This window comes from Pezoporus wallicus, unplaced genomic scaffold (assembly GCF_028554395.1).
Source record: "Pezoporus wallicus isolate ANWC-B61680 ecotype Strahan unplaced genomic scaffold, APGP_CSIRO_Pwel_v1 contig_7866, whole genome shotgun sequence".
NCBI lineage: Eukaryota > Metazoa > Chordata > Aves > Psittaciformes > Psittacidae > Pezoporus > Pezoporus wallicus.
In genome coordinates, this window is record NW_026636013.1 from 1,773,743 (window position 1) to 2,062,100 (window position 288,358).

General features: G+C 39.6%; 4 protein-coding genes across 19 annotated transcripts; 1 reads left to right on the forward strand and 3 right to left on the reverse strand.

Annotated features, from left to right (window-relative positions):
• Positions 1-68,012: 68,012 nt before the first annotated feature.
• Positions 68,013-70,686, forward strand: FZD8 (frizzled class receptor 8). Its single transcript, XM_057398867.1, has one exon. It carries the CDS (start codon positions 68,045-68,047, stop codon positions 70,052-70,054), a length of 2,010 nt encoding a protein of 669 aa, XP_057254850.1. The 5' UTR covers positions 68,013-68,044; the 3' UTR covers positions 70,055-70,686.
• Positions 70,687-87,144: 16,458 nt separating this feature from the next.
• GJD4 (gap junction protein delta 4) lies at positions 87,145-91,536 on the reverse strand. The gene is made up of 2 exons (XM_057398860.1): positions 91,473-91,536; positions 87,145-88,331 (listed from the first exon to the last, which is right to left on the reverse strand). The coding sequence occupies exons 1-2, from the start codon at positions 91,534-91,536 to the stop codon at positions 87,145-87,147; spliced, it is 1,251 nt and encodes a 416-aa protein (XP_057254843.1).
• A 13,536-nt stretch (positions 91,537-105,072) lies between these two features.
• On the reverse strand, positions 105,073-227,022 carry CCNY (cyclin Y). Of its 4 annotated transcripts, none has more exons than XM_057398868.1 (10): positions 226,558-227,022; positions 153,870-153,944; positions 148,053-148,087; positions 137,263-137,363; positions 133,746-133,781; positions 129,964-130,021; positions 129,744-129,863; positions 118,031-118,197; positions 113,371-113,533; positions 105,073-107,627 (listed from the first exon to the last, which is right to left on the reverse strand). In XM_057398868.1, exons 1-10 carry the CDS (start codon positions 226,709-226,711, stop codon positions 107,511-107,513), a joined length of 1,026 nt encoding a protein of 341 aa, XP_057254851.1. In that variant the 5' UTR covers positions 226,712-227,022; the 3' UTR covers positions 105,073-107,510. The 4 variants fall into 4 exon arrangements, with proteins under 4 accessions (XP_057254851.1, XP_057254852.1, XP_057254855.1 ...); XM_057398869.1 differs by lacking the exon at positions 226,558-227,022 and adding an exon at positions 148,858-148,918 and having other exon boundaries at positions 153,870-153,937; XM_057398872.1 differs by lacking the exon at positions 148,053-148,087 and having other exon boundaries at positions 226,558-226,604.
• A 25,312-nt stretch (positions 227,023-252,334) lies between these two features.
• CREM (cAMP responsive element modulator) lies at positions 252,335-284,572 on the reverse strand. 13 transcript variants are annotated; one of them, XM_057398878.1, is made up of 8 exons: positions 284,289-284,572; positions 283,515-283,638; positions 274,838-274,984; positions 270,961-271,052; positions 270,682-270,824; positions 265,124-265,312; positions 256,507-256,663; positions 252,335-252,494 (listed from the first exon to the last, which is right to left on the reverse strand). In XM_057398878.1, the coding sequence occupies exons 1-8, from the start codon at positions 284,327-284,329 to the stop codon at positions 252,491-252,493; spliced, it is 897 nt and encodes a 298-aa protein (XP_057254861.1). In that variant the 5' UTR covers positions 284,330-284,572; the 3' UTR covers positions 252,335-252,490. The 13 variants fall into 13 exon arrangements, with proteins under 13 accessions (XP_057254861.1, XP_057254857.1, XP_057254863.1 ...); XM_057398874.1 differs by lacking the exon at positions 252,335-252,494 and adding an exon at positions 253,764-254,483 and having other exon boundaries at positions 284,289-284,508; XM_057398873.1 differs by lacking the exon at positions 252,335-252,494 and adding an exon at positions 254,263-254,885 and having other exon boundaries at positions 284,289-284,485.
• Positions 284,573-288,358: the final 3,786 nt, after the last annotated feature.

A 288,358-nucleotide genomic window follows, 5' to 3' on the forward strand; every position in this document is an offset into this window, starting at 1 on the left:
GAGCTCTCAGGGAAAGGATTTCTCTAACTCCTCCCCAGTACCAAATAAAGAGAACACAAGCCTTTTATTTTGACTCTCAGTATTAACTAACAGCAGAGACAATAAAAATATCATCTCCTTTACGTGACGATTTACATACATTCATCTTCCTCTTTTTTTTTTTTTACTTTCTTCTGAGTCTCCACTTGATTTCCCCTGGTTATTATTCACCTACATAAAGGCGTTACCTCTTATGGTATGAAGTGGTTTTACATGGAATCTTTGTAATGCAGCAACTCATAACCATAACCTAAGCTAAAATGTGTTACTTAAATTGCTGTGGTTTCAAAATTTACAAAATGGTATTTCCTAGAGCAATCTAACTTCTCCTTTTACTACAACAACAAAGTAAACCCATTAGGAAGACTACAAGTTTGAGCAATTAATTACACACTTAATAATATTTTACAGTTTTCTGAAGACTTTAAAGTTCTTTCCAAACATTATGATTCAGATCCTGCCACCATTCCTCACACAGACTAGGGAAATAAATGGAACTACTCCCAAAGTAAATTATATTTAGGTTCTGGGAAAATTCGGATTCTGATTCAGTATTTTTTCACTAACAATTCAGTGAAACAATTTTGACTGTATGCATTTTGCAGAACAGGAAAAAGAAAAACAGACATTAAGCAAAATGGTATAAAGACAAGGTTTCTTTCTTTAACTCTACATATCTCACAGAGGTGAAGAGTTCCAAAGGCACAAAAGGTGGTCAGCCACATAACTGTTATTGAAAGCCTCAGAGTTGCATCCTACCTCACATTTTATTTCTGTAAATACTCCCCTTGTTTTTTTTTACTGCACATAAGAACATAAAGGATGAATAACTAACTATTGCTTAGATTTTCATGTTTATTACATGAACTAATACCACAAGAAGATATAGAAAAGAGTATGAACATAATATCCAAAAAAGCTTAAGCATTTTGAGTGTAGCACTGACATAACAAAGACTTCAGCAGCTACTCAAATCACACAGATTGCAAAGGCAATTTTCTTGTCAAATAAAACAATTAAAATTTGGGTTCAAAGTTTAAAAAAAAAAAGGAAAATACTGGTTCTGATATCCCTGAGTTTGAGTTTTTAAAAAAAATCAAACAAATATTAGTGATTTAAAGATATTGATTCATAGAGTATTAGCTATTTACTCAATGTTTAATAAAGTCAGGTAAAAATCAGAAAGCTCAGTATGTGTTTCTGAATTCTGCATAGAAATCGTCAGTTTGGTTGTTGGAACCACGTCAAATCAAATTTTCACTGGGTTTAAAACAACCTGCATATATTCATGGTTTCCACAGACTAGTCAGGAGCTTGAAATATTGGTCTTGACTATCCAGTCAAGACCAATTGTATCCACAGAAAAGTAATTCTCAGAGGAAATTATTTGTCACGCTACTTCCAATCTGAAGATCTAAACACAGTCTTTCCTCTAGCCTTTGGCACAACCCATAATAATTGGACCATAGGAGAGAGCAACAAAAAAGTGGATCCACAAGATGCATGCCAAACATCACTACCGGCTCAATCATTTCCTTTCTCACCTTTCCCCGCCCCCCAGCCATCAGGAATAATCAGTAGCTGAAGTATTAAATAACATGTCATACTCATTCACTGATGGAGGAGCAAGACAGAATGACATTTTCTGCTGATCATTTATAGCTATCGGTTGTTATAGGGTATTAACTTGCAATACACAGCCCTGTTTGAATTTCAGATGAGCAGATGGCCAGACGGATTAGCTTGTAAAATTAATATTCCAACCCATACGCAGCAGGACTTTGTATGGGTACTGACTGCTTCAAAATCTATGAAGACATTTTAGCGGATTTTATATTTCAGGCCTTGCTTATTATATTCTCTACAAATGCTGAATCCTGCAACAGCAAAAAGTAATTCTGGAATAGTTCAGAATTTGGATGCCACGGCTTCATTGACTATTTCTTTCATAGTGCCAGGAGCACTAATTTCCACTGCACACCTGGTGAAAAAAACAAAATTCATTCTTCTAGCTTACATGTAAATATCTGCATATTCATATTGTACAATGAGGAGTCCAGTGCATGGGAGCTAGGGGTATTAGATGCCTACTTTTGGCAACAGGCTTTAGCAACGCCAGTAAACTTCTCAGTGCTTTTCAGAATGATTCATGGACTCTCCTGTTTAGCCCCCTAACAATTGTGTGTGTACACATACCTGGCAGATGTCATCGGAGGTTCCCGAACTAACTAGAACACTAACACAGACATGCTGAAACAGGAAGGAGCAAACTCACTTGCTAGCATTCATAGTGAGAGAGGCTGCAATTTTCAAGCAGCCTTGGAGAAGGTGTCAAGCTCCAGAAATTAAAAACTGCAAATATGTCATCTCAACTGGACTTTTCTGTAAAGCTTTCCTCAATTGCAGTCAGTCTGACTTGGCCTCTGACCCGTTGCAGACTAACATAATGCAAGTCTTGAGGGAAACTGATGTATTTTAGAGGCACCAGCTTGATTACTATTGATTATCTACTTGCCTCAACGGTAATTTCCCTTTGACGGTAACAATTCTGCCTGGCTGCTCCTTCTGGGACTTGGGTTTTCTGCTCTTTTTCTTTCTTTATTTTTTTTCCAGCTGGTTCCAAGAAATATATTTTGATTTTGGACAGAGCAAGAGAGGTAATAGAAGGGAAGGACTCAGCTCTAATCACAGCAGGAACTTATTAAAGAAATCCCTTATTGCACCAGGGTAACCGAGAAGGTAACTCTACTTTTGAAAATAACTGTCCTATGAGTAAGTTTTCCTTTTCCTCTTTGATGGGGGGTGAAAAAATCATTTAAAATAAATAATATATGAGGTATTAGAATACTCCCATATAGTTATAATCTCTCTAGGTAATGTGAGAGCTGAAAGGATTCCTACAGTTAAATTACTGTGTGGTGGAAAACTAAGTTTAGAGCTGACTCTCAAATATGATGACCCAGTTGAGTGGTTCAGTAACAGTGATGTTGGGCCTACAAGTGGCAGATGAGGCTTTTTTTTTATTTGTTTGACAGTAAATATCTGGCCTGTTGCTTAGCAGCCATACACAGAAACAAAGGCATTTCCAGACAAAATAAACTACATTACAGCAGGTAAATCTTTCACAGCAATTACCAAATGGAAATGAGAACTGATCATTGAAAAACAACCCAACACCTTTGTTTCCTGCAGATGTTTTAAGCACACAAATGGCAATTTGGGATTTCTTGACAGCAGTGTGAGAAGACTTCATACATTAGAAAAGAATGAGTACACTGATTTTGAAAAATTATATTCTGAAAGTCCTAGAAGTGGAGACCAAAGTTTTCAAACTTCTGTCAGCTGTTAAATCCATATTTAAGACTAGATTTGCTCTTGGAGACAATGAGCATTTACAACCACTGCCGAATTTCAGGGAATTTTCACGTGCCCTAGGAGCATTGCACTCATCTGGAACTGAAATGCAGGTAACTGAGAGCCAAAGACTGAAAGCCTTTTGCAGATGCTTTAATAATTTGATATTAATTCTGGCAAGCCTTATTTCTACCTTTGCTGTCACAAATGCATCCCCACACCCCAAGTTCTCCAGTCAAAACTCCTGCGTGACACTAACCACTGCATGCTTCATTTCCATGCAAAAGTCTGCAGCTTTTGCAGGACTCACCTCCTCTACCGAAAAAAGGAAATGCCAAAGCTACTCTTGCATATCGCAGCTGTACAGCTTTAAGGCAGGTATTTCACTGAGAAAGCAGCACTTAGCCTCACTGAGCAAACAGAAAGGGCCAAATTCTGCTCTCAGTTACCCTGGGGCATTCCACCACAAGAAGGAATCCGCATGTGAATAACCTAGAGAAGAAATGTGTTTCCAGACACTTGAGCTTAAAGACCAAAAAAAAACTGCTGTTGTGAATTCTGTCATCTTATATTTTCATTGACGGGTTTTGGGGGGTGGGTTGTGGTGTGGAATGGATTTTTTTTACCCTCAGAGTTGATGCATAGGGCATTGTCATTATGTTGCTGTCTCACCTTTCAGTGATAGACAGACTTCCTGCTGGAGAGACATTATTATTTAACCGGATCCACTCATCCTGCCACTGATTTGTTTTACTTTTGTTCCTGGCAAAGAACAGCAGCTCTAGGTACTGTTTCTTTTCTCATTTGGCTAAGTCCTTCAGAATACTTTAGTAAATTAACCCCATGTAGTTCACTTAGTAAACACAGGATCTCCTGAAAGGATTTATAAAACTAAATTACTCAGAATTTCCAGACAATCTTTGTTTTTCTTTTGTTTGTCTGAAACAAGCTTAAGAAAAGACTCAGGAAGCAAACGTGAATGTTTAATTCCCCATCAAATAAGAGCTGTAAGCACAGCACAAGAGAATCAAATCAAAAAGGAGGGGGTTTAATAAAAGATACAGATGAAAACATGCTAACTGATTTTGAAGTAGAAGTTATTATCCATGTATCTGCAATAGTCTGGTTTAAATTACATAAGTCTTTTCTAGCTAGTGCTATACTTTAGCAATTATGATCCCTCTGGAAATCCACATCTTCAATTTGACCACAATCAAATTCTCATTCATCAAATTTAAGCTGAATGTACATATATTTCTGTGTATATATATACAGGATACATCCTGTGCTGTACACCACTGCTTAAAGAGAATTAATAGACTTCCTAAAAATATTATCAAGTAAAATTTTGTCATCTCAATCACATCAGGCCAGACAATTATAAGAATCCCTTACAGTCATTTACAAATCTATTAAGAAAACATATTAAATATAGCTGTGTTCAACGCAGTATCCTCCCTCCCACACTGAGGGAGTTTAGAAACTTTATCAGACAATAAAAAAGGTTTAAAACATTAGGTTGCAAATAGCATTCATAAAGCCTACCTTGAGGATTCAATTCCCAACTCATGTAGTGGACAACAAAAAAATTCCAGTTCACCCAAACAGGCCCTGGTCTGAACTGTAAAGTAACTACTCAACACTAATTTCACACATATTTTCTTCTGTCTAATTACAATTAGGAACATAGCTTGCTCAGTGATACCTGCATCCTAAATGAAAGATTTCTGTTACTACAGAGAGCCAAAAGGATCGCAGAGATATGAAGGAATCACAGTACAATGAAACGACAGTGCGATACAACTGGCTCTGCAGGATGCCAGCCCATTCAACACCTCAAGCTCCCACCAGCATGGTATATGACAATACCACAGCAGTACCATGGTGGTTCCCTGGCAAAATTGTGTACACTCTGGCTGGACTGCAATTCCTTTATAGTTATTGATATATTTTCATTTGCAAGCAAGTTAACATGGCTGAGCCTTGGGAATGCTAATCAAAAACACATCCACACAGCCATTTTGAAAGGACTTGGATTTAATTCCTCAATTAACAGATGAATCAGTTATTCTGTCAGGGAGAAGAAATAATTTGTTCTCAAGTAATTAACAGCAAGTAAACATACAAACTAACTTGTGAATAAGCCACAGATTAAAGCATGTTTGTAAAAGAAGTATTTGTATAATTCAGGTAATAGTTGAAAAAATCAGGACATACTGGAAGACAGGAGGTGAACACAGTAAAGTGCAAGATAACCTGAATGTGATAGCTCTGAATCCTTTGCACTGACTGTATTCAGGCTAGGGAGCTGGAGACGCAACAATTGGATTTTTGCAAGGGAAATGTGGAAATCCACAAAATGAACTGAACTGGAATTATCTGCAGGGAAAATGTATGAAGGTCTGAGAGAAACATACACATCACTTTCTTTTGGTCTCCCCACTCCCCAGATTCTCAAAGAATCACCAAGACAACAGGACACCTTCCAAAGTCTTCATTAAGGCATTAAAAAAAAAAGGGGGATTGTGCCCTAACCCAGAGCATTGCAGCAAGTAACTGTTAGATACAAGGGCACAAGGGAGGAATCCACTCCTGGCAGGCTCAAGGATGTGAAAAACCGAGATGCCTCTCATTGTTAGACATGAGGCAGGAATATTGTTGGGCATCCTTAAAAATCCTCCTTAGGATTTAAACACATAAAGGGGACATGGGAGGATCACAAATGTATGTTTAACCTACCTGCAGTCTGAAAATATACAAAGCAGCTTTAACAAACCTAGTACGAGTACCAAGAACAGTCTGGCTCCAGAGCCCAGAACTCAGCAGGCTAACCTGGGTGATGAGAACATTAAACTGCACAAAGCTCTAAAATGGATTAACCCTTGCATAGAAATTAGGTCAATTAAAACCAGTTTAGATACATCAACACTCTCCTACAGTCCATCTAACGTGAAGAAGACCCTGAAAGTTTCACCCAGCAGAGACGGAGCTAAGCATTCTGTCCAGAATAGTTACAATATGGAGAGGTTTCCCAAGCAGAGTTAATATGTTTATGTCAAAGCAGTGATAGTCAAAGCAGAGTAGAGGGGGAGGATCACCTCCTTCAACCTGCTGGTCACGCTCCTTTTGATGCAGCCCAGGATATGGTTGGTTTTCTGGGCTGCGAGCGCACACTGCCAGCTCATGTTCATATTCTCATCAACCAACGCCCCCAAGTCCTTCTCCGCAGGGCTGCTCTGAATCTCTTCTCTGCCCAACCTGTAGCTGTACCTGGGATTGCTCCGACCCAAGTGTAGGACCTTGCACTTGGTATGGTTAAACTTCATGAGGCTGGCATCAGCCCACCTTACAAGAGTGTCAAGGTCCCTCTGGATGGCATTCCTTCCCTCCAGCGTATCAACCGAACCACACAGCTTGGTGTCATCAGCAAACTTGCTGAGGGCGCACTCAATCCCACTGTCCATGTCAGTGACAAAGACACTGAACAAGATCGGTCCCAACACTGATCCCTGAGGAACACCACTCGTTACTGGTCTCCAGCCAGACATTGAGCCATTGACCACAACTCTTTGTGTGCGGCCATCCAGCCAGTTCTTTATCCACCGAGTGGTCCATCCATCAAATTGATGTCTCTCCAATTTAGAGACAAGGATGTCATGCGGGACAGTGTCAAACGTGTTGCACAAGTCCAGGTAGATGACATCAACTGCTCTACCCTGTCCCTTATAGCCCCATCATAGAAGGCCACCAAATTGGTCAGGCAGGATTTCCCCTTAGTGAAGCCATGCTGGCTGTCACCAAGCACCTTGTTGATTTTCATGTGCCTTAGCATGCCTTCCAGAAGAATCTGCTCCAAGATTTTGCCAGGCACAGAGGTGAGACTGACTGGTCTGTAATTCCCCGGGTCATCCATTTTACCCTTCTTGAAAATGGGGGTTATATTTCCCTTTTTCCAGTCATCAGGAACTTCACCTGACTGCCACGATTTTTCAAATATGATGGCCAGTGGCTTAGCAACTTCATTTGCCAGCTCCTTCAGGACCCGCGGATGGATCTCATCAGGTCCCATGGACTTGTGCGCATTCAGGTTCTTAAGATGGTCTTGAACCAGATCCTCTCCTACAGTAGGCCTAGGGTCTTCATTCTCACAGTCCCTGTGTCTGCCTTCCAAGACTTGGGTGGTGTGGTCAGAGCCTTTGCCAGTGAAGACTGAGGCAAAGAAGTCATTAAGAACCTCAGCCTTCTCCAAATCCAGGGTAGTCAGTTCTCCTCATAGCTTCTGGAGGGGGACTATGTTGTCCCTAGTCTGTCTTTTATTTGTTACGTACCTATAGAATCCCTTCCTGTAATCCTTAGCATCCTTAGCCAAGTTTTATTCTAACTGGGCCTTAGCTTTCCTAACCTGGTCTCTAGCTTCCCAAACAACAACCCTGTATTCTTCCCAGGCCGCCTGTCCTTACTTCCACCTTTTATAAGCCTCATTTTTCCTTTGAATGTTCCTCAGCAACTCCTTAGGAGCTGCTCAGCAGCACCTCAGCTCCTCAGCAGCACCTCCAAGGAGGTCTCCTGGCCCTCCTGCTGCACTTCCTTCTAGCTGGGATGCAACACTCCTGAGCTTGTAGCAGGTGATCTTTGAATATCAACCAACAGCTTGGGACCCTCTGCCCTCTAGGGCTATATCCCATGGAACCTTACTAAGCAGGTTCCTGAAGAGGCCAAAGTCTGCTCTCTTGAAGTCCAGGGCAGTGAGCTTGCTGCACGCTCTTCTTACTGTCCTGAGGATCTCACATTCAACCATCTCATGATCACTGCAACAAAGGCTGCCCTGGGGCATCACATTTCCAACGCACCCTTCCCTGTTGGTGAGCATGAGGTCAAGCATGGCACCTCTCCTCGTCGGCTCCTCTATTACTTGAAGGAAGTTGTCTTCCACACAATCAAGGAACCTCCTGGATTGCTTATGCCAGGCCGTATTGTCCCTCCAACAGATATCAGGGTGGTTGAAGTCCCCCATAAGAGTAAGGGCGTGTGAGCGTGAGGCTGTTCCTATCTGTCTGTACAGTGCTTCATCCAGAGAGTCCTCTTGATCAGGCGGTCTGTAACAGTTCCCCACAATAATGTCCCCCATAGTTGTTTTCCTTTTAACCCTGACCCACAAACTCTCTGTTGACTGCTCACCTGTCCCCAGACAGAGTTCCATACTCTCCAGCCTATCCCTAACATAAAGGGCAACTCCCCCTCCCCGCCTGCTGGGCCTGTCTTTTCTAAAGAGCCTGTAACCTTCCATTCCAACACTCCAGTCATAGGAGCCATCCCACCATGTTTCTGCAATGCCTATTATGTCATACCCCCGTAGACGTGCACACACCTCTAATTCCTCTTGTTTGCTCCCCATGCTTCGGGCGTTTGTACAGAGGCATCTGAGCGGAGCTCCAACTGAAGCCAGCTCATTGGCTGGAGCGGCTGGAATATCTCTGCATTGCTCCAAGCATTTATTATAGGTGCTGGCAACTGACTGGGAGTGTTGGGATGGAATGATGCCCCCTCCCCCAACACATTTAGTTTAAAGCATCCTTGACCAGTCTGTCAAGCCTCCTACCAAAACTGCTCTTCCCCTTCTTTATCAGACCAGCTCCACCAGCCACCACTAGACCTGGCCTACAAACTTGGGTCCTGTGTTCAAGATACCCAAACCCCTGACTATGACACCACCCTTTTAACCAGTTATTAACCTGGCCAATCCTCCTAGCTTTTTTAGGGTCCTCTCCTGTATCCTGGAGAACTGACAAAAAGACTATCTGAGCTGCAGTGCCCCTAACCATCTCTCCCAGGGCTCTGTAGTCTTTATGTTCTCTGGGCTGCTGCTAGCTATAACCCTAGCACCCACATGGATCACTAGAAGTGGGTCTTACTAGAGCAGGCAGCCTCTCTGCAACATCCCTGATCATGCCCCTGGTAGGCAACACACCTCCCCTGAGAATGGGTCAGACCAACAGATGAGTGCTTCTGTCCCTTTCAGTGTAGAGTCCCCTACTACTACGACACGCCACTTTTTCCTGGCAGCACCAGTAGAGATCTTCTTTACCAGTGCACAGCCGGCTGTTTTTGGTGTGAGCGTGTTTCCTCATCAGCCCCCTGCAGGACAGCAAAGTGGTTCTGGGTGGGGACAACAGATCTAGGAGGAAGCCCCTTGCTTTCAATTGCCCTCTTCCTCCTTTTTTTTTTTTGTTGGTTCGGGGTTTTGGGGGCGTTGTTTTGGTTTGGTTTGGTTTTTTGTTACTATTTCCCAGCTTCCCAGGTTAACGGCGTCCTTCTTTCCTCTGTGAGCTACAGGGGACGTTTGAGGCCCCTGCACAGTTTGGGCCAGGAGCAAGCATTCCTGCTTCCTCTCAGCTTCCCTGACATCCTGCAGCCTATTGACAGCATCCCGCAGCTCAGCCCCTGCTGCAGGAGGACCTCCACCAGGGAGCACCGAGTGCAGCCCTGCCCATTGTGCACCATTCCCTCACCAGACCAGTGCAGGCACTCTCTGCACTCCGAGCTCTGCGCTGCAGCCTCCCCTCTCGTCGGCTCTGTCTGGTGCCGACGCTGCCACCGCCGGGGCGGCCAGAGCAGAGCTCCCGGACCGGGCCCCGGTCATAGGACGAGCGCTCACCACCCCGCTCACCCCGCCCTCGCGATGCCCACCCCGCCCTCGCGACGCCCACCTGGCTCCTGACCGCCCGCGCTCCCTGTTGCGGGCCTTTACCCACTCATGGCTGGTGCCGCCGCTCCTGGCTCCGCCCCGTGTGAGTCAGCTGCTCGCTCTCGTCAGCTGAGCTGCCGGCTCCCGGGCAGGTCCTGTCGAGGACTTGAGGCTCCCTGGGTGTCTCTCGCCGCTCTGAGTTGAGGCTCCCGGACGCTGAGCTTCCGCCCGGTCAGGTGTTGAAGGCGTCCTCTCTCGAGCTGCTCACCTCAGCAGTTGATGTGAGTAGCTTGGACATATTGTCCAAGACCTCCCATAATCTGTTCAGAAAGCTCCTTCCCCTTCCATACCACTGCAAATATTTCTTCCAGTTCAGCTGAGCTTCTTTGCAGTGACCAGTCCAGAGCTGAGCATCAGCACTTTGGCAAGCCCGGGATGTGGCAAATCGGAGCCAACAATGCGTTGTACTAAAACCAGTGTGAACTCCCAGCCAAAACTGGTGTGTGGATAAAACTGTGTTTAGGAACCCGCCCAGCAGCGGGTACTCCTTCAACCTCACTACTAAATGCCGTGCGTATCCGCACAAATTCCAGTAGTGCAACTTAACACCAGTAACTCGCTCTCTGCACATGAGAGTAAATCCGTACAGCTGGTTGGGATTTTTTCTTATAAATACTCTGCCTCAGTGTATTTAAAGCTGTGAATACTTGAAGTTAATAGCTTTTGACTTCAATCCATAGGCAGTACAGGATCAATTTCCTAATTACATATATAAAAATCTGTTTCCCCTCACCCGAAGAAAAAAGGTAATAATGAGCTAAGTACAGCCATAATAACACATAGACATTTATTTATAATGAAGTCAGGACACCAGAACAAGTGAGGTTTGCAGCAGAATTTTTTGTTAAGTATAAACTCCAGTTCCCTTCACTTTCAGTCTTCCTGCTGCAGTTAACAATTATTCCACTTAAAGCCAAAGCTGCTCTGAGGGAGAACACGAGCTGGAACTGCCAGAACAGAGGCTTAGAGATCCAGTTAATGATTTAGTAGAAGCAACCCATTAGGATATACTAGTTCACATTTCTCCTTTTCCCCACAGAAATGTCTTCTTCATGAAGGAATTTCTTTGGGAGGTCACTGCTACAGAAGACAGTGGACAGCACTATCTGCAAGCAAATGCCTATTCCAGGCTCCACGAATTAATATGGATAACTTGCACGACTACTTTAAATGAATGGCAGTAACATTTTTTAAGATATTAAATCCTCTATACAGAGCTCTTCTGCCACGTTGCAGTGGTTTATCTGATTTGAAAATAACCTAATTCTTGCCTTTGTGCAGACCTAGTGAGATCCATATAAAACATGCAAATGAAACTGAAAACGTATAATTGCTCTTCACAGTCTAAATTTTAAGTTTAGAAAGACCTAGATTGAGAGTGAGTGAAGTATATCCAAAACTTATTGTCGAATGTTCGGCTGCTGAAAAGAGCCCATTCTTTTCTTTTTATTAAAGAATGTTTATTCGCATGCATTATTATTGTCAATTGAATACAAAGTCTATATGTAGACTTTACAGCTACACTGCAGGTAAATAGTATCATTACTTCTATTTCTCCTGAAGAGAGTCATCCAAATCAAACAATACTTCTGTAGAGCATAATCAAATATGATATACTCGTCAACTACGATATACTCATCAACTATGATATATAACTGGAAATTTCTAACTTAAGACTGTAAAAATATGCTTAAACAAAATAAAAGTGGTACCAATGAAAATCAGCTAAGGGGAAAAAAATAATTCTATGCTTTGACTCATCTCCTTAGCCAAGCAAGGCAAGGTGCTTATTAAAGTAAGTTTTAGTGATCAACTCTTCAGATTAAAAACACACATTTCTGTTAAATTTAAATGCTCTTATGTTCTTCTATATAATTTTTTTGCTATGTACAGAAGAAAAAATTGAGGGAGTTTTATTTCACTGAGATCCAAATTCATCTCACTAACTGCAGGAATTTCTCCAGGGTGCCTAATTAGGAGCCCCATCAACAAAGGTTGCCTATATAAGTCAATGCTGAGAGACAGCTTTAAAGGATAATTCAGTGTTGCCACTCTAAAATTGCCTCTTCTCATGGGCTATAGAACAGGGCTCCTAATCTCAGCTGGGTATTACAATTAGTTGAAATTAATTCTGGCCCCAGTTGCTAGGGTCCTTTCAGTAAAAGAGTTTTCCTTTTTTCTCTTCACTCTCAAAAAACGTTTCTACTCACAAACCTGAGAAACACATAGGACAGATGATGCTGTCTTTCACTTGGCCCTGCAGGCTTCTGGTAACCTATGAAAAATACCATTCTCACTGGTGCAGTGGCTTTGTAGAGTCATAATCATTGCCACTGCCTTAGACTGTGCTCAGTGTTCCTGGTAGACACTTACACTTAGCTAGTTTGAACTTGAAATTCATTCCATTTTTAAATCACTGCAATCTGCAACCCCCAGGAAGGATCTTCAACAGTCTAAATTAGAATAAAATGAACAATGATGTGGCTCCTCACTGCAAACCTGCAGTGGTTTTGAGCACAGATGGAAAAAGTAAACCAGCCCAGAATAACTCTGCATCCACGACCCAGGAATCAGTCCCCCTTGGAGTCCTGAGGATATCCAGTGCACCCAGGTCTCACAAATGTACACTGCTCTGTAAGTAACCTGCTGTGAATTTGACACAGGGAGAATGAAACAGGATGTTTATTATCAGATCCATGTATTTGTAATAACTACCTCTCAGGATACACTTCACCAGAGACAAGGGACACAGTATTCTTTCAATAAACCAGGTAAAAAAAAATCCAGGCTAGTGACGTACCAACAAAGCAAGGGTTATTCTAAATGAGACTATTCAGCTGCGTAGGGGTAGGGGAGAGGCAAAGCTATATTTCTTCATGCTTCTTTCCTTGAGAGACTCTTTTTTTTTCCCAAAATAGAAAGATGCCTTGCTAAGGAAAAAACAAGGATTTCATATTCTTTCATACTGATCTATATGATATATAAAAAACTAAAAGGGAAGAATCAAGAAGGTGGTTTAGCTTAGTTTTACAGTCAAAATTCATGTATGTGTACTCTGGAAAGGCTGCAGTGACTGAAAAATTTATGAAATTGAGATGTGAGAAAAAAGAAGCAGAAAACCCTACAGAAATAGAGGTTGTGTTGTCTAGTGTCTTTCAGCCAAGATTTTCAAGAATGACTAATGGTTTTGCCTTGTAGGGATTCATTTCCAGAAAGTGCCGAGTATCTTTCCTCTGAAAATCAAGCCTCTTAAAAATGTATATAGCTGGGGGGGGGGGAAGAGGCATGGAAAACTTTCTTTAAATTTAGAATATTTTTTTAAACACCCACTTAACTACAATGCCCAAAAATACACTTGGAAAAAATAATGTCATTGTTAAGGGATTGGATTATCTGCTATATAGTTGCAGTATTGCAATATACACCCCTGAGATATTCAAGCAGCTCATGAGGAAAACTAGGGATGATAATGTATTATCTGAGACATGTAGAATTTAAAAATAGGCAGAAATAATGCCTCCAGTAATTTTTTCTTTGCTATACCAAGACCAATACTTTTAAAGTGTTTGGTACATTTACTAGTCATTGAATTTACCACATTAGTGATTACCCATAATATAAACTATTTCAGAAGAGGTTTTTTGCAGAAGTTAGTGTTTTGGTATTTTTTTTCCAAATACAGACACTCTCCTGCAGTTATAGGTACACACTTTGAAATAACAACATAAAGCCTGTGGAAACATCTGATTTGCATTTAAGAGTTCTTGTAACCATCAGGCCAAATGGAACTACAAGGATGACTTCAGTGAAGCATGTGCTTGGCTGTTTTTATAGGATCAGGACCTTACCCATGTTGTATGAACTTCATTTATATTCAAACATTCAGGTATTATAGAATCATAGAATGCTTTGGGTTGGAAGGAACCATAAAGATCACCTAGTTCCAAACCCCTTGCCATGGGCAGGGACACCTTCCACTAGATCAGATATCCTAATATCTGAACATTTACTACAATCCACTTGAAAAAACACCATATCACAGAGAGCTATGCTACAGGATACCATTACTTAGTTTCCAAGTTCACAGGAATTTACAAATTCACAGCAAATTACAAAACACAAACAGCTGCATGCAAGATTAAATCCCTTCCTCCAGCAGTTTTACCAAAGTTTTGTGTGATATATGTTCATTACACAAAGCTAAGTGTGCACCAATCAAACTGCTATGAATGCCCCCAAACTGGTTATCTCTTTAGAAGATAAAGTGTGCTGTTTATATAACTTATTAAAAATTGCACCCTTGCATTCCTTTTTCAGATAAAAAGTGTGAGGGCACTGCTTTATCACTTTAACTATGTGTTTCTTTGAACATATTTGTGCTTTAAAGTAAACACCAATGCTAGGTTTTTTACGACTACTGAAATCAAAACACATCGTTCCAAACTAATCTGTACAATGGCTGGGAAAAGCCTTTGATTCAGTACCGTAATTATAAACAGGCACTTAAGTCAGACATACTAAAAGAGCATCAGTCATTTAAAATCAAATTAACAGTTTGATTAATCAAACACCAGACTGTCAAGTCAGATAACATACCTGATGACTTTGTTCAGTTACCAAAGAGGGTTTCCACTTTAAGCACCACAGATTTCATCAGCAAAACAAAATTTATTCAAGTAGAAAATTTTGGTTTCCTCTAAATGTGCTCTACAGTATTACTAGGAAAATTCCCACAGCAAGCCGAATTCTGCTTCACTTTCATGTGGTCACACGGCAGGAATTGAGAGACTTTGCAGATATATTTTCTGCCTCTTCGAGGGCCACTTTTCAGGCAGAAAAGTGCAATGGGATTCAGGAGGATGTACATTAATAGAATCAGGTCATGCTTGTGAGGTATACCAAAGTGGTAGGAAAATAGTTTATTGCCTTATTTCTGAATGTTGGTGATTATTTACAATCACATTGTAAATGTAAGGCCAGGATATCACACATGAAAAATTGCATGCATTTTCAAACCCTTCATTAGAGTATTTTTCTGTTCCTAATATATGATGTGGAGTCTGAAGACCAGTCTTCTCTATGAAAATTTAGAACAACCCTTTGCATTAGAGACAATATAATTGCTGCCATGACTTTAAAAACACAAAATAGGAAAGGTCATGTTATGTCACTACTCCCCCAGAATAATGAAATGCACAGACTGGAATATATCATGCTAGAGCAGCCACACACCAGTGGAAGCATTACAGAAAACACCAGCCCTGTGTCACAAAGCAGGGTATTCCTCTGTGCTACTGGGATCAACCAAAATCAAGAAAGTGTAATGGAAGAACAGTCTTCTGAAGTGAAGCAACTCGTCATTGATGCACTGCAAGAAAAACACATTGCAGCAAGTCTGGCAGGTTTCTCCAGATGTGCTGTACTTGATTTGTGAAGAAAAATTATGCTAGTCAATACACAAACAAGGCATACACTTCAGTTAACCAGAAAGGTCTCAAAAAGAGAGAGCCGTTTTTCTTTGGCAATACTCAAATGCTCCTGATGTTGGATGGAGGCAATCAGGCAAAGATTCTGCATGATCCAGAATCAAAATTTTCAATCCCTTGGCCTTCCCAAATAGCCTGAAAACATCTAGAGAGTTTCTGACTGTACTAGTTCTTCCACTATTATTAGACACTGAAAGATTGCACCTATGACAACCACTCTGAGTTGTGAGGCAGCATCAAGAAGCAGATGTGTGCTTCTGGGGATAGGCCCGTTTTCAAAGAATGATTGTAAATGCATGTACTTCAGTGTCTGATCTGGAGCCCATTTCCAGCATGGCAAGGAAGGATAAAATGGAAGTATGCCAAGTATATCAACATAAAACCTCTAAATTCATAGCAGACAATTAAACAGGAATAGGGACCAATTTCAGATGAAACAGTAGCAAAAGAAAAACTCACAGAAACAAAACACACCACCTCATACACCAAAGATATTACTGTCATGATTCAGTAATCAGCCTGCATAATATCTATGGATGTGTAACCAAAGAAAAATCAAAAATGCCTCTTGTAAATGGCGTTTTGAAAAACTGATAAATTCTTGGCTTCATTCCACCACTGTTTTTGATACTTGTTCATTTATGATTATGATTCAAACTTTAAATGCCTTCATGCTTTCAGCCTAAAATACGTATTCTTTGCTAGCTGCATGCTAAATGACAGTTCTTTCAAGGAACTTTCTGCCTATGGGACCATTTGGGTGGCTGAAGAGTCTAATTCAACATCATGCATTTTAATGTTCAATGCTGCCCATTGATATGCTGTGACCATTGAATATGAGAGACCTGAAGATGTGCAGGAAGTAACTGGCCAGTGGGACATTCTCCCCATCCCACCCCCCCCACCCCCCCACCCCCCCACCCATTACAAGACAAACTCCTAAAACTGTATAAAAAGAAAGCCAAGAAAAAAATCTTAGCACACCGCTTAAATGTGTTAAGAGTGAAATAAAGATCATGGGTTATAGGAAAGTGAAAGGCTTATGGTAAAAGCATTTCTCTTGCTTACATTGGCACAAAGACAAAAGGTTTCACAGAAAATGTATATGTTTTTTGCCAATTCATGACATTATTTCTGCTAAAAGAAATTTCCAGCACAGGTCAAAATCTAGTGATATATTAACCACAGTGTCTTCTGAGGTTTGGAGTAAGTATGCCCTGAGAATTATGGGCTTATCTAATCCCTGAAGTTTCCTTTCTTCCCCTTCCCTCCAGTTTTGATCTCTTCCTCCACAGCCTCTTCACAATTTACTACTGCTCATACAGTTGTTCTCACTGTTTTTAAAATATCATGTGTAAACCCACCAAAGCCTTTTTTTTCTTCTTTTAACTGCAGATATATCCGTCCTCTGGCTGTTTCAGATATCATATCTCAGGAAGAGAAGTGGTGTTGCAATAGCAAGATTTAAATCCTGTATCTGGTGGGCCGAGTTCTTTTTTCATATTCACAGGCATTTCTTCAGGATTGGATGAACTAGAACCTCCATCCCCCAACCCCACTGCAAAGATATGCCAATATCTATTCTTTACACTGTATACAAATATTCAGCTATGTACTTGCACAACCGTATAGGCAATATTTTTTTTTTTATTAAAACACGTTACACCTGGAATTGATACAGTTTGCATCTGGTGTTCCTTCATGTGAAGAAGTGACTTCTTTTTAAAGCAAATGCTTGATCTTCAGGCTACATGGATCATCAGATAATGATGACTAATGATGGCTATGTATTGTTTCCCCTTTAACCCTCATTGATATTAGTGGAGGCCCACTTTTCAAAATGAGGCACCTAATAGAAGGCAACAACATGTTCATTTCATGTAGGAAATACCTACTATACTGATCTAAGAACATTTGAGATCAAACAAAATTTGATCAGGTACTTTTTTTTTCCTGGAAAAAGAAGTTTTAACAAAGCCCAAAGATTTTATTGATTTTGATGAAATCTTAAGAGGTGGTAGTTTCTAATGAAGAATTTTTGGCGTATTTTTTTAATTTGCATTTAATTTCTACTTTATCTCTTCATTTATTTTATGACTTTGTCCTAAAATACTGACATCTAGATTGCTTCAATACTAACAAAGCAAACTCACTTAAGTATCAGGTTATAACGATTCGATGTTTTAAAATGAAATTTCTCAGAATTCCTATCCCAGGAAAAACACCAGCTTTTGCTACAAGTTAGAACAAAAAGAGGACGCTTCAATACACTTTATCCTGAACAATGGAAAAATGTCAGTTTCAATCAGCAATACAATACCTAAATTGGGAATCTAATTTTAATGGCCATATATGAAAATGGAAATGCTTAAAATTGATGCAAACTTCATTTTCAGAAATACTCAGAAACACAAAATAATGATCTATGCTCAGGACCGAATTTTTGAACACTTGCATTCCTTATGTTTATTCTCTCTTTTTACTAAAAAGAAAGAAACACAAAAAAATACCTTTCCCAAAAGTATAGTCCCAGCTACAGCCAGTGAGGAATCATTCTCTTCCACAACCTAATTGACATTTGGCTCTGTCACTGACACTCCATCAGTACTGGCACTTAAATAGGGAATCTCTGTATAAAGGCAAAACAGGGATGAACTAATCCCTTTAAACCTTAGCATCTTGACCACATGAAGATTCAGAACAATGTATTTTATCATCTCTGTTTCAGAATACCTCCCTGTCAAACACAGTATCCTGAAAAAACACACAAAGACTGCATTGGAAAGTCACATCTGTTCATAAACTGAAAAATGTTATACCATAACAGAATCCCTACATAGGAAGCTATGCTGAAATAACTGCAATAAAATAGCTTATTTTCCTATATGTTAGTCAGTCAATTTAAGCAAATTCCATAGAGAAAGTTCTTTTTAACTGGTGTTCAGCCAAATCATTACCACACTAACACCTACATGGCCCCTAATAATCTGGCAGTACCTGTCAGTTTTGGGCCTCATAATTTTGCCAAAGTTCTGATAAAAAGCAGAAAAGATAAATATTTATCACATTTCACAACTTTTCTAAATCATACTAGCTTAAGTACAAGCATCTGAAATGAACAACAGAAAGGAGAAGTTCAGACGATTGAGTAAATTCATGTCTGTAATTAGCTGTAGGCAATGATTACTCTTAAAGTCTGTTGAAAATCCAGATAAAACTAATTCAGACTAGTGCAATCTCTTGCTGTCAAGCATCTGATCAATAATACAGGTTTTAAAAATGTAAGAAAAACAGCTAACTTCTCCAGAAGGCCACCTCAGCTGAAATCTACACTAAAACTTCATTTGCTTTACTCTGGCATATATAACAAATATATGTCATCTGGCACACTAACGTATATATTCCCCACTATTCGCAAGAATTGTAGGAGTCTGGAACGTTTCCTTCATAAATCTTAGGGGTGTAATAAAGAGAAGCCTTTCACAGTGTGTCACTGTGATTCTAATTCCATTAACAACCTCATTTCAACAGAAACTGTGGCCCTCTAGATATGTGCTCCCGAGTGCAGGATTTTCTTTTCCCCTTTGCATTCATTTTAAATACAGGCTCGTACAACTACACAGAATAATAGCACTCAAAGGAAAAACAGAAGAAGGAAAAAAACAAACTCTTATAGAAGGAGTTGTAATCAGCAAAATTCCAGAAAAAGGGGAGAAATGGGATTATTTTAATAGCTTTTTCATATTGGAAGTTGCTATATCTTTAGAACAAACATTCATGGAAATTAAATCAGGACTTTCTCATACTTCCTGCTTCCTTTGCAATATTCGCTTCTCTTTTTTGTCTCCATACTGCAGAACAGATTTAGCTCCCTGTCCACTGACCACCTTTAGATCAGCATATCCAAAGGGCATTTGAAGGACAACTGCACCTAATTTGGTCAGCCAAGCAATACCAAACTGCATGGGATAAGAAGCTCTTCTCACAGAAAATAAACTGTACCATATTATCCTTTATATTTTTTATTTCAGCTAATATTTACCAGGCACTAATCAAAGGACAGCTTGGACATCTGCATGAGGAGTTACACTGTTGTAACATTGTTTTAAATAACTGAAGGGTCAATACCCATAAAGGTACATGATAACAGTGAAAAGTTCCCTTATTTGACTTCAGCTGCCCCACATATCTTGCTTCTATCCAAACACTATCCAGTCTGGAAACAACTTTGTTGCTGGCTCAACAAGTACACTGGTTTTCCACTTTTTTCCAGTTTTTTCCACTTTTTGCTTACTGCTGTGAGAATAGCCATAGTTAAAGTAGCACTTGACCATGCTTCCTTGAAATAAAATCTGAATTCACTTGCCCCCTTCGAGGGCTGTTTTCCCTAACTGAGGGCCTGAGGAAGGCAACTTGACAGACAGTGTAAAAGTAAGGCCTCTTTTGTATACTCACCATAAGATAATAAGCCAGGGCCAAGCCTACTTTTCCTGACAGCAGAGATTCAGGAAAGAGGGTGTACTATTTAAATGAATGATTTATTTATTAAATTGTTAGCAAAACTCTAACTTACACTTTTACAGCCTTACATAAACAGCAGGCTTATGTAAGGCTGTAAAAAGAAGGTGCATCTCAAGCACCTTCTTGAGTGTGCAACACACTCAAGAAGTGTGCATCTCAAGCAGGTGCATCTCAAGCAGACTGCATAACCTCTCAGAAAACCTGGCTCCTACCACCTCAGCTTAAAATATTGGTCATGTGTGCAATGCAGAAACATCTAAAGACCCTAGATAAACATGGGAATCCTCGTATTATTGGTTGCTTCAACCATAAATGCTAGGGGATAATGCTACATTGCTACAAAGAATGTACTACTTAAAAACAAAACAAAACGGACAAGGAGAATGAGAAAATATGTTTATTGTCGCATTATTTCTGTAAAACCAAGGCACACACATATCAGGCTATGCTGGAAGGGTGTAGAGGGTTAACACCCATCAGGGTATGTCATGTTGCTAAATCACAAAGTAATGATTTTTTTGTTACTCCAAATTGTTTTAGAATATGTGGACACATATAATTTACTTCTTCTGAGTAGGACTGTATATCCAGTGGATTTTCATATTTTTGGACAGCACAAAATTCCTTGACATGACTCCAAACCTGAATAAGAGTGTTTTAAAATTAACACCAGTCACAGTTTCATTCATCCTCAGTAATGGTCCAGCCCTGGAAGGGGCTGGAGAACAAAACCACACATGATCACATGTATTCTTACATAAGGGTGGCCATGCTGGGTCAGACCAAAGGTCTATCTGGTTGGATATCCTGGCTCTGACAGTGGCCAGTGGCAGATGCCTAAGGAAAAGTACCAGAGCAAGGCAAGCACCCAGTGATCCTTCCCCTAGTTATACTTCCAACATCCTGTGGTTTTAGGGCTTCCTGAGCCACAGGTTCTGACAGCAGTTTTATATGCTGAATTACAGGATTAAAATCCCCAGCCTTTTACTTTGAGTAACAACAGCAGACAGAAATGTTTTGCCATTAATTAATTCATGTGATAAGCAAGATCTGTTTTTTTAGCCTCAACACAAGTTAAGTGCTCCTGCTACAAAATTACATTTGTTTAGGCACATTTCCATGTCACACATCTAGGCACGAATTCCATCCATCTTCTCATTTCATTTGCTGTTTGAAGCTGCAAAGAACCCACAGTTTGTCCGTAACGGATGCCAAAAGCCTAGCAACTTACTACACACTGCTCACAGTGTGGGTTCAGATACATTATCAGCATAAAAAGAAAAAGGCAAATTAGGCCACAGTAGGAGAACACATTTTTAATATTATAGTCTGCAGCTTGCATCTCTAATTTAATGCTGCTGTTTCCCAAAGTTATGCTGCATCATCCTAGGTTGATGAATTGAAGAGGTGACAGTAAGGTACATTTTTACAAGCAACTGGGCAATACAGATAGTCAGTGTACGTGATGAATTCCAGAGAGACCTTCAAGGCCAAAGTGAATGAGATATTTTCAAAGAATTCGTTAGGCATTCATATTGATAGAAATTAGGTATGAATATGTTCAGTGTATCAAACTCAGGAAAAAGGGAGATTTTAGTGCATTCTTCCAAAAGAACAGAAAGGAAAAACAAACAGCACCTGTAAGCAAAAGACATATGCCCTCTTTAAGCTGTAAATGCTCAGTCCTGTTGGTTAAATACACACACTACACATAAACTTCACATAAATAATTATCTCAGAAAATTGTTGCTTACCAGGAGGATAATCTGTGCTATTACGGCTTCTCTCTGGAGCCATGCTATCTGTAAAAGATAACAGAGTTATCTTTCACATCAAACCTACTGTTTACTCCCGCTACAGCAGAAATCTTGAAAATAGGTATCGAAGAATAGCAAAGAAATACAGTCAGCAAGGAAAAATAAGTTTTGTAACTTGTAGTTTCATGATGCATCTTCCCTAGATTCTGGCCATCTAGGGCAACTATGTTTTCCTTAATTTATACTTTCTTTTGTGGAAAATCTCCTGACTAAGGATTAGATAGCTGATATCAAAGGATACCTCAGTTATGTTATTTTTATGAAGCTATAGATTCTTGACTTTACAAAGAAAAAAAACATATGGCTCATATATGAAAAGTTTCAACCTGGTCAGATGGAAGCAGAAAGGCAAAAAAGAACAGCGCCTGTTGACTCTAGGCTAAATAGAAGTCTTTAATATTAGACAGGTTACATTTCAACAGTTCCAGTACCCTGAGATTTGACAATACTGTTCAGAGGAGATGGGCTTATCAGAGTTTACCCAGTAAACTTACTGCCAAAGGATGATGAGTTCCTGCCTTGAATGTTTAATTTGCTAATATTCAGAGGATGTACACACATGCACCACAAAACCATTCATCAATGAACACCATGTCTGCTCTGGCTGCTAGCTACCAAGTGGCAGGCACTGTAGAAAATGATTCAGATTTGTAATTAATCTCATGATTATTCAGCCAGCATTTCATTTAAGATGCCTATAGCAGGTCATTTTACACTGTCCAAAATAAGCAGTCTGCTACCATTAGATATTTCCCATATGCAAACTAAACAATTCACAGTACAGGAGGATTTCAAAAGCACTACATAATAGTCAATTTTCATGTCAGCAAATTGTTATCAAGAAATGGCAAAAAAATAGCTGCTCTTCATGATGGGTATTCAACATGTTTGGGCCTCTTCTGCATTTCTTGGAATGCTCTGGGGAATGAATGGCTTGAGACCTTTTGGTCTCTATTATAATCCAAAGTATTGTGTTACTTGAGCAAACAAATTAAACAAAGCAATTAACTGGGAGGAAGGTGTCTGTGATTCTTGGTATCCTGAAGTGGAATTAAGTTAGCACTGGCACTCATGTATTGAACTTATTATTACTGCTAGATGTTTATTCAGCAACACTGCCGGGCCTCAGAGCCTTTAAATTTTAAATTAAAGGCCTCAGAGCCTTTAACTTTACATGGCCAGTTTTTAAATAAACAATAGTGCATATGTCTGTAATACTTGAGGTATGTATGGTTTGCTGGGCTGAATCATCAGGCAAGATTTTAATTGCCGTTTTTATCATGATTTTTTTCAGGAAAACATATAAGAAGAAAGGAAATGTTTAAAGATATTAGGCCTATTTGTCTCTCTCAGGACGAAATCAGGATCAATTCTTGGAAATACTAGATGTGTGAAAAAAAACTATATCTGGTTGTTTCAGGCCTAAAGTAATCTATGAAGAGAGCTTCCTAAGAAGTGTATTTTAGAGATATCAGCCTGAAATACTGCAAAGTTGGTGAGCTCTGACAGAGGAAATAGTGGAACACTGAACTGGCAGGGTACAGCAAACACTGCCAGACAAAAAGTTCTTTTAATTAATATATAAAAGTCTCCACAGACTCCAGTCTGAAACAGACTTTTTTCCCCCATTTCAGCAGTCTAACAAATCGAGGAAACAGGCAAGAGTACACTTGACTCATAAGAATATAAAGCAAGTTCAGACTGAAAGTCTACCTCATACCAGAAGGTGGACAGCACAGGATGCTAAAGACTATAGAAACAAACCAAGAATTTCTCCTATGGCACCCTTCCAGTTCTGGCAACTTGCAGTTTAGGGATAGCCTGACCCAAAACCTATATCCACACACTCCTTCATGTTTAGCAGTTCATCATAAACTTTTATTAAATTATTTATAAATATGCTGATTATTTCAGGTTGTACTCTGGACTCAATGGGAGAACATACTGACAACCGCTTTATGAAAACCCATAATTTTTCCTACCCCCTGATTTTAATCTTCAAATAGTTATTATTTCTTGGAGCAATCCCAGGCGCAGCTACAGGTTGGGCAGAGAAGAGATTCACAGCAGCCCTGCAGAGAAGGACTTGGGGGTGCTAGTCGATGAGAAAATGAAGATGAGCTGGCTTCAGTGTGCGCTCGCAGCCCAGAAGGCCAACCGTATCCTGGGCTGCATCAAAAGGAGCGTGACCAGCAGGTCGAAGGAGGAGATCCTGCCCCTCTACTCTGCTCTCGTGAGATCTCACCTGGAGTATTGTGTGCAGTTCTGGTGTCCTCAACATAAAAAGGACATGGAACTGTTGGAACAAGTCCAGAGAAGGGCCACGAGGATGATCAGGGGACTGGAGCACCTCCCGTATGAAGACAGGCTGAGAAAGTTGGGGCTGTTCAGCCTGGAGAAGAGAAGGCTGCGTGGAGACCTCATAGCGGCCTTTCAGTATCTGAAGGGGGCCTATAGGGATGCTGGGGAGGGACTCTTCATTAGGGACTGTAGTGACAGGACATGGGGTAACGGGTTAAAACTTAAACAGGGGAAGTTTAGATTGGATATAAGGAGGAAATTCTTTCCTGTTCGGGTGGTGAGGCACTGGAATAGGTTGCCCAGGGAGGTTGTGAATGTTCCATCCCTGGCAGTGTTCAAGGTTGGACAAAGCCTTGGGTGAGATGGTTTAGTGTGAGGTGTCCCTGTCCATGGCAGGGGGGGTTGGAACTTGATGATCTTAAGGTCCTTTCCAACCCTAACTATTCTGTGATTCTATTACTCTATAAGAAGGCAACACATTTTAACATTAGTCATTCCTTTAATAATGAGGTTGATTAGGACATAAATTCCACACTATAGCTAATAATTTAACAATCTGAGTTCTAGAACTTCTGCAATGGCACTGTGAACCTTGAGACACAATTCATCCCATCCTGCTGATCTGTCATTTGCACTTCTGAGTAGTATCTTGTTGCTGTATTTCTGACCAAGCTGGTTTTAGGAAAAAGTCTTTTGAAAATTTTTTCTTTATAGGTGGTACACTTACACTCTGAGCCTCTCATGTAGGGGTTTCAATCATTTTATCCCGTCAACTGCTCTTTTACATTTCTTTTCAAGAAGCTTTCTCATTTCTATGTGTTTTCCCTTTCTGAAATTAAATGTTACTGTAGTGTGGCTTTTATTCCTTCCATGGGACGCAAACTTTGAATTTGTCCTGATCTCTGCTGACAGGTAGTAACATCTTGAGCTACACTGTGTGCCGTGTTGAGGATTTATTCAGACATCACTTCTTTTTTTTAATTTATTTTTGACTTATCATTAATAGAGAAAAACTTTCTAAAAAATACCAAAAGCCAGTACTTCTTGGTGGCAAAATAGCAAGCCTGAACTGCTTCTGATGCATTACAGAAATTCCTATGCCACTGAGTCAGCCTCTGTGAGTACAAGATTGTCACAAACCATGAATCATAGGTTGCTGATGAATAAAGTTCATAAACTTTGGGGAACCATGGGGAAATATTTTTTTATCTAGAAAAACCAATAATTGTTTAAACTACTCCCTTTCGCTTGTAATCATGATTTTGCTGCATAATACTAAAATTTCCTCAATTTGACAATCAAAATAAGCTCTGGCAAAATGGTTCTCATTTGCAGCAGTAATTATGGAATCCAGAGTCTTAATTATGGAAATTTGTAAGCATAACACAACCAGTAAACCTTGTATAAATAGATACAACCTTAGCCACATCCATAAAACAACAGTTAGCATTACAGTGTTTCCTAAACGTGAGTAGAGCAAAGGCTGATACTGGTTTAGCATCAGACTCGAAGCCCTACATGCATGAAAACAAGCATGATGTAATCTGCATCATAACGACAACTGCTGCAAATTGATTTTGAGACATTCTGGAAAGAGTAATTTTAAAAATCAAAGACAACTTAATTTTCAGAGGTGTGTCGTGTTTAAATCTAATTAAACATCAGATCTTAGCCTGTTTGGAAGAGACCTGCACCTGTGCGTCTAAAGCCACAAAATAAACAAACAACTACAGTGGCCCATGTGTTATTTAGTTCGTATTAAAACCCCCACCTTAGAAATGTAAACAACATGCAGGATTGAACTAAAAACACTGACTGAATGTTTCTGCCAAAGTGACTAACAGTAAAAATGACCAGGATTAATGTTTGAAGGCTAGATTTTCAGGAAAACTCAGCATTCAACATTTAGACACCTAACTCACAGACTTTCAAAAGAACTTTGTCCTCACTTTGGCACTGAAATGTATTAATTAGATTTCCAAGGACTCAGTCTTACAAGGCATCAGGCATTCTGGCTCTGCAGCAGTGAAGCATTTCAGCACACGTTTAATTTAAGCATGTAAATAGTCCCACTGAAGTCATGGGACTATATGCACACTTAAAAGCCCTCACGTAATCTATCATGCTGTTGGCTCAGAGGCAGAGTTTTCAGCACCTCACAGGAGTAACCCCAAAAGTAGTAATGAGACCTGAGCATGTTTGAAAATCTATCATAGGTACGGAGGTTTGATTAGATTAAGGAAAGTTTGTTTCCCATTTGTCTTAGCGTTTGCCAGTAGTTGGGTCCTTGCTCACTTGCTTCGAGGAGGAGGAAGAAAAGTATATAAAGTCCTGTTTTATTGAATAAAAAATACCATAGGTGAACATAATTATTTTGAAACCTAAGTCTGCCCTTCCATCAAGTACTGTACATCTAAGCTCTGCAAACATCTCCAAGTTCCCTGTTGCCATCTCTGCTTCTCTTTATTCATTTCTTTCTGTTCACAGATGTCCCTCATCCACAAATACCTGCAAATCAGCTGAAATGACAAGCATTCTTTGAAATTTCTTATCCCATTGGTTTTAGTTTGCGTTCAGCTTTTCCACAGTCTTGAACACTGATTTCTTACTGTTTCTACCATCGCTACATAAATGTAGAGGTGACTGTTCTTTCTGTTTATCTTGAGTGAAAAGTGATTATCACTGGTTAAGAGCAGCTGGGCAGATGCCACCTTTAATAAACACAAACTAAAATGCTGCACAGAAATTGCCCTAAGGGTTGTCATAGCTTCAGCGTGAACTATCAGTCATAATTGGATCTCTGATCACTCTACAGATTAGAGATGGCAGCCATTACTGCCAACATGAGTTGTCCACTCCAATAGTACATGATCATACTTCTTCCCTCAAGTCTCTATGGCCACAGTAATTCTGTACAGTGGGACTACTCCTGCATTACTCAACCATATCCATGAGACCTGTGAGCCATACCATCTGGCTTTACAGCTTACATTAGTAGCACTATAATAAACAGCATTTGCAACTGCTTCTGTGGGACATTTGCTTTTGTTTCTGTGAAGCCCAACAGCCTCCCAGCTGCAGCTCCTCTCTAATGTACAGTGAGCACTGGTCAGGGATGCCAGGATAATGTCAGCTCCAGCATTACATCTGATGGCATCTTTCTGCTACCACGTGCAAAACTTCACATAGCCTTTTATCCCTAGCCTGCGCTTTTACAAACATACATACACAGCTGTTAAAATTGCCAGCATTCTCCACCAAAAGGATGTTAACTCCTATGAATTTATCACTTTTACAGAAAGCTTTTTGGATAAAAGGGAATTAAAACTGTTCTGCAAAATGATGCACATTCCTATTATATGCAATAAACATCACACTGAAAGGGGAAAAAGAATTAAACAGAAAAGAGCATTCCATGCAGCCAGCAGCTGTCAAGCATCAAAGATTTCATTTGAACGTTATGTCAAAAATCATGATGCTTTAAGGCTCGTCAAAGCATGAGTACATCTCCAGGGCAGATGTCTTGACTCTTGAGGCTGTTGAATGGCTGGATTATAGAAAACTTACTAAAAAAAAAAAAAAAAGGAAAAAAAGAAAACGAAACAAAACCCTACCTATCCATCTAAATGTTTTAAGAAAGAAAAAGCATCCACACAAACACAACAATAACAGTTACTCTTACTTTTGGCTATCTATCTTTCTAATTTGTCATCTGCACCTATTGTATCCGGTACCCATTTTCTCAGATGCTAAGGCCCTTTTGAAGTATCTTGGTATACTTTCTTGGTTCCGATTCCACTTGCTACCCAACTCTAAACAGTTATTACTGCTTTTTAGTGACATTTTTCCTCATTTGTCTCTGTGTAGGTCATATAGATTTTTATATATGTTAAAATACACATTGATAGACTATGCAAGAATATACCATGCTGAAGATAAAAAGTTCATATGGATAACAAATAAAAAAAATTGTGTTAATTGTGTTTAATTTCATTTTGGTCTAAGCTAACATGCTACCGAGCATACTGCTTCACAGAACCTTCTATATACCTGTGCTCTAAAACTAAATAATGGAAAAAATAATGCTCTCCAGAACCCACTGAGAGTCAAATAGGTGAACTCTTCAAATCCAGTGGCTTTAACTTGGCCTCAGCACCACTTAAAACAGGTAAAAAAAAACAGTAGCTGAAGTATTAAAGGTATAAAAGATGTATAAATTCCATAAAGATGTATAAAACCAGATCATATTGGATTTACGGAGCAAATTATGTCTAAACATCTTATTAATTTCAAGGTTCTAGGGGAAATAGCCATTGACACAAACTATTCTAGCAATAGTTCTCAGAAAGCCTTTAACAATTTTTCACTTGATGGATTAATGCATGCAATATTAAATATAAGCTGCCCTAAGGAAAATTTGAGACTAGATAAGGAACATTATAAGACTAAGTAATTGGTTTATAGACAGAAAACAGAAGATCAGAATTTAAAGTATCCATTCACCATAGTATAGCAAGAATGTTTTGCATGGGATTTGTATCAGATAGCTGTTCTTAATATTTTGATTAACAATTTACAGAAAAAAAGTGGAATATTAGATCCATCTATTGCCATCAGCGACAGAGGTGAGGAACTGGTTGAAATGAGAAGAAATATTTACATTTTGATTAAAATATAAGCTCAAGGTGATATCGGAATTTTAAGTTCCACTTGTAGAATGATGCACCCAGAAATGGTAATTCCTTAATTAAGTACAGGTCAAATAACAGGAAAACGGTGTAGCGGAGAATGTGATCTAATTAGGTATGGTCACAGTTTTTATATTCACTCTCTAACACAAAGCAGAAATGTATATGTATTTTGATTTTCTCATAAAGGTTCTTTTGTAAAAGAGAAATCCTCATGGAAATCCACAGGAGTTTCCCTACTACTTTCAGTGTGTCAGGGTTTCACCAGAGGTGTCTACAATGTCACATGAGTAAGTGGTGAGGTTAAATACGACAGGAAAGCTTTTCCACATAAGAGAAACCTGGAACAAGTGCAGATGGGGTGAGTGATTTTACCCTGATGAATTTACTTGACTAAGTTAAGAACTTACTCTCTCTAAATTAACCACAGCCAGACGCGTCAGATGCAAATGGGCCTGTCTGAAATGACTTAACAAATGGTTCCTGTGAATATACATTACACTCCAGGAAAGTTCACTTTTTCTAACATGTTTCTGGCTCGCGCTTTTAGTCATATGGGTCAGAGTTAGGTAGTCCTGCAAGGAGCGGGGAGCTGGACTCAATGATCCTTATGAGTCCCTTCGAACTTGAGATTATGATTCTATGACTCCTTTTGTCTACAGAAATAAATGGCTATCACCTTCTGGATTCTTTCCAGAAGGTTAATAGATAATTTAGATGAGTCTCTCAGGTTTTGTAATACTTTCTCCTCGAGCCTCAAAGATAAAAATACACAGAAGATCATTAATTTATGACTAAGTTTTTAAATCGCACTGGAACTGCTACTGAAAGCCATACCCCTATTTACTGGGGAGGTCATGAGCTTGGAGAGGGAGGGTTATCTTTGAAGAGTATCACCTTGAGGTATATCCTCACAGACAAAAAGTGGTTTTCATACAAAAAGACAACAGATTTCCTTGGAAGATATAGTTCACTGCTACCCTAACTACAATGTGCCAGAGGTAGCATAGGAACTGCAGTCCCCAGATGACTATGACTCATTCTTCATGCCATGTTAGAGCATGATTAGGTTTTCAGCTTGCATATTCTGTCAGATTCAGGTATGGAATCAAAAGAAATTACTGCCTCAACTTCACCTACAGCAGGAACAGAGCTTTCATGAGGTCACTCAGCTACCACAACTCATTATCCAGCACATTTATGTGTAAAACTGCAGTCAACTTCAGGGCACTGCCTTTGTCTTTTGCTTCTTTACTCTCCTGAATCAACTCCTTCGGTTTCCTCTTGCCTGCCTGTGTCTTAGGTTCTTTCCTCTGTTCTTTACCTGCAAGACCTTTCTTTCACATATACCTTCATTTTCCTTATGCATACTCACCTGCCCCATTTGAGATACCACATACTAACCAGAAGTTTAACTAGATCTGAAAAATTACGGAATTTTGGAAACCACACTACAATGAAATTGAAAGCAGGACAGAAATCACTGTTTCAATGATATTTAAACTACACAGTATTTTTCCCCCCCTTAAAATTTATAAAGAGAACTGTAGAAAATAAAAAAAAGAAAATCATGCAAAAAAAAAAAAAAAGGAATAGTAAGGATAAGATAGCATTGTGAACAGAGGAATACTGGATTTCCTGGAAGAAGTGGCAAAATTAGGTGTTAGTGGTGTATGTAAGCACAAAGTGGGTAACATGAGTGGTGTTCAGTATGTTTGAGGAGTGTCCATCAAGTCAGTATCCACAAAAGCCATTTCACCTTTCTAGGACTCACTGAGAATTTTGGATTAGTCATATATTTCCTGTGCAATACTGGCTATGAACTTCTCTGGTGTTCTTTCATTCTTCACCACTAGGTCTAACTGAGATGTGCACCCTGCTTCGAGCAGTGGTTTAGACTAGATGAATGCCAAAGCTCCCTTCTAACCCGAATTATTCTATGACTCTATAATGCTTGTAAGACTCACAGTTTCACAAATAGATCTGTTTGGGAAGTTTATCTTACCTCACCAGAAATTAAAAGCTCCTTGGACCCATTCTGTATAGGGCTATTATAATGCACTGCTCCACTGAAGCCAATGTTCTCAATAAAGGACAATGGCCATCATACATACATTGCCCCAGAAGGTACAACCAGGCCCATAAGAAAGCTAAGCACGGCTGTGGAGTCCAAGCCAGGATGAAACTTCCAACCTAAAGGCTCTGCCTCAAGGACAGAAGTTTTTGAAAACACTGTTTCTCAGTAAATACCAGATAATCCCTTATGTGATACTGCATTAATCTGGTTTGATGCAAAAAGACCTCAACTAATCAATTCCAGATCACCTATTCTTCTCACAGAAAAATGGTTATGAATAGTTTCTGTTATCTGAAAATAGCCAATGATCATTACTAAAGATTAATCATAATTAAACTCTGCACATGTGTAATTTTTCTGCTCTTTTTTCCTTTTAATATTAGACAACTCATGTAAAATGCATTAATGCTGGCAACAAATTAATTTTTGGAAGACAGAATAAAAATTAACAAAAAACATTAAAAATATTTTAAATAATATATACTTTTTTTTTTTAATGCTAATCCCATTATGTAACAGCTCTTACAATGTGTTCCTAGAATCATCTGGGTTAGGAAAAATTTCAGTCAGTAGGATTTCAAAGGCTATCTAAATCCAAGCCTCCTGCAGCATAATTTCGCTAATCCTACCCCACTCCTGACAGATAAGCATCTTGTTGAGTCTTGCATATTCCAGTGATACTGGTTACAAAAGAGCCCTTGGCAGCCTTTGCTATTGCATAATTGCTCATAAGAGGGCTGAGTTGACTTTGTAGAGTTTGAAACTTGGCAAATATCTCATCCTCTTTTTTAAGGAGTCACAAAAATAAAATTCAAATTTGGGATCCATTTTTTCTTATAACTGAAACTGATTCTTATCAGCCATGAAAAAGGCTGCCTTATTCTGGTACTTAATATTTTGAACACATGGAAGATTTTTTCATGTGAAATCACTGTGTTCTTCCACTACACTTTTATTTCTGAAAGCAAGACATTCCTTGCTTTTTCCTGCTCCAGTCCTCCCTTCATAGATTATCCATACAAAAAGCAGATTCAGTGGTTGAACCCTCAACCTGACAATGGATTCAAAATTAGAAGGGATGAATTTGTCTATTCATATGTCTTACCACCAAAGTGCAAAGCTTTCTGATTATTCTTAAAATAAGTTCTTTCTCCCTCCTACTGAAGTTTAAGGCTATTCATTATTGTTTTCTTATTAAGCAGTAGAAATAATTGATTACAGGAATCCACAGATTCAAAGATGCTCACAGATACAATCAGGTCTATTTCATTACTGTGGTGGGTTGACCCTGGATGAATGCCAGGTGCCCACCAAAGCTGCTCTATCATTCTCCTCCTCAGCTGGACAGGGGAGAGAAAATAGAACGAAAAGCTCACGGGTTAAGACGACAAGGAGAGATCACTCACCAACTACCATCCAGGGCAAACCAGACTGGACTTAGAAGAACTCTTGCTGGGCTCAACTGCACTCCCAAATTGTCCACTTCCTCCTCCCCCAGTGGTGCAGGGGTACAGAGAATCACAGAATGGTTTGGGTTGGAGGGGTCCTCTGGAGATCACCTAGTCCAAGCCCCCGCCAAGACAGGGCCACCCAGAGCAGGTTACACAGGAACATGTCCAGGTGGGTTTTGAACGTCTCCAGAGAGGGAGACTCCACAAGGCCCCTGGGCAGCCTGTTCCAGTGCCTTGCCACCCTCAGAGTAAAGAAGTTCTTCCTCATATTGTGGTGGAACCTCTTGTGTTCAGTTTATGGCCATTGCTCCTTGTCTTGTCACTGGGCACCACTGAAAAGAGTCTGGCACCATCCTCCTGGCATCCTCCTTTGAGATATTAATATGCATTATTGAGATTCTCTCTCAGTCTTCGCTTCTCTAGACTAAACAGGCCCAGCTCCTGCAATGTCTCTTCATGAGAGAGATGCTCCAGGCTAGAAAGGGACAGTGCTATCCACAGCAACTTTCATATTACGTGTACTCATTCAGATTAAACAACAGGGTACAACTGATGAGCGATTTGAATTAACAACACTCTCAGGGGGCAGAAGAGAAGAGCTAATGCCCCCTAGAACCTGCCTTCCTACTATGAAATATATTCCAGTTTTACCCATAGTTTTAATAACAGTTTTTTATTTGACTGCAGGAAAACATTTGATTTGTATTTAAAGAGTTTAAACTCCAGTGCTCATAGAAACTAGTTTTACCCCTCTGTAATATTAAAAATACCCAACAAAAGCTCAGATGCTATTTGTAATCTGTAGACTGTGAGTGAATAAATGTTTCGAAGTGGTGTTGGTAAACTTCAGTGAGCATCATTAGGAAGGACCAGTGGGTAAAGATCCAAACAAAAAAAGGCTGTTGCTCTGAGACAACTTTTTTTGCTGCCTTTGAATTACTCACAAACATTTAGGAAGTTAATTTTCGCCTGACAAGGCTGAATGTCTCTCTGCTGCTCATCTACTTAATGCACAGTGATGCTGTTGTTCTAATAGAGCAAAACCTGTATAATAAGATGTCCATATCAGTGTTGATTGTACATGAGGGAAACTGAAGCAGAACTAAAAACAAAATGTTGGAACATTTCTCGAGGAGTCGACAAAGTATCAAATTCCACAGAGGTACTGGGATCAGCATGCTTTTGAAAAATGTGTTCTTTAAAAAACTTCTTGGTCCTTGACTCAGTAACAAAATTAAAAGGCGGGAGATAAGCAGTACCTGAAACCTTACCAGGATAACCCAGTTCTCTGTTCCATTTTCAGTCATCACAACCAGCTCCTAAGTCCTAGTACAAAACTAAGTTTCACCCTGCTTCTTCACAGATGTCAAATATATATTCATGCTCTCAATGAAATCAATAAAGCTTTTATATTCATGGCAAGAAACAGAACTCTGCCCTACATCACCATACTTTAACATGCCTATCTATAAATAAGCATCCAGTAAGCTAAAGAATTCAATTAAGTTTTCATTTCTCTCAGTCAACTGCAGATCACAGAGGAAGCTCCAATGACAGCAAAGACAGATGATGAAAACCTGATCAATTGCTATCACTTCAATTTAGATAAAAAGTCACTCACTTTTCAGCTCTGCTTGGTGCCCAGAAGAGATTAGATAAAACTAAATCAAGAGGAAAAACAATCTAAACAACAGCCAAAGAAAATCTTTTCCAGCTCTTTTCCAGTGTCCTCACTTAATCCTACCATGTAAAGTCAGGCTACCAGCAATGACTAAAAGCAAATTCCAGAAGGCTTCTGAAAGTTATCAGTACTACTGAGCCTGCAAAGAAAACCAGCATGAAAAGTTAAACTACCTGTTCGCTAAAGCTGTTCCCCTCTATATGGGATTTGGACTGAATGATAGAACTTTGCAGAATATGATTGGAGTAAACACTACAAATTCTTGTGTCTGCATTATCCACTATTGTGTATGACCATGCTGTGTGTGACTCCGAGAAGTTCTGGTGTTACCCAATTGTTGTGAAGTCAGTGCAGAAGTTTGCTAAGATCTGTCTATCACACCCTGATTTATTTCAGTTTGTGAAATGCAGATCAAGCACTGAGATGCAGGATCAGCTACTGATACTTTAATTTGTATTGGATAACAGTTTTGCAAGTGGTTTCATGAAGCAAAATACAAAGGACATGAATTCAGCTCACTGTTACAAATAGAATGCAAGAATTAGAGGAAGAGCACATCTATTTCACCACCACAGTGCTGTCATCACATATAGGAGTCTCTAAAACAACTGTGCTTTATTTAAATGCTGAGGAATTACACTCAATTCATCCTACCAGATTCTGTGTGCAGCCGCAGTTCAAATATGAATAGCATATCTCAGCAGGCAGAATTAGCACCAAAGGAAACATTTTAATGGGAACAATATTAATCCTAGATTTTATCTTTCTCCTGTCAACATTTGTCCTAGCACAAGTCACACAGTCACTTAACCTATTGTCTCGTGATGCCAAGCCCTGTAGCTGCAACACACATCAAGGCCATCTATCATGCCATTTGGCCCCCCTTTGGAACCAAGCACACTGCCGACATATGACCATGCATCCCACGGTGAGGCCCTCAGAGAAATATATATATCTCATCACATGACTGAATAGTTCCCTCTTACACAGCTGGGCTTACCAACCCCATGTGAAGAGTTACTGTACATCACACACACTAACACAGCTGCACAAAGGACTGCAGCAAGGGGCTGCAGGCACTCAGGACAGGTTACACATTGGCACCCAGGACATTCAAGGGGCCCTTGGAGAGCAAAGGATGTGCAGAGTGGATCACAGACTGTGTCAACCAGTCTGCCAGGCTGTACCAGGACTTCTACTGCCACCTCCTCATGATATGAACAATCCTTTGGCTTAAATTCTCTTTTCTAGCTGGCAACAATCAGCCTAGTACAAGATAAACAGAATTTTGCAGTAACCAAAAATTACCAAAATTTTTAAAGTACTATATAATACCTTTCTTCTTTGAAAAGTCTTGTATGGTATGACTCAGCCAAATTACCTCATGTTGCCCCACGTTGGCTCAAAGGTAGGGGTACTGATGAACTACGAGGCAGAAAAATTTGAATGCTTTTCTGCCTCTGCTGCTAAAATAAGACTCATTTTCCTCCAAGCCTTCTATTATTTAACTCATGCAGTGTCGCCATCTTGGTCGCCTAGTTTTTTTGAAAGTAGCTATAGAGTGTCAGAGATCAACAAGCACGTTGCCAGAGAGAGACACCACAGAAGTGCAAGTACCAGCTGTGTACTTGCATATTTAAAGAGAATTAAAATGGAAGAGAAAAATTACACTAGACCCAACAAGCAAAACATTTTTTGCCTAAAAATCCAGCAGGTAAAAGATGCAAAGTTGGATGACAGAAGCCTTCACATCTCATGGAAGACACACACCTTCCAAACAATTCAGAGGGCCTAAAGCTGACCTGAATATTAAGGCAGCCCATTCAGAATCTCTCTTCCCTACTTTGCACTGTCTGAGCCCATGTTCATTTGTCTCTTCAGTTCCATATAAACTGCTAATTAATATTAACATTGTTAACAAGCTTTCTCCTTTTTGGATAATAAATTACAAATCTTAGCTCAGGACTGAGAAACTGCATGAACAAAAAAAAATAAAAGGCTTGATTGCACAGAATCCAGGGCTTACATCCCTCTCCACACCATCATTTATACACAGACGCTTTCTTGTTATGATAATCACTGGACATTAGGTGGTCACACAAGCAAACAGTAGAAGAAGCCCGGGATATCCCTGGGAAGACTGTACAGATGCACAAAAAGTGCTTTTAGTAGAGAATATCTTTATACTTCACCTAGTTTCACTTAACGAACATCTCAACACTTCCAAAGCTGTATATCACTTGACATGATTCACAGAAGTCAGCTGGCTGACATGCACTGCACTAATGTAAAGGGATTGAAGTCAATGAGCTACAAGTATGGACAAGCCTTAATTTCACAATTGTACAGACACTTGCAAAAGCATTGTCTGGCTGTGGGGCTTTTGTTGTTGTTGTTGTGTTTCATATTCCCGTACACATTATTAGTCAGTTACAGCAAGAACATCTAACTTGTACAATGAGTAGCATATCTCCAATAAGGCAGGAAAAAGGGTTGTGAAGGCCCAGTGGTTAAAATCTCACTGAAGCACTTCATTCCAGAAAACATCACTTTAGGAAACGGCTGCCTTTTCTCCCTTCCCCTCCGCCCTACCCCCTTCCCCCCCCCTCCAAAAAAAAAAAAACAAATCCCTATTAAGCAACATTCCTTACTAAAAAATGCAGTTTTAGACATTCACCCCAAAAATTGCTGCCATTACGTTCTGAGATTTGCTTTAATTTTTCTACTGTTATTATTATTCTAACATGAATTCATAAAAGCACTGCACAGTGCCATGGCTACTAGAGAAAAGTGAGGAAATAATTAAAAAGAAATCAAAACACACATCAATATAAACACTAATTTGGAAATGAAATTACAAATTGTTATTTTGGAAAAGTATAGTAACCCTACCCTCAAAGGCAAAGAGACACCCATCAACTATATTCTCATTGTTTCCATTACAGATGAAGACTGGGGAATTATTAGTGCAACAAGAAGTAGAAGATCCAGTACTTCCCACAAACAAAATTTTACCCAAACCTGCACCTGCAGCATCCCATCTTCAAACTACATTTTCTCACTTTCCTCTCCCCTCCTCTCCACAGATACATGTGAGAGATGAAACCTATCTGCAGACTTCACCATAATCAGCAACTTCCTTATTTATGAAGGCCCAGAAGCTAATGTAAGCTTATTGCTGAGATGACGGGAAATACAGGAGGGGAAAGAAGGGGAGGTGACGAAAAGGAATGAAACAAAACACCCGAAGTAGAAAGCTCAGTTTTAGCTTTCTAGATCTTCCAGAAATTGTGGGCTGGGGCTGACTAAGCCCTGTCTAAACTAAGGCTGCTCAGAGGATACATAGTAGCAGGCCTGTGAAACTTTACCTTTTTAACAGCAGTGATGCAAGGGGCACACACATCACAGTATGTATTTGCAGTACGAGGAACATCTAATACATAAAACCAATTTCTCTGGGTTGTGTGATTATATGTGGAATTCTGGGATTTATTCAGCTTTGCTATAAATTTACTGCTGTTACTTTTCGGGGACATTTCTTTTCCTAGATGCCCAGAGTCAGCGTTTGATTGATTAGTGTGGTTTTTCTAGTTTACCCACTAAGTTGGTTTGAGCAATTCATTTGTTAATATAGTGAAACACATATTCAAAATTACAAATTGTTTAACAAGTTTTGACAAACAAGTCCCTTGGTGGTCTTGAAGATTCTCAGAAGCAGATGGATGAGGTACAATTTTATAGATTCTCTTTCCTGTTTGTGTAAAGCTGCTAAGGTCTGCAGTAGGCTTTAGTGCAAACAAGGGGCATTGTCAGACAATAAAGAGACAATTGCCTGTGTTAGCACAACAATTAATTTATTTGCACAGAACCACTCAGTCTATTTGTTACCAGAAATGTGCTAATTATTCCTGCTAATTACATGCAAAACCTTCATTATCACCTATATGAGGAAGAGGACCCCTCAGGTTTCAGTGACAAATTAATTACTGTGTTTTCCTTCTGAATGTACTTCTAGACAGTCCCTGTTACCTCAAAAATAAATTGGCTGGCAGGAAGCTCGTCTCTCAGAGACATTCTGCAAACTAAAAGCAAACATACAGATATCATATCAAGTTGTTATTGCTATTTTTTTAGGCAGGTATACCCTGAAGCTCTTAGAACTACTATATTAATTTACAAGCTCTTAATCCTAATAAAATACACCGTGCACTGTTAAATTCCACTATGTAACTGTTTTCAGAGTCCTTTACACATCTATAAAACAACCGAAAAGGCAGCAGGCACTAGGTTTTAAAAATACAGCAAGTAAGATCAATGGTAAACTACACAGTCAGTACAACTGAGATACCATTTCAGTAACGAAATATAATTTTAAATTCCTAATAACTGAAGTGAAAAGGACAGCAAAGTGGCTGAATTACCCAGTCTTTCATTATCACCATTCTAACTCAACACACAGGATGCCTGGCACCAAGACCTTGCAATGCATGTCAGGGGGAAAGGAAGTTTCATGCAGAAGGGTGAGGAAGAGGAGGCACACGGGATCAAAGTCTTGATTTGGAAGGTAGGAAACATGGTGAGTGAAGGAGTTACAGCACAGTGACTATGGGAAAGGGATGAGTGGAGAGGCTGCACTGAATTCAGTGCAGATAACTGACTATTTCAAAGAAAAAAATCAATCTCTTAAATTTTGCTTAGAACCTGTTTGGTAAGTTTCAGCCACTCCTGTATGATACCTTGCCAAGAGCCTGCCTCTGCTTCCATTAAAAGGTTCTTTGGAATACAGTGCCCATTGTCCATCCTCCTCAGAGATCCTCAAGGCTTCTTCAATTTCTGTGTTTGGCATGGCAGAACATCAGTATCTTAACAATTCAGAGTATCATCAGCATCCATTAATGGGCACATGATCATTGGCGTACGGTTCCAGAGCGTGGATTTCAACCACAACTTTAGCAGCATCAACAACACTACCTTGTACAAAGCAACAGCTAACCCTGTTGTCCCAAAAGTGCAATCATTACTAGGTGGCTGGATACAAATTGTGCTTTCTTGGCATGGTATAGAGTAGCTCAGACAGAGCTACTGAAAAGCTGGAAATACAGTTTCATAGTGAATCAGATGATGATTTGCACCCACACAAAGTTGTATTTCAACAGCCACTCCACCTGATGAAGATAAAAGCAGGAATGGAGGAGTGGATTCAGGATCTGGATGTCTGCAAGACACAGCCCCACCTCTCCAGACCATCAGCACCAAAAGGCAATGCCCAGGAGCACTGAATCTAGCCCTAAACACAAGTTTGTCCATGACCTGTGCCTTTCCTTCACTTTAATCTGGATATTACTTGCCGTACAGCCCTCTCTACTACATAAAATGTAAGATACTTATCTTCATCTTTACTTGTATCTGTAGCCCATTCCTCAGAAAAGGGTATCTATTTTGAGTATCAAAAGACTGACTTAAGCCCTTAATTCACTCTCACGGTACCTCCCATGCCTACATGTTTCTGGTTTTAAGTGTGTTGGTGTTTTCTACGATGTTCTCCCTCAAAGGCAACTCCCATAAATAACTATATGGCAACTTCATTATTATTCAAGTCTACCTTCATTCTCATTCAAGTCTACCTTCATTCTCTCAGTTGAGGCCTTCATAAACTTCAGTAACAATAATGTTAATGGTATGCTCAGCTTCCATTCTGTACTACTGAATACAGAGTTTCACTGCAGTTTCCATTTGTGTATCTTGGTTTGTCACTTGGTCAGAGGGCAAGATATTCAAAGCAAGAACTATCTCTTTGGTGTATTCTTGTAGTAGTTAGCATGTCTTAAACACAGCTTGGCTATAATTAATAATAATAGAAGTAATCATAGTAGTAAGAGGAGGATGATGAAGCACAGTACAAGTTTAACAAACCAGTATGACAGGGAAGAATAAAATATTTGTAGGCCAATACCACTTTCACCATTATTACAATGAAAATTTTTAAAGGTTACTGGCAGACCAGCAGAGAAGACATGCCAGCTGGCAGGTAACCACAACTGCATGCACTTATAATTGTTTTTTTTAATTTTAGTCTATAATCCTGAGGTTCTGGCACATATGTATCATCTACATTTGTGTCCTCTAACTCAATATCCACCCTCATTCAAAATAAATCAAAATTAAAATAGTGGATGAAAAGGAGGAGTACTGTACCACACCTGAGTGCAGTAGAGTGTTTTTTTAAAGTCAGAGCCGTTCATATAAAAGTAAGAATGTGCTGTGGTTTATTTCCCAAAAATCGTAACCCATAAAATTATGCCTAATGCTCAGACCCCTCCATCAGCATAACTTTGTTGATAGGATATTAGTCCATTCCATGAGGATAATAAAACTTTTTACAGATGAAAATTTCTCACCTCCAAATCCTAGCTTATTACAAAGTCTTCTGTTCCAAAGCACAGGAAGGTTTCCTTGGCATAAGCAAAAAAAACCACCCCTGAAATTTAGAACATACTTTTTAACCAGTGTATCACCCTTTACAACTGAAAACCCAAAAAGATGATAGAAAAATTATCGTTGCTGCTAGACTGCTAACAAGTGGCCTCCAACCTACTGTACCCAAAAGCAGTTCAGATCCAGAAAGCATAAAATTAACCTAAAATAAATTCATTGAAAATTGATCTCAACAAGCAGGAGTTTAGCAGCAGAATGCAAAAGCAGGGCATAACTTACTTACTTGAAGACAGAAAGAGCTTTTTCCATGTATTATATCCATGTTGCTCACCAGATTCTTTTAATCCCTTAATCAACTACAAGAACAGCAACATTTGACTTACTTTGAGAGGCAGCTGGCAACTGGGAGGCCATGTGGAAATGAGAATAGGAGGGCAATTTGTGGTGAAAGTGATGGAGGAGCTGCACGGCATCAAAAATTATCAAGAACCGGAAGGGGAAGATGGAAAAGCAGGTGATTTCAGCCTGGTTTTGCTATGACACAGAGGAGGAACAAGACATTGCTTGAATTGACAGTGAAATATTTGAGAAAAATATGAGTTTGCCTAGAAGGCAAACCCTTTCATCGTGGGCCTTAATATCTTCTAATTTGCCTAGACTGAATTTTGAGGACATATTTCTGGCCTGGGCTATACCACAAAATATGAGTAGGATTAAGAGCATTCAAAGTAGTTGACAAGACACTGAAGCAAGAGGGTGTTCCCACAGAGACTAGAAAGTTGGGGTCAGTTGGATTAGCTAACACACAGACTGCATCTTGTGTTCCAGTGGCTTCATCACTTCACTTAGACCTATCAGCATATAAAAATAGCAATAAAAAAAATAAATAAACTCTTTGTCATAGCTGGAGATGGCAACCATGTGACAAAGAATGACTCAGGAATATTTCTGGCTTCTTCACTGTGTATGAGGTTTTTAGAGTTTACTTCCTCTCTTATTCCTTCCCATCTAATATTATGATAAAATTTTCAGTAGTCAAAATTGTTACAATTATAATAGTTTAGTAGGAAGGGCAATGTTTTCAAATGTAGAAGCCTAGAGACTTCTACATCTATAGCTACTAAGGATATGGATCCACTCTTCCTCCCAATACCAATGCTAGTCTGTTAAATTCTCCAAGAGAAGGAGTAAATACTGAAGTTGGAAACAATGGATCAAAGTCTGAATTATAGTACTACTAACATTTATTTTATGAACATCCAAGTGCACTAAAATATAAAGTAATTTTAAACTCCTTTACATTCGGGAGAGAGGGGGAAGCAGTTGCTGGATATGGGATTTTTTTTAGACCTACATTTTCCTTCAGGTTTTCACATGCTCCTGGATAAACATTTCCTGGCTCAATATTGTGTTTGCTCACACCACAGTTCTTCCACAGAGGCATTTACTTCCTGCTGCAAGAAAGGTGTAGGGAGGCAGTGTGCATTGGAGCACCATTTATCCTTTTCAGACAAGGTTTGATTTAGAAAAGAACCAGCCACAACTGGCTGGGTACCAAGAGCCGAATAAATGATTTTACTGTTTGATTATCCGCATCATTTAAATCCAGTGTAAGTGGCAATTGGCTTGCTTCCTGTCATACTGGCACCTGGGTTGCACAACAAGTTTGTCTTGCACAGAAACGTTAGGTTTCTGGAGTTGAGAGACTTCTGGAACTGTCAGCTTTCAATTATTTTGTCTTGGACTGAGCACCTGAACTCCTCCCTATTCTCTGGCACAGCAGCTAAAATGGAGCCATCCTGCTGGAGCCGGTAGAGCCAGCAGCTTCCCTAGGGACCCCCACACCCTTCCCCTCACATTAATAAGTGGCTAACTAACAGAGTAAATAGAAATAAATTAGCAATTAACTTATCCTGGAAGATGTCAAGGAAGAAGAGAATCCCAAAGAGGAATTTAAATAAGGAAAAAAGTCTGAGCTTTACAATTCAGCAGAAGAGCGAGCACTTGCATAAGATACTGCATATAAGAAAATAACAAAGTGGTTTTAAACAAAATAGAAAGGAAATCTCCAAGGCTTACATGACTAATGGAACTGAGAGGAGGGATGAAAAATGTTAGTACTATCTCTGGTTCAGGAAGTCCCAAAACCATGATTTAGTAGAAGGTAGGAGAGTACACCAAGAAAGGATCATTGCATGCTTGACATTTTCTTATACGCTCCCCCAGGCTGCTGTCAGAAACAGGATACCCGGCTAGACAGATGTTTAGTCTGATCCTGTATGACTGTTCTTACTTTGTGATACGAAGACATAAATGTGGATAGGAAGAAAGTTATGTGCAACTCCAAGATTACATAAAACTTGAAGTTGATGCAGGCAGAGATGCTGACAGTGAGGGGATTCAAACTGAGAGGTGTCAGCTCTGGGCAAATTCTGATCACTATGGACCTCACCCCTGGAAGGAGTTCATACTGTCCAAAATCCTTCTTATATATTTCAGGACTTGTCTTCAGGGCACGGGGCACCTATGTAGTCAAACTGCTTCCCCTACTCTCCTCTGGTCCTTCAGTTAAACATTTCATTCTTTAAAAAAATGTTAAATATTTCTTTCCTCTGCCTGTGAAGTAATATCTGTCACTATGCTATTGTCAATGTGGACATTTTCCACACTGCATCCTCTAGGTCTTTGCAAGAAAACAAACACCACCAGTTTTTCTCATATGCAAGTCAAAACATGTTCACTAAGTACAGTGTCCATTATCAGTCCCACGGGCGGATGGGAGCAAAAGCAGAAATGCAGAGATAGTTTGCAACACAATAACAATGTCACAATGTCAATCATGATTTCTAAGTAAGTTGTACATAGATGTCCCAAATCATCACAGTTCAAACATACGAAAAAAGGGTCAGGAAGGGTTTTATTTCCTACTTTAGTGCAGACTACTGCAAATGAGAAGCAACAATCACAAGAAATATTCTTTGAGCACAGCCACGAGAAAGACTACCTTTTATTGCTCTTAGCCATTTTAATTCATGCTCTTGTGACAGTCAGGCAGGCTTGCTAAAGAAACTGTATATAGAAAATGTTATAAAACAGTTGCAGCAAGTAGCCTATAGATCAGTTTATTTGCTGTGACAAATTACACAGGGCGTGCCGTACACCAATACTCCATATTCTCTTCTGGGTCACTGAATTGATTCTGGTTCAGATTCCAGACAAACCATTTCATATGCAAAGCCATTAAAGGACTAGAACTATTTTCTTTTCCTAGCTCAGACTAACCTCTACTCTAGGAGGTAGGGTAGTCTGCAAGGCAATATGCAGCAAGAACACAAGCCCACTCAGGCATTTCTTGCAAGACTCTAGCCACTGTAATGCTGTATAAAAGGGAGCTGCACCACCTTTTTCCCAGCGGTAGCAGCTGCCACTGCATTTTATGAGGAGATGAAGATGTCCACAGATACCGTGTACTCTGGGAACATTTACCAGATCAGCTCTCCCAGGTAATTCTGAACCCAGAACATCTGCTTCCTGGATCCCAGCCAAGCTTAAGGAGCAGGGGAATGAGAGCTGCGGAACAGGGCTGTTGTGCGCCATGGAATGGTAATACTGTTTGCAGAGCTTAGGTGTTTCCAGGGCTAGACTGCAGTTAAGGAGGCACTCTTACAGTCACAATTTTGGATGTAAATTGTTTTCTCGACCAAATCTATTCCTCTCAGCAGTACATATTTATTCCTCAGCTGATTGATTGAGAAAATTTCTTACTGCTGTGTGCACCACAGCCTGATCCCTAAGGTGAGTCTTCAGGATAGAAATGCTGTATAAATAACACATTAAGTAGTTATAATGGAATGATTTTCACTATGGAGGTATTCACCTCATCTCATTTCAGACATCTTTTAAAAAACAGGTTTTTTCTTAATTAACTATCCAGGACCTCTTTCATAATGGGAGGGTGATCTGTTGACAGTAACAGCTTAAGCAGCAACTTCGATAACATCAGACCTGCCACTTAAAGAATAAAAATACTCTTGAACAAAGTTTAAAACAGATGAGACAATTGGCCAGAGTGCAATACTTCCTTACTTCCTCTCTGTTCTGACAACCAGTGAAGCACAGACAACTAGTTTAAATTAGAGAACAATGTCCACGTGTTTATGTTATGATAGTCAATGTCATCTTGTACCAGAAGAAACAGGACTCGTGCAGATGGATTTATTTAAAGTTAATGCACTTTAAAATACATTGATATTACATTTTTAGTTATCAGCTATAAATTTTTTCAGCTCTTGGATTCTTGCAGAGTTGAGACGTTTGCAACAGGCCAGGTACACCAGATAAGACTCACGTTATACCATGAGAAAGGAAAAGAGAATTTCTCATAACATCAGCATTTGTTTAACCTACCTTGCCCTACACTGTCCATCAGAGTAATGCTAATTCTTATTGATAAGTAAAAATATATGTGTATCTATGTAAACAGAAAAGAAGAGGTAGATGTTTTGATAATTTAAAAGAGGATTAAAGACCTTTAATTAATCTTTACATATCGTAAGGAATGCATATAATTTCGATCGTAACACCTATTCGAGTCATACCATTGTGCTCTTATGGAAGACCAGAATTCATCTGCTACCTCTCCAACTAATATTTCAGTAACTTTAGAATTATTTAAGACCCCTTCCAGATCAATAATCCCCCACAGCTGAACTGGTTTCAACAGGAACAACTTTACTGGGGGCAGGGGAAGGTAATTTCTCTTATACCTATAATACTTATCAGAGATACTGAGCAGCAACATTTTTGATGCTGTCTGATACCAGATGAGAAATCGTTTTCTAATTAAATGGAAAAGTAGCATATGTATGAGGTAAGAGCCAATTTCTGAGTGCAGAACTACTACCATTTTCTCTTTTCGTCGGGTCAGTCTACCCTGCTTCCTCAAAAGAAGACACAGTAAAGCAAAATGTGACCTTGGAAAGATTTGCTATGTATGGCATACAAAAACTTATTCCCAAGACTCCACAGCCCTGAAGTGTTTCAAAAACAGGCAGAGAAGAATGAAAAAGCAGACGGGTGACAACGATGGCGTCAGCAAAATAAATAACTTATGCTTCACTCAAGTATTTTGTATTCAATGCACAAGTTACAACTCATAAATTTCATTAATTCTACCTAATTTATACCAGAATCCATTGCCTCTTTGTATTTCAAGGGAAGAGAAATACACGAGATATTGTGGACAAAACTGATATTTCTTGTGGGAATAAAATCCAAACAGAAAGAGAGAGAGAGACTTAGGCTTAATCTTCCTTATTATTTGATAAGAAGCATTTTAGCATTTTCTGAGTAAAGGTACAAGTAATTTATGGTTCTGATCACTCCAGTATGCTATTCCATACCTAAGAGTAGAAAATGTTTCAAATATTTAACAAATCAGGGCTAATTATACAGAATAATTGAATCCTTAATATAAAGCCTGAGAGACTTTATTCTTCTAATGCTACATGCTGCTGATGTGAATACCATGAGAAAAGATAAAGCTCCAGACCTGTTAATACAAAGAAGACCGTAAAAAATTACTTTCAGTTTTGAGAAAAACACTAGGCTCTGGATATAAGTTAATTATTAAAGTTCAATTCCCTTTTTTTTTTCCCCAGAAAAAGTTATTTTAATTACTGCTTTTTTATGCCAAACGTCTGCTTTACTTAAGAGAAGAAATTACTTTCTATTTGAAGCAAAGCCTACTAGAAATAAGAGTTACTCAAGGGCAGTATTTTATTGATAAAGCCTTTTTCTTTATAATCATCCTACGTCATAACATTTCACAGAATTCATGAGGTTTATATTTTCTCAACGGCAGAAACAACGGGAAGTTCTGATCTGGAGCTAACAATCAAACCAAAGCACTGTCTAGTGTTGGAGTAATTTTTGCTTTTTAAACCCTAGATATAGTAAGAGACAGGGCTTCATAAAAGCAGAGAAGGTTAAGTGTTACCGTAAGAGCTACTACCATTTTTTTAACAGTTATGAGTATTTGCATACATTTACATGCGCTGAAAGCACAGCCATTCAGAACAAACAAGGTTCATTATGAAGACAAACATGTAGAGTATGACTCAGTGACAATCCACACAATGGCTGATTTAAACTTTTTCGGTCTCCTCCATTCAACTGACCATTTCCTGAGGAGGAGGAACAGCTAAGGATGCCTTACATCCCTTTAGCCACTTCTTATTTTTGATAAACCCTGGGGCTGCTTCTGTTACGGTGAGTGAATACCCTAAGCAGTTTGTTCAGTCTGTTGAAACCTCCAATATGGTCTCTGACTTCTAACAGGCAACCTTAACTGAATCTCTCTCAAGTAGTGGAACAGGTAGGAAAACTGGTTTAGCAGAAAGACATACACAGTTCCCTTAACCAGTTCAACTTTAAGCCATGTCTGCATGCATTCCTACTGCCTGTGACAATAGTAACACTTCCTTTCAGCCTAATAGGTCCTGAGCCCCATCCTTTGTCTGCTGATTAACTGCTCTATTCATTGACCAGACCACTAATTGCATGCTCCTTATAGTTACCCTACATTACTGTAAGAATTAATGAGACACAATTACAGCTCCCAGAAATCTCAGGCCTAGCCAACTGCAAAGCACTCCAACTGAATAAGAACTCCCCAAGAATAAAGGGAAAAATTCAGCCCATTGTTCACAGGAAGCAGAATGTTTTTTGTTTAAAAATTGTATTTATTTGAAGCTGTTTCATAATTAGGCCCTGGAGAGGGAAAAAAAAAAAAAAAAAAAGGAAAGGAAAGGAAGGAAAAAAAGGAGAGAATAGAGAAAGAACTTGGGAACCAGCATTCACTGAGAAATCACAGTGGATGCAAAGAAACACACAGTTCAGATATAAGAGGAAAAAACATAAGAGATGGAGTGCATGAAAAATTAGTGTTGTGAATACTACAAACATCTAGAATCAATCAGCTGTTTAAACAGAGCATGTCCCGCTCTATGGGAATTGCCCCTAATGCAATCTTCTATTTGACTAATATAGCTTCAGTCCTGGCCAGTTTAAAATAAGCATATGGTATGCTTCTGCACTCATGTCTCTACTATGAGACGGAGGAAGAGGATTTTAATTTCCCACTCCTGGAATTTAGTATGCATTAGAAGTCAGTGTCATTAGCCATGAAAGTCAAAAGGAAGGAGAGAAAATGAGTTTTTTGAAAATCAGCCATATTGAAAACTGCACTCACGTTTAATCTGTGTAATCAACAGCCACAGCTATTCAAAGTCTTAGTGACTACAATCACTACCTATTAGCCTGTAAGTAGTTCAAAAGCTATTATTCTCACTTGAACAATTTTCCAATACACAAGAGACAACATTAAGTTAATGAAGTTAATATGCAAAGTCAATATTCTTTGTTATGAAGTCATCTTCTTCCATTGGTTCATCTTCAATCTATTTTCACCACATAAATTTGATTTGAATTACTTATATAGTTTGGTACTTAAAATAGATCTTGAAATGCAGCACCGTATAGTAACCATTTTCCAGGGTACAATTTATAGCAGCCACTGAGACCTCAAACTAAGGATGTCACAGACTGGCACTGCTACACTCCAGAATCAACATCTTTGGACAGAAACAACATTTTTTTGTACAACGCTACAGGGATTCTCAATAATTGCACCTAACTGCGATAATAGTTTAAATTCATGGATGTTCTTCTGATACTACTGCTCACTGATATCACAGCAGAACACTTTCCTGCATGAAGCAGACAGTTACCATCATGTGGTGCTGAATCTCAAGCAGGAAACAAGGCACGAATATGGATCAGAGACCTTTGTGTTCAGTGTATAATAAGACCAATATCCCTGTCATAGAACAGCAATCATTAACTCAGGGATCTTTTGTTAACTGGCCCTTGTGGCTGGACTGGTAACAGCAGGGATTGAATTTGCAATCCTCAAGACTAGATTCGTCTGTCAGGGAGACTGCAAACCTACAAATTCATCCATTTCCAGAGTCACATCACCTAGCTTGTTCAAGCTATTCCTGTTTCAAGGACCAAAATAGAACAAGTCCAAATTCCTGCAAACTATGATGTGAAATTATTTCTGCTAGAGCAAATAATGTATTTTGGTACCTGCTCCAGCCTTCATTTGAACAAATACAATATGCCTATGCTTGAGGTTAGTTGTAATTTCTGGTTAGGGTCTTCTCTCTGCATAAGAGAAAAGGGAGTCCTTCCTGCAGACAAACACTAAGAATCCACTCCTTAGGTCATCAATTCCAACTAAGGTAGAACATTAGAGGCACACAGGAACTGCATCTCAAGAAACACAGGAAGGTTTCAAGTCACAACATGAGTTCACTCACAACATTTCTACTGTTCTGTTCTACTACAAATTTCTTTGTGGTGCTGCATGTAGGGCAGCAAAGGACAATCCCGATCCAACAAGTGCTTCCACATGCCTATATTTTCTGGGAATGATTCACTTGAGGAAGCTTCCACTTTTGTAATTCTCGTCCTTTAGTTTGTGTGTTGCACATCACAAGGTTCACTGCGAGGGAGTTTCCTTTCTTCCTTTCCATTGTTCTGTCTGCATCCAGACTCTTTTCTTCATGCAAGTAGTTAACTTAAACAATGGTTATGTCTATACTGTCTCCTAAGCGTGGTCCCAAACCTACCCTCAAGACTAGAACCACCAACAGGACAGGTACTAAACATGAAAATGCATGCCTCACCAGGCGTTATTCATGCAACTTGCAGAGGTAAGATAACTCAGGAGACAGAAGATGAACAGGAGACAGAGATCACATACTATTCTTAGGAGTTGCTCTAGAGGTCATTCTTCAGAGGTACCTAAGCATAGACTATGATACAGTGTGCAGTGCTAAACTCGCATATGAGTCCCTATAGGATGAGGCCTACAGCTGATTTACACTAGAAAGGTTAATACAAAAATTATACTAGCAAGATTCCTCTTCCCAAGCAATTTACACCTATCTCTCAGAGAAGTAAAATGTACAGGTAAAAAAAACTTCTTACACAGCTGCTGCACTAGGTTTTTTTTTCTGGCATAACTATGTCAGCAAAAAGTTCGTATCCCTTCCTGACAGGCCTCCTTGATAACACTTTCAAGTGCAAACCAGGTGTCAGTATTCCAGTTAAGACAAGAAAGGAGTTCTGCACTAGTCATGAGCTGCGTATGTAGCCTTTCATGGCCTGGAATAAGCCCCTGCTTCCAAGGAGGTCAAATCCCATGGTCATGTTTTCTACCACCATAATCTCTCACGAGCACTGGTTAATACAGCACTAATATGGTATTGTATTAACACATATAGAGTCAATGAAAATATCATATCAGTCAACAAACCATTTATATTCCGTATCCTATCTGAAAACATTTATTTGTACTACATGAAAGCCACAAAAAATTCAGTGCATGTGAGGCAGCAACACTTCTATGTAAAAATATGCTGTGATCTTTAGATTAGACTAAAAATAATTTTAAGTCTATTAATGTCTGGACATTTCAGTTGGCTGCATTTGTCATTCAGATTTAGACAATTCTAGGAAGAGATTCTACCCAATGAGCTCCCCAGTGTATTTGATCATGAAACAAGATGGCCAAGTACAACCATCTTTCATTTTAATCAGCATCATTAGGTAGAAAGTTAAGAATACTCATTTGAGACAGCTTTTAAATAAAAAGTTCATAATTAAATACATAGACCTACCCTATGGCATTAGGCAACAACCCCTCAGCTGAAAAGATTAGAAGAAGCCATGCTGCCACGGGCAGAGCTGCAGAGTGCCCCTCAAGAATCACCAACACTGTACCTGCTCCTAACCTAGTTTACCATATTCTCATCATCTCCAGTTCAGTTGCTCTCTGTCCCTGTGTGATTTATTTATGGAATATGTTTAGGCCTTGCACTGATGTGGCAATTGATAAGGCCCTTTGAAAGCACCCCTCACTGAGGAGGAGTGCAAGTGAGGCCATGGTCCACCTGGGGTGTTCCTCAGTACAAGTGATGATGCCCTGTGATATAAATCAGCATGAATAGAACAAAGTGTTTCTAACTACTTACACATGCAACACTCACGGCTGTCAATTAGCCAAGCAGCATGAGTCTCTGAGCTACAAGAAACAATCAATCACATTAATTTCTTTAATTAATTAATTAATGCTCCTTTATTGAATATGCAGAAAGAAAATAAGTTTCACAAGCAAAAAAAAAAGCAGTCGGTGGTATCAAAAGCATTTAAATCACTACTGCAAATTGTACTGTACTCCTAAACCTTTTTTTTAATTTTTTTTTTTTTAGCTTTTTTTTATAGTCTGCTAATATTACTCATAGCCAGAAGTGTGGTGAAACCAGGATTGTCTGAAAACTGTTCACATACCACCAGCTGAGAAAAACACTGGTATTAGTCTAGAAACTAATTTATTCTCAAAAATCAGCTTTATTCTTTGCAAACAACACTGAAGGGAAACAATACTGCAATGAGGCAACAGCAGCACAGAGCACATGCCCACTTTCATTCTCACCTTATTCACTGCCCTTCCAACACTCTTTCTTCTGTTCATTTAGCTTCATCCAAAAATCCTATCACCCTGGATACCAGTCCTCAACAGGGTGATTTCCTCTTTCCTGTGTGGTTGGTGACCTGTGTGCCCTCAGCATCCTGTGCTCTTAGGCTTTCTCTGTCAAAGTCCATAAGGTACAGAGATAAGACAACACTCATTCCACAGACTGGCTGGGATCCACTGCCTGCATCCTCCTTCCCCTCCTGTAACTTTACTCACATTTTAAAAAGTGAGTGTGGTACAATACCAGCTGCGTTGAAAGAATCAGGACCCCCACACCTCTACTAGTTCACCCTTTCCCTGCTCCTCCTAGGCCTAGAAGTTTTCTCTTTCCCTCACTATCCCTCCTTCAGCAGCTGCTGACACTTGCCTAGCTCATCATTTGGGCAGCATCAGAAGCCAACATCTGTAGGTTATCTGCTTTCTTCCAGTCACTTAATCTATCAGGACACAGGGCAAGGGATCCCACTGTGCTCCTGAGGAAAACTTGGTTCATGATGAGATGGAAAAAAATGCACAATGATTGAAAAATGGTTGATTTTTCAGAGCATTCTTTAACACTAGAGTGCTTGCTTATGTCTGCTTTCATTCCTTTCCACTTCTGCCACACATTAAGGAAAATTGTATTGTAGAAGTTAAAAGCCTGTCAAGGTTAGAAAGCATTCTGCTTTCACTGTGCACTTCAGATACAATAACCTGTGTAGTGAACTAAGGAATGGAGAAGTCAGATCATACACAGCTAGAGGAAAGACTGATTTATGCCCTGATTTACTATTACTAGTTTCATAAGAGCAACCAGCAGAGTCATTTCAGTGACAATAGCACTAGACTGCCATAGGTTTTACATTATTTAACTGCTGCAGCACATATCCCCAGTCCTATCCTCTTCGTCAGAGTAGAATTTGGCTAATAAGCAACTTGCATATTGGGCATACATTGGTCAAAAAACAGATTGAGTGGGCAAAATAGTCAAATCTCTGACAATTTTGAGCCTTAATGATTCCTTTTATAACATCATTACAAGGTAGCTAGCTCTATTAATACCAAAGGTCTTATGTTTCATACATGGCAATGTGAGAGGGAAGCTGGTCACTTGAAATTAAGTGTGCTAGTGCCTTTATTAGGTACTCAAAGTGTAGAGGGGAAAAGAGCTGAAAAGGAATGGACAGTCCAAAGAAATACAGGATAAGACTAGGAAAAAACATATCCCAAAACAGAAGCATACTTAAGGAACCAAATTGCCAATTAACAGTAAATAGCCAATGAGGAACGTGTATGGAAGAATGTAGGGCTGTATGCAGAATTAAGGGGCAATACCGCAACAAAGCTTTATTAATGGAGAATTCCAAGGTATTTAGGCTCCTAAATCCAACCTAGGAACTTAAACTCCCACTCAGTTCTACAGGAAATTAGGCACCTCCATATGTCAGTGGATTCAAGCTCAAGAACCATTACCGTAATGCATCAGTATACATGCCTCTGGTGCCTTAGGCACTCTTAGGCAACCATAAAATATTTCCAAGAAACCCCTGATGCACCAGTGACTAAGAACAAACCTCCCACTCTACCATTAATACACTGAATGTTCTACACATAGGACCACTTAATGAGACTCAGTAAAAGCATGAGAAGAGCAGTTGCAGAAATGCAGACTATGAGGAAGTGAAGTTACGCACACTTGCTTATCCTGAACCTACCTAGAGGTTCAGAAATTTCATCTGTAAAGCTACCAGCCTTTCTTCACACACAATTATCATGTACTATTTGTAATACCATAGAATCTACAAGCTCATACTATTCCGTAACACAACCTACAGCTCATGGACCAGTCCTACATAGACCCAAAGGAAAAAAACAGTATGCGTACACATCTGATGAAAGTCGTACCATCCACATATTAGCCACAATTTTTTTAAAATGTATTGGCTCAGAGTAAATCTAATTACTACCATCTATTGTAGAATTATCATAAACACATTCTTCATATTACAGTAGAAAGGAGAAATACACATTGAACCACAGTGAGGAATACAGTATTACATATACATTACATATACATTACATATAAGCAGGAGAAACCCCTTCCTTGTATGCAGTATTAAATATAGCTAGCTAGATTAAAATGCATTCCATGTAACTGACTTACAAAAACTGAAGAAATGGGAACCACTCCAGCAGTTATAATCTTAGAGAGCTTTCTGTTACAAACATGAGAATACGTTTTGTAAATCATTTATAACACCTTCCACTCAGAACCCCTGTGTAGATACTTCACTGTTACCACACATAAAAATTAAAATAACTTATGAGAAAGCAACAAAGGAAATTTATCAGGCAATCTGATACTAATATCTTCATAGGGTAAACTATAGTTTAATGGAGATATTCTCAGCAATACATGTGTTATATTTTTTTCCTTCATATTTGGATTCTATTTCATTTACATCATGACATACATTGCAAGTCTAAGAACTGCATCGTTTGTACATGACCTCTACTCTCTTTCAGACCCCCTCAGTTACACAGTTGTCCAGGTTAAAGAAAAATCAAGTGGTTTGTCTGAAACAAACCACATATATTGTGTTCGTTAGCTGAAGTCATAATAAAAATCAAAATATCAAAACCAATCCAAAAACCAGTGCTTGCTTTACTTTACCTTTTTTTCAGAATAAACTCGCATAATTAAGCTTTCCACTTTTCCAAGTAGCTGACTATGTATTCCTGCACAGCAGGAGGTTTTCTCCACAACCATATTGACTTGGACAATAAACAAAGCAGAAATCCCTGACTGGAATTTACAGCTAAATTTAACCATGCATATTGTTAGTAAAATTTGCATATCTGTCTTTCAACATTAAGAAAAAAATAAAAGTTGAAATCCAATGAATTTGGGCACTGCAGTGCTTTGCAAGAAAAAAAAAAAAAGATTTAATTTGTAATTTCCATATTTATTGAGGCTGCATGTCAAAGGAAATCTGTGTAAAAAAATCCTGGCGCTGCCTTGATGAGATCTGAAAGATGACAGCATACTAATAGTAAAGGAGCTTCTCTTAACAAAGATGGCTTAAACAGTACCCGTAAAATTCTGATGAAGGGCCATTGGATTCTAGAAAACATTTCCAGGTTCTCTTACCTCTCTGTCCTTCAACCACAAAATACATAGAAGCAATTGACATGTTTTGAAGATACATCACCCAGCTTTTCCCGTCTGTGTCGACTTTCTCCATAAAACATCAACAGATCAGTCAGCACTGGCTTCTTACAACTGAAGATGGCAGAAACTTCCACTGATACCTTTTCATTGATTTTTTTGTCACACCACTGCATCACCACTAACACTCCAAAGCCATGAGTCATCAGTAGCAAATATTCACCTTCTGTTTTCTGACTTTTATGTCTCTTTTCACAGCATCCTGGACACCTGGATGTCTTAGAAATTTCATTTAAAGGAATTAGGGTTTTCCATAACTTTAAAATTAAGTTACTTCACCTGGGTCTGCCTACCCCCAAAAACGAGGTATTTGGATGCAATTGTGCCAGCACAAAATGTTTTAGATCAACACAAATATTTCCATAATGAAGATAGAACATCAAATTACTTTGATGTACTTTTCCAGTATAAAAGTTGGAGGTATTCCAATGTATTCCAGGGATTATACTGTTGGTTTGATGGGCTGGGGTTTTGGGTTGGGTTTTTTGTTGTTTTTGGTTTTTTTTTCTTTCATTATTATTATTGTTTTTTTCGGTTTTTTTTTCAACTGAAGTAGTGAATTTTCATCAGTAAAGCTCTCATTAAATTATGAGCATGCTCACAATACCACAGTGTGTACTTTATGGCTTTCCATACTTGCACTTGCTCTGGGTAGGATTTCAAGGGTGCCTATAACCTATCCTTAGGTTTTTAGAGCTTGGCTAGTACTCAGCTGGAGGATGGAGAAGAAATAAATTGGCAAAGTGAGGAACTTAGTTATCACTTTAAGACATCAACAACAGTTGACTGTGTAGATAAGTGGCCCAGTCTTTCTTTTCTTAGGTTTCAGATGAAACAAACACAATCATTAACACTGAAACAAGATTTCTAACACCCCAGTGAGATGCACAGATTAGCTCACACCTCTCAGAGTATTTCTAGCATACCTTGTGGACTTGGACAGGAGATCTCTGAATCATGCTCCTGATTTTTTCCTGCAAATATAACCACAAGTTGTTTCTTTTCTAATAAATGAGCCATGCTGGGAGAGAAGTGCACTGCAACCACCAACCCTAGAATTCAGGCTATGGCTATGAACAGCAGCTTTCTATCATCACAAGGTCTAACTGAGGTTGGTGAGACTCTGTAACATAGTATGTGGCTCCCTAGAGAGTACCTCCTTGTGAGATACAGGCATTGAATGGTTACATTAGATTTCTTGCACAATGTTGCATTCAGCATTGGAGGAGTAATTTTATTCTGCAAGAGTACAATAAAAACTAAGTAAATAACCTCAGTGATACAGAGCATTTACCTGGAAGTCACCAATCAACCATCTGCATTCTGGTCCAATCATAACAAACCAAAAGACTAGAAGAAAATATGACTTCCAGTGAGGTAACCACAAGATGCTGAGAGCTCACCAGGATGCGTTCATGACATTGAAGTCAATGGGTGTCAAGGCCCACAGTTCTCCAAATACAAATTGCTGAGTAGGAAACCAAGCCAGTAGTTAAACTTTTCAGAATCAAACACTGAAATTAATGAGTTAAAGATTAATTCACTCACAGGCTGTGTGTACATGGTCACCTCATGGGGCCATCACCAGGAAGACAAGAGATCTTCTTACAACTGACTCTACTAGAGGCTAATTAACAGATATGCTGACTGTAAATAAAAGCAGGAGGTGGTAAACAGAAATGAATAGGAAGTTTGATGGGGCTCCCAACTGATGCTGTGTGTCAATAAACATCAGCTGAAACTTGGATTTTATACTCTCTTAAGGAAATCATTATTATCATACTATTCTGTAACACAACCTAAACTCACCTCCATGTATCATACCAGGGAAGATCTTTTTGACCAACTCTACATTTTTTAATTACAAAACCAAGCATTTTGAAGTTATTTTGTTTTACATATTGAATGAAGCAGCTTATTTTAAAGGTCAAATTATGATATTCAGATTTACTATCCATAAAACAACTATTTCTTATGTCCTAATCTAAATTAGTGACCCTTGTAAAAATACTGTTTCAAAAACACCAGTGAGACAGCACAAACAGCTATATAAAACAGAGAAGAGACTAATACATACAACGAAAATTAGGCTTTTCAAGCACATGCACACTTTTTCAGTTTACCGTCATAATTTCCTAAACCTGTAGAAGACACTTAACTCTCTGGCTTTTGGCATGAGATTTATTGTACGTATTTTTCCATAGCATTTTCCTTCAGTTACTCTATCACAGGTTTTCTGTCAATAAAGGGATACCTGTAAGATAAACTATTTTGATAGTACTGAACATTGAAAAGATGGTGATACTCATCCATTCACTGCCCCACACTCCCAGCAGTTAACTCCGAATGCAAGTTGGGTTTTGTTTATTGCTTCCTCATCCTCTCTCCCATTTAAAGACCTGATTTGACAAAACTTTTCTCAAGCAAGCAGGCACTTTAAAGTAACCAGGATCACTGACATAAGGATAGACTATTTTGCATGAAAGATTTTACAGATGTAATCTTCTCTTTTCCTTGAAGTTTAAGTAGTTACTACCTACTACTTACAGAGAAAAAAATTTATAGTCTCAGTCCAGTTACTTGTGAACACATATTTATTTCACACCCAATTACTTCTCACAATTCTTCCAGTTTCTGGAGTGGGCAGATTTGGAAACTCAACTTGCTTCTCACTTCCTCTGAAAAGAGAATTAAGATTCTGATTAAGACATACTGATGATGTGAGAGAGGTTGTACTACTCTTGCTATTCTTGATACACTTTAGAGACACAATTACAATCTCACTTCACAAAATTTCTAAGTTCTTTTTAAAAGAATTTACATCATTTTACTGCATCTTTAGGAAAACACAGACGACATAATTTTTTTTGCTACTTTTTCCAACTCATGAATTCTATCTAATGTACTAAAATTTCTTCCTTCTATAAGGATTACTTGAGGTTAAGCTAACTGACTGTGTACCATTATACTTCAAAAAGTATTTGTATTCCACACATACACAGCTGGAAAGTGGTACCATAGGAGCTCACTCCTACACTTTCCTTTCTTTCTCCTCTTTCCCGACACAATTTTGGTACTAGAATGATGAATCTCTTTCTCAACAATACTCAAACTATTTCTTCCTTTCAAACATTGTCTGGCTATTATCTTTTCTTGCAAATATTTATTTTAAAGAATTCTAAAATAATAACAGGGAAGAGGGGAATTACTGTTCATCAATGTACTATAATCCTATTCTGCTGACAGAAATGTGAAGTAAAAATGTATACCCTGTCAGGAAAAGAAATAAAAGAGACCCCATCTATTTTGGTCAATATAACTACCATGCAGACTTAAGTACACAGGACTATAACTAGATATATCTATTCTGAGGTAATCAGAACACTTCTGAAGATTTTATTTAAAATATAGAAAAAAATTAGCTGCTGCCTTAAAAACTAAGCACATGATCATTTACGGATTTAATCATTAATGCCTGTGAAGGCTAAAAAAGCATGGTATTGCTTAGCAGTCATGAAGCAATATTAAACTGCCATGAAAACAAAGTTAAAAATGTCTGGAAAGGTATTTCTGTAGAAGTGCTAAGATGCAAACAAGTAATAAAGAATAACAGTCAACTTTTGCTTAAGAAACACCACATGCTGCCAGTTGCTGATAGAATCTGGCTACAAGCTGCATTCTAACACTGAACTAATGACAGAACATAACACATACTAAAACTAATGTAGGTCATATTAACCATTTTCCTCCCTGAATTTCACTGTTCTCTTTGTTTTCTCTTCTTGTCTTAATACAAAGCCCAGTGAACACTGCAGGAGTCCTACACTAATGCTCTACCCTCATACTTTGGAAGAACACCCAAAAAGGCTCACAGTTACAGTTAAGACATATTTGTAGCAAACTCTTACTGCTATAGGAAGAAATTAAAGAGAAATGGAAGCTGCAAAAGACAAAAAAAAAACCAACCAAACAAAACAGCCCAACAAACCAACACAAAACAAACAAAACCCAAACAACAACAAAAAAACCCACAACAACAAAACCTAACAAAAAAAAATCAACAGAAAGCCGGAGACTCCAAAGTCACAACTTATTCAGCTGCAATTCTCTATGCCCATGCTTGTATCTTTTATGAATGGCTTACACTTTTCTTGGAGGAAGGAATTTCATTTATCAGAAATTAATTGCTGAATTCCAGATTGCCAAAGCCCATACCTACTCATCTATCAGTGTACTTCTCCTTACCCAAGGATGGCTATGCCAGGTCAGATCAAAGGTCTGCTTAGCTCAGTATGCCGTTTCCAAGAGCAGCCACAAGTCAGAATCAAAAGAAGAGAGCATGAGCAAAGAAATCAAATGCAGCATTTTCCCAGAATAACTTCCCAGCTTCCCATTATATTCAACTCAGGAATTCCTCAGACTGATGTGATTTATCTGTTTAGACTGCCCAATGGGTCTTCCCTTTCAAGCACTTAGCCCATTACCCCTTAAACTCATGTAACCTGTTTGCATCCACAACATCCCCAAAAGCAAGTCTACTTTGGAAAAAGAACTGTATCGCAGCAATGCTATGTTTTGTGCATATTCAGTGTTCAGTGGATAGAGCTACTAACATTTGCTTATTAAAACCCAGCCAAAATAAAAAAAAGTAAGATTGATGCACCCCTGGAAAGAAACTTTGATTTTGCACATATCCCACCAAGTTGCATCCAGTGGGAACTAGCATTCTGAGAACAGTAAAATGCTGCAAAAGCAAGAATTATAACAAGGTTGAATATAGCTGGAAAAGCAGGCAGATGTCATGAGTGAAAAAACAGATACCCTAACAAAAGCAGCAAGAAACCTCTGTGAGCCTCCCTCAGTCCAAAAACTGAATTTTGATCCAAGAAGGTTAAATATAGGGCCGCTTGAAAATTTTCCACTGCATCTATTTTCGATGGGAAATGAGGCTTTCAGCTAAACACTTTTTGGTTGGATTTTTTTATTTCTTGGCATGCCTAAGTATGTGCTTCTGCAAATATACTTTCCTTACCAAAAAGCCAAACTTACAAACCAAATATTTTGATTGAAAACAAAAAAATGTTATTAAGAAATGCCAGTGTAGCATCTCACTAAATCTGTGGCTTACCTGCTTTATGTGGCAGATCTCCTCTATCAACTAGACTTACCATTTAAGTGACAACTCCAATAACAGATAACTTTGAGGTATTCCCTACTTCCAGCACTCCCTTCAAAGAGGAAAGATCATGGCACAGTGTCAAAGGTGGCAGGCAGCTTCAGCCTTGCAGAATAGGACCAGCAGGCATCCAAGTTATAATGTCAGAGGAATACTACAGTAACACTTTTCAAAACAGTAAGTTTCAGTTTTCAGACAAAGCCATCCAGTCTCTGGAATTCTGTTAAAGCATGTAGCTTTTCCTGGAAATCTAAGACAAAAATGAAAAAAGTTTAGTATTTTTTATCAAAAAATTCATGCAGGAAATGTCATGGGTCAAGCAAGGTCTTATTTGTTAACCTGCAGATTTAAACCTAGCACCTAGATCCATCCAAACATGCATAAAAAACTTTAAACAGCAGTAAAACATTTTAAGTTTTCCATAGCAGTCCTGTTAGGAGGACTGTTCAAAAGCCAAGGAGCTAAAACAAATACAAAACAAGGACTTGTTAAATGGGATAACTTAACGTATGAGCCCTAAGTTACAAAAGACCAACCAGCCTAACATACAAAAGCAAAGGATGAAGATAAGATTAGACCCATAGAATGGTTTGGGTTGGAAGAGACTTTAAAGATCACCTAGTTCTAATCCCCTTGCCATGGCCAGGGACACCTTCCACTAGACCAGATTGCCCAAAGACCCATCCAACCTAGCCCTGAATACTTCCAGGGATGGGGCAGCCACAGCTTCTCTGGATTCAAACAATGTCTACACTTATTAGGTGAGAAATATGTAATATAAAAAAAAAAAAAAAATTGTATAGAAAAATCAGCAAAGTGACAAGAAAATGTGACATTCTTTTTATTATTCCATTTCAGGACTCTCTAATTCAGTGAATTAATCAGAAGCAACAAATTTCATAAGGCTAATGCAATAAAAACTGACAGTAACAGCTATCCCATTTTGGCTGTTATCACCAGTCTTCTTAGAACCTCACAATCCACAGGAAGAACTGAAAGCCTCTCATCCAGAAACAGCCCTGAACAGATCAAGACAGAGAAGCAACCAACTAATACTACCAGGGACTATAGTTAGAATGTTAGAACTAAATTTCTAATATCCATCTCTTCCCTTGTGGCTATTTCCTGACAATAGGTTGCCCCCCACACACACCCCAAAGGCAAAATAAATTTATGAATAAAAGAAATAGAAGACAAGAAATTAATTGAGAGTCCATCTTTTGTAACACTATTGTAAGACCACAAAAGACAACTACAAAAAATCTCATACCGGTGGGATACTATTTTCTTTCCCCCCACCACATATGCACAGGACTATTACTGCATCATTAGCACCAACTAAGAACCAAGAAAATTCAAAGGAACTGGCAAAGGAATATCCTTATTAAAAACTCAGTGGGTAAAATGAAAGAAAGACATTTTGCTGCGAGTGAAATTCCTCTCAACACTTTGCTTTTCAATCACGCCATTCTTTTACTAAAACAAAACCAGAGAATGGTTTTTAAGAGTGAGTTTTTGTGGAGACCAGGCACCTGAGCGTTCCCTGTAAGCAGTCCCAAGGACTGCCTAATGCTGATTCACTGCACAGAGTTAACATCTTCCACTGTCTAATGTTATAAAGTAAAAAGTGCTAACACGACTTGTCATTCTTGAGGCCAATTTACTCATCAAAATTAGCACAAGCCCAAGCCTGCTGTCCTTATTCATATTTGGAATCATCAGCCACTTACGTGTTGTCCCAGCAAAATTAGCACAGTGAAGGATTAGTCAGGATCTCACCCTAGAGATAAAAAATATATTTAGAGTAAGTGAAATACAAAGAATAAATATTCAAAATGAGTGATGAAAGATATGTTTGTTATTTCCATTTTAATTCCAGGGCAATGAGTAATTTCAGTAAGAATTTCTGAGTGTGATTCTTATCATTTAGCATTTTTAAAATTACTACTGTGCATCCTCCATCCAAAGTTGGAAACTGTGAAACTTTAAAAAATGCCCACTTCAAACATGTATGCAAAACATTATTCCCTAAATTATATTGTTCAAGGATTTAATGACACACGCTCCTCTTCAAATCAGTTACACAATGTTGCTCTTTCTCATACCTGGGTTTTATCCTTATCCATGCCTTTCAACACAAAGTGTCATTTTTTCTTCAGTTCACTTCTTACTCATAAGTGCATCACCTCATTAATTTCTCAGTTAATTTACAGCGTGTGAGAGGGCATACACACAAGTTAATGTCTGCATATACTTTACAGCAAAGTTAGTAAGTCAAAGGGGAAAAGATCTACACTGCCTAATCTTGTCTCTGCATCAACTCAGATAGCCCAGACAAGCCTACTGTGGATGGGGCATCCACAGCCTTTCATATCTGCTTCTTTCATGTCCACTTCCTGTATCAGCTAGTAGAGAGCTATGCACAGGCTGGGCTAGATCTCTTGCCAGGAGTAATGATGGTGCACATGCCATTTGAGAATATAGGACTATTGCAGGCATTTTGATGAAGCACGGACAGAGAATCACAAATATGAGTGCAGAAGTCACTGGTGTGCTGGAAGCCCGGACAAGCTTTGACTTCTAGGACAGAGTACTGCACCAAACCTCGCCTTGTCAGCCTGGATCCACATAAACTTCCAGAAATTCGAAAGTGCATTTACATACTAATGTTCTAGCAGTTGTCAGAACATAAATTAATGGTTACCTGGGCAATCAGAGGAAGACAACACAACTCACTACCTCCAAACATACTTAACACGGTTAGCAACTGCTGATAGTTGCATTATTCTCCAAATACCAAGACAATGAATCAACAGACATCAATGAATCAATGAATCAACAGACAGTTTAACCCAGGACCCATCTTCATGCTTTATCATGTGTGAAACATCACACCATGAGATATTACAATCTGTAGCACAGGTAGATTATTAATAAATCTTGATAAATAATGGGAAGGGGAAATATTAAGGAAGATGAATAACATTGCCCTCAAGAATACTTATTTTGTTTCATAATCCTTACAATACATATCCACTTGAATTCCTTCTCCCTGCACTGCTTCACTAATGAAAAATGAAGCAATATACAATACACTGAGTGAGCCAATACATTGCAGGCCCATCATCAACTGCATAGTATGGAAGAATATAGGTAAGCCCTTTGCAACACAATGATCCTATGTTGCCCTCATGTTAAACTGCTGTTCTCACTGACTTGTTAATGATCATTCTGCTGCTTGAGCTGCTTCTCTAGCAAAGCCTACACATCCAAAGCAGGCCCAGGAAGAAGTCTCATCTTGGTCTGCTCTTACATTCAGCAGAAAATGTCCCAGTCACACTCAGGGCCACAACCTGCAGCTTCACTGTTTGGGCAATCCTCAGAACATAACACTGATAAATCATATTCTTGTTGCCCTTTATGGTACACCGAGAGCAAAGTAGTCTTTCAGCAGTTACTCCTTCTTCTCTGCCACTTGCTCATTGCATTCCAGAGGTAACTACTGCAGCAGACTGTATTCAGCCTGTTTCTTTTTGCCTAAAGGCTCTCTCACATCTCACGGACCAACAGTATCACAGTAGTGTACCCATCCACAATCAGAGCTGACATCCCTGAAAAGATGTAAGCAGAATGTTGTTCTTGTCTACAAGAAGATCTTACGAATCACAACAAAATATAGACTGCCTCAGAAGATGTGTCACTGCCTTTTTTTGTGTGTGTGTGAAAGGAAAAACCTCTATCAAAACATAAGAAATATATGCACACTGTACTCTCCCATGCTTACGTCTCTGCAGGTTCACAGTGCTGGATTTCTACTCACAGTTTCTGTTTTGCAGACTTGCAGAAGTATAAATCAACATGTTCATTCCCATACTTGGGGTGCCCATCATGTTGCTCAGTTCTGGACTATATGAGGCATGCAAGAAAAAAAAGGATAGATTGGAAAAAAGAATTTCTCTTACTTTTAATTGGTATTTTTTTGGTAAAAGTTGAAAATTGCAAGATGCCACAACTCCACCTTTCATTACTAACTTGCCTGTAAAAATACTCTTTCTTCGTGCTCCCATCTACCCTTGGAATCAAAAAGTTACACAGCTCCTAGTTTCATGGTGGTGTTCAATGCACTACCCATGCAAAATTCCCTGTGTTTTGTAGCTAACCAGTATTTGTATAGTCGGTCTCTGGATAAAGTTCTGTGGCCTGCAACAGGGAAGAGATCAGCATAAACAGCCCCTTCTGTGTTTAACCCATAAAATTACTGCCTTCAGTCAAGGCTTCATTCTATCAAGATTATTTGAACAATTTCCATGGACTAAGTTCTTCTTTTCACACATTTTAATAAAAGCACCACCCATTGACGCATCCAATGCATTCAATGCCCCACTAAAATTTACTGGAGAACCTGAGGAAGTAAAAAGACATTTTTCAATCTTATAAGCTAAATATCTGTATTTTTAAAGACATTAAATACCATTTTAAATCCTAGATTTTCCCATAGTAGTTTTATTCCCATGTTAAAAAAAAAAAAACAAAAAAAAACAGTCAAGAGCCAATTTACTAAACCTGAACTAAAATGCCCTATTGCTATTACCTGGTTTGGTGTGATCCATATAATCCTGAATACAAAGTCTTTGATGCACACAAAAAAATAAGCATATGTTAGAGGGGCCAGTGGTAAACCTATTGTTTGAATAAAACAGGCCTGAATATCTGTGCCAATAAAGACATGTAGAAGTGGTACCTACTTGTTGTCAAATCGATAGGTTTGCAAAAGGTTGTAGTATCTGGAACATTCTTGCTGGCTTTCTATTTCTGCATGGTTTGATGACTGGACATCTGTTTTGAAATGCCTGCAAAAAGTGCTGTAAAGTAATATGTATTGCTATAGCAAAGCTCAGCCTTTCAGAAAAAGCAGCTGCTGCATTTTCTGGAATAAACACACAAACTATTTAAAGGCTTGACCCTTGATTCCTTCATCTCAGAATTTCTACTGACTTCAGGGAAGTCTCAGTATATGAGGAACACACAATGGGCTGTGATTCCACAGCCTTGAGCTATCCAGGCTGCTTTTGAGTCACATAAAGTAAAGCAGCCTCCCCACAGCTGTGCTGTTTTATATACCTGAAAGACAAATTCAAAAATTATCATGGTCTTATTAGGGAATTTGGATATGCACTCACTACTAAATTGCCATAAAGCTCCATATTACCAATTTGTCATTACTGAACAGCTTCAAGACACACAGTATCTTTGTGCTGCATCTCTTTTCATACTGCAAGAAAATAAGAGCATATGAACGACAGTAAAAATGAAGCCAAGTGTACTGTTGAGAAACTTGGTATTCTCTTATTTCTATGAGAGTTATAGTGTAATTCTAAACTGTAGCATTCAGCATGTCTCCTGAGTTTCCTTGCTGAAATATTGCAATGGAAATTTTACAGCATCTGTGTTGCTTTTGGAAGCCATCACCTCACATCTGCTGTCTCTGTAGTGCACAGCTTAAGTTCAGCGTAAAAAGGTACTTTGTAATAGGCAACAGGAATCCTGACAGAGCAGTAATTTACAGACTCACCCAGCTCTCATGACTACACTCGCTCGTTTTTACATCCTGTAGACATTTTTTTTAACAAGGTTCTCTCCAAGCAGGCACCGGCTTAGCAGTCACTTCTTAAAATGGAGCATCACATCTAGGACTGGAAAGAGACTTTTCAAACCTCTATCAGTCATGGGGATCTCAGCCAGACGAGAAATTTTTCATTCCCTTTTCTTCACGGGGCACTGTTGGACCTCCTAATGCTTTTCAGTAGGGTATAAAATAAACTAGCACTAAAATAATATTCTGCTACTTCGGGGAAAGTTCTGCTTTTGACCAGAAGTGTGTGTATCGGCGGGCCTGACCCCACTGCCTGGATCGCGGAGTCCGGACAGGCACGGCCACGTCCCCAGAGCCCTTCTCAATCACTCCTGAAAGCGAAACCCCCCTCCCCCGGGGTGGGCGCGGGGGGGGGGGGGGGGGGGGGTCGGCAGAGGAGTTTATCGCCCCATTATCGCCCATTTCCTCCTATCGGGGTAATCCGTGTGCTCGTTTAAAAGGGGACGGGAGCGGAGGGGATCCTGTTAGCACAGCCAACAAACTCGGGATTGCTTTTTTGTTCTGCCTGATGTGTTTAACTCCCTCCTGGCGCCCCCTCCATCGCTCCCCGCCCCGGCTCCGCTTCTCCCGGTTTAAACCCGGCGAATCACATTTCACGCTGCCGAAAGCCGAGACCCGCCGCGCCGCCACCCCGCCGGCTCCCCGAGCGGCGTGTTCCCGAGATTACAGTCATTACAGCCCCAGCGTGAGCTCCACACAAGCGCGAAGCGCAACAGCGCGTCAATTAACAAACAAACGCCCCGTCCTGGGAGGACGACAACCCCCCGAGACGGCCCCGCCGCGCTCCAAGCCCGCGCCCGCCGCCAGCCGCCGCTCCGTTAAGGTGGTCCGAAGAGCAGCAGAAACCACCCCCCCTTTTCGTTCCCGGGAGCGGGAGGGGAAAGCAGCGGGTCCCCTACGGGCAGTCCCCGGCCCCGGGAGCGACGGACTCCGCAGGCGGCCGGCGGAGGCACCGCGCTGCGCCTCAGCAGGGAGCGGACCGGCTGCTCCCACAGAAGCCGGCCCCTGGGGGTCGCGCGGCCCCCGGCGGCAGCGCTCGTCTCCTCGGCGAGTCGCCGCCCCCGGCGCCGGGCTGACGCGAGGGCTCGGGGAGCCGCGGCCCGGCCGCAACCGGCACCGCAGCTCCGGCTGGGCTGCGAGTCACTGCCCACGGGTGCGCCCGCTGCAGGCCGCCGAGCGGGACCTCGGTGTCCCCCTTGACTGGAGTGGCACCAGCTCGGGCGCACCCCTGCGGCGGAAGCTGTGCGGCGGCCCCGCGGGGAGCGTTCACCTGCCGGGGCGGGCGCTGCTGCCCGCGGTCTCTCGGTAACTTCATCCCGGCCGCTTCCCGGTGCGCACACAGCGGTGCTGCGGCTGCACGGCAGCGCGCGTGGGGATATGAGTGTGTACGAGCGAGGTGAGCCGTCTTATGCGCAAAGCGCTCGTTTACTCGCCGCTGCCTGAGCTATGGGGTCCCCAGTTGTATCAACCCTCTGCCTCCTCCCTGCCGTTGAGCCTTAGCCGTTACCCCCATACCCAAACGCCAACACTGCTTTTCACACTACACGTTGAGCACGGGTGCACCGCCAGCTGTGCCGCGGCTGGCTCCGGAGCCGCGGGAAGCCCGGGTAGGCGAGGCCGGTACTGGCCAACCCGACGCTCGGTGCCACCGGGCCTCGCTTCGCCACGCTCTTGCCTCCTCCAGAAGCACGTGAAGGGGCGGGAAACCCACCGCAACATTCAGACCTGAGGGGGACTAAAGTCCTGCGGGTGAGCAGGAGTTGGCACAAAACCGCTTCAGAGGAGACTCCGCGCAGCAGCTGAACTGCTGCTGCTTCTGGAGTGAACCTCGCCTGACCGGGAAGCCTTGCAAGGGACAGGAAGCTCCCTGCAGCAGGCCGACGGCACCCCGCGCACCCGACGGGGAGCGTTTCAGCGTGCAGAACTGCTCCCTGAAACGTACGGACAAGAGCCCGGGCAACGCAGTTAAATCTCACAGCCACGTACCACGCACCCGGGGCCTCGCGGAGCACCCACCACGCCGCACTTGGGGTGCCAGCTCCACCTTAAGGAGGGCTGGGGACACCCCCCCGCCACCCGCCCGGTCCCGACTGATAGGCGGCCGAGGCAGGGAGGCGGGGCCCGGCGGTGCTTTCTATAAATATTCATGAGAGCGCGACGGCCGGAGTGGCGCTGCCGGGGCCGGAGAGACGCAAGTTCAGTGGAGCTGCTGCAGCGCTCGCCCCGCGGATCAGGTGGCGTGATCGCGGTCAGGGGTGATCGACTTCGCTCCATCGGCGGAGGAGGAGGTAGACGCAGAGTGAGAGTGAAGACCGGCTGGCTGGCGGTCGCCTGCAGAGCCGGGCGCTACGCGGGCGGCAGGAGGAGCCGCTCCGGCCGCCTCAGCAACGGCCCCGCTGCTGCCCGCCCGCTCGAGTCGGTGGGATCCCGGCGCCGCGGGGAGCACCGCCTGGTCCGTGGGACGCCTCAGCCATCTTGACCGCGCCGCGCAAGAACTGACCGCGAAACTTCGCTGCCGCTCCGTGCCCGGCAGGCGCTGAAGCAGCGGCGACCCCCGTTGCACAGCCAGCGAGGAGCGATGCGACGGCGGCTGAGGGGCCTTCCCTGAGTGGACCCATCTCACCGGGTGCTCGCGGGGCCTCCTACCTCCCGGGCGACGGAGGCCTCTCACCTGCGGCCGGCACGGAGGGGGCCTCCCTCCGCCCCCCGGAGGGGTAGCCGGGGCGGGGGGGTGCTGTGGCACCGCGCTCCCTGTGGCTGCTGAGCGGGACAGGAGAGGAGCCGGGGTCGCAGCCCGCCGCCGAGCATGGAGTGGAGTTACCTGTTGGCAATCACCTCGCTGCTCGCCGCCCTGTCCCTGCTCCAGCGCGCTGGCTGCGCCGCCGCCTCTGCGGCCGCCGCCGCGTCGTCCTCCTCCTCGGCCAAGGAGCTGTCGTGCCAGGAGATCACCGTGCCCCTCTGCAAGGGCATCGGCTACAACTACACCTACATGCCCAACCAGTTCAACCACGACACGCAGGACGAAGCCGGGCTGGAGGTGCACCAGTTCTGGCCGCTGGTGGAGATCCAGTGCTCCAGCGACCTGCGCTTCTTTCTCTGCAGCATGTACACCCCCATCTGCCTGGAGGACTACAAGAAGCCGCTGCCGCCCTGCCGCAGCGTCTGCGAGCGGGCCAAGGCTGGCTGTGCCCCGCTCATGCGCCAGTACGGCTTCGCCTGGCCCGACAGGATGCGCTGTGACCGCCTCCCCGAGCAGGGCAGCCCGGACACGCTCTGTATGGACTACAACCGCACGGACCTCACCACGGCCGCTCCGCCGCCCGCCAAGCCTCCGCTCCGCGGCGCCAAGCCTGGCAGCCCCGCCAAGGCGCCGCCCGCCGCCGCTGCGCCGCCGGCCGAGGCCCCACGCAAGCCGCGGCCGCCGCCGCCCTGCGAGCCGGGTTGCCAGTGCCGGGCGCCCATGGTCTCGGTGTCCAGCGAGCGGCACCCGCTCTACAACCGCGTCAAAACGGGGCAGATCGCCAACTGCGCCCTGCCCTGCCACAATCCCTACTTCAGCCCCGACGAGCGCGCCTTTACCGCCTTCTGGATCGGGCTCTGGTCTGTGCTCTGCTTCCTCTCCACCTTCGCCACCGTCTCCACCTTCCTCATCGACATGGAGCGCTTCAAGTACCCCGAGCGCCCCATCATCTTCCTGGCCGCCTGCTACCTCTTCGTCTCCCTCGGCTACCTGGTGCGCCTGGTGGCCGGGCACGAGAAGGTGGCGTGCAGCGGCGGCGCGGCGGCGGGCGGCGCGGGGGCCGGGGCGGCGGGGGCTGGCGGCGGCGCGGCGGGTGCGGCGGCGGCGGGGGGGCGCGGTGCGGCGGGCGGCGCGGCCGAGCTGCAGCCGGAGCTGGCGGTGGCCGAGCACGTGCGGTACGAGAGCACCGGGCCGGCGCTGTGCACCGTGGTCTTCCTGCTCGTGTACTTCTTCGGCATGGCCAGCTCCATCTGGTGGGTCATCCTCTCCCTCACCTGGTTCCTCGCCGCAGGGATGAAGTGGGGCAACGAGGCCATTGCTGGCTACGCGCAGTATTTCCACCTGGCCGCCTGGCTGCTCCCCAGCGTGAAGTCTATAGCCGTGCTGGCGCTCAGTTCTGTGGACGGGGACCCCGTGGCCGGCATCTGCTATGTGGGCAACCAGAGCCTGGAGAATTTACGGGGCTTCGTGCTGGCCCCACTGCTCATTTACTTGGCCATCGGCTCCATGTTCCTGCTGGCCGGCTTCGTCTCACTTTTCCGCATCCGCAGTGTCATCAAGCAGCAGGGTGGCCCCACCAAGACCCACAAGCTGGAGAAGCTGATGATACGCCTGGGGCTCTTCACCGTGCTCTACACGGTGCCAGCTGCCAGCGTGGTCGCTTGCCTCTTCTACGAGCAGCACAACCGGCCCCGCTGGGAGGCCACGCACAACTGCCCCTGCCTTCGGGACCAGCAGCCTGATCAGGCCCGCCGCCCGGACTACGCTGTCTTCATGCTCAAGTACTTCATGTGCCTGGTGGTGGGCATCACCTCCGGTGTCTGGGTCTGGTCTGGCAAGACCCTCGAATCCTGGAGGGCCCTCTGCACCCGCTGCTGCTGGGCCAGCAAAGGTGCCGCCGTGGCTGGGGGCACAGGGGCAGGAGGAGGTGGGCAGGCAGCAATTGCTGCAGCAGGAGGACTTGGGGCTGGAGGTGGTGGCTCCCTCTACAGCGATGTCAGCACTGGCCTGACGTGGAGATCAGGCACTGCCAGCTCTGTCTCCTACCCCAAGCAGATGCCCCTGTCTCAAGTGTGAAGAGGAGGGGAAAGAGGCCAAAGGTTAGGGAAAGAGGGACACTGGCCTTCGTAAAATGCCCCCTCACTGTTTGGTGCCATTAATGAACTCCTAATGGTCCTTATTAGCCACAGCTTGTATAGAACAATGCAGCTGGCAGAGGCCCCCGGCTCCAGCCCCCTCCTCCATCCCTTCCATTCATATGCAGGGAGCATGTACTTCAAGGAGCCAGCTTATTATTTTGCTGGCAGAGGAGGGTAGAGTGTCACCCGTGTCTTGCAGAGGGCAACACACTGCAGTTTCTGATTCACTCTGGACTAACAGCAGCTCACGGGAGGGAGGGTTTCCCTCCACACCATCCTGAGGTGGGAGTCTGCTGGGACTGCAGGTTTTTGGGATGTTTATGACCAGGCAAATGCCTTACAATACAGACTGAATCAAAACATGTCTTAATTATACACCCCAGCTAAATACGGGTTTCCTACATTAAAGGATGTATTTATATAATTATTTGTTACCTTGTACAGATGTGTAGATATGTATATATCCAAAGCTATACAGTCTGTAAATTTTTTGTAAAAAAGTTTAGAGGCTACCCCTGTAAGAGCAAATACGAGTATTCTATTTTGTCAATAAAATGACTTTTGATAAATTACTTTTTCAAGCTTTTCCCCTACTCCTGCCCTGGTTATTCAGCTGCTCTGGCTTTAGGTTCTACAAACTAGGAACTACATTCATGCTCCAGTCATTACTGTGTAATAGATGGCTGCTTCTTACAGCAGTGAGATACACAGACACAAGGAAAACATTACTTGTTTTCAACAAGTTGCTCTGAAAAAGTGTTTGCCAAAACTGGGAGGTGCCTTACGATAGTTCTCTGGTTTGGTTTTTGTTGGTTTGGTTTTCTTTTTTTTTAAGATGACAGCATCTTTAAATTGAGCCTTTACAAAACAGTCATCTCATGGCATGTTAAGTATCCTTTTAAAACGGGTGTTATTTTAGGAATGTGCACACACGCCTCTCCTATCTGTTGTCTACAGTTCTGTAAGCCTTTCTGGGGATGCATACTGAAGTGTAAAGGTTAATGTTTTAAATTCATAGATCATGTACGACAGCAGAACAGCAAGTTGAGATTTGTTAGATCAATCTCTTCTTAACAGATTAAACTAACATCTTAACTTTTGTATATCAAATATGGTCCTTTTTCAGGAGAAAAGGTATTGTTCTTCTGTCAGGACTAAGCTAATTTATTTGAGCAGAAGGCTGTTGAATTAACAGAAGAATGCTTTGGCAATTGTTGAACTTTTTACCTGTCTGCCCAGTGGCTCAGAACATCATTTCTTTAAGAGGAGCTAAATGAATAGGGTTAATCTGTAGGGAACTTGGTTTCTTTTGAGTTTGAGAAATCTTTGATCTTTTCTCTTCACCAAACGTGATGTATAGTCTGAAGTTTCTTTCCCTGCTGCCTGGTTCCTCTTGTTGCAGACCAATTGGCCACCATGGAGCCTTAAAGTTCTTCAATTAAAGGGACATGGGACTTTTTTTTTCTTCTTTTTTTTTTTTTTATTTTTATTTTAAGAGGAAGACTTGTAACAGTTAGTGAACACCGGAGGGAAAAGGGAGAACAGCCTTTTAAACAGCTTTTCCCTGCATTGTTAGCCAGACTGCAGGCAGCAAGGCATGGCTTGGAGCATTATAGAAAAGAGCTATGAATGCCCTACAGGTGGTCTGCTCACATAATCTCCCCAATTTAAAACATTTTCCTTTACAGGACAATTGCATTACAAAACTCCCTTCTCTTTTGCTCCTAATTGAACCAAAGAACAACTACAAGATTTTCTTTAAAAACTAAGTGCCTAAAAATTTTTTTAAGATCTATTAACTACATTCTAATCTGTTTTTTAAAATGGCATTGCTCAGAATACCAGGAGTAGAAGCTGCATTAGACATTATTCCAGATATTCTCATGCCTTCTTATATTCTGTCGAATTGGCAATCATTTAAAAGCAATTGGTTAGGTTGTGTGCTAGCAGTGAAAAGATAGCCCCAGGTCCCTTATTAACCTGTCAATCATGGTAAGAGTTGGGCAGCTACCCTACTAATGACATAGATATCGGTCGTGATTTGTGGGAAAAACCTAATTCCATTGAGCACTCACTGATTTTTGGTTTCCCTTTCAAAGAACCTGTAACTTAATAGACTCCTCCACTTCTACGAAGTTACCAGGATCATGAAAAGGAGGAATTTAAAATGCCAATCTCTAGTTCCTTAGAGGGAAAAATGATTTTAATTTCTCAGATGCAAAGGATGTTCCACTGGGATTTATGCATCATGCCTATTTATACACCAGTTGGCAAGGATCAGAATATTGACATTCCTGTAAGTTGAAAAGGCCTTTGTGTTTTCCTGTCTTGCTTGAAACATTTTGTAACAGTCGTTGAAACATTTAAATCAACATGGCAATTCTCCCCGCTGTCAGTGGGGCTAAGGTAGAGGGGAAGCCACACGTATGGAAGCACAGTCACTTCTTCAGATAAAGCTTTGTGTTCCTTCCCCTCCAGCAGATTCTAGCAAGCAACACGACAGGTATAGCCACAACTCTTCTCTGAGAGTTTAAGGTAAGTCTATCGCAGACTGATGGTTCAGGTTGCTAGTGCTGAGATAAAAGCACTTCTAGTAAAAGACAGGAAGTAGCCCTGTGTTTCTTAATGTACCCTGGAGTGATCTGAGAGGTGCTGCAGGTGGACTTAGGCAGGAAAGAGGTCTCATTGCTAGCTAGGTCAACAAGATGTCTGCTTTGGAAGTGACTGAGTAATAATGCAAAGGGTACACAGATAAAAATGGGATAAAATCGGAATCACTAGAAAGAAAACTGGAGAAAGGCTACTAGAGAATTTAATTTGTAAGTGCAGATTTTTGTGAATCTACATAAAATTTGTGTCTAGGGAAAAAAGAAAATAATCAGGAAACCCAACAGCGAGGCACATAGGTATACAAGAAATAAAACTACAGCTACATAGACCTTCGCATTATCAGATAAATTTGCTATGAAGATCCAAAAACTCTCTGTAAATTGGTAGAAGTTACATGTTAACTTTCAGGGTCTGATGACAAACTGCCATCTCCCTAAATTTGCCAGACAGCTGCTAAAACTGGTCCCAGCAGACCCTGTGGCCTGCAGAGCAAGAGTGTTCCTGTCATCTCTGCTGGCACAGTCTCACTGGTTGACAGCAGCCATGCACCCAGTAGCCACACTGGGTCTGAAGAGCTGAGGGGGCAAGCTTTAGTATCACCAAGGTGGCTTCAGAGCGCAGGCTGTAGCAAAGTTTGGAGAGCTGGATAAACGGCAACTGGGAGCCTCCTGCAGCTCACAGAAAGGCTTAATTGTGCTGTTCAAGAGAGTGACTAAGCTAGCAGAGAAACATGGTTTGGGACTTCTTTCTTTAGTAAGCAACATACCTTTAGAGCGTTCCTTTTCTTTCCATGACCCCTCCTGGCTTTACATGTTCCTGCTTTTCAAAAGGAAATCCAATGGATTATTCTCCTCCTGCTGTAATGACTGAATAATCCTGCAGCCTCCAAAGGAGCTGGCCCAGCTGCCAGCGAGCCTTTTAAAAAGAGACAGAGCAGTGCAGGAGCTTCAGGAGGGACATTGCATCTCCCCTGTGCCGTGCTGCTGCGCCCCTGCGAGCTACCTGGCATTGTCCTGCAACCTAACCTGCTCCAAAGTTTTCCCTGTGTGGGAAAAGCTTCCCTGGAGCTTTGATAATCAATCATGGAAGGGAAGGAACTTCAGACAGGGAGGAATTGGGAAATCACTATATATTGAAATAATATGAATATGACCAGGCTTCCTGGGAAGGCTGTGAAGGCTAAGGCACACAAGGAGTCTTTTTTCCTTCTTTCTTACACGGTATTTTAAAATCAAACTATAGAGGTGCTTACCTGTTAAAGAGTTCTTCAAATGTGCTTGACTAGTCCTAAAAGGTCTCCCAGGTTGGGTAGAAGAACTGGAGGCAGGGTCATCTCTGCATGCATCGTGCTTCACCCCAGCTTCAGAGCCCAAGCTCTTTCCGGATTCACCCGCGCAGACACCTCACTAGACATCTGAAGGTGGCTTGTAGGAAAAATCGACAGCAGGTTTTCACAAGAAGAAACCAGTGCTGGGAGCCAAAGCACGATGCCCAGATTTAGAAAGGAATCAGGAGCTGAGAAAAAAATACCAGAGTCCTTGGAAGAATCCCAGGTCTACTTTGAAATATGAAAACTTCAATACAACTAGTGCTTGATCTCAGTGACTCTGCTCCATGTACTTCTTTCAGAAGCACTACATGCAGTACAAAAGCCAAACCTAACCCGCCCAGTTAACTGTCTTCACTGATAAAGACATGGAATTTTAAATAGGATAGACAGGCCACCTATATACAGGGAAAAAGCGAACTGGTGGTAATGGATGCTGAAAAATGACGAAAGATGCTCTTGGAGTAAAATTTCACCTGCAGTCAGGATCATGCTGGAGGAAAGCTCAATGTGGGCCTGTCAAACCAGCTTGTAGAATCACAGCCAGTTTCCAAAATGCCTGTTACAACCTGCCTGCAGCATGCCCTGCTCCTGCACCCCATTTCAGAGCCACAGGGCCTGTGTGTCTTGAGGCACACACTTATTCCACCCACTGTGACCAGCCTAGGTTCTGTCCTAACAGGGAATTGAGGAACAAACTGTCTCCATTGCTCATCCTCGCCATGTTCCCTCTGTTTTTGCCCTACATACCAACATGGGATGGTATAGAAAAGATAACACACCTCTTTCCAGAATTAGAGGCTCAGCAACAAAGGTCTCCCTGAAAACAACAGCTTGAGCCTAAGGAGAATAAAGGAAGTGATTTACAGGTGATGGTCCAGGAAGAAATACTAAACAGGGCAGACACCCTGCATGTGGTCATGATGAGCTCTAGGCAGCCTTTAAAAGAACTCAATTAGAATTTTCAGACAGCTCTATTTATGTAAGCTTTTATAAATGCCCATCATTACTGTAATCAGGTATGTTAATTTCCCTAGTTCAACAGAAAGGATCACACATGATAAAAGCTATTCTGGTATGGAAATGACTAGTGTCTGGTATTAAGATGTGGAGCCATAATTTGAGTTGACTAAGAATAGTCAAATCACTTCAGAAACTAATACCTAAGGTCAAATGATGAACCAAGCTTTTTGAAGGCTGAGGTAATACATTTTTACTCCTGTCTGTCTCTTATCTATGATCTCAAAACACTTTACATTCACTCGTGAATTAAAAATCAAATTTCTTCTTGGGAGACAAAAATTGCAGTAATAATACCTAGGCTAACAAAACTTAAGTGCAGGTCTAGGGCAAGAACCTGGACTTGCCATCTCCATTCTGTATTTTCAATAACACTTTATTTTACAAGCACTTCTTCACACCTATACCCTCACCACCAATTTCCCTTCACCAGCTTTCCCAAAAAGCCACAGTCCCACATGCTCAGGGTGCATGCAGTCTCCCAGGCACAGCACCAGATCTATTACCAGTTTTCAGTGAAGCTGGCACTCTCAGACACCAAACACACCACACTGCCTTTACGGCTTATGAAGCACTCTAGCACTTACCTGGGGCCTGGGTGGCAGATGTGGTCCTCTTCACCAAAGACATTTGAGGGAGTTAGTTAGGTGAAAAGAGACAGACCAGAGTAAGGCCATCATGTTAGGCTTACCTAGCCAAACCTGGGCTATGTGTGCTGATAGTCTGAAGTTAAATTGGCTTTTAAAAGACTGGAGAAAGAATTACTCATTCTTCCCATTCTCTAAGACGGGTAGGTGTGGAAAAGAAGGTTTACAAGAGTTTTGTAGTTGGATCAGGCAAGACATCTCTTTCAGACAGATAGCCCACTGCCCTCTTTCTGTAAGAGGATGCTTGCAGCACTTTCCTCAGTATCCCCTCTCTTCTTCATAGATGGTAAGGCTGCAGCATGGGTGTGCCCATAGGGTCCCAGCTGAGTGTGCTGGGGTCAGCACACCTCATGGACCAGCCCACTGCACAGGGACCTTGCACATACGTACCAATGTCATCCGCCAGGCAGGGGTTACTATCACTGCAATTAGAGAAAACCACAGTGCTAGGGTGTCCTTTTTTAAACACAGCTTCTCAGGAAAATACAAATTTAGTCAGAAAGACCTGGGAACACCACTGTACATACCCAATATAGCGTAAAGGAGAAAGCTGGACTATCTCTGTCTTGATACTAGCTGATATTTTTAATATGTTGAAAAAAAAACCAAAAAAACCCAGTTTTTTTCCCAGTTTTTTTGCCTGATGTGACTTGTTAAATGCTTTTATGTGTGTTTTAAATGCATTATCTAACTATTCTTTCCTCCAAAAATGTGTCGTTGTTAATTATACTGAGCATTATTTAAAGAAGAGTTAAGTCTCAATTATTTTTTTTTTACTTGACTTTTTGGCAGAAAATACACCTATAACTAGAATGCCCCATTTTCACATCTTCTGGAATCAGAAAGAATAATTCTCATGGTATGAACTGGCTTCATTCAAAATGCCCGTTAGACATGAAACCCTCGTCATTTCTCAGTGGTTGCAATATAACAGTCTCTTTTGATGTAAATCAGAATATGTGGCAATCTGGCTTAAGAAACAAATTATTTACTTTGGCTTTCTGTCCAAAAGTAGAGTGGGAACAAAACTAAATCTGACTTTTGGGGAAGGGAAAGGAAGGGGAAACGCTTCCCATCCAGCTAGAGAACGTGCAGCTTTGGGGCGGCACGTGTTCTGTACATTCTGTACATTGCTGCCATCTGGAGATGGGGCCTCCCAGCGCTGCACAGAGCCCAGAGCAGCCACTCGGCGGGGAGCTGCGCTGCTTTCCTTCCCCAAGCCTGCTGTGCAGAAAACACTTTTACCACTGTGGTTTCTTTTTTAATCTGGAGTTTTTCACAAAACTCCGGTGAAGAGAAGTTTTGCCTATAACAGTGTGGAAAGTCACAGTTTTACAGGATATGGAGCAGGGCATTAGGAACAGTGAGACTGGGAAACTGCAGAGACCCACAAGGAGCTTCACTGCTGCCATCCTCCAGCTCATTAGTGTACAAGAATTGTGTGTGTTGTTTTTAGCAGCTAAAGAGTTATTTATGGCTTCTATGTTCTCAAGCCAAAGTGAGTGAGGGGTGCAACCAGGGCAAACGCATCAGAGCAATGCAAATCACTGACAAGGCATCATGAATGCAAGCTGAGCAGAATTTAAATACAATCCATGAATGAGAGGAAAGATTTGCATGAAGGAAAGAATCATTAGAATCTGATTTAACAAGCAGTATATAAAATGGGCCTTTGCAAGCTTAAAATGAAGCAAAGCACATTCACGTTATACATTCTTAATGAAAAAAAAAGCAAAATCACAAAAACCCTAATTTATTAGTAGAGCTTGGAATAGAAATGGTTTTCACAGAATACCTTTAGATCCTGATTCAGAAACTTGTGCTTGATTGCTTTCTTGAATAGAAGTGGATCATAAGCATGTCGGGTGGTAAGGACTATTTAAGTGCATGCCAAAGTCCTATTGATTTCAATGAGATTTTACAAGATGCTTAAAATAAGCATATGCATAAATGTTTTCTTGAACAAGACTGCTTTTCTGAATTAGGGTTTAACTCATGAATTTGTACAGTGCTGTCAAACATTATTCCTTTTGGGAAAATAGAATAGATGAGAATAAAAATCATGTATGTATTTCTGCATGTCTTAGAAGAAGGTAATGGAGAATTATCCTGGGTAGAAGTATTCAGGGTAGAATTTTCTGTAAGGTCCAAAAGCCAACAGTGAAAAAATCTGTGGAAGTTGAATGTGAATAATGTTCACAGAGAAACTTTCATAGACCCTCCATTGGTTTCATCCCAACTAAATTATGGAAGATAGTGAATATAAGGTATTACATAGATAATGACAGTCTCTTGGAAGAAAAGGGATATATTATTTTACATTAAGTAATATTGTATTCTGTCTTTGAGAAAAGTGAGATAGTAGTTGTTTTCATTTCCAGTCAGTTGTCACAAACACTTGGCAGAACAAACTATTTAACGTCTTCTAAAATGCAACGTATCTACCTCTAAATATCTTGTCTTTTAAAGTGGTGGCTGAGGTTGCTGATTCTGATGTGCTGTGTTTTCTGATAATAAGAAATCATATATCTCTGTCAACACTGGGCAGTCTTTTTCTTTCTATTGAAGCATCGGTCCAGCTATGCATTTACATCTCCTAGCATATTCCTGCAGAACTACAGTGCTTCATTTTTTGCAGTTCTCTCAATTAAGTTGTTAGTAACAATAAACACAGAGCTCAGTCTACAGCTGTGTGGCCATATTGACTGTACTTGTGAAAGACTTTAGTGCCCATTTTTCTTTTGGCATTTTAGAAGGTTTCAGAGTGTTGCAGTGGTGACTTGCAAGGTGTCTTTCTGAAACCTATGAAAGGTGTGACCAGTGTTTGATTTTCCTGCTCTTTTTCTAAAGAATCATACCACGAAAACGTTTGACATCATATGGTATTCCAGGTCAATAACAATTACTGTTTTCCTGACTTTGCTTTCTCTGTCTCTTTTGTTGAGCAAAACCACTATCACATTTGGTGAAAGGTGACATCCTTTACGGTAGTACTTCAGCTGTGATAATTGCTTAAATATTTCTTGATATTTTCATACTTTAACTTCTTCTTCCTCCTCCTTCCGTGCCCCCCTCCCCTTTTGCAAGTCCCATGATTAGGTGAAGGCTGAGGTTCAGCTCAAGACTAAGACATCTAAATACAAGTAGGGATCAAAATATGGTTAGGGTATGTTTTTTGAGGTAGGCTAATACATAAATTCCTGTTGTAGTCAATAGAGTATTAGTAACGTAGTCAGTGCGTCCTGGCAGATGAGTCCATTCCCTCTAGAGTAAATATCTGGGCCTTAATTTGATTGCTCAGACACAGGTTTCAGGTGGTCCTGGAGACTCCTTCCCAGTTTTTACCTGCCTTCCCAAAAGAGCATGTGTCTCCTGTAATTTTCTGTCATGTCTGAAAGCCCCAGGTGAATACCTCAATTACCTTCTGGTAGCTCTAATAACATGAGATGCATTTTGTGGGCAACTGATTGGAGCCCATATCTGGATTTGACCAGATCTCATCAGAGAGTGATGGAAGTTTGGACACTTACCTCACAGCTATGTGACAAAGTGACTTAATCTTGAGCCGGACCCTGCCAAGAGAGTCTGGTGATTCTATTTATCATGAGTCACGTCTCTGCGCAAGATTTCAATATTGTCTTTGCTGGGGTCTATCATGTCTTTGTAAAGCTGGTACAATTTATATTTTTGATTGTTTGATAGAAAGGTTGTTTCTTAGCCACTAATCTCACCTCTTTGACCCCCTTAAAAGCACTCTGCACATTGTCTGCTAAGGATTTAGGAGGGGTTATTCTTGACAAGGCCCTTGATTAGTATAATCATAAGTTATTCAGGGTAACCATAATTTATTGAAAAGGTCTTATTTTAGTATTAGCTCTTTAGGCAGTCCCCCTCATCTATAATGATACCTATGTGCCACCTTCTACCTTGTTGCTTCTCTGTTCTTTACTCTAAAATTTATTTTACTGCTGCTTCATTTCCTGGCAAAATTTTAGGGAAGCTTCTTTTTTTCCTACTTTGGTTTGCTTCTTTTCTTTAGTTTTCTTCATTTCAGGACCACTTAAACTGCATAACCGTGTATCCTTAAACCATGCAAGTTCCATCAGCTCCTCTAGAGAGCAGCAAATATGTTCAAATAAAATAGTAGCATGATTCAACCTAATGTTCCCTGACACACAAGTTGTATTAACTAATCTAGCTGAGTACTGATAAAGAGCAAAGAACTAGGAGGAATGGAGGACCTATCCCCAGGTCTGGCATTTTCAGACATTGTCTGAGAAGTGTCCTAGCCCTGGCGCTTTGTGTGGATGCAGCCCCCTACCCTCTCTCAAAGCCCTGGTTGAGCCCAACCGCATCTCAGCAATGTCTTGTGGCAGAAGGGAGAAGGAAGGCAACAGGAGTGCCTGGCCCAGGGACCAGACTTGGATGCCCACCAGATCTGTGGGCTGCAAAGCTTCCTGTCCTTATTCACTCAGGACTGTCAGCCAAGAGGAAGCTCTCACTTTCTGAAAAACACCCACGAGTTCTCCATTCCTCATGGCCATCAGTGGGCGTTTGACAGATGGGGTTCTGTCTCCTGGTGTGCACTAGGATTTAAGGGAACTTGGCACCTGACAGCGAACCACAGTTTTTTCTAAAGGAAAACAAAGTAATGAAAAGTCTTCCCAGGTGTAGACCTCTTCAGACTAAAACCACCATGTCCTTGGACCCAAGTAAAACACGAATCTTCAGGACAAAGTTCCCTCTGTTCCTTAGGATCAGTCTCCAAAGCCAGACTGACAGCTGCCTGCCTGAGCACTTGCACAGCTGACATAGACCTAAGAGAAAGGCAAACTCATTCTAATGGGAAGATACATCAAAAAGAGCTTTCAAAAACACACTCATGTTTGCTGTCCTGACTCCAGGAAGGTTTTTCTGCCAGTAAAGCCTGTTGGCCTACTTCAAGAAGCACCGTCCCTGGAAGAGTTCAAAAAACGTGTAGATGAGGCGCTTAGTGACATGGTTAGTGGTGTCCTTGGCAGTCCTGGAGTAAGGGTTAGACTCGATTATCTTAAAGGTCTTTTCTAACCAGGCTGATTCTCTGAGTCTATGATTCTGTGCTTGAGTTTGTATCGACTTTCTGAAGCAGCTTTTGCAAAGGTTTTTCTCGCAGATATAAGCCTGGCCAAGTAAGCTAATATAAGTCACTGCACATGTGCAGAAGGCCTATGGCTGCAAGCAAAGCAGGGTTTCCTCAGTTTTCTGTGACCCACACACTGCATTTCACCACCACTACCACCCCTCCTGGGAGCATTCACTTCAAATTGCCAGGTCCCAAAGTACAAATGCGAACTGCCTTCCTCCAAATAATCACCTGAGCTCTGTTAAATGAAGAGCACAAAGAGATGGCTCTGGACGGATAGAAAACATTGTCAGTATAAGAGCTACTGCCAAGGCCACACCAAAGCAAGGGGCCAAAATCCCCTCTGGAAAATGAACTTACCATGGGTTGGGTCACACACTTTGCCAAAGGTCCTGGAAATGGTGGAAGTGGCACTCCAGGGTCGGGTATGGAGGCTGTACCTTGCTGCATTGGAGATGCATAGTGGCAGCTGCGGCAGCCCCATGTGCGTGCAGCTGGTGTACTGGAAAACCACAGCCTCCTATACCGTGAGACCTCCTGGTGTTGAGAGAGGCAGAATATAAAGAGGCTGGCAAAAACGGAAGTAGCTGACACTCACTAGCACTTTCTCTTTACAAACTTAATTCCTGCACACACTTACATGCACATTGCATGGTGGTGTGCCAAATTGCATGGGAGACTCAACCAAGGGATCTCAGTCCACACTGAGATGCTAGGTGAGGCTTTCTGTCAGGTGCTGACTGAGGCACCCATACCCTTATGATATGCTTTATATAGTCTAGTTTCAAGAAGATCCTGCTGATTCTCCAGTGCAAATAAATTTATCTATAGTTAACTTTGCAGACACAGAGGCATACCTGCAGTTGTATCAGGTACTACCAAAGGGTTGCTCTGCAAGGTGGCCTTAGCTTTGCAACAGTTTCTCAATGTAACCCTTCATCATAGGATTCCTTTCAACTGATCTACTAACCTCTCATGAATCAACAGATGTACTGCATGTTTAAGGTGCCCAGTTTGTATTGGCAGGGCCTGCAAGATGCAGGGATGCAGTGGGCAGCTCTGTAGAGACGGAAAAGCCCTTGAAGCTGTACACTGGCGCCCCAGCTGAACTGCTCTTATGATGTCTATGCATAAACTCCAAAACCAGGGCAAAATTGTACAGAATTTGGTGTCAGAAGCAGTGTGGGACAATACTTAAACTGAGCTGATTCCCAGCTTCTAGTATGAAAGCCAGAAGCAAAAGGACTTACTTCTGATTGCTGACCCCTGTCTTTCTGGAGGGCACTGTAATAAACTTCAGTTTCCAAAGAAAAGCTCAGAATCTGACATCACCTTCATGCTGTAAAGTGTTCATCAGTGAAGGCTTTTCAGAGATAGTCTGCTACTCGACTTGAAGTTTTAGCTGCAGAACCTGAATTAGAGACAGCTCTCCACCTCCTGGCATTTCCATGTTGTGAATGGCACAAGATCGTAAAAAGTCTTTGGATTTAGCTGTGTATGTGTACTCCCATAAATTATAGTTGTGGAGATCGCTTGGGCGTCCTGCCTGTCAAACACAAATGGATGAAAATAGACGGGAAAGTGGGAGAAGGCAAAAGCTAGTGAAGTAAATTGTGATTGTAATTCTAGCTGCATGGGTGCTGGGTAATTTTAATTGTAGAGATACAGTTCATACTTCCCAATCAGATTTCTTCCTTGATGAACTTATTTTTCAGAACTGGCATAGCTGTGCATCACAGGCCAAGAGTTCATGCTATGACTTTGAACAGAGAACATCTAATTTGCAGAACATTTTAGCAACTCAGTTACAATGTAAGAGCATTACATTGTAAAATTACTTCTCTATCAGTTGAACATCAGGCTATTAAAGGCAGTACAGAAGACAGAAGTCAAAGAACAGTCTTTTCAACTACTCTACTTTCCTATTTTTAGATATGCATTTCTTTATTATCCTAAATACTACAAGCAGTAATAAATTCTCTGTTCTCCACTGTAATAATGACATTAAAATAAAATAATGTGCAATTAATATCCTCTTTAATGATCCCTTCTAGAAAGATAATCACTGCAACAACAATGTATCACTTAAGGACAGATAATTTTAATAACTTGAAAGACTACACTGAGGATCTCTCTGCATTGTTAACTTCAGATATAATACTTATTCTTGTCTGAACTGAGGGATACATGGAGAGCAACTGCTGATAATGGGAAATTATGCATTCCCTAGACACCGTCTGAAGTGTATTTCACAAGAGACGAGAGTCATGGGTTTCCATTATGCTGATGGGAACAAATAAAGTGACTCGACAAGGAGTGTAAGGCAAGAGGATAAAGTGGTTATAACTGATTGAAACTTGGAATTCGGCTTCTACTTTATTTTTTGGTTTCCTTCCTTCCTTCCTCTCTCTTCCTTCCTCTCTCTTCCTCTCTTCCTTCCTTCCTCTCTCTTCCTTCCTTCCTCTCTCTTCCTTCCTTCCTCTCTCTTCCTTCCTTCCTCTCTTCCTTCCTTCCTCTCTCTTCCTTCCTTCCTCTCTCTTCCTTCCTTCCTCTCCCTTCCTTCCTTCCTCTCCCTTCCTTCCTTCCTCTCCCTTCCTCTCCCTTCCTTCCTTCCTTCCTCTCCCTTCCTTCCTTCCTCTCTCTTCCTTCCTTCCTCTCTCTCCTTCCTTCCTCTCTCTTTCTTTCTTTCCTTCCTTCTTTCTTTCTTTCTTCTTATTTTAAGTGAATTCCAAACTAAACCAAAACAAATGGAAAATTTTCTCTTTTTTTTTCAGAAAAAAAAAGTTTTTAAATATCTATATTATTTACGCATAAGAAAAAGTGTTGTTTTTTTTTTCTTTTTCTTTAAATTGTGTTGCTGCTGCAGAAACTGCCAGTGTTACTTGATTTCACTGCATGGAAAACATCATAGAAATTCCAGGTCTCCAGCAGCCTACTAGATACTTATTTAACAAAAAGAGTGCCGTGATGCAATAGAAGATACTGAGAAACCAACATTATTTTAGGCATTTTATAATTTTCCAATAAAAATTTTATTTCCCCTGTGAAAACTATTTTACCACAGATTTCATGACCAGTTCCAACTCTGTTTCCAGGGAGCTCAATTCTTTTCTGTATAGTCTCATGTTCAGTACCACACAAGAGGGAATGAGCAATATATGTATCTTACGCATTGTTCCATGAACCACCTCAGGGCGCTAGTGGTACCTGCTCTGCTGCTGTGGCAGCCTTGTCAGAACCCAAGACAAAGCTCCCTGAGGGCAGTGTTAGTAGTATTGTGTTTTCAACCCATCTTCTGAAACACTTCTCTGAAGTACACAGGTTAAGAAAAGTTTTAAAACACACTCTCAAATGTTACAAGCAGCTTTTGTAACATTTTTATGAATATGAAATATGTTCTAGAAGGACTTCTTAAACCAATACCCGAATTTAAAAGAATAAACCTTTGCTTCAGCAGCAGCAAATCTTATTGCTTTCTTGCTCCCCATCTATTATTTCTTCTACTCACTCTTTCTAGGACATTTAGATATCTTCACAGGACCTTAGCATTCAGTGATATTAAATATAAGGAGAAATTAGAGGTGATCCTCTTTGTTCTTTCAAAGAGCTCTTCTTTCCCATTTTCTCCTCTCCACTGAGGATCCCCCTACCAACAATCACTTAATTTGCTTGAGCTGTGGAAGCTCAGAATAGCTCAAACACATCTTCCCTTGGTCTTCTCTTGCTGGTACATCCACACATTTTATAAAACCATGTCTTCGTAATTGCTAAATGTACCTTGGAAAGAGTTGCTAGAAGATACTTAGAGACATTTCATTAGGAGCAGGTTGTTGATGCCAGAAGCTTCTATTCAGTTGCCAGTGAAAAGCCCATATAAATCCTGCTTTTTAAATATGCAGTTTTTATAAACACATTAAGTGCTTATTACACTGACTCTGACATATGAGTCAAAGGGTCCACATACCCTAAAAACAGCCAGGTCTGCAGCTGAGCAACACAAACCAAAAGCCACAGTTTTACAAGAAGAGACTGCAAACAGAATAAGGATTCACTGATTTCACTTTCCATCTTTCCATTTTAAAGACAAACAGGATCTTTCTGATTTGAAATGAGACTTCTCGGTCATTAAAAGATGTCTGACTGGAGACACAAAAAAGCAAACTGTGTCCAGCCACAACACATTTATTATTTATCCTACCCTATTTATATCTCACTCTGAGGGATGTACGCAATAGACTGAATCCACATTTGTTCCCTACATTCCTTCTCACAGCTGAGAAGATGCAACGAATCATAAAAGGTCTCATTGTTGCAATGTTCTTTTATGGTATGTGTAATCAGCACAGACCCTGTTAAAGAGGCTTTGGAGGATGAGAAGTTTAAATATTTAATGGTTTTCTGCCTTTGATAAGTTTAATAATTAATGTTGCTCCTACCCTGGAAATGACAAATCATACAACAAGCACACATGATAAAAGAGACAAACACAGCTAACAAAGAGGAAAACTTTACTTAGAAAGTAGTAATTAAAAACCTCTGTAGCATACCTCAGGATCCCACAGTACTTTGCTGGCAGAAGTAAATTCTGCCTTTCCACCCAAACAGCAGCTCTGCCTATGTGTTAAGCTACCTAATTTTTGAGGGGATGCAGGAGATGAGGGATAATTAAGTGTTTACTTCAAGTCTTTACTTTTCATATTGAGAAATGATGCTCAGATGTAACAAGTCAAACTGTTCTAAAGACTTTTGCCTTCACAGGAGAGAAAAGGAAGAATGGGGAAGCTGTTGTCCCTTTATGTTCTGCACAGAGGAGCCAGCCATTAAGTCATTACAGAAACTTGTTACGTGGCCGGCTAAGAGCAATACTAGATCTGTGCCTGGGTCTAAACAGTGTCATAGCTACTCCGGCTCCAAGCAGTATCTACAAATACTGGGTCTTGTCACCTTCTGAATAATGTTTTACAAGATGCTACCACGAGTACCTTTCTCTGCGTACATGCTCCTTCACATCCACTCCCACTGGCGATCTGCAGGCATATGCAACCTCCAACCCCCACTGGCTTGTAGCTAAAAGAAAATTCATCTCACACACTGCTGCGCTTCAGTGCTGCACCACACTTAGGTAAATGCAACAGAATTAACATTGAAGGAAAGCACAAAGCATGACAGTAATAAAATCTTCTGTGACTCACTCAATTTAGAAACATTTTCAAATGGTTAGCATAAGAAGTCTGTCAGACGAAGAGGGTGAGAACTTTGACACAAACATTGCCACTGTATCCTTCTTTCAGGGTAGGAACCATTTTCCCCAAGCCCAGATCTGACATAATCATGTTGTGGGAGAAGTAGGTATATGCAGAAAGTGATTCACCTTACCTTCAGAGATGCCTAAATGAGGTCAGGTGACTCATTCCTCCTACTGAAATCAAGATCCAAGTGTGACTGTTTCAGACCGAGACACATAAAACCTTGTAGATGTGTCAGTTGTACATCTACATGAGCACACAGTAAATAGTGCCAGGACATGGGCACTGGTGCTTAGGCCCCTGCACTGCCAAGCTGCTGGAGCACTCTCTGATACCCTTCTGGCTGACACCCACCTAGTTCTCTCCTGAGCAATTCTCAAGCGCAGGACTATTCCCAACAGGTAATCTGGGTGAAGCAACCTTGCTTGGGAGGCTATTAGAGTTGAATAAATAAAATGTGACCAGACTGGGCCAGCTAACACCAGGGAAAGGCAGAGAAAGGTATTTCCATGGCATTGCTAACAATCAGTAAGATACGGGGGTTTTTTACACATTAACACTTTGCTACAGACAGTGTGTTTTTATTTTATTCACTGTCTACTCTTCTTGCTTGAATATCCTTTCTTCAGGGCTTTGAGAATATAGTATGAGGAGACAAATTAACCTTGTGAGAGCAGACAATGTACAACTGTGTTTAAAAGTCACATCTTTCATAAGCTCAATCTTTTGCAATAAAACAAGGTCAGGGTAAACAAGTGTTCACAAGTACTGCGGGAAAACCAGGTCAGTCACATCAGTGACAGGCAACAGCTTTTTGAAGTCACACTCAGAAAAACAAAAATGTGTTACATTTTTCAAAGAACAGTTCCCTTAATGTAATATCATTCAAACGCCAGTCCAAGGTTTTTGCTTCCTCATCAGTGGAGGAACACACCACAGTAGAATGTCTCTGCAGCATAACCACAGCTGAGGGATCTAGCTGAAACTACCTGAAACCTTGTCAGCGATGCAATGACTTGTTCTGCCAGGTTCACAGGCCAATGGTTGCTCAGGGCTTTACACCCATTCTGACTTTTTTGACCTCAAACAACTAGTACTGCTGTAATTTGATTGTGCATCAGAAGTTTTTAGCTCAGCTGAAGGGTAGTATCCTAAAAGCTTACTCTGAACTACAGAGGAAGAAACTCCAAGGTGAGACTTGATCTGAGGTCTCAAAGTCAGGGCAGTATCTTTAATGAAGTCTTGCTGAAGCGTGGGTCTCACTTGCCCACATGTAGTTCCTTGGTGGTCACCAGCGCACAAGGGTTCTTCAGCGCTATCTTCTTTAACAGCAAGATCTCCTGGTATACAAGGCTTATTGCTGTCGCTGTTAAGGTTAGTGCTAGCATTTTGCTGAGAGACCACTTCTGGATGAAGAGCAGCCTCTTCTTCCTCTTCAGAGAGAAGTGAGCAGGAGCCATCACTGGTCTGGCTGCTATTTGATACTGGATGGTCCTGATTTTGCGGTGGAGAAGAGCTACCATGCTGTACTGGGGTAAGGTGTAAAATGCACTCATTCTCTTTATGCAGGTTTGCCAGCATCTTGTTCTTTTGGTTTCTTACTGTCATTCTGTGGAGAGCACAGCAAAGATCGGCAAGGCTAAGCAGAAAGGTTAGGCTGCTGAGTCCCCAGATGAAAATCATCATGATGGATTTCTCAGTGGGCCGAGAGATATAACACTCAACCGCGCTTGTGCAAGGTGAATGGTAGCAGGAAAAGCGCTCAGGAACAAAAAATCCAAAGAGAAAATATTGCACAGCTGCAAAGGCAGCCTCAAGTAGTGTCCTAAAAAGAAGATGAACAGTATATGCCCCAGAAAAATCAAGGACACTTAGGCTGTCTGCACCACAATCCAATTTACTGACAACAACACTTCTACAGAGCTCTTTCAGGTCTTTGGGGCTTGATAAACCCTTATTCTCTTTGCATCCATGTGCCAAACAGTGCATTTTTACAATGTACCTAGCTACTTTGTGCAGAACATAAATGCTGAATGCAGCATAAGGTAGCAGGATAGACACAGTCTGAATGAGCCAGAATCTAAAGTGAGAAACAGGAGAGAAAAAGTCATAGCAAACATTGGAGCATCCTGGTTGGAGGGTGTTGCAGACAAAGCGCTCCTGCTCGTCTTGGTAGAGTGGATAGCCTGCTAATACTACCACTGCCATTCGCAGCATAATTACTAACATTAGCCAGATCTTTCCTAGAAGGGAAAAAAGGTAAGAAAAAGAGTCAGAGCACTGAGATTGAAAGGAAGGCATGTACGACAGTGATATGCTCTCTCTACGCAAAACATTTGAAGAACTAGCCTCTGTAATCCTCCTTAATAACTCCTCTTGAGTTGTGTTTGGACTTGGTCTGAAAGTTGTGCGAAAACGTGTTAGGTGACTCATTCCACAACCTTCATCTAGACTCGACAGTGTAGGAGTTTGACGTACAATAATCCATGCCAATGCAAACCTCAGCCTAATGAAAACCACTCTGAATATGTCCAAATCTAATAAAAAGAGTTCACAATTAAGTTAATCCCATTTCATTTACAGTTCTTCCTTGCTGTTGGGTTCATACCTCCACACCCAAATTTTGTCCAATTTTGATAATATAGATCAGCTAACACAGTATGAAACTTCTACATACACAACATTGTTCCATGACATAGTATTTGTTCTTGGTCTTGGTCATGAAATTGTATGTAAATTTTACTACAGTAAAGAAAATATCTCTGTTGTGTCTAGACTGGCAGGTACTAGTGAGCTAGTTAACAAGTGCTATGAGGAAACATATGAAAGATGTCCTACAAATGTACATCTATGTGTGTACATGTGTAGCCCAGTCATTGCTCTCTGCTGTTTCTTTAGTTGCCTCACCTTGATCACATCTTCCAACATTGGTGAGCAGCTTCTCTCTCCATTCAGACCAAAAGCTCCCTTCTGTCTTGATACCAAGACCAAGTGAAGCCTTACAAGCTTGGCATTTCATACATTGCTTACTTCATCTTTCCCTGAGTTCTTTCTTATGATTGTAGGGCTTGGTCTCATCCACTTTGATTGGAAAGATCAGGCCTTACACTTATTGCATTACAATAACACTGAAAGATCAGACATTGGTACACAATGTATCATATCTTTTGAATGAGACTATATTGTTCATTACAGTTTCTTGGAGGACTTTGGATGAAGTAGGTTCTTATAAAAAGGGTTGGTTTTTTTTTGTAGTTACACACACACTGCTGTATTACCAACAAACTTATTCATTAAAAAAAACAGGGAAAAAAAAAAAAAAAGAAAATAGGAGAAAAAATTCTTTTTTTTTTTTTTTTTTTTTGGACAAGACAAGAAGGCCTAAAGATACACTGTCAACAAATTGAAAATTTACTCTGTAGAAATGCATGGAAAAAAACATCTTAAGTTTAGTGCTTGGATTTCTCAAGTTTCCTTTTGAGTCCTGTCACAAGCTCCCAATATAATTAATTTAATTTAATAATCTGCTGCCTTAATTTCACATATTTTTAAAATGTGCCAAGGTAAGTGGAAAAAACCTAAGCACTTATGAACAAAAAGCAAGCACACAAAACAGGGAAGAGTGATAAGATTAATTCTGTGCTTTAAGGAATGGTTAAAAAGCCAGTTGTAACTATAGACAAACAGCAAGAGTCAGTGACTTGAAAGAAGAACATTATATGGAGTTAATGACTGAGAAATGCACTGAAAATCTCAAGTCATTAATAGTGATTGCACATCTCACATGCAGACAAGGTTTTAAAGGCAGTTTGAGAAACAACACCAATACACATTCTAAAGGCTTTTTAAAAATCCAGATCCCAAAGCATTTTTTCTTATAAAAGTATATGATTATTTACAGGTATTGTCTTGAATAACATTCTTTTCTGCTTTCCATAAAGCTATTTCCCTGTAGTGGGTGTGAATATTAAAATACTCAAACATTTGCTCAACACTGTATGATAGCTGCTGTTGCACTGGACATGGAGTTTAAATGCCCGATACAAACCATTTGTGACAAGTAGGCTGATTATGGGCTAGAACAGTAAAACTGCACCCTGAAGTGGAAAAACTTCAGCTGCAATAAGGTTAAGGATATAGAAGCCATATGAGAAATGATCAGAAAAAAATTGCTGCTCCCAGCAAAATAATATATTGTTTAACCATAAATTAATTGAAGCTTTTTCATTTTACCTTTAATCATCTGAACTTTAGTGGTGGCTTTGCTGTGCTTTCAGCTTCCTGCATTTTGGTGATAGGCTGTACTGGTACTCTCTTTCCAACATTGTGTGGGTCAATAGAAAAAAAACATCTGCACAGAATCAGTAACCTTTTGTAAGCAATGTTTCATCCTTAGGTAGCATTTTTTCCCTGCAAGGACCTCAAAGTGCTTGAAGCACATTAGTTAATTAAGTTCAAAATACTACATGCTATTTCACTATCAATTTTTAATTAGAACATGTACAATAGGGAGTGCTGCTTAAGAAAAATCAATGGCTCCTTAGGAAGTAGTTTAGTATGACATACATTTTAGAGATAACCCCTCCACATATCACCTTTCCTAATGACTCAGTCTTGATTGAACATACAAGAACAAGCCCCTTCACCCCCCTCCCCTGCGCCTTAGTTGAATATTCCCTGCAATGCACAGCACAAACTACAGCAGCTGTCCATGAATGGAGGCAAAGGGTCTTTGAAAGGCCCTTGAAAGTTTTTCTCTGGCTCACACTTTGCCCAAAGTAGCCCATGAAAAAGAACAGTGTCTTATTTAAATATGGAGGAAAACGGGGAAGTGCTCAGGTGACCGCTGAGGAAAAAACAATTGCATTTCTTTAAAATCATGTGAACTTAAATCATGTGAACTTTGTTCATTTATAAAGCCTGAAAAGCAATGGTAATTAACCACAACTGGAATAAGCCAAAAACTTCTGCCTGTAAAAGAGAGGGGTTTTTTTGCCCTTTAAACTTTTTAGTTTACTGCTAAAGCTATTGCATACATTCACTTTCTGTGGTATAAATTAAAGCATTACTCCTGTGTGTTTTCACCATGACACCTACAGCAGCCATTAGAGCTGACTGGAAACTCAGGCACCAAGAGCAGCCAAATTTTAAAACCCTGTCAGAATACTGTGCATAAACTTCAGGAAAAAAAACTCTATGAGAGAAGGAGCAGGAATCTGTTTAACAAGAAAAGAAAGACATTAACCACTCATATCATTTATCTAAAGAACAGCTTCTTATTATAAGGATCACAGAGGCGTAGCTAGAAATTATCAGTAGGACATTTGGGTGGCTTCAGGATACAGAGCAGCTAAAGAAAGAAGAGGCTCTTTTAAAGTACTTACCGACAATAGTCACGTTATAGTTGAGTGTGACAATCAAAAATCCCAGCGAGTCCCAGTGTTCCATCTTTGAACAGTCTCACAATACCTCCAGCTTCTGATGTCCTAACGATTTTGGCATTTCCAAAGGAGATGAGACCTAGACAGGGAAGAAAGAAAACAAAAAAGAAAATTAATTTTAAGGGTAAAGAATGGAAATGAGCAACTTGGACACAAGGACGTATGGATCATTATTTTGATGATCTAACTGTTAGTTTGGGATGCTGAAATAAATAATCTTAAGGCTTTAACACTTCGTCTTGCAAAAGCTCTAGCTTCTCAGGTCCATTTGCTCCTACCTCTTGTGTGGATCTTCTGTCCAGACAACTGCAAGCAGACAAACAACAGCAGGAGTTATCTCTGCCATTGTAGGCTATTCTTACCCTCCGGGGCATACCAGCCTCCTGGCATTGCTGAGATGCTTCAGTGGTGAAAGACAGGGAGAGGGGAGAGAAGGAAGAAAATCATAGACCAGGAAAAGAGACCTCTCTGCAATCCCATGAGAATGCAGATGAATAATGGAAGGAAAAGGGACAGAAAAGGATGCGCATCCCTATGTTTGAAAGGCACTTTCAGCTTAGTTCACTAGAAGCTATCTTTTTGCAATTTCCCAAAGCAATTTTGTTTCTAAAGCACAGCCTCCCTGACAGGACACCATGGCCCTGTCAATCACAGCCAGACCAGCTTTCCTCCTGTGCGCTGAGCCAGCCAGCAGGTCGAGACTCCCCGCAGGCAGGATGAAAAACAGGGGAAGCTTAGGAAAATAAAAGGAAGAACCAAGAATAGGGCTGTTTTCCAAGATGCACAAGTCACTTACTTTTAATCTATATTAGTTCTTTCTGCCTAAACTGTTTGGTACTCTGGGCGTCACTCAGAAAATCTTAAGGCTGTTTGCCCAGCTTCCTGAAACCGCAGCAAGCCTCTGCAACAATAATGGAGCAAGCCACCACCTCAGAGCAGGACGCCCTCGGGGTGAGCACTTCTGGACTGCTCGGTGCAATTGCACAGTACGTCCACAATGTCATGCGACTGTGCTGTACCCCAGGAAAAAAGCATGGATGGAACCGAGAATCTCAGCTGTACACAATTCCCTTGCAGAAAATAATCTACGACCATCTTCCACCCACTGTTCAACTACTTACGGGATGTTACTCTGTCCTTTTTAGTTTGTGTTGTCCACTTAATGCAGATACTTATTTAGTATCAGTAACTAGAAAAAAAGCTGAAAAAGGAGTCTAAAAGTGACATGTCAACAACCATTTCTTCTGCTACAGAGTTTTATTCATGGTGTGTGATGATGGTTTTATCTTCATTGCCCCAAACACACACAATTTTATTTTTTCTGAGTTGTGTGTGTGTGTGTATGTAAGAAGTATGGAAAGGAGGGAAAGCTGGAGGAAGGGAACAGAGAAAAATTGCAAATGGGCAGGATATAAATGATGCTAAGGTATGAACGTATTCCTTGTTAAATGTCCTTTGTCAAAAATAGAGTCAGGAATGCCAAGATGGTGGCAGGATATGAATGCTCAGCAGCTGCATGCACACAATAGGCTATAAATTGTCCCTGTCAATATTGCCAGTTAAAATATCCTAGCCCGTTGTTGCTGTGAGACCTCCACCATTTGTGAAAGAAGGACAGCAGCTAGGGACTTAAGCTCCCAAACTGCTGCCTGCAGAACTCTGTCAGACAACAACTTCTGATCCCACAGCATGGACAAACTGAATTAGGATGGCCCATTTTCTTCTAAAAGAAAGGAAGCACCATTACTCTCCAGGCTCACCGTGTGCCTAGCTTAGGGCTGGAATTATATAGAAAAGCCTAAATTTTATTTTAGCTTTTCCAGACAACTTCAGGGTTGTTGTGGTGGTTTTTTTTAAATTTTAGTTTAGTTTAGTTTTTCCAAACAGCTCGTATCTTACTTCAGTCAAGCACTTCCTTCTGTAGTATGTCCTCTTCCCAGGTTCAAACTGGGAAGGGACCCAGTCTGTCTAGGAGTCCATGACACCTCAGAGCCAACAGTGATCTATTGCATCTTGAACTCTCCTTTGGCTGTGACCTGGAGCACTTTTGTAAAAGAAAGGCAGGGAGCATAAACATAACCAATGTCAGGGCATGCACTGCAGGGACAAAAACTGCTGTTGAAGCACAGCCACGTCTGTAGAAGGATAAAAACACAGGCCATGCGCCTGCTCTTCAAGTCACTATCATCAGTCTGACTTAGGGCTGTGGGCTGGGTGGTCATTATAAAGTGTTTGGTCTCTGCAAAAGCATAGCCTGTAGTTTCTTCATCCCTTGACTCAGCACTATCTTTCAGGCCATGGTTCCCATCTGAAGATACTCAATATTGTATTTGAAGGTACTCAGCATACAAGCCCCTTTGTTTATTATCTTTCATTAGCTATTCCCTGTACTCCCTGTTTGTCTGTAAAGACTGTAAGTAAATAGGGAGAGCAGTATTACAGACATGGATATATTAAAAGAGACTCCATCTCTGCAGTGCCACCAGTTGGTACGGCATCTTCTTCCACATCAGAGGACAGGCACGTGGCACACACAGCCTCATCCCTCCATACATGTTGAATACTAAAATCTCACAGACAACTATTCCAGGCTATAAAGCTGTCAAATGAATTGCAGTCAATTCCAGTTAAATGAAAGAGGCAGGTAGAAAAACTGACATGGCTTGAGTAAAGCTGAACTTGGAAACCCAGTATCTCATCATGTCTGATTTTAGAAGGGGTCCTAAAAGCTTTCAGAGACCAACAATGAAACATAAGAAGTTCTATTTGAATCTATTTTAAAATTCACAACTGCTGCCCACATATCTAACCCCTTACCACAGATCCAGGGTTTGATCCTGCAGAAATTCACAGATGTGACGCTGGTACTGTGAGTGACTCGCTAAAACTGTCTGAACTACAGGGACTGCATCTCACTGTGGACCTGTGTCACGTCCCTAGCTAAGACCTTGGTTACTTGGCACAAAACAAAGACACCTCACATAGAGCTTGGATCAGAATGACATCCAGAGGTAATGCAAAGGTAGCTGGAAGCCACTTCAGGGCTTCCCAATACAGGATCCAACCAGTCACCTGAATGTTGCCACAGCCTACACCATATGCCAACCCCTGCTCCAAACACTAGAGGCATTCCTCTGGTAAAGCAAATCCCAACAACACCTATTATGCAGCCGCCATCTACACTAATGACATGTCAGTGTAGTGAAGAGGGAGTTTCTACAAGCGATTGTGCCTGACAATGAAGCAATCTCCTTCTACCAATTTGAGTAACATTAAGGCAAAGTGGGTCAGCAGCATAGCAGCTTCCCCAGTATAGAAGGGAGTCTGGCATTTTGGTCCAATTTCTTTAGCAAATTATTTTTTAAGAAAGAAAAAACCACAGACGTATATCTAATGTTTTAAAGTCTAAATTTAAAATCTATTTAGAATTTTTCTAGTTAGCAAAAAAAAAATGGTGTATTAGTGACCAGTTGCAGTAAATCTAGCTCTTCTAGAAAGTGATCTGTAAATCAAGGGAAAAAAAATTCTATTCAGGAGGGACAGTAAATATCAAAACTCAATTAATCTTGATGTCCTTATTTTTAATCTTTATGAAATGCAGCAGAAGGACAGCGAGCTAGCCATGAAGGAAAATAGCAAAAGAGGAGCAGGAAAAGCTGCACAGAATAAATGTTCTTTTAAAGACGTAAATAGTGTATATGCATGCACATAAATATGTCAGACAATCTTCAAAGTAATCCCACAGTGTGTGTAAAAGCGTACTATAGAATACACATAGCAAAGGAGCCAGCATAGTGTGGAAAGCCTTTGCTTTACGCAGGCACATGCAGTGCTGCACACTCTGCATTCCTGGGGACCTCCGTCTGTCTGCTGCTTGGATATCACTGCAGGCAGAATATGTTCAAAAGCAGCCTCTCCCCAAAACAGCTACTGTAGCTATACAGACGTGGTGAAAGCAAGAATATCACAACTCCAGAATTAGGGCTATGGACACTACACACATGGAGGCGGAAGAATGGTGAATGTTCTCCATCATCCAATGGGGAGCTTAAACAATGTGTACCTACTCCCCAGCCTCAAATGCACTGGTCCCAAGAAGTGGCATAGTTCCAAAGGTCTTCTAGGAAACTTACAAAAATCATGTTCCTCTCCCCCTTCCCTTTCGATCTTATACTCTCAGGAAGGAGACGCATCCATTCATGCTCAAATATATATGTATGTCTATGTGTGCATGTGTGAAACAGCTCAGAAGGACATCCAGAACAGCTCATTTTTAACTGCTCATATTGACTGGACTTGATAACTTCCACGCTAGCTCAGTGACCTCAGATACTTAAGCCTGCTGCCTATAGTGCCTTGCATATGTCTTCTTGTCTCCGTCTTCCCTTGATAACTTAGTAAATCTAAAAAATGTCTGTGTTCTACTGCATACGCTTAAGGATTTAGACTGTTCTCTTCCTTTGCCTCAAACAGATCCCCTCACTATAAATACTTGAAAGGTCATCTTTCTGAAGGGAACCCACTCTAAGAGGACACAAATGGAAAAAGCAGCTCTCCTTCAGACTTTGGTTCAGCAACATCAAAGCTATTCAGCCAGGAACTTTAAATATTTCAAGACTGATCTGAAGGGAAATTAAGTAATGGGAAGTATACTCTCATTCAGGAGCTCAGGGCCAATTTCTTCAAAACTATTTAATTTTACTAAGTAGTAAAGGTACAAAGTGAGTCCATGGGATTTTCAAAAGCACATTACTAATATCTGCTTAACTCCCACTGAACTAGGTAGTACGACATTATTACTCAAATTTGCTCTGCTGTAACTCAAATCTAGTATACCAGAGGTTCCAGCCATTTTTAGGATTTTACACTTAAGATTTGACGTTTTTGCACAGTGCAGATGCAAATCTGAAGGTTTGGAAAGTTCTGGGATCCCGTATTTTATGATGATGCTGTATTATGATGATGATGCATGTTTTATTAGTGCCCAACAACTGACACTAATGAGAGGCTAAGATCTTTCGCTCAAGCAGGTCCAAACCTTTAGACAGGCAAAAAAAACCAACCCATGGTGTGTTCATATAATAGAAATTGTTTAAATAAGAAAAATGCCTTAAGTAATTGGGAAATAGATTTTATAATAAACAGGGGTGGCAAGAATATCTTTGGCTGACTATGCCTTAAATGTAGTGCTTAGATGCTATCACTTTTCAGTATGAACATTGCTGGGTTTGTGGAGAGCGAATAGACTCCTGTTTTCAACATGCACAACAAAAGGGGTTATTGTGCAGGTTCTGGGTATCAGTAAATAAATCTGTCATCTCAGATTTAACATACAGACAGCCGCTGTGGAATTAAAATAAGAGTTCTTTACACCTTCTTGTATTTCGTGTCTGATCATTTTAAGAAATAAAGCCTATACTGTTGTGTCTGTTTTGAACACTGACGCTGCTTTTTCTTTCACTATGGACACATGAATTCTAACTATGTGGTCATTCAAACCAAGCACTGGGGACCATGGGGAAAAGGCTACCCTAACACAGAAATGAAAGAGGGGAGCCGAAAAGAGAAATGGGGGAAGTTTCCTCTATTTCACATACAGTTTTAACCTCGGGAATCACTGCGGACAGTCTGGACTGTGGATTTCTTCTCAAATGTAAAGAAATGTTGTTTTCAAGTTAAATTCATGTCTGTGCAGAAGTTAAAAGGTACATTCTTTTAAAGCTCATCTACATCTTGGAAGTATGACTTTAAATCGCCCCAAAAAGCTGTACTCTGTGCATCATAAAAGCCTTATCTGGAGGAGTATTTCTGTCTAAAAAGAACATGTACTTTCATTATACTGTTTCGCAATGAGAGACTTTGATCTTCAGCTGTGTTTAAAGAACAAAGAAGGGAAAATCTAATACTCCTCATAGTTGCTACTCACAATTTACTAGTAGAAAAAATTGTAGATTTCTTGCATTAATATCAGGATGTACAACTTACATATGTACATCTAGCCATAGGATATCATTTAAAGGACAATACATGAGTTATCCTCATCTTGATTTTATGAATTCATGAATTTGATTTGACCTTAATCTGTGACCTACCAGTAGTCTGTTTATAGAACTTTAATACGGCTTTCTAAAAAGTACTTTTTGCCTCAGCAACACCCTTCAGTTCACCTGGGTAAAGCGATTTTGTCCACTCCAAGATGCCAAGTAGCTTCTGCTGAAAATTCTGTCAGTACCCATAACAGAAATGAACTTCATCGCTACAGCAAGACAAAACAGGACAATTGGCTCAATCTTTCTGCCCCTTCTGCATTACGACAGATAATTTGCTATTTCAATGTAATCTACAAAAGTGCTACTAATTACTGTGTTCCTGCCACATTTAAAAATTGTCTTATTTCTTTTAACTGGGCACAGGTATTTACGGATGTATTTCCTTGTGAACTTCATTGTGCCTCCTGACTGCTGGTACTATTTCAGTTTCACTATTTTTTTGCCCCCAGTTTATTATATTTTGCCATTTGTTCTTTTTGCTGCCTCCATTTCCCTTCATGGGGAAAAAAATATTTAGGACATCCCAAATGCTTTTGGAAGCATCTCAAAGAACAGTTGTGTAAGTACTTCAACAGACTCAATTTTCCCATGATACTTTCATTTCTGGGAAACCAATCCTATATATTACCAAATACGTGCATTCCTGAATAGAATTGTATTCTCTTATGTACACAACAAATGAAGTTATGTCATGTTTTTCTGTATCTAGACAATTAATCTTTCCTTTAAGGATCAAGTTCATTTACCTGAAAAAAAAACAAAACAAACCCAAACCCCAAACACCTCCTAGCCCCCCCCCCCCCCCCCCAAAAAAAAAAAAAAAACAACAACCCAAAAATACAGAAGGCTATAACATCTTATAGCATCCTTCAGGACGTGTTTAAACTGAATTCCTGCACAGTAATACTGTTGTTTCTCCACCCTGAAGACAGTCAGGAGGACTTGAAGCTTTTCATTTGCTGTTTAATGTTATGGTTACTTACATATCGACTAGCACTCCATTTAGTGGTTTGTGGCAGAATACCCTAGGCACCGATCTCTGATCTGCAGGAATTCCTGTCCCAGACTGCAATACTCACGTAGTCAACAGTAATTTTCCCTCCAAGTAACGTGCCCCTCTTCCCGCCTTCAGCAATTGTATGATTCACCACCCCAGGTTTAGAGGTTTCAACTCCTGTAAGGGTGATAAAGTAACTGAAAGTATCTAACAGGGCCTGATGAACTTCGTGTTCCAGTTCAGTTCTCTCTGTCCTTGGGGCAGGTGATTGGTTCCTAATTGTACTTGATGAGACTTCTGTATTCCCTAGACTTTCATTGATTTAGTGCACGAACCCCACTACACACACTGTGGTATGTGCAGATGAATAAACCAAGGAAAACCCACTGGCTAACAATCCTGCTCTGCTATGCAAAAGAAAGATTTCATAATTCTTGACATCATTGCTCTCAATGATCTATGTAATCTAACAGTAAGAGCAGTATTGCTGTTGATGCAAACGTCAGCTACTTGAGCAGGGAGGAGACCAGATTAGGTCTGCTTAAAAAATGCAAGGAGCTCTGGCCTGCATGCAGAGTCCCGAGACCCAGGCACAGCAGCAGTGACAGGTATGGCACTGCAGGAGGCTGGGTGTGTGCAAGAGGATCTCTGCAGATGGATGCAGAAAGAAACAGTTGCAAATATGTGTTAGGTTAGAAACGCACAGGAGCTGCCTAATTGTACAGGCAAGATTTCACTTAAACACGCTGTGTACATGCGTGACAATACAAATTCGATCTGCAGAATTAGATGTTTTCAGTGCAGGAGAGGGAGCTGAGCGGGAGCTCAGGATTTCAGCTCTGAGGACAAGGGTGAGGATTTTGGGGCATGGCTGCTGAGAGAAGCTCGATCTGGACACCAGCGCTCAGCCTGTGGACACTTCCCAGTGCCCCAAGCGGTCCTCTTCCCTCGCTTCCCTCTATTTCTATTTTAAATTGCATTCCAGCCTGACTTCCCTCAAGTCAAAAAGGATTGATGGGGTTGGCATTTTCTGTTCAAATCCTGAGCAATTCCGCATTCAGGAGAATGCGGGACATTCAGAAAACAGAAATACAGAATCCTAGAATCACTTAGGTTGGAAAAGACCCTTAAGATCATGGAGTTCCACTGTTAACCTAGCACTGCCAAGTCCGCCGCTAAACCATGTTCTTGAGCACCACACCTACACATCTTTTAAATACCTCCAGGGATGGTGATGCCACCACTTCGCTGAGCAGCCTGTTCCAGTGCTTGAAGAAATTTTTCCTAATATCCAAACCAAACCTCCTGTAGCTCAGCTTGAGGCCATTTCCTCTTGTCCTATCAATTGTTACTTGGGAGGAGAGACTGACACCCACCTCACTACAATCTCCCTTCAGGTACTTACTTACACAGAGCCATAAGGTGCCCCCTGAACCTCCTCTTCTCCAGGCTAAACAACCCAGTTCCCTCAGATGCTCCTCATGAGACTTGTTCCTAGACCCTTCACCAGCTTTGTTGCCCTTCTTTGGATACGCTCCAGATGCTGAAACTGTATTCTAGGACACAGTACGAAGAAGAAAATCTGAGAGGGGCAGGTATTAGCCTGCTGAAGAAATCAAAGTTGCACTCTTCTTCTGTTCCACATCCCTCCTAGTCCTCTGAAGTTTTCAGTTTATACTGTAATTTGTCATTGTCCATGTGTTACAATACGAAGGGGACAGTGCCAAAACCTGCAATCTTGTATCACTAGATTTACCTACCTGTAAAAGTCAAAGAATACACACAAATGCACTCCTGGGGGGGGGAGGGGAACAAGAGATTCAAATGCTATTTAAAATAGCTGTTTTCCATTTGCAATTAGACAAGGAACATAAATTCCTTATCTAAAGCAATTAATAAGAAGAAAATGCTCATACATGCACTCACAGACTGAAATTATGAAGGAAAATTCAGCTCAAGTCTGAGAGTATTAAAAAAAATAAAATAAATCTGAAATGGAAAAATTGGATGCTGATTTGCAATCTGTGTATTTCAGAGAAAAATCACAACTGATTTCTTGCCCTGAAACAGAAAACTGTTTCTTTTTCTAACAAATTCTTTTAGAAAAGTTAAAATGTCACAGCTGGCTATCAGGTATCTAAGCACACAGATGTAGCATGGTTCAGCTTTCCGCGTGCTTTAAGGAGCAGAACAACTTTGTCCTGCCACGGCAGCAGAACAGAACAAACAACAGAACAAAAAAAAGCCTTTCTGATGTACAGCAGTGGCTGGCTACCACAGAAAAGCAATAATTTCATGGTCTAGATTTCCCACAGATCAGAAACACTGAAGAGGTTTGTACTGAGATTTAGAAGTAGGTTAATTATTAAATGGGCACGCGGATGAATCAGCCCAGTCCTTTGTTCACTGGAGTTTAGTGTCAGGGTGACATGACCATAATTCCTCTAGATTAAGTCAATACTGCTGCTTTATGCTTTGTAGTACTTATCTCTGGCCAGCTGAAAAAAATCACTGATCCAAAACCTTAAACCCCAGCAGATCTGGAAGATCACTTTACCTGCCTGTATGCAAGAACATGGAGATATACCTAGCTATTTTCCTATGTTACAACATTCATCCCTCTAATTTCCTAGAGGACAGATTTAGAATTGGTGCCCTCTAAAGGACCACTAAAGTACAGTCAAACTGTGGACACGTTCGTATGGTAAAATGTAAGGTGCATGCTTGCTGGCAGCAGCAAGTTAAATATTTAATGTTACAAATGCTGGTGGCGATTTGGACTTTTTAACCATTTTCACTTTTGTGCAAAGCAACTACATAAAGAAATTGGAAGATGGCTTTCCATCTCTGTTCACAACTCTGCTAGAACCAATGCAGAATTACTGTAACTACAATGGACTTGGGGCTGGGGTTTTGGGGGGGTGTGAAGGTGTCTGCAATTCTTCTTACCCTCCCACTCTGACTTCAGAAGTGCTATTGACATGTACAGGGAGGTCTCACAAACAGGGGACTGGTTTTACCCCCTCTCTTTACATAATGTTTACACTGATGAAGCCCAACAGGACTGCCAAATTACCACCAGCAGCTTTTGTTCTTAACAGGAGCACTTCTACATTTCTTATTTAAGTCTACCTCCAAATAAGTATTGCTTATATTCTAGTAGTTGATAGCATCAGCTAAGCTTCTGCATACAAAGGATGACCTTTTAAGGCCACAAAAAGAACAGGATATAATTATGTAAATAAGGTGACTACCAATACTTTCCAAACACTACTAGAATGTGTGTCAACACCAAGACAGCTCTGCAATTCTAATGCACAATATTCAAGATTACTTGGTGTATGTATTTTACATGCTGCTTTTGTACCATTTTGCTCAGTATAACCTGGTCTTCCTCCTCCTACGATTTACGGCAATACAATCTGCATATCCTGTCCTGCTGAAGGGAGACAGTTATCCCTCAAACTCTTTGCCCAAGAAATTTAACATCCTCATGCTACTGGAAGTATCACCAAAGCCTTTTGGTAGATACAAATGCATTTTCTGGTCTTTATCTCCTGGCTTATTTTAAAACAATGCACACCTAATTATGCCTTACAACCCATCTAGCACACCAACCCCCACCTTTTTGGCCTCAGCTTTTTCCACAGAAGAGTGCTTAACTTGCCTGAAGTATGTGAAAGAGAAGTATATGGTCACAGGATGATCTGTATTGTCAAAATACAAGGCAGCAAGTACATCAAAGCTGCCAGCTTCTGAGATACTGTTTCCATAGAAAATAATTTGTACTAATGTCTAAAATAAGAGCATGAAAACCCAGAGGCAGTGAAGCAAGACAACATACAGATAACAGAAGAACTAGCACTAGACTTAGGTGTGCTGCAGGATCTCTTACATGGTGTCTTACTCTAAAGCCTGGTCAGTAGTATTCGTGTCACGAGTAAGCCGCCTTTTGAGGATGTGCTTCATTGCCAGGGCATTCAAAGCGGGCAGCAGTGCTAGCTCCAAAGATTTTCTTGCTTCAAAGTTACTGCATCAGTTATCACAGCACCACTGCCTAAGTGTCAGAGATCTGAAACTGTATCATGTAAGTACATTGAGTGAGTAAATTATGGGAGTACATTGTGAAATTACGTCTCACAGATAGAATATTTGACGTTTTGTTACTTGCTGCTCTCAGTCTGTAGAGACCATTGACATCTTCACAAAGATACTGTCCAGTGCCTTGAGTGAGCACTACAAAATCTTGTACAGAGACTCTGGACAACTGGTATGAATAATGTAGGTGTAATGTCACCCATCACCACACCAAGAAGCTTGCTTACTATATCATCAACAAGGAGTATTATCTCTAGCTATAACAGGTGAAAGCCTCCACCAATAATCCTGAAACACATTACACATGGTGTAAAGGGCATGAAAGAACAACCTTTTTTTTCACATCAAGTCACATCAGACCAGCCATTCTAGAAAGAACACAAGAAATATACTCTGTTTGTACTGTTGTCACCCGTCTTTCTTCAATCTGCCATCCTTTTGCTTCTTCCTTTAATGGGAAGAGTCTGGTGACCCAGCCCAGGCAACAGAAGTAAACTCAAGCATTGGCTTTCTTAGCTAATGCACTGAGTCATTTTCATGCCATGGTTCTGGGATTCAGCAGTCAGTATTTTGCATTCTCATCTGCACTATCTCGTTTCCTTTTCTAAAGCGTTTTCTCCTAGCAGGGGTTGCTACGTACGTTCTGTCATTACCTTTAGTTTGTGCAACTCAAAGTCTCATCAGTTCTGTGGTTTCCTCCAAATGCAGTTCAGTTGAAGAGAAAAAACAAACAGCAGAAAGGCACTTACCTTAATCTGGGCACAGATATTAACATTTCCCTATACATATAGGTCACATTCACACAGGTATGTTTATATTTGAGTTGTTTTCTCAGAAACTCTTAGAGACACTAAGTGGGACCCTGATGCAGAGGTAGGCAGATGTTTCCAACAACTGTCAATTCAAGTAAAAAAACCCACCTTATTACAGAAATGTGCCCAAAACAGAAGTCAGGAAAGTGCCAAAAGCTAGACGGAGTGAATTCCTTATGAAGACCATACAGAAGCAGAGAGCAAGATGAGTCTGCAGTGGATGTGCAGAACTCCAGTTGGTAGTTTAAACGTGCCACTTGAAAATGCAATGCTCATTATCAACAATGGATGACTGTGAATAATTTGTTGCTTCAGCTGTTAAGGCTTTGGGATTTTTTCTGGTTCTGCCCTTTCAGTTTCTCTATCCCCTCCCACATACTTCTAATTTTATACATAGCCAACACTACCAGATGTCACTTTGTCATCTGCCACCAATACGCCATCACCTTTTTCTGATGCTACTTCTAATCATTAGGTTATACCTAAGGTTTCTGGCATTAGGAAAGCTCGGAAGTAGAGAGGGGTGTTAAAAAACAAAGTCTGAACTAAGACTCCATAAATGTAAACAGTTCTTTCATCACAGTTTTAGTTTACATGATAAACAAAACTAAGCTAAGGGAAACTAAGCCATATATACTGACCTCTCTCCCCCACACATCTCAAAAAAAAAAAATCAATAAAAAGAAAATATAATTCTTGAAAAGGATACTGCTACCCTGCTATGAGACAGGATTTTAGTATTTTTCTAGCAATAGAAATCATATCATTTGAAAGACTGATGGTGTTTGTGGAAGGTGGAAAAATGGTTTCTTTCTTCTTTTTGCACTTTACCTCACGACTCAGCATTCTCAGTCCCACAGAACAGCGTCTGTCAGAATGGTATATATCACTGACAAAAAAATTAACATAAACAGAACCCAAAATATAAACAAGTCTGCAGATGGAAAGAGGAATTACGAAAACATCCCTGGGTTACAGAGGGATGCACGGACAAAACCCCTTACAAGATGCCTTTTTCAAATATTTATCCAATTATCAACGCATAAATGCCCAAACAGATGATCCACTGGCTCAACATATAAAAATAATTCATTAAGACAATGATGCTTGAAGGGAGAGGTTTATTACACCTCCTACAACTTTTTGTTTCTGAGCCAGTGACCAAAGCAGTAAGAAAAACCTTAATCCAGAAAACATTTACAGCAAATATAGTTTCAGGTTCTGAAATGAAAACCACAAGGTATTTGTGCTGCTAATTAAAACACCATTTGATTCTCCTCCCCTCTCACCTTCTAGAGATGACTCTCTAGCCTTGCAATGGCATTTTCCATTCAGTAATGTTTAAAAAACTACACTGAACACAACATAATCCTAAATAATAATTAATTTTTAATTACATGGTATAGAATACCTTGCAAACAAAAGACACTCATTAAGATTTACTGGTAAGTACTGTATTTTTTGGCAACCTTGGAACAAAGCAGAAGAAAAAGCAAAGAATTATTCTATAACCATGAGGGAAAGAAACATCCATCTAAATGTAGAGGATTCATCTGGCAAAACTTAAACTAAAGAAAAAAATCCACACAGCAGATTTTTTGTTTTTTAATTCTTAGTGCAAGAAACATAACCAAGTTAATCACAGAATCAGTACTAATTAAGAATATGGAAAATTCTCCTATACAGAGGTAGAATCCAGTGCACAAGGCTAAAACGATATTCAATAGTCTAAACAAGACCGAGCCAGGTTTTACGGAATCCACTTTTTAAAGTATCAGACTGTATGTACATACATACAATAAATAGACTATACAATCTTTAAAGTAGTTTAATAAACTTCACAAAAATTATAGTTGATGCATTGAGATCTTTACATAATCCAAAGTTCATATCTCCATCACCCAGAAATGGATAAAACCAATATTCCTGATATCAAGTTAAATGGAAAATAGTTTAGCAAAGTGTTGATAAATCAAAATATTTTACATATTTTAAAGCCTAAATTTATGCTTATAAAGGATGAGTTTCAAATGCTCTGAAAATGTTCCTTTAGATACTATCTGTAAAGAGGTTTCAAATGCTGTAATTTGCATTTGTATTGTTATAAACACTTTCCTTACATTCCACATTCAAGGGGAAAATGGACTTGGATACTCACAGTTCTGATGCATTGGCACAACAAGAAGTGATGAGAATGAGATTATTTTAAAGGCCCAAAGGACGTCAGGAGAATTTATGGACAAAACCTTCATGTCTCAAACTACACAAATCACATTAGAAAGTTAACAGGAAACTGTTTGGTATTACTACTTCAATCCTGTCAGTGCTTCTCTGCCTGGAGGCATCTGATTAGCATTGCACTGGAAGTTAAGTGTGCAGCTCTGGGCCCCTAGGTTTGCTACAAGCCCATAGGGCTTAATAAAACAAATACGGAATCTTCATGGTTTACCACAGTAGTGCATAAATCAGGGCCGTCTGTTGCTATTCATTTCAGTGATAGTTACCAAGAAAGGATTTCAGGGAACTGAGAGTTTTCAGCTGTTACCTGTCTAAACTGTGCAAAAGAAAAAAAAAAGGGGGGGAGGGGGGAAGGAATCACCCCGGGAAATTATAAAAGCAAATGCTTATACTGACAAGTTATTTCCTATGAAAGGTTCTTACAAATTCCAAGGGGGCAACAGCCACGGTAACAGGGAACTAGTAACAACAACAGAAGAGCATAATAATCAGAGTTGAAAATTATGTTCACAGCTCGTTTACTGTTAATTTCTATAAGCACCTAGGTTGAGGAACATGAGGGTTTGTATTTTAGTTTCAAAACCAAATCTATTTGTGACAATTATCTCGTTAAGATTTGCATCCTGCTCTTCCACAGGGCTTCTCACTGGAACAACTGGTTTGCTTTTTTTTTTATTATTTTTTATTTTATACAAACAGACACTTTGATTTAAAGTAAACATATAAAAATTGAGACTATTGCTTGCAACAATGGACCTGGAGGTGACGGAATGAACTAGTCAGGCCATACAAAACCAAAATAATCTCCCTCAGAATGAATTCTGCTAAACTTCTAACGCTATGAAAATCTGCAAAAAGGATCACAAGATCTGTTGCAAATTTCAGAGATTTGGCCCAAGTCTTATCATCATCATCTGAATATTTTAATAACTGTATCTTTATATTAAGGAAAAATAAATGATTCCAAGAACTCAGGAAGGCACACGCACCCAAGTATACTATAAATAAAACACATCATGAAATTACGAAGATCTTCTGATCCCTGTACACACTTTTGGTTCAGCACTATGGTCAAGTTCTCTCTTTTGAAATACAATAAAAGGCATACAAGAAATATAACATATGCATAATAATTATGAAGAATAATGCTAATAAGACAGCTTACAGAGAAAAGTGCAGTGAAAAAACCCAACACTATTTATTCAGGGGCTTGTGCTACTGTAAATACAGACTTCGTATTTCTTGCTGTGCAAAGGGAAGAATTTATCCTGGGAAGCAGCAATGAGGAATGAAAAAAAAACCAACAAAAAATAAAAAAGATATTAAGAGAAACCTTTATGATGGAACTCTCGCAATTTCATTCCTCTAGCGCACAGTCATCTGACTACATGGTTTGTTTTCATGCTGCCATTTCTCTTCATGAGTACAGCTGATTAGAAAATGGCACAGTTCCTACATGTATTTCTGCCTCTACTTCATTTTTTGTTTCTTCTTCCAAGCACCTGATTTGCTGTTTCCTCATAAAAAGGTTAAAGCTGTTAGCGAGAGTGAGAAAAGAATTGTTGCCCATCTTCTCTCCCGAACACGGCTTTCTCCATTTCTCCTTCCACTAGGTATGTACTCGTGTGCTACACAATGGGGAGGCACTGTAAAGGCAGCTTGACAGATTTAAAAATAAAAAAATCAAAAGTCTTTTTTCTTTAGCCCCCTCCCCCCGCCCCCAGCCCACCCCGAAAAAAATGGATGGATGAAACAGTAGTCCATAGGAATATTCCAGTCTCCTCTGTTAGGAGATAATAGCGGGGGACCATCTAACCACAGTCAGATTGTCAGCACTGACTGACCGTTTCTTTGCGGCTTTCCTGAAGTCCTTGTATTTATCTTCACACAAGCGGGAAATGGCCTGTAAGACAAAAGAATGAAAAATGGCACTGACCACAGCTCTGCAGGTAAAATAAAACTAAACACAAGTTTCCACCTACAGGTAGAATTACAAACAGGCATTTCATTAAGCTAAACATGTGAAGAGCTTCTCCCCATATCCTCTTTCTCATTTCATTAATCTCAAAAGAAAGGAACATGCTGACATTGCACTGCCCATCACAGCTGCTTCTGAAGGACACTGAGCATATTCCAAGCCTGCTCTTCACAAGTTAACCCTCACAAATCTCATCGAGGGAGCAGACAGAGCTTACCCACTGCTATATGGAAACTCATACATAGCACTTCACTGGGACAAAAATTGTGGACAACTTAACAAAACAATGTAAACATATTGGAGAATGCATAGAGAAGACAACTTTTAATTCTTTTATTTCCTAAAAGTAATTATATTTTTCTCTACTGATAAATGGTCTGGCAGAATACTCGCCCTACTTTGCTTACAGAAACATTACAAGACGTTTCCTCGCATTTCAGAAGGGGTGACCTCTGTGTGATCATGCTATCTTATAAGATGCCAGTGGGGAGTGTAACTCCTATTCAGAGTAATTTAATTTGTGTTAGAAATACACAGAAATCTTAAAAACCTTTTAAAGGCAAAAACATTATTCAAATATTAACTCCTATTATACTACACTGGAGTTCACATTTTATGTTTCTTCTACTGTTTTTAACTGAGTTTAAAACAAGTATTTATTATAGACCTCACATGCACAGGTACACTGTGCCCTAAAACAGCAGGTCTATTAGAGTTCATATGGTTAGGACATGCTATGGTCGGCATCAGTAAGAATGTTAACTGGCTTCAAACATACAGAACTGCAGAGAAAGCTCACTGCAAGGAGCACTCAAAGTCAAATACAAGAAAATAAGATGAACTAAACCAATACTTTTATTTACTCAGAAATGCTTTTAAATTGTGTTTAAGAGAGGCTGTTTAATAAAAAGCACTGTACAAACAAAGCCAGTACAAGTGCCAGATTATAAAACAAGGCAATACAAACAAACAGCCTGACTCCACTGATCATCATTTTCTTTCTTGATATTTCCTTCTATAGCACAGCAAGCTGCAGCAGTGAATTTAATTGTAATAGTCCTGCATAAACCAGAGGCAGGTACGACAGAAGCACAAAACACATACACCTGAGAGCAAATTCACCTCATGCTTTGGTTAAGCAGGCCACAAAAAAACATTTTATTGAAAGAAACAACAAAACCAAAGCAATATAAAACCCACCAACAAGAAACCACTTGCTACTTTTTAGTTGGAAACTGAATTTCCTTTTGTTAAAGCCATTCTTGAACATTCTTGGGTTTTTTTGGTGCACATGAAGAGAGCAACAGAATAAAATAACACAAATATTCCCACTGCTATGCAGAACATAACTCACTTGAAACTGCTTAATAACATTTTATTAATTTAACCAGGGACTCAATAGACTAAGAAAGTTCATGCAATTCAGTCGGATTTGAAATCCAGTAGACAAAAAGTGTTTAATCATGAAACTATGTGTCAAGGCATGGCTTGGCAAATAGGTGTACTGGGGTAGAGCTCAGCTTCTTCCAGCTGCCAAATAAGGCTGTTACTTTAGGCACCAAACAGCCAGAGAAGGTAATCACTTCAAAATTGCCTGTTTCACAAGAAGATTTCTATTCTGGCACTTGGTCAGACAACATGAAATTTTGCTTGGAAGTGGCACTTAGTATTTGGCATCTCTAGGCTCTGGTGATTAATCATATGGATAAGAAACACACTGACTGATGTATCCTGGATCTAAAGATGCTTCTTCATTTTCAAATAATTTACAAAATTGACATTTGGAACCTATTTGGCAAGTTATTTAGTCAACTTTAGCATAACATACGGGGAAACAAGACAAAAGCAGAAAATTGTAAATATTTATTCCTGTTTTTCAGTTAAAATAAATCCAAATAGCTTATAGACACTTTTCTGTCATCTGATATTTCTGTTGCTTTTATTGCTAGAAAAATAAACCAATTTTTGCAAGGGACCATTTCTTACATGAAATCAAAAGATTCTTAAACCCAGATCACCACTCAATCATGTGAAATTTTATTGCACTTGACTGTTGTATCTGTAATTAGTTAGAAAAATGCATACGCATATATTCTTCCAAAATGTATGTGCACACAGAACTAAAAGTCAGTTCCTCTGCTGAGTTACATGACTCTAGATAAGTCTCTGGAGAAGTAAGAAAGGCAAAAGTAGTAGTAGCAGCACAAATTTTGGCTGCATGCACATGTTTGTGCAGGGCAGGAAAGCAGCAGGGCTGGCTACGGCTTTGCTGCTGGGAATGCACAAAGGCACACAACCGCGAGTGCTACAACACCCCCCAAAAAAGGATAAACCAGAGAGAACCTAGCAGGGACAGACAGCAGTAAATTGGGAAGGGTTATACATAAGGTAAATGTGGGGAAAAAATAAATACAAAGAAATCTCTAGAACAACTGGAAGTTGTGATGATGTGGGCTCAGTTGTGATGATTTGTGGAGAATGAAAAGAAGAGCAATTAGGTTACTCCTGGCAAAAGAGCAGGGGAGTTTTGCTCTCCACTTCTTGGCTAAGAGGGTTGTGAACACACAACAGGCAGGCTTGCAATCAATCACTGCAACAGTAAGAATATGGAAGCACTTCTCTACCTTGTAACTTACATATTTTTCCCCTTTTTTTTTTGTCTGTTTGATCTCTGAGACTGTACTTCTTTAGGGTCAAGAAAATACAGCACGTAGTTGAAAGTTTGAACTATGTGCTCACTCTCACTATCCTAACAATAAAAAGCTCAGACGACATACTCAAATTGGGAGTGCACTAATGAATGCTCTTACAAAATCTAGCTTTGAAACAGGCACAGCGCTAAGATCACAAGCAGAAAAAGGGTAGGCACATTTTGTGGACTTACCCCAAAGAGCAGAATCTGACTCATGTTTAGTTCAGTACATGAGAGAATAACCAGGTACAAGAATAAGAAATTACAAAATAGTGGATTAAGGTTGGATATCCAACAACTTTTTGGTAGAAAAATCTCCCATATTAGAAAACAGTTCTCAGGAGAAGCAAAGAAAGCCTTGACATTTGACATAATTAAAAGGAAGGAGGAAACATGCTACTACGTATGCTGGTTGGAACAAACAGCATTGGCAGGTGGACAGACTGGATGTCCTAATGAAATGTTATTTTCCATTTTTAACTGGCACGATTTCACGCAATGGGATAAAAAAAAAAAAGAGGGGTCATGAAAATGGTTTCTGGCTACTACGTGGACTGGTATAACAAAAATCAGGACACTTTTAGGCCACAGGCTGGTGAAAATGAAGAAAAAAATACCTTCTTTTAGTTATTTAAAAGACAAAGCTGCTGCTTAAGTGTTAATTGTGGGAACACTGAATAATGAAAAATGTCCACTGTAGATGCTCCAGTAAGTGGTGTAATTTTTAACATGAACTACAACCTCTTATAACACCTCTAAGCCGATGGATTTTGTGCAGCATTTCCATTTGATAAGGAATGGTATTTACTAGCTTTGTCCTTGGTCTTCCTGGGATTGTTTTTTTCATCATAGGTATGCCAAGGTTATGATACCTGCAGAAATAGCAATGCAGATTCTGCCATGCCAGATCTAATACTCCTGCTTTAGATACATAAAATAGCTTGAAAAATGCGAAAGTTGCAAAAATGCGTTATAATATAACCATTCTCTATGCAAAATCTTTTGTGATCTCCAGTATCAGTAAATGTTGTTTTACATCTTAGGACTGAGCAAGGTCCCTTTCGTTTACCACATACTGCATACACACATTCACTATGAGTCTGTTGTCTTCCATCGAGGACTGCAGCTTTTCTCTCAGTATCAAAAATATCACAGCCTGTGTGGTACTACATCTACTCCACTTGACAATCCAGGCAACTGTTTTAAAAACAGGGAACTCTTGGGCTGAACAGCACATGAGAGACCTAGAGAAGAGCAGCAAATGCATTTTGATAACTCTTGGCAAGCTAAATGCTTAACTGCACTCAAGGAACGAGGCTATAAATTATGCTGTCAGCTAGTTTCAAGGGCACACTACTGACAACCAAATACTGCCAGGGAACAAGGCAGTTCCCTTCCTTCTGGCCACAGAATGGAGGGAAGGAGGTGGCAGACAGAGTTGATTTCACAGCAGATACTCTTCCTCTTCCCTGAAGAAAACATCCTCTTTGACTAGCAGGTTACTCACAGCCAAATTCTGTTGGCAGCACAAAGCATCCCCAACATGGAAAAAAAATTAATATTATGGATTTACTGAAAAATATTCCTTTCTTTCTTTTTACATATGCTCAGTTAGTAGAGAAGAACCACCAGTATTCTTTGGGCATTTACAGTAATTTCGTATTTCTTTTCTTCAAAGGTTTTAGGTGCTATCGTTCTTAACTTCATTTGAAACCTGCTGTTAAACGCAGTATGTGACATAGACTGACAGTGCTGGGAAACTGTGCACTAAATTTCTTCTAAAAGTAATTAACTCAATTTTAATATGTGTAATGGCACTTATTATCAAGACCCCTATAACTTAGTAAGCCAACTCATTTACTATTACAGTCCCGATTTTTTTTTAATTCTCTTCAACAGAAACAAAATCTGATGCAAATTTACATCATGCTCCATACACAGAATTAAGTTACATCCTTAAATTGGAGCTATCAGTGAAATTTAGAAAGAGTATTTAGAAAGAATGAGAAACACAACTTATGGAAATATGCTTTGATTCTTTCTCCACCACTTTCTGTTCCCATTACAGTCACAAACAAGTCAATTAATCTTCCCACACACCATTTCCCCCCACAAAAACATGTAGAATACTGCCTGCCTGGTTTACAGGAGGACTTGAAATTTCGGAACATGCAAAGCCACAGTGCAAAGCTGTTACATTAAGATGTGCAATGTTAAAAGCAGTTAGCATCTAATGACAAATTTCAAAATCAGTAATAAAATGTGGACACACTCATGCAATAAAGCCCTTATTTGAAAAATTTCACTATCAGAAAGCTCACGAAAACCAGATTCCAGCCTTGCAAAGTGCTCACAATTAGCCCATGATTTTAAACTCCTCCCGTGTCTGTGGAAATACATAGTGCCCTGCCTTTCACAGTCCACACCACCTGACATCATGCTTTCTGCACATGGTATATCCAGGTCTCATAAGTATTCATGATTTATCCACTAAAGACATGTGCTCCTTTCTGTTTTCCCATTACTGAGAAAAACATCACAGGAAGTAACAGACTTGGATCCATCTGAAGTGGAGCAACAGCAGGTAACAAGCACATGAATAGTTATTTTCAGCAATGCTTGTTAACATTCTGTCCTTTAAGGCAGATAACCAGTTTTAAGAAAGCAAATGAACACACAAAACCAGCCTGTGAACAGAGCCATTGTAAAACTTGTGGATACTTTAACAAGGTCTATTCAGACAACTAGAACTGAAAAAGAAATGGAAAGCGAGACAAGGTAGGAAGCAAATCAGGCCAAAAACCTGTCCTCATGTCCACGAATACCCAAAGCATTAACAAAACAGTTACAGAAATAGGGACACATGATATTAAAATATCTCAGGGGAATATTTCGGAAGAGACGGGAGAAGATACAACACAAAAATTCCAAATCACCCTGTATGTTAATTGCTGAGCAATCTAAAAAGAGTTTTACCTCAAGTTTATATGCCCTGTCCCTGCTGAGGGGCTCCAAAGGAAAACTCAGGTTATTTGCTTCTGCCAGGGAACGCAAATCAAAATAATACTTGGCATAAACACTGGAGGGAACATTGATATTGAACTGCAACAGCTCAAGAAACTGGCGTTCCAGCTCATTCCTGTAGAGAGAAGATAAAATGTGAAAATATTTCAGTTTGCGCATTCTGAATGTAATTTACTTTAAATTGCAAATGATATAAACCAAGTTAATTTCTTATTCTTGCCAGACACAATAACCGTAGCCTAAGGTTAGACCTAGTCTACCAAGTTCTAGCAGTATACATATGCCAGTGAGGAATACAAAAGATGCTACACCTTGCAGCTGCTACTGCGGTGCCAATCCAATCTAGACACAAACTTTTGCTAGTGGAAGGGCACCTTTATCATTTTAGCTAAATTAATCTTGGAAAGAGAAGTTAAGCAGGAAAAAGAATTCTTGTCATTTCTGCTGTACCTCCACTAGGTGGATCTGCACACACAGCTATGCAAACACGAAATGCAGAAATGCCCTAGATTTGTCAGACATCTCTCTCATAAATGCTGCAAAGTACTCTAACACCTAAATTACTGGGGAACTTATTTACTCTCCTCAGCCTTTCACCATCAATCATTTAGAACTAGTCACGGGAAACCTGAATTTTTCAGCATACTGTCTTATCTTCATAAACAGAATAAAGCTATTTTTCCCTAGGCCATGCAACCAAAACTCACAGTTACTCATTTACTTTTCAGTACCTAAAACAAATGTGTTTGTCAAAATACGTGATAGGAACAGAGGCCTTATTTGAGCTCCCACCCCGAGAAAACTGGTATAGCAATATCAAATACACCATTACATTAGGAAGTATGTTAAGAAATAGGCAAATCAACCAAACTAAGCATTGGAAATTTTCATAAATTGCATGGTAACTAGAAATCCTACATAATACTTACGCAGGGACATATATGCTCAAAACAGTGATTTCAAGATAGGAGAAGTAAAAAAAAAATCAATGGGTGGTAAAAGCTGTACATGTCTGCTGAAGAGTAAAGGGACTGCACAGCTGTGTCACCAGCAGGTATTGACTTACTACAATATTACATTTAAGTTACATTTTGACTGCAGTGCAAGCATGCAGGCAGTTGACAATAGAAAAGGAAGGATATCAGGATAACAAAAAATATACTGGTACAGTAGTTTTTCAGCACTGAATTAGTTTTCTTATTCTCACTCTTTACTTTTACATCACTTAGAAAATAATCATTGTCCTTCCTCACCTTCACACTGTGATGAAATTCTATGTTTACATAATGATAAATATTAATTAACATTAAAAGACTAACTAAAAGCTGGATATAGACTCTCTGGCATGAAATCACACTGTTGAAGATTCAAGCTTTTAAAAAATCCAAATGAAAAAAATTACATTTTAAAATGTCTATCAATAAATGCAGAAGATTATCTTTAAATGTCCTTTTATACCACCAAGATTTTACTTTCTGCAAGCTAAACCTAAGGGTCTATGTTAACTGATAACATAAAGCCTATTTTAATGGAGAAAGATATCGGCTGTACCTCTTTTGAAGAGCATCCCCAAATCTTTAAGAAAAACACACTGCCTCCGATTCTTACTATACCTTACCTCCCAGATTTGAAGGTCAGATCAGCAGACTAACTACAGCTGAGAAAGAACAAAAGAATACAGGTATTTCTTCTTCAAACTAATGTAACTTAACCAACTACCATAGCCTTCTTCCCCCATACTTTTCATTAGATTCCTTTACATATGCTTTCCTCTGACCACTTCTATAATTCACACAGAAATTCAAGGTAATACTATATACATGACTACAGATACTGCACTGCAGCTCTCCGTTAGCTTTTAGCCACAGTTCAATGTACTGCTGGTGACTCAGAAAACACTGAAGGTCTGCATGATGTTTTGCAAGATGCACTTATGCTGAATGATTCACAGATGTTGAAGATTCTGACCTAGAGTTTTTCCTGCCTTATTAATAGAAAAAAATGAATGTACCCATCTTATGTAGAACTAGACACCGCAAAAATCATAATACTGTACTGTCCCAACTACCTGAAAAATTATAAAGGAAAAATCCAATCCACACTAGAGGTAGGAGCTGAGGGGAAAAAAAAAATTGTTAAAACTGGCAACAGGAATATAAACGTCAGGTCAACAACCACCGAAATCTTTGCTGGAGAATTCACAAGGAGCCCCAGACACAAAGCCCATGAGCCATATCACCAAATACCACACAGAGAGCACAGGCTCCTCAAAGGCTTCTGGTTTTGCAGTTTGTGAGAACCCTACAATCTTTTAAGAACAGATTAAGAAGCTAAAATCTTTGAGGCCAGGGACTCATCATAGTTTGTCTTAGGGAATGTGGAGTGCAGAAAGAGGGCTGATGTTAGCACGGGTTTGCCACGTGAGTAACGGTGTTATATAGCTCAAGTGCAACTTCTAACAGTAGCACCATCTCTGTGCTCGTTAAAAACAATAACCTCTTCTTTTTAGTTTCCTTTCACACCATGACAGTATGCCTCATCACCTGCCTTCAAGAAAAGCTCTGAGAATCAGCATTTCAAAACTCATAACCATTCCTGATTAATACTGTCATACGGCACAGTCAAACCTGTCAGTCTGCTTCAAGCTGCTCAACACTCTACCTCAGCTCAGCTCCCAGCTTCAGAAATACTTTAAAAGCTCCCAGATTTGCCTTGGAGGAGCAGTGAATGGAGGGAGTCCCTTACTGCCACTGAATACCCAGAAGCATGAGAAAAGGATCAAGGGAAAAGTAGCTTAGCAAAATCATTCAGGAAACACTCAAAGCAGTCAAGGAAGAATTGTCAAACTGTCCTGCATGGAATAACGTAGCACGCAGAAATGCGAAGGGCCTGATTTTAGCTTCTTGTCATCTCTACTGCCCCTTTTGTTTTGGAAATCTATTCTGTCGGGGTTATGTCAGAAAAGAAGTAGCATCAACCATCCTTAAAGCAGATTATATATTTTAAAACAGATAATGAAATGACATTATATGGTATTTCCCACTTCTATTTTGAAATGGCAGTTTTCCCCCAAACTAATGAAAATACCTACAACATACCACAGCAACACAGGCTTTGCATTTTTCACTTTGACTCAGGGAAAAAAAAACACAAAACACCTTATCACAAATTGCTTGTTAATACAAGATTCAGAGATAACTCTTCCAATACTTGAACAACGACAGCTACTCACAATTTATAAGTTTTATCTAGCGGTGTATGAGCATGCTTAATTTAAAGCTATCAGCTGACTCCTAACATTCAACCTTTCCCTTACAGATCATTTTTGACCAGCTACAAATCTGACGAACAGTGAACTATTACGAAACAAAATGAGGGCTGCTTTAGCAAAAATGCTTGGCCTTTCACTGCTTTGAGACTGCAAGCTGAGATTCAAAGAACATTCTGTCTGCCCAAACATGTATTCTCATCTACTTCCCTCCTCCCAGAGTGGTTATCCACAGCAAACTCTCTTCAGTGGCTGTGGTACTGACTTAAGTGACTTAAAGTAGGTACAAGTCTCCATACCTCTCATTACAGATACTTAGCTCTGCTTAGAAGATACTGTGCTAAAACAGCTTTTAAATAACGTTGTTGTTAATGATTACAAAAAAAAAAAAGGGGTGCACCAGCAGACTGAAAACGTCACTCTCCAAATGCACAAGCCACAGTGGCCTGTCAAGGTACCTTGACCTCCAGCACCATCCCAGCACCAACTCCAAACTGCACCCCTTGCAGTACTACTCTTGCACACACACCAGCTCAGGTAAGGGCACCTCAAAAAGCATGCATGGTACGTGACTCAGCCCTGAATGTACAGACGATACAAACCCCAGGCTCTTCAGCCAGTATATGCAATACCTGCTGAGCAACTGACCAAAAATATAAGCGCTAGAATGTTTAGTGAAATTAACATTCATTTTAGTAAGTATTAATTATGTTTATTCTTATTACAGATCTTTTTCTTACTGTTGGAATATACTCTTAATATGACCTTGGAATATCCAGGCAGACGTCACAACTCTCTACACTGTTACAATATGCACTTCCTAAGAATGCCATCAGATAACAGAAATGGAAAAACTGAAAATTTACCTTTGCAAATCAAAATACTACATTTTTTAGGTCCTGGAAATGAACTTAGCAGGAATCAGTGGGGAAAAACCAGCCCAAAACCCCAAAAGTACTACTTTTGAATAATGGCAGTAAATAAGAGGGTGATCATCTAATGGTCATTAGGATCACAACATGGTGTGATCATTAGGATCACATGCAAGCTCACTGGATGTGTTTGGGTTTTTTGTCAAGTCACACATTTAAATCTTTTCAGGTCTTTTTTCATCACCACGCATGAACATCCAGTGGTAAAATGCACTTCAACCAGAAAGCAAAAATAATTTATATCTTCTATGTAAGCAACTGTCAAGCAGACATCATGCCATCTATCAGCACCCACCATGTTTAGATAAAATGAAAATTTTCAAACTTCATATAATTTATGAGAGGAATTCCCGACCCCTTCATGCACACAGATCTTGGCACTCATTCACAAAGATAAACATACTGCACTCACATGTCTTCGACTGTGATATCTTTCAGGATCTGGCAGTAATCCACGTTCCACACTGCCTGGTCATCCCAAACTTTGGATGCCAGTAGAATTGCACCCAATACAATTCGCTTCCAGTTTGCTGGACAAATATCTATCTCTGCATAAGTTAAAAGTCTTTCAAGGTATACCTGTGGAAAAACATTAAAATTGAAACTCAAATTTATTTTGCTATTAAGTAGAAATGAAAACTATTTCCATAAACCCATTCCAGTGATTTTAAAACAGTAATCTGATCTCAAGACGATTCTGTTATAAAAGCTGTAGGTTTAAATACATATGCTTATGCCAAGCTCAAGACTGGATGTGATAAATTCGTATTTTAGTTGGCCTTTGCCTTCTAATCATCTTACGAGAAACAAAACTGTGATTTTTCTATCTGTAACTGTTGGTAATAAAGTCACACATTGGAATTAATTCAAATGATAGCTTAAATAAGTTGTTAAAATAATAATGTAAACAAATAAAATGCTAATTACCAATGAGGGAGGCAAGGGTATGTTACCAATAATAGTTACTAGCTATCATACAAACAACTATAATCTACAGTCAATCGTTTACGAGATATAGCATCACGCCATGCTGGGCCCCTCTGGTGAGCCTGTCTGAAGGTTTTATAGGCACCTATAGGATGGATGGAGGAACAGTTACCACAGAAACAGCAAGCTGAACAGAGAGGAAAAGTATGTGTTAAGAAGGCAATTCATAACGGTTTCCTCTGGACCAATAACCTCTGGAGATGAGTAATCCTCTTGGACCTACAAGAACTGAGAAACTCAGGACACCACAGTCTGGCCCAATCTGCCCAAGGCCACCAACACAGGCTAGCAGCAATTCGAGCTCACCTCACCCAAGAGATCCATGTTATTTACAAAGACTACATGACCATACACATACATCTGACGAAACAATGGACCTTGGAGGGACTCTCTGAACACCCACAAAAAGCTGCTGGAGGGTTGTGGGATGGTGCAGTTTGATCCTTCTGTTTCCAAACACAGAGGTAGGTTGCCCCCCACCAACTGATGCTCCAGGCAGGGAACTATGGGTGAAGACACAAGGGATCACACATGCTGTGTGAACAGCCACCCACTATCGATAACAGCAGCTCAATTACATTAACAATAACAACAAACTAATAAACAAGATGTGTTCTAAGAAATACTGGTTGTGGGTGATCTGTGTGACCCCCTCCTCTATCCCCTTCTAGGGACAAAGCAATCACAACTATTACGGATTTACATGCGAGATGAACAAAACAATAATTCTGGAATCCACAACATTTAATTAGTTTATATTATGTATACATTTTTATACATACATAAAAATATAGCTGAGAAGACACATAGTAAATTTCCTGCAGTTTGCCTAAGTTAATATTTATTAGCACCTAATCAAAGAATACCCAGAGAATAGCTAACAGTTAAAAAATTCAATGTAGGATCCATGCTGGTAAAGAGTGTAGGGAAGGGGAAACGGAGGATGTAGCGGAGAAAAATTTAAAACTCAGAACAGCTCACTTGTGATTTTCTATAAGGATGTGCACTCATACAAGCACACAGGATCTTCTGTGATTTGTGCTTCTCGAAAGGTCTAGCATTAGTAGAAAATAATACATTTCCAGGGATGGGGCATCCGTAACTTCTCTGGGCAAGCTGTTCCAGTTGTCCTGTCTTGTCAACATCCTCACAGTCAAGAACTTCTTCCTAACATCTAATCCAGCTATCCTCTGTAAGTTTAAAGCCATTCCTCCTTGTCCTACCACTACATGCCTTTATAAAGAGTCCCTCTCAAAATTTCTTGTAGGCCTCTTTAGGTACTGGAAGGCTGCTATAGGGGCTCCCCTGAACCTTCTCCAGGCTGAACAAGTCCAACTCACAGCCTATCTTCATACGGTAGGTGCTCCAGCCCTCTGAGCATCTTTGGCCCTCCTCTGGACTCACTCCAACAGGTCCATGTGCTTCTTATATTGGGGGCCCCAGATCCAGATGCAGTACTGCAGCTGGGGTCTCATGAGAGCAGAGCAGAGGGGGAGAATCACCTCCCCTGACCTGATGGTCACGCTCCTTTTGATGCAGCCCAGGACATGGTTGGTTTCTGGGCTGCAGGTGCACACTGCTGGGTTATGGTTAGCTTCTCATCAACCAACACACCAAGTCCTTCTCCTCAGGGCTGCTCTCAATCTACTCTCTGCCCAGCCTATATCTGTGCTTAGAATTGCCTCAATCCACATGCAGGACCTTGTACTTGGCCTTGTTGGAAATACATGAGGTTTGCATGGGCCCGCCTCTCAAGCTGTCAAGGTGCCTCTGGACAGATGAAATAATACGTTGAGCAGATGAACTTACACCTAAGTAAAAAGGGAGCGTAAACTTGCTACTGCCTTCCCAGCAGCACATACTTCAGAAATCAGCTTTAAAAATTAAACAGGAGCTTGATAAGACAGTATTCTTATACCACCTGCATTACCATATTTGAGCATCTTCCAGTAGCATGTTGAGAGATACGAATAATTGCTCTTGAGTCCTTGGTGGTAACTTGGGCTTAACTCCAGACATCCTACTTGCTGGAGTGAGGCTCTGTATCATCGTATGATAAAACCAAAGACGATAAATACCTCACCAGGAGAAAGGTGCTTAGTGTGACTTCTTGCTTCTTTCTTGAAAATGCCTTAGAAGACAGCATTTTGGTTTCTCCATTTTCTGTGGCCTTCCTGACTCAGTCTTGGGATTTAAGTGTATGTGTTCAAGTAAGAGAAGACAGAAAAAGAGCAAGAGTTCTTTTTGCAGCAAACATTTGTAAAAGTTTATTGAGATCCTCAGTTAATGTGGGAATCCACTGTAATCTAGGATTTGTCTCCCAAATTTACACCTATGCTGTCACATTACTGTAGTTCTTCAATTTTCAATCCAGCTCACTCAGTTACACATACAGTCTTTGTTCTAGCTCTCTCTAGCTCTAGTTTGGACATAACCAAGTGACTCTGCAGACAGTTAAATTTAGGCAGAAGAAAGGCTGGTGCATACTTGAGTTCTCACTGTACTGACGTAGAGTACCCTTATAACATCAGTATACGCACAGTCAAGTGAGCTCTGACTCCTACACGTATGTGAGAAAGTTCATTATTCCTGACAAATAGAGCTCTCAACCACTGGTTTAATCTCAGAACATTTCAATATACCAGGCCAAGGCCATGGTAACAGCCCAAGTATCAGGAATTTGACACTGATGGAACATCAGAGTAAAAAGGAGAGAGTGAGCCTGGCATGCACTCGACAGCCTACGCCACTGAAGGGGGATGCTTCTGGCTGCTGTAAAGATGTGCTGAATCAGTACAGACTCTTGGAGAAGGGCCAGGTGGCTCTCAGCCCATGTGAAGAGGAAGGCTGGTGGGGTGGTTAGTCACTACGCTACTCATCCCAAACAAACCCATGGCTGGTGGGAGAACACCACCTGCTTTTGCTGGCAAAAGCAAGCGAGTCTTCCCACAGGCAGGCAGGCAGGCAGGCAGGCATTCTCCACCTCATTATAAAAATAAGTAAGAAAATATGCATCACTGAAAAAAGTTGACCCTGTAATGGTAAATTTCATTTCTATGCAATTATGTCTATACACTGAATAGTGCCTTAAACACAGGGGACATTTTCTTAAATAATGGCGTTTGCATCATACAGACTTGGGATTCTCTGTGTCTACTATGCAGTTCAGGATATTCATGTGCTGTAATGAATTCCACTGCCTTAATTTTCAAGGCAAAACATTTTCTACACTTTCTTTAGGACTAGCTGCTGTAAAGTTGCATAATAAAGCTGAATTTTACAAGCTCACTGTAAAGAATAATGTAAATTGTATGCCAGAATACTGGAAGAAATTTACTTATGTGTCATAAAACCAAAAAATGCAGAAGAAACAATGTGAGAATTACTTATCTTTAAAAAAAAAAAAACCACCCAAAAGTCTGAAATCCTCATCTCCTCTGGATTATTTAGGGAGGTATTCCTTTATAGAACCAGAATCTTTCAGAATCCAGAAGATGCAAGTCAAAATAAATGCCACATATTGCCTTCACCAAGTTTTAACAGCTGTATCCATGCTTAAGAATGGAACTAAAGCTTAAAACAAATTGAAGCTGTTATCTTACTTCAATATAATTCATCCTTTGCAGGGCTTCTTCTGAAAGTAAGTTTCTGTTGCAAAACTTTAGAGCACTTTTCCATTACACACATTCCAAAATGGCAGCAGACTTATTCTGCCTTAATTCAACACCTAGTTCTCCTCAAAAACTTCAGCAGCTTTCAAGAGCCATCTTCATCACATCTATCATTACTGACTTCGTTCTATGATTGCATGTTTAGAGAATTTTTTTACAGAATGGTAGCAAGACTATATAAATAAAAGATTAAAGTTACTGATACGACATCAGCAGAAACTTTCAGTGGCTTCAGTCAAATAACATATTCTGGATTTTTCACAGCTTGCAAGGGAAAAGTATGACTCTGTGCTAACACCAACACCAGTCTTCAAAACTCATTTGTAACATAATTCACTTCCTAGTTGAAATGAAAATGCAATTCTGATCTGGAAAATATCAATGGACATTGGTCCGTCAATAGAGTTTTTACTTACAAACTCAATACCTCAGAGTCTGATACCTCCATTACTAATCTATTCCTGGGGAATTAACCACATGGTTTTTACATGACAGTCAATCTAACAAGCTTTGATGGACAACGCTTGCACCTCCACTGGAGACATTTTTAATAACTTTAGCACACACCAGAAGGTACAGTGCACAGAATTAAGATTTCAGAAGAGCAATATTGGATTATTATTTTCCATCTCTTCCCACAGACTTGCACCAACATTTTGCAATTACTGACCTTTATTCTTGGAATACCAGCAAATTATTACTTACTCATAAATGAAACCAGTTGGGTGATTTGCCTTTGTTAAGAATTAATTTATCTGAATTAAAAAGAATTTAAGTTTATTAATTTAATTTTATTAATTAAATAACATTACCACTCCATGGGTATAGACAATCCCAAATTGGATTTGAGTTTAATGAACTCTGGAGAGGTTCATTAGCTTAGATGCAGCACCGCAGGAATGCAGTTAAATGGGTTCCAAAGCCTTTTCGGGTCCAGCAGAGGTACAGAACTGATTTATTTCAGAACATATCTTGAGCTCATAAATCCGTAAGATCCAAAATGATTCCATGCTGACCTAGTTTGAATGCTTCTGATCTCAACTCTCAGGACTTGGATGTGCAATAGCATGGTAGAGAAGCATTTAACCATCTGTTATCCCCACTAGTCCTGGTTTGTTTTTTTTTTTTATCCAGGCACAGGACTGTAACATGGCACTAACTAATAGGATCATCAACAGCATCCAGGCTCCAGCAGGGCTCCTGCTGAGTCAGAACTAATGCCCAGGGTGATTATTTGCAGTTGGGTGAATCCATCCTGGACTGTCCGAGTGTTGATAGTAACCACAGCATCCAATGTTGTCCCAGTTATCTAGGATGTCCTGCTCCCTGTGATCCTGGATAGCAGAGAGTTGGTTACACAACATCCCAATCAACAGAATATAAATCTGTTTGAAGAAACTGAAAACTAAAGATAGCACTGAAGAGCTCAGTTTCAATTAGTGCAAAACAGCATCTCATTTTTTTCCAACTTGGAGGACATTATAGCACACTTTGTATATTACATAATGCTTTCAAGTAGAAAGGTTAAAATACTGGAGTATTTTAAAAGTTAAAATTACTCCCTCTTCAGAAGGATATTTTGTACCAAATACAAAAGTGTCAAATAATTAAATTTCAGTATTTCATAATCCAAAAGAACACCCAAATTCTCTTCAAATCTTACTATGGGGTTCTTAGAGAAGTTTTGCTTCTCTTTGTTACTTCATTTTGATGCTGTTTAACATTAACCTCCAACACCCAACGGATACCTCTTACTACACTGGAGTTGCAGTCTCAGCACCCCAGGTTCTGTAGTTCTGTTTTTAGGCTTCCCTGAAGCAACACAGCAGGTTTTCTATGGAGGCTATGCAATTTCCATCCTCAGAAATTCAGAACTCAACTGGTCAGGCCCTGACCAGCCTGACCCAGCTGGCCATGCTTTGAGAAGAGGCGAGGCCAGGCCAGACCAGACATGACCTCCAGAGGTCCCTTCCAACTAAAATTATTCTGTGATTATATCTACTTGCAGTACTAGAGCTTCCTGCGGTGCAACACAAAGAGGTCAGAAGTTGTGCATTGCCTCCAAGGAGCCTGAATGAGAGTCGCAGCACACTAGAGAAATGGGCAATCGCCAAGGAATGCCACTGACATTACTAGAATAATTCTGAACTTTGAGGCAGCACCATGAGCAAAGCATTATCTTTTCTCATGCTGTTTCTACATTGCTTTATGTGAAATTCTATCTCTATTTTACCAATAAAACTCTAGTGGCTTTAATTTTTTCGCACTCAATGTACATTGACAGAAAGAAGACAATGTTTTTGGTATTTTAATTACCATAACTGAGAATCTGCAAACGAACATGTATTTGCAAAAACCTCATTCTCTCTTTCTCCCACTTAAACGCCACATGAACTCACTAGCTAACCCACATTATAAGTTGCAGGAGCACAGAATAACTAACGAAGACAGTTTCCATTCCTACACATCACAAAGAAATACACAGTCCTCTTTCTCTACTGAGAAAATTTCAGTATGTCATAATGCCTAGAAACTTAAAAGATATTTGAACAACAACAAAAAAAAGAAGTATAATTGGTATTGGGTCCCATATAGCCAAATTACAGCTCTAATCCAATTGCTAAACTGCCATATGCTCTGTTCTAAGGAATCAGACAGTTCTTTACCATGACTCTCCAGAAATAACTCTGCTTTGCAGTTGCCCAGCTGGGCATTTAAAATGTTTCACAAAGGTCTCGTGTCATTCATTTGGTGGAAAAGGACATCACATAACCATACTCCTTGCAAATTCATCCAATTCTTATTTTTGAGACCAAATGTTGAAAGAAAATAACAAACGTGGTCACAGGACTCTGGAAATGTGAGCAACGGCAAAGTCCCACTGCAGGTATTTATAGGAAGTACTAATGAAACCTAGAGAAAAGTCACACATCTCCAGGTTTGCCCCCTAATTTACTAATTTCAAGACAAATATCTACAATACATACAAAATACACTCGATCAGGCAACAGCAACTTTCCAGTCTAAAACTGGGATCAGTATTCATTCCTTGCCCACACAGAAGCCCTTAGAGATGCATCAGGTAACAGACACCCATTCTTTGACAGAATGTCCTCTTCTCTTAGGGATTTCAAAAGAATTCCCTCCCAACCCCCAGCATGAACGTTCTCTTTTTATGAAGTGTATATCCCAGCAGGCCTAAAGCAATACCAGACTAAAGAGAGGTATAAGCATTAATTGATAACTAGTCAAAGGCTATTCAGGTGTTGTATGTTAGACTGCTGTCAAAAGATGAGAATGGCCCTAAAACCAGGGAAAAATCTGAGTCTTTTGCTCCCCTCAGTGCCTGGAGCAGAGGTATCAATTCCCTGTTCCTCTTGGCTTTCTCCAGAGTCTATCCTGACACATGGCCAGCTGCCAAGGGACTCTGGATCCACAGCACAGGTGGAGAAATCTTCTCTCTGTGCCTGGGAGACCTTCAGATGAGGCAAAGTGGTGGTCTTCAGCCACCTCCCAGGGAATGCTTAAGGCCCAGGACAAAGGTGGACACCAACAATGCTGGATACACACAACTCTTCTCATGGGTTTCTTACAGGAGAAAGAGCCCAGCTTCAATGCTTTGCCTTGCTCAGACAACCACACTCATGACCCCTTATGGTCACTGGATGGGGTGTGACAGCATCAAAGCAGGCAGCAAACAGTGCTTTGCATTGCACTCTGAGGTCTTTGGAGGAATCTGCATCTTCCGTTAATTGCATAAGGACTGGTAGTTACACTGGCCCACTTGAAAAGGACCCTTGCTGCAAATCAAGTGTCTCTCAGGGCCCTGGTCACTTGCTTCTATGTTTATGCTTTCTTTTAAACAAGCATCAGGTTTTTGATACTTCAAGTGAAATACGGGAGAAAAAAAAAAAAAGGTATTTTATCAGCATTTAGAAGTAAAAATATCCCAGTGAAAGGAAAGCAATTGAAAGCTTTCTCCTTTCTTCCAAACACACAAGAAACAAAATTCTCCTCAAATACTGTAACTTTCACAACACAGTTCAACGATATTCTCTCTTTACCTAGTTGCTTAAAACGTGACTGAAGAGTGCAATAAGAACTCAGGAACATCTGGCTGGATTAATTAAATCCCTGTTTTTCATTCTTATGTACTTCACATTTCCCAGTATCAAATCCTCTCTGTCACAGTATGAACTTTCTTTCAAAAGCATGCTCCTCTGAACTCATAGAATTAATTCAGCTCATGTATTGTATGTATTTACATATCACCACATCTGATCAGTCTATAGCATAGAAACTTTGCATAACTGTCTATCTGCATATCTGCACATGCAAAATGTACCCTCTCTGAAACTACTATGAACACGGAGGTATATTAAGAGCCTTAGATTCGGCCTATCTGCAAAAAGCTGAGGAAGCCATGCCAAGACAAAGCAGAAAACTTGCACCATTCTCCTCTTCACATTGAGTTAATAGGATTGTTTTACAGGACAAAAGAACAAAGCATAAATGTTTAATTCTCAGGACATGCAAACACTGTATTGTTTTCCTGTTAGTAAAGGTGACAATCCTGTTCACACTTTTATTTGCTATCCAATTAGTAGGTTAACACACGTACAACTTGCCACCTCTGCACTTGAGGAGACGGTTTAGATGAGATGGGCTTTCTCAACTTTAGGAAGGGCGAGAATACTCTGGGTTGCAGGAGAAGCACACACATGTTATTTTTTCCACAAAGTCAGGTCACAAAGTATAGTTCTGCTGTTCACTGGGACAGAAAACATAATTTGCAAGACTTTAAATCGGCAACACAATTCTTAAAGCTAATTTTATTCTAATGGTATTATTTCATAAATAAATACTGAGAATTAGTATTTAATTGTTTCAACTCGAGATTTTAATTTTTCACCTATCAGTATGGGAAATCTCTTGGCAGCTCTGGAGGCTGTATGAAAATTAATTTTTTTGTTTAATTATAAACTGATTTAACTTTAATAGTGGAGGCTTTAATTGAAATATTTTAATTAAGTGCTTGAAGCAACACAATGCCAGCTTTTTGCTGGAGACTAGCTTATCTAACAGTGTGGAGTTTCACACTTACCCAGCTCCTGTGCTGTAACATACAGACTGCTATAGAACCAGCCGTAACTGCTGTTTTGTCCTGGCTAATGGCATGTAAGAAGACAACAGCGAGTGCATTCAACTACACACCTTGTTAGACCACGTTAAAAATATGGGCAGTAAAAGGGGGTGGTTAGGACTGTTTAAAAATAATTAGTGAGTGAAATAAGGATAATAGCTGCAGCATCTTGTTCAAAATGGGATTTCCACAGATGCCCTTCCTGCTTTCTGGCAACCCTCCCTGGAGGAGTAAGTGACAGACAGGGCTATCACATTGTTCTCTGATGGACAGCCAGACTGTGGCAAAACATAAACTGAAGCAGGGAATGCTGCTCTCTTCTTTTCCAGACAGGGTATCAAAAATTGAAAGCACTTGGGAAGTTCATAAATAGCGATACCAACACTATCAAGATCTCAGGAGTGCAGGGAGGAGCAAGGGTTGACTGCTTTTTAACAGATTAATTTCCGCCTTTGAACATTTCAGAAACAACACAGTCTGTCTCTGGGGCCCCTCCTGATGAGATGAACAAATAAAGAAATCGGATTTAGAAGCAGAGAGGAATCTGACAACAGCAGCAGCAGAACTTCATACTTTTAAAACTATCCAAAACCTCTGAAGCCTTCTGGAAAGAGGGGTCAGGAAGGTGCTATTATTCTGAAAACAAGGGCGAGAATAGCAGAACAGTAACACTGATCACCTGCACAAAATCTACCCACAAGTATCCACATGGCTGCTTTGAGAACTAAACTATGAAACAGTTCACCTGTTATCATTGTGTTGGCTAAAAAAACTGAGCCACCTAAGTTTTCAAGTATTAATAACTATGGAAACTGACTTTGCAGTATAACAAATGAGTTAAAACATTTATACTTCATTGCAGATCACAGCAAAAGAGTTGCTTGCAGAGAAACCACACGAGAACCAGAAGAGGCAAGGAAACTGTTACAAATAAAAAGATACTACAATATATGACTAGGTTAACAAGATTTGTGGGGAAAAACATTCCATGCATTGCAATAACAGGAAGATACTGTTATTTAGAAAGCCTTCTTCCTTACTACTAAACAGTGCCCCCATTGATCAAATAGCTTAAGATCAAACAAGAGATAACTACAACAAAGTTTCACTGTATTTGACAGTGGATTAATTAAATTACAGAAGAACATACTGATTCACACAGCATATCGTGCCTCCGGCAGAAAACACTTAGGAAGAAAAGGGAGAAGGACAAGTACTTAGCGCAATTATGTAAAAGAGACAGACAAAATGTCATTTGGGAAAACAAGTAATGGCTGGGTCAAGTAACTAGGTAAAGTAACACTTGAAAACGCAAGGGTGGAGCACTGCAGGGTGTTTCTTGCCCTATTTCTCTCATATTCCTGTCCTGTACTGGCTAGTACAATTCATTTTGACTGTCTGAAGGAGAAAAGCCTGCCAACTAATCTTAGAAGCCAAGGAAGAGAGATTAACAGAGGAAATGAGTAGGTCTGGGCTTCAAAATCCACCTTCTCCAATTTCCCCTTCTTCCATCTAAAGTGTGTAACAGAGCTGTTATGAAACTGCATGTTGCGGTGGTAAAAAAACATTTTATTCTTTTAAAACCCCCCGAGTGAAGAACATGGCCAAAATTGTGCCTGAAAGCTGAAGAGGCTTGCTGGAACTGGCAGGATAAAAAATTCAGGAAAATTAAGAAATTCTCAGCTGGTGAAGATCACTTTAGCTCCTTTAATCCACACTGCTATGCTGATCCAGACCAGCTGAAAATCTGAACCTTCTATTGTGTTGTGCTATTTTTAAGTAGCTAAACTTAAATTGAGTACAATTGTTCAATCCTATGACATGGTCCTGAAAGACAAGTACAGTGCAAGTGAAAAAGAGCCATCACCAACATGTTCCAGCCACTCACAGAATCCTTCATGTGCCTGTCAAGTCTTATCAGTGCTATCAAATTACCTACAGCTGTTCCCAAATCTCTGCTGGGAGCTACACAGCAAACCCCACAAAAGTGGAAGCCTTTCAGCTTTAAACATTCCCTCCTGTTAAAAATACTTAAGCCACCTGCATTTTCTATTAGTCACCTTGGTGGTCTGTAACATTATCACTCTTGTGAAGGCAAGACTTAACCCCAGCTTTTCTGTTGCATGTCATAACCTCTTCTTCCATTACTTACTCTCCCTAAGGAAATGAAGTGCAGCATTTCTTGCCATCAAGAAACTTTCCTGGTTTCCATGGTGAGAAAAAATTCCCTGGTAGCACCTAGATTTATTAAATCATACAAGCCCAAACTTTGAGAACAAAGCTGGGTCTGTCAGAATGGCTGATGTCATCTCTCAGACACTCACCAGGGTGACAATGGCACATTCAGCAGTCAGTTGAGCAGCACTAAACAACGTCCGAACAAAGCGGTAAATCTGTTTCTGCTCCGGGTCATGTTTGTCATAGTCTGGTGGCACTTCGGATTTCTAAGGAAGAAATACTTCCAAATAGGTGACTGAAACAAAATGAAGCAGACAGAAAGAAAGACAGTTCACATGAAAGGGAAGAAGAGAAAGATGAACTTACCGAAAGGGGATGAAGGTTTTCATCAAAAATATCTAAGAGCATTCTTCCGTCTGTATCCCTAAAAAGCATTAAAACCAAAGTAGTGTCATTATCTGAACATGACAGCACGCAGCTCTCATAGACACAAATATATTGCTAAAACTCCAGCACTCTCAATGCTGCAAGATGCTTAGAAACACAGCAGAAATACGATTTTCAAACAGAAGCTGGACCTGTTTTGCCACAAAATTCACATGTAACATGAAACCCGTACTATAAAGTTGCTAAAATTTTCCATTTTCAATGCCCAAGACACATAGCTTTTGTACTCTCTACTGTGAGGTTTGTTCACCGTAGTAAGAAGTACTACTATAAACATAAAATCAGCCCAGCTTACTCTCCTTTTCTTAACTATTTTTGCAGTTATTTTTTAGTTAATACATATATAATTCACCTTTTTTTTTTACTTGGAAAATCCTATCCTGTTCTCATAATGATTTCTGAAAACAAAAAGGAGTATATACAAAAAAAAAAAAAAAAAGAAAACCCGACAAAATAGTATTCCTATTCATTGGTTTTATCTGCTATTTCTCTCTCAGATCCCTGTTGCTCAAAATCAGCATGCAAGTTTCTGCAAGTTCACAAGCCTAACATCCAGTATGCAATATAAGATCTTGCTGCGTGTAATCTTGGCAGGAACACTGACAGTCACAGAAGTGAGTGGTATAACAGTACCAGTTAGAACTGGACACTGTGCACAGATGCATCCATGTGACCTCCTTCATACAATCCCATCTTTCTTTATAGCATCCTGGTACTCTGGTCATAGAGTTCTTAAGAGAGAAGTCACTGAATATGTCTTCTGTCTTTATTCAATAGCACATGTCTCAGAGCATGCAAACATGAGTTTTACAGTGGATTCATGTCTACAAAACGTATTTATTAGCAGTTAACATTTAAACGTCAACATCTGAAGATGACATTTATTCTGCTATAATGCCTCCTAACTCTGGAAATAAGCACGTTGGGTTTTTTTAAGGATTACCTAAACTAAAACAAACAGACTGAGATAATTACTACAAAATTCCCAATCGCCAAGGAATATAACAGAGACTCTTGCCCCTGCATAAAAAGGCTAGTATCTTAATACAGAAGTAGTCTCACTGATGTGCTAAATAAACTGTGGCCCTTCACAATGAGGAGAAAGAAAGAAATAATTTCCTATGTTATTTCTTCATGTTGTAGCTGCTGCATGATATGAAGGTACATTTGATTGTCCTCAAGCTATATGAAAAAAAAACCCATTAGAACAAGTTTACATTATTATCTTTATAAAATGAACCATCTACAAATTGATCCTAAGCATTTTTCATGGTTAGTTTGTTGGGGTTTCTTTTGTTTATTTATTTAGCAAATTCACCAATACTTATGCATTCCTCAGAAAACAAGGTAAGTGCAGACTTTACCACATGTTGAACAGCTAAGCAGAACAACAACAAAAAAAAAGCTGCAGAAAGCCAATCAATATAACAATGACAGGAGATACTGGGTAAAGAAGGAATAATAACTACAATGTCACAATCAAATTGAAAGTGGGAAACATATGAAGAAATATTCTATTTCATGTATAGTTTCTCAAAAACAATGGGACTAGTAAGAGTTTGGAGTATTAGGAAATAATTTAGTCTTAAGCCTACTGTGCAGGAGAAAATGAACAACTAAATGTTGCCTGAAAACAATTCTTTGGCAAAGCAAGTGCTTGACTCGTTTTCTGTCAAAATCAAACTTGAGTCTTCGTAAGAGTTACAGTGGTTTCTTACTCCCCACCCCCCATAATGAACCAAAATCTACCACATACGTCAACAACTTCATTTTAGCCTATAATGGCAGGAAATAGAACGTACGCCTTGCTATTGCTGTTTCATCAGCAAGTACATCTGAATGCTGTTATCACATTGTCCCTTCATTCCAAAATTCCAAAAAACTGAAGACAGAACAGTCACTTCACATCCTTCATTTCAGAGTCATTAATTGATGATCACGAGCCAGCTCCAGCACTGCTGCTGAGACCATCTGCCCCGAGCACAACAGAGGGAATGTTTACAACGTGCCTTCCCACCCTGGGCAGCAACTGGACCTGCCTGAATAAATCACCTCTCCATCCTAAAAGCACACGCAGATAGCAAGTTTCCCAAGAAGGTAACATTCAGAATGTGTCTGTCTCCAAGACACTGTCTTGGGACTCTTTCTTTTATAAAGTTTAACCTCTCTGTCTATTAGTTGTAAGTCAAATTTGCATCAAGTTCTGTAAGAACACAAGTGGGCATATTTTACTGCAGACAAAAATCAGCTCCATGACAATATGCAAAAAAGCAAGTCTGGTGTACTTTGGCTCTGGACTCCTCCTGCTCAACTCTGTGCTCTTACTGAAGTTCCTCACCCTTTGTAGTCCCTAATCTGCTTTTTTCTCTTTTATATAGTTGGCATGAAACTTAATAGAGCACTTAAAAATAACTTACTTCCACATAACTTTAGAGTCTGATTATCTTTGACATCTCTCATTTAGTCAAGCATAGTAAAAATATACTAGTTAGCCAAACTAACCAAGGGAAAGAGGGAACCACAGATGGATAAACAAGTAATCCAAGCATGATCACTGATGCCTCATTTCCTGGGAAATGAGATTAAAAGTTTGCATAAAGATTTCACTCCAACTCCTGCATTCCATATTGCCATGTTTCTGTCCAAGGCCCACTGACATCTTGGAAAGTCTTCCAAGTGCTTTCAGCAGAGATCAAGCCCTAAGCCTTTCTGCCCCTGTGCACTTCTAAAGGTTTCTCTTCAGATGTCAGCCTTGTTTCAAGTGTGATGGGTGCCAATGACCTGAAACATGGTCCCGAATGACGTACCAGCTTAACTTTAAACTTATGAGTAATTCCTTTTGTTCTAGTCTGACTTCTTACAGTCCAGAAGAAAAAAAATGTGCAAGTGGCTTGTTAGATTGAGATCTAAGCCAAGTTCTCTGAAAAGACACACTGAAAAGCCATAGACAAAAAAGTCACTTTAAGTATTTATACAATCTCTCCTTAGAAATGCCAGGAAATATTATCTTATGATACTGTGATATATCATGAGGACAGGGAAGTTAAGATACAAAACCATGATTCAACATGAAGAAAGCTAATTTATGCACCAAGTTACTTTTTAGAGAATGTATTTTCTATTCAATTTCAATCAGCTTGACTGAGCAGAGATCTAAAACATACTACACCAGAAGAGAGAAGCCAGGACCTGCTCCGTTTCTGAGGCTTCTTGAATTACATCTATTCACAATGTCCCTCTTCCTGTATATTTACTATCTTTTATTTCAAAAACCATCAACATTAACTGATCAATGATTTACAGTTACCTTTACAAAGGTGTAGTAAAAAAATAAATTATAAAAAAAAGAGAAAAAAATCAATCTGAAAGCCACTATTCAGATTTGTCTATACATAATCACAACATATGTAACCATGCAGAAGCGCCCAGTACACATAAAACCAAAAACTGATCAAAGTTTTTCAGTGATGAACTGTACTTCCAGATTTTTATGGTACATCATCCTCTAATTTCTATTTTTTCTAAGCAAAATAATATATATAAAACGTACAAAAGAATATGTTTCTCATTTCTAGCATGGAAAATAAGGAAACTACTACTCAAAAACATTTTGAAAGAAACACAGCATGGATTTTTAGGGTTTGATCAGTTAATTTGTTTTGATTAGATAACTTCAGTACAAGATTTCATTATTCACATACCTGTTTTTGATGTGGTAATATATTGCAAGAGCTACACTGTAAAGAAAAATATAGAGTTAGTATCTCAGGACTGTCAAATTATATTATTTATATTAACAGGCAAATTTAAAACCCAGCACAATGCATGACAAAAATATGCTCAACAGCCTATTTTATTCAGTTCAGTGTTAGATACCAGGAAGACTGCTCTAAACAGACAATTCTAGAATATCTGTTCAGCACACTCCAAGTGCCTCTTTTTCACTAATAATCAAGTATCTTACAAAAATACTCGTACTCCATATACCAAGTTGCACATACCTTCCATTTAATGCCCTACGCCACCAAAGTCAATGATAAGACTCCTACTGACTTCCGAGGTTGAAGATAAAGAATCACAGACATTGAACATTCTCTGTTATTGTTTGCTAATGCTTCCAGGCTAACATGAAATGTTTTATGATTTTATGTTTAAAAATGGCTTATGATTTTATGTTTAAATCCATTAACTTTTGGCTGTCTTTCTATGTAGCTACTCACATACCAGATTGAAATACCAGGCTTCTACCGTTTTATGGCATCAAGTTATTTACTTTAACTCAGGAAAGATGACTCCCTGAATAACTTACTGCATTATGCATTTTCCATGTTCTCAACCACTCACCAAAGTACCCGTTTATATACTGTGCAAAGACAAAAAGCATCCTTACATTCACAGAAAGCTAAGATTTTAATGACATACACAACTAACTGATTTCATTAACATTTGAGACCAAAGAAAATTAAGACATGGCTTCTCATGGTTATTCTCCAGTTTCCAACTCACAACTCCAGTGTTATCAAAGGAAACACGCTCTACTCATGACTCCCTACTTGTTCCAGCAGCACAAAACCCAGTCAAAGCTAAAGTGGATGAAGGAGGGAGTTTCTGTTTGTTGACAATTTGTCTTGTCAGTGATTCCCTATAAGATGCTTGTGACTTACACTGATGCAAAATTCCTTCCTTCTCCAATAAAAGGCCTTTTGAAAGAGTCAATGGATTGTTCTGTAATTTTATTCCAGAATTTTTACATGAAAACTGCTATACTGCGTATTAGGAAGATAATATGTTGGAGCTATGCCATTAGTAGAATTTTAACTTATTTCAGGTTTGTTTGGTTTTGCTTTATTTGAACAGCCATGCAGTGGAAAATAGTTCTTCTTAGTTGAAAGTAAAAACATTTTTCTAACTCTGTATGAGCATTACAGCTTTTACCTGACTGCACTAGAAGTTTTTAGCTCATAAGTGCTTTTAAAATTTGATTTTTTTTCTATAGATACATATTTAAGGAATTAAAAGATACTGTGTACCGTAGACATTTGAAGGGCACAGTCCTCACTGAACACAAAAAACACATTTATGAATGAAGTTAGCCTGACTGAAAGCTATTCACAAAATGAATTAGTCCTCAAATTTAATTTTAAATTATGCCCCAAGGAACACACTTGCAGCTCCAGTTCACTTTATGAAAGCAGATGCAAGAATCTATGTACAGAGCTCTCTGCTTGGTGCCCATATGGTTCTTTTTGTAACAAAATGTCAAATTATGTTCAGAAAGTATTTACTATTTACAAATCTGCATCAGAATCTGAAAGTCTTTTGGAGCTGTAATAGATTAACTCAGACTCAAGTTTCATTCTGCTTTTCATATGCTGGTTCAGCCAGCTCTTGGTATGCAGGAAGGAAGCTTAGGGAACTTTCCATCACCCTACCCCAGCCACCCCACTGATGCTGCAGATCTCCAGTATATGCACTAATATTTTAAATACACCAGTGTGTAAGGTGACCCAGAAGAAACAAATAAGACAGTCAAAATACATCCCTCATAGATTTACCTACACTAGCCATTTGTCAGCAGAGGCTGCCAGGGTGAGGGCAAGAAATGAAGTTTTTCAAAAGCAATAATCCTGCAGTCTCTCTACCCTTCAATCTGTTAAATGTGCAGCCAGACAGCAGAGAAAAGACTCCTCACCCAGAGGCCTTATGTGCCAAAGTCCAGTTTCTCACCCCACATAGCCCTTTTCAAACCCCCTGACCCCTTGCCACACTGGCAGCTTGGCCCCAACCCTGCACAACTCCTTCCACCCAGACCCAGCAACAGCTCTTCCAGCCTGACACAGTCCCTCTCTTCCTTATGGCTCTCCCTCCTGCCTTACATCCCAAGTCTCTCCCAAACATCACCACTTTGCTCCCCAACCCCCAGCATTTCTTTCTAGTGCCTCTTCAACAAGGTTGCTGCTGACCACTGTGGCCTGCTGCAAAAGAGTCTGGGCCGCTGCAGCCAACTGAGCCCACCTCTTCTTTCCATAAGCAGTTTCAGTTCTGATTCAAAAAGGGGCCCAAAACCCAAAAGGCTGCACTTAAAAGAAATCTGCATGCAAAGCATTTTACAGCAGTAAAGTATGGGATTCCAGAAGGAAAAAAAAAGAAGAAAAAAAAAATCCTTTTTTTCAGTGTTCATCTCAATTATTGTTACTAATTAAAGAAACTTGAAGTAAAGCAAGACTATTATTCAGGCAGAAAGAGCTGATGAGGAATTAGGTGTCAGTCTGACTGCAAATCCCTTCTCCATTCCCTTCTTCCCTTAATCAGAAAAATTAAGAACATGTTTTAGTGACCACCAACACTATAAACCCCTTTGGACGTGTTATTCTGACTATATTTGTCTCTCATGCAAATATTTCCGTAGCAGAGATTTTTTCTTAATAAATTTTTGCACTTGAGTACAGCAAGGCAATCATCCTATGAACAACTCAAGAGAGTGTATCAGCAATCATAATGAACAAATAGCATGAAATGCCTGAGCATTTGTTCTCTCATTTTTTCCCCTTACTGTACAAAGTGTGAAGAACAATCCTCTATAAATACCAATTTCATTTCTCTCCAAATGTAGAAAAGCACCAGTGAAACCTGAAATGATTGTTTGAGGCAACACCCAAGGGTAAGCCCATGTACGCACCACACACAAAGCTCCCCGCTGCTGTGTATTATAATAAACTGCCAGTGCCCTTGTAGTCAATAAGGAAATGAATCTGCAGACAATTCATTTCCATTTCCAACAGAAAACAGGAAGGAAAGCTCAGCAAATGTTCATAAGCATCATCTCATGAACAGAAAAGAGGTCTTAAAATTCAGGTAATTCCAAAACTCTGAATAAACAAGTACCCAAGTCAGTTTTGAGGACCCATCCAAAGCAAGTACCTGGTTGAATGTTGAAGCACAAGGATTTCAGCTGTTGGAATCTGAGAATCTTAATTGTTGCTTTCTGTTGAGATATGCGGTATTGGGAGTTTGACTCTGCACAGAGCTAAAATAAGAAAATAAGCTCTTGCTTATCCTATTCACTGCCTCTGCAGCATGATCAAATTACATAAATTTTCTCCTTCAAAAACTAAAACCTTTGAAGCTTGCTTAGTAATGGTTCAGAAATATGTATGCATAGATACACATATATAACACAGGCTCTAGCAAAACGAAAAATAGAGTTATAAAACCCACCATTTGATGGTATACTTGAGGTTTGGCTGACTGACTGTGCTGTCATCCAGGAAAATAGTGGAGCAGGAACTGTACTTCCTTCTCAACTGCCCAGGAGGATGCTATGAAAAACATGCAAAAGAACAATGGCAATTATGTAATACCAAAGCATTTTTCTGAGGAGATGTAAGAATTCAGAGAAAACAGACTTCTGTCTCTCTCAACGACGCACACAGTAATGTGATCATGTTCTGAAGCAGCTCAGAAAGTTCAGAAATAATTACCAGCGCAGAAGTCACAACAATCCCTGCCTGTGCCTTGACTAATGTTTTCCAGTCCCAATCTGGCCTCCACCCCTCCTTCCCCAAAACAATGCAAAAATTTTTGTGCAGAATTACTCAAATGCATACATATATTTAGAAAGCAAAGATGAACAAGACCTATGGTTCTGTCCTCATTCCAAAAAAAGTAAGTGGAAGAGTGAAAAAGAAATCATGTTAACAACGAAAACAGATTTAGAAATAGATACAAAACCATGCTTGGAGAAAAGAGAATTAAAAAAAAACCCAAACCCAAATAAACCCCAACAAAATGAAGTAGGGGAAAGAGATCTTTACAGTAAGACTACTAAAACATCTAAAGTTTAAAAGGGAAAACTCAGAAAAAATAATTCATCAAGAATAGTTTGTTATTAGACACGAAGAAAATACATCAAAGTACGTAAGAGAAAGTGGATATACAAATAAAAAAGAAACACCTCTTAATAGAAAAAGTTTTCCACAGATTTAAACTGTATTTCTGCACTACCACATAAAAACATTGAAAAGCTCAGCCACAAAATGACATTTGACAACACTACTTATTTCTGAAGATATTTTGTTGAGAGAGCTTCTCCTTCAGCTCCTTGCTCCTTCAGAGCAGCCAACCAACCACCAGTCTAAAGAGAATAGTTTCCTCATATTAGCTAATAGCCGTCACAGTCATTAATGCTCTTTGATTTTATCCTGGCTTATTTTACCTACGCTAGTGAATAGCTTGAACAAGAGCCTGTGTCAGGAAAGTTAAGACCAGTCAAAGTGCAACAAATTACATGTTTAAGTTACAACAGAATAGGTTTAAAATTCAGCTGGCACATTGACATGGAAATTTTACGTGCCTTACAATGAATGTTGTTTCTACTGTTTCAGTGGAGCGCAATGTCAATAACATCAGTGGAATCCACAGGCATTTACCAGCTCAGAGCAACTGAGTCTCCAGGCTACAGTCCTGCGACTCCTACCTCAGTACAATTTCCCCTAATTTACAGAACAGATATTATTAAAAGTGCCAGCACTCCCATCTTCTCACTAATGCTTAATTTTCCATAGGCAGCAGACTCCTTAGCAGCATTCATTAGACAGAGAACAGTAAAACCTACATGCATCTGAGTCATCTTTCTGTTTTTCCCAGCTATGAGTGAAGGAGCATGCAAAGTCTTCTGTCAACTGGAAAAAAAAATTAAATTGTTTTCTGAAACTATCACAATTGTAGAAACAGAACATTCAAATTATGTGAAATCTCACCAACAGATTCTATCAAGGTCCCTCATTTGACCGATGGAATCACAGGCTGAACTGCTTTTCTTGGAAGTGAAAAGTTTAGTGGGAAAATTAAAATTCTCCCCTCTCAAAAATCCTCCAGGACTTTGGAAAGGTATTTCATGATACTAGGGAAGCTCACAATCCATCAACCTACCAAGCTATTATATGTAAAGCAAGGCATCAAACAGAACATTTAGAAGCACTGGAAGCATTCATGACAAAATGTACTATCTAGCATTGATGTATACAGAGAAAAGTACTAGGAGAGTGGTGACTTAATAGCTTTTGTTCTACCACAGCTGAGTTTGAATTTGTGGATTAGTCTGTTAAGTACCTTATGCAGGCATGATAAAGGCAAAGCAACTTAAAACAGCTGAAAATGAGACTTTAGTGGTTGAAAAAAAGGGGATGTCTAGATATTAAAAAAATTAAAAAAGGCATATGGAAAGTTTTAATTCTACATTTTAAGTATAAACATAGTTTAAAGGTTTACATAAAACAGAAGACAAATGGACTAGATTTGTTCAAGGCAAACATGAGTTAAAAAACAGAAAACAACTCTGTAGCAACACCATTGTCAGATTTAAATCTTCCTAGATAAACAGCATTTACATTTGACACATGCCAATAATTGCAGCCACACACCTTATTTCTGAAACTACCATATCACAGAACTCTCCACGGTTTTCAGCCCACATCACACTCTGTTAGGCTGAGAACTTTTCACACTTCAGAAAAATACGTGGTGTCTCATGCCTCACTTTCTGTTCACAACAACTTGGCAGGAAGGGGTACCTCTCCCAGTCTGAAGAATGGTGCCAAGTGTAAACCTACTATCTTGGATATATATACACATGTGTGCCATGTGAATAAGTAATCTATCCATAGATCAACATTCTTAGCATCTACTCTGATGTCCAAGTACAGCCATATGGTATGCCAGGTAAGAGGTTTTTTGCCTTTTCCAAATTACTGAGAAAGACCTTCAGCTTCATAGTCTAGCTTGACTGAGCTGGAAAAGAGCTAAGTCTCACAGTTCAGCCAAATATGCCTTTCTGAACCTCCACAAAATACTGCACAGGAACCTTCTCCACCCTTGCAAAGGATCAAATTGGTTTCTGAGCATCATCTCAGTATTCAGCACTGTCCTACAGAGAACCCCCCTGTTCTGTGTCCATTTCAATGGGATAAGTCCACACCCAAAATTGTACAGGAGCTTAATGCCTTCTCACTTCAAATTCATCAAGGCGGATCACAAAAATCTCCCATTTAGACAAGTCAGAGAGGACCTAAGAGAAAGATCGGAACAGCTGAGAAAGGTTTGGCTAATTTCTCAAGGCTCTATATTCTAATATTAATGGAAACCTTCTCAGGTTCTGTCCCACCATGAAGGCTGACATGGGGGATGAAAGGGCTGGTATAGCTCCTTTTGTAAACCTTCGTATGCAAATGTGACAGTGAGCATAGCGCACGTGTGGAGCCTTGACAATCTCTGCTATTAACAAATATTTACAAATTAAAAGTACCTAATTAATATGAAGTGGGATTCACTTTATGTGTGTATTTTAACTTGAAGTATTAATATGTTTGTACCCAAGCTGAGATTCAGTAGACGTCACAATTCTCAACTTCAGCAAGAATCTTGACTTCATCTGTCACACAATTCCCGAAGGACAAAATTCATCAGAGGTTTGAAAAAACTCATCTAGAAGGAAAAAATGAAAGACTGGAGTGGTCTTCTCCAGAACAATGCAACAGCAATGGCCTTAAGTTATGTTGAAGGGAATTGCAAAGAAGAGAATGCTGCTCTCCATGACCAGCGTGAATGGGATAAGAAAGAGCAGGCTTCTAGCAAACTAGGGAAAGTTAAGATTGGCCCTGAAAGTGAGAGAGGAGGTGATAGCAAAAATAATCCAACCCAGCCATCACCTTTTTCTAACAGCAGGGATAGCTTGAGTGACTTGAGCAATGATATAATCTCCATCACTGAAAGTTGTAAAGAAAAGGTAAAACAAACATATACCAGGAATAGTGTAGATGCAGGATTCTGCTCTTAGGAAAGAAACCACACTGACTGACCTCTTGAGATGAATTCTGGACCAATTTTCTATCATTTTATGATTTCTTTTAGAGGGACGATTTGTAGCTCTTTATTTCAGAAGCAGCTATTTTTCTCATTTCAAAGACAGACATTCATTAAGAAATGCTGACAGTATAGGTTACAATGAGTACATAACAGCTGTTTTGTGAAATTTCTTTCTTTACAGGAAAAGATGTTATAATGGAAAAAATTGCTTTATAACTTGGTAAGCTTTTACACGTCTTAGAGAACAAACCCTGAGAGATCAAGATTCAGTGTAGTTGTGTTAATGCCAGGTGTTTCTAGCTCTTAAAAACAGCAGTTTTCCCCTCTTGCACCAGGGCTAAGGAAATATCACTGCTTTATTTTTCTCCCAGCTTCAACCTGAAACTTACCAACTTTCCAAATCATGTTTCTTTCAAGATGCACAAACAACAGGCTTTACTTGAAGTTTACATAAAATACATCTTTTCAGAAGTAGAATGGCTTAGTTTGCCATCAAAATCGTGCAAGCTCCGCGAACTCCTTCCGTATACCTGCTATGATATGAAAGGAATCACACCAAATTCCTAACTAATTGGCAATGAGAATGAACAAGAGGATGAGTTTCTCTCAGCATTCATTTTAGCATCACTCAGAAATTAAAACTAAATTTGTGGGGAAAGGGGAAGTGTTACTGTTTCTTTTGTTAAATTTGTCATTCTAGGGTGGTTTGGGGTAGAAACATCTAACAGATGAGTGAGTGCATATTGACCAAACCCCATACTCAAAACTGACTAGAAAAGGACCAGCCAGCTCTGCCCTGGAAGCTCTTTAGCAACACTAGTATGGCACTATGCCTTGAGGCTCAGCAGGATGTGTTCATCGGGCACAACACTTCCCTAATGAAGCTATACAGCGTTTGTACCAGAGCTGGCTGTCAGCCAGTCAGCTTCCAGTCTGGCAGAGAAGCTTCTGCCTTTTTCAGTCTTCTTTTGCACTTGCCCCATCAAAAGATAATTTGCAGCTTCTGTCCTAAATAAGGACAGTATTGTCTCTTCTTCCATCAAACCAGGTGTACGTTATTGCATGATTTTAAGAGGTACTGTTAAATAGTATTTCACCCCATGGAAAGATTGAGGCCTGCTTGCACCCATCTGTGGAGACATGCCCATTAGCTTCCAGGCAGTTAGAAGCTAGCCAAAATCCTAATAGGCAAAACTGGAATGCAGAAGTACACATGAATCCAAATTTCAACAACAAGCAATATACCAGGACTGCTTCTGACTTGGAACAGGGAGGTTCCTATCTTGGGGATGGATCTTCTATTGCTTCAGGACATGATTTAATTCTGACATTTTTCACAGAAGAAACATGACTTTACAGGTCACCAAAGTGCTTCCAAAATCAAGCAAGCCATGCACACAATTCTCTGCATGGCTCTGCAAAGCTCTGCATTTATTTCCATCTTGCATAATTTGATACTACAGTATAATTGTCTACATTTAGTGTCTAGATATGGATATATTCACCTGAATCAAAACTAGTGGAAACTGCTTACCTTTCTCCACCAACATCTACAGCAATAAAAAAAAAGATCCAGTCCAACCACTCTTAAGTAATACTCATTGTACCTCATTAGTCTATAACATGATTCAACCTTGATTAGTTGATTCAACCAGTTCATTAGTTTCACCAATGCTTGATAATGTCTAAAAATGATGCCTTAGACTAGATCTGTACTTGCAAGTATTCTGCTCTCAAAACTTGCCCTTACTCACATCAACTTCAGAAAACTATGTCAGCATACCACCAAGCTCTTGGGCGGCTCAGCAACCATTGGTAAACTCTTCTGCGGCACACACACAGGCCCTACTAAACCACTGATAAAGCACCCTGCTTTACAAACCTGAAAGATTAAATAGTTCTTTGAACACTAAAAGCAGCTCAAAGGCTTATATTTACATAGCACATAATTGCTACTGTTGTGCAATTTGACCAGAGGGACCTTACTAGGCTCCCAGCACAGCAAGTACTGCACAGCAACCTTGTAAAAGAACTCTCCTGTGTGCTCTCATTCTACCTCAAAAGTTATCTTTTTTCCCTCCCCCTACAAAAGTTTGTCATTTCATATAACTTGTTGTCTCAAGGCTAGAGAAGAGGTACAATTCATCGCCCTAGAGGCCAGGAAAAGAAGCAAGGGGCTGACATACCAGAAAAAAAAGTAATTTCAAACTGTAAGTTTAGGTAAGCCATTAAAGAAAACCTGCTCATTCTAACTTATTGGAAGCATGAAGAAGCTTGAACAGCATCTGTTAGGAATGGCATAAGTATAGGGCCAGATGGCATATAAAGACCCTCTCTAGACCTGTTTTTTTTGTGATTTTGCTATGGAGGGGAGCAAAGCCCACATTAAGCAATCTCTAGGAGAGCTTCAAGAGCACCTGAGAAGTCTGTAATCTATCTTCCAGTTTCTCTTGTTCTTCTCTTTGAGGAAGGAATGTTAATTAAAATATCTTAAGGAAATTGGACAGCAATTTTAAGCCTTTACAACAGCCAGCCTTAGGCAGTCCACTTTAAAACAACATCTCACATTTTATGTTATGCTTCGCATGTTTCACAGAGTAAACTGATTTTCCAACTATGCTCCCATTTCAGAATGTATCTTATTTACTCTTATAATCACTAGTTGAAAGTGTTTGATTACCAGTCACGTGTCTAGTAGTTTTACAATAGGGAAGCAGGACACCCTCTTTAGGCAATCTGACATGAAAATTTGGGAGCTATACAGAAGTAAATACCATACCTCATTTCAAGCATGCAAAAAGGCTCACAGAAATTGCTTCTGCCAAACCATGTACAGCAAACTACCCCTCTGCTCTCCACTAGTCTCCATCAGTTGGGCTGCTGCTGGGAAGAAACTTCCTCTGATGTGAATCACCACAGTGTCACTTACATGCCCAGGAACTTTTCCCCAGAATGCCTAAAAAGTTTTGGTCTATACACATGTTAGGTTTTGCACTTGGAATGATAAAAAACAGTATCAGTCTGCTGGGATCTGAACTTCCAGTTGTCAAGTAGCAGACAGTGGAAGTCATGTCCAGATCCCTAAAGATGATGCTGAAAGGAAGCAAGCTTTGTGGCTACAAGGTTAATGAAGTGTCTCCAGAATTAAAAAAAAAGTAAAAATATGCAGAAGAGAGATATTACTTCCTTTTATCTTTCTTCTCTTTTATCCTTCCCACCCTATCTTCCCCCAGAAATATTCCAATGTGCAAAAAATATCCCTTATTTTTACAGCTCATGAACAGAGATTCAACATTAAGAGCACATCTTGTCAAGAAGGGAGGAAAGCACTTTCTGAAAGGGAAAATTTCTAGAAAAAAATGATAGAGAAAACAACTTTTCCACCCCTACTCTGCTCCTTTCCCCTGCAAAAAAATAATCACAAGGTATAAAGAAGTAGCTACTGCAAACAATAATAAAACATTCACTCTTTTCTCCACCCACACCCTCAAAAAACATAAAACATGTCTTCCTGTTTGCTTTCCTTGTACAGGCAGAGATACTGATGCAATCTCTCCTCTCTGAAAAAGGAAACGCCTCTATCTCAGTCTGCATCTTTATCCCCATGAGCAGCTTGACTAAGCAGATTAAAAGAAAAGGCAAGCGCACACTGAAGCAACACTAAAACCGAAACAAAAAAACAGCAACTGTCAGTTCAGTTGGAAGGGGAAGCAGAGTCTGCTGCAAATGTTTAGAAATTAAAATAGAATCATAGAATAGTTAGTGTTGGAAAGGACCTTAAGATCATCAAGTTCCAACCCCCCTGCCATAGGCAGGGGCACCTCCCACTAAACCATATCACCCAAGGCTTCATCCAGCCTGACCTTGAACACCAGGGATGGAGCATTCACAACCTCCCTGGCAACCCATTCCGGTGCCTCACCACCGTAACAGGAAAGAATTTCCTCCTTATATCCAATCTAAACTTCCCCTGTTTAAGCTTTAACCCATGACCCCTTGTCCTATCACTACAATACCTAATGAAGAGTCCCTCCCCAGCATCCCTGTAGGCCCCCTTCAGATACTGGAAGGCTGCTATGAGGTCTCCACGCTGAAAGAAAGCAAAACCACCAAGTACATAGTAGGTAGGTAGATAGATAACTGCCGGCACCTACAAGGATACAAAGGATCCAGCACCATCCCCAACCTGTCATCTTTCTCCCTGGGCTCTGTGGAAAGACTTCTCCACAGCACCCTCTCACTCCTGACTTCCCTTTCCCCTTGCCTTCTTCATACCCAAAACCAGACAGCTGCTGGCTTCTTCCATCACACCTACGGACAAGGTGAATCTGAAACAGGACAACTGCCAGCCCTTGACAACACAATAAATAAAAGCAGGAACCTGTCATTTGTATTTGGGGATCAAAGCAAATAGTCACCCAATTAAAACACTCTACAAACAAAAGCAAGCAAGAAAGGAAAAGAACAATGGTGTGATCATACGGAGAAAGTGGACTTGTAAATGAGGAAGAGCTGATACTGTTTTCACAGGTAACTTTTCAAAACTTGTATAAATTACTATTCCCATCTGTTGCTACACAGAATTCAGCAAGTCACTAATAAGAAAAAGCACTTCTTGACGCTTCTCTTACTAGCCAGCCTCCCTGATCACCCAGGAAATGACTGCAAAATAACCAATCAGATACTGAGCAAAAGGATAAAAATGTTTTGTTGTTTATCATGGTTATTTATCACAAAAGCAAAATAAGTATATAGGACTTAGAAAAGAGATGACATTGTGGAAAAACCATAAAAGAGAAGAGCACTGCATTATTGTGAGGAGTTCTTGCAAAAAGAAGACAAAACAATGCTCCAAAATTTAGGTCCTCTTGGCCTGCTTCCTCTAGAGCAGATATGGGGACCAAGCAGTCACATCAACAGGGAAATAAATGAGTAGGAATAGCTCCTGTTACAAATGCACTCAGCACATGCTGAAAAATGATGGAAAAGAACTGATCAACTAATAGGGTATATAATAAATTCACTTATCATGCAAATACTCCCCATCGTTTGCCACACACAATTGCTAAACTTAACTATGTCCTCAAACAAGGCTCTCTAGGAAAATTAAAATAGTTCCCTGCAGTCTACAAACCTAAACACAGTTGCCAGCTAAAGGCCACAGCAACCAGTTCAAAAATGATCACCAGTCTGTGCAACAGCTTTAGCAGACTAAATTTTTCGGAGGTGCTGAATGAATACTCACAGGTTGCTGAAGTAACTTAAATATCACAGGCCACATTTGAAAATATACCTTATCTATGAGCATTGGCTAAAGAATTTAACTGACTTGTAGGGACACAGAGAAAAAGCCACGGTAAGGACTTTGGCTTCGTAAAGGCTATTTTTAGCCTTGTAATTTAGAAGTGCTTTGTAAGTAGAAAGAAGTCAGACTTAAGATAGCAGTAAACCAGACTAATGAGGGAAGTTTACACTGGTATCAGCTGGACAAGCTGCTACATTGAGCTCCCAACAGTGCAACATTTCAGTGATATGATCTGATCATCCTTTCCTTTTCTGCACAAGCCACCATTGCCTAAAAATCTTTTATACCAAGGACTGCAATAGTGTGCTTCCAGCAGCATGTGTTAATAGTCATCTTTGTTCAATCCACCAGAGGAATCCACTTGCAGCCTGCCTAATGCAGAACACATCTTTCATATGACATGAAACAATTCAGGACCTGTGAGAATTTCATCCATGACACAAGGCAGATTGTGACAGAAATTCAGTTATTACCTTGCTCTGCAATGTCTAAATATTTATTTTTTTTGCATGGAACCTTTCAAGTCTGAGGCTACAAAGCATGCTGGAAGTTCCTGAGCACACATTATTAAATTTACAGGAACCCAGTGCAATAGCTTTACAAGTAATTTTATAGCAATACAACTGCACTGCAAGCCACCCTCACAGGTACCGTAAACAATGGAAGCGTTTCACAGGGGAACAGGAGGTGAGAAGTACTGCTAAACTTGTGGGGCAAGCTTTAAGGCTTTTATAAGCCTTTCAGTATCTCATGACTTCTCAAAATCTTGGGAAACTGAAAATCTCAGCTTGCTTTTGAAGCCAGGCAGTAACTGCAGAAACACTCAGAACAAACTAGTTCTGCCAACAAACGAAGCAGTCCTGCCTTCTCACCCCTCCCTCCCTTTCTGAGGGTGCAATCACATACAGGAGCAGATCCATTTTAGCTTTTAGCCATGCCTGCATTTGTGCCCCAATCCAGTTTACCTGGATCTGCACAAACATTTGCCCAGCACAAAGTGAGACAGACCCTATAAATCACAGCCGTTTCTTTCAGCAACTGTAGTGGTTTTAAAATGATTCATGAAATCACGACCTATATTCACAGATAGAGAAGAGTTTTGAGAACTCTCCATTTCACCCTAAATGCAAATACCACTTGGAGACAATTAGTTCTTTCCCTCCTCAATCTTACTGAGGTGTAACTCCAGATACTTCAGCACAAGGTTTAACACACTGATAAATGCACTGGTTCCAGGTGCTTCTTTGTACTAACAAACTATTGTTTGCTAGTACAAACAATACTAACTGGGGCAAAGAGCTTGGTCCAAAGCAGGCTACAGAGGATTTGCTCTCAGCTTCACCATGAATTTGATTCAAGCAGAAGAGAACTGAACTGAAAAATGCCTGGGTTACACAAGCATAATAAACCCCCATCTTCATACTCAGCAAGTAGCACATGTCAGTCCACATTTACCTTGGCATCAACATTGGTCAGGCACTTCAGAACTTCTGCGTAAATACGAAATGCTGCGGCTCTCTGCCAAACCAAACTTGCATACAAATGCATTTTAAAGTTTTGAGAGCTCTGTAATAATTTTACAACTGACACTGATGTATGCAGCTCTTTGTCCCAGGTACCAGTTACCTATGTACACTGGTTGTGAGCATGATATTGTCTTCAAGACATCCACCATTCCACTAACTCAATAGCCAAGACCTATACTTCTGGATTCTGATGCAGAAGGGACATTTGAAGCATCAGCACCCTCTCACCAGTATAGAAATCACGTGTGATAACTTATTTACTGTATAATATAGACAACAAGGAGAAAGCTGCATAGCGAGGCATTTTCACTTACGTGGTTTATATAGAGACTCTTGCGTTTTTCTCTCACTGCAAAAACACAAAATATGATAGAAATATTACATGACTATTTTTCCTGATTAAGTTTCTTATATACCATTTATAATAAAAAGAACAGGAGGCTATCTATGTGCAACATTATAACTGCTTTTACACTAACCAAATATATTTACATATCAAACACAGAAAGAACATGTATCTGCACGCACAAAGACATTTACGCTCACTAGTGTGGTGACGGATTAAAATTCTCATCCATTTGGGTACTTCAGCAAGCGTTGGTCCGCATGGGAAAGTTAATATGCGGTAAGATACAGTCCCAAGTTAGCAATGGATTAGGCATCCTTCACCAGCTCTCTGTGTATGTACTTCTGAGCCACCAGTGTCTTCGTGCAAGGTACCTTGCTGCAAAGTGGCCTACACTACAGGCATGAAAGCAGCTAAACAGCTACACCACGGAGTTAGCGAATTCTCATCATAGCTTACTGTGCACTAACTCCCATAGAGGAGTCTTGAAACCATTCGCTTTACACCACTGCCTTCCATAATTATCAAGTGCAAGCCTGAAACTATTACTGATGTTACATATAAGCATGAAAATATATTACTTTGGCGAGTATGAACCAGTCACCACAAGCAAAGGTTGCAAGTCAAAGCCACAATTAGCCAAAATATTCAGAAAGTAAACAGCAACAAAAGGGAGATAGACATATAAACTCTTAATTGTCAGGCAAATGCTTATTACAGCTGATTAAATATACTCTGTTTAATTTTTTTAAAGCACTTTCCCATTAACTCACCCCATGGAGAGCCTGTGGAGCTCTGTTCCAGTGAAAATACCACAGCATTTAAGATACAAGTCTGAAGGCAACTAACACAAATCAAACTTCAGGATTTAAATGGTTTCATGCTGTAGGTGATTAAATGCACTTTGGCATACCATGATTTGAAAGCTGTGCAACCTAATACACTTAGCAAAATAAGAGTGCTCATAATGGTGGGATAGCCTGTCCATTCCCTGTTGGATGAGAAGCAGTTATTCATGATTTACTATAAGCAAGCGATCTCACATAAACAAGGCTGTATGTGTGAATACTGCAAAATAACTGTGTTTAATGCAGACATAAAATGAAAAGAAAATATGAAAAAACTTTTAAAAATCCTTACATAATTTTCCTCCCAGGGAGCAGAAAGGAGAATCACACATGACAGATGTTAGCCATGTCACTTAGTACATGCTCAGATCCACAATTACGGACATTATATAAGAAACAGAATTAAACAGGAACAGCAGGAAAATTCTGATTGCCTAGTAAAAGTTAAACTACCTTAAGTCCTGCTAAAACATTACACTACACTTTAGTTCCCCTTACAGCATTTATTACCAGAAAAGGACTGAAGTAATTGAAAAGGAAACACCAAAATGATGGTAGATATTAATTTCTAAGAATAGCCAAAGTATTTGTCTGGTATTGCATGTTGCAATATACAGGTAGTAAACAATTCTGATAAGCTGCGTGTAAACCTCATAAGAGTACATAACTGAAAATTAATACCTATTAACCATGAAATTTTGAACACAGTTAAGTATTTAACAGTGTTTTAATCACAATTATACCACATGCAAAGTTCTAATGGACAAAATCCTATAAAGACAGGCTACACATACACTCCAAATTCCATTTTAATCACTTTTTTTCCCTACCTTACTTTTTCTTGACTGTATTTTCCCTTGTATCCATTACTCAATTCCCCATGAAATCATGTATTTACAAAAGAACATCACTCATAGCTCATTCCCATCTGCTATTTCCAATCTCCAGAAGCCTATAGTAATGTATTTATACACACCCCTCACTTCTCCCTGCTCAAGCACTGCTTCTGCTGCACATTATTCCAAGCAACATGTTGACCTCCTTTCCCTTATTTTCCCCATACAACAGAAATTCAGCCTGGATTCTCAGGTAGGGCAGTACAAGGCGGCAGCTGTGCTTTTGCACTTCTGGCCCACTCTGCCATAGTGTAAGGCTCAACTCTTTCCACAACATAGGCCAATCGGAAATTGGGCATAGCAAAAAAACCAATTTTGTCACAGCCACTCTCCCTTGTGACTCAACCCGCCCTTTAAACAAGGGAAATAATTGTCTTTAAACAAGGGAAAGACAATTATTGCACAAGGCAAAAGGCCAGTTTTGCCAAGCTAAAATGAATGTAAAGGGGTAATTCCATTGGCTTCAGTCTAAAAATACTCTGCACAGCTCACACAGCACAGTGTGGACTTCAGCAGACAGGACTGTAGTGTTATAACTAACCATCATTTTGTAATATAATTTCCTAACTGCAACTTCAAACTTTTGGCTTTCAAGCACAGGGTTTTGAGAAAATGAAGCTAGACAGATTTAGAGTCAGTTTAAACAATTAAACTTCTACTTTCTTACTAACATTTTAAAACTTGAAAGTTTTGGAATGCTTCAAGTAGAGACCGAGATGCTGCCAAATTGTCTTAGTTTTCCTCATTTAAAGGTCAACGACCTGTTCCTATTCTGCAGGCACTTTCAACTGTTACTAGTGAACTTCTGCAGTAGTAGGAAGATGTATTATCTTGAAATAAAAATGAGTGCGAAAATACACACACATACGTATGTGTGGGCGTGTATTTATGTATATACGTGTTCTTCATTGAGCTGTAATAGGAACTCTGTGCAATTTCTATATACCACCTTAATGCTACCCGTACCAGAATCAAAGACCAAAACCCTTGAGGATTACATCAATCGAAATGTCTCACATTTTGGGAGTTTCAAAACATTTCTTTTCGTTTTATTCAAGACAGAAGACTGTTCCCAGTCAACATGAAAGAGTAAGTGCAGGTTAATTCACTTCTATCCACTATATAAATACAGTTTCAAAATCCTCCTTGCCTGAAACCCATTGTTACACCAATACTGAAAAATTCAGCCAGTAAACTGTGTGTGTAAAGCCTAATGTAAGTTAGGAGAGGTGGACGGCTGTAACCCACTTTCAAGAAAGACCATTATCAGCACCCTGAAGTAGCAACCATTGCCTTCTTGCTATTAAAAGGACAGGATGTTACATTATTAGAGTGCTAAGTTTTGTAAACCCCAGGTTAACCACAAGCACACATTAAATAAATAGTGCACAGCTTTTCAGTACCCTAGACCATCCCCACTTACAGGCCAAAGTCAGCAAACAAGGGAAAACTTGCATAAAGCACTCACAAAAGTGAGTGACAAAAGACAAAAAAAAAGGGGAAATTCTTTACTAGCTCCCTGAACCTGGAGAATTACTCATGATGATTCAGCACCTAGAAAATTCCCACAGAGTTGGAAGCATTTAGAAAAGTTACTTTAGTTAGGAGTCAAATTAGTATTTATTGTGTCTTCAACTTTTCTACAGAGTCATTGAACTCTCAGGTAATTAAGGGTGCAGACTAGTAAGAAAAACAGGACAAATTAAGATGCTTAGACTTGCATCCGAGCTTCAAAGCACAATGGGAAATTCAGACCATTCAATATCCAGAGAAGCCTATCCCATCTCATTGTATCTGGGGTAGTCTGCTTGCTCTTCACCCACATGTTGATTACAAGCAGCTCAAGCACAGCTCCTATTCCAGGACACTACTGTGTCCAGTGATTACCAGTGAGGCTGTGAGAGTACAGGGCTACTAGAAAGCCATACACACAATTGCCTGAAGGTAATGTTGCCAAGTCGCCCCAGCATGTAGCAACAGACTTGGCCGTTTCCCAGTTTAAAAACATGAGATAGACACTCAAGAGTCACAGCCAGATCCTGGATAAAACCTTGAGACCTGATGCCCCTCAACTATCCATTGTGTATTTCAATTGTTTGCTGGTCTTATCTATAGAAATATTTTCACTCACAGTCAACAGGAAGGTTTGCCAGGCCATCACTATACAAGATGGAGAGTGGTAGTTACATGCCTACAAGGTGTTCTCAATATTGCCAGCTCAGCTCTTCTCTTCTATATTGTCTTAAGAAGTTGTAGGGGTCCCTTAGACTCCATCTGGCTGTCAGCGTACAACCCTACACATCCTAAACAACCCTTATATCTTCCCCTTAACAAGCACGTTATTACATTTTGGTGTCAGGCAACCTCCATGAATAATGTGGTAACTCCAACAGCTCACTTGGCTCCATAAGGGGCCCAAAGTACAGCTAAGTAAAATATCTGCTACTGTGAGTTGTCCCAGCAGAATGGGATGTTTTACTGGCAATACATCAGTAGAGAAACGTTTACAGAATCTTTTTTCTTTCGTACAGGCAAAATAGTCTTTGGATTTTTTCCACTGTTATCAAGGATAGCTGAACAGATCTTACACTCCCGTTGATAACATTTCCATACTGTTTCCCTAAATTCACTCTCTTGCTCAAAAATGAGTTGTTCTTTGTTCTTAAGCTAGAACAAAGCTTCACAGACCAGCTTTTGCACGGCTGTAAACCGTCATTTTAAAAAACGCTTATGGTGAACCCCATACTGAAATAAATTAACCATTATTATTACTACAAGTGAGAATAACCATCAGGTGTGGTCAAAATTTTAATTATTGGACTTGGGATTTCTTTTTGTCCTTCTTTTCAACAAGCTGTAACAAGAAACAGCATCCATATGGGATTATACAGTCTCAAAACACTATATAGACATCAAAGTTCATAATACAGTGTACTACAGAAAAATTATCATTAATTTACAGACTACCAAACCATGTTAAAATGGTATATAATACGAAAAACCCACTTTATAAGGCATTGACAGAACCAGGGCTGAATTCAGAAGTACAACTGAAGGGCAACAGAGGTACTCACAGAATTAACTCTTCAACTAGGACATAAATGTATATCCTCTTTGTTCTAGTCTTGTGCAAAAATTAGCAAGAAATATACAGTAAGTGAAAACTACAGTATTTATAAGTCATATATTTGACACTGGAATTTACTATGTAAATCAAAATGGCATTTATAGGCAGCAAAAGAAGGACAAAGAATTCACACTGAACAATCAGAATTACAATGTAGGAATTGCTTTGAAAGTCTTGGTAGAAAATAATGTGTTTTGCATTGATTATTCATCTACTTCTAAAACAACATGTCATACATGTTCAACAGGGAATCAATAAACCAGAATAAATGGCTTCTATTCTACTATCAAGAGGCTTGCTTAGGAGATATAACTCCAGAGAGATCATTTTGTCTACAAGTGAAAAAATATCTCCAGGCAAATATATGATTATATCGAATCCATAATGAAAGAAGAAGACAGAAAGTTTGGGTGGAATGTTGTTCTGTTATTAAAATCTAGTACTGAGTTCATGATATTTACAGTATCAGCTACCTCGGAGGAAACTCTGGACTGTCTTCTTAGTCAATGTAAACTGGCATTTTCTGAAGAAAATACTTTCCACACATTTCCCATAAGCTTGTCCTAGTGTTTGGAGTTTTCAAAAACAAAAGAGTTACACAGGAAATTTTGGTTTCAGATTCAAGGAAAACATTTTTAAAATATAGTTATATTAGGCTTTATCCATATCTGTAGTTCTGATACCATACCTACTTGGAACTTACAATTTCAGCGCATGACAGAACTCAAACCTGCACTTTCTACTACTGGTCTGACAAAATAAATAATTAGAGATTCTTTAAACTCTTAACATGATGCATAAAAGCCTCTTTGTTTGGGAAGAGAATTATATATTAAAAGACAATCCCATGCATTTTAACAAAGGGGTTAGAGATAAATGCAATAGCAAATACTGTAATAAATTCAGTAACCTACCATCTGTTTGTGATTTACTGAGAAATATCGTACTGGCTCGTGGATGATCTGATGGGTTGAATTCCATGTTCAAATCTGGAAAAAAAGAAAGAAAAACACAAAAATATTTATGATTTCCAATGGCATACACAGATTTTCTCATTCTTTTTAATAAGACCAAATTTACATACGTAGGCAGCTGTTGTAAAACAAAACATATCTTGAAGCCAACTTTTTAATCCTTCGTCACACAAGTGGTTCTTTTTGGCATGCAAATCATTTGCATCAACACAGCTTTGGGATTAGACTTCAATTCTAAGGGCTGCTTTTGCATTAAAAGAGACAAAGCAGCTTGAGAAGTTTGCACACAAGAAGTCAGGAATTATCCATTTACTGTCAGGTTCTTCCCACCATGCCCCAAAGCCATTGCTAAGCACAGGAACGCAGCTTGTTATATATAATTATAGAAGAATTAAGTATCACAAAACAAATATGCAACCCTCTGTAGATATACAGGTTTCTAAGATTAGATGTGATTAAAATAAATAGTTATTGCAGCTGAATGTTAAAAAAGTCCAGGCCACAGTGTTTCAAATGGTCAAGATTATAAAAACTTGGAACTTTCCTCATAGTTCACAAATGAACATACTCCTTGCTGTAACAACTTCCAAAAAAAAAACCCAAACCAACAAACCAGTTCTAAAAAACATTTACCAGGTTAAAGATTCAAATCTATCACACTTTATAGAAACTTCTATGAATATTTTCCCTATTGAGGTCAAAATCATTGAATTTACTTGTTCCCAAATTCCACACCACTACCAGTTTGTCAAAACTTACATGCCTGCATCCACTTGAAAGCATGCTACTAAAAACAGCACATCATTTTCGCATTTTCTTGCTCTCCCAGTGTGGCTATCTCAACATTAGTTCTCTTACACTCTCTTGCATTTGATGCAAAATAAATTCTCTTGCAGTTGATACAAGCATTTATATGAGACTGCATACAAGCACTGATATGTTTACCTTCTGTGATTATCCCAGGTTTTCTACATTTCTCTCACTCCCCTTTCACATCTCTATAAAAGCTCAGCAAAACTGTAAATTAAGCCTCAGGTTTTATGAAAACAAAAAGTAAGTCTTTCTGCTCAGGGGTCAAGGTCTTCTGCCTACAGCTTTCCCTGTTCCTTCACTATCCATCACCATACTCTCTTCTCCTTTTCCCTTTTATTTACCAATTTATGACGTCTTCCACTTTCCTGCTTTTTTTTCTCCTGATCAAATACCTCTCTACAAACACACTTTGTATTTTCCCCCTTATGCTCTCTTGGTTTCCTTTTCATCTGCCTGCATTCTGCAACCCATGAGATGAGCAGCCTGACATGCTGCTGCTACCTGGATGTAACTTCCGGAATAAACAAGATCTTCTTACAAAGAACAACCCAGAAACACAGAAGAGCAATTATTCAGTTGGAAAGGGAGCTTCCTATTACTCTTATCAAAGCCACAAAGGAAAAGAAATCTAAGAATTTCAAGGAAAAGTAATTCTGATCCTCCCAGAAACCATGGTTTGCAGCCAAGGTTGAAGAAGATTCTAGGAATATCATTTTAATACTAGGAGTTCTGACTTGAAAGCACTGTGAAGAAGAAAGAATGTTTTCCTGGTACTTTCTGCATCTTATTTGGCTATAGAGAATAAAAAAATCATGAAATATATAGTGCTGGTAAAGATTGTTTTCCATTTCAAGATAATTTTTCCATTAAGTTGAATTTAACATGCAATTCATTAAGTAATCAGCATTTTTAAATGGCAAAATGCATTGTCTTTTATCATCCTCTTTATCTTCTATCAAACAGCACAACACATTACCAGAAACAAAAAATGCCCTTTTTGGTTTTTTTTAACCACTACAGATTATTTTTCTACAAATCTTTTGAGGTACAGCAATGCAAATTCAGTCATCAAAACAGGCCCAGCAACATGAAGCTGAACTCAGCTTACAAAACACTGCCCCTAAACAAGAGAAATGTTCCTTCAGGCCTAGAAAATTGTCTGCTCAGAGAGTTGTAACAACCTGGTACAGGCTTACAGCCTGCTTGCAGGGCTGAAAAGAAAAGAAAACCGATTTCCACATCTTGCAGTCAAGTTGCAACTATTTACGATTCCTGTGTTATAAAAGGCTATTATGCAAAAGCAGTAAACCAACAGAGGACTTAAAGTCTTTCTGGAAAAAAAGCAAGAACTACCTAAAAGCACTGCCTCTTGGATAAGCTGTTATTCTTCTGACAGAAGCTGAAAGGCCAGCAAAACCCAATCTCGGCAGCTGCCGAAGCCAGACCAGGCATTTTGAACCATCTTGGGAGAGGCAGCTACCCACTGACAGTCAGTGACCACAGCTCCCTTCCTGTGCTGAACCCCACAAAGCACTACGTGTCTGTTTTCCACATCCCATCTCTCACATCAACCCCAGCAACAGCAGCCATCAAACACATCCCTCTTTCTCAAATTGCCTGGACACAAATCAGAGGGTATGGGCTGTGGCAAAGTCCACTAGGGCAGGTTACCCAGTGTGAGGTGGCTAGCAGAAGAAAAGTGCTGCTGAGAGAGGCTGGCTCCCCCCCCTCCCTTTGAGGAACAGCATAAGCCTTGTGGACTTGCAGGCAGAAGAAAGCACTGACTGCTCGCTGTACCTGCAACTCAATCACTCCCAGCTACTCCAGGTAAAAGAATTAGGCAAATCCAATTATCCCACAGGCTACCTGTGGGACCATATGACTCCAGGCCTCCACTGCTGGCATACAGAAGCAGTATGGATGAAACTACACAACACACAAATAAGATTTCTGTCTCTGGTTGATCTCAAATGTCTTAATTTATTGTACAACTTGAAGACAAATGCCTTTTTGAATATGGAAAAAAATTCTCACAAATCTGTCACTAGAAACCATGTTACAGAACAAAGAGATCACAAATATCTGAAACTAGTAACTCATCACCAAAGGGCATTCTCCATCAAAAGGTAACCTCCATCCTAAAGAAAATAATATATTCATACTGCTTTAATGTTACCAGTAGTTCCTTCGAGCATTTTAAAAGTATCATGAAAACCAATCATAATATGAAAGTTTTACCCATTTGGGAATGGAATATTCAAAGATTAAGAGAGATTTAAACACAGAAAAGCAACATCTGCTATTAAAGAGAAAGGAAAATGAGATCCAGAATTTCAGTTACTGCAATCTGCACAAAAATTTTCTCCATTGCTAGCAGTCTGCTCTATGACTCATCACAGCATTACAAAGGACAGGTTTAAAGTGGCTACTTCTTCCAGCAGTTACCCTGCACTCCAAAATTAGCTTTTAAGAAAAAGTCACCGTCTCACAGACAGTCCGAATCAAAGATCTTTCACTGCAGATGTTCCTGCCAGTTAAATAAATGTGGAATGTTTTCCTACAGATTTTCATAGTTCAAAGATCATGTTTTCTTTTTTCATTACTAAAGGGCTGTTGAGTTTGCAAACTGTAACTCCCATCCTGTAAACACCTAAATGCTACGATACACCTTGAAAATCTCAGGGGTTTCACTTTCTCAGGATTACAAACCAAAGGTGTGTGCCTATAAACACATGTATACATACACATGCGCATATCTATACAGATGAATTTAAACCTAATTTTTGGTTAGGCAAAGGGAAGTCAGAAGTAGATTTTGCATATAACTTAATTTGGTACATAACTGTGCTGAAGTTTAAGTAGTTTAAGACAACCACCAGAAGGCCACAATGAGGTTCACCATGTACAATGCGAGAACTTAGCTTCTAATGCCACAGTAACTGTATTCAAATATAGACATAAAAAGAAATGAACAGTAGAACAATTCAGCTTCAGATCTGGGGTGAAACTCAGACAAGATTTTAAATCTCAAAACAATATCTTAAAAAGCATTACTGAAACCAAAACCACTGAAATAGCTTCAGTATGGATTTTTTAGTAGGATAAGAATAAAGTTCAGATGAGTGTAGAGGAGAACTACTAGAATGACTGAAGGACTGCAGAAAATGCCTTCAAATGATAGTCTGAGTTCAAACCATTTAGCTATGAGAAAGGTAAACTAGGAGGTGCCTGCAGTTCACTTGCTCCTTCACAGGGGAAGAATAAGTACTAAAAGCCCTCTCTAATCTAGCACACAACATAACAAAACCAGTGGAAAATGAAAGCAGAAAGATCTTAATTATGAACTCTGTGTGTGCGGGTGGGCGTGTGTGTGTGTGTGTGTGTGTGTGTGCGCGCAAGGGAGGATAATTAGTCACTGAAGCTCAACACAACAAGGCACATGCACTCAACTTTTTGCGATGTTTTCCCCTTCAAGAAGGTTGCTTCAGCCAAACATCTTTAGGCTTTAGTCCAGCATGAGTATTTAGGCTCAATTTAATAATAACTACATGCAAGTTACTGTCTTATGATTCATATGCAGGTCAGATCAGATGATCCCAGTGGGCTCTAGCCTAAGTTCTATAAAATCTTCAGAAATAGCAATATTTAAATTATTAAGCACGAAACCTCAGCAAATTCCAGCGGCACATCTGTAAACTTTCTAAAACTGCACCAAACTCTGCTGCAATTCTTCAGAACAAGCTGTATTTTCAGACTTGTGGTCAGAATATGTTAGGCAGGATAAAACCAGAAAGGATGAGGCTAAATGTTTCATGGCAAAATTTTAACAGAGAAAAACAACTGTTTCTCCAACTCACGAGTCTACTGAGATAGAAACAGACACCACGAGAGGATGAGGGATGGGTGCTGTAGCAACTAATTTCTGAGCAACATGCATCAAAGCTTCTGCTGTGACACAAACAGGAAAACCAACACAGTTGCTGCTTTTGTAACAGTGCACGTGGGCTGCAGCACAGGGAGCAGGTCTGAAAATGTGTTTATGAGAAAAATGTTATTTCCTTCCTTCTGAACAATGAAAGTTGGGTAAGTTTGCACCGCCAAAGCTCTGATGCCGATTCACTAACGGACTAAAGTCTGAACTAAGTAAACTCTTATTTTAGGCATCTCTGAAATAATCTGGTGGAATTACTTTCCTTCCTTCCCTGCACCCCTGGGACCATAGGCTATCTATCACTGCCACTGCGTAACCACCACTATCATTAAGGAAAGAGATAGCTTCACTTGTGTTTCATTATTTAAAGGGTGGCTACAAAGAAGATGGAGACTCCCTTCTTACAAGGAGTCACATGGAAAAGACAAGGGGTAACAGGTACAAGTTATTCCTGGGCAGATTTTGATCGAACACAAGAAGAAAATTGTTTATACTGAGAACAATCAGCCACTGGAATAATCTTCTCAGGGACATGGTGGATTCCCCAATGTTTGACACTTAAGATTCAGCTGGAGAGGGCGCTGGGGCATCTAGTCTAGGTTACGCTTCGCCTAGAAAGGTTGGACCAGATGATCCTTGAGGTCTCTTCCAACCTGGTATTCTATGATTCTGTGATCAGTTTAATGAGGTATCACATAGAATCATAGAATGGTTAGGGTTGGAAAGGACCTTAAGATCATCAAGTTCCAACCCCCCTGCCGTGGGTAGGGACACCTTACGCTAAATCATATCACCCAAGGCCTCGTCCAACCTGGTCTTGAACACTGCCAGGGATGGAACATTCACAACCTCCCTGGGCAACCCATTCCAGTGCCTCACCACCCGAACAGGAAAGAATTCTCTTCTTATATCCAACCGAAACTTCCCCTGTTTTAAGTTTTAACCCGTTACCCCTTGTCCTGTCACTACAGTCTCTAATGAAGAGTCCCTCTCCAGCATCCCTATAGGCCCCCTTCAGATACTGGAAGGCTGCTATGAGGTCTCCACGCAGCCTTCTCTTCTCCAGGCTGAACAGCCCCAGCTTTCTCTTCATATGGGAGATGCTCCAGTCCCCTGATCATCCTCGTGGACCTCCACTGGACTTGTTCCAACAGTTCCATGTCCTTTTTATGTTGAGGACACCAGAACTGCACACAATACTCCAGGTGAGGTCTCACAAGAGCAGAGTAGAGGGGCAGGATCACTTCCTTCGACCTGCTGGTCACACTCCTTTTGATGCAGCCCAGGATACGGTTGGCTTTCTGGGCTGCGAGCGCACACTGCCAGCTCATGTTCATTTTCTCATTGACCAACACCCCCAAGTCCTTCTCTGCAGGGCTGCTCTGAATCTCTTCTCTGCCCAACCTGTAGCTGTGCCTGGGATTGCTCTGACCCAGGTGTAGGACCTTGCACTTGTTATGGTTAAACCTCATGAGGCTGGCATCAGCCCACCTCACAAGTGTGGTGAGGTCCCTCTGGATGGCATTCCTTTCCTCCAGCGTTATCAACCGAACCACACAGCTTGGTGTCATCAGCAAACTTGCTGAGGGCACACTCAATCCCACTGTCCGTGTCAGCGACAAAGATGCTGAACAAGACCGGTCCCAACACCGATCCCTGAGGGACACCACTCGTTACTGGTCTCCAGCCGGACATTGAGCCATCGACCACAACTCTTTGCATGGGGCCATCCAGCCAGTTCTTTATCCACCGAGTGGTCCATCCATCAAATTGATGTCGCTCCAATTTAGAGACAAGGATGTCATGTGGGACAGTGTCGAACACTTTACACAAGTCCATGTAGATGACATCAACTGCTTTACCCCTGTCCATCACGTGCCTTTTTAGTCATTTAAAGGGAATTCACGTAAGAACAGACTTGTCCAGGGCATGCCACAGGGGAAACTGCAACTGACCAGGCACTACACAAATCACTTAACTGCTTTATCATTTTTTCTCCACCCACAGCTTGACATTACAGAGCGACTGCCTGGTATGGCCTGGTGGGTGTAAGACAACAAAAACACCACATAGGTGCTTATCAAGGAATTAAAAGAATTCAAGCAACAAGCAGTGATTAAGCCCTACACCCTTCCATGAAGCATGTTGAAAGGTAAGAGAAAACAATTGCCTGGAAAGCAGAAGGAAAGGGAAGCACAGGTGACCCAAGGGAACGGAAGGGCTTTCAGGGAGATGCTAAAGAGCAGGGCTTTGAGTAGGCTCTGATGCAGCTGCAGAATAGCACAGCTGTGCCTCCTTCTCCTAGGCCACCTCCATGGTACCAGTAGGACCTGAAATGTTACTTCTCCTGCTGGCAGAAAGAATGAAGTTAATTGCTCCAGCTTCCAGTGTACCTCACGCCTTTCCACTTCCCTTTTACTCTGGTGAGTTGCTCCCCTCTATTAACAGCAATTAGCCATTTCAATGTACAGTAACAAAATTTTTCCCTTAAACACTATTATGTTGTGATAATTTCCTCAGGAGCTGGTAAGAGTTAAATGGACACCTCAGCTAAGAGAATCTCCCTCATCTGTCTCTAGTTAAATGAAGAAAAAAACCAAAGATTAAAAGAACAGAGAGCAAAGAAACAAGACTGAAGAAAGCAATCTCTCACAATTATTATCCATTTTCTTAGACTTTATTTTACATGATCATAATTTATGCAAAGGAGCCATGATACAATCCTACATTTGGAAAACCATAACACTAAATCTAGTACTAAAGTTTCCATTTGAGACTTCTGTACATTAATGTCCCTAAAACATGGGATGTGCCAAGCACTGGGACTAAAATAATTCACTGGGATGAATAAATAAATAAGGCACTGGGATACTTTCTGTTCAGAAGTTTTTATAGCTTTCAAGCCAAAATAAAGACTGAATTGTATAGGCTGACTCCACTGAGTAATAACTGCGTCTGCTTTTACACTAAAGCTTCCAAGATGCGAGATCCACTACCAGAAGTTTCAGATTATGCCATTTAAACATCACACAATCACAGCATGAAGATTTATCAGTGTCAGACCACAAGATGTTTCTGTACCTTTTTACAGTAATTCATGTCTAGTGCGAGCAGCAGCTAACCTACCCCTAATGAAAATGTCTCTCAGCTGTGTTACTGCCTGCTGTATTCTTGTAAGAATGAATGTTAATGATAATGTTCCAGTAAACTTTAACAGTGATTATGAAAAGAAACGAAAGTTGGAAATTGGAAGGTTTTCAAGAGGCAATTGGCTGGAAGGGTAAACTCGTTCAGGTTTGGCTAGGTCGCTGGAAAAACTTGGATGTGATCTTTGCTACCCTGGAGCTACAGTATTCTCTGAGTACCATTCCAAGCAAAGGACAGGCATGACATTTCTCAGCAAGCTCCAATTACATGGTGACTCCATTCCAGGCTCTGCTCTGATCATGGCCTTTGAGGGAGACAGAGACAGTTCATCAATAAAAGGAGCCCTCTGTGGCAAATAATGCTTGTTTCTGTACGGTTTTTCCTGACCAGTCAGACAAGTTACAACACGAAGCAGTTCTCATGGACACAGCTGTATTTATTTTCTCTTCTAGAAGGAAAAAATCACATCTATAACTCTTTTCAGAACAAGGTTTGTATCCAGGAATTTTAGTTCTGTATCATTTCTCAAGATTTGTATTCCCTTTCACAGGAGTCTTTCCCAACTAACTAGAAACATCTCGAGAGCAAATTAAATCATTTGACATTACGTGACATGTAAGCCTCTTTAACATCCCCTTAAGTTTAGAAAAGATACCAATTAATAAACCTTTTCCATCTCAAATACATCTCACAAATGTCTTTCAGGTGTTTCAGTACTGCATTTATTCATTTTTGCTTTAACTGAAACCAAGATGAAGTTTAAAAGTTTTAGTGATATAAAAGATAACAGAAGTTAAGAAAACAAAAAAAATGCATCACCTATCCACTCACACCACCACATCGCTTCTGACTCCTTGGCATCAAGTAGGATGCAGGTTTTAGCCCAGCAGATTGAGGTGGCCAGCAGAAGACCAAGCAGACACTGCAGCCTCCCTCCCTCAGAGGGGAGGCTCGTCTGGATGAACACAGTGTCAGGGAAACAAAGCTGAAGCCAAGTGCAGCTGGCCTAAAGCTGCTTACCAAAAGGCAAGGAAATGCATGTGATGTTTCAGTTCTGCTGCTGGAATATAAAGATGGGGCAAGGCTTGCCATCATATTTTCAGAAGCATGGTCTGCTCTGAATATTGTAAGTAATAGAAACAATAATATGAAATCATTCCCACAAAATGGTTTTTTTTTCAGTAATCATACGTGATATGGCTGCCCTCAAGAAATGCAAGATAAAGATGGGAACTACAGTGCATACATAAAAAGCGTGTATCTTGCTTTGCACTTCTACACTTTGCTGTGCATCCCCCATCATTGCTCATTTTCTCACTAATGACCTTTCCATTTTGTTACTAAACACCACTCTTTGGCACTTGAGAACACGGTACTCAAGTTTCCCAGTTCCACCTTCTCTCCTAATAGCCTTCCTCCATTCAATGACACCGAGCCAGCCAACACACGCTAGCTGTGATCGTATCGGCATGCATCCCTTTAGAAACACCTCTCCATTCCAAGTGCATTTCTACATAAGGCAGCAGAATGTTCCCCCCTGGACTGCCTCATCATCTCTTTCCAGTGGGGCTTATGAACACCCTACTACTGCCTCCTTTTGTCAATGTGCGCCACTTAAGGCATGTGTAGCAACAAAAGGAACAAAGCCACTGTCCTATTAACCTCAAAATGAAATTCTGCATTTCTCTAATGCCTCAGTGACACTGAGCACCACAAATGCTTTTTCCCTAATGCATTTTTACTTCACCTATACACCCCTTTAAAATTAATTTACTCTGCCCTATTAGATCTGAAGGTAGATACAATGGAATATAAACAGCTGTGAAAGAGTTTAAAATAAAATTATTAATAACTAAATAAAATCTTATTTTTCTTCCCATAAATATATAAAAAATACATTATGATTCACTTACAACTCATTACGATAATCATTTAGTATGATGCATGTAACATCTTTTAGAGATTTATAAACACAGTACCATTACAGACATAAACAAATGACACCAGCTGTTGCCATACCACATTATTTTGCTTGTCACTTCAAAACAATCAAACAGTACTACTATGCTCTCCACCAAAGAGGCATCAAGCCATCAATGCCCCAGATGAAGCCTGCTGTGATCTCGGGCACACCTGCCACAGATTTAACCCAGAGGTTAGCAGCTGGCAGGGAATTACCTATCACTAAGTCAAACACACACTAGTCAGCAGAAGTGTTGGGTTAACCTCCAGCAAAGTTAACCAGTTTTACTGGAAGACACAGATCAATACCAAGTCAGCAGCATAATCATCATCATTTCACAGCTGAGTTGACATTATAAATCTGAATCTTCGATTGAAGCATTACCTGCAGCTTTGCACCAAGGTGCATGCATTTCCTCATTCCTCAAAACACAAGCATTATTGCCATGTGGATCGGTATGCAATGGAATGACCTTAAGGATCTTATGTTCTGCAAAGCACAGCACAAGAGCTTGAGCTGGAGCTCAATTCTTCATCTATAAAAAAGTAACTTCATAATGGTGACTGAAGTTATGAGGAGCCCTTATATCAACACAGCAGAGCAGGACAGGCGTACCCTTCCTCATTCCCTTGCAGAAATGACTTTAATAAATGCCAGTGAAAATGGCATTTTTCCAGGATCTCTTATTTTTCCTTTTGCTTCCTTACAGATCTGCGTGACCTAAAGTAGGCAGGTAATTTGTGAAATATAAACAGAAAAAACCCCTATCCTGCTTTCTCAGAAAATCTTGTGTATTATAGAACACTTGTAAGGATACATCTGTAACTTCAAGGGCTTTTTTTAATATACAAAACCACAATTTGCAATCATTTTTGAGGAACACCACAGGATACTTGGTAAACTACAATGATAGGCTTTCAATTTTTCCCCTGCAGATTTGCATTCACATGGCAACCAAATTACCATGCTACCAAGACACAGTGTTAAATCAGGACTAAATGCAGCTTGCCACCTAAAACTGAAAAGCAACTGACATTAAATTAAAAGCCTCTCTCATCACTGCACTCTCACATTTGTGAATGTATGCAAAAGCCCATAAACACATCCAGTTAAAATGCATGTGCATGCATATACACATAACTGAGCCACTGAACACTTCCACTACTGAGTTGTAGAGCTGTCCCTAAGCCCAGGAGGCTCAGCCTCCTTATAGTCATACGGCACAACACATCCAATAGCTAGCAAACCATATACCCACTTCAGAGGCAGCCATGTAATTCTTGCCCATACTCCAGACAGCATAGCTTTTAAAACCCCATTACCTTGCAGGTCTTTCATCTGGCATCAAAAAAACCCCTTAACTCACACTCATATATCCTATATACCAGGCAAAGAAAAAGGAGCAATAAAGGATAAAAGGATACATTAAACTCTGAAGAAACCAATTGCAGATCTTTAATTGCCAGTTATTCTCAGTCTTTGATTGAGTTCCTTAACTGACACTTGTTCTCAGAGTCAGCTCAGACTCATTAAGTGCTGATCTTGGAGAAGCACCTTCTAGCATCTGAGTATGCTGCAAAATTGTCACTACAGGAGACACCATTTCCAGAGTGATAAAAAGCAGGATACTGGTATCTTATTTGCTGTGAATTTATAATGATCTAAAATACTGTCATCCATCTTCATTGTCATTTACTGTATTAATCTGAATATGTGATTAGCTCTAAAAAGCCACAGAAAAGTCTGAAATTTACTTCTGAATCAAAATCATACACAAACTCATCCCAAAGATGGACTTATTCCCAAAATTACATTGGCTCAGTGCCCAGGATAAGTAACATTCAGTCCCAGAGCAGTAATTAGTTTCAGATCCAGTATCTTGCAACACTCTAGCTCTTAATGTGTGCTCTGGGCAACTGAAAAAGGGATAAAAGCAACTTCCTATTTATTTTCCCAATCATGTATACACAGCAACCACATGTAATACTGAAATCTTGAGGCTAACCTGATCAGCCACAAGTCATGCAGACATTCTAAATCCAGGCAGATATCAAATGAAACCCAGAAAAGGAATACCTGCACTATTGGTAAGAACGGGGAAGGTCGAAAGGTGTCACAGAGAACACGTGCAAGGTTACATTATGTAGAGTACAGCCAAAAAAGTTAAAGGGGGTGCTGGTAATTCCATTACAGATGAGGAACTGAGGGAAAGGAATAAAGTCAAGGCATTATAAAAATTACAGTGCCATTTTGCACTTACTCCATAGCTCTCCAGATCAGACTCCAAGCCTCACTCAAGACAGGCAGAAAAAGAAGAGCATATACTTAGGGGTCACAATGGCATTATGTGGTGGTTATTTATTAAGCAGCAGTATCTTATTTCCAGATTATGGGAGTTGTTCCACGTACCAAGGCTATTGGAAAGCTACATGTAAATGTCAGACCATATGTAACGTAACATTTTTGGACAAACACTTCATATTATTGCCTGGAAAATGCTAATTTAACTAGCCACATTCAATTCTTTGAGCATTTACTTCACATTAAATATCTCAACACAATACTGTTTTCAGAGTTGCTATGACAAAAGATAATCAGAAAAAACAATGGATTAAACCAGAAAAGATAATACCTAAGGCAGCATGCTAATCAGGATGATTTCATCTAGTCTCCTTCAAGACAATGTACTGAAGGAATCTACTGACAGGGAAGAATAACCACATCACAAGCAATTTGTACTCTTGTCAGCAATGCATTTAATCACACCATAGATTAAATGTTTAAGCAATTGCTAAGCAGACATGGAATTTTCCAATCTGAAGGCCCAGGTCAAATCTGCTAACAAAAAGAATTAAATACCATGAGTCATTTCACTCAGGACCACATCTCCTCACTTCAAATCTCACCAGAGATTTTTTCATTAAAACACAACAGATAGTTGACACTGCAGCACAAGTTTTACTGGCAAGTGGTGTAGGCATAGAAGTAGATATCCAATCAAACCCTAACTGCCCTTTCAAAGCAGGAAAAACCCCACCTGAAGCCAAACAACAATTTCATACATTCAGGAATCACCACATAAGATGAACATGTGGTATCTACCTGAAGGTCCTACTCTTACGAAGAACCTATTTTTAACAATAGTGATATTTAAAGTACATACATACACAGAGGGAAAGTTGAGCAGGCTTTCTGTAGTGGGACACTATGTCTCTCAGATTTTCTGAATCACAGAATCATAAATTGTAGAATGGTTTGGGTTGGAAAGGACCTTAAGCTCATCTGCCAAGGGCAGGGGGGCCACTTTCCACTAAACCAGGTTGCTCAAACCACTGTACAACCTGGCCTTGAACACTGCTAGCGATGGGGCAGCCACAGCTTCTCTGGGCAACCTGTGCCAGCACCTCACCACCCTCACAGTGAAGAACTTCCTCCTTCATACCTTATCCAAATCTCCCCTCTATCAGTTTAAAGCCATTCCTCCTTGTTTTATCACTACATACCCTTGTAAAAAGCCCTTCTTCAGACTTCTTGTAAGCCACCTTTAGCTTTGGGAAGTCTGCTGTAAGGTCCCCCCAGAGCTGCCTTTTTTTCAGGCTGAACAACCCCAACTCTCTCAGCCTGAAGTCCCTTAAAGGAATAATAAACATTTACATAAGAGGGATCTGAAAGATATAACCTACCTGGCCTTCCAAAAGTTTTAACAAGGTCACCTGCTTCTGAAACTAAGCAGATACTCAGTGCTCAGAAAGGCCAGACACAAGCTGCTTAAAATATGGATAACGAAGCACAGGATGAAATTACCACTTTTCAACAACTGTTCTCTGCTGGTTTTCAACACATTCAAAACCATAAGGTTAATTTAATAAGAAGGCAAAGTCTGCAGATGACAGGACTTCACAGCAAACTACCATCAGCTATGAAGAATGTCCTAGTTACTGGTCAATAAAATGGCAGATGTAGATAAATGCAAAAAACCTGGGGGACCTAGGAAAAAAAATAATCTAAATTAATCTTCAAAATTATGAGCTTTGAATATTCCTACTCAGGAAATATGTCGTAGAAACTGGGAACAAATGCAACTAGCACAGACAGACTCAAACCACACAAGAGGAGGTGGCCCTTCTGCAACATTAACACTGAGGAACTACTTTTTACCCAACACTGAAGTTTCCACAGCTTCAAAGAGTTCAAAAGGGATTAGACAGGTTCCCGGAAGACAAACTCATGAAGAATTGCAAACTACATAGTAACAGCTCAGGAAGTTCCCAATGTGCAATTGTGGGGCAACCAGGCATTCTGAAGAAGTATTTATGTTTCTCTGCTTCATACTCTGGCATCAGCTCCTGCAGGAGACAAGACAGAGGGCTGGTAAAACCAACACTATTCATATCTGTTACATTGTAATCTGATTAATTAGAAAAATGAACAGTTTAAATTAAACCAAATAAATCCTTTATATTGAGACCTACTGAAATATCTGAATTAACTAAACCCAAAGCAGAGAATTTACTAGATCAGTATGCTTTCTAAGCAAGAAGAAAGCCTGTCATTGCCTAGCAGTTTAACATTAACTAACTTTCCTCCACTGCTATAGTTTTGTCAACTTTCTAGCATCACATTTATTGCAGCATATGGACTTTCATCCTCAGAGAGCACGGACCAGACATGCATTTGTCTTTGTGGTACATGATGTTCTGGCAAGCAGTGGGAAAGGAAGGTACTGCATGCCTTGCGCACTGACCACAGGAACCAGGGTACAGACGAGTCAGAATTGAAATGAGTCCAAACCAAATTTTCAGTAAGGGCCCAATTATTCATCTCCTACCAGCCATGCTACCCCTCCAGTTAACTCTCAGGTCAGGGGACTGCCATGTTGCAGTTTTTCTGGTTGAAATAATGGTCACGTCCCATCTAATACTATATACGTGTCACTCCACTGCAAATAGCCTAAGGATCTGGACCAATCCAGGAAGAACTGGTCATTAACCTTCTTCTTCCTACTTGTATATAACTAGACTGAAGCCATATATTAAGAACCATGCATCTTTGATTTGTAAAACAATGACTAGAGTTACTAGCTCTGAAGGAACTGTACTTTTGGGTAGAGAGGAACAGAAGCTTTAGGTTTTGGGTTTGGTGTTTTGAGTTGTGGTCTTCCACATGCCTCTGAAAATGGATTAAATACAGAAGATTTTGCAGACCCTTACTATCTGTGAAAGGAGCGCAAGAGGCATTTCAGCTATTATCTGGGTTGCTTTGCTTACTGTGGTCCCCACATTTTTCAGTGGCCAGCTGCTTTAGGTATATGGAACAGCATAAGAAACAGAGCATGAAATAAAGCAAAGAAGATGAACATAAAGTCAGAAATGGGAAGAAAATGAGGTACTATACTTGACAGGCAATACTGTATAATGAACAGGGAAAAGAAAGACCGCACTACAAACTATATCTAAATATTTAAAATGCTAAAGCATACTCGGAAAAAGGCAGGAGACAACCAGACCATGGGATGGAAAAGATATGGCTCATAAGTTAAAGTCTAATAGCTTTTGCTGAACGCTTCTGATATTTATTAAACACGCTATTCAACACACAGCTTGTAACACATTTATACAACAAAGCGAGGTTTTGAATAAGCCCTGGCTGTAAGAAGGGACTGGATCCCGACTCCCCCAAAGTGCCCAAGCCAGGCTGCTTGCTACACCTGAAGTGCACCACTGCCCAGGGAGAGCCAGAGAAACTTTCAACACTTCAGTAAATGCAGATCAAAAGTGCCACTGCTTTTTATACACCCCAAGACTTTGGTGGGATTGGGTTTTGTCAGTATTTTTCAAAATACCACAAGTTCACATTTCTAAAAATTAACAGGTTTTGGATGGAGAGAAATGTTCAATTGTAGCATTTTCATTGCATCACACACTTTACAAATCATGACCATTGCCAGCTAGACAGACAAATAACAAATGGAATATAACAAAGCAAATAAAAATGGTGATGTTTAAATGTTCCCTCATTGCCTTACAGATCTTCAAAAATGTGTGAAGGTACCATTTTGTTTCATGATTTCAAGACCCAACTGGCCTCTGACCACCTGCCAAAAGGGAACAGTCTCTTTGCCTGAGCCTCATTCACATCCCAGTTGTGCAGAAAAATCATTTGACTGACCAGTTGCACCTACTGCTGCTGATCAGTTTGGAGCCAATCTGTATTTCATTCCCACTACCCCCTGCACAAACTCCTGCTACTTTTGCTGTAATAATGCTGCAGAATTTGGCAGCTCATAGCCTCCTTTTATATAAGGGGAAGAATTAATTTCACTTTGCTGTTTGTACTTTGTCCTAGAGACATGGAACACACAGAGGATTTGATTATATAATCTGCAGATATGTGGGAGGGATTTGGAGGCTTGCCTGAAAACCTGCCACTTCTTACACATTTGAAAGCTCAACAACATCTTTTTCCGAAGTACACATCCATGTAGCTGAAATCCCAATTGAGTTCCTCTGCTCTTGTATCACCAAAGTCATTACCAAAAACCCAAAAGCCACACAGGCAAGAGGGTAAATTAAAAAAAAAATAAAAATAAAAGCACACAGGAGGTCTATTCAATAACTTGGGCTTCCTCCTGTTGTAAATGAGGAAAGCTCCAAAGAAACTGGTGAATTTACACCCATTTATACTATCTGATAACTTCAGTGGTTTCAGTCCAAATACCAGCGGATCAGTCACTGTAAAATACAGCTACCAGAACTGACATTGACATCACTGTTGTTGGCAGCTTTTTCTGAGAACCTGTGGACTGGCTGAACCTTAGCCTTTTTTCAATAAGCACTCAGGCACGTAACACATCAGCAGTTCCAGTGACAGCAGTGTCACTTCCCATTTCTTTTGTCTATCATTTTTCAATGTGCCTTGGTCTTAAGGCAACTGGAAGTCTCCCAGGTATCGATGAAGTCATTTTGTCTTCATTACCAGCAATAGGCTAAGATTTTCAAAAATACCACAGAAAAGAAGTTTTAAAATTCACTTTGCAATGTTAAGGAAAGTTCCAATTATTCTATTTGAAGCCTTGCAGAACTGCAAAATGGTGCAGAAGACAGACAAGGTTTAAGTTGACATATTTTTACAGCACAAGCAAGTCCTAGCAAGGTGAAGCTAGCTGAAAGGTATCAGCCTTTGAAAAAACATTAGCATCAGTTTTGTTTTCTCTTTTTCAACCTTCAAAACTTGATGCTGTCTCCAATCTGCCTGACTTCAGAAGCAGTAAATGATTTGTCCTCAATACAATAATATCTTTACACTGAAAATCAGTTTATGAGTGCTTTTAATTTTGATGGGTTTATCTTACATTTCTTCTTTGAGAAATACAGACGAAACTCCCATAAATGGACACTAATTTGCTCCCATGTAAGTGGAAAACAGCTAATCTATTCCTGGAGTCTTTTTAAGATCTTAGTCACTTTTACCAATGCTGACAAGAGATGCCCAAAATTAGTTTATAATCAACTTTCATATCAACCTTTTATATTAACCAAATATGGAAACATATTCTGCAAATACACAGCACTCCATTTCTTCAAAATACCAATATGACTGAATAAACAGAAGCAATTTTTGAGACACCCATCTCAAAGGTTTGCCACGGGCCGCAGGCCTTGGCTTTGGGAACATACGTTGCATTCCTTCGCACCCATAAGCCATGAGCTACTGGTATTTCTGGCGTTGTCTTTTCTTCAGCATGTTAAGGAGATAAGGAGAAGGTTGGCATTACAGCTGAGGCAAAAGGTTGGGACTCCTGAGATTCAGGTTAAGTATTCGAGTGCCACAAGCTTACTGTGGAATTGCATGAATCATTCTCCTAGATTCTTAACCTTGGTGTATTGACTCACTGACACTTTTAAACCTTTTGGAAGGATGATTGTTTCTTGCTGTAAGTATGCCACTCAGCACCTCATGGCTCATACAGCAGTCTGTCAGAGACTGTCTGCACTAAAGCAACACGAATTAATTTCAAATCAGTAGCTATGTGTGATTCAGGGGAAGAATTTACACAGAGCTTATGAAAACTTTCACATTTTAAAGAAGCTGCTACTAAGAAAGCTGCAGTCTCTTGGAGCGCCTTAGTCTATCCTTTCTGAAGAGGACCCTAGCAGGTGCTCACTAAATTAAGACAACTGAAAGATCTGTTCTTAAACCAAGTATTTGAAAGATTAATAACAACGGCTGAAAAAAAAGCTACTTTTCTTAGCTAAGAAAATGAGTCAGGGGACTGGAATATACCAAAGAAGGCAGGCGGACAGTGCTGACACAGGCAGGCTTTGGACAGGTTGGCAGGGAGAAGAGTTGAACATGGGTGCTCTTGCAAAAGAGACATGGATCTTGCTCTTGAGCCCAGACTGTTCCAGAAGAGGAAACAGCAGAGTGCATATGATTTGCCTAATCTTTGTGTATTTTATACTACTAAGTAACTAGCAATGATGTCCTAAAATTCCTCATAGGGTAACACATAACACAAACCTGTACATGCAGTGAATACCTCAGAAAGCAATACGGACTGACATCTGCAACACTCTAGTGTTTAAGCCCCAAATACCTTGGAAGTTAGCACAGATCTGAGAGCCTTGGCAGTCGAGACGTAAAGCTCCATTTTGTTACAGGGTAACAATAAGCCTAAAACCAGGAAATCTTTCTGATGTGCCAAGAAGGAAACAATACCATGGCCTCCAGAGACACGGAATGCATAGCAGATGCCCCAGCACTGCTGAGACCCTGAGATTGAGAGCAGGCTGAGAAGTGTTCAAGTAAATTGGTGTCAGAAAGTTCTGCTGAAATGTTTTTTTTTTTTTCCCCAAGCAATTTTTTCTCATTATTTTTAACTGTCATGAGAAAATCTTTCTCTATGCACTCCCTCCCACTTCTCATCACTAGAAAAATTTCATATCCATTCTGTAATAAATTAGGATGTCTCCAACTGTCATACAGTAACGCATATATAATCAAGTGGAAAATTGTTCCTTTCAATCCACCACAGAAAGCAATAAGCAATAGAAAAAATAAAGGCGTTATTAGCAAAGAACACGAGCTTGCAAAGTATCTTTATTTACCTCCCTTTCTCTTACTAAATCAATTTTTATTATTGGATTTCTGCAAGGAAAAAAGAATCAACACCACCAACAGCGTTTTTAAAGCCAACTTCATACTTCCTGGAATTCAAGTTTTTGCCAGCTATGTATAACCTTTGTAGTACTATAAATTCCACAATTTACAGACAGATGATTGATTGCATATTAATTTTCCCGAAGACGCATGCTTTGCTGTCAAACAAAACTCTCTAAGGAAGTTTTAAAAAATTACAAATGAACACATCAACAAATGAAATGCAGAAGCCTTAAGACAGCTAATACTGTTGATTCACATAAATGACACTTAGCATTAATCCAAGCTGCACTAGTCTTCACTGTACTCACAAAATCTAACCCACATTCTCCATTTACTTCATTTGTGACTTTCTCATTTCAACACTTTGATTGTCTTCTATTCATAAAGGAGAGAACTCAACTGTAAAGACATACAAAATGACAAACCTCTGCACAGAGAACTCCATTCTACCACAGCCAGTGACCTCAAGCCCTTATTATTTGTAGACAGATGAAGGTTCATACAGTTTATTTGTAAATGCCCTTGATTAAATCGAAATTAAAAGAGAAGTCTATATTGACATTATTATTTGATTTCTCTCAGGCCAGAAGCAGAGCTTGAAGAAATATCCTGCTATGGAATACTCTCTTTCTAGTTCACTCCAACAGCTCTGCATATACTTACATTCTCAACACCACTGGTGCAGTCTGGTGTCCCCACAGCTGCTATCCTCCATCTAAAGAGTCTGCTCTATTCTCTTGAGAAGATTATTAGTCTTTTAATTAAGACATTTGTATGCACATATTATTTTGGGAAGTAGAAATACTATCATACTGCTGGAAAAAAAACAGCTCCTCTGCTCTCAGTAGTGTAAAACTGAACATTGTGACATATTTGGGATAAGTGACCCTTCCAACAGGACTTCATTACTACCTGGTCTTCAGTAAACCAAGCAAAAAATTGGAAAAGGATGATCTTATCCAAGCCATCAAAAGCATCCCCTTCTGCAACCAATATGGTAATTACCCCATGTCCAATTACAACTAAGTTTGGCTAATTAGTAGCAGCCTGTGGTCATCCATTACTTGCTACCCTACTGCTTCTTCCAAACACTTACTCTACTATTCTCCCCCCTTACACATGTCCCATTCCATCCAAGCATTTGCTCTAGTACATCCTTTTACAATAGTTTCCAAAGCTGCCTGGCTTTGAATGTTTTTTCTGATCACATCTCACTCACTAGCTAATAAAACATTTGGAGAATGTCTCTCTAAATACTGTCTAGACCATGATGGGCTAGAAAATCTTGGCCAGAAGATTCCATTCTCTGTATTAAAAAGTGGAATATGTGCACTTTGCAAGTCCCCATGCATCAACTTCAGACATAATTGTGTAAGGGAAAACCCTCAGAAAAATAAACCAGCAAACAGTTACAAGTTGGTAGAAAATACATTTTCAAGATAGTCAGAGGGTGCCCAAAACCAGCAGATGACTGTAGGTTACACTGCATCCTGGAAGTTTCTCCAGGAATTTCTATTCAGCTGCAGTGGGGAAGCACTCATGGCTCCACAAAAGGGATGCTTGCATGATGGGAGGCTCCAGCACAGGCTATCACAAAGACCTCCTGTAGAGAACACACTTGAAAAAAAAGGTCCATGATCCTACCACAAATTCAGTGTGAGGTGCAAATGAGAATAGGAGAGAGAGTAACAGAAAGGAAAAAAGTCTAAGCCAAACAAAACCTGCTCCGATCCAGTACTAGATAGAAGTCTAGAAACACAGCTGTTAATACAGCTCTAAATCCAGGGACTAGTGCTTGGTGAGAACAAATTTCATAATTCCATTTCCAAGAATCTGGGAATAATATTATCCTACAGTCTCCTCTGACTGCCAAAGGCATGTTCCACAGTAAAATCCTGCATTGCTGCTCACAGTCAAAGCTTGGGCAGAAATCTATGCAAGATGAACGGCAGTAAAGGTCAAAGGAAGGTATTTAAATTAAAATTTCCCTTTCTTAAAAACTGACCATTATGTAACTTGTGAGTTTTGTCTGTCCTAGGCTAAGGCCTCAGGGTGCTTGCTAAAGTTTTCCCTTACATTTTCAACCAATGCTTTAAAAAGGTTCAATTAATGTAAGCTGCTGGCCAAACATTCAACCAGTTTGTGTCAGTAATGGCTTCTTCTGTAAGTGCAGAAGCTGTTTTCATTAACGTAACTGAGTAAAGAAGTAAAATTTGGTTTGAAACAGGAAGGCTAACTTACTCTATAGATAAAACCAGCAGAGATAAAACCATTAGTTCTAAAACTCATACAGAGAAAGGGTCTAGAAACAGCACAATAGTGCTCTATCTTCCTCCTTAAAAAGTTAAAGAACTACATGAATACTTCCCCTTTCTTTCCATTCTTAGTATATGGCTTACTTTATCCAATAAGACATTTTTAACTGTTTTTATGCATTTCTTTTAAATCCTAAATCCCTTGAAACTAGAACCTGACATATACCACATTTAAAAGTGAGTTGTTTGCAGCACAGTGTTTCAAGTATATATATTTTATATTTATCAAGCACAACTATCCCTGCTGGCACCTTGGAAGACAGCATGAAATGTCAGTAGTAGTCATCCTTGCTATACATGAGACAGTTTATCATTCTGAAGCAGCCTGCATATTGTTAGTGATACATATATTTGGGGAACCTTATTTTATTGTAAATAAATAAAAAAAAATAGCATCTTCTAACAACTATAAAGAATAATCTCTGTAATCAACTAAAGATTAAACTGTGGAGTTGCTTATCTAACCTGTAGATATTTCTTCTCTGGACAACAAAAACTATTCCCATATAAAACAGATTCAACCTATTCTCACTGAAAAAACTGAAAATGTAAACATGAATCTAAATCCAAGTTTCCAATTTCCTTATTTGAATACGGAATAATGTACATCCTTACTCAAAATAGCATCTGATTTTTTATTTCTTCTTTCTAGACTTTGTTCAAGCTTTGAAGAAGCTTATGGCAACATAGCTGCAATGATCACAACACCCGTCTTCAAAACTACTACAAGAAAGCATAGTCAACCATTTATACTACTATCTACAGTTGCTACTGGAAAAGATATTTTGCTACAAAACTTCTCCAAAATCAAGTTTCTATTAATAAACAGTATATAAAGATTTATAACATCACTTCTTGTACTGCACCTATAAATTTATCATGCATTACAACTAGTGCTACACAGGTAAATTCCCTATTAACTTTAATTTGAATCAGATGAACTGGCATTCTACTACCACTCTGCCATACTACAATGCTGGCTAGAGAACTGTCTATTGTTTTTAATCTACAATGATCAATAGCATGAATGACTATGTCAGCAGACTGGCAAACAGTTCTATTTTTAAATCACAAAAACGCATGTTGTAGCCTTATTATTTCATAGTGAGATGTCACCAATCATTAGTGAAAGAGGATAGGAACATCTGGCTCCCTCACTTTCTAGCTTTAGTACCTTGCTCTGTTTTCACAGTTTTTTACTTGACAAGATGTTTTAGACCCATCATGTATTGGTGAAAGATGTCCAATAATACTTGTTTGTTTTTAATGGAAGTATCATTAGATCTTGGAGTTAGTTCAGGAAGATTTTTAAACTAAAAGCTATAGTCTCACTGTTAGGTGTTCTCTTTTTCATCTTGCGTGAATTCCCCCACATCTATTATCTCTGAGGAAAAACAGTATATTACATTAAAAACAAACGAACTAACTAACAAGCAATCAAGCATGGAGAGGGCTTTCTCCATTCTGTTTTATATTTCACAAGGAGCATGCAAAGGCAGCTCAAGGGGAAAATTATGACAAGAACCTGCAAAACACAGAAACAGCAGGAAGAACAAAATCAACAAGGAGCAAAGACTGACTGGAGCATGTGAAGGAAAAGGGTGAAAAAAAAGAAATAAAAGAAGCTCATTTGTACTTCTCATCAAGCATTTCTCCAATAATTGATTTTTAGCATAATCCTGACAGCTGGCAGTAGGCTGTGGTGACTGAAAATGCAAATAAAATTAAATGAAAATGCAAATTGCTCGTTCTCCTGATGTAATGAAAAGCTTTGCTCTTAGTCCACTCTCGGCTGAACAGCAATGCAAAGACGATTCCCCACCAGACAGAGCATTGCACTGCTCCCAAGTCATCCTCTCAGTTCTGCCAATGACTCTCACTACGGGTCTCACTACATTTAAAGATTGCCATGCATCTTCTCAGTGCCACGAAATTCAAATGTTGCCTTTTTTCATGAAGGCTGAGAAAATCTTGCATCCTGTAGCTCAGCTTCTAAGAAAATGCAACCCTGGAATCTGGAATGCAAATGCAAATACACCAATATTTACCAAATCTCAGTCCCCCATTTCAGACAGTGGAAAACAGCAAATGCAGCACCACAGAAAATATCAGAGGACCAAGACAGTACAATTTACAAGTAACTTAGCAATAGGGACAATCAGTCACTGGGGAAAGGGGTAAACCTGGAGGTCTATCAACATTCCCTCTCTTCCTTATTTATTTTCTCCCCTAACCTTTTTTGATACGATACAGTGATGGACAAATGTAAGAAAGCTGAATTAATCTAATTATTTTCAATATTGAAAGAAGTAAAGATGTTGAAGATGCTAATAAAGAAATATGGTGTGATAAAAACGAGAGGAAAAAAATTACTAGAAATTACCATTGTAAGGGACAAAATATTTTTTACCTAACACAAGAAACCACAAGGCTATTTGAGGACTGCTTGTTTTTAAGAAAAATAAAGAACAAAAAAACCCCAAAATACTCTTTAGCCAGAGAAAAATTTTATACTAAATAACAATCCCAGCACAGTCATTCCAGATTTATACAGATTTGGTTTATTAGTTGGAAGATCAGAAAGCTAAAAGTCTAACAGTGAAAATAATTACAAAGCAGATTTCAGAAAAATGACAAATCAGACATCCAGAAAGATACTGGGTGTTATTTACCACAATCATTCTTTCTGGAGCTTGAAAGTGTATAAATAGAACCTTTTCACTGAGGGGTTTATTATATTTCGTTTTGAAATAGCAGGAAGTCTGACATTTCAGACAATGAAGGACTTCACATGAATGTATTCCTCATGAATAATTAATAAAATGTCAGTTACTTTGGCTGCTTTAAAAGTAACTTGGTTCTTTGCTTCCTTTAGCTGCTACCCTTCTATTTGTAACTGTAAGGCTCACAGCAACCCTTTTTCCTTCATGCCATATAAGGAAAATACTCCTTAAATACACAGGCTCAACCAACTTTGTAGATTACACAGGTCCATGATATGCCATAATTCTCTCTGTAATTTTAATCTCCGTAAGAAAGTTAAGATTTAACACCTTGACTTAAAACGTATTTTTAATAACAATGCAAATTTTTTTTTTTATCAGTATTGCCAAAATATTTTAAGGCAACATAAACTAGTAATGACTATTAATAATATTTTTAATACCTTAAGATGCCTTGCATAAAGGCAAACTGTTGGGAGGGGGGGTGTACAATAAAGTAAATAAACACAACTGGTAGAGCATGTCAGACTCAGCCAAACCACATACATTTGTCAAAAAATGTGTAATATAATATAATGTTCTGTTCTAAAATGAGAGATGTAGTCGATAGACTAAGGGAAATCATGCATTTTATTCTCTCCCCCACACCCCACCCCCCCATTTACAGAGACACACTAGATCCTTTTTTGCCTTTAGAAGCTGAAATACCTCCAATATTTTCAGAGATTTCTCCATACATATTCTGTATTCACTCAAAGTAAGTAAGTATTAGTTTGCTATTACCAATATCAATTTCACTGGTCAAAAAGAAAAAAAAGTTAGTTTGCAATTTTATATAGCCCATAAGGATAATTTCACAATCACATTTAATATCTGCTACTGTAACAAAATTTCAAACACAATTTATCCTCCTAACGCATGATATAATCGCTACACGGACATATTTTCTATTTGAACTAAATAAATGCAGCACAGCTCAGGCAGGTGGAGTACTCTGAAAGCTAATAACATTTACAGTTATGAATGTTATGCTGGAAACATAAGCACCACACTACAGGACATAAATTTAGGAGAGCGTTCCCCTTGACTTATCAGATATTCTAGCAAGAAGACCATTTATTCATCTCACTTTGAATCCTGAAGTACTAAGCAGATGCTGTGGAAGAAGGGTGCACAAGCTGGCAGATTGATGGCATGACTAGACACAACAGATTTTGCTCTCAAACATGCCAGTTAGGGCCAGTGATATGCTGCTGACAACTCAATAACAACTAATAATTCAGAGGTCCACACCACCCCAGTCAAGATTTCTGTCCCACAATACAGAAGGCATCAAGAAGTAATATTACACTACTGAGTGTAACCTTCATAGGAATGCTTTTGTTACTAAAACCATGTTTTGCAGTAGAGGGATACCCAAACATCATAAATGCTCCTTTCAATTCTGCTTTCCCTTGAGAATCGCTTTACTTACTTCCTATCATACTTTCCCATATTCCCTTACTGAAATTAGTATTTTCTTTATGTGAAATATTAAGAGAAGCAATCTAGAGCCTAAAGAGAGGAAAGTCCAAAAGAGCCAAATTCTATCATTCTGTGACTAGGGAATTAATGGTCAGTTTACTTGTAGCCAGTTATGACACAGATCAGGAAAGGCATGTGGAGTACAGATGGTAATGCACAACTCAACTTGCACATGATTCTCAAGAATTCAGGCGTAACTCCCACGCCACAGACAAGGGGGATTTAATGAACTACCTCTATGAGGTTGTCCTCAAAAGGTTCATCCGTGTGTCTGCAAATCAGGGTACACAGTACAACAGGCTCTTTTCTCTGAAGGGAGCCAAGAAAATGTACAGTAACAGGACTGTAAGTAATTGGCATATAACACTGCAAGTGAAAGTTGTAAACTACATAGCAGGAGCTCCCAGTTAATTTCTATTATCCTGAAATATCCTGGATTTCTATTATCCTGAAATATTCTGAATCATTATTATTATATTCTAAATGATTACCCTAAATATCCTGAGGTATCCTGGTATTCCCCATTTGTTGGACTAAGGAAACTTTTACCACTCATTCAAGTGAAGGTACAGCCTCACAACTGAAATCAATACACAAAGTATTATTTTACATATGACTTTTTTTTTAATATACTGTATTCCAAACAACGTATATTTGCCTATGCTAATAGTCTCTCCAACCCTCTCAGCTGATCAGCTTATGTTTCCAACGTGCAGACTTCGACCTATTACTTAAAACTTTGGAAAACTTTAAGTGACCAGAAGGCTTTCAGCACAGTTCTCAGACTTTGGGAAGTTCAACTAAAGCAGTTTGGTCCATGTGCATCTTTAATCAAGTCTCCTTCATTTTGACAGCTTTTACTCATCCCAAGTGTAAACTTCCCTCTCCCCAAGTGATTACAGAGGCACTAGACACAATGCACAAAATACACTAGCTGCAGGAACAAATCTGCAGCACTGAATTAAAATAACAGTTATTTGAAGGACCTCTCCCTCTCATCACAGAGAAGAAGGTGTGCAGTAGACTGTAAAAAGAGAAACCAGTCTCATACTGGCAGAAAAAAACACCCTGGTTCCTCTGCCTCCAGACAGTGCCTGTTTGCTGCTAGGAAAAACCCAGACTGAAGGGCAATCCTTGGCTGCAAGTCCCTCATATTCTGCATGTCCAACTCTTCCTAAGGCCTGATTAAAGGGCTGCCAGAATGATCAAGAGTTGCAACCCTCAAACAACAACTTAGCAGCTTTGCTAAGAAGATGAGCCACTACGTAACGCTCAGCGCCAGGAAAAATTAGTTCAGGAGTACTTATAAATAAGCACTAAATTAGCAGGCCTTTCCAAAATTACTCTGCATCTCAACCCACCATCTGCAGTGCTAAGGATAAACCTAATAAAACTCCCAAAAGACTAGGAAAAACACTTGTGTTCACAAGCACTGTTGTGTAACTTGCCTTGGAACAAGATTTGAATAGTAGAAGACCTGGACCCACAGTGAAAGACATAGAAAAGCTGTCCGTTATGTGACCTATGCTACTGAGTAAGGTAGGAAAGAGTCTGTGATTCTGGAATTAGCATAACAAGGGGGGAATAGCAAGATTAATTATGTTTGAAAGGCAGCTTTAACTCCTGACATTTCCTATTTTTCAAGTGTTCAATTTTTGGATCTTAATATTCTTTGAATGCACCATTTATAACACAATTCATACAGAGAATGCCCACTGCCCATCTGCTTCATAACATGTTCAAGAAATGTTATACTGTATTTGCTTTATGCAAAATATTTTGAGGAACAGGAACTGTGCTTCATAGCTGACCACATAAATATTTTTTCCTTATTGTCAGGTGCAATAACATGTTCAAGAGAATGAATGGTTCCTGCTCTAGAATTCAGGGGGAGAACATCACAACAAAAACTATTTAGCTGTCAGCTTCCCAGGCATGCAATAAATGACACAGTCCTTTAAAACGTGAAATACTTGTCTGCAAATGATAAAGCATATTATGCTAGTAAGCAGCTACAATCATCCTTATTCTGAATAAACACTATGTAAATCAAGTCTCAGCATCAACTGAGATACCAAAATGCTTGCCCAATGTCATTTGGTCTGCAACAAAGAATAAAAACCATGAAGCTGTCAGAACAGTTTTTAATGTTGCATTTTCATACCCATTAATGTGTGCTCTCTTACACTGTGTGCTTACCGAGTAAATAAAGTAGCTAAGCTGCTGGTGTCATTAATCTCCAGTTCTTCATTAAAGATCAAGCAGCACTCATTTCCCTGTGAGCTCTGGTCTACTGAAAATGGCGCTTACCTACATAGAATATTTTATGCAGGTGCAAGATTGCTGAACCTCATCTCCAGGGACCTTATGACTATGTTAGCATTCCATTCACTCAGAGTACAGCAGAGCCTGCTATGCTGCTAATATTATACCACACAAACACACCTGTAAGTCTACCAAGATCATCACTATTTTGCGTCTTTGTGGTGAGTGCCAGACTGAACAGCAACATGCAAAGTGCTCAGTATTTCATCCAGTTCTATGGCAAATATTTCTAATCAGCTGGAAATCTGCTACCTGTAATGGGGTTAAAACATATCTGCCCTATGCTTACACTTAAGCATTATTAATAGCAGCTAGAATACGTAAGACTGACATCAGAAGAGGGACCAAATAAACAACTAAGTAGTTCTTCTGAGAAAACAGGTGCTATATTTCTGCAGATTCCAAGGTGAAATCACACTTTAAATCACAAAACACTATTATCACATTGGTAAAGAGCAGGAAAAAGAAGAAAGGGAAGGCGGAAGAAAATAAAGTGTGTATTTGGGTAAAAAACAAAGTACACAAGTATGGAGAGTCTTACTATCGAGGTTAGGAAATTTTTCTAAACTGACACACAGAGAAATGCCGTATTTGCTTATTTTGGTTGTCTGCAAACAGGGCTCACAGACAATAGATGAGGTCAGTTTCTTGGCTTGTAGATAAATACTAAAGCATAATACTATTTTTAGCTAACTTCCTAAGGAAATCAGGCGTATGCAACTCTGTTAACACTCAGCCCTCTCCTGTAGTATTTTTTGAACCCAGAACCAGCTTGAACAGATTTTGGTAAAAGGCTAAATATCTCAAAAGGACAAGCTGCCTGCACACTTTGGGAAAGATGGCAGGCAGGTGCAGGAAAAGCAGTATATTAAAAGACCTCATTAAAAGGAAAGAGGGAGTGATGGTTCACTCCAGGGGGTGGTGGCAAACCAGCACCCTACAATTTCCAGCTAGGGACAGCACTCGTGTCCAATCAAAGTGACAGGAAAATGGGAGGAAGATGGGGCAGAGCAGCACAGGACACAAGTAATGTGGACCTATGAAGAAAATAAAAAAGAAGGAAAAAAGAAAACAAGAGAGACTTCATAAGACTTGCTGCTCATTAAACACCATATATACATCTGTATATAGCATGCTATGCTCTGTCTTGGCAGGAAGGTTAGCTCAATTCTTTAATGGAACTGATTAAAATGATCCTAAGTGGTCCTCATAATCTTTAAAATATGTCCCTTGGCACTAATAATTTTATGATGAAAGCTAAATTATGGTCAGATTGAAGTAAAAAAAAATGAGGTAAATTGCATTATGCTATTTAATACAAATGTTCATTCTGAACAGTAACTACATGTTTATTCTCATATCCTGTAGGAACAAGGACATAAAGGTGATCTGTCTTAACAAAATCACCAGATGCAATGAGAAGCAAAGACAGGAAGACTTAACTAATGGCATCTGGGTTTCTTTCCTCTGTGCTGGTGGCCTTACAGCTGCTAACCAGCATAAATTATTTTTCTATCATCAGCCAGGAATTCACACCACCATGTGTTTACTCTCATTAACCTGTTACTAGTGCTAATTTTCTTTCACTTTCCAGATGTTATATTTTCTTCTACAACAAACTCTAATGTTACAGTAACATACGGCATTACCTATTCACATGTCTCTTCTCCTGAGTTTAGGTTTCCTGTCCTGTAGTTACAGAGTTCACTTTTTTCCCCTCCAGATATACTTTTATCAAGGTTACATTATTTATCTTTTCCCTTTCTTGTATTTATTTCTCTTGCCCCAGGGCTTTGTTTTTATGTTTACTACATTTTCACTCTTTCCTCTTCCTTAGCAGAAGAGAAACTGGTGACTTTTCTTCTCTCTACTCCTCTACTACCAACACTGAGCACTTGTTATTTCTTCACTAGGTTCACTTAACTTCCTGTGTTTTCTTTACTCACTGTTATCCATACAGAAATATACGTAGCGCCGAACAAGCGGCTGCATCAGTGGTGGCCCACTCTGCAACACCTGAGCTACCTGGATCTCCATTATTTCAGCACCAAAATCAGAGTCTGAAATAAACTGCCAGGGCTCACTCAAGGGCTCCAAGATTGGGAAGAACAGCAGGAACAGTCACAGTATGCAAGAGATGACCCGGAACACCATGACTGACTCAGAAAACGACAGGATCTTTTGTAACTTTGGAGAGTCAGACAGACGCCAAAGCTGGGTGGCAAAAGCTTTATCAATTATTTCACAAGGAAAGGTCACACTAAAGTTATGTTTTCAAAATAAGAAATGTAGCTGCTAAAATAGAAGACTGCTATGTAGGGAAGTGTGCTAAAGCATAAAGCAAGTTAAAGGAGGGCTGTGGCCTAGAAAAAAGGAGAATTAAAGGGGGTTGCATGAGAACAGAAAACACACTGTAATACTGAACTGCACTTATATATCACTAGGTGTCCCAAAAAAGAACAAAATCCCTCTGCTAGGCTCACACTCAACCCATCTTGCTAAATAAAGCCTAAATTATCGGCTAATCACTTCAGCCTCCAGGCACAGTTGACAGAGATGAATCTAATGCCTATGTGATATTCTGTGAACATTTCAGCATGGAGACACAAACAGAAACTGACTCCACTTGAAGAAGAATTACCTCAAAAAATCCAAACCAACAAAAACTTCCCTTTTCCCCTTTCCCCCCAATGACATGCAATTAAACCACTACATTTTTCTAGTGTGTTTGGAGAACAGCAAAAAGACGACATGGAGATTTTTAAAAGTGTGTTTAAAACTGAAATAGTGTGGTCCTGGAGAAGGGATTTGCTCTCACCCTTTCTAAGCACATTGCTCTCTCTCAGACATGGTCTGCAGCTTCTCTGATGTCCCCATGCTCACTGCCCTTCAAACAGTTTAATTCCTCCTAGACAGCTGGCAACATCCTCACTTGTCTTCCCAGCAGATCTGACTGATCCTTGCCTCCCCCCCCCCGTCTCCGAGTTCTCTAGCAAGCTCCCAGTCTTCCAACACTGCCTGCACTCTTACCGTGAATACCTGACAAGTTAGGAGAACGCACCCACCAAACACATGTATCTCCTTCACATGTTCTGTGCCTTAACTCAAACAAAAGTGCATGAGTACATTCAAAAAATAAAAATATATATGATAGAGACATGTATATCTGATTTAATAATATGTATATTATGCATATATAATTTATACAATTCATAGATCTCACACAATGGATCCAGGCACCAGAATTAATATAACCTGATAATATAAATTTCATTACGGGTCTCCCGTCTTGGTAGAAACTTCACACAGATGGCTCAGGAAACATTTCAGGTGCTTTTCCCCTCCTTACACATCTCGTAGACACTAGCATTAAAAATTTCAGGGGAAAGTGAAAAAAGAGGTAGACAAAAGACAGAAGAAATAAATGAAAGAGCAGGCAGATGTAGGTTCTCCCTCTGCAGGCATCACTCAAGTTACAAATGATGTCAAAGAGCAAAGCACTAAATCTTTTTTCCTGTCTAAAACTTTGTCAGTTTTCAGCTCACTGGTATTTTGTCATCTTATCAGAACCTTCCTGGTTTTCTTAGCATAAAGCCGAGGCAATAGTATTTTGCTGGTATTCTATATTCAAGATGCAAGACTAAACATCAGGCTAAATTAAGGGTGTTTATATACACCACTGAGTGCAGAACTAAGTGGTTTTCTGAGCGATAGGTACTTTTGCAGAACACCTATCCAACATTTCTAAGGTATCTATCACTGAAGGATCTTCTGACAAAAAGGCTTTGTTCTATTTAAGTCTCCAAAGACTTTCTTTTTCAATGCTGGAACACACTGAACAGACGGTGGAAAAAAAATAAATAAATTGCCACATAAATGCAGGCGTAGAAGGATCCTGCAAGTCCCGTATTATGTTACTGATCTCTCCTCTGCTTTGTGCACAAATGACTGGTACAAACAAGAGAGAATCACATGCACACAGCAGACAGCTTGTGAACTCATCAGGGGCACATTTGAAAAAGGCATGTACTCAACAACTAATTGCTTTGGGAAAGAAAACAGTACAGAGGGCTACACCTACAAGGATTCTAAACTAATTGTAGGGCCAGTAACATTAGGCCTGTCGTAATTCAGGGAAGATGTTTATTACAAAGCTCCAGAAACTTTCTCCTGTTCTGTACCACAAAAAAAAATATGCAGAATTAAAACTTATACTTGGGCAGAATATTTCAGCTGTGCATTATAATGCCAAAACCTTTAATCATAAAAACAAATTAAGAAATGCAAGTCTTGGCAATGAGTCTTTTGCCATCTCCTCTGCATGCTAACACATGCATCATCCATGCTTAGCACAAGGGAAATAAGCATCACACATGCCGCCTATGAACTCACAACTACTCCCTATATGTGTTTGCTAGTGAAAAAAAATAATATATTTACAGAAGCTCATTACACATCACTATAAAGACAGAAGAAGAAATATCATAGTGAGATTTAAAGCTCTTCTGGGGACAGACCCTCCTATCCCTGATGAAATAATCACTGCAGCGCCTAAACACAGAGTTAAAATTTTATTTTCTCTTTAAGACTACACTGACACTCCTCTAAATAACTAAAACCGGGTCACAATATCTTCATTAGAAAAGGTACACATCTTCATAAGGCAACATTTGTTATTAAATTAGTAGTTAAATTTTTAAGACGTATATGTACATAATTCTTTGATACTGATAAAAACAGCAAAGATTCTACAGACTGAAACATTTGCTTACATTTATAAAGAGACGCGAGACAAATTCTCTGAACAAGACAGATGTGCATTTAAAAATAAGTAATACTAGGGATGACAGAAGCACCTGTGCAACTTCATTAAGTGGGATTAATTCAGGCCCAATGATCGCTTGCAAGGGTATTTTCCACAACTTATTTCTAAGAGACAGTTACGAATTTCAAACTCAGTGCAATATACTGATTGCCTTCTGTATACAGAAGGGTGGATAAAACAATGTTCAACACTGTATAAAAAGAGGTAAGCTTCAGACCTGTAAGAGAAATTGCTGTTCTAAGCCATTTTTGTCCTATAAATCTCTCTTGTAGCTGGCCAGGAAATGGCTAAGTTTTGCATTATGGTGCACAACACAGGAATAAAACCTGGAGATCTAACTGCCACTGGTTTCAAAATAATAAGTTTAAAAACAATATGTACAAGCACATAAATGTCAACTGCATTTCTGCACTAAATAGGGCAAAGCTTTGGCTATTAAAAAAAAAAAACCAAAAAACCAAACGAAAAAGCAAAAGCCACATAATAAATCCAGCCTTTACAGATTTTCTTCTAAAAATAAAATGGCTTTTGGTTTTTGAAGGGGGGAGGGGAGGTGGTTTGGTTGGTTGTTTTCTTAACTTTATTTTCTTACCCATTTATGAGGGAAATAAAAATTTGGCTTTCATTTACATTCAGTCCCAATTATTGGCTCTGTTGTGGCTGGTCAGCAGCTTCAATGAAACTAGAACATTATGCCATATACACTGAAAAGGAGCCTGTTTACTCAACTAAAGGGTTAAAATGGAGCAGCACAGGGAACTACAAGAACAATGTATCCCTACGGAAAGGAAAAAGTAGCCAGGAAATTAGCTCTTAGGCCAGTTTTTGACAGATTGAAAATTCACATCACAGAATGGCTACTCTGAACTGTCACCCCTGTTACCAGAGGGCACAGACAGAGGTGGCGAGTGAGTGACAGTGCTGCCCCACAGGTATTTCTGACGTGGAAGCCATCGTGGGCCAGTGGGAAAAACTCAGAGCAAGCCCTAAGTGACCCCGAGACTGACAAAGAGCTGACAGCTCCAGAGTCCATCTGCTTTTTTTTCTTTTTGCTAGAGGTGCATTTACGTACACTGCAATAGGCTGACAGATGTAATGTACATCCACACAAGCCTAAGATCAGTCTTTATTCTACATTCTTCCTCCTGGGCTGCAAAAGGCTACGTCAGAAGTCATGCCTACTTATTTAGGGATTTTACGTAACTGCCCTGGCCAGGCACACATGTCAGTACACATGATGCCTTCCTAAACAGTCTTCACTACTGGACCTCACCTGAACAGCACCACGAAGGGAAAGCTGCACAAAAAAACCAAACCACTGGTTGGAAACCTTGGATCCAAATATTCCACAGAAGTTTAAGGTACCGTAAACGTGGACCCAGACCCAAGTTTATCCAGAATACATACCATCACTCAGGAAACAGAGGAAACTAGAAATGTCACTGTGTAACAGCTTGTTGACCGACAAATTAAATACATTAACAGGGTATCATGGACAAACAAGGGAAAGGAAATGTCTCGGCCCTTTTCCCTGTGCCTAGCCATGTGGTTTTAACTGTTCTTTTCAACAGGACTGGGTGCAGGGTTACTCTACTTCTGGAGGGAGTTACAATCCAGCAAAATGATCTAATGAAATTTAAAACTGCATTTTCTTTACACTGGATGCAGTACGTACGCAAACTTGGCCTGCAATAAATACTCCCTCCAACAGTGAGGAAGCTCAGCAGATGACTAATGCCACTGCAGATACAGCTGTGCCACCCAGGTGCTGGGGCTGGAAGCAATGGGCATCAGCACCTCCTACTGCCAACCACAGGAGGACACCCTGGGGCCCACACGATGAAAGCAACCCAACTTTTGTTTTGAAAAGGAAAAACATGACCATACAGCAAGGTCTATAAACCAAAAATTGGTACTCAGCTCAGCCTGCCAACTGAATTACTCGCACAGCCTGTACATGAACCATGAAGGACAAGTAAGGGTTCTCCACTAACACCCTACCACCACCTGCACATGGCAGATGGGCACACAGGGATGTATATCCACAGCTGGAACTTGCACAGCTGTGAGTGGAAGGGGGAAAAGCAAGAAAAACCCTTCAAAGGGCAGATGAAGGTCAGAACAGGAGAGTAAATACTAGATAAAGGCAGAAGCCTACTCTGAGAAGCCTGTGTAACCTGCTTTAGATGGCCATGCCTTGGCCAGGGGGTTGGACTAGACGATCTCCAGAGCACCCTTCCAACCCAAACCATTCTGTGATTCTAAGCAAATAACAATGTAATGCCGTAAGCTAGTATTCGCTACTGTAATAAGCTAGGTTACTGTTATAGTATGCCTTGAACTATAGTGTCCATTTTAATACACCGATCAAAAGATTACCTAGTTCTGCAAGGATTTACATCTGACACAGAAGACTATTTTGCAGCATCAAATACATTTTTCGGCAATCTTAATTCAACTTTTTACCTTCCAGAGCAACAGTTCAACGTGCTAAGATTGAATGTTACCTCTCCACTAGAGCTGACAAAACACTTTAGTGACACCCGTCTCAAAAACAGAACTAAAAAGTTTCTCTCACAAAACACTTCAAGAAGTTAGTTACAACAAATATAGTCCTGAACCAGAACAGAAGCCTTAAATGTAGGCATTTTGCAGATCATATTAAAAAGAGTTTCTATTAATATTTTTGTAGTGCTCTGACTTAATTCTATCCATCTTCTGATACCACCTTGCACACGTCACCAACTGTTTTAATCTCAGTTTTCCTTACAAAAGCCAGGCTGCCTGCTCTCAGTGTTCCCCAGGTACTGAAAACCATGGAGAGGGGGGACAAATCTATTGCTTCAGAGCTCATCTTTGGACACTCAAGCCTTGAGTGTACTGAAGTCCAGACAAGTCCTTTTTGAAGTAGCTTTTTTTAAATCATTTCCATTGCTGCATTAAACGAGCAAACAAGTCATTGAATCTACTCTTTTAATTTAGTTCTTATACTAAGCTTCACTTATACTTGAAAAGGCAAATTTGTTATTCTTCAGACACTAACTACTGAACCACAAAACATGCTCTTCTACAGAGGCAAGAACCAATGCTACTCCAAATGCACACTCTGTCTGCTGGCTACTTAAAACAGAGTAAAAGGGCAATGAACCACTATGTTAAACCACTGAAAAGTATCCTTAATGAGCTAAGAGTGTCTCTAAAGTTGAGAGAAAACAAACTTAATTAGCTCAGTTGTTCCATGATGTCAAAAGGAAAAGTATTCTAGTTCAAAGTGGAATACACACAAATCAGATAGTGATTTTAAGACAGAAAGGAAACAGTTCACACCAGATACAAAGAGGGAGACCACAAACTTAAAATTATTAAACAGACTTGGTTAGACTCTCTGCAGTACTTGCAGCAAGATGCACTGACTTTGATTCAATCTATACTGACCAAACAGAAGGCAAAAAGCAAACCGTTTCTAAGGTATATGTAACATGCACTTCATAAAGTAGGCACAAACTCCTACGACAAGCCCTCGCTTTAATGAGCCAAACTGAGGAAACAGATGTATTAGCCCAGCAGCAATTCCTCTTGTTTTAGTTCGATTGTTTTCCTTCTATAACCAGAAGCTTGATTTTTTTTTTAATATGTATATATTTCATCTTAAGTATCACTAAACCTCTACAGGTCTCTCCCCCTAGCAAGAATCATGGCCCAGCCCACAGGACACCACAGCTTGCATTAAGCAAACAGGCACAAGAAGGTATACTCAAAGGTCTACTTAAGACTCTGAATAACAAGACAAGCAACTCTGAATATAATAAGACGACAGATGAAATAAGCAACATTCTCTTGATAGGTTTTTAAAAATAAAATATTGAGCCTTGCACAACTGAAATTATAAAATGTAACAAAACATAAGAACAACACTACAATTTGCCATTTCACATCTTATGCAAACAGAATTATTACTAATTGCAAGAAATCAAACAAATTCATCAGCAGAATGTGGTGCTTATTTTAGGAATAATCTTCAAGCAAAATTAAAGATGTCTTTGTTAATTAAAAAAAACAGTAGATAAAAACATCTGGTGCTATTGGTAGGAGAGATCACTTTCTGACTAAAATGGAGCTGCATTACAAAAATGAATAAGCAAATAGTAGCAATGGGAAATCTAAGTTAAAACAGAGAAATGCAGCACAGAAAATTTCAGTGAGCTGCACAGTATAAGAGAGTTTAAAACCTTTTATTACTAAAACCTGAAGAAGGAAAGACATGTACAGCTTCCAGATATACCAACTTCACCAGGAGAGGACAGGCACTGTTTCCCATTAACATTCTAATAATGGAAAAATACCCAAGGGAAGCAAACCCATAATGCAGCAGAAAGGAAGCATTTCAAAAAGTACTTGTGGCAATGAGCTGCAGAGAGCCAACACCCTCATGGTTCTTTCCAGCTTGCTCTGCTGAGCCTTGCTCCACAGAGGAGGGAGCACCAGTGGAAAAAAAAGAAAACATGAGACAGAAAGAACTGTCCCTACATACAGGTATGAGGGAAAAGAAATTTGGAGAGGGAGGGTGTCAGATCACTGACACCCCTTCTGAAACTGCTAGGAGCTGTGGGCAAAGACGGGCAATACAAGACTGATGTTTCAGAGGCTTTGTGCTGCCCTGAAGGAACACATCCATCTGTAGTTATCTGCTGGCTGAAGAGGTTATAAATACACTCCCAAACTTCAGAACAACAGTGGGAAAAACACTCGTGGGTGGTTTGGGTTTTAGGTGAGGCTTTATTCGGTTGAAACATTTTCAATAACTGGCATCAAGAGGGAACCTAGGTGTTTTGTCTCATTCTATCAGCACAGCTGGTTATCAAATTGTGTAGCTTTTCCCTGAAGCAGTGCCCAGACACAGGCTCTGCAGAAGGACATCTCTCTAGACAAACACAAGGAACCTATGCTAAAGAGAAACATGTAAATCACCCCAAATCCATAAGCCCCAAGGCACAGACTATCCAATCCTATCAACACTGCTTAATCAAGTTTTCAAGGAGACTCCAAATACATGGAGACAAATAACAAAACACAGCCAAAGTAGATAAGCAGGTTTTTGTCATGGCCAAGGAATGAAGAGCAGCTATAAGAAAACCACTGGCTGCACAAATTTTTCAGGTATTTATTGGAAATAGTTGTTGGAAACCCGCAACAGGCACACCTATCTCGAGAGGGGGGGCTGGAGACCAAAAAACCCCAACCACCAAACCAAGTACCGATAAGTTCAGGACCTCCCCCCAGGCCCACTTCATCCCTTGGCAGTGTGCTGAAGCCAGGCAGCAACACCACTCCTGATCTACCACTAATACACAAAAGCCAATGGAACCAATCTACTCAGGGGCATAGCTAATGTATAAAAATATCTATTTATGAATGGCAGGTAAAAATCACACTTGTTTTGGGGAAAGCAATACTTTACAAAGTGATTTAGTCAGGGAGAAACTGATAATGAAAATAATTCAAAACATTTAGTTAGAACATAAAAACAAACAAATTAACAACTTTAAACTGTCAAAAAATGTGTAAGAAAAATGGGGCATAATTATTTGGACTGTTTCCACTGTAAATTATTATTTCTAAATACCAAGGATTTAATGTAATTATGTTGCCATTAAGTCAATTTTCTTTAGAGCAACAGATTCCATAACCAAGTAAGTATATGTTTTCAATCCTCCAATTCTAGATTTTCCTTCAAAATCTTAATAATAGTAACTACCAAATTAAAAAAGTGGGTTTAAATAAGTCCCAAGATGCACAGGCAGCACATTACACAGTCCATTTCACCCAGCATTAGATTAATTTTAGAGGACGGAGAAGGAAAGGAAGATCAGTTACCTGAATAAGGTAGTTACCTGAATAACCCTTACAGAAGGGGAAAATAAGCAGACTGTAGAATACAGAACTAAGGCCTGTCTTACAAAAATAAATACAATGCTTACATACTTACCTGCACTTTATTCTTGAAGTATGAGAAGCCACAAAACTTTACCATTTTTAAAGACTGTTTAAAGATCTCATTAAAGGTTTTTTAGGAATTTAAAGGAAATTTAAGGAACATTGACTGTTTTTGAGAATCATCCTGGTGAGATGATCCCATGAGATCAGTTGCTGGCATATTTTGTTGCCTCAGATTGATTTTTCTTCACAATTCAGTACTTTAAAACAAACCCAGCCTCTTTAGGATGAAGATTTATTTGAGATTTTTGTAATCCAGCTAAAATAATCTCCACATCCGGAGTTCCCAGGTGACTTAATATTCTTGGAGGCCTAACACAAACACAGTGGCAATATTCACAGATTGAGACTTGATTAGCAGATGCCAAGGTCCAACACAAAGCTGCTATAAAAAGCTATGGCTCTTTTACAGAGTAGACAGGGCACCATGACAGGATTCATATAACAACACTGTTGTGTGCTATTACATCAGAAAGACATTCACTAATTGTAATCTCCGTCACTCTGTTTTGTCACTACCTATAAATAGCATCAACCCCAAAGCATTAAGAAACACAGCATAAGTGGAACCTCTGCTAAAAGAAATCCATTTGACCACAAGCCCATATTTTAGTGTTAGCAAGTAGTTCCTCAAGACAAATACAAAGGCAGACACATTAACGCTGTACACACTAGGAGCTCCAATAATCCAAGCCTGAAAAAGCAAGAAGCACAAAGCTTGAAGTAAATAACGGATTTTAGTCCCAAGACGTAAGCAAGTAATATGCTGTTTACTTGGTCTCATTTTGTAGTGAACAAGCCTGATTAATTTTCAACATCAAGTTTCCACCTACAGAAGCTTCTGCAGTAAATCTAGGTCTGAGACGGTGACCAATGAGGATTATAATATAATTTATTACTTCAAATAAACAGCAGCATAGATTTAGCATTGGGCTCAAAACCTCCAGTCATGCAACCTTAAAAGCCCTTGGAACACCCAGCTGAATTTTTAAACTGTTATATTATTGGTGTTCATGCAATGGCTAGTATTTGTCACCTGAGAAAAGGCTTGTAGTAGCTGGCAGTGATTGAGGGGAAGAGATTACTACTGCCATAGGGTGTAATTCTTTAGCAATTTTAATCATGAAACTGTGTTACAGAAGTTGATAATTGCAATAATAAAAGCAGTAAGATAGAGGAAGAACTGTAAGAATTATTTTCCCTACATAATAAAGAGCACATCTAATATGTCACTGGATTTATTTTTTGCAAGTTTAATTGTGTTAGCAAGTATCTTACTGTGCAACTGTTTCTACCAAATAAACTGTATAAACTAGTAAAAATGCTACACATATTGAGGAAGCGAATTATTCAACAACAGTGAGTGGTGGACTTATCAACCTTGCAAAGTAAAAATGTATTATACATCTACACTGCTAAATATTTTATTTAAAAAAAATAGCCGACAACAACAAAAAAATACAGTAAGCTAACTTCCAATGAGAATGCTGCTTTGATGTGCATCTGTGTTATGGAAGCAGAGACTTCTTCCCTGAACAAAAAAGAAATGATACTGAATGTCATCTAAGAACAAATCACACACACACACACATGCACATGATCCCACACCCTCAATCACCTTGTCTACATTTCACAGGACCAGTCAATGTAAAAGCAAAAAAGAAAAAAAATAATTGGTATAGTGCCTTCTCAGAAATCTTTGAAATCACATCCCGCAATATTTCCTACGCCACTAAAGGTATACAGGTATCTAGTAATTCTCAGGAAGTCATTTTCTCCTGCACTGAGCCCCCAAAGAAATTTTGAGGGCTACTCTTAACACTATTTAATCATAGAACAGTTTGGGTTGGAAGAGACCTTAAAGATCATTTACTTCCAACCTTGAAACTAGATGATCTAGTTCCTGCTATGGGCAGGGACACCTTCCACTAGACCAGGTTGCTCAAAGCCCCATTCAACGTGGCCTTGAACACTGCCAGGGATGGGGCAGCCACAGCTTCCCTGGGCAACCTGCGCCAGGGTCTCACCACTCTCAGAGTAAAGAATTTTTTCCTTATACCTGATCTAAATCTACCCTCTTTCAGTTTAAAGCCATTCCCCTTTGTTCTATCACTACATGCCGTTATAAAAAGTCCCTCTCCAACGTTCTTGTAGGCCCCCTTTAGGTACTGGAAGTCTGCTGTAAGGTCTCCCTGGAGCCTTCTCTTCTCCAGGCTGAACAACCTTAAGTTACAGAAGATGTGTGTATAGGGAAAGTTGGAGAGAATACATTGTGGAGGAATCTTGAAAAAAATATTTCCCTAATTATGCTCCAAAATTATGACAAACATCTTCCAAGGAAGATGATAAGCACACCAGTGCCTGAAAGATTTAACATGCTGAACTAGAGAAGTTTAGGGGGAAAAAAACAACACCAAAACCCCCTTTATTAGAAGTTCTTGTAAACAAGCTAATATTAGTCTGTATATCATACATATTACTCATCTAAAGCCATGCAAAGTAGAAAATTAGCAGATAATTCTACAAAATCTATTTTGATCACTCAGCCTTTGATCACTCAGCCTTCAACCACCGGAGGCAGATGCTGTTAACCATTCCCTATGTCAAGTATTCTCCATATGAGTCATCCCACTAGAGAAAACCCAAACCAAAACAAAAAACCCCTCCAAAATCTCAGACTCTGACTTTTTCTCTCAAGCCCATCTACAGTTTATTAGGGAGAAGGAGGAGAAGGAGGGAAAGAACTTGACTATTGCTTACTCAGATGAAGAGTCCCTATGCTTCCAGCAACAAAGCTGAGAAGGAAAGCTACTTTGAATTCTTGCTGTGAATCCCATTAAAGCTAAAATCTAAAGTCTATACATCCTAAAGAAGACAAAGATCCATCCTTCCCTTAAACAATTATTAATGTGAACAAGCTTCTGAAATGAGGGCTTAGGCAATCATTGGCATAAAACAGTCAGGACCTCCCAGCAAGATCTAAAACAATGCCATATGGTAAGTAATGGGTGATTCTTTTTTTCCTGATTTCCAAGGATACTTAGAAGCCTTTGTTCAGAACTAGATGGAATTTATGACAGCTTTTGTTCTTCTCAGGAATCACTGCCCATTTTATTGTCTTTACCAGAAAGACAACTGCTGCTAGAACATGATGTATCAGGGTCTAACATTTTCAGAAGAGGAATTGAGTATTTTTCACAAGTTAGGTACTTCCTTAGTCTCAGGCATACTCAACAAAGCAGGACAGAAATTCTCAGCATGGGAGGGACAGTATTCCTCATCCTTCTCATCTGCAGTGCAACAGGCAGTGACACTAAGAAACTGTGAGAAAGAACTCCAATTCATGTGACCCTTACAAGTAAAGTAACAGAAATCCCAATTACCAATCACCATTTGCAGTTTATGTACATCTTAAAAACAGCATGATCACATCATATTAGAGAGATCACAGAATCCCAGAACAGCCAAGTGTTTACGTATCATGATCTCCCAAAGTAAAATCAATAAACCAAGACATTTACAAAAATAGTAAACAGAAAAATAAAAGCATGTTCAGAACGCAGAAGTATGCTTTAACTTTCAAGAAAAACAGCTTTTATTTAAATTCTTTTTTAAATGAAAAAGATATAGCCAATACAGCAGATCCAGCTTGCATATTACCTTGATCTATAGCTCAGGCCTGTAAAAACTATTCACAGAAAACACATCAGGGACAGACATCAGAGATGTTCTCCTCCAACACCTCAGCCACCTGATTAAAATTAAACCTCAGTGCAAAACTCAAACCTGGTGTAATAAACATAACTAATTTTCTCTCGAAGAAAACTAATTAATCCCAAAGGTCTCTCAAAGCTTAATATAAGCTTGTGTAGGGTTAGGAAAAGCAAGAAGCTTTGTGCTTGTCTGTGCTACATACTCTTCATATACAGTTCATTAGAAGAGAAAATAAAACGAAAGCATCTCAAACCAATAACAAGGAAAAAACCTCAGGCCCAAGAAAAACAAAAAAATAAGGCCAAATTAGTACTGCCTATTTCTTCAATATTTTTATTGCTTTTTATTAAAGCTGTGTAATCTCAATATTGCTGCATTTAATGGTGCGGCAATTCCCACCTGATCAGAAGTGCAGTTAAAAATACAACCTCCCTCCAGAACAAGGCAGAAACACTGTCAAACATCCCTGCTGGGCAATTTGCCAGCAAACAGATCCAAATGCCTGGATTTCTTCCCAACTATGTGAATGCCTAGCAGCAGAGGAAGAGCCCGCTGCCTGTATTCCCCCCACAGGACTATGGAACACTGGCATACACAAAACCACGGATGAAACGTGCTGGGCAGCATTCATCCATGCCTCTGTTTCAGCTGCAGTCAGGGTAACAGGGAAAGACTATGGATGGCTTCAGGCATTCTTGAGAGGTATGACTGACCCTGTCTCGTCTTTGGCAGCTTGCGTTACCAAGTCATTTGAAGTGTTGGTGTTTACTGCTTGAACTAAGCCAACAGCTCCCCAAGGCAGAGAGAGGCACAGCTCTTTGCTCCCTGACGGCACCCCCAGGTATGGCTGCCAGAACCCCGCTGCTGAAGGCTCACCACACATGGAGAGAGATGCGGGTGCCCATAACACCCGTGACCAGGCATTCTTCCCAGCACGCAAGAGTTCTTCACATGATAGGAGTCCAACACCGGAAGGCAAAACCCTTACAGCACCAGCCCTTCCAGCTGTGTCGGTGGCACCCATACCAGTAGCACATCAGCTGTACCCTCCCACTGCGTGCTCGCACCCATGCCACATGCACAACTTCCAGGGTGCCTCTCTCCAAAGACATTTACAAGCAGTTCTCTAGAAAGCCATCTTCAGCTTCCTTTGAAAACCAGAAAGTAATAAACTGGACTGGCTTCTTGCTGACAAGGCTCTCACAGGTTTTGTTGTTTTATGCCATAAAAAGTATAGGAAAGATCTGGACCTGTTGGAAGAGGGTCCAGAGGAGGGCCACAAAAATGATCAGAGGGATGGAGCCCCTCTCCTATGAGGAAAGGCTGAGAGAGTTGGGGTTGTTCAGCCTGGAGAAGAGAAGGCTCAGGGGAGATCTTATTGCAGCCCTTCAGTACTGAAAAAGGGCCTATAAGAAAGATGGGGAGAGACTCTTTAGCAAAGGCTGTTGCAATAGGACAAGGGGTGATGGTTTTAAACTAAAAGAAGGGAGATTCAAGATGAATGCGAAGAAACAATTTTTTACAATGAGGGTGGTGAAGCACTGGCACAGGTTGCCCAGAGAGGTGGTGGATGCACCATCCCTGAAGACACGCAAGGGCAGGCTGGATGTGGTTCTGGGCAACCTGATCTAGTTGAAGATGTCTCTGCTCATTGTCAGGAGTTGGACTAAATGATCTTTGAAGGTCCCATCCAACCCAAATTATTCTATGATTCTATAATGCACCAGCATGAAGTCCAGGCTCAACCTACAGTACAGACAAGCATTACTGTGACTAAGCTATGTCCCAAGGGCTATAGGACAGACAGCTTTCCCCCTATTACTATCAGAGCAGCACACAAACAGGAGAGAAAAAGAGCAGAATACAGCCAGAGAATTTTGGAAGAGTGGGGAAAAAGAGCAGTGGAAAAACAGTCTGGATGGAGAAGACTACTGATGTCTCAAACTGATGACTGATTACTTAATGGAACAAAAGCCTAGGAAATAAAAATATAATTTACCACTCTGGTAATGACTACACTTAGGAGTCAGAGCTGACATGTGAGAAAGCACAGTGCCCAAGAACCACTGACAGCAGTATTTGAATGAGCACTAAATTCTTAAGAAGAAAAAAATAAAAGTAGAAATTGGAGGGGCACATAATACATGTAATATAATGTATTATTAAAGCTACAGTAAAACCTAATAGCTGGAAGTAGTGATAAATACATTAAGATAAAACTTGTATTTAACTGGGAGAGTAATTAACCTTTAACTGTATTTATCGATGCAGTGATTCTTCTAAGTGTTCAAATTAAAGCTGAATGTCTCTAAACGTATTTTAAGGGTAAACACTTTCTTCAGTTTCAGTTCGCTACAACAAAGCAAAAAGAGAATATATATGAAAACATGCTTGGATTTGCATAGTAACAAAATAAATCACTTTCTATGAGCAAGATTCTTGCTCTGAACTCACGTAATGCAGTGTTTCCACAAAATGCTTCTCCATCAGATAATGGGAACTTGGAAGTATTTTTCTATATTATAATTGTAACTGCACACTGGAGAAGTATATCTGGGGACAATATAGGTATTTCAGACCTCTCAGATGATGGAGGGATCTCCTACACCGCCTCAAAGTATCTGAGCCTGCACCATGGTATGGGATGCCTGAAGAAAAAGCACATCAAAATACCCAAGCTATCTGCATAGCAACAGTGAATCATTAAATGATCTGCAGCGAGTCATCTCTATGTCAAATATCTGACAGAAAAGACTAAGCAGGGGTGGGTCTCATAGCCAGGCTTCAAGATTTTGGAAACACAACAGCAAGACAGTCAGCAGACGCTTTCAGGAGGTTCCTTGCCATGTACTTGCCACTAACATGTTTCACTGTGCCACATGGGTTCAAGCCCTTATTTACTAAGGTAGGAACTTAGAAACTGGAAAAATAATAATCAAGTAATGGATATAAAAAAATCCTTTAGGCTATAAACTTAAACTGATGTTTTATTTCATTTGGAGAAACTGGGCACATCCCTTAGTGCAAATACAGGACCACAGCCACTGACTTCCATGACACAAATAACAACCTGATTAATAATCCAATGTTCATCTGCAGGTTCTCTGAAAATCTTTGCAAACTTACAGTAGCATGGTTATGTTCCAGTTAAAGGCTATGGAGAGTCAGCATGGGTGGTAAATTCTGCAGCACTTTTTGTCTTCTTGGTAAATTAACATCAATCTATTCTCCATCAAACATAACTCTACTTTAAGGCCTGTGTCTGCTCAGATGGACACAGACTGCAAAAATTCCACTCGAACTGCATAGGCTCAGAAAATCTTGCATCTTAATTAAAAATTAAAAAAAAATGTAAAGGAGAGCAGAATCATAGCAAGAAATGAAATTATAATGGAGCTGCTTTTAGCTGGAACATAATAAAATGATTGAGCAGCTACAGGGAATCTCTATTTAAATATACTTCAGTGTAACAACTTACCCACTCTCATACTATTAAGAGAAACAAGCCACTGAATATTGATTTAAGGAAAAATATCTTTCAGTGATCTAGTCCATAACTGTAACACATGTGCAAATATTCTACAAATCAGGGCACTGTACAAATTTAAGCTACTCACAACATAACACGCTGTAAGGCTGGTTTTATTTAACAGTCTTTGCATATTTACTTTCCTCTTCCTCAAACCCTAAAAATACTAACTTCAGAATCGCATGTAAAGAACAGACTAGACTGAAGGGGCTGTAAAGAAAAAGTACCCTCTAACAGTGAGACAAACTTGCCACGTACTTTAACTTTACTAAATTTTCCAAACTGCAAACTCACAGATTAACAAATTCCTTAAAATCTGAGCTCTATCTTCAAGTTTTTGTATATGACAGCTTTTAATAAACATTTAAAGTAATGCAAGTTATTTTAGAACTAATTCCTTCTAGGAAGAAAGATCCCAAAACATTGTTCATTTCCAGAGTCAAGGAGAAAGGAAGGCTGGAGAACTGCAAGCAACATTTTGCTTTCTTATACACTACCATGCACATTAGCGATTGTAATGCAAGAGACTCCGCAGCACAGTGCAGCTATGCACCCACACCTGCTTTCTCCTGCTGTTCTAACAGACGGATTTCTGAACATACCAAAAGTATTCTGAAGGCAACACTTACGATAAACATTCACCACAAGCAAAGGAAATTGTTATATTGACATGGTTTCTTTCATCCTGATTTGAAACCATGCTAAGATCCAAGGATAACAAGAAACATAGAAGGCAGAGCTTGTCACTGTTCTTAGCTGCATTTTTGACATCTGTTTCACAGCTCTTGGAAAGCCCATTTCCATTAATCTATCATGAGAAAAGACAGGCAATAAAATTCCCGGGCTGCAGAGGGCATTAGGAGTTTTTTCTAGCTGACTGTACATTGAGAAAGAACTGTAACAGCCAAATTATGTTACTGTGAATAGACAGAAGATGCTGTAATTCTATTCCTCCTTTTGTCTTAATGGAGTTATTTATGTTGTAATCTTGAAGGCAGACCACTTACCAAAGACATTACCTGACACAAAAAAAACAGCAGACTAAGAACAAAAGGTGACAGACATCCTGGTCCCATTCAGCAAAAGCAGATCTATGCTTCCCTGACTTAGCCTACAAATTGTGATTTGTAGAAGTTTACATATATTACTCCTGCTGCACATTAACATTTAAGAAGATTGCACCAAACAGCCCAGAGACTCATTAGCAAATCTAGGTAAAAGTAAAGGAAATGATTAAAGGTATCATCACAGACAGAGTTTCAAATGACTTAAAAGCATAGCCTTTGTAGTATTTATGCAGTTGAAAAACAAGAACAAAAGTATGTTTGCCGTTCAGTATCAATAAACATAAACATAACAAGATTCTTCAAAGTTGAATACTTTCTTAAGATTAGTATTCTAAATCAGAGAGGGATAACTTGCTGGTCATATACAGCTTCCACAGAAATAATGTACATTCAGCACACAGTTAATAACTGGGTTGCTTTCAAATACAAGATTAATTTCAAGCACCAGGCCTTGAATGCATGAACCTCAATTTATATGACAAGATTCTAAACTGGCTTCTCTCGAACACAAGTGGAAGCAACACTAAAAACGAATACAGGATTTAACAACAACAAAAGCTTGTGAAGGAGGAGGAATGAGAACATGAGGAGATGGAAGACTGTTGTTACAGAAGAAAAAAAAATAATTAAACCATTCATTACACTTATGTAACTCATGGCAGATTTTAAAACATACAAGAGGTTTTCTATTTTTCTGTAGGACACTAACACTCTGTACTCGTCGTATTTGCTACCGAGGAATAAAAGAGAGGTTACTAAAGAGCATCTACCCACCTTATGTAATGTTGAGTTACTAACCCCAGAATTCTAAGTGTACTAGAAAATCGCCTTCAAGCATGAAGCACAGTCTGCAACACAAGAGTGTGTTGGTAACTCACTCTGCTATCCTGAATAGAGAAGCACAGCAGTCAGACATTTGAAAGAGAAAAATAATTGGAACTACCTCCTCTGGATTAACTGAATAATTAAAAAAGCCCAGTGGTACTGATCTATATGGTGGGAGCTACATGGGTTGAAAGATATTTCACTGCTGAGAACCTGCTTTGAAGTCTTAAATAGAGTGAGCACGGTGGTCCCAGCCCGAGTCCCTCCAAACACTGCTAAAACTCATTTCATTTAATCTGGAGCAGCTGACTTCCTGGTAGGACACACAAGATCAAATTGTGTTGCTCTGAACAAGACTGTGGTAGGAAAAAGAAAGCACCAACAACTTTACTGCACAGTTAATGGTCGTAGAGGTCTCCATCTGCTTCGGTTTAAGGAACAGAGAATAGCCTCCAGGATGTTTATTATCTAACATCATAATTGATGCCATTTCAGTTTATGGGAAAGCAGCAGAAATTAAGAGTAAATACCGAAACTCCTGTCAGAAGTAAAACTATTACAACAAGCTATGAATACCTGTCATTATCTCTGTGACTGGCTTTGACTTGCTCTTAATATAGTTTTCATTCAACCTCGGACAGCACAATAAACAAGACTTCAAGTTTGTTCATTTTCCCCAGTTGAGACAGGGCAGAAGATGTTCACGTTTGTAGAGATTTATAGAAATCATTCTTTTCCAGACAGGATTTAAACACAATCCTGCAAAATATTTCCCATTTTAGGCTCTTTTCAAGGAACAGGAAAGGTCTGGCCAGCCAACACATCTCTTAATTTGCAAGCTAGTTTTTTAGGCAGTAAAATATTCACAGTACATTTCTCCAAGTATGAGACCAAGAGAATAGTCCGGTTTACCACACATTTTGTGGTTTAACCAGAAGAAATAAAAAGTAGGTGACCCACAGGAGAACATCTGCATGCAGTGGGGCCATGCTTGAACCAAAACCATCCCAAAGACTGCTTTAGCAGTTCATTCATTTCCGCTCCTCTATTTTGTCAGGTTATCCTGATAAAGACAGAAGAAGTTCTTTATCCATTGTCCACAGCGTGTTTAACCAGAGAAGGACAAGGAGGGATGAGTGTTTCAGATGCAGGAATCTAAACAAGAAATGATTTATTTTTCTCTTCTTTCCTGCAACAACACACCACTGCTAAAATTGCATACAAGAAACAGGAGATAATGAACTCAAAAAAAAAAAAACAAAAAACCCAAAACCTAATTAAAAGACAGCCGGAGATAAACCGACACTTGGCTTTATTTCAACTCAAAAGAAAAACTTTAACACAGGGAAGAGCAAACAATGGGAATGGTGACCATTTGGAGGCAAAAAAGGTCAGACATCTGAACAAACTTGCTGGAGCAGGGGAGCTCTGCAGGCAACTTCCTTCTGGCAAACCTCTTCCCACTTACAAGACACTTTCCTCCATGAAAGCACAATATATTTACAACCTTCCAAGCATATGTAACATACCACTGGGCATTCAATGTATCTTTATGATGCTACCAGAAGTTAGCTCATAACAGCAGTCTCCAAGGTTTGCATCAGCACTGAGCAGATCCCTAAGAAACAGGAGAATATGGCTTGCTCAGGCTACAGGTCCACTTTGGTTAAGCATGCTTTATCAGCCAGGCACAAACATGAAGGTTTTCTTTCCTGTCACAAAGTGCTCAGTCAAGGGAAGCATGACAAGTAAGCTAAAATATATCAGTACTGTCACTGTAGCATTGACATAAATATTATTTCTTACAAACCTTGATATGAAAAATGAAGTTAAAATGCATAAAATTTGGAAGAGGGGTTATTTGAGGACAGGGAAAAGGAGGAGGATGCTTGTTCAAAGTCACTGGGCAAAATGGTAAACTAATCTACATAAAGAAGATAAGCATTTCTGCAAACAGAAAATAACTAAATTATTCTTCCCCAGCGATATAAACATGTAGGATACATAAATTTAACGAATAAGCTATGCAGAATTCTCTGCTGGATGACTGCTGAAGTACAACTATATAGCGCTTCTGTTTTCAGAAGACAGAATGATTGGCGGAAAATAAAGTAACAGATCACAAGAAATGTGATTCAGCATTTAAAGGTATTTCCACTGATTTCCATTGATTACATTTCAGTGCAACAGCAAAAGAATCAGGGCAAGTGTTTTATTTCAGTTACTTCTGCCTTTATATCAAAAGAAAAAAACGGAGACAGAACTCTTGTCAACCAAATTAGTTCAGAGAATATTAACTGTTCTTAATTTTGAGTATAACTCAGTAAATATGTTAGTACTATGTAATTTGATTCAAAGCATCAGATATGTAACAATATCTCCGTTTTAAATCACTGAGGACACATGCAGTAATTCCTATTTCTCTACACAGGTGCAGCACAATGTTCCTATATATAAGAACACCCTATCTGAGGAACTCAAAGAGCACAACACAACTCATGTGGCCTTAACTACTACATATTCAAACAGGTCAAAATCAAAATCTGGCAGACTTTTACAAAGCCCTCAGAAAAGAGAGCAGCCAAAGGCAAACCAAGACTTAACATAACCTGTCCCGTCATGCCTGATGTAACTTGACAGGCGTTGAGTTATGCACCTCTGACATCCACAAATGACCAAGATACAGAAATGAGTTAAAATCCTCAAATCAGAAGATAAGTTTTAGGAAGATTAAGTAAAAGCAATGGTGAATTCATTACTATCGGGTAAGACAACATATTACACTTGTGCAAGAAGTTTGTGATTTTCAGTTTTCTTACCACTTGTACAGTAGTTGCCAATGCGTATTCACACAGAGCTGAAAAACCAGTTGTTACAGGGCTCCAACATTCCTCTTTAGTGCCAGCTACACTCAGGTCTACTTCACAGCAGTCTCAGCTATAACAAGGATTACTTCAAAATACCCCCTTCTCATACTCAAGCCTCTGATGGCAGTTTTCAGCCCCCTCTGCGCGCAACATGCCACAACAGATGCATGACCAATTGAACCACGAAAAATTTCACTGATGTTGAAACTGAAAGGTTAATGGGGTCCTATTCCTGAAGTATCTCAGAATTAAACAAGTTCTGGCATGAAAGAAGCTAACTCCACAAGCCAGACGGGAGATTACAGGAACTCAAACTCAAGTTTGCTGCTTCTTCCTAGCATTATTGTAGAAAAAACTGCAGGTGTTATATAGCTCTGAAAAAGGCCTCTTAAAATAATCCTCTAACACACAGAAAACACACACAGATGACAAAATGCAAAGCAGATCTCTTGAGAAAAGGCACACTATGGTTCACTCAGAGTGCTGTTACATACTAAGATTTTGGGATCCCTTGGTTTGTTTTCACAATGCCCAAAACAATAAAACCCAGGAAAAAAAATATTAAAAAAAAAATACAAAAAAACCCAAATCCAATAAAATGTTTGAAGAATTTTTAACACCTGGTTATCATATCTGCCATATATTTTAATGGCTGTTATCTATTTTTGCCCCTAAGCAGGTCATTGCAATTCTCCTCTATCTGAAAGCTATACAGCTGTCAGAAATGATTTATTCACTCCCTGTTAGAGAAGTGTGTTGCTTTACAACATAAAATACAGCCTCTACTAGTTATCCATTCACCTTTCAACTGGTTTAGGATTTGTTCTGGTTTCTCTTGAACTTTAGAACTTACAGAGTTCCCTTCTGATAAGGACCCAGATACAGGGAACCCTAGAAGTGGACCTTCACAGTGTCTTCACTTAAAAGTCCATCCCCAGCTGATTCCCAAAAATGAAGCAGCAGTAACTCAACATTCACAGTGGCAAGAAAAAGGAAAAATAATTCCTTTTCCTTCAACACCAGCACAGAGACTTCATAGGCAAATGTAAAGGAGCCTTTAACTTCAAAATAAGGAAACACAATCCAGTTTCTCTCTTAGACCACAACAGAGTCCCCTTTCCATTTTGCCACGATTTTAAGGCCAGCTCTGATCACTAATACTTCTAGGGACTGAAAGACCACTACATCTCCAAGAAGCAAGACCAACACACAAGGGAGGATGCAAATATGCAGTATTTCTATCCTACCAGGTCTGGCACAGGGAATTCTCCATGGAGCAGACTCCAAGGCCATCACCTCATCCACCTCATAAAGCTCTGGTAACGAATACACAACCTGAATCTATAAGCACTCTCCCAGGGCAAAACCAAAACATGCTGTACATTTTATGACCCACAGTACCACTGCTTGTTAAACAGCATAGGCATTTCACAAATACTATAAAGTCTTTCATACATTTCTTCTTCTTGTTCTTTTTTTTTTGGTAAATATTAAATGGAAGCTTTGCAGCAAGTGCACAGAAACATTATTTAAATATTATACTTTTGTACTGGTTACCAATATTAGCTCCTTATATTGGTCCCACACAAAATAACTGACTGATACAATACTTTAAAAATGAAAACATAAAACTATTATACCATAAACTTTGCCTACTATAGGCACATTATGGCAGAGAGATAAAACTCATCAGGCTCCTGCCTGCCATGGCTTCAGATGATATCAGCAATCAACTTCAGTGCACATCTGAGTGGCCTTGAAAGGAGACACTGTGACATGAGCCTGCGGATAAAAAAGGAAAATTCAAGCCCTTAAAAAGGATTGCAGTGTTGAGATAAGCTGGTGACACCTGTGCTCCTTTATCTGGAATCAGCATCAGAATTTGACTTTCAAGAATTTAGGATGTTTAAAAGTCTGTAAATAAATTAATTGAGGGAAAACAATCTGTTAAAGAACTTCATTACTCACGGTTTCTCCACCACAGAAGCAAAGATTAGAGCTAGACAAAACACACAAAGATACTCCTTCCAAGGGATCAATTTGTCCACAGAGACCAGGGTTAACCCTGAAGCACACTTGCAATTCTGTTCTGCCTTTTTCTAGGAAATGAACAATCTCTGCACTACAGCATCAAGCAAAAGGCTAGAGCAAACTTAAAGAGAAAAACAGCAACTACTTTGGGATGGAAAAAATACTTTCCAGCAATTTTGTTAATCAATACAAAACTAATGCTTTAAATACTTAAATGCTAAGGCATACAGATGTGATTTAGTGTTTCCCTAAAAATAATGTATTCGAAATTCTCTGGAAAAAAACAGGCCATTCAGTTACATGTTCGAAGTCTACTGAATCATTTGCTTTCTTCAGAGGGCACAGGAAAATAACCCAGTCAAATCTTTCACATACTTAAATGCTAAAACAGAGGTTTTAAAGATTCCATTCCTGTATCTTAATTTCACAGTGTCATCCCGGCAAGTTAGTTAAACTGAACAATAAGCACACCTCTTAAGGCAGCAGGTGCTCTCTGACTACTGAGAACAGAAACTTGTACACTTCTTGCTGCTATACTGGGTGGTGCTCCTTACAGAGAGATTTTGATTCCTCTGTTTGTGGATGTCTACTTTATGAACTGAGAAGCATAACACAGGAAAATGAAAAAACTGTATCTGAAAAAAGGAGACCCCCATTACTCTGATTTAACACTTGTTACAAAAGGCACATGTACCTGTCCTTTTCTGTGCCAGAAGTCCCCATTCAAAACTGGCAATTTAGGAAACTATTTTCAAGTTATAATTTCAGATAACTAATCACACGAAAATTATGGTCATGAAAATAGCTGATACACAATTATAAAGTTAATTTGTATGATTAGGCATCAAATCTTTAATTAAAATTAAAAATATATATTTCTTAGTTTTCGTAAGTTTCTTAATGACATTTAAACATTGTTCATCTCTCTAGCACATTCACGTTTCAAGGTGGTGCATCATTTGTAAATAATCATCCATGTTAACTTCCTACAGCAAACATTTAATAAGCAATGGGTTATACATAAACAGAGAGGGAGGGGAAGAGAGGGAGGGACAGAGACACTGTATTTGCTTAGAATTTCCACAACAGTATATTTGGCTTCTGTACCACTTTGCTGTGTTTTGGGTGTATCCTACAGTTCCCAATATCCTGCAGTGTATAAACAATCAGAAGTCACAAACTATTCTCCATGCTTTTAAGTATATACATATATATGCAAATAGGTGTATGTGGGAATTGCCACTAGGATTACTCAAACTTTAAAAAATTAAGAACGAGCATATTATGACATACCTGGGCCTATCAGCCAACTGTGAATTTACCCCACGCAAATGACATTTTCCACATAGCAACAGAGAAAACAGAATAAATGGCCAAGAGGACTATCAAGGATCACTTGAAATGGAAAACACTGGAATTAAATTGGTAGGATTTAAATTGTAACAAGAAGCTTCTGAAAATATATTCATTTCAAAACCAGAACAAGGAAAAAACAACAGTCAACTAGAAAGCAGACAATTCTTCATTAGTCTATAGGAATTTATAACTCATCAATCAGCAGGAGGTGAGGAAGCCCAGCTGAATCAGAAAATAAGCACTGTTTGTGAATAACAAGATTTTCTCTTAAGCATGAAAATCTGTAATGAATGATAAAGAATATTTCAATGGCAATACAAATAAGGCAGGAATTACTTACTAATATTCTAACAGCTAACAATCTTTTCAAAATGACAGAAGAGCACCCTCACAGAGAAAATGCTTATATACCCTGGTTAGCAGATACAGCTGAAAGGATAAACACAAACCAGAATTAACGACATTAACACAGCTTGCAATTATTTTTCCTTAATTAGAAACATATTTTTCCATTTCCTAAAGACAAAGTTAAAACATGAGAAAAAACTGAGATGATAAATGCCAAAGCAAAGACGTTCAAAGCCTCTGCTGTCTTTCAATTGCCTAGCTGTAGTTCCAGTGCCCATCACTGCACAATACTCAGTTTACAAACAATAGCAGGATGAATGCTGATAGTGGACTCTGATGCTGACTGTTGATCCACCAATTAAATAGAACCACCTCCAAGCAGAAACACAACAGGTGTTTGCTGAACCTTGTCCCCGACACAGCTACTGCTGCTGAACACATCTAGTGAATGAAGGTACAGAAGGCAATGGAGAGACCATCACTGGGCAGGGCACATACTCTGCTAAAATGCCCATTTTGTATTTAATATTCCATAAAACACTGTACACTTGCACTGGGGGTATTTAACAGCTGGTTTTCTCTTCAGGTACAAGAAACTGCAGAACGCCAAAGGGCTGTTTATTACAGCGTATAAAACTTTTACTTTCAGGAAACAGGAGCATCCGAGAAATTGGGGAAACGCAGACAGTAGCTAGAAGTAGGTATGAGCAGGCAATAACAGAGAGATGGCAGAATAATATCACCTTCTGTCTATTTACTTTCATATCCAATGTTTGTAAAGTAGCATCAGACAACATGGAGACTTTATTGCAATTTCAGAAATGACTGTGGACTGCTCTAAACCAATGATGGAACTGGAACACAAGAGGTTCCACTTAAACTTGAGAAGAAACTTCTTCTCAGTGAGGGTGACGGAACACTGGAACAGGCTGCCCAGGGAGGTTGTGGAGTCTCCTTCCCTGGAGACATTCAAAACCCGCCTGGACACATTCCTGGGTAACATTATCTAGGTGTTCCTGCTCCGGCAGGGGGATTGGACTAGATGATCTTTCGAGGTCCCTTCCAATCTCTAGCATACTGTGATACTGTGATAAAAGTTATATTAAAAATGGCCAAGATTTCAAATCTCAGAATTTGATCTGGATAAGGGGCAGTTTCCAAAATACTGGCAGTGTAACATTTTGTAGGTTTTATCTGCCACATTTCTCATCAGGCTTCAAATCAAGATAGGCAAACAGACATGTACAGAAATTAAATCTTTCCTTTTTTCAACTAGCCCAAAATTCCTTCAGTAAAAGATGAAAGTAAACATGTTTTCTTAATAAGTGCTCTGGATAAGCTGTAGATAAAATACATTAAAATTATTGTCTAGAATGTCACCTGTTGACTATCAGAAACTAAATATTCTGAACACTAATCTTTTGTGAAATGTAATCTTTTAAAAGGTTCTTCTATTCACTGGAAATGAAAGGGAACCAAAACAATAATGCCACAAATGCTTGAGCACTTGACTGCAGTTTCAAATTGCAATATTGCCTCCTCCTTCAGCATCTATCTTGTAAATAAGTACATTACAGAATGGGGAGAGCAGAGAGGAATGTTACAGATTTCTCCCCCCCCCCCCCCTTCCCCCCCAATATATGTAATTTGATATGCACATCACCTTTCACCATTTGGCTAGCCTTCAACTTTAATTTAACCTCTGAATTTTACTTGCTTATCTGGCACGTAATTTTTGCAATTACTAAACCTGCCTACATAATCAAGTACAGTATATTCTGGAAGTCACCTTTTCTAGAAGAAAACACTTCCTCTTATCCAGTAGTAACATATGTCCTGATATAAATCCAATTTTCTTTTCAGTGCGCGAACAATGCTCTCCAACACATATAGAGCAGCAAATTTTAACTGTTAACAGAAGTTTCATGTTTCAAGTTCCTTTTCCCCTTTGTGCAGTGCTATCAGGCAAGGAAAAACCAGACTATGAAGCACAGCTGATGGCTTGACCGCATTCCCACCAAGCAGTATTTATTGCCCGCATAATACCCAAATCACTCTCAGCACTCAAACTAAAAGTTGAGAACTACAGATACCGTAAGGCTGACTATGGCTCCTCCAGAAATTAGGAGGCCAGAACTGAAGTATGCTAGCAACTTAGTTTTGAAAAGCCTATGCCATTTCTGTGGCTGACCCTGAGAAAGCCAACACCTTGCTCTTTCCTTTAAAGCAAATGTCAGTCTGTATATGCATGCCATTGTACTGCTAAACACTAAAACCGTATTTCACACTGAAAATCTAACTTGTTTTGCATGTCCATATAAAAGGTATTGGTATGTGGTAACTGTTTTTCAAAATTACACAGTTTTGTTAAGAAAAAAAAAGTATTTTTCAACATTGTAGTTGTATGAAAATTTGTCGTGGTGTGCTCACAGACCCTCAGTGTAGCCTAGGCCCAGCAAAATTAAACTATCAAATATCTAAGGATGTCTGCTGCTCATGTACCAGCATATTTCTGTAGGACTGTGGCATGTGCCCTCTTGCCTAGGAAATAAAGGAGCATACTCTAAAAAAATCCACAGACAAACTTACTTTCCTGTACAAGAAGCAACCCAAATCTAATGCAGAGGTTTATATACAAGGAATGTCAACTTATTTATTCTTTTAAGGCTAGTACTATCTCTCCTTTAAAAGTAAGGTCACATCCATAGAGTTCTATTTCTTGTTTTTGTCTTTTATATGCTTACAGGTATTCTGTTCTCTAAGGCTCATCTGATATAGCTCAATATACACATTCTCTGAGCAGCCACTATTGTCAGAGACACTGACTTGACCAACTGTGGGATTTCTCAAATTCTCTGCTGCATGCCAATACAACACTTGAAGACAAGTATGTAAGGCACTTTTTGGAAGGAGGCAAAATTTAGTAAAGGCCTATTTTGCTCTTGCTTCTTAACCTTACAGAGTAATCAAGTGGTTCATCTTTCTGAAAGTTAGTCATACAGTGAGTATGTTAGCATACTACATACACAGTAAATACTCATCAGAAAATAACGTTGGCAGTAACAGACCCTTAGTCTGAAGGAGGGAGGGAGACAGAAGAGCAGTTGGTCAGCTACCTTTTAAATATAGTTTCACAGAGAAATTTTTTTTTTTTTTTTTTTTTACAATAAAAGACCTATTGTACAGTATACAGACAAGTAAAGAAATTAGGAAAATGAGTCTCTGGCTGTTATCAGCAATATTTGGTTTACATGTTCCTGGCAGAAACCTATGTGGAATAGCTCCTACATTCAGATGGAAACCCTGATTTTCTCTACAGAAAGGTTTTAGTTGTAGGGTCTTTTTATATATACATGTATAAATATATATATACATACACACACCAATCCCACAACTAAAACCAACCTGTTCTATAAACATTACAGTATAATTTTACTTTCAAGGAAGCAATTTTACTACAAGAATTAGATTAACTTTCTACTTGTTTTGAACTGGCAGAGAACATCTCTATTTCTTTTCGTACGGTCCTCAGAAAACTGGCACAGCCTAAAGGAGCTCCCAAAATCTGGATTTGACTTTAAGAGTTGCCTCAATACATCACCTGGGAAAGTAAACAGGTACATTTTCCTAAATGTAGTTCCACTGATTTCAGTTGAGCTTATTTACAACAGATTAGTATTTAAATCTACGTGAGTTTTAGAGCCGAGAAAAGGATATTTAAGTAAGCAATTTGGAACACTGAAATTACTACTTCAGTCTGTAGTATCAATGAATAAAACAGTATTTCTCTACCCATTCACCATATGTCTTCGGATGTGTTTCAAGGGCTTTTAATTCTCTCACAAATATTATTTGGTGACATGGAGATTGTTTTGCTTGAAAGATGCCTGCTGTTATTTTTAATTCTAGCTTGCGGGCATCAAGATTCTGTCTTTAAAAAATAAAAATCTTTTATAAGGGGGAAATAAAAGAATTTCCGTTAAGGGGAAGAGGGCATACATTAACTTTATTAAAAAAAAAATTCTGTTTCCAAGAATCCAGCACACTATTTGTAAGATTATTTAATATCCAAGTTGCTTTAGCTTTCTTTTTTTCTAAATCTCATCAATCCTTTTTGTTTAATTCCATCATTCTGGTAAAAAAAAGAGCTGAGGACATTGCTGCTGTCTGAGGTTGAAAACACATTAAGTCACCCACTGTTAATATACTATATTAATAAGCACAAGCATGAATACATAAAGAGTGTTATTCATCACAACAACCTTCATTTGCAAGTAATTTCTGATTCTCCTTTGTTTACTAGGTCAGTGTTCCACCATGGAGATGATAATGATCCTTTTCAATCGAAGGAATGAAATGGAAATAATTAACGGTAACTACCAATGTATTAACTATTTAAGATATACAGGCAAGTGCCTGGGGCTAACACCTATATATTACCATAAGGAAACCGTGACTTTTTCCTCCCATCTGGTTTAAGATCCATTAAGAAAATGCACTAACCACAAGTTTATTTATGGGATCAAAAAATGCTATCATGACCCAGTCCGAGATAATTACTTCAGCCTGCTAGGATAAGAAAGCTTACTTGTTGCAAAACAAATAAACCCTGCCACAAAGGGATAAACAGAAGACAGAAAGAGAAGAATGCAAAGAAAATATCATGGGTGAACAAAGAAACCATACCAAGACAGTAAGACAGACAGAGATAATGCCATTTAGCAGCGACACAGAACTTCTTTCTTGAACTAAGTTATGGGTTTCTCTCCAAACAATAAGTAAATATTGTCAGACTCCTACTTGAAAACTGCTGCAGAGATCTTTCCAGAGATCAAACAGGCTCCTGGGTCAACTATTTTCCAGATTACAGCTAGGCATTACCAGAAGACATCAACAACAAAGCTTTATCAGCACATACTTTTCCTATTATTTTCTAACAGATATAAAGAAAAAAGTACCCAAGTTACTTGAGGAAAGAGAACTGTAGCAAGCAGTAAGAAGTCATTAGGACTATTTATAAATCAGATGCAATATACCCTCACAACAAGTGCTTTGAATACACAACTGAATGTGAAGCATCTTGCAAGAGTATGTTCCATGTACTGAATTAGTTTAAAAAGCATTATTCTCACACAGGTCCTGTTTAGCAAACTTATCATAGTATTTAATGGCAAGACTACAACAAGCTCAGATGCTTTAACATCACAGCAAACAGAAGTGCTTTACAGCTAGCAATGGACTTGAATATACAGTTTACGTGCACTTACTGAAACTTCACAGTAGTGAATCATACAGTATTGCACCCCTGCCAAAGTAGTTGTTATATCCAGAATTATCTTCTTCCACACACACCATACCCTTATTTAATAGGATCACAGAATGGTTTGGGTTAGGAAGGACCTGAAGATCATCTAGTTCCAAACCCCCTGCCATGGACAAGGACACCTCACACTAGACCATGTCGCCCAAGGCTCTGTCCAACCTGGACTTGAACACTGCCAAGAATGGAGCATTTATCACCTTTTTGGGCAACCTGTTCCAGTGCCTCACCACCCTCACAGTAAAGAACTTCTCCCTTACATCTAACCTGAACTTCCACTCTTTTAAGTTTAAACCCATTGCCCTTGTCCTATTGCTATAGTCCCTGATGAAGAGTCCCTCTTCCCTGTAGGCCCCCTTCAGATAAGGGAAGGTTACCTGCATCAGAACTATTTTGCCTTGATGAAAAAAAGGATTAAAATCCCCATGTAAGTACTGACAATGGCTCAAGCAAGTCAGCACATTCTCTTGAGATCTAGGTGCCTCCACTAATTTTTGTCACATAAATGAGAGAAATGAAGTCATATAGATACAGCAACATTTAGCAGTCTACTGACTTAACATGTGACATTCCCTACAGGTTTGATTAGCAAAGCATGATTAGACTGAAGGAGCTGCATGTGGAGATGATGGCATGGCCAACAAGTATTGCACAGGAAGCACTTGTGACTATTTCAGCAAATTTCTGCATAGCAGTTTTAAAGAGAAGTAGACAACACGACTGGAGAGTGCTTCTGACGTACAGAGCCATAAACTAAAACCTTCACTTGGACAAGAGCCACAGGCCAACAAAACCAAGGGAAGAAGAATACCAGACACTGAGCTGAAACCCCCCTTGGTCGCACCATTCCCCAACAGGACAGGACAGGACTGTATGTGCAGCTGGATCCCAGGAACCCAACAGTGGCAGGAAAGCAGCCCTTTTTGCCCTGCTGAGCCTCAGGGTGCCACCTGGTTTGCCAGGTAACCTGGCCACAACAGGCCCATCGCGTCCCATTGACTGCCTCTGAGCTCAGAGTCACACACGTTCCCACTCCCTGACAATAGAAGGAAAAACCTTTTGCAGTAACAGATCCTGCCTCTCAATTAGGAGATGCCAAGTCAATCAGATTTGAGTTCCCAAACAGAAGCCAAAGAGATTCCTCATTTACATGAGGAAAGAAACGCAAAAATAGATCGTTAGAGGAGATTTACATACAGCTGGACCCACTGAAACGGGGCACAGTATCAACTACAAAGATGGTAATTATCAAGAGTTTCTTTCCATGAATTGAAAATCTTAACATTGCTATTAACTCAATCTCTTTTCAGATTTTTATTTGGAAGAAAACAGTGTATATGCATTCCATGCTCTTCAAAAACAGAAAACCTACACAGCCTCAGAACCTATTTTAAGAATTACAACTCGTACCATGGTTTATTTCTAATATCAATCTGTAATTCACTGCATAAATTAAAGTGCACATTTCCAAAAATCATGAAGAAAATTACAGAGATCAAAGAACACATTCAACGATTCAATGCTACTTAAAAGTCCAAAGGTACAATGGGGAAATAAAGAAATCTTACCAGTATGTGGATAACCACACAAATCTGAAAGAACAAAGAAACAAAGATTATTTTATTTGCTTGACTATAAAACATGCAGGAGAGGTAGGAAACTAGGAATGTGCAGCAAATATTGAAATGCAAACATAATGTAATCTAAATCAGGGTTTTGAAATCAACATGCCATCCTGGAATCATTACACTGACCGTGCTCTAGTATATGCTGTATGTATTGTTTACTCGTAACTCCCAAATCACAGCAAAACAGAAAGAGTCAAGAGGAGAGAGATAAGAGACAGGAACTTCTGTATACTGTGGGTAGAAAAAGGATGGGCTGAGAAGAGCAGGCAGGTGACAAGTAAGGTAGGCTATGACAGAGATGTACAAAAAAGGAGAAAGGGAAAGGAGAGAAAGAACAGTCCAACCAAACCTACAGGGATGGAGGAAGGCAATGATCAGAAAGGAATGTATCTTCAGCTAGTTTTAACATTATACTAGCAACATAACAAAAAAAAAAACGAGAGAGAGAAAATAACATTTTAAACATTTTATTTCAAAAATCCTGTTGTCCAAAATACTTGTTAAATATAAAATTTTATGTACAAAGATTTCATTTGAGAATACATACATTTAAAAAGACAAAAAAAAAAGGGGGTGGGTGGGTAGGGGAGTCTGCTGCCTAATTCTAGCCTGTATTCCAACAGTTCTGGAGCTTCCTGAAGCTCACAAATATTCTAAAGACAAATACCATGCTGGGTTTACATCAGTTACCCAGCCACCTAGTAAGAGATGAGGCCCTCAGCTTATCTCAGCCACCAGGAACTGAAGGAAATTAAGACATCAGCTGTATGCACAGGACCTTTCTGCACATGCCAGTTCCATCACACAGTGGCTTACCCACAGTGAGCAACTCTCTTTAGCACACAGAAGTCACAGTCTCAGAAAGTATCACACTTCATTTCAGTAGCCACTGTGCATAAGCTGGTGTTATTACACCTTTTTCCATAAGAGTAACAAATACGTCGATATGCATGTGAAACCATTTTGAGATAATCCACACAAAATTAGAGACAGAAGAATTTGCTCCCTTAAGTTCTCTTCTCGTTTTCTACCCACACCCATGTGTAAATTCACTGCTGTTGAACTGCAAATTTATATTCAAAAACGAAAGCATGCAGTAAGGATTAAAAAAAAGGGGGGAAAAATAAAATAACCAAACCACACTACCACATGTATGCAAATATAAGAGTTCACACTGTTTGTTTGAAGTTCAGGTTCTCATGTAGTAACATAAAGCTTCAGTGTTTGTATTGCATAAACTGTGATTCAAATGCTTGTTACAAAAATAACTCCTTATTATAATTTTTTTAAAGAAATATGACTTAATGTCAAGAGCTTATTTTTCACAAAACATTCACTTCCAGTTAAATTTAACTTGGCAATGTTCATTTCACTTAAATATCCATTTTGCCAAGGGGAAACAAGTTCCTAGATGTAGAGTATACATCACTGCTTATATATGGAATTTTAAATTATTTTTTTGTTGTTGTTTGCTTTAGGTTTCAAAGGCAGTATTGGTTTGCTTCTTCCACAAAACAGCAGTTAAATTTCTCCTACTGAACATTATTTTTATCACAGACTGGATCTCTAGGACCATCTCAGTTACAGGAATCCTTCTTCCACCCTCAAACCCTCAAAAAAGTATGCATACACCTCCGCAAAACTTCAATTCTAATTTCTTTCTATGTCTGACAGAGTGGATAACTGCGTATCGTCAATGCAGCTCACTAGACACTTGTCATCCCAAATGAATTATCCTAAAAGGAAGGAGGACATTTAGCTGCAGGAAGCATGATTTCAAAGCTTAAAGTACAGCTGCATTTCCCAACTCTTCACACCCTTTCCACCTCCGCTGACTGACTGAATAAAATGCACATGGATTTCTGCCAGGTAGGGACAGTCACAACACAAAGCTTTAGGCATGAAGGGCCACCGAGAGCTATGCATCACAGAGAGCATCAGGTGGAATTGACATACAGCTCATAGCAGCAGCACATGCAAAAGATCTTGTTATTCACTCGTGAAGCTGGGTTTAACGTTTATTTTAACATCTGAAAAATCTACTACATATGACCACGTAAGAAATATCAAAATACCGATCAAAAGAAAGCTTCCATATCTTCATTTCAGAATCCCTTTTTAGGAACTCCAGACACAAATGAATCTATCAGTGACTACTATTTAATAGTCAAAACACTAAAATTTCAAACCATATATATGAACTATGTTAAAAGTTTAACTGCATTCCCTATTTTAAGAGGGGTGTGAATAGGGCAGAGAATTTCAAAGTAAGATCATCATCAGCAGTCTTTACTAGGTTGGGGATCCATCAAATCTAAGACCTTTCCTATAGCTCTAGTTGAAACTAGAGTTATCAACTAGAAATAAAATTCTTTCTGATAAGATGCTAATCCGTGGGCTTTTTCCTAAATATAAACATAGCAGAATAATGCACTGAATGGTTAGGCAAAACATTCTGCCATAACTGGACTTACCATATGAATTTTGTCTTTGTTGATTTCAGTTACAGTTTCATAAACTTAACTAATAAAACCAACATGAGTCCTCTGAAGTTCTCCAAAATGAAAAGAAAATAAAACAACCAGGTACCAGAACAGATCTGTAAAGATCCTGATTCATAACAGTTATGATAATATCTAACAGACACACAGGAGACTTCAATCCTATTACAAGCAAACCAACCAACTGCCTAGAGATAAAAATTCCTATTAGGATTGTCTACATGTTCTTGATCATAACTTTTTTTTTTTTCCTAACCAATATTTGACACTTGTTATTTTAACAGCATTCTTTTAGAAGGAGGAAGTTGGGGGGTAAACACACTACATGAGTAGAGACTATAGCTTACTGAATGTAAACTGTGTGTTACGTGATACAACACACAGACAACCTTTTCAAGCTAGAAAAACAGCTGAGATCAAAAACTCTGAACACTACCCTAGGAATCAAGAGGTCTAATTAATTTCAAGTGCAGAAAGACTTTCTTCAAGGTCTTTACATCACTTGCATCGTTTTACAGAACGACACAGCTCACAAAGCACTTTAGAGATGTAATTACTGCTTGTAAAGCTCACTGACCACAGCCTGAAAGTTTCTTTTAGCCAAAGCAAGGAAGCGTATCCTGCCTTGCTCACAACAGTTATAATTCCCAGACTTTGGATCTTCAACCAATGCAATCTTCTTTGGCAGGAACATCAGAAAAGAGGATAAAGAAACAACAACATACATATGTGTAAAATAGAACTACTGATGAATAGTAAAAAAACCCCATCAAGTGCAAGCACAGAAGCATAACTACAACCAGTCATTTCACATACATAAACTCACAATTCCTGAATTATCACCTCCTTAGAGAGTTCGCAGAGCACCGAGAAAGTGCTCTACTTCAAAACACCCTTGTTGATCAAGTATACCTTCTTTCTCACACAGTATTACTTTCAGTATCTTAAATCAATTAATTCTTTCAAGGAACAAAGACAGCAATAAGTTTCTTCAGCTACTGTAAAGCATTCAGTAATAAATAAGCATTCATAAATAACAAACAGCAACAAGAAGGTACCAGAATACTAATGTGCAGGGATAAACTGCACACCAGAAACAATTTTAAATGTGCCAATAATCCGCTTTTTTCCAAATCTAGGAAGTGATCCCTGTACTACCAGTCTTGCATGTTCATTGAGTAACAATGCACCTCATCATGACAGTTACAACTTCCTCTGTATCTTCTGGAACAGTTTTTTCTCCTTACAATCCACATTTTGGATTCAGGAATAACATCAAATCCCACCTGTAATGAAATACCAATACAGCAAAGAAAATAAGCTTTTAAAATTTCAACACAGTGTCATACCGGTTTCAATACCGTTGAAAGTAAATTTTTTCACTTCCCATCTGATATCTTCTGGATCTCAGCCACTGGCAGCATGTAAGAACCATTTTGCAGACACAGAAACAACCAAGTGAAAAGCCCGAGCTACAATTCTTTTAACTACAGTTGGGTGGGGTCTTTCCAAAAGAAAATTATGAACCATAGAAACACAGAATCAACTAGGTTGCAAAAGACCTTCAAGATCACTAACTCCAATCATTACCCCTGCACTGCCAAGACCACAACTAAACCATGTCACTAAGGGCCTCATCTACAGTTTTTGAACACTTCCAGGGATGGTGATTCCACCACTGCCCTGGGCAGCCTGTTCCAATGCCTGAGCACCCTTCCAGTGAAGAATTTTTTCGTCATATCCAATCTAAACCTCCCTTGGTGCAGCTTGTCCTATCTTGTTACCTCTTGTCCTATCGCTGTTACTTGGGAGAAGAGACCAGCCATCTCCATCCCCCTTTCAGGTATTTGTAGAACAGTACGGCTCCCCCTGCACCTTTTCTTCTTCAGACTAAACACCCCCAGTTCCCTCAGCCGCTTCTCATGCGACTTGTGCTCTAGACTCTTCACCAGTTTTGTCATTGAAGGCTGACTGTTCTTGCAAAGAGAGAGGGCATTGCAGGGATACCAGTGCAGACATTCTTCCCCCCAGTGTAGGTGGGTGTGGGAGATGTTACGCAAGGTGGGTGAGAATACACTTTTAATCTTAGGATTAATTCTACTCTATAAACATGTCTAGCATTCAAATATTACACTTTTCTGCAACATTTTTACACAAAGGTAGTAATGCAGTGCCACTCACAGCAACAAAAATATTGGTTTTATCAATGTATTTTGCTCAAACCATGAAAACCTGTGAGACAAGAGCACAACTTTTGCAGTGCAAGCTACATCTATGGTGGCTAGCTAAGGTATTTCAGTAGAATGGTTTCAGCATTAGCTTGACTTGAGAGAAATAGAATTATTTTGCAAAGAAATAAAGAGAGAAGTTACATCAGTTAGAGCATTACGCACATTCTTGCTGATCCGAGAAACTTGTCCTAGAGGGATGATAGTGGGTCTAATAAGTCCTTTACAGCTTGAAGGCCCAAAATATTACAGGAGTGATGAGAAAGGAAACAAATAAAAACAAATGGGGAAAAACTAAAAAAAGGTTTTCATGTAAAGTCTCCAACCAGATTTCACTAGCAATTTCCCATTAACACCTATCACAGCTCCTTGGCCAGTTTCTATACTGGTAAGGATTAGTCTTCAGGACAGTGCTGCTGGTTTTAAGGCCTTCCTCCATTCAATTCAGGCTAATGAGCACTCTGAATTTAACCAAGTCCTCACAGAAGAAGCTCAAGAGCTGCTGATGCTCAAACTGAACTGGTTGGAGAAATGGATTGTGATGATGTACAGGATCTACACATTAAACCCATCTCTGAATTACGGTCAAATTTCTGGAAAGAGTTTCAGCTTGGGAAACATGAAAATCCCAACAGTTCCGTTTCAGCAATTCTGGAATATTTGTTTTTAAAGTTGGATTGTAAGGAGACAAAACCATCACAGAAGATATGGAGGAAGTGGCAACTACTCCAATGAAGGCACTACCTTAGCATACTGATGGCAGTATTCTATCTAAATCACAAACTTCTAAATTTACAAAGTTTATTATCACTTACTAGCTCTTCACATACATTTAATTCACCATACATTAAATATTCTGCAGGATGAAATAAAAATATCATCCCATATGTCAGAATGCACACAGAAAATTAATAGTTTTTAAAAGTTATAGTTCAAGTTCAAAGGAAAAGAAGCGAAACTAATGCCGATTCAGTTCTACACAGAAAGCTCAAAGAAATGCTATATATTGTGTATGTTTTCAGTTTGCAAAGTGTATTTCATATTCTTGCAAAGATACTGAACAAGGGAGGTATTTATGCTACGCCTCATCTGCAGCTTGCTGGCAGGACAAGGACAGGCATTGGGGCACTGCACAGCCAGAAAAAGGCATTCACAGTGTCAGTAAGTCGCTAGATACACACAGCAAACAGCATCTTGCATGTTTCAGAAAATGGTGTCACACCATGTGGGTGCTTTTTGTACCATCTGACCTTGAACAAGGCCCGAGATGAAGTAAACATATGGTGAAAGTTTGAAAAATCTTCAGTAAGCATAGAAAATGAGATCAGACAGCTATGGCCACACAGCTGAGAGGTCTGCACTCTTTTAAAACATGTTATTCTTATTACATGTAAAATCTAAGGAAAAACAACCTACCTCAAAATACAATAGTCCTTCCATTTTCAGAGACCTATAATTCTAAGTCTTGTCATTCTGCTTCAAGTACCAATTTACCCAGCCAATACTGTTGATCTTGTGTAACTCACTTGCAAAGAAAACCTTGATCAAATGGCAGTACGCTAATGAAATTCATCAGAAGTAAGTTTGAATATGATTAATCTTAGCATGTGTGCCTCTGAAAGCTTCTGCAGCTAAATATGGAACTACTGACTTCATAAAAGGTGTAAATTTTGTGATTTAACGTGAACAATGTGAAAGTGAGGTTCTAGGAAGGCTTTGTACAACATGGTGATGCCTCTTGGGAGAAGCAGAGCGCAGCACAGAATAAACAGACAAAACTGAAAGCAGAAGAAAAAAAGCAAGCTGAGAGGTATGCATCACTAACAACATGCAGTATCATACTAAGTTCAGTCATGTAGGCCACTGCAGGCTCTATTTTTAATGTTTTGGTGCACAAGACTGCAAGCGGGAGCTTGATGCATGATCTCTGACATGCTTAGGTAGGTGATGCAAACAACAGTACTGAAAAGCATACGGATCATTTCTGTGCAGGAACTCTGGCTAAAGGAACAAGGAATTTTTCTTAAAAAGACTTTTCTGTAAACCAAATAGACCATTTTTAATTTAATTTTTTTTAAGGACTATCTTTTTACAATCCAGGTGTTAGCAGGCATGGCTGTGTGCAACATACTACATCTTCGATTTGCTTCTGAAGTGCTTATAGCTTGACTTTTGTGAATGTAGGTCAGGTCCTTCACGACGCGCAACCCATCACACCCTTGCTCTTGAAAACACCAGCATTCCCTTTCAGCAAAATTTCACTGTGTTTACAGGGCAGACATTTTAAAACTTCCCTGTATTTCGCTAAAATCTCAAAATTCCCATAACACCCAATAGACAGAGATACACAAATACTAACCTCATTTCAAAGACTCCCATATGTCAGTTTCAAGAAGGTGAAGGAAAAGATCTATAAACAAAGAAATGGCTTTTTAAACAGCAGTCCACTCTTAGGAGGCTGTGCATTACACAGCAAAAACAATTAACATGATTCACTCATTGTGAAAAGGGCTGAAGGGGTTTATCAGTGATGTACAATTGCACAGGATGACATTAACTGAGCCAGCAATGAAAAATGACCTTGTAACATTAACATGAGTTTAGAAAGGGGGGAAGGGGCAACCTGACTTTTCGGGGAAGGACACAATATGGGAGGGGCTCATTATTAAGAATTGTCTTTCCTTCAAGTAGCCTAGGAACTCCCCATCTAGCCTCTATTTCAAGAACAGCCTTTTGACTAACTCCATCACAGGCATCAGCTTTGCTTCATGTCATCATGTCTGTGGTAAGACATTCCTTTTGTCCCCTCCCCACAGCTCCATACTTGAAAAGCTTACTACAGAAATCATGCTTCAAACAGAGAAATCACTTTTGAGCACATCAGCACACACTGCTTTTTCACAAGTTAAACTGTCAACTTGTGGGTCTGACTGTGTGACCTGCTGATGTCTAAGCAGAGTCCAGGCTAGGGTCAGTCCTGCTGGCCAGGATTTAAACAGTGCATACAGCAAGATGCTTACATAGCATGCACAGACAAAAGTTCATGTGTAAATGTGATACAGAATCCAATACATCAAGTTTTCTACTATTTTTATTTATTGCTGTCATTAACACTGCTGTAAAAAACTGTCTGGACTGCAAACAGATAGAGCTAGAAATCTTCAAATCCTGAATCCACTGCCAGAATTTTCCTGAAGTTTTAAATGTGAAGCACTGAAAAATGTTGAAGCTCCCCCCTAGAAACAGGTCATCAAAACCAGATGGTAACCTCTGTTCACTACAATCATCCTCTTGCTCTTTGTCAAAAAAAAACCCAAAAAAAAACCAAAAAAAAAAACCAAACAAACAAACAAAATAATCCAAAAGTAAAAGTTTTCCACATCTGTAGATGTTTATAGAAGTTTGTTACCTTCTTTGAATTTTTGAGGGAGAAAAGGCACGAAAGAGAAATTCACTATTATAATTCTCCAGAATAAGTACTTTGATAAATCAAATCTCTTCCACAGACCACTTCATAAACACCTGTGAAATATTACGGAAATTGAGATTTTCTAACAGGGTACCAGTCACAGGACAGAGAAAACCTTGCTATAAATCCACTGCTACTGAAGTAGAATTCCTCCAGCTGTTCCTTAAAAACACACTACTGGATTTGGTATTGTATTTGAATTATAGGAGACAATTCAAAGGTGTGATCTTGAAGGCAGACTTGACAAGTTATTTCCTTATGAAGTATATAAGACTGGCAAACATCAAACAGTCCCACCAGTACTAAAACCTCCAGTAATATCACTCTTACAAGTTGACATCCGTCCCTCTCTTCCCTCTTCCCTTCTCATAGTGCCAGAAACAGGGTCAGCAACCGTTGCAAACCACACATCTCTTGTAAAAGCTTAAACAGGCCACACTTCAAAGGTTCAAATTTGATTTAAATTTCTGATTTAAAGGTTCTTAATATTCTTGTTTTATTCAAACAGCTTTACCCAGTAAAAAAAAAATTGTTTTATTAATTTCCATGAATATGAGCATGAAAGCAACTTCCACATGAAACAGATTAACTCAGACACTGCATATCATGATTTGTTACAGTCCCTGAAAGTACCACTCACAAGGTAGATGCTTGCTGCAGATACGAATTTGCCCTTTGAGAGCCTGTCGCAGCCACATGTATTGAGCTGGGTTGAAGGGCTCTCATTTGAAGAACAGTGAGGAACTCATATCTGAAGTACCAAAAAAGTCTCATTTCAGTGCATCAGTCTTTGTTACCACTCACTTAAAAAAATGAAAACAAGAAACTTTTTGAGAAACTCTTGGGAAACATATCATGACTTGTGGGAGGACTAAGGAATCAACATCCAGAATTTTCTCTTCACGACACAGATAACCAGGCTATTGTTCTTTCCTTGTGAAGAACATCATTGTAAAATGATAAAAATATCATTAGAATTTTCTACTGTGAAGGAAGGGGTTTTCACACCCCAGTGTCTCATCTGCAAACATCTGTATGCCATCAAACTTCAAACAAGTTTGATGGCATACAGCATAATATCTAGTCTAACAGGAAATAAAATATCAAAAACACAGTATCACTTTATTACATGTAGTAATCAGTCTACCACCTTTGACCAAGAGACCTTCAGAGAATATGACTCCCGCATGCAACAAAGCGCACTTCAAAAAGCTGGTTTACCCAAAGTATGTCCAGTTGTTTTGTGTGTACAGATACTTATCATCCATCAGTCTCACCAGTGAAAACTTATTTCTCAGAATCTATCTATAAAGAGGGACAAAATCAAAGTTAGGCGGAGAAACAAAACCCAAAATCATTCACTCTTTTTCAGAATTAAGGACCTCTTGCCTATTTGAACATGCAACATCACACAGCCAACTGCCCTAGATCAATGCCAGCAAGATGTAAAAATAAATAACACAAAGGTATTTTCTGTGTTCTAAGCTGCAGTTTAAAGGAGAAGAGAGACAGAGCACGCAGTCCTTGATCAAACAAATAAAACGATTTCTTTTTGCAAACAAACGCCAAGATGCAGAAACTTATCTGCAGTATATGCACGCTTCAACAAGCACACAGGCACTTACTATTTCCACACAGAGATAAAAAAAAAATATGATGGCACAAACCCCACACATCTCTGACCAGAAACTTTACTGCAGACTGTGTTGGTATAGATGGAGAAACCCGTACCATCAGAGACAACACTGGTGTTGGAAGAATTCATCATTCACAGATCAACAATTGGTTCTTTCATCTCTCTGGCTTTCTCAGACCAGACCATTATGCCTTTTTTTCCACTTACTGATCCTGTTACGCTTCAATTTTTCTGTTGCACGTAGCAAAGACAGCTAAAAACATTCATATTTCCAGAATGTGTCTCATTAAAAGAAATAATCTTAATCAGGGAGGGAACCCATCTCCTTCTATGGCCTCGTAACTCTGCCTGTGTCAAGAAGTGACAACATAAAACTCTGTAATAAAATCACAATCCAATAAGCCATGAAAAAAATGTGGAAGGCAAACTGAAGTGCACCAAAGTCCCTCTTTCTGGCTTTCTACCAAAACCGGTTCATGTAAACTAATCCATGAGATAGCTGACCTTTTACCAAGCAAAGTTTTAGGACTAAATACTGCAACTAATCAAAAACTAAATGACAAGTATATATTAACCCACATCTTTAAAATTAAGCTGTATCCTGGCTAACCACAACAGCAGCATATTTAGTCACTAGTAAAGGAACAGGAATACAGCTTTTCTGAATATCACTGCAGACAAGGAGAGGGTGAGGAGTTACTCGTGATTTCATAGAGCAGTGCCTCATCACGACAGTAACGGGGGGGGAGATAAAGTCACTGGAAGAGAAGGTTGTTACGAATAACATTTCTCCCACTTGCATCGCTGGCTGGGTTTGTCCTTTACACCGCCACCGCCTGGCAGGTGACATACCCAAAGGTGACGCCGGCTCTGTACCGCAGGGACGCGCTTCCAGCCCTGCCAACAGCGCAGAGACAATAACGGACCCTTCGGTTTGCCTCTGGGTCAGCCGGGCCTCCGCGGAGCAGACGAGCGCCCATAGTGTCTATAATGACACTTCAAGCCGCCCTGAAGGGAAACGCGTCTCGGCAGCGCAGACCCGGGACCAAACACTGCACCTTGCCAGAGGCTGCGGCGGGGCGGTGTGTGTGCTACCCAGCCCTCGCAGGAAGGGTCCCACACAGCTCTCCCTGGGGAAAGAAACCGCTCCGGAGGCTGCATCCCACGCAGATGTACCGACACCTCCGGCAGCCCCGCAGGGGCGGGCATGGGGACCACAACCGAGCCGCCGCGGCACTGAGGGGCGCGGTGGCGGGGCAGCGGCGGGACCGACCGGTCCGGCCCGGCCCCACCCGCGGGGGTAGCCACCCGGGGCAGAGCCGTGGCCTCACCGCGCGGAGAAGGGAGAGACGGGAAGAGAAGCAGGGGGTTCCCTGCCCGCCCTCACCGTCGATGTTCTCCCGGTCGCTGATGTGCTGCAGGTTGCAGCCCGTGTCCTCCCGGCTCAGCTCGGCCTCGGGGCGGTAGGACTCCAGGCGGGAGTGGGCATTCCTGCGCAGCTTGGGGCTGGAGGAGACGCAGCAGGAGGTGGTGTTCCCCATCTTCTCTGCCCTGCCCCGGCCCAGCCAGGCTCGGGAGAAGGCGAGGGGCGGCCGGTCAGCAGGGGCGGCGGGAAGCCATGGGCAGCGCCGGAGACGAGGAGGAGCGGCGGGGGAAGAGGCGGCGGCTGCGGCGCCCTGCGGCTGCACTGGCCGGCGGGTCCCCGCGGCGGTTCATCCGCGGAGGCAGACCCGCAGCGCGGCCCGCCGGCGTGGGCTGCGGCAACTAAGCCCTCCTGCGCGGGCAGGCAGCGCAGGGCCCGCCGAAGCACAGCCCCATCGCCGGCGGCGGGGCCGCCGCGCTCCTCCCCCGCCCCGCGCAGCCGCCGCGCCTGCTCCCAGCACGCACCCAGGCGGCAACGCCGCAACCTCCGCGGCAGTCGCAGACCAGCAGCAGCAGCACTAGCAGCAACGGCGGCAACAGCAGCCGCCCCGGGCGGCCCCGCTAACCGGTTCCGGTTCAAGCGGGCGGTAACGCCTCCCGCCAGGCGGGCTGCGGGAGCGGGCGGCCGGGGACGCTCCCGGGGGCCAGCAGCGCCTGCATCGGCCGGGTGCGGGGGCCGCTCTTAGCGGGCCGCCTACGGTGCTGAAGGGCTGCGGCCGTACCGCAGGAGGCTGGAAGCCAGCCTCGCAGTGCCAGGCGTCCCCGGTCACCCCACACACGCCTCCACGTGTGCATCAGCTCACAGCCAAGCGCCTTGATCGCTGAGGGGGTTTCCCCCGATCTAGGCCCAAATAGCACAGGCCCGGAACCCGGGCAGGCACCGCACCGGCGCCTGCATGCGTCTCCCAGACCAGAATTTTCACCCGTGTGCCTGAGCTTTCTACAGAATGTATGAATTTTTTGAGAACTTGTGAAGTTCTAGGCTGCTGGTGTCAAAAATAACTGGCCCAAGAGGAAGGAGGGTGTGTAACGTGCCCTTATCTACGACTTCCCATGTGTTCAGAGCTTTCCCAGTCAACCCCCCTCCCCCCCCCCCCCTTTTTCAGTATCTCTGTAGTGCTAAAGGTGGGGATTGTGCCTGTTTTCATTAGGGTTTTGGGTTTTCTTTTTAGATTTTAAAAACCTCTGTGCCCAATCTCATGTCTGCTGGAGGTCTGAGTCATGGAGGTTGAAGGGTTACACTGATAACTTGATAACAGAAAACCCCACTTGGGTGTTTATAAAAACTGCTCTGACTTACAGCCCCCTTTCTGGGGAACCATTACTTGTTATTCTACCAGACATCTCATGATACCAGATGTTTCCATAAGATCTGCTCAAGTCAGATGATCCCATGAAAGATTTCCAAGTTTCCATTCTACATTTCTTTCAGATCACACATTGCAGAAAAAAAAAAATTTATTTTCAAATATCTTTGTCCTTTGTTTATTTGATGCAGATGTGCTCTAGTGCCAGAGTACAAACACACAAGAGAGAAAAAGAATGGGGGTGTTGGGGGGGGGGGTGGTGTTTAAACTATTTTGAGACCCCTGACACAGGCTGCCCAGAAAGTTGTGGCTGCCCCATCCCTGGCAGTGTTCAAGGCCAAGCTGGTTGGGGCTTTGAGCAACCTGGTCTAGTGGAAGGTGTCCCTGCCTGTGCTAGCGGGTTGGAACTGAATGAGCTTTAAGGTCTCTTCCAACACAAACCATTCTGTGATTCTGGTTTCTGAACTTAATTTTGCAACACAGACTCCTCCCAAGCACAGATGAGGAGTAGTCTGAGTTCCATTGTCCCTCTGTGTTTGAGTAACTCAAGGTAAGAATAGATTTAGCATCTTTTAGTGTGTTCAGTAGTTTGCATCCAAACCAAAGGAAATGAAATACTTGATGGTGCTCTGGTTTAGCAGTGTTGTCTTGTAGGATGTCACACTAACTAAGTGCTTTCCGCCACCATGGAGGTCATTGCTTTCTGAAGGGTACTTCAGGTTCATCCTCTCCAGCACAGCCTGCTGGAAGCCCACTCTTCTGCTCAGACTGGCCCTGGGCATCAACTGTGCTCTTGGCAGCAGGGCTGATTAAATCTCAGATGTGCATAAGCAACTCTCAGAACATTTCAAACACAATTTTGTAAGAATCAAATCGTCTTCATATACATACAATAGAAAAATAAAATGGTACTGACATGCATAGCTTTCCACAACACAGGAGGACCTCAACAGAGCTATAGAGACCTCTCTGGAAGAATTACCTGTTTGATCGCCTGCCATGGCTCTCTGACCTGCCCTGTTAAATCCTACCTTACTGTAGGAATCAGGAACACTTACCCATTTATGGCCTTTCTGGCCCATATGCCCCCATGACTGCCCTTAGGGTGTCAATGCCATTGTATTTTAAGTACACGCTTGGGTAATCTTACATGTTGCCTTGCCCTGCTGTACCAATCCCATTATATTTTTAGGGCATACAGCAAATATATCTGAGCTCTCAATTATTTAGATAATTTTAACAGCTCTAAACCTATTATGGCAGATCCTGAGTAAAATCTTGCAATTTATACTTATTCCACAATTTTCATAAGCTTTGAAATGGAATAGGCAACAACTAAATTATGGAGATGGTTAATTGCAAAGTCTGCTCCTTCAAGTAAAGCAGCAGAGCTTAAAAATGTGTTTTCTTTAGTAAAAAGGAGTTATTTAAACTTCGGTCTATATTTAAAACTAATTCTAAAAGTAAATTTAATTTTAAATTAAAACATTTAAAGAGTTTTTAAACAAAAAGTGCTTAAAACTTATGATCATCAGTTGTGACCATATAATCACTATGTAGCTACCCATTTTCTTACTTGCAGTCTTTTGTTCTGAATTTTTCATACACCTTTATTCCTCCTCCTTTCAGCCTAAAAGCTTGCTGAACTACATTAGAATGACAAAGGTACTACAATACATATTTAAACATAAAGAAAAGGAACACTGCTCGAGGGTAATGGTCTCCTGCTGGTATCTAATAGCTGAGAAAAGTATGTAGGTGAAACGTATGTCAGGAAAGCACATTATATCAAGTGCATGATGCAACTGTAATTCTATTATTGGATAAATATTAGTACAGTAAAGCAAGAGAAGTTTGCTCCACCTTACTGACATGCTTAGATGTCATGTATGTCTTTGATTAGAGACCATTCTGCTCTTGCAGTTCAAGAGTATGTATTTTAATGAGTTTGCCCTCCTGAGCAACTTCATGTATCAGCTGAGGAACACCACAAAGCTCCTTAAACTAAGGCCAATGCTTTCAAATACCTCTGTTTACAAAGGACTTATTCTTGCACAAGGATATTTTAAAATGTGAAGCATCTCCACTATACAGAAGACAACGAGTGTTCATTGGTTAAATATTAATGATATGGCCCATTAAATTTTGTGCTTGAAATCTTCCTGCAACATTGTTGAAAAATGCTTTTGAAACCAGGTCACTGTTTTGCTTAGGTAAAATTTGTCTATTTGGAGTACATAAAAATTATAAGTATCGTTTAATCCAAAACTACTTTTTGTTTGAAAAGCAAATGATGTGGGAAGCACAGGGGTTTGTTTTCGTGGGTTTGGGGATGTTTTTTTAATCCTTAAGATAAATGGTAACAACCAGATCTTTTGATTTTACTCTTCTTTAAAATTCACGCTGAGACATTTGTGTCACACACTACCTTCCCCACACCGCCACCTAATGTTTCAGAAGAGTCCTACTAGCGATTTGGGCATGCATTCACTCTAAATTGGCATATTGTCAAAAATTCAACACAGAGCTAATCATTGTATGGCATTTAAGCAAAAGTTGAAAATGAACATTCCTATGTCAAAAGTCATCAAAAGATTCATCTGGTCAGCTGAATCATAACCTACACTCTGTTGGTTCCAGTAGCTAAATTTCTTTTGACCGTAATATTAAATTCCAAATCAACTAAAATTGCAGTGATAAACACACCTGAGGAATGTTAATTATTATCCTTCTGGTAATTATATTTGTTATTACTTATGTTTATTGTTACAAGCCTAAATTCTGGAGCAGTAAAACACTTTATTCCTCAAGGCAAGTTCAGAATGCATCATACTTCATCCTCACCCAACCCCTATGGCAAAGCCTTTCACTGTGCTCCTTAAGAGGATTCATTCCTGGATCATGTCTTAGATTCCCACCGCTTATGGAGCTGAATGGAGTGCTCCTGTGGCAAACTTCCTCTGTTTACAGTTCTGATTCTTCTAGGATTAAGGCAGTCTCCTCTTTCTTGGAGGGAGAAATCCAATGCTGGCCAAAACCCATCCTTTCAGCCTTGTCACAAGTTGCCTGAAGCCTTTTCTGTGCCTGCCCCAACCCCTGCACTGTCATCAGAGATATTTGGAGGTTTCTGTGGTACTTGATAGCTGAAGCTACTCTTAAAAGGAAAGACACAGAGATCTAACAGGACATACGTAAGACGAGGCAGTTACTGCTTAGTGTTACCCAGCTTAAAAAATACTCAAATGGTATCACTGAAGCTAGTCCTTTTGTGAACAGCACTCTTGCTTCTCAGAAATCAAATATCTTATTTGAATCAGAAAGAAATGTGTAAACAGTAAATCAGGATCTTTTCTGAAGATAAAGGAAGAAATGTGGGCTACCCAGTTCATGTATTTAACTTTAGTGCATAAATTATGATATCAGTCTCATGCTAGCCAATGAAGGGATACTATTCTAGGCAGTAATTCAGGGCACAAAGTCAAGGTCCTGCTCTGAAGTGCCTGGCAACTACAGGATCCTATCCTAGAGCAGGTGTTAGAATACTCCTGTAAACATACATATTCCAGATAAGTGTATATTATAGTATTGTAACTGTTATTATTGCCATATTATTCACCAGCTTGAAATCACTGCAGAAAGAGGCAGATTTCCCTCAACTAGGGAAAGATTGTTCATTGTTTTAGATTAAGCACTTCAAGAACAACTATGCTGGAATATTAAAACATACGTAAAAATCTGTTCTTTTTTTTTTTTTAATTATTATTTCTTCAGGGATGGAACAAGATTAGATCTGCCCTCAGAAGCAGCCACTAGATATGTGTTATGGATATGAGGGAAGATGACCCATACAGCACAGATCTGCAATGAGAACTAGGAGGGGAGGAGTAGGTTTAGCAGATTATCCCATAGATGCATAGATGCTCTTGCATTGTGGAGCAAAACACAGGCAATTGGATTTAACCAGCTGGGTGGAATTTGATTGGATTAGCTTTGGCACAGTTTCACATACTCTTAATTCATCAGTAAATGGAGTAACTGTGTTGGAAAGCTACTGGGAAAAAACAACATTGCCCCTGATGCTACTCTTGTAAGCAGAGAGAGCACAATCCCATACAGTCTCTCTCTGTGTTTTTCACTCTTTATTGTCTCCCTAGTTAGTTTTTTTTTGTGCCAGTGTGTGTCTTCCTATATCAGGATTGGCTGCCTTTTCTTGGTCTGAGATCTTGGCACATAAAGAGCAATAATTACCCAATACTCTGGCTTCATGACTACATGCAGGGGTGGGAGAGACCCCTCTTGAACAATAAAATCACTTGTAGAGCAAAGCCTAACTAAACAAAGCAAAATAATGCATAAGGACAGGCAGTGCTGCCACAGAGCGCTTTGCCAGCTAGAGAGTCTATATGGAGTATGAATAAGAGCCTACTGTGTTTTAGTCATTTCTGCTTATGAAAGACCCCATTCTCTAAAGAGGTAACTGTTAATCTGTTCTGATTTCATACAAGTCTAAGCAAATATAACTTGTTTGGTTTCAATGAAGCTACTCCTAATTTACACATAAGAAAGGGATCTGAACCAGGACCAGCAATTTGGGATGGCATGTTCAGACAGAACTGGTTTTTCTCAAATTAATCTTAAGAAAATAACCCCCCACACACTTTTAGCCACCTCTTAATACCCAGCAATTTTGAGTATCAGTCAAGGCAGCTCACAGTTTGAAACATTTATGTGGTAGTATGAACTCACAAAGTCCTGTAATATGAGCTAATATAGGTTAATGTGCAAGGGATTCAAGTATTCAGAAACACACCTCATCAGAAGAGCACGTGTCTGTACATTCATTTCTGAGGCTGAGCCATCCATGTGAAGAAGAGCATCAGGGAAGTTTATTACTTTAGCCTACAGATCCCTAAAAGACCATTAAATTAATAGAGGGCTTTCTTTAAGGAACAGATTTGAAGAAAAGTTGAAGGTTTCAGAGACGGGGAACTGTAGAGACTCATCTCAAGAGCTGTTCCTGTGAAATGCATTCTCAAACCACGTAAAGTTCTGCTATGGAATAACATCTATATTGAGTGAAAATAGACTTTCCTCAGTTAAATTTCAAATCAAAAGGTGAAATGAAAACGTAAGGAAATCCTCAGCATGAAAATTAACTTTGTGTTAATCCTGTGTCCAGGATTTCAACAGAGAAGCGTCCAGGCATGAACCTTGTTGATTTTTAGCAATTATCATGATTGTAAATACCTGTAGAATACCATTTAGAATTGCAGAGAGGCCAAAAATCACTCTTCTCAAGACAAATCCCTGTGTACCTGCCTGGAAAATACAGATGGAAATACAGATTTCAGAGGTAAAGAACCAAAAGTGATTAATGCACTTAACAGTGAACAGCAGATATGTATATATATATAAAACTGTAACTTTGAGTGCATACTTAAAGATTTTGTTGCACTGTCTCAGGTCCTATATGGTGTTAGGCACTACCATTTCCTTTGAAAAACAATGCAAGATTGGAAACTGTGCACCTAAATAGACCAAAGTTTTTCTTATTTTCTGTTTGAATTCTGTCCACTGTCAATGGGCACTGGTATCAGTGTCCTTTGAGTAGAAAGGCTGGCCTACAGAAGTAATAACAGCATTAACCTCTTTGGATGATTTCCAAAGTCCTTCTTTCCCTCCCAATGGAAAAAGTACCCAGGATATAAGCACGCCTGCAGAATTAAGTTCAGGCTCCCATATATATATGAACATCTAAAAGATTTCCCCTCAAACACAGCAAAAGCTGGCATAATCATTAGAAACCCATTAGAAACCATTTCCATTACTTTGGAAAAAAAGGGAAAAGAAGGCTTTCTCCTTCAAACCAGGTGAAGCTCCCTTTCTGTTACTTCAGTTACTATCAGCAAGCCTTCAGTCAGACACACTGTAAGTGATCTAACAGGAAGGCTGGAACTCTTACTGCTTATTCATTTACTATATTTCAAACTCAGTAATCCCAGAGATAGTAGTGCTGCTTGCTTTATTTTTGAGAACACCCACAGATTTGCACAGAGTCAGGAACCCAAATACAGATTTCTGCTCCACTGCAGACTGTGCCAGACTTCCAAAAACCCCTTCACCCCTGTTTCTCAGACACCTTTCAGTGAAATGGGAATATCATCATCTCTATATGAAAGGGTATTTTTAAGACTAAAATCCCTAAAACAGCAAGCTGTTACAGGAAAGGGAACTAAATAAATAAAATACTCTGCAATTGTAGATACACTATCCTGTTGTACTTCTGAGGCACACGCTAACATTGCTCCATGCAGACAGTGCCTGTCATTAAATGTGAAACACATTCTTGTATGTTATAATGCATTTTGCCACTTGTGTAGCTTATTAACTTTGCTGTCATCATCACTCAACAAGCAGATACATCAGTTGATAGAAGAAATGCCAACCTGAGGATAGGAAGTTCATAGGTTAAAAAAGTCATCTTTCCTCTATAAATAGAGTTCGTATAAATCACCAGTGTCTGCAAAATGAGCCTGGGAAAATTAGTCACTGACCTACAAACACTTCCCACTGGATGTCTGTTAATCCATTTCACACAGTTAAAAGTCACAAGAACTAAAGCAGATAAAGAAGTAGGACCATATGGTAAAATAAAAAACACGGTGTCCTAGCAAACATGAAAATTAAACCAAGAAGTAGAAGTAATAAAAATACATTCATACTATTGTGTGATTATTCTAGATAATCCAAAGGTAAAAAGGCCCATTTAAGGCTACTTTTTAATAAAAATGAAGAACAGGAAATAGTTTTTAAACTCTCAGTAAGGCAATTATTAGATATTGCAACTGTTCTGCAGTCCTGGTGGCAGTCCTGGAATTTTACCAGCTGGCCAGCCGGGCACCTTTGTGATCTGCCATTGCATCTAGTGATGTGTAGTTACACAGGGAGCTCAGCACAGCAACTTCTATAGAAAACTGCTGACTAACGCTGGGAAGAATCTAGTCAATTTGAATTATACTTCAAATTAAAGAGACTATAATTAATGAAGACATTTCTATCTCAAAATACAATCCAGTTTGCAGTTTTTTCTTCCAAGTTAATGCTGCCCTTCACTGCTGGAACTCTTCAGGTAATGCTTACCAAAGTTTCAGGTAGACCTCTGTCACTCATAAAATACCCCTGGGGGAATCTTACAAGAGTGTCCTGGTTTCAGCTTGGATAGAGTTGATTTTCTTCCTAGCATCTGTTTCAGTGCTGTATTTTTGCTTCAGTCTGAGAACAATGCTGATAACACACCAACGTTTTAGTTGTTGCTAAATAATGTTTACTCCTATCAAGGACTTTTCAGTCTGTCCTGGGTTCAGCAGTAGCAGTCATGTTTCTCCTTCTTGGTAGCTGGTGCAGTGCTGTGTTTTGACTTTCAGCTTGGGAACAGAGCTGATAGCGATGTTTTGGTTTGGCCAAGGACTTTGTGAGCCTCATGCTCTGCCAGGGAGGAGGGGAGGCCGGGAGGAAGCAGAGACAGGACACCTGACCCAAACTGACCAAAGAGGTATTCCATACCACAGCACGTCATGCCCAGGATGTAACTGGGAGTTAGCCGGAAGGGCTGGGAGACTGCAGGGTTGGAGGAGGTATCGGTCGGAGCTTGGTCGGGCTTGGGGGGCGAGTTATCGGTTGGCTGGTGGTGAGGTGATGTATTCTGTTCCCTTGTTATTTCCTTTATCATTATTATCATTCGTGGTAGCAGTAGTGATCTGTGTTATACCTTAGTTACTAAACTGTTCTTATCTCAACCCATGGGAGTTGCATTCTTTTTGATTCTCCTCTCTGTCCCTCCGGGAGCAGGGGGAGGGCAAGAAAGGGGGGGAAGTGAGCGAACGAATTACCTGACTGGGTTTAAACCACGACAGTTCTTTTGGCGCCCAACGTGGGGCTCGAAGGGTTGAGATAACGACAGATTTGACTGGATTAATAGTCACTCATCACAATGATGATTTATTGGCTCTCAGAGTTGTTTCTCTTGATCTCACAGCTTCAGAATGTTGTAACTTACGTAGAGCCGGTATTTGCTGTGATAGTGTTTATCAAGTGTGGGGCCTGGGCTAAGGTTCTTGTCTCACTGTGCTTTATGGCAATGGCTTGTAATACGGGTGGGCTCCAGCAGCAGGGCGGGACGGACGTGGCCGTGGACTTGTACCTGGCCGTCCGGCTGCTCTTCACCGTCCTGGCCCTCACCCTACTCTCCATCTTCGTGAGGCTGCGGGGAACTGATGGGGAGCGGTCCCGGGAGCCGGCGGCTGCTGAAGCGGCCCGGGAGAGCGGCCCCGGGGACCAAGCGGCGGCGGGAGCGGGGCCGGAGGCCGCGAGGGGACGGCTGCCGGTGGAGGAGGTCGGGGAGGTCGAGGAGCAGAAGGAAGCGGCTGCCGAGCAGCGGGATAAGGCGACGGAGGAGCCGAGCCCCGCGGAGGAGCCGAGCCCCGCGGCCGAGCCCAGCCCCGCGACGGCCGAGAGCATCCCCCGGAAGCCACCCGCCGAGCCCCAGGAGGATGCAGGAGACGCCGCAGCATTTCCCCGCAAGGCAGAGGAGGAAGAGCTGGACTCAGGAAAAGAGAAGCTGGCAGTGGGAGAGCCGGCAAGCACAGCAGCTACACCAGCCCCAGTGACAAGTACAGCAGCATCGTTTGAGAGCTCTGAAGGTTTTGAATGGCCTTTGGGTATCCTTGGGACCTGCCTGCTGATTGTGATGGGGATCAGCATGTTGGCACACACACAGACTGTATTTTACCCACGACCATTTTGTCTGATCTCAGAAGTTAAGCAGAGCCAGGTTTGGGTCTTGTCTGGGGTTAGACAACAATATAGGGGGACCAAGAGGTTTTCCCCAAGGCTGGAGAGTCATGAGTGGCAGGGTGTGTGGGACAGTATGGGCAAGTATCTAGTCCACTGGGCCCCTCCAGTGCTTTGGAAGCATCGGAGATGGAAGGCAGCTGTATGGAGTCCCCAGCAACAAGCTGCAGAAACTGCTTAAGGGGACAGTGAATTATTTTAAGCCTGGTGGGCCCATGGCACTTCAGGCCATCAGAGCAGAGATGCAACACAGAGATGGACTCATGATCGAGGGGTGGACTTAGCAATGGACACTATTGCCCAGGTTATTCACGAGTGTGAACACTGCACACAGTGTCTCCTGCTCTGGAAGACTGTTACAAGAGATGGAGCCTGACACGGACCAGATGGACTCAGCAGCTTTATAGGGACTGGTCCATGCACTAAGATAAGAGTGCACTGAAATAAGAGTGATGGTATATTGAAAATGTGGGATCTGAGCATGACGTGAATGGTATGGAATAAGGGGTGGATAATGTCCTGGGTTCAGCAGTAGCAGTCATTTTTCTCCTTCTTGGTAGCTGGTGCAGTGCAGTGTTTTGACTTTCAGCTTGGGAACAGAGCTGATAGTGATGTTTTGGTTTGGCCAAGGACTTTGTGAGCCTCATGCTCTGCCAGGGAGGAGGGGAAGCCAGGAGGAAGCAGAGACAGGACACCTGACCCAAACTGACCAAAGAGGTATTCCATACCACAGCACGTCATGCCCAGGATGTAACTGGGAGTTAGCCGGAAGGGCTGGGAGACTGCGGGGTTGGAGGAGGTATCGGTCAGTGCTTGGTCGGGCTGAGGGGGGGCAAGTTATCGGTCGGCTGGTGGTGAGGTGTTGTATTCTCTTCCCTTGTTATTTCCTTTATCATTATTATCATTGGTGGTAGCAGTAGTGATCTGTGTTATACCTTAGTTACTAAACTGTTCTTATCTCAACCCGTGGGAGTTGCATTCTTTTCGATTCTCCTCTCTGTCCCTCCGAGAGCAGGGGGAGGGCAAGAAAGGGGGGGAAGTGAGCGAACGAATTACCTGACTGGGTTTAAACTACGACACAGTCTCATGCTCTGCCAGTGAGGAGAGGCACAAGACACCTGGAGGAAGCAGAGACAGGACACTTGACCCAAACTAGCCAAAGAGGTATTCCATACCACAGCATGTCATGCCCAGTATAAACTGGGGGGAGTCACCTGGAAGGGACCGATCGCTGCTCAGGTTGAATTGGGTATCAGTTGGTGGGTGGTGAGCAATTGTATTGTGCCTGACTTGTGTTTATTTGGTTTATATTTCTGTCTTGCTTTTTCTTGTCCCATTCCATTACAATTTTTTTCTTTTCTTTTTTTTTTTTCCCCCCCTCCCCAGTTCTTAAACTGTTCTTCTCCCAACCTACACGTTTTACTATTTCTCCAGTTCTCAGCTGTCCTCCCCATCCCACCGGGGAGGATGGGTGATAAGGAAGCAGCTGTCTGGTATTCAATTGCCAGCTGGCGTTAAACCACAACAAGGAAATAAAGATCTGTGCATTAAAACAGGTATTTTCTTAGGCCAAATTCACTGCATTATAAGGTTTACTGTAGCATTTTTGTTGTGCTCCTGAGCGTGACACTTTAAAAGCACTGACTAATTTTGTGATGAGTGTCCCTTCTGTTAAAGCTGCTAAGCTAGAAAGGATTTAGAGACATCAGATTTTTACATTCCAGGAACTTGGAACTGTCACATATTTAAACAAGTAAGTTCTAGGAAACAACATAAAAGCATATTACAACATATGACTATAAATTGCAGCCCTTCTAGGTATGCTTGGTTCCAAACTGAGAAGATGGTCTCTTCAAATTAATTTTGAAAACCAGAAAGGTATCTTGTATAATACAGGACAGAATATTTGTAAATAGGTATATGCACATATTCTTCAAATTTTATTATAAAAAATTTAAAATATCAATAAGAGCTTTCCAATAAATAGCAAAAGCACAGTTAAAAAAAAAGCCAAAAACAACAAAAAAAAAACCAAAACCATGTTTTTGCTTCTGCAATCTCTGAATTAAAATAATTTTGAACAGTGAGTGAATTACATGAATTGCAAAATTTGGTTCAAGATTACAAAGCAAAATTTGTTCTTTGGAGTGCTTAGGCAAGTCAGATTAGATGTTTGTAGATGTCCCTTAACGCTTTAAAGCCAATGAAATCTAATCTTTGGACTTTATTTATGTATTCAAGTTATACAGAGTCTCTAACCTCAACCCTCATTGTCTTAGCCCACAGTAAGATTGCTAAAGCTACATTTCACTGTGTAAATATGGTGATTTATCCATAGTGATGATACAGCATTTTCTCTGAGTCTGTTAACCGGTTTCATAATTTTCCCAGTTGTTCCGACTGAGATACATTAAGAACTCCCAGCTGGTGTGGGCCTGCCTACATAGCTAAAACGTACCCTGGTGGTGGCTAATACTTACCATCATATACATGTTGACAAAATGTGTAGGCTCAAGATAAGTCACACTGCTGACCACAGCGTAGCCAAGAAACGGAGAAAAAAATTATACATGAAAGTAATGCAAATTGCATTTACTATCATTCATCTGGATTGTTAGGGCTCACAGACTCTTTGAGTTTGATCTAATCCCTTAATCATGCACAATCCCAGTGACAAGAGTTTAAGAACAGAAAGAAAAAAAACAACCAACCCAAACCCAAAACCAACTCTGCAGAGGAAAACTCCCTAGAAGCCACTGGAAGGGAAGGAACAGCAACACAACCACCGAGTTAAGTGTTGCACTGCAAGTGCTCACTCCCCCAAATATCCTGCTTTTATCTGTGCTTAAGCTTACTATACAAATCTGCAGAAGCCAGTAAATGCGCCAGGGACCCTGTAGCACAATGCATCACTAAAAACTGAATGTAACTTTTGTACACATCTCCCCCAAAAGCCAGTATATGATATCTGGAACTCACTCTAATCATAAATGTTCACTGTTACAAATCCAGCTGTCCTGATCTCTTGTATGCATCATCGCATCAGTTCCCCTCTACCAATGTTATTATTTGTGTGACTGTGTAGAAGCTACATCAAGAACCTGTTCTGATTAAGTCAGCCAAAAAAGTTTTCAGCCAGTTTCTAACCCAGTTTACCATGTAGTTGAGCTGACGTTATTACTAGCTGAAGAGAAGCAGTGGAAATATGTGACTGGGGAAAGACAGGACTGGTTTTCTGGGTCATGGTTTCACTCAAGGGGCTTAAGTGACCGAGACAGCAGACTGAACTTGGGAATCAGTTGTGAGAGCGCATGTATTCTCAACAACCCTCGCTCTTTATTATTGCTCCTACCGTGCCTCTTCCTTTTGCAGGACATTTCAATGTTTTCTTCTAAGAAGCTGAAATAAAAGCAAAACAGTATTTTTAATCAAGTGAATTTGACTACTGCCAGACAACTGTAGCTTCAGACATTTATGTGAAATCTTCCACTGTGCTGTTCTCTCTATATTGGTTAGATCATTTGCTTCCACTACAAGAACATGGAACATCAGACAGCTTTGCTGAGCACAGACTGAGAACCAGAAATATACAATATAGCTATTGAAACAGGCACTGGCTTATTATTAATCCTATTATCTCTATCTGTCATGCTGGAAATCATAATTCTGAATTACCTCATTTCACAAGCAGAGTTGCTGGATCTCTGCTTGTGTCATTTTGAAAAGGAAGGAAAATTAGAGCCACAGTGTTCTGTCAGAGAAGGTGTTACATATTTTTGACAAGACAAAGTTCAGCTGGAAATGAGAGGCTTGTGTAACCAAGTGAAACTTAACATCTTCTGATGCCACTTCTGAGGAAAAAAATACTAACAGCTCACTGACTACAGTCACCCACCCACTCCAGCTTACTATTGCTTAGACATGCAGAAGTTGCAAGCTGTGGGATTCTACTTCTCAAGTTCTAATGACATGCTAGTCCTGACTTCTAGCAATCTTCTTCAGTGCTGGAGGAGGTGATGCAATAGAGAAGGTTGAAAAGGATATTATTTGGCTGCTCCCTGCACAAAACCTAACAAAAACATATTACATCAGGCAGTAACCAATTATAATCAATTTGAGATGATTTAGCCTTTGAGGAAGGGCCCACAAAGGCAAAGCTCTCTCAGTTCTCACTAACACCTTTGAGATTATGCAATATTACTTTTATGAGAACCCTTGGCATGGGAGTCCTAGAAGAATTACTTTCACACACCTGTAGAAAAAGTGAAGCCTGGAAGAATTCAATATTAGCTTCCTTATAGTTGACTCCAAGTTTCCTGAATTCCACATGAAAGAAGAGAATGCTTCCCCCCACCTCCTTCCTTCTTCTCCACACAGCTTTATATACTGACCACGACAACATATGGTCTGGAATATCCTTGAGTCAATTGGGGTCAGCTGTCCTGGCTGTGTCCCCTCCAGCTTCTTGTGCACCCCTAGCCTGCTCACTGGTGGTGTGCTGTGAGAGGCAGAAAAGGCCTCGAAGCTGTGTAATTGCTGTTCAGCAGTAATGAAAACATCTCAGTATTAACACAGTGTTCAGTACAAATCCAAAACATAGCCTCTGGAGAAAATTAACTCTATCCTGACCAAAACCAGCCCATTTTCCGCCCCTTATTCCATACCATTTACATCATGCTTAGGTCCCACACTATCCAGTACATCTTCATTAGCCACCACTCCCCTTCCCATCCTTTGATGTAATACACAGATACCATTCCCTTAGTCTATGTATCTGCCCTGTAAAATGTCCATTGAGCTCATTTACTCCATGACTTGGGACTCCACCTGTTGTGATGGTCATTTAGGACAGGAGAGGTTGTGTGTTGCATGGAGTTACTGGGCACCAAAACCAGCTCAGGTCAGGTCACTGCTGCACTTCTACTGCTTCTCTAAGGCTTGTCTTCACCGCCTTGGGTGGTTGCTGCTATAGTAATTCCTATAACATGCAACTCAGATCCCAGGTTACAACAATTTAAAGGTATTTCCTTTACAACCTCCACCCCTGGCCTCTCTGGGCCAGATTATAGGGTTTAAAATTGCAGTGAAGCCCTCCCACTTTCTCCTGGTCCATCTTGGACTTACCCACACACTGCAGTTTCTTAGGGTGTACCTGCTCTGTTGTAGACTTATCCATGGCCACATGCTTTGAAGTGCTCCAGCATGACCTCATGGGCAGGCACTGATGCTTCAGGGCTGCTGCAGAATGGAGTTATCCACAGCCACCGATACTTCAAGTGTACCTTCTCCAGCATGATCTTACCCTTGTGCCACAATCCCTTCAGAAGTATGCCTGCTGCAGCACAGACAACCACAGCCACAGATGCTTTGAGATATTCCTGCTCTCATATGGCCTTATCCACAGCCACAGACACTCTGTGATGTGCTGCTGCTGTGTAGGCTCATCCACAGGTCATAGTCCCTTTGCCTTGAGTTCACACTGGAGTTGCATTCTGTCCAGTACAGCAGCACAGAAACATCATATCCATTGGGCTCTTCAGGTCAAAAGAGGCCAATGGAAGATGTCACAGGGAAGTTCAATGTTATAAGCATTGCAGGATCTCGTACTTCTGGGCTATCACATCAGAAGCTTTCACTGGCAGTTTATGCTCCGTTTGGGGCTTCTTATATGTTTTTGTTTGTTTTGACTTTGGGTCTTGTTAAAAGAAAAAGGATGAAACATTATTCCATCACAAAACAAGTATTTTTAGCAAGCCATAGCAGGAGGCACTGACCAGTTTCCTCTGCGTAACAAAGGGAAAAACTGCTGAAGAAAGTACTGAGGTGCTGATGGGGTGCCAGTAGACACTCAGTGCCTGTGGGATTTTCTGAGGGAGAAATGTACAAACTCATCTCTCTTTGGCAACTAAGGAGCTCAGTTTTGTAACTCTTTATACCAGGGTTACTTCCACCCTGATCTTACTGAGTATCCTAGAGTCCTATAGTTACTGCTCATGTGTTGCAACCTTATTATGTAATTTAACCGTATGAACCAAAATGACACCCACTTCTACTGAAAACTTCTGGAACAGTCTTATTTTAACAACTGCTCTATATTTCTGTATCCATATGTACTGGGCATCACCAATTAAAATCCTTTGCTATCCTACCTACTAATGCAAATCAGTGCAAGTAAACAGAACGATGAGGTGCAGAGGATAACACACAGAAATTGCAGAGCATAAGACAACCACTGGATTCCAGGTGGGATGGAACAGGTCACAAAAGAACTGCAGAAGCAGATCCATAACTCTAAGTTAAGAGTTCTTTTGTAGGTACTAGTAAGACTGAATGCATACACTTAAACACAGGATAACAACTAGGTTTCCATCTGCACAGAGAAGTAATCACACGTGTCCTAAAGCTGCCAGCATCAGTGACAAGTGGTACTGCAACTGAAGACAAAAATAACTTCAAACATTCTCAGATCTGCACTGATTATTAATTTATGTTGTTCATCTAAATAACATAACTTTTGAAGTTGACATCTGGAATCCAAATAAATTTAAATAGTAAACTAGGTTAGACTAGAGACATGGGCTGGGGAACTTCCTTGCGGTATACAGTTTGTACAATGTTCAATTTTAAGCCTTCCTCCCTAACAACAGAAAAATATCTTGTGAAGAGTCTTGGGTTTTTATTGTGAGACTGTTTCACAGGTAACACTGAATTCTCATTTACATACCATTGCCAACAATGAATAAGTGACCAAAATTGAACACGTTTTATTCAGATATCTCCACTTCCTTACTATAGCTGTTCCTCTCACATTTTTTTCTTTCAAGATGGAAGTTGCTCTCTCTTTAGAAAGGTCAGGAATTTATTATTTTGGTGTTGGGTGTATCTTGACTAAGTTTAGCTACTGTAAAGCCAGCTCTCTCTTCCTAGCTCTTCTCTGAACTGCTTGTATATTCAGTGGAAGGAAGGGAACTTCATGAAGGGCAAGTAATTCCATCCTCAGAGAGTTACAGACTGCACTGTGGAAACACTGCCTGCTATCCCACTGAAATAAAGAATTAGACTACAGAGGAACACCTAGATTTCAGATGTCCATTTTTAGATAAAATAAATACTACTTCAGACAATTAAGAAACTTGTCAAAGAGTCCAGAGAAAGAAGTCTTGGACTCTCCATGTCTCCTCCTATAAACATTCCCAAATTTTCATGTAAGTGGTCATGTACTGAGTAGAAAGCCTATGAGCATTGAAAGATCCAGTTACCATATATCAGATATCTAGGTGAGCAACAATTTACTGAATGACTTAATGTCTGGCTTTTAAGGTAATACTATTTCCCATTGTAGTACCATCAACATGGGATGCTTTTTAAGATTTTGCCTCCTTTAGAGCCTCTGCAGTCACAGGGCACAAGTAAACCCACAGTTCAAGTTCCAGATGTGAAGCCCTCTGTTCTTCAGGCAGTTCTGCTTCTCTCATCATTGGATACAGTCTGCTTCAGGAGCGCTGAAGGAGAACCAGATAGAGCAGATTCATTTTGTACCATTCGTATTGCCTACAGTAGGCGCTACTATTTTTTCCCATCTCATTTGTTCCAGTACACGTCTTAATTTTTCCTCAGGTACCTACTGAGTAAGAAAAACAGAAAAACTTTGGGTTTTTTATTTGTTGGGGAAGGTCTAGTTGGTTAATTTTTTTGTTATTTTTTTTTTTTATGTTTGCTGTTCAGTTGCTTGGTTGTTGTTGTGTTTTATGTAAATAACTTAAAAAAAAAATAGATGACAACAACTTTAATGTAGAATCTGTGGGTTTTCATGGAAAAGCTGCTGCCAGGCCCAGGCTTTCTGCTACAGTTATTGACTGACATGAGCAAACAAAACCTGCTGATTTGGTTTCAATGTCACATACCAAGCATCACCTGTTTGTGTACCAGCTGCATTCCCTGGATTCTTATTACCTTTTATCTTGCATTACATTGCTAAAGATTCAAAGCAGATAAATTCATCCAGAACATAATCTTTAATCACATTTAAAATGTATTAATCATTGTGCTTACAAAGAGATTTTATTCCTTTGATAAGGAAATTAACCTATCAAGTATGTATTTTAAGACCAAGCTGGTGTTCTTACACCACTTTTCTATATTACCACAAAGTTAATGTTTTATTTTAATAGGATTATTTTTATATCAGCAATTCCATTAAATGTGTTTCACTTTACTAGGCATCTGCCCAAGATCCCGGATAAATAATCTCTAAAATGTGACCTACATACTTGATCATTGTGCCTCTTCATAAGGGACACTAATTTTAGACTCGTGTTTGCTGTTTGATTTACACACAGTTTATCATGTGCAATTGCATAAATCCTTATAAATTAGTCAATTTTTTTTCTGTATATGAAAGATTTTTCCAGGAGTATTTCAGACAAATGAAATTGCGCTGTACCCTAACCAAAAATTAAGTTTATGTTGACACTGTTAATCATGTTTTCCTCTCTCCTAAATATAATCTTTCTGTGGTGCATAATAAAGCCATGTATGCACTAGATTTATTTTCTTAGAGTTTCAGCATTCTGGAATCAGACTTTTTACATAACCTGCTGTAAAGTGATTCTTTCAGACTCTTTAGACTGGCTGTACAGTTGAAATTTTGTATTTTCAAAACCTTTGCAGGGGGCAGAACAGTGGGTAAGGAAAAGCTTTGACCAGATCTAAAGTCTGTTATGAAGCTTTAAAGCACAGTGTTGGTGATTTTATTACTGGGGTGCTCTTCTTGCTGAGGGGAAGCTTCTCCTACCTTCAGATTTGATCATATGCTTTTATTTTACCTTAGTACACTTGAAAAAGCTCTTTGACATCCCTGTAGCCATTCCCTCAGCATGAAGTGTGTACAAAGAAGAGTAATGAGTTCCATTTCCAAAGGTGGAAGCTGGCAATCTTTCTAAAGAAACAGAACACTGTTACCTAGAAGCAGCTGGGTCAAACTCCACTACAAAAGCCATCAATCCCAGAGATGCCTTTGGGGAAAAAAAAAAAACAAAAACAAAAAACAACCCAAAGGAGTTGATAGAAAGTGATGCTTGCAGAAGGAAGAATAACCTGTTTAAATTGTCCAGTAAAAATGTCCAGTAGAGACCACAGGTTCTGTTGTCAGTCATTTATTGAGTATATCTGGTATAAGTGTGCCTGTGAGATGTCTCTGACCTGAAGCCTACAGATACTGCGGTGAGTATTCGCCCGAGCAGTTTCTCCTCTCCCCTCCTATGTTTTCAAGTCAGACAGTGAGACCTCTGCTGTTAGAAAAGAGATCAACTGTGGGAAAATCCGTTTCAGATCCCCAGGGCACTAATAGCAGATGCTGGAGACCAAGCAGAAGACTTCAGCATTTGCAGGGCTAAAATATTGGCTAAAGAAATGTAGCACGTACTTCTTTTACTCTCGGAAATGGGGAGAAGGGGAGGCATACTGGAAACAGAAGGGCTTTGTCTGTGAAACCAACTGACCTACTCAAACAGCAAGAGCTGATGTTAAATGTTGTTTGAGCATAACATTTCTAAACTCGGGAATGCCCCAGTCTGGGGAAGATATACAACCAGGTCCAACACGGGTGAAACCACCTACACTGGAAAAGCTGGGACAGCAAATCTACTTTATAAACTTTGCAGTCATACACTACAATGCAGGTGGATACTGACCCTCTCAGGAGCATCTCAGTTGCAACACGAAATTTAAGAACCGCTTTAAACTGTGACTTAAGTTAATAATTTAATATTACTTAAGTTAATAAGTTAATATTACATTTATGACTTGAAATTGCATGGTATTAGTAACTAATTTAGCTGTTAATTAGATTATATAAATATTTCCATGAACCTCACAATAACATTAATTCTGAAACCATGTATCTTTTCATTATTCATAGAACAAGCCCGTTAACTTACAATATGGAAATTCACTTGCTGTTCTAGATCTTGAGATCACATCTCATGTATGTGGCTAATTATCTTGAATAAGGAAAAATCAGTTTAGGTGCTCTGTTCTGACTTCACAGGAGCTATGACAAAACACTGCAAAGTCCTGAGTATAACCTATGCATACAGCCAGATGCTTGCATATGTGACTATGGGGTAGAATATTACATATTCATGGTTGTAATGAAGAAGTGAGCAATTAGAAAAGTGAAATCTATCCAGCCTGAAGAATGGATTTTCTTCATCACTGTGCCTTTTCTTTTCATATTTTCTGTATTCCCACTTTGTATCCCCTCTTCTATTTCCAAAATTATTATGTCCATGTGACTGAATTAAAATTGCATTATTTCCTTTTCCATTCACACCATTAAATTTCAAAACATATTGACAATTTGTCAATATGATTTTTTTCCTCTTAGAAGGCTATCAAATTATAAATAATTACTCACTACATATTAATACAGGAACAGCAGGAAAAATGAGGTTTTGTTCTCAATAGCCACAGAACCCCCCACTTTCCATCACCCTCCCCTTGTATCACAGGATACAAGAAATATTTTGCTTCTGTAATATCACTTGGCTGCTTAATCAGTTTGGAAATAAGTGTAGACATTTACACTCCACAAGGTGTCACTCTGAAACAGCTGGAAAAAACATCTTTTTGCTTTGCATTTAACCCAAAACGTCAGAAATTACCAGCATTTCAAATTTAACCGTGAACTACCACCAGACTCTCTACTCAAAGCTACTACAATGCAACTATAAAGGCAGTGAGCATTTTTTATTGTAAATACTGTATTTCAAATCCAAACTATTTTTAACGTACTTTCCTAGCTGAAGTGTGCAATATTGTCAGTAACTGTTCAAACCTGGGACAGCATCCAGCAAGTGTTCTATCTGGGTACGTTCCACTGTCCTTTAGTTAACTACTGTTGGCTTAGTGAACAGGCAGAGAACAACTTCAGACCCAATAGCTTAGGTCTGCAAGGTATTTAAGCTTTCTAATGAAATACACTTTCTCTAGGAACAGATTACCTTTTTAAATAAATACAGTGTATTCCATGGAAATTATGTTCAGCCCCCCAAAATAGAAATAGTTGTCTGCAATAAAACTAATGAAACCTCATTTCACTTACAATCAGTGAATTAATTCTCTGAAATCTAACAGGAGAGAATTCCAAGTAGGTTTTCTTATATCTAACAAAGCTTACAATGTAGCTTTTCATTCCGCAAGTCCATGCCCTCTTTGGTAACCACCAATTTTCATGAGCTTGAGAGATCTTTGACATATCTATCAACTTTAACTGAAATTGACCATCACGTTCAAAATATACTAGAAGGAAATCAGACACAGATATGAGCGCCTAGCTGTCATTTTACAGGAAAAAAGATTAAGATGAAGCAAGTGAGAACTTCACTGGTAAAGAGGCAGTTGTGTAAGGATTTAAGCATTTTCTTGTTTGTATGGCATCTGACAAAGTTCTGAAAACTGTTAGCTCATACAACCAGGGCCTTTGAGAATCTAATTCTCCAAAACTGATTTCATCCAGCAAACACTTCAGTATGCATAAAATGTAAAAATGTGTTTGGAGTTCTCTTGCTTCTGTAAGAATTAATGAAAGCTGGAAACATAATAAATACCTTGCCGAAAACAAACAAATAAATAAATAAAATCTTTAGAGATCTACTCTGAAAAAAGCAGGCACGATGGTCCCAACTCCTTTTGTTAAACTCCTCAGCAGCTTCTACCTAGTATAAGCACAACCACGTTTGGCAGGGGGGACGGGGAGAGGGAGGGAGGAGGAGAGCATGTGTGTAGGAATCATGAAAATAAGACCATTAAAAGCCTCATTCAAGGCCATTTGGAAATTGTATCTTTGAAACCACAAAACTAAAACAATGGCTTGGCTAGGTAACCAGATTTCTGATTTGTGCCATTTTTATAGTTATAATTCCATTCACGAGATGTATTAATCACACCCGATTCCACTGATACGGCTATTAAAGGAGAGGAAAAACCTCAGCAGTTACTATAACAAAGACACTTCCTTCGCTGTTTTTTCCATTCAAGTCATGCAGAATACAATGAAGTTGTTTTTTTTCTTAGTCTACACACTGCATTCAACTCTCCTATTACCCTCTTTCTCTTTGAGACTTTGTGCATATCCACAGCTTCTGCTTCATAACTATGTCTACCAAGCAATTTGCAAGAAGAAAGCTCTACCTCTGCAGTAGGAAAACACCCAGAAACCTGAGAAAATGAACTGAAAAAGATTCATTAGAGACAGAAGAAGAATTAACTGATTTTTGCTACCTGCCATTGCCAGTCTGCATGAGATACTATCAAACTGCTCTCATTTTCCTCAGTGTTTAAATAAAGCAAATATTAGAATTAACATAGTTTTTGCTGGAATAATGAAATTATTGTTATCCCTCATCCAGAAGAGCCTCATAGTGCCTTAAAAAAAATAATCCCCAACCAAATTAAACCCTCTCCCCATAAGACAATATTTTATACAAAAATGCTAACAATCAAAATGCAGCAACTTCTATCAGCTGCTGAACTGCTCAGCATTCAATACATTTCTGTCATGTACACCCCCACATACATGAACACCAAGTGGATTTTAAACAGAAAAGTGGGCAAAATGAGACAATCCAAACCAGAAGCTGAGCAGATCCTTTTGTCTTCTTTTAAGTGATACTTCATTCAGAAAAAGATCACAGTGGATTTAGCTACTACACTGATGTCTGCAGGAGAATGGTACTACATAAGCGATTATGTTTGACAAGGAAAGGAAAACCCTGGAGAACAAGTGAGACACAAGAGAGCTTGCATTCCTTAGGACTCCATCAGTGCAGGCAGAAAATGCTACAGTTATTCTTGCAAACAGAAAAATCCATGGAAAGTGATAATCACACCTCCCACTCCCCCCAAAAAACCCAACAACCAAACCAAACAACCAAACAAACCACCAAAGAAGCCAAACCCACACCTACTCACACAATATACTTATTTTAATCCCTTTTTTCCAGATCACAACAGCTGAGGCTGTTTAACACAGTTAACAGACAGCTCTGCTCAGATAACCTAGAGGCTTCTCTTTATAACTCTGCTCCCCACTCCATTTAGATGGGGAAGAAAACAGCTATGACTCAAAGCTGTACCTTAAGAGGAAGCTGACTATTACATTCCTCATCACCCACAACTCTAGGATGTTGAAGACATTTTTCAAGAGACCATTTCCCCTGAGCTCTGTGAAATTCTATTTGAAAAACAAAACAACATCCATGCAGTCTTGGATATAGCTTTCTATAAAGTAAAAGCAAATCCTCCAGCTATCTATCACAAAGAAATCTGCAAACAGCTGCATGGCTTCAGCAAGTGATAACGCAGGGATGCAGTTTTCTTACAGAATGAAAATCACAAGAATTTCAGTCTTTTCTTTCCTGGTACTGAAAAAAAAAAAAAAAGTCCTGGCTCTGATAAATCAAAGCTTGGGTAGTGCTCAGATTCTTTAGTAGTAAACAAACTCAGATTCATTTAATGTTTCTGTATTAAGAATAATACTGTGTTCAAAAGGCCTTTCTCCTGAACCATACCAGGGACTCTGCTTCACAAATCTGAACTGGAATCAGATTCCTCTGGAAATTATACTGGTATCCAGTGCTCAGAGCTATGTTTTTAACAGAGAAGTAGGTGCTTCCCAGCCTTGTCAAACGAGACTGTGATTGAGTAAGATAATTAAGACTGAACACCTCTTCAGTTGCTATTTGCAGATTCTTAGCAGCCTCTGAGAGCAGAAACAGCATCAAAATGTGGGAAAAGGCATTAAACCACCACACACATGCAACAAGACAGAAGGTGGGTTTTAATCTTGTGGTTGAGAAGTTCTTTGGAAAGAATACTGAACCCAGAGCCTGATTCAACTGGGAACTGAAGCAGCAAAATGAGGACAGAGTGCAAGTCCCAGTACACACATGAACCACAACAGGCACTGGTACTGTGTTTCCTTGGGTATGTGATTGACAGCCACATCACAAACCTTGCACAAAACCCAACAGTTTGCACACTTGCACTGTACGATTTTAGATGATGGTACTTCTAGGAAAAAGGATAGATCTATCATATCTATATCACAAAGAAGGAGACATGAATAAAGTCAAAGGGACAGTTTTTCCAGCCATTGTCACTGAAGGAAATACTTTGAGCTCAGCGTCTGATCCACATGGTAATTCTCTGCAACAAGATTGTTTGGCCTTTTGGTAAACCAAAACTGGTCACAAAGTGAAGAGACAGATAAAATCCAGAAAGTAGTTTCTCCCATCAAAATATATCCTCAGTAAAAATAACAGTAACTGATTTAGATTAAGATTTACTCTAAGAAGTTCAATGCAACCAATATAAACTGACCTTTTCTTGACCTGGTATCCAAAAAGCGGGTGCCATTCTACAAACACAAGCAGTTTTGCCCAGAATGTTAGGCAGCACAACTTACAAAATGTGTTAGTGTCACCTCACAAGAACTTTAGCAGTTACAGATTCAGCCCCCAGTCAAACTTCAATTTGTTTCATGAAGAGTAAGCAACAATTTCACCTTTTCTGCCCTGAGAGAGGAGCACTAGCAAGCACAGGACTTACACGCACAAATGCGAGCTTGGTGGACAGCAAGTCAAAAGGAAAATTCTCATTCATAGCACATGTGCATCTACTTTGGATTCCAGTGCTGATATACCTTCAGAAACATGACACTGATGTTGAACGAAATGAGTCCCACACCGATCTAAAACTTGAGGGCTACATTGACCCTTAAAAGAGGAAACAAACTGAAGGAAGACTTAGTATGATTTATTTTCCTTTATAATCTAAACTAATTTGTGTATCCTAGCATATACCCTATTTATTGCTTTAATCTTCTGATATACTGATATACAGTGACCCAGGCTCCTGCAGTCCCATCTCACTTAAGCATTTTGGTATTATTTCTCTGACAATCCCTGGTGGTACACTGACTTTTCCTTCTAATCTTCTTTTACTCTCGGGGAATTCTCTCACAAAGTTTTCAATGCACATCTGTCAAACCAACTCGCTACTAGATTTGTTGTTTTATGTAGTAATTTCTGCAGTAGCAATTGGATAACAGATTCTTGGCATACGTGCAGATCTTCCTTTGCTCATTTTCAAATAAGTTATTTCCCTCATAAGACACATCTTCGTTCTAATTTACTGACTTTAATTTTAAATGTTCTTATTCACCAACAAACTCATTTTTACTTTAAAATACAGAAATGTCTGTGGCTAATTCTGTCAAATTAATACTATACCAAACTGAATTACTGAGCATGGAAGAATTATGTACATCATAAACTTTATTTTTTTTCCCTAGTCTTATCTAAATGAGCCAGGTTCTGTGCAGTTGGCTTTTCTGAAGCAGGATACTTTTCCCTCGTGTAGATAGATAAATCAAATGGGAGTTTTCCAGAATGACCAAGAGCAGTTAGCTCTCATTATTAACAAAGCACCACCCACACTCAAGTAAATATTTAAATAAAAAATAAACATTAATCAAATGCTTTAAAAGAATTAGCAAGGGAATGACTGTTGACAACACAGACGTGGAATAGACAAGGATTTCTCCTATAAAATTTCTAACTACAGTTAATACCAAATACTATTGTGAAGATAAAGAAACGCTTTTACTGTGGAGACATGTACTACATGCCCAAGTTTCTTCCTCTTAAGTTTCAAAATCCCTTGAGTCAGGTGCAATGCCTACCTGTAACAAAAAAATAAAAACAGATTCTGGTGACAGAGCCACAACAAACAATTTGCTGGACACTTGTTGCTGTCTAGAGGCTGCAGACTGTACTTGTCCAACTTTAATAGAAACTTTGACTTCTGCTGACTTTAACACTTAAGATGTATTTTCACAGTGATGCAGATATTTCAGAGTTGACTTTACTTTTGTTCCAGGCCTGCAGCAGAGCCTGTGGGTCCAAAAGGCAGCCTGTTTCCTTTTAAATCAACTGATGGGGCTGTGGGAAGTGGTTTCTGCAAATGGTCTCACGTAGGTACCTAGTGGGATTTTCAGAAAGATTCGAGAAAGTTATTCCACGTATTTCAAGTAATTTGGGAAAGCAAAACAAACAGACAAATTAAATAATAATTTTTTTTTTAAAGTAAAAAAAAATATATATATACACACACCCTACCCCACTGGTGTCAGAGTAAAGATTGGGTTAAATGTGAATTCAGTTTAAATTAAGTGAGGAAGTCTCAGTGACTTCAGTTATATGATCCCATCCCTCCCCCCACTCCATACACACATACTTCCCCCCCCCCCCCGAGAACCCGATTAAGTAGGAACTAAGCCTTTTTTCCTACCACATCAGTAAGGGAATGATGCTGCTAATTCCAGCAAAGCTCCCAAATACTTTGCTCATAGACTGTACTGGCCAACAAACAATTAGATCATTCCTGAATTAAAGGAATACCCAGAAGCAATTCTGCATAAGCACTGTTTTCTTTCAAAGCACAATGGAAAGTTGGCGTGTATTTCATTCACCAGAACTGTAATTTGGTTTAAGCAAGGGTTTATTTTAAAGATCTTCAGCTCTCACCTACAGGCACCCCATGGAACCCCATGAATCAGCAGATAGTTACTGTTTATTAGAAAGCCTTCCTCTTTAAGTCATCTTTACTTCCTCTCAGCATTTTGCAGAAAGTGTAAAAAGAACTATACCATCAAGCCTTTGCTATAGGCAACTGTCTACAACTGGCCAGAATCTAGAATATAAAGTATTTAGAATTCAATACTGAATTTTGATATTCAGACCCTAACAAATCAAACAGCCTATATACTAAAAGAAATTTAAGTAAAGAGCAGCCCTACAACAGACAGCTTCTTTCTGGTATTTACACTATACTTAACATCACGTCAGTGAGATCAGGTATACTCCTTTCCTTTAACCTCTTCTGGATACTCATGGGTTTTAAAAGTATCTTCAATAACCAGGTGTTTAAAGGAAATGAGACACTACACAGGTTAAACAACATGGTTCTATTAAAAACTATCTTTAACCATGGCACTCAGTGACAGCAATACAATACTTTTTCCACAAAGCAACTAATATAAAAATATGCCATAAAATCATCTGTAGACTAGTATGCTAGTACATATATGTAATCATAACATTCTTTTATAAACTCTTTCCTGAGATACCGTGGGTTGTTTGATTTTCTTTGTATTACTGGATGCGTTATCTTCACGAATCATCTAAAATAATAGTACATTATTTTCTATGTGCAGGTCACTCAGTTAACATGTAAAAAGTAGTATGTAAATATATGGCAAAGAAACAGCTCTTAAAAATTATGCGCTTTTTTACTTTCTTACATTTCTTTAACATTTGGCTCCTTGGGAGATGGAAGGGAGGAACATGAAAAACCTGAAATTAGAGCTATGAATTGACAAAAAGCAGGAAAGCATTCAGGAATGTTAGGAGTTGGAATATAATATAAATGACACAAAAAGAAAGCCATAATTCATGTTGGCTATGTATTATCTTATAAAGCAACTGGTCATATTTTAGTCAGTTCACAGTATAATAAATATGTTTACTAATCTGTTTTGGAAGAGCAAATGTCTTTTAGGGATTCAAGCTCCTCCATAAGTTTCTTGTTCTGAACTTCTAGCACTGCAACACGACTCTCCAGACATTTTATGTATTCTTTCTTCCGACGTCGACATTCTTTAGCAGCTTCCCTGCAAAAAGCAGAAGTAAAAAGTGCAACCAAAAAAAGCCATTTGCATGCCATTAGAAAGCTCAGCAGATTACGGACACTATGGCAGAATTCCGAATTTTGGAATTTCTCCCAAATCAGTCTGAAAACACTAAGCAAAACTGGGTTCCACAAGGGCCTCAAGTGTCTCTTTCTCATGTTCATATGGCAATCTGTAGAATTGCTTCCTCTCATGCCTTGATTAAAGTTCATAATAAACGAGGTCCAAATGAAAGACAGTTATTCTGCTTTATGACAATAAAGATCTTTGAGGGCCTTGAGTTCCTCAATGAGAGTCTTGTTTTGGTTTTCAAGCACAGCCACACGATTTTCAAGACATTTGACATATTCTTTCTTCTTTCTGCGACATTCTCTGGCAGCTTCCCTGGAACCAATACAAGGCAAATGACTACAGGAACAGCCACAATATGGCAAAGACTGGATAAATGAAATTACCTGCAATCCCTGCTCTTCGACAACAACAACAACAACCACCACCAACAACAACTGTTGGATTGCACAAACAGAACAGCAGGTAACAGCCATAAGCAATAACACAGTTAAAATACAATTCCAAAGAACTAGAACTTGAAGAAAAATTCATCATCAACAAATACAAAGATGGAATTGATACACAAAGGAACCAAGAAAAACAGTGAGCAAATGGCAACGTATTGACTTGAATTGTACTAAACATGAAGACTGAAAGCAGCGTTTCTTCTTCCAGCCACATTCCATTTTGTGTGTTTATCAGTATTATCTTCTGCAATCAAAATCTTAAAATCAAACTAAAGAATATACTTTCAGAAAATACAAGCATAACACTACTCTCTTCAGACAAAAAGCTAAATGCCAAGCTGTCATTTCTTTACCTTAATGTAACAATCTACAGCAAAATTTAAGTCCAAACAAGTACAATTTACTAGCATTTTAGAGCTGTCCACCTGTGCACATTTCAACCACATGCATCTGCAATGTTTGTTTACTTTGAGTAGTATTTTCAGAAGCATGTGACTGAACGGGCATTCAATTCCAGAATAAATTTTAGAAGTACTGGGAGTTTGCTCCTTTAAGATCTTGGAACATGATAAAGTGTCAAATTGTGAGAGTAACTTTCCAGCAAGTTATATGAGGGAGAGCACAGATCTAGCATTAAAACTGAAAAGAGAAACAAAAGGAAGCACAACAATGCAGCGATCTTCATGAGTAATTTAAAATAAAGGACAGGCATGAGAGCAAAGCAATACCATTAATTTAATCATAAAGCAAGTGGCTATTCAATGCATTAGAGATCTGCATGGCAGACTATTTCTTCCATTAATCTAACTGCCACTGATTGCAGTAGCTATGCATTTGAAAAAAGGAGAGTCCCTTAAGAACAGAAAGAAGAAAGCACAGAGAAAGACTGGCAGTTACAGCACACAGTCAAGCCCATGCCAACTAATTAAAAAAAATACAGCCACCTCACACAATATGCCTCACAAAATGACAGAGGCACTGCACAGTAACTTATCACAGTAGCCAATTATTTTGGAAAGCCTATAATTATCATTCCACCCTAGAATAAGTCCTCTTCAGAGCATCATTAATGGATGACTGCTAATGAGATCCTCAGATATTTTCCTAACCAATTCTTTGCTGGGATGTTTCAAGATGAACAAACCCGTACTGGTCATTTTACTGTTGGTGGATCAGGGGGGAATTCAACACTAAGTACACCTCCAGATCATCACAAAAATTACCAGAAAGGGACAACACTGATATTGATTTCTGAATTTCCATAATATTTTCAAACTAAAAATCCATGGTGATAAGGTCAACTCTAGTTTTCCAGAGTTAACAGCCAATACACAATGCCATAAGGATGTGGGATGACTGACAATTTCTTGCCTTCACTTTATCACTCAGAGGCAGAGCTCATGACCTTAAGAAGAAAGTTTCACTAGAATGTTTTGGGGTTGGGTGTTTTTTTGCAACACTGACTATTAATTGTGATATAGTCTTACCTATTTTTCATAAGTCTCAGCTCTCTCTTGCGAGTTGCCTCTTCTGCCAGTTGCTGAGGACTATGCAAAGTCCCCGGTGAGGCAGCCATTACCACTCCCTGAGGTAAGGTAGTAGTGGGAGTTCGAATCTGGTAAGCTGGCATGTCTCCAGTGGCAGCTGTATAAAAGAATCATATTTTAAAATTTATGGGGAAAAAAAAAACAACAACAACAAAAAAAATCAAACTACACAAGAGTCACAGAACAACAGATTTCTGTTGATGAGTTCTCCAGGATCCCTGCTACATAAAATATTTCATAGGCCTGTCATGTCACAGCTACATTTGTTATTTTTCTAGCATTTATTTCCACACTATAAAATAAGTTATCTAAATTGCTCTAGCACATGGTCCCACTAGCCAGCCAGACTGAAGCCTGTGAAAGCTTCCACATGGCTCTTTTCAGACAACATAGGGAAAGCTGCTTGAAAAACACAGTGTGCATACTTATTCCCTGTTCACACAATTCCACAAAAATATGGTTCTGCTGTTGCAGCCACTGAAATTTACATGCTACCCCTTGTCCTCCAACAGAAGCTTCAGAAGTCAACTTTCTCCTCTTTCCCTGTGATAGCAACAGTACCAGCCTTACTGCCTTTCCTCCCTCTAGAGCAGCAGCACAGAAACCCTTGCACAACCAGTGAGAGCTGCTGTTGCCAGAATGAAAATGAACAGACAAGTGCTCACAGTGAACTGGGGTACGCTCTTTGAGCAAAAGGACCACAAATAGGATGCTGCAGAATTAGCAGGCAAGAGACAGTAGTGGCTGTTTCACAGGAAGGGGTATAGTTACACAGTAAGCCAGAGTGCAAAAGTTCATATTCAGCTCCTGAGCCTACTACCACTTTTGAGCCCTCCCCAAACCAAACACAGACCTGAAATCTGACCTGTTATTTGGAGCCAATACCTTCCTGATGGTCTCCCTCATTTCTGTATTTCTGAGGTACTTCATTCCTACATGATGTACCCCAACTTTAAAATACTGTTAAAGTCCTACATACTGTGTCTTGTCTGATGTGGGGGGGGGGAAGGGGGGGGAAGTATCTCTCTTCAAATTACAAGCAAGTATTTACCTATTCCTTTCCATAAATATTTTATATTATCACACACCAAACTCCAAATTTTGTAATTAAAGCGACTGAACATAATACATGAAATTTCAGAGGCTTTTATGTTAGAATTAATTTATACTTTAATTCTTTAAAGCAATATTTAGATAATGGAAAAACTGGTGTCACAGTTTAACACCAGCCCGCAACTAAGCACCACAGAGCTGCCTGCTTAATTCCCCTCCTTCCCAGTGGGATGAGGAATAGAACCAGAAGGGTAAAAGTAAGAAAATGTATGGGTTGAGATGAAAACAGTTTAATACTTGAAATATAATAATAAGAATAATGATAATAAGAAAAAGAATTGTAATGAAAATAGCAAAAAGAAATAAAACACAAGACAAACAAGTGATGCAAATGAATAAAAATTGTTCACCACTGACTGATATCCATCCAGTTCCTGAACAGCAGCCCCCAGCCAGCCTTCCTCCCAGTTTATACACTGAGCATGATGCCATATGGTATGGAACATTCCTTTGGCCAGTTGGGGTCAGCTGTCCCAGCTGTGTCCTCTCCCAGCTTCTTGTGTTCCCCCAGCCTCCTGACTAGCAGGGCAGCATTAGAAGCTGAAAAGTCCTTGACTTAGTGTAAGCACTGCTCAGCAACAACTAAAACATCAGTGTGTTATCAACATTATTCTTATCCTGAATCCAAAACACAGCACTGTATCAGCTGCTATGAAGAAAATTAACTCTCTCCCAGCCAAAACCAGGACAACTTGGAAAAACAAAATGTAGACAAAAACACCTTGGGGAGGCTGACAGGTACAGAAGTAAAGTGACATCAGTCAACTATAGGGAGGGGAATAAACCTAAACTGAAAAAAAAAAAAAATTACTATCATTCTTATTAAGTTAATGCAGGTACTTCACTAATTAAATATAAAAAAATAGGTTCAAGCTGTGTTTAGACTACAATTCCATAGCCATGTCCTGAAATCATTATCAGCTTAAACACTTTACACCTCCCCCCTTTCTCCATCCTGCTCGTAAAAGTGTTTGTGGAATTACAAGATGAACAGGACCAGTGAACTGGCCTGGGTTACAGATAATCCCCTAGGGATGGGGGAGGGAGAGAGAAATCAGCTCAGGACAGCCTTGTGAGCGCTGAACAGGCAGCCACCCTGAACACAGGGTTTGGTGGCCTTGTACATCTAGAAGAAAATTAATTCTTTCTTTAAGTTCTCCACATCTCTTAGCACTATTTTTAAAACGGAATTTTATAAACCCTTCAGGCTCACCTTTATGCTGGCCATATTACATACATTTTACCGACTCTATGGTAAGAACTATCTTTTTCTATCATTACTATCTAAAAAAAGAGATGTTATCTTGGTTTGCAGTAGCTACAATGAATCAGAAGTCCAGCTGAAGCACTTTGTAGATCAAGTCATGAGGAAAGGCCCATAACCCAGGTCACCTCAGCCTGGCAAGACCAACTATTTTTTTGTCTTTTATTTACAGTCAGATGTTAGCTAATAGGACTTACTGCTGTTGTTGCACTCAGTCCCGAGAAGACTCAGTATGATCATGTACCTGCAACAAGACTTAACAAAAGCGAGGCCCTATCTCAGCTGGGATCAACAAACACCACTAAGCAACACTTCACATGAATAGTTTGAGCAGGTTCCAGTAGTGTCTGTGCCTTCCTAACAGTTGACTCATTTATGAATCTAACAACATGGTAACAGAGATAAATAACCTTTTTGGTACACAGACCTTATAAACCCACACATCATTGCAAATCAGTTATTTCAAAGTCTTCAAGTTTTTCTGTATATCTCCAGAAGTTACAATAAAATACTGTTTCCTCCAAAAAAAGTCATTGGGAAAGTTGAAACAGGCTTTAAGCAGGAGGTGAAGGGTATGTGGTGGTGGTGGTGCTGTAAGATACCCTTGAAAAAAAATAAAATTATGGTTTATGTCTAGTAATGTATCTGCATATCACAGAGAAGGGTACCTTCCACTTCAGCATTTGAGACAAAAATCCCCCACACCCCAATCCAACTGATAAACCTCTGTGGCTATTTCTGACAAAGTTCCATGGAGATTTAACGTGATTCCTGACATACCATACATGGGACTGAAACAAAGCTAAGCAACAAACCTGGAGATGGTGTATTCCCTAACACATTGCTCCAGGTAATTTTCAATTTTTAATTTCTTTCCCCTTCTTAAAATTGCAAGGGAGTAAGAAGCCACTGCAAAGCTGAAGCTTTGAGTTGAGACTTACATAAAGAAAATTATTAAAAGGAAGACAAACGAACAAACAAAACCAAACAAACCTCATTTGAAAAAGTGTGTAAATACAGCTCTGAGAAATTAACAAAAACTAATTGTTTTTTAAATCAACTACCTCATATCAGCAGGGCCTTGAAAAAAGTAACTTGCTGAACACTAGAGAGCATCCCAGCACTTAAGTTCTTTCAGTAACTATCCAGGAGACAAAAAGCCCAATGTATGCTATGTATTAGTGCGTCTATTCTTCTGTAAGTCATAATGATGGAACTAGATTATCAAAGGGTTTTCAACTTCACCACTAAACTGGCTAAACAAGGCATGAATCATTATCTCTTTGAGCATGAAAAATCAAAACGTCGACTTAGAGAAGATACTTATCTTTGGATTAATGAAACAGTAGGTAGCAGCAATGAGCAGCAGCACATAGGTCCCGGCTGTGAACCAGTTAATATTACAGATCTGCCGGAGGCAATTGACGAAGCAGAAAGGAACTGACTAAATCACAGCGTGACTTGGAGCTGACGTCAATGTGTATCTTGTTTGGAGTTTAACTTTTCCAGTTCCCTACTTCAACACGATTCCAGGAAATCTAATGACGTCAGCCTTTTGAACTCAATTAGCTGAGGAACAGACCATTTTAACAGTGGAGGAGAAAACAAGCAGGCACTATAATACTTAAAATTTATCGCTCTCAAATTTGTTTTCATTCAGCATTTTCTTTAATAATGAAAGCACAGAGCTTATTTACAGTACTGAAACTGCACACTGTTTCTCTCTCAGCTCTGCTTAAGATTTTAGAGCTGAAATAGGCTTAAGAGTTTATTACTAAACAAAAAAAGCACTGTCATTTGTATAAAATAAAAAACAATTATAAGCATAGTAACACATATGACCATCTCCACAATAAGATGAATTTAAGTGGTGGATTTCTCAGCAAAATCCTGCATCTAATAGTAAAGATTAGTTGTCTGAATCAATCTGTGCAAGAACTCATGTACTAACTGTGATTTGTTTCCCCCCCAAACAAAACTGTTAAAATTGCCCTGAAATCCTACACTAACTAGATATAATCAGAAGCTATTTGTACAGTTTGAAAAATGAAAGAGTTATAGAAACAGGTTCTAAAGAAAATGTCAGAAATACCAACTAAGCACTGCTTAGACAGCCAAAAAGATAATGGAAAAGATTAACAAAATTTTTACCTGTTTCATCTCCTGTTACAGCCATGCTCAGCGTCTGCACACACGATTCTCCTGTTCCTCTACCAGAGCTCAGCATGAAGTGTTCCAAACTAGCAAGCATGTGCGGGACTACAAGCAAGAGCACTGACATCACAGTGACCTCACTTGCTTACCACTGTCATTAATATGCTCTGTCACTGGAACAGCTCACTGAAACTGCAGCCCAAAGAACTCCTTTTCCAGTAAGCCTTTTTTTTTTCCCCTCCTTTTTCCACATTTCTGTAAGCCTAGCTCTGTTCTTTTCCCCTGAATTATTCACAAAGCCAGAGAAAGCACTCACCACAAAGCTGCCTATAAAGCAAGACCTGAAAATTCACAGCACTGACTGACAGAAGTTAAAACATGGCTCTAGCATTCACAAATGAATCCAAATTAAAGTCACGACTGGATAGAAGACAGGGAAATTTTAAAAAGACATGCAATTGTTTTCATTGAAGCAGTTCTACTAAAAGGCAGAGACCTCTGCCAGAGAGACATGCAACACAGGAAAGCTTAATAAGATGTAACAATAGGTAAATGAAAGGCTGAAACTCCTTGCTTTGGGCGGGGGGGAAACCACAACCCACTCATTTAAGTTAAAAGCTTCAGAAAAGATTGAAAAAAGCTCCAACAAAGTCAGTCAACCTAAAGCTAGTGATTCCAGATGCTGTAAACAGTAATTCTGGGTAAGGGCTACCTCTCCCCCATTCCTTCCTTTTAAATGAAGTCCAGGAGGCCTGGTTGACTTAGGGTTTTTTTAATTAATAAAAACACAAAACTAAAAACTCAGCTGTAACAGAATTACTCTATATTTACACCAATTTAAATGAAATTTGTTTCAGACCAATAGTCCAGGCTCTGGTCTGTATGTAGGGCATAGCAAACTTCTAAGGCCTTTGTCTGAAATAAACAAATTCAGAGCGGTAATTCATCAGCTATGAAACTATGCCAAGGACAGAAATAATGGAAGCATCAGTGCAAAAAAGGAGTGCCCTGTGATTACAGGACCACTTCAGGATCAGATAAATAGAAGATCAGAACTGAAGCACGCAAGAAATACAAGCCTCAGATGTCAAATACCACTGTTCATATCGCTGAACACATCATAAAACACACACAGATCCCAACAGAATGATTTTTGAGACTTTTTTTTTTTTACGCACATTCTCACTAATAATTAATTCTGCTTCAACAACCAAAAAAAAAAAACCAACCAACAACCAAACCTTAAAATGTATTAGAAAACTGTCAGGACATCATAACTGCCTCTGATATTGCCTGTGAATGTAAACTTGGAGCAAATGGACTATCACTCGTGGATCAACACCTTTAGTACTTTTGTACTAACTCATTTTCCCCATCAGAGGTTATGAAAAAATATCAAGCACAGGGTTTATGTGATTATTGCACATGAGATTCATCAATAAATATTTCAGAAAAAAACATAAATACGTATACTATCTTAAACAGATCTTTCCTGCCCTACTATATTCAGGGGGGTTGCCTAGCATATTGGGAGGGAGGGGGTTGTTTGGGGGGGGGTGTTTGTGTGGCTTTCTTGTTGTTGGTTTTGTTTGGGGTTTTTTGTTGTTGCTTGGTTTTTTGCACAGTTTGTTTGTTTTGGTTGCTTGGTTTTGATTTGTTTGGGGTTTTACTTCCACGACAATTAAAATTTATATACCTAGAATCATTATAACAATATACTTAAGTGGGAAGATTACCAAGCAGAATGTTGCTTTCCTGTTATAATCTTTTCCCATTATAGTCACCTAATAGCACAGTATCAGGAGACGCGTCAACTACAAAGTGTACATAAATGACAAACGGACTACAGACTTTCTAGCATGGGCAAGATAAAAACATATTAGAGACTTATGTATCAAACTAATTCCATTGTCTCACTCCATCCTAAATAACTCAGGTTTGTTGATAACACACAATTATTATCACAAAGAAATTTGTATTACCATAAACATCCTCAGGTGCTTTCATACTCTTTTTATGTACTTTTTAAAAATTAAAGATATTTTTTAAAAGACTTTCTGGTATCAACAGCATATACGCTCAGGTGAAACCTGTTACCTTCTCATCATCCCTGAGTTGATGGTCACTTACTATTCCCTTTGTATTTTTCCCTTTATATATTATACACCATTTTTCTTCTGTGTCAACAGCTATGAGCATCATTAAATCATTTTGCTTGAGCCAACAGAAGAGAGAATTGCAACAAGTCAACTTCTCTAAGCATGTACAGAGAATAGATCAATTTAGTTAAAAGTATGTAGAAGCTTCCAGAAACAGGATATAGCAAGTATTCAGAAACTGTCTCTGAATCCATTTTGGAAATTTTCATCACAGGCAAGACACTTGATGGGCTACACCATCAGTGGAGCCCACCACTGAGACTTACTAGGGAGGTTAGAGGACAGCCCTGTCTAAAGACAACCCTGCAACAAACAGTCTGTAAAGGAAGCAGAGTCAAATGAAATTCCCAAGAACTGAAATGCTGCCAGATATAATCCCTAAATTCTGTGCTTCTTCGCAGACTGGGGAGATTCAAGGAAGCAACTGAAGAGCTGCTCATTCTGCCCCACCCACACTCCACCCCTGAAGCTCTGAAGACTCAAAGCAGTACATACAAACACTACAGTCAACCTGGAGAGACAAAGTCCTCTAATTTAAGGGATGTTTATGCACATATAGAAAACATGTTACTCATACTCAGAAAACATTAACTGCCAAAGTGAGAAATCTGTTTGTGGGACAGCCAAATGTGGATCTCAAGGCTTTGCTAAGTAAGTATTCATAATAATATTTAAGGAAGATATAACAGTACTCTCTGCATGTTGAAAACTAACATTTTGGCTAAGATTTTTTTTTAATATATTACAGTCCCAAAACTCCCTTGAAATGCTTCTGCAATGTTTTGGGAAGACAGTGTATTTCAGTGAAGAATTAACCTGAGGCAATAGAAGAATTAAAATTTGGTATCATTATTTAGCATTGCCTCAACAAGTTCAGATATCTACAAACTATTAGCTTTATCTACATCCTGGACTTCCTTTACAGCAAAGGGAAAGAAACAGACACAGACAGAACTTATTTCAAATATCCATATTAGGGTAAAAATGGCACCTCAATCTGGATTTCACCAACTATCTCAGATACCTCATCAGCCCCATGAACATATTTAAAGCCTTACTAGCTCTTTTCACGGTTTATTTCAGATAGCTGTTCTGGCTTAAGAAAGCTAAGGAAGCATTCATACAGCCCTCCCCACTTCTCTCATTAAAAAAAAAAATAGGGAAAATAAATTCCCTATATCATCCATGGACACCATTCATTTAGTGTCTCTGTACAGAAATCTCTTCCACATTTTCAAAGGTTTTCCCTCAGCATAACACAAATACCAACACTACTTTCCCTAATATAGGTAAGAATCCAAGATACCTTTGGTTCTCAATTTCTCTCAGCATTTCCAAAAGGCTGGGAACAGTAAGGTTCCGGAATTCACTATTCACAGTTCATTTCACATGTGTGCATGTTATAGGACTTACAAAGCGTTCTGCTGTGAGAAAACTAGATTCAGTAAAAGATCTCCTTTCTACTAGGAGTCATAAATTGCAAGGAAATTCTGCCTTAAACATATCCAAAGAACTTCAGATTGATTAAATGCTGAAAAAAAAAACCAAAATTAGTTTCATATTATCAAAAAAGATGCATCCTCAGGATCTCATTTCAACCGTAACAGTGCCTTTACTGCAATTAAAAATCTCTCTCCAACTCTGGACACAAGAACTCAAAGTAGAAAGTTATTTTATACTGTTATTTCCTCCTCATAAAACTTTCTAATCAAAAGAAGTAGCTGCTTTACTAAACAGAGAAACTGAGTCTCCTTTTAAGGCTGCCTTTCATTTTGTCACACAGGTACAATGTCAACACAAAAAGCCTTTTAAGAAAAACTGGTTTGCATAAAAAAAAACTAAAATGCAATTGCCTAATAAAACATACCTTGAACAACAACTTGGCTTCCTGGAACAAAATACTGTTGTGTGCTATGTGGTGATTGTCCTCCATATTGCACAATGGTAGCACCTGGCTGAGGAGCTCCCGAATTTGTCATTCCTAATGTCTGTAGTCCATGGACACCATCAGAGGCTGGATTAGAAATCTGGATTGCACCACCTTGAGTTATAGTAACTAAAGATAAAAAGAAGAAGTTAAGCAACAGAAAGAGATATTGCCTAAACATTAAAAAACACATTTTTCTCTTTAAAATAAACACCGCCTGATAGGACTCCTGCTCCTCTCCTTGCTTAAAATCAATTGTAAAATACAACTTGCATAATATTAATACTGATTTCCACAAATAGAAAGTCTGTCATGTAGTACATGCCATGTGTGTAACAGATAAAAAGCAGTGTTCCACACATTTTACCTCTACACTTTCAGAAGTATTAACCCTCCTAAAACAGTTTTAATACAAGAAAAAAATAAAAATAGTACCTTATAGGCATACAAACACAAAACTGACAAAGTTATTAAACAAGAAAAAAACTAAACAGCTATGTTTAGCAACACCCACAAAACAAAACCCAGGACAAAGGAAGAGCATCTAGACAAAGAGCGAGCTAGATCTGATGTTCACAAGCCTTTGCTTAGTGTGAGAGTAACTCTAGCCCAACAATGTTTTTCTAAGCTGCAAAGAGTTCAATACTTATATAAAAATAGAAACAAAACAAAGTTTGTGATTTTCCCCCCATATAATCAGCAATATGAAAGATATACTTTCCCCATTAAAAAAAAAATCATACTTTGTTGCTCATTATAATTAAATATTTAAGACAAAAATCAAATTCCCTACATAGGTTATTAATTGCATATTCACTTGGAAATTGGCATTGTCCTTGTTAATAGCAGAAATATCATAGAATGGTTTAGGTTGGAAGGAACCTTAAGATCATCTAGTTTCAACCCCCCTGTCACAATCACAGACACGTTCCACTGGACCAGGTTGCTCAAAGCCCCATCCAGCCTGGCCTTGAACACTGCCAGGGCATGGGGCATTTACAGCTTCTCTGGGAAGCCTGTTCCAGTGTCTTACCACTCTCACAGTATAAAGTATTTCTTCCTAATACGTAATCCAAATCTATCCTTTTTCAGTTTAAACCTATTATCCCTCATGCTATCACTATACTCCCTGATAAGGTTCCCTCCCCATTTTTCTTGTATGCTCCCTTTAAGTACTGGAAGAATGCTATAAGGTCTCCCCGAAGCCTTCTCTTCTTCAAGCTAAAAAACCCCAACGCTCTCAGCCTGATAAGGTTCATAAAGGAGATGTTCCAGGCCTCTGATCGTGGCACTCCTCTGGACCCTATCATGCAGGTTCATGTCAGTCTCACAGTGGGAGCCCCAGAGCTAAATGTAGTACTCCTGGTGGAGTCACATGAGAGGTGAGGGGGAGAATCACCTCCCTCGACCTGCTGGTCACACTTTTGATGCAGCCCAGGATGCAACTGATTGTCTGGGCTTCAAGTACATATTACCAGCTTGTATTTAGTTTACCACTCGTATTTAGTACCACCAAATCCTTCTCCTTAGGGTTGCTCTCAATCCTCTTATCACCCAGCCTGTATCAATGTTTGGGATTGTCCTGACTCCTGGGTCAGGACCTTGCATTTGGCCTTGCTGAACTTCATGAAGTTTGCATGGGCCCACCTCTTAAGATCCCTCTGTATGGCATCCCTTCCCTCCAGCATGTCATCCACACCACAGATCTTGGTGTCATCAGCAAATCTGCTGAGGGTGCACTCAATCTCTGTACATGTCCCCAACAAAGATGTTAAATAATACTGGTCCTAGTACAGACCTCTGAGGAACAATACTCATCACTGGTCTCCACCCACGTCGAGCCACTGAACGCAACTCTTTCAGTGTGACCACCCAGCCAATTCCTTATCCACCAAGTGGTCCACCTGTCAAATTCATGTCTCTTACATTAATTAAAATATTCTTAGAACTTTTAGATGAGAACCAATTCTCAAGAAGTAACAAACTCCTTTCTCCCCCAGAAAGGTATTTTTGAACTACAATAATTGTCATTGTACTTAAAGTGGTCTGAGATAGTACAAAAGTCATATATAAGTATAGATCCAGGATTGCCAGCTCCTGATTTCACTTTCAGATTCACAATATTGGATAACTTTCTTGAAGGTTAAGCTTTGGTTATGTGAATACATGATTCATTACACACTCATGTGAGTTTTGGAGATAGTTAATTTCAAAAGATCTGTCTTGACAAGAGTAAGTTATCTTAAAAGTGAAACATCAGATAACACTTCAAAGAGCACTGGAGATACTAACAGTTGATTAGTAAACTGTTATTGGTAAATTAGACAACATTAACTATTAGAAGCTCAGCTAATATTTTGAGAGTATAGTAATCTATCGAAATTGCCAAATCCCAGCAGCTAAATTAACTTCTTTTTGGAGAAAATGGGGAATTCCTCTCATGGTGGAGCAAGCACAGAGCCCTATCTGCAATTCAGAAAAAGGGTTCAGCAAGGACCTTGAGTCCTACCCTAATAATGGGGAACATGTGATGTAGGAAGTCCTGCACACAGGCTTCAATACGTTTTTCATGGTTAGGCTACCACCACAGGTGAGGCAAAACACCTGCGTTTTGTCAGTATTCAGTAACTAACATGACAGAACTACAGCAAACACAATAGGTTTCTAGTCAGATGAGGCTACAAGGCTCATACACAAGACAGTACCTTATGCAAAACTACCCATTTCCCTTAGAGAAAGATAACTCATATGTTGATGAAGGTAACAGAGACATTTTATCGAGCTGGTCATGCCTGTCAGTCTGTCTGCTTCCATAGTCTAAAGCCAAGAAGCTCTGGGGACAAAGATACTTGGAAACCATGGTAACATACTGTTTTGGCTGGCAAAAAGTAAGCAAAGAACAGCCATCACTGCTGTTAACAGAAAAAATGTATTTGTTTTTCAGAAAAATTTACTTATCAACATCTTCCAAAAAGAGGCATCCAAACACCAACATACAGTCAAAATTATATTTTCAACTAAACTGCCTTTCCTATGCAGAGATAGAACAGTAGAGAAAATAAGGAATGAGCAAATAAAGTAGCATAAGGCATGTGTGAAACCAGGGCACAGGACAGATGGCTGTAGTGACACTGCAAGACCAACTCTCCAATTCTTCATTGTCATGGACACTTTACAAGCTTAATGCATAAACTGCTGGATGCCTGTACAAGAGAACCCATGCAACTAATGCTAGTCAAGAAGAGATGAGTACTCACACAATAATTAAAAGCAAAAGTAAGGAGGTATTGACAGGAGACATAAAGGTAACACAGGTACATGTAGTGACCGTCTGAATCACATCCAGATTGAAATCAACACGAGTAATGCTGCATTCCCACACAGTGTTCCGGTTTTAGCTAACAACAGTTCCTGAGGATCATAGGACAGCTACTCAGAAATGCTGCAGATCTGTGCCTTACAAATTTAAAGACCAGAAGTGAACAGTCAAGCTCTCTTTGGTAAATTCCAAATTAAGACCCCCTCCATTACAAAGAGATGACCATCCTAGCTACCTCTTGGAAACAATTTTTCCTAACCAGAATCAGAGAATACACACATTCACTGGAGGAAAAAGATGTGAGATTTTAACTTCAAAAGTTGAACTAATAAAAGAAAAAAAAAATTATAATGAACAATAAATTGGGTAAGAAAAACCATTTCCATGAAGACAGATCTCTCAAAAGTTTTGAGCCAGCATCAGGAGTCTATAAAAGCTGACACTGCAACCTGAAGCAATGCCTCATTATGGATGAAAACTTATTTAACAACTTAAATTACCTTAAATACACAGCAGATGTTTTAGGCTATGTCTGTAATTTATTCCAAGCAAAAGCAGCATAAACCAGAAATCTATGCTTGGTTCGTGCAAAAGCCAAGTTTAAATTAAGATAAATGACATTTAATTAATTGTTTGTGGACTCTGTTTATTTAAGCATATGGTTGGTGATGTTCTCTGTTGCTTGAGTTTTCAAAAGTTAATGTCTGATTGAACAAAAAAGCAAAACCTATAAATTTCATTATTCTTTTATACACTTCCCTGTCACTATGATTTATAGCTATGCACGAACTGAAACATCTTTAATTAAGAATCACCTCCTGCAAGACACTCCTAGTATAAGTACAATTCTTGTTTCCTAGAGGAAATTACAATTAAAAAACCCTAAACTCTAATTTCTTACAAATCCCTCAGGTTTGAAGGCTCACTAGAACATAGTACAGACAGTATATCATTCCTTTTTAAGCCTTGAAACTGCAAATATATTTTTAACTAAACTTAAGCCAAACTAAAAATATAATTCAAAACTTGAAGAGTAATTTGGTCAAGAATACCTGTCACATTCTGTACCAGATAACTGTAATTTAGCATGACCACAAGTCCACTGAAAAGAGCACTTCAGATGCTGGACAGCATGAAGCAGACACCTATTTAGGTCTATAGGTTACAGAAAAGGTAAGAAAAGCAGCTTAGGAACTCAAGAAAAATGACCTTCTATGCTGAAGGGGTAGATAGGGAAATTCTGCTTTCTTAGAGTTGGTAAGTTGCATGAATTAAATAATTGAGGAATTGTAGGGGTGATAAGCCATTCTAGGCTCTTTTATATACTACTGCAATGTTTTAATACACTTCCTCTGTTCTCCTGTTTCGGGGCGGGGGGGGGAAAAACCCACATCAAAACCCAAAACAAAAAAAAACAAAACAAACAAACAACAAAACCCCTGTACAAATAAAGTTTTGTTTTATACATAATTGAAAAAAAGAGGTATTAAAAAGTTATCCCTTGGATAACATCTGATGAAGGCCAAAGAAGCTGTGGGGAGAGTTATCCAACATTTTTAAATAAGAGAATTAAAAAAAGAAACAATGAATCCATAGAACAGAACTGTGAATCTAGCTTTTAACTTGAATTTGGATGAAGTATCAAATGTTGGAGAACACAGTTTAGGTTAATTCTGCAGTTAGAGTGTTCATACTTGACAAGTGGAGAGGAAGAGACATAGTTCTTTTAAGAAAAAAGTTCAAAGTTAAGAAATAATTTCATACTCCAGCCTTAGACTTCACAATAGTTTAACTCACTAATTGTCATTTCATGTAATGAATAGCACAAAAAAATGTAAATTACAGCCATTGGAAACCACAATGATTTATAACACTGAATATTCACACAAAGTGCCAATATTTTTCATTTCACCTGAGCCTCATCTCCACATTTTTAATGCATAGGAGTTCTAGAAGGACAAAATCTAGCAACCAACAAACTTTACAAGAAACAGACTGAAAGTTTATAATGCCCATGTTAGGAAAAACTAAATACAAACGATCAAAATTATTTAGAAATACAGAAGCTCTCATTCTTTTTCATCAAAATCCAACATCTGCACTTCATTATGGAACTCTTAGAAACAAAGCTGTTCCTACATATGTTCTGCAACATCACATAGTATCTTTGGAAACATACTATATTGCCCTGTGTTAGAGTGATATAGGCCAGCTGGCATGGCCATTGCAGGAATTCCAGAAGGCACTCCTTCATCATCTGACTTTTCTTCTTCAATCTTTGGTATTGCAGGAGCATCTGATGAGAGTTCATTCAAAATTTTTCTTAAAAAAAAAAAAAAAAAAAGAAGATAATTTTATACATATAAATTCCATAACCATGAGAAAAATAAGGTTTTTATCAGACAGTTTTGCTGTAATATACAAGCTGCCTTTAAAAATTCAAATTAAAAGTCCTTACCGGTATGAAGGCCTTCTTGAAAGTATTTCCCTACGCTTTTGAGAATCAACTATCCCTTCTGATTCTGCAGATTCATCTGCAATCGATGCTGCCTGTAATAGTAAAGTTTCTGAAATTCATAACTTCATAAAAAAAATATAGCAACAGAGTAAAAGACTATTTAAAAAAAACCTTCTATGCTTGCATACATGAAGTTTGTGCACTTATTTAATGACTATTCATGTGATCTTGGACTTCTTTTACCAATGCAAGTCATAAATTATGAGGTTAGCAACATACAGTCATTTAGATGACATAGTCTATTTGAAAGAAAAAAATCTAAATAATCCAGGTTACTTTTTTGTAAATGACACCTAGAAAAAGTACTGAAGATGCATTTCTTTAAATATAGTATACATTTTAATTTTCTTTTAAAGTGAAATTAAACATTTAAAATACAGAATATTGCACTGATACACCTTAAAGAACAGTATACAATACAAAAGCCTCTTCACAACCACACCAAAGCTATTTAGAAAATGCATTTATTTACACATTTATTACACTTACCAACACATATTCATAAATACAAATACATTGCTGAGCAATACTCTGAAAATTTCAGAACCCTCTGACAAAGTTCAGTGCCTCCTTTTCTTAGACCTTTATTAGTAGTATTTTCGTAGGTTCTTTGTCTCTTAAAATTACCTGAGACAATGTTAAGGCCTGGAGCTGAATCACACTCTTTACCAGCAACTATCTTATTATACAGAACTGAAAGTGATTAGTGTACAAGGAAAACACCCTATTTTCTTGATTTTACTACTCAGAACTGCTGGAACTTAAGATTTCCAAACTGAAACAGTACAGTAAAAGCTAGTGTGGAAAATGACCTTTTCACATAAAGACAGACCAGACTGCAGTTTCAGAATAAGCACTATGTTAAGCTAACACTGAACAAACATGAGTTAAGTGACTAGAAGGCTCAAGTGTTTGAGCTGGAATCACTGTAGGCAGCACAGGGAAGTCAAGGAAGAACTCCAGAATTATTGCGGCTGCCAGACCTGGGTGCTTGGTGCTAGAAATAAATCTGTAAAACTACACCTTGAAAAAACTACAGGTTATTGCAGAATGAAATTCTCTTCACTGGTTAATTCTATTACTAATTCTATTCCAGTTTTATGTAAAAATACTAAATGTAGCCTCATTTTGCTGGGTAGTACTTAGGAAGCTTCATTAAAACTCTAAACTTGCCTAATAAAAGACCATCCAGAAATAATGAGAGGTATGTACTTCTGCCTGTCTACAGATGTATAGCTCCAAACCAGACTTCAGAGCTGACTGGCAGAGATACAAGAGCTTCAGGAATTTTGTATCCATCCTTCTGGAGGATGGACCAATGCTGACCAGCAAAGAGATCGTCTGAAAGTAATCTCCCCCCAGTACCCTACAGTGATCTGCTTGTTGATTGACCTTCAAGGCTCTGGCACAAAACTTCAAAACTAAATATTACATAGCCAAGAGCCTGGACATCCTCTCCCAAAACAGAGCTCTCATTCTGAAAGGGGAGATGGAAGGGAGATAAAAAAAATATGTATCTAATTGCTTCAGGACAAACAGCAAGACAAGCCCCTTAGTGCCTTTAAACCTTCCCATCCCACTAAGGGTTACCTATACCCACCCCTGGTTTGTGAAGATGGCCAAAAAAGTCAGGAACAGTCATACTTTGGGAAGAAGGTAAGGAAACCAAAAGGCAATTTAAGCATTTTAATGTGGAAGAGGGTATTTTGTGGAAGAAATGTCAAAAGTTCTAATTTTCGTCAAAACAAATAAACTTAATGTTCTAATAGCAAGCAACCACAGTCGCAATGCTGACCAGTGAAAAACAATGTCATTTTTTCCTGGACATCATTCAGACCTCAACTTCACTAAACTGCTGTGGTTTTTGAACAAACTTAACTTAGTCTGCCAATAACTGACGCACTACAGAGGGGATCAAGTAGAAAAGTCAAATAATAATCTTAACTTCAAACTTTCCAACAAGTAAAACAACATTAACAAAATAGTAAGGAACATGATATAGATAAGCCTTCCCTTAATCCAAAACCCAACAGCATTACAAAAAAAAAGGTTGAACATTTTCCAGTTTAAAGCTGCAGGTGTTAGAGGGAGAAGTCAAGCAAAACCTTAACATCAACTCTCAGCATACTTTTTTTTTTTTCTTGTAAAGTAAACTGATATTGTTTCCCAAGTTCCCTACTTTCTGGCAAAGATACAATATCAAGTTAAAGCCAAATGATCTGGAGGAAATGCTAGGTGGCAGGATAAATTACTTAAGAGGATCACAGAAGGCTAAACAACCTGTGTAATGGAGTCTTTTACAGCATCTTCAAGCCCTTCTTCTAGAGTCACCTTATTTGCTATTACCATGCTCAAATGGCACCAGAGCAAAACCCTGGAACTGACTAGTCAGTATTAATCAGGGCATAGCTTTCCTCTCTACTCCTTTGGGAAAGGGAAAACAGCCAGAGTTTACTCAATACAACAAATAGTCAACTTTCACTCCCCTAAGACAACACAGCAGCTGGCAAGAGATTCCGAAAAAATTCCTTCTTCTGAGCTTTGGAGCAATATGCATCCTGACTAGACTTACTTGAAGAAAAGCAGTGACAGCAACCTGGAATAACTGCAATATGCTTACCTAATGAAGTTTGCTCTGGTAAATTACAGTTAGAAAGAATTCCATTTTAAAAAATACTTATTTTGAATACTTTGCTTTGAGTTCAAGTTTGACCAAACCCAAGTCTCTTGACATCTACTGCATCTGTTTCAATAGCTAGAAATTCAAAACCTTGCAAGTCCCATCTACACCTACTCCTTACAAATAAAATATTCAGTATTTTGCCAAGGTTTTATTCTTTTTCTCTAATCTCTAAAATAAATCCTACTTACGTATGCCTTCTTAGTCATTGCACTTGAAAGCTAGTAAGTCTGAAACATTGAAGGTGGCTTCACAAGAAGACCGACAATGCATGTTATTTCCTTAACATGTTCAATGACTACAGGTCAAACAGCTCACGCATAACAGGTGTATATAGCCTTTCTTATCAGAGATACCAATTCTATCTGCAAAGAGCAATTCAGTTGACATTTCACAATCAGATTTTAAGAAAACTAGAACAAAGGCATTCTTAGCTACAAGAAAAAGGCCAATGGGAGGCCAAGTCATTTTCAAAACGTTGCAAGTCAATTTTCTCTGGTCTTTTTCCTATTTAAAAGCTCAGGAATATCTTAAGCATTTTGCACTGGTCCTTGTTTTTAAACATCAGCAACATTAAATATGTGAAGATTTGCCAAATACATGTTTACGTTGAGGCTGCCCTTATTTTTGGTCTTTTCATATCCATACCCACAAAAAGCAATACCAGATGGTCTAAAAGGGCCTGCTAAAACCAACAAGTAATCATTTCACTACAACACATTTACTTCCATTACACCTAGATCCTCTCCAAAAATAGTGTATGAGATATTTGCAAATTTATGAGTACACAGTCTCATTAGAAAAGTGATGGTCATAGAATTAAAAGAAAAAAAACAGACATAAAAACTGCAAGGTACACTAATGTAAGGCCACATTACTATACAAATTTGCTGTTTCGTATGTTCAGGGTTCCAAGACACAATTTCTTACCAGGTAAACAGGAAGCATTAAGGAATCACTACACAGTGCTTGCAGAGCTGCTACTGGTTGGAATTTTGCCACCTACCTCCCCATTTCCTGCACCTTATGAGTAAATCTTACAGAACTGGTAGGAATGAAGAGAAACTGGAAATGGAGTTGGGGGGAAGAGTTATCAGTTACCAAATATTCATGAAATGTAACAATAAAAGAGCTAACCTGAACAGCTTGCATGTGTGGTGACTGAATGACTGAGGGCTGTGTGGCTTGAATGACAGCCTGGCCATGAACTGTTTGACCAGAAGGCAAATGCACTAGAGTTAGAGCTGGAGATCCTCTTCCAGCACTTGATGCAGCTACAGAAACCTGCAAAAATTACAACCATCATGTTTAAGTAACATGCCTTAAGACTTCAGCAGATGCTTTTAGAAGTGATACTAAACAAACTTGTTTTGATGCCATATTTAAAATAGCTTAGATGTGTGTAGTTATCACACATAGAAAGATACTAGTTTTATTAGTAAAAGTTTGGTGGGTGTCTTTGTAAATGGTATGGAAAGCTTAAATCTGACCCCTAACAAATTGCAAATCTTTCTTCTTTCCTTTTTTTCCTGTGACTTCATGTTTTCTTTTTAAGTAGAAACAACCCTAAGGTATCACACACTAAATCTGCTGTTGCTAGCATGAAGGTTAGGAAGAAATACAATAATATCAATATTTGCTGAACTAGTATGTCACTGCAACAACATAGAGGGCAGAATGTCTTAATCAGGAAAAAATAAATTAAAGAAAATGAAAAGAAAAAAAAGCCAGAACTGTTTTCGTTTTGCTTGCTTTGCTAGGCAAGAAGGTAGGCTTTCCAGATAGATGTCTCCTCAAGAGACAAGAGAACTATTAAGACAGCAAAAAAACATCAACTCTGTTAAATAAAGCAATACACTGATTTCTAAATTGATTTAGTTTAATAAACACTCTTTATATATATATATTTACATATCAAGAAAAACAGTGTTGGAGTGTATCAATATTTCAATATGACAACAAAAATTAAAGAACAGCTGAATCTTCTTTAAGCCTAGCACAGCTGAAGAAACTCTTCCATCCAGTAATAATTTGATCCCTTTTTCTGATGATGTATTAGAGCACACACAGCTTTCCCCAGCCCTTGGTTCTAAACCATCAGTAATGAGGATGGGTTAAGAAATAGTTATACACCTACACGCTAAGAAATAGTTCAATATTTATGTTGTTCCTGTTAAGTCTTTAACAGAAACAAATCCTGAAGCAAAGGGAAAACACTACGATGTCAAGTTCTGGGTGATGAAGCATCTCTAAACTCAGAAGAGAATGACAAACATAAATCATATGACAGTAACAGATCTTGTGTTTTTCAAAGCAAACTGCATTGAAAAAGCCTTATTTCTATATTCTGCATGCACAAGAATAGACCCTGACTCATATCTAAAATTCTGGTATTATTCCCTTCCCAGCTTTGTTCTCAGACCCAAAAGGTATCTGGTATGAGAAGTAAAGGTAAGAATAGATGACAAAGAAGAGAAAAACATGATGAATGCTGAATATTATAAAAGTTAAAGAAAGTTTTCTGTTTTTCTGTGTTCACACTGAAGGGATTTTTAAATACCAAATATTAAAGAAGCTTTCACTCCTGAATGATTCCTTGTCTGGGAAACATTCCTTTCTTTAGAGAAAGTTTTTAACTGCTATTAAGATGCACTACTATCAAAAAGACCAGATGTTGGCTCAGATTATCTTGAAGAAACAATGTTTATAGGAAACAGAGACAGGATCTTGTCAACATTTACTATGTGATTGTTCAATTGTCATGGTAAACTGAACCACTTTTCAGGAAATAGAACAATTGAGGGCATTCCCTGAAATGGAAACAATTATTCTTTAAATGACATTTAAATGGCTCCTGGGTCAGAGCAATCCCAGGCACAGCTACAGGTTGGGCAGAGAAGAGATTCAGAGCAGCCCTGTGGAGAAGGACTTGGGGGTGTTGGCCGATGAGAAAATGAACATGAGCCATCTTCAGTGTGTGCTTGCAGCCCAGAAAGCCAACCGTATCCTGGGCTGCATCAAAAGGAGCGTGACCAGCAGGTTGAAGGAGGTGATCCTGCCCCTCTACTCTGCTATTGTGAGACCTCACCTGGAGTATTGTGTGCAGTTCTGGTGTCCTCAACATAAAAAGAACATGGAACTGTTGGAACAAGTCCAGAGAAGGACCACGAGGATGATCAGGGGACTGGAGCACCTCCCGTATGAAGACAGGCTGAGAAAGCTGGGGCTGTTCAGCCTGGAGAAGAGAAGGCTGCGTGGAGACCTCATAGCAGCCTTCCAGTATCTGAAGGGGGCCTATAGGGATGCTGGAGAGGGACTCTTCATTAGAGACTGCAGTGATAGGACAAGGGGTTAACAGGTTAAAACTTGAACAGGGGAAGTTTAGATTGGATATAAGAAGGAAATTCTTTCCTGTTCAGGTGGTGAGGCACTGGAATGGGTTGCCCAGGGAGGTTGTGAATGCTCCATCCCTGGCAGTGTTCAAGATCAGGTTGGACGAGGCCTTGGGTGACATGATTTAGTGTAAGGTGTCCCTGCCCATGGCAGGGGGGTTGGAACTAGATGATCTTAAGGTCCTTTCCAACCCTAACTATTCTATGATACTGTGATTTAATGGCAACATGTAAACAGGACATACAAACCTTCTTCCCAATCTAAAAACCAAATACTAATATTATCAGATAGGTATTTGAGATTGAGATCTAGAAAGTCTCCAGAATCTGAAGAGTATGATCTATTTTGTGTCACAGCTGACATCATCCTAAACCTAAGCTTCAAGGAAAGACAGATCAGGTTAAATGCTTACAAAATATGCTAACTTTTCAAAACATTACAAAGGTAATTTCATCAAACCTTTCCACTTACTACTGTCTTCGCAAGAGCTGAAATCTGATACAATACTCTGTGTATCAGAAAGAACATTTTGAGTACAACACAAAGAAGTACAAGGTGAACAGTTTATGAGTTTCCTTTCAGTACACAATGGGTCAGGCACCTACAATCAGGCAGTAATCCAGTACTCAAGATTAAAAAACACTATATTCATTTAAAGCCACTTATTCAGTAGAAACACACAAGAAAAAGAGAAAACCATACTCTTTTAGACTGAAGTTTACAACATGACAGATGAAATCATTTTGTTCCCAATAATTCAGGCAAGAGACTAAATGGGGGATAGAGGTGAGGGAAGAGAAGACAGTAGCATTTTAAAACTGGATCAAACCAAAACCAATTTGCTTGTTCATTTACATTTATATCCATTTTAAACAGTTCAATTTAATTGCTTTTTGCTGAGTTTCCACATATATCCAAAGGTTGCATAATGTATAACCTACACATTTTTCTTTAAAATGTCTGCAATTATTTTGTTTTAGGTTTGTTTTCTATGACTAAGACTGAAATAAAATATTTCCAACTTGTGGATCAAAATTGTTTTAATGATTTCTAACATTTATAAAAACGCACATTTCCCTTTGCATTGTTTTCAAATTGAATATTCTTCTGTTAACTAAAATACCAGTACCTTTTGATGCTATCATATGTAAATGCTGACTGAAACAGACTTGGCAAAAAAATTACTTTCTGACATCAGTGATGAGCAATGCTACCTTTAACATCATTACTTCAAGGGCTGTCTGGCACAAAGACTGAAAACAATCCACAGAAGCAACTCAGGAACACAAAGGGGAAGGGGAAGCATAACACATTAAGCGTCTGGTTAAAGAGTGTAAGGGTTATGTCCCTAGCAATGGCAAAGAGACTTAGATCTTATAATGTCCTTTTGGATTCTTTCCTCTTAGGTATGCAACTGTTAAGTCTAATGGTTTCAACAAGTATCAACCATGTATTCCGTTGGCAAAAGAAGATCATGAACTATCTTCATACTGAGGTTCATAACCTTCATAAAGACATTACTCATCATTATCTGATTTCAAGATGCACTGCCCATCTGAACAGTCATACTGTGGATATACGCACTCTCATTGCCCAAGGTCAGATAACATCTCCCTACATTGTACTAGAGGTTACATCCACACTCAACCCCTCATGCCTTAAACATTGCTGATATGAAGTGCACAGTACAGAGCTTCATCCTAGTACTGTCCCTGCTGTAGAATCTAAACACTACAAGGACTCCAGAAGTGAAGTGAAAAGAAAAGTACTTATGGGAAAGGAAAAGACAAGGCAAACCCATCCTGAATTCACCTAATGAAAGAGCAAAGCATTCACTGCACTCAGGCACTGAGTAGCTTCTACAAGTAAAAGCTGAAGATAGGGATGTTTTGGTCAATTCCACAGCTAATGTCAAAAAAGCAGCACATGGTTTTAAGGAAGACAAGGTTAGGCCGATTTCAGTCATTTGGTGACATACCTTAAGTAATCATAAAATGGTGACAAGGCTGCAGGTTTATAATCCTCTAACATCAGCTTAGCTAAATATCATGGACTTGCATTTGGCAGACTGATTTTATAGCCATACCTAAAACAGTCTGTCAGACTTCTGCAGGGCTCAGTCTGTTGGGAACAAGATTTAACACAAGGTTTGATGGCAAGAGGCCACAAGGATAATACCCCTTAGGTGCTAAACCTGAGCAGTGCCAACCTGGAATGGCTATGCACTCCAGGCTCTGGAAAACTCTGACAGCAGCTCTCATATTATAAATCTCTATCAATATCTAGTCCAGGACCAGCATGGAAAGGTCAAAAGATGGTAATTCAGACCAAGGCAGCAGACAACTCTACTGACAGACAACGAGACAAAGTTCACAAAAAGTGATTCAAAGAACCAAAGAAAGATGTAGGATTACAGGAAAAGAAAAAAATCACAACTGAAAGTATTTTTGCCAAATCTGAAAAAGGTCCAAGTACATTGCTCTTACATTTTTACAGTTAGATTTAGTGTAGCTGAGCACAGGACAACACAGAATGCAGTAAGGCCTCTAGAAATGCTGCAAAAGGAACATCTAATTTGTCTGTGAATACCAATCAGATATATAACTGCTCCAAGATACAAGTTTGGCTACCACAGCATTATCAGAATATTCTAAATAGAGTTAGCTTCCTCTTAAGAACAGCCCTGTATGTATTCATGTAAGATCTGTGCATGTGAGCGAGGACTTATGGAGCCCATCTCAAAACAGGTGGAGAAATATTCAATCTCGCACCTTTGTTCTTCACTGAAAAAAGGCATTAAGCTTCTCTACAGGTTTTCTGTACATGTCCAACAGCTTCTAAAGACAATCACCAAAATTTTTATGAATTAATATTTTCTTACCCACTTCTTTTGGAGGCTGGATCTTATTGAAATGACATTGAAAACATATTTAAAACAATACTGTGTCAATTCATTAACTGGCTAAAAGTGAGGGATGCAAGAAACTCAGCTATAAATTATTTCACATTACTTATTTTTGTTTAAAAAAAATAACCTTTTCAAGATAGAAAAATGACAATTTTGCCACAGTGGATGAAAGATGCGTCTCATTTTTTATATTTCTAATTCACTCATTTCTGCTTTTGCAGAAGTAATTTTACTTTCATCACCAAAAATGCATTAGCAGTATCTATTACACAAGCTAGGGAGAAAACAAAACAAAACAACAAACAAATAAAACAAACAAGCAAACAAACAACAACAAAACCCCACAAACCCCCAAACCATCTTTTCTCTACTAATAAAGTAAGAAAATAAAACACATGAAATTCCATCTGAACATAAAAATCCTACCCCTTTTTACTGTGAGGACAATCAACCACTGGCACAGGTACCCAGAGAGGTTGTAGAGACTCCATCCTTGGAGATGTTCACAACCCAACTGGATATACTTTCTGACATCAGTGATGCGCAATGCTTTATCATTACTTCAAGGGCCGTCTGGCACAAAGACTCTCTGGCACAGTCCTTGGCAGCCTTGGCTGGCTGAACCTGCTTGTGCAGGGGGATTGGACCAGATGATTCAAGAGATCCCTCAACTATTCTGAGATTCTTACAATACACAGAAAACTATAAATACAGTACTTAAAGATAACATATTAAAATGCTTCACTTTTGACTTGACAAAACCAAGGTTGAACCACTTATTTGGCTGAAAAAAAAACCACAAAATAAACAAAAAAGAAAACCCCAGAGACGTCTGTTAATTTCAGTGATCATGGATGGACCACTTCTCCTATGAAGAAAGGCTGAGAGAGTTGCCGTTGTTCAGCCTAGAGAAGAGAAGGCTCTGGGGAGACCTTATTACGGCCTTCCAGTATTTAAAAGGGGCCTATAAGAAAGACAGGACCTGTTGTGACAGGACGAGGGGTAATGGCTTTAAACTAAAAGAGGTGAGAATCAGGCTGGATATGAGGAAAAAATTTTTTACAATGAGGGTGGTGAAGCACTGGCACAGGTTGCCCAGAGAAGTGGTGGATGCACCATTCCTGGAGACATTCAAGGGCAGGCTGGATGTGGTTCTGGGCAACCTGATCTAGTTGAAGATGTCTCTGCTCATTGCAGGGGGTTGGACTAGATAGCTTTGAAGGTCCCTTCCAACCCAAACTATTTCATGATTTTACCTTTAAGCAGGAACCCAGTCATTCTTTTCTCACATTTCTGCACATCTGCAGTAAGTTAGTAGGGGAGATGATTGGAAGTTAGTCCAAGGTACATTTCAGCCACTTTAAGTTGTTTTCTCTTAATTGCACTCCTCCAGAGGCCAAAGAGGGAGAAAGAACTACCTGCACCCTTCTGTAACAGTCAAAATACACAGACTCTGGACCAACAGCACAGCCAAGAATTCCTCATAAACACCCTAATCTTCCCATCCTGCACCAGCAAAAGCAGACAGATGTCCCACACGCGGCCCCTGCCTTGAGCAGGGGTTTACCTCACAGTGTCTACCTCCAACCATCACCATGACAAAGCATCTCACCTTCTGAGCTTGCCAGGTAGGAACATAAGCTAAGAAAGTCCTCCTCATCTTAAACCAAAGAAATGTCACAATAAAGTCTTTCAGCAATAAGCTTTCTGCCTGTTTTACTGAAGGAAATACTGTGGCAGTTCAGCCTCAAGCTCTAAGGGGAGGTCCGGACTCCCAGCTGCGGCCCCCAGGCCCTGACCTGGGGAACAGCAGTGAGGGGGCAGCCAGTGAGGCCTGGAGCACTGCTGGACAGCTGAGGGGGCAGGGCTGTCCCCTGGAGGCCCCCTACTTCACTGCTGGTTAGACTGGCACAACTGCATCAACACCAGTTTTCTGGCACTGTCCATCCTAAGGGAGGGAAATCGCCTCCAGCTACGACTGCAGAGCAGTGCTGGCTCCCTGGGCCATTTGACCAAAAAGAGGGACTCCCAAATGTAAACTCTCAACTGTTATCCTGAGCCTTCAAACTGAAGTGCACGTGTTTCATTTTAGTGCTGATGGACTGAGATCCATTGGTACTTCAGTTACTAGTTCTAATTGAAACATTTGAGGCCTATTGCAGTGTGGCTGAAGCTTCACACGTACTCAAGCATTAAATGCAGATAAACACAAAAAAACGTACTCCCGGGGAACCCATCGGAAGCCTTCCAACAGCATTAGTGGCAGCTTTGTCATCATGAAAAATCCCAAGTGACAGAATTGACAGGTATTTTCTTCAGAGACTATTGCACATGCCAATAGATTTTACATGTAAATCACACTGTGAAGTTAGGGCACAAAATCTGAACTGAACTATCAAAGAAGAAATATGGGGATTACATCTACAGAGCAAACCAAATAAACTTATTGGTTTCATATTCCATTCTTACAGGAAAACAAACAAACAACCCCTCCTACCCTCCCTCCAAAAACCCTGCAGTATTCCTAATGCTGCACGTATCAAAACCACAACAAATGCCATAGGTTACAAAGCTAACAAATAAGCATTCATAAATACTTTGCAGTCTACTTTGTGTCTGAAAGAGCACATAAAAAGCAGCTGCATTCAGCCTGAAAATGCAGATCAATTATCTAACATACCAATACATGCATCAAAACTTATCAAGTAACTTCTAAATTCCAGTGATGAAGAAATTCTACAAGACGTCTTTTAAATCAGTTCCTTTCTTTCATAAAGTGTTTTTGAAGATCCTTCTAAGGGGTCTATACAGACTCCTGAAGTAATAAATCTTAATACTGGCAAGTATGCTACCTCTCTTAAGCACTGAACCTTTCAGTACACATTTTTAATGTTTGAGGGTTTATTACTATGTCATCTTTCATCCATTAACTAGCAAAGAATAATCCAGGTATGACTACCATACAGAATATGTATATTTTTAGTACTTCAGACACTGTCATTGGATGCACAGGGATAAAACAAAATAAGCATACATTAAAAATGTACTTCCGAAAGAATTAAACACATTCTGTACAAAAATTAGAACTAGGGAAGAACCATGCTTATTTTTAATTCATATTTTAATTTTTGTTATACAACACTTCTTCAAGATACAGATGTTTTAACTATGTTCGATCTTGAAAGCACCTTAACTCTTTAAGACCCTATCCTCATCTCCATCACAAACACAATCATCTTGGAAAAGTGAAAAAGAAAAAAAAAAGTGCCTACCATTCAGTCTGAAAATCCTGGTCTCCTAAAAGTGCTACTTTATAACAGACCTCGTGTTATACTAGCTCTTAGTTAAATACCACATGCGCAGTTTTCCATATACCTTTGCTATTTTTTCCTATTTAATAACAAGACTTACAGAACAAGAGAACTCCATATAAATGAATCACTCAAAAATCATAGCTATTCTGAATAGCTACCTCTTTATTGATTCTTCTCATCTTTCCATATTTCAGCTTACCTCAGACCCTTGAGAAATATGACTTCGGCCTGGCTGATTCTGAAGACGAACAGCATCTCTCTCTGGCATACAATCCCCTGCACTGTCATCCTGTTGTGATTCAACCATTTCCATGGTCATCTGTCTAAAAGTAAGCACATGCACATCTAAATAATGCAGTACAGGGAGGTATATCAGGCACATAGGGAGAAAAATGCAATTCCAGACCATTTTATATTTGGAGGAGACAACTAACAACTTAACAGAAAATAAAAGATTCCTTTAAAAACTCCAGACTAACCGAGGTCCTTCTTTCCTTTAATATGAGGTTCCCCCATATTAAAATATTCATTCATATAGCCAGGAGCCCTAAAACAAGAACTTTGGAAAGCCACAAGGAGAGGCAGTACTAGAAATGGCTCTCAGGAGAGGGACAAGCACAGAGGCCTAGGCTCCCCTGCAGTGAGTGCTCCAGAGAAGCCCCAACAGCACTGCTCACAGCAGGTCCCTTGTGCTTCACATCTTCCACTGGCCAAGGCTCAAGCTGTCCAGCAGCCATGTGCTGCTATGGCCCTCTCAAACCTTCCAAGATACCAAACCTCAGCTGGGATCTACAATTGAATTGCCTGTAACTACTTGGAGCTTAAGACACACGATTCTTCCCACTCTACAGCTTTAGAAGAAGGGTAAATTGCATACAGGAGTAAGCAATTCCTTGACCCTCAATTTAAACTATGAGTTTAAATGCCACAGAGAAAGCTTCCAAATATATCTGCTATATAAAAATGCAATTACCTGGCAGTTGCTTTTCTGTATTTCTTGACATACTTAGTCATACCGGAAGTTGTGAGTTTTAAAACAAGAGCTTGGTTCTCTTCGGCTCCCTCTCTCTCCTACCAAAGCCTGCACTGAAGGTGCAACATTGAACAGGTGACGTCACAAACATTGCCACAGCAATAGGTCAGTTTACAAACAGAACAGAGACAGGACAGGGTCAAGCAGAGAACCCTGCAGCATGCTCCCACCTACCTACTTAAACAAGAAACTGAGGCCACAAAAGGGAGATGCTACAGTTGTGGGATTTAAGAGGCAGCAAATCTTGTTTCCTCTCTGTTGGTTATTGTAAGTCAAGGATGGCAAGCCCATCTGAACTCAAAAGTTCAACTCTTTTATCTGGCTGACAGTTCCTGCAGTTTCTGCTCAGGTCCTACACTAAGAAATGGAAGAGATGGGGAAGGAAGCCTCCCACGTGCCTGACCCCAAGTTGCACATGTTAAAAGTTAACTACATTAAAATTAATTAAATGTAAACCCAGCTCCATTTGCTGCACTATTTTACAGAATATTCCACAATTTTTGAGGAGAATAAATAATTCTTTTTATATTGCCCTTTTTGCATAGAATAAAGGCATGAAAAAACAAAAGGAATCCAGTCAAAAGATGCCAAGAAGCATAGCTCAAGCTTATATTCCTCCAATGGTATTCTGCAGACCAGACTTGGCTGCTAGCGGCAGCCAAGCTGTACACATTCAAGAATTTATGGGTTAACTTTAGTGTTTCTGCCAAAAGAATTTACATAATCTATGCCAGTATCAATTCAGATTAGATTCAGGAGACATTTTACACCTAAAATCTTTTTACATTCCTGTCCTGTTAGTTTCTTATTACCTTTTTCTTTAGATACAATCTAATTAAAGATCTACTGAAATTTACCAAAGTTGAACAACTCTGGGGAGAATGTTTTCACCAAGTTTTCCACCATAATTTTCCATAACAAGATGTTTATCATTCCAGTTTTATGCATAACAATAATAAAGTAGGAAAAAAAAAAAGTTCCTACTTAGTAAGCTAGGACCATCCAGAGTCTCAAACATGAAAGCTCCACCTGTTTCATGTACAAATGCCTCCATAAGCTACACAACATCTCACACACCAAGGAAAATTAAATCATGCATAGGTATTGGCAAAATATTAATTGCAAAATCTCTCTTCCTAAAGGCGAGACTATAGTCAGAATTAATTCACTTTAGACAGGTCCTGAAGTAATTTCTTAACCAAAGCCATCTGTCATACATAACCTACTGTTAGGGAAAAACAAAACAAAACACCACAAGTGCTTTTATTCCCATTGAGTGCATTGCACAGAAACTTTACATAGAGCACCATTTTTCATATTCTAAAAATAAATAAATAAATAAAAATAGGGTTTAATTTCTAAATTTTAGCATTATTCCTGATTGCAGAACACTGTAATAAAAAAAAAGAAAAACAACATTAATTTTACTACATTGATTATCAAGATATTCCTCTCCAAGTCTTTTCATCTGCTGTGATCCAATTACTGAGTTATTAAATAACTATGAAAAGAGCATCAGTGCAGCAGAAATAAAAAGTTATTCCTAGCGTTTTAAAAAAATACAGTAAAAAGGACTATTTTTTTAGATTATCTATATTAAATTAGAAAAACAACAGCAAGGGTTATACATGCCAGTGAAATGACAAATGTAATTAGGACTTACAACATACATGAAAAACTCAAGAATTTAAACAGATTTTCCATTTATAATTTTATAATTTCTCACTTATAAATGATTCCCTGTTTTAAATCTTAGGCAAAGTGGAGTAAATTTTGAAAATTTGTATACTGTTTTTAATCAGCACTTTTTACTGACAGAAAATGCAACTGTTGCCCTAGAACACAGCAAAATACTCTTTCTAGACAGCCTAAAATACACATCTTTTTGACAATATGGTAAATCTAGTAAGCTTGTGAACAGAGACTCGACTAAAAATGTTGTCCAAACATGAAGATCTAACTATAGGCTATAAAACAAAAACAAAAATAACAAAGAGCATAGTAATTTTAAAACAGTTATCTTGTTACACAACTTCAATGAGAAAGATGACTACAGACAAAATGTAACACATCTCTTCGGTAGACATAATATAGGGGATTATTGCCCCTGGAGGTGAAGCTCAGCCAAAGCCATTTCAGCCCACAGGCCTGGAAGCAGTACAGCCACACACAGCCGTGTCACTTCACATGGGCCTGTGCACAGCTCAGGACCAAGCATGCTGAGAAACTCCTGAGTTGCATGGTCCAGGTTAGCACCATGTTAGCGCACCCTCATAAACTCAGATTACTATAACCTAAACTGTACAGGTTTTGCATTTTCTGGGTTATCTCATAAATAATTTTACTAAATATATCAAACTGTTTTTAATAAGCATACAGAAAAACACAGAACAAGATTGTAATTATGGCTGGGTTTTTTTCTAAAACACCAGTAATATGGACTGTGGTAAGAAACAGTTAATAATCTGATTCAGAAATTACCAAAATAAACAGTTTCTATATGTATTGCACTCAAAAAGTCTACACTGCAACCGAATTGTAACATTTATTGCTTTTAAGTTTCAAAGAAAAAAAAAATATATTTTGACAATCACTTAAAATATTTTATAAAAGTGTATTAGTAGTATATCACACTTTATGTTCTGTTTTAAAGGAAAACCAAGCAAACTGTTACAAAGTATATGCTCTTAGGTCCCATTTAAAATTACATGTTTTTCTTCACTGTATGATTAATTATATACAAGCTTTAGTCCTACATTTGGTATTAGGTCATTTTTTACATTTTGTACCTTGGTTGCACAGCAATTTTAAATATCGGTCAGGATTTTTAATTTAATGAGTTATGTCTCTCCCCTCCCATAAAGAGGGGGCAAAGGAACGGCATTTCAGAATGCAGGCAGACAGCTGCTCCTTCCTAAAAAGTAGCAAACCTTCAGGACCAGGCAGGTTTTAACTGTTAACTAGCTAGTAACATTCCAATACATATTAGCATATGTTGACTGCAGTCACCAAGACGAAGGTACAGTAGGTCAGTAGCAGGTAAACACCGATTACAGAGATATATATAGTGCACATTGAAAGCTTCTTCAGCTGATAGCAGCAGCTGAAGAAACATTTCTCCTGACAAATTGTCCTGACAGGACAAAACGGACAGGCAGCATCAGCTAAAGGAAAATGTTGCCCAAGTGACCTAGAAAATGGAAAGGGACTTATAGCTAAAGGTGTGAACCTTTTATACTTCTGTCTATAGATGAAAGCTGAAGAATAGCATCCTTATCAAGGTGTGCTCTTGTGCAATAAAAAGAGAACACAAAAAAATCCCTTAACTTTACCCCAATATTCCTCTTTGGTTTATATCACTGAATCTTAATACAAGTAATGCCTACAGGTGAAATTAGGCTACATAAGCAAACTGGTATAACATTTTGCAATATTAAAAATGTGCAACCGTCTAATTAAATACCCAGAGACATTTTAAAGACAACTTCTTTATTTCAACAACACTGTATACATGAGAGACTGTTTACAAAGGTAGCTTATTACAAAAAAATTGTAAGGGGCTATGGAATACATTTCAACCCCTGTTCCAGATCTCTTTGTAGGCTTTTATTCACAGGGAAATTACTAGAGAGCAAGGATGCGAATTTACAAACACCTATTTTGCATTTATTGATGAAACAACAGTGTGAAAACTCAGAATGCACTACTTTCAGAAGATTGTTGTTTTCAAATATGAAGCCTGTTATATTTTACTACATTGCTTTGCAAAGCACACTGGTTGGTAAGGTGGTCACAGCATTCAGCCAGGTTAAAATGAGCAACAGCACAACAGACCTAATTCTTAAAGTGTAATCTTTCTGTTAAGTTTTCAGTATCAGCAAAACACGAAGTTTCTTGTGTGCCCTAAACTCTAATGTGCTTCCTCATTTTCTTCCCACTCCTTTTCTTTCAAAACTATCTTCACTCTCAAAAAAAAATTTTAAACCCAAGCCTGCGATGACTGGAAGTAC

Bases quoted from the DNA above. Each gene is read 5' to 3' on its own strand.
- FZD8 (XM_057398867.1), top strand. From the start codon at position 68,045: ATGGAGTGGAGTTACCTGTTGGCAATCACCTCGCTGCTCGCCGCCCTG.
- GJD4 (XM_057398860.1), bottom strand. From the start codon at position 91,536: ATGGAACACTGGGACTCGCTGGGATTTTTGATTGTCACACTCAACTAT. The intron at 88,332-91,472 runs GTAAGTACTTTA...TTTCCCTTCTAG, and splicing joins CTATAACGTGACTATTGTCG to GAAAGATCTGGCTAATGTTA.
- CCNY (XM_057398868.1), bottom strand. From the start codon at position 226,711: ATGGGGAACACCACCTCCTGCTGCGTCTCCTCCAGCCCCAAGCTGCGC. The intron at 137,364-148,052 runs GTAAGTGAAAAT...TGTTTTTCATAG, and splicing joins AGAGTCTCTATATAAACCAC to CATCCTCCTGGGCAGTTGAG. The intron at 107,628-113,370 runs GTAAAACTCTTT...TTTGTCTTACAG, and splicing joins ACAGGGCATATAAACTTGAG to GCCATTTCCCGCTTGTGTGA.
- CREM (XM_057398874.1), bottom strand. From the start codon at position 284,329: ATGACTAAGTATGTCAAGAAATACAGAAAAGCAACTGCCAG. The intron at 274,985-283,514 runs GTAAGCTGAAAT...TAATTTTTGCAG, and splicing joins ATATTTCTCAAGGGTCTGAG to GTTTCTGTAGCTGCATCAAG. The intron at 254,484-256,506 runs GTAAGACTATAT...TGCTTTTTGCAG, and splicing joins CTGAGACTTATGAAAAATAG to GGAAGCTGCTAAAGAATGTC.